This window comes from Anomaloglossus baeobatrachus, chromosome 1 (assembly GCF_048569485.1).
Source record: "Anomaloglossus baeobatrachus isolate aAnoBae1 chromosome 1, aAnoBae1.hap1, whole genome shotgun sequence".
Lineage (NCBI taxonomy): Eukaryota > Metazoa > Chordata > Amphibia > Anura > Aromobatidae > Anomaloglossus > Anomaloglossus baeobatrachus.
In genome coordinates this window covers 492,712,522-493,000,879 of record NC_134353.1, presented here as the reverse complement: position 1 = coordinate 493,000,879, position 288,358 = coordinate 492,712,522, and the positions used below count along the sequence as shown (strand labels likewise).

At 45.0% G+C, this 288,358-nt stretch overlaps 3 protein-coding genes and 1 long non-coding RNA gene across 4 annotated transcripts; 1 reads left to right on the top strand and 3 right to left on the bottom strand.

Annotated features, from left to right (window-relative positions):
* Positions 1 to 7,110: 7,110 nt before the first annotated feature.
* On the bottom strand, positions 7,111 to 64,814 carry LOC142243559 (uncharacterized). The gene is made up of 4 exons (XR_012724381.1): positions 64,531 to 64,814; positions 27,382 to 27,476; positions 22,513 to 22,601; positions 7,111 to 8,549 (listed from the first exon to the last, which is right to left on the bottom strand). It is a non-coding gene; the product is annotated as an uncharacterized LOC142243559 (long non-coding RNA).
* On the top strand, positions 27,450 to 85,328 carry LOC142243552 (ciliary microtubule inner protein 2B-like). The gene is made up of 5 exons (XM_075315600.1): positions 27,450 to 27,799; positions 58,559 to 58,752; positions 76,618 to 76,835; positions 81,332 to 81,521; positions 85,147 to 85,328. Exons 1-5 carry the CDS (start codon positions 27,732 to 27,734, stop codon positions 85,242 to 85,244), a joined length of 768 nt encoding a protein of 255 aa, XP_075171715.1. The 5' UTR covers positions 27,450 to 27,731; the 3' UTR covers positions 85,245 to 85,328.
* A 30,610-nt stretch (positions 85,329 to 115,938) lies between these two features.
* On the bottom strand, positions 115,939 to 238,362 carry LOC142295485 (coiled-coil domain-containing protein 17-like). Its single transcript, XM_075338593.1, has 13 exons — positions 238,013 to 238,362; positions 224,575 to 224,700; positions 221,947 to 222,079; positions 199,299 to 199,452; positions 191,940 to 192,065; positions 179,171 to 179,310; positions 174,033 to 174,173; positions 153,238 to 153,419; positions 153,047 to 153,132; positions 132,829 to 133,038; positions 119,832 to 120,054; positions 117,251 to 117,361; positions 115,939 to 116,116 (listed from the first exon to the last, which is right to left on the bottom strand). The coding sequence occupies exons 1-13, from the start codon at positions 238,145 to 238,147 to the stop codon at positions 115,976 to 115,978; spliced, it is 1,908 nt and encodes a 635-aa protein (XP_075194708.1). The 5' UTR covers positions 238,148 to 238,362; the 3' UTR covers positions 115,939 to 115,975.
* A 16,607-nt stretch (positions 238,363 to 254,969) lies between these two features.
* Positions 254,970 to 267,205, bottom strand: THAP1 (THAP domain containing 1). Its single transcript, XM_075338580.1, has 3 exons — positions 266,898 to 267,205; positions 264,098 to 264,293; positions 254,970 to 256,145 (listed from the first exon to the last, which is right to left on the bottom strand). The coding sequence occupies exons 1-3, from the start codon at positions 266,966 to 266,968 to the stop codon at positions 255,699 to 255,701; spliced, it is 714 nt and encodes a 237-aa protein (XP_075194695.1). The 5' UTR covers positions 266,969 to 267,205; the 3' UTR covers positions 254,970 to 255,698.
* Between the last annotated feature and the right edge of the window lie 21,153 nt (positions 267,206 to 288,358).

Here is a 288,358-nt window from a genome sequence, read left to right as displayed (position 1 = left end):
TTGTCAGGAAGTGGGTGTATTATAGTATAGCCCTTAGGCAGGGCAGCCAAAAATTGGGAGGCTCCACGTTGTCCCTGGGTAGAGACGTGCATGAGGGCCTCAAAACATTAAGTGTCCATTGTCAGGAAGTGGGTGTATTATAGTATAGCAATTTGTAACGGTCATCATGGTGGCGCATGAGGAGAAGGAGGAGCAGTCCAGTGATTATCCAAAGTCCAGAAGTGTGTACCCATGGGTGAGTGGAGGTACATGGCAAACTTTAAATTCCGCTCTCATTTGCTGGTGGTGTGGTGAAGTCTGGCCCAATCCAACCCTTGTTCATCTTGATCAGAGTCAGCCTGTCAGCATTTTCAGTTGACAGGCGGGTGCGTTTATCTGTAATGATTCCACCTGCGGCACTAAAAACACGCTCTGACAAAACGCTAGCGGCAGGGCAGGCCAGGACTTCCAAGGCGTAGAGAGCCAATTCATGCCACGTGTCCAGCTTGGATACCCAATAATTGTAAGGCACAGAGGAATGTCGGAGTACAGTTGTTCGATCTGCTAGCTACTCCTTCAGCATCTGGGCAAACTTAGGATTTCTTGTGGCACTACCCCGCACCTCAGGGGCTGTGTTACGTGAGGGGCTGAGAAAACTGTCCCACATCTTAAAGACTGTTCCCCTACCTCTGGCGGATTGGACTTGTGCCTCTCTCGGCTGTACGCCTCGGTTGTCCACTGATTCCTGACCTATGCCGCTAGCGTTTTGTGAGGGGAATGCTTTGCCTACTTCCGTGACTATGGCCTTCCGGAACTGCTGCATTTTGGTTTACCTCTCCTCCACGGGAATAAGAGACAAAAAGTTCTCCTTGTAGCGTGGGTCTAACAGTGTTACCAACCAGTAATGATTGTCGGCCAAGATGTTCTTAACACGAGGGTCACGAGACAGGCAGTTTACCATAAAGTCAGCCATGTGCGCCAGACTCTTAACAGCCAGGACTTCAGTAGCCTGACCAACAAGATGACTGAACATGCTGTCCTCCTCCTCCTCCTCCTCATCTACCCTGTCCTCTGGCCAGCCACGCTGAACCGAGGATATGACTGGTGTGCATGTCATATCCTCAATTTGGCCGGAGAGTTGCTCCATGTCTTCATCCTCCTCCTCGTCATAGTCCTCCACTGCACGTTGTGATGAGACGAGGCTGGGCTGTGTGTTATCATCACCCACACCCACTACTGTTTCTTGCTGCAACTCATCGCGCTCCGCCTGCAATGCATCATGTTTGTTTTTCAGCAGAGACCGTTTTAGAAGGCAGAGTAGCGGTATGGTGACGCTAATAATGGCGTCATCACCACTCACCATCTTGGTGGAGTCCTCAAAGTTTTGGAGGATGGTACATAGGTCTGACATCCATCTCCACTCCTCAGGTGTTATGTGTGGAGTTTGACTCATTTCCCGACGGCTTAGGTGATGCAGGTACTCAACAACTGCCCTCTTCTGCTCACATATCCTGACCAACATGTGCAGAGTTGAATTCCAACGCGTGGGGACATCACACACCAGTCTGTGAGCCGGAAGATGCAAACTGCGCTGAAAGCCGGCAAGGCCGGCTGAAGCAGTAGGTGACTTTCGAAAATGTGCAGACAGGCGGCGAACTTTTACCAGCAGATCAGACAGCTCTGGGTATGACTTTAGAAACCGCTGAACCACGAGGTTGAGCACATGGGCCACGCATGGAACATGTGTCAGCTGGCCTCGCCTCAAAGCCGCCACCAGGTTCCGGCCATTGTCACACACGACCTTTCCTGGCTTTAGGTTCAGAGGTGTGAGCCAGTGATCTGCCTGCTGTTTCAGAGCTGTCCACAGCTCTTCTGCATTGTGGGGTTTGTCACCTATGCAGATTAGCTTCAGCACAGCCTGTTGCCGCTTCGCCGAGGCAGTGCTGCAGTGCTTCCAGCTTGGGACTGGTGTGGAGGGTACAGTGGATGAGGATGCGCAGGAGGAGGAGGAGGCTGAAGAGCATGACATTCCGGAGCTGTAGAGTGTGGGTGAAACACTGACTGAGGTAGGGCCTGCAAACCTTGGTGTGGGAAGGACGTGTTCCGTCCCTCGCTCAGACTGGGTCCCAGCTTCCACAATATTAACCCAGTGTGCCGTCAACGAGATGTAGCGGCCTTGCCCACAAGCACTTGTCCACGTGTCTGTGGTTAGGTGGACCTTGGGTGAAACAGCGTTGTTCAGGGCACGTGTGATGTTTTGTGACACGTGGTTATGCAACGCGGGGACGGCACACCGGGAGAAATAGTGGCGGCTGGGGACCGAGTAACGTGGGACAGCTGCCGCCATCAGGTCACGGAATGCTTCTGTCTCCACCAGCCTAAAAGGCAACATTTCCAGCGCAAGCAGTCGCGAAATGTTAGCATTTAGAACTGTGGCATGTGGGGTGTTGGCAGTGTATTTGCGCCTGCGTTCAAAGGTTTGCTGAATGGATAACTGAACGCTGCGCTGGGACAAGGACGTGCTTGATGATGGTGTTCTTTCTGCGTAGGCAACTGCAGGTGCAGGAGTGGAGGAGGCTTGTTCGCAGGCAGCATGGACAGGGGATTGGCTCGCATGCACAACCAGCGAAGACGTAGCAGTGACATCAGCAAGCACTGCTCCTCGACTCTGTTGTACTTCCCACAAAGTCGGGTGCTTGGCTGACATGTGCCTGATCATGCTGGTGGTGGTCAGGCTGCTAGTTTTGGTACCCCTGCTGATGCTGGCACGGCAGGTGTTGCAAATGGCCTTTTTTGAATCATCTGGATCCAACTTAAAAAACTGCCAGACTCGGGAAGACCTAACATTTGTACAGGCACCTTGTGTCGTCGTGTTGTTCCGGGGAACGGTTGCCTGACTTCTGCCTGGGGCCACCACCCTGCTTCTTACTGCCTGTTGTGATGCTACGCCTCCCTCCCCCTGTGCACTGCTGTCCTCGCTCTGCATATCCTCCTGCCAGGTTGGGTCAGTTACTGGATCATCCACCACGTCGTCTTCCTCTTCCGCACCCTGCTCCTCCTCCTGACTTCCTGACAATTGTGTCTCATCATCGTCCACCACTTGTTGAGACACGTTGCCAACTTCGTGAGAACGTGGCTGCTCAAATATTTGGCCATCTGTACAGACGATCTCCTCATGACCCACTTCAATATGAGCTGGCGAGAGGCCAGAATGTGTGAATGGAAACGTGAACAGCTCTTCCGAGTGTCCAAGTGTGGGATCATTAATGTCCGAGGAGGACGTGTACTCAGCCTGGTGGTAGGAAGGAGGATCAGGTTCAGAAATGTGCGGTGCAGTATCACGGCTACTGACACTTGACCGTGTGGAAGACAGAGTGTTTGTGGTGGTGCCAATCTGACTGGAAGCATTATCTGCTATCCAACTAACAACCTGTTGACACTGGTCTTGGTTCAAGAGCGGTGTACTGCTGCGGTCCCCAAGAATTTGGGACAGGACGTGCGAGCGACTAGATGTGGCCCTTTGTTGTGGCGAAATTAGAGCTTGCCCACGACCTCGGCTTCTGCCTGCACCATCATCACGTCCACTTCCTTGTTCCTTGCCAATGCCCTTGCGCATTTTGCAATGCTGTGCTGACGTGTATATTCACTACTTGTGCGTTATATCAAAGTTTGTGGAAATTGCACACAAGTGCACCTGTACGCTGCCACCGACAGGCACACACGTGCGGTTTTAAAAACCAAGCACGGACGCAATAAGAACCTAACAGGTTTTTTTGGGGAGCGACAATTACAGACAAGTCAGACACTATCTGGACTGTGTACACCAGCCCCAGATATGATGAAGGCTGGTATACGGTCACCACTAGGAATGGCTATATATACCCTGCCTGCCTGCCTGTATACTGGTACAATAGTCCTGACAAGGACTCTTCTGGTCACTAGCCTGTATTCAGACCTGGCTATACCCTGCCTGTATATAGCAACAATAGTCCTGAGAAGGACTCTGCTACTGTACTCCGACCTGGCTATACCCTGCCTGCCTGTATACAACTAGAATAGTCCTGAGAAGGACTTTTGGTCACACTGTTTGCAGCCCTGCAACTGAAAAAGCTATAAAGGGCCGCAAAGCTTTCCCTGAATCAGCGACACTCTCCCTGCACTCACTGTCTGGATAGCTGTGAGCAGAGCACAGCGCGCCGGCCGGTATAAAGGCTCGGTCACGCTGTGCAGGCCGGCCAATCACTGCAATTCCACAACTAACAGGGCTGTGGCATTGCAGTGGTCTGCCAGCCAATCCCTGCATGAGGGCTGGCTCTCAAAAGAGCGCCAACATGCAGGGATGAAGACCACGAGTACAGCACGAGTATCGCGAGATTACTCGGTCCCCGCCGAGCAGCCCGAGTACAGCGATACTCGTGCGAGTACCGAGTAGTTACAAGCATGCTCGCTCATCACTATTTAATACCCTTTATCAAGAGACAGCAATGGCAACGTTTTCGAATCCTACCCAACTGTCACCTTAATTCATCATTGATCATATCACTGGCAATTGAGACCACAGCTACAGCAATAAGAGGTTTAACTGCCAGAATCTGAGTTTTCTCCTTACTAATGGTTGCATATCTTTAGCATGATAAACGTGTAAAAGAGTGGCACGGCATATGAATGATTTCATCTTGACCATAGTCTTGCAATTATGGTAAAACCAGGGGGATTATGGGAATACAAATTTTATGGCTGTGGCCTTCAACAAGGGTAGTACCGCCCATAGCGGTAAACCACGTGGCCGCTTTGTAGCCTGTGAGTCATATTCCGATTTTAACATTATGTGCATCCTCGGGATGCAGATATCATTGAGTGCAATGATGAAATAGGGAGCTGTTGGCACCCTGTCCAATCATTGACACTGTAGGTCTGAGTTTCAATGCAGCAGGTGTGATTAACTCACTACATTGCACTCGCTGTCTGGTGTCTCGGCCTTCACTTGGCACAGATGGGGGCAGCGGGGGAATACAATTAGGTAAATATTAGTGATGGGCGAGCATACTTGACACTGCATTAGGGTGTTTGAGATGCTTGCTACTTGATAAAGTATCTTGGTACTCGAGCGCCATTGCAAGGTCCTCGCTCCGCATGTTTCGCTGTATTTTTCTGCCACTAAACATTCAGGGATCGTCTGCCAATCATGGTAATGCTGTAGCCATGTTGGCTACTGGCATTACTGTGATTGACCGGCTACATCTCGTCATTAGGTCTATATAAGACTGCTGGCTGTCCAAAAATTATGAGTGAGGACAGGCTGCTGGCCCTCTTAACAATTGATTGAGGGACGCCTGCTGGCTCTCCAAAAATGATGAGTAAGGGCCAGAGGCTGGGCCTCTTAGAATTTGGAGTGACAACCCTGTTGATATGGTGTAGGAGGAGAAGGAGAAAATAAAATATGAACCTTATACCTTTTTGGGGTGGGAAGGAGTGCTTGGGAATACTACAGGAATAAAAGGAACATTTGATTTGGATATAGAATCCGCTGCTGTTTTCCACTGGGGTTAAGACCTTGTTAATTTTGAAAACAATCAGCATTTTCAGTTGATCAGTTCTTATGCACCTGGTGGCCCTAAAAACTTACTTAGACAAAACACTAGCGATAGGGCCGGCCAGCACCTCCAGAGCATAGAGGGACAGTTCATGCCATGTGTTTAGCTTGCATACCAAATAGCAGAGGAACCACAGAAGACGGTGGTACAGTCAGTTACATATTCCAACAACTTCCAAAACTTTTAACTCCTTGTTAGACTACCATGTGCATCAGGGCCTGGGAGCTGGGACGATCTAATGAAACTGTCCCAGAGCTTTGATAGTGTTACCCTGGCTCAGTTGGACCTGGTGTCTTACTCCCTTATCTCTCCTTTGTAGGCTGTGAGCCCTCGCAGGCTGGGACCTCCGTCCTCCTGTACCTGTCTGTGCCTTGTATTGTTTATGATTGTTGTATTTGTCCCTATTTTGTATACCCCTTTCACATGTAAAGCGCCATGGAATAAATGGCATTATAATAATAATAATAATAATCTCTCCTCCTTGGTTGCCCAATGAACTCTGACCTCTGCCCGCAGCATTGTCAGATGGGAAATTTTTGTATGAACTGTTCAACTAGTGCCTCCTGGTTTTGCCCAATTTTGCTAACCTTCTCCACCTCAGGAAGGAGAGATGGAAAGTTCTTTATGCATCGTGGGTTAAGAAAGGTGAGTAACCAGTAATCAGTGTTGGCCAAAATGCATATAACATGAGAGTCACAGGAAAGGATGTGGGACATAAATGGGACGCACATGTAGTGATTCTTTACAGGTGGCGTAAGCAAATATGGGTAGGTTTTAAGAAAATGCTAAACCACTAAGTTGAGCATGTCAGCCAGGCCTGGTACATGTGCGAGCTTGACAATCTTCACAGCTGCCCCCAGGTTATGGCCATTATCATACACGGCCATGCCTGGTTTTAGTTTAAGCGGCGAGAGTCACAGTTCTGTCTGTTATACCTTTCTGTGGCAGTGTGGCAGTGTGCTGTTTGTCACCTAAAGAAATTAGTTTCACCATAGCCTGTTGCTACTTCACCAAGGCAGTATTGCATTGATTACAGCTTGCGACTGATATGGATGATGTGCTCGCTGATAACAGTTTGGAGATGGAGGAGGAAGAGCAGGGGGTGCAAAAACTGGTGTTGGAGATGGAGGAAACCCTGATGGAACTAAAGCCCGCAATCCTTAGCGTCGGTAGCTGCTGGACATCTAAAACTTATGAATACAGGCTGACTGCTGGCCCTCTATAAATTATGAGTGAGGGCCAGCTCTATGGCCCTCTAAAAATTATGAGTGAGGTTGCTGTTGCCCTTCTAAAAGTTATAAATGAGGGCCAGCTGCTGGTCCTCTTAAAATTATGAGTACAGGCCAGCTGCTGGCCCTCCAAAAATTCTGAGTGAGGTCCGGCAGCTGGCCCGCTAATAATTATGAGTGAATGTGCAATACCAAAAGACACGGACGATCCCGTGCCATATTCACAATATGGATAGAGCCATATACAGATTAATAACAGCAAAAAAAAAAAAAAGAAAAATTCTGTACAACGACTAGATTGCAGAAGGATTAAATTTTATTAATGAAAAGGCATAAAAGCAATAGACAATATAGGATTAAAATTGCAGAGACAGATGGTGAGTACCAGCAGATGGCGCCCTCTCCTCACAATAGGTACGTGGTACAATGTATTATTCATTCTGCTACTTGGGGTACGAGTGTTGATACATGTGGTGAAACTAGTAGGGCTTTCTCCTCCAGGTGTATAGAGAACTATATGCGTTCGTAAATACATGTGATCTCCCCCTGCTACCTCATCTCTCGCGGTGCCGGTGCGCGCGTGCGCTTGCCTGGGGGGCTCGGTGCCGCCGCGGGCGCGTTCATTCTGTCCGCCGCCGTGGTGACTATGTCTCCGAGGCTGTGGCCTGGACGCGCCCGTGGTGGCACGGGGCCTCTCGGTCATGCGTGTGCGCGCCACAGTGGTTAACTGCGGTTGTATGATGTGGTTTTGCAGGATATACCTGGGCTCCGTTAGTGTTTGGCCACTCCCCTTACATCCCTCCTGTTGCACTATATCTGAACCTGATAGGTGGACTGATATTATAGTCCGTGACGTGTACTGACATGTGGGCACCTAGTAGTAACGATCCTGTTGCCATGGCACTTACTCAAACATAGCTACGTGTGTCACGTTTTCTGGGCGTGTAGGTGCACGTGGGCATTGAGATTACGCCCCCATGTGTCACAGGATGTGGGCGCCTCTATTGCAGTGACGCAGTGTTTTACGTTATGACACTTCCGGTGTGACGTCACCAGCTGTCGGGAGCACGCTACGGCTCTTTGGTGTTGGTTGCACGTGGGGGTCCTGGCCACACCCCCACGTGCTGTGTGTTGTTCACATCCGTGTGCTGGTGATGACATAGTCTTGTTATTGCCTTTCTGACCCAGCCTCACTGCATGGGGCGTGTTGGACTCTCCCACCTCATGGCAAGCTCCCAGTGTTAGTGGACCTTCTTTCCTCCCATAGAGGGTTAACTTATATTCTGAGGCCTGATTGGTCTGGATCGATATGGACAGTGATTGGATACTTACCCTTTATAAGGTCAGTCCTTTTAAACTAGAGACCACCCCCGGAAGAAGGAGTTACACCGAAACCTATAGGTCGGGGATCTGGGCTCTCATCTATGATATAGGTATGTTAGGTTGCACTTTATGCCTTTTTAGTGCTTTGTTTACATGACCTTTATATTGTATATGTTTGATTAATCCTTAAAAGGCACTATATGATCTTTTGCACACCCAAGCTTTATACCATCTGGTCTTTTCAGCCATTAATGTGTTGTGTGCTTGTTTCTAATATGTGCTACATAAATCTATAATAGATCACATCAATATATGATACAGAGGTTCCACATGCTTGTCGCAAAGACCCAATGGGCAATAAGCTTCTCCAACTCCGTATATAGATGGTACAGAAGGTCAGGACACGATATGGACATGAAAAGAACTGAAAAATAAAAAGTTAAAAGCAAGTAAGTATAACACCAATTTAGAGCAGAGCGTAGGGGACGCAAAATATAGTTACAAATATTGCCTTAAACCCAGAGGTCAAGAGGGCTGCTATCGAAGAGCTTTATTCCAAAAAAGACATGAAGCTTAAATATTCATTCAACCCATCAGGCTGCAGGGTTTTCAGTGTCCATATCCATTCTGTTTCGCGTTGTGCAAGGAGACGACTGATATTGCCGTCCCGAACCCCAGTAATAATCTGATCTATACCTCGTACCTTCAATAGGATGTGATTACAATTGTGATGTCTCTTAAAATGCCTCGGTATTGTTTTGAGGCCCTCAATGTCCACCTCATCTATAGCGGCCTGGATGTCACGAACATGCTCTCTCACACGGACCTTAAGGGCTCGTGTGGTGAGGCCGACATAGATGAGTGGACATGGACAACTAGCATAATACACTACAGCCTTAGAGAGGCAATTGAATTTCCTCTTAATTGGGAAAACTTTCCCATCAGACGAGGCAAAATCGGTCGCTGTTTCAATATTGGGGCATGCAATGCATGAACCACAGGGTGAGCAGCCAAATCTAAACCTCAGAGGAAGAGAGGAGGAGGACAAGAATGGGAGAACAGCATTATCCTTTTTGTCATAATGACTTGATGTCAATATATTCTGTACGCCGTCGGTGCGTAGTTCCAGGAGTACTCCACCGTACTCCACCAGCAACCATTAACCCGGTCACCGTTAACCCGATTCAGGGTGTCACTTCACCTCCACCTTCACTCCTCGCCTGTCAGACACTATCTACTGACTACTCTCCACAGTCTTACCCTCCCACCTGGTCAACCTGGTCAACTAGTAGACTGGAGTGGCTCCACCTCTAGGCGGCCATCCATGGTCCCTAGCTGGGTACCATTGTATAGAGGATTGTTGGGGAAAAACTTGGATTACCTGGGTTTTTGTTGGTACCGGCACTGGGGTTTTGGGTACCTAAGGGGGTAGGCCCTGCATTCTGGTGGGGATGCAGAACCCTGTAGCACCCTGAGGTGTTCAGGGGAGCTACAGTGACAGCTTGGAAAAGAGATAACAAGGTATTTCTGCAGCGATGCACATTAGTAATGTAAGTTCTCTGTTTTTCTTGGGTTATTGATGTATATGAGAATATGCACCCACATCTGATATCCCTAATGAAGCACATTGTGCAAAACACGCATCAGGCAGGGTGGACATAATTCCCCTTCATTGTGGTTTGTATTTTGCTATTGATTATGTATTGTTTACATGTGTATTTTATTATGCTGTGTTGATGTAAGTGACACCAGGGCTAATTACTTCTTATATGCATCTGTAACATTGCTACTGTGTATCAGCATACTGTGCCATTATAGGCTAATGTTTCATAGTATTGGCTTACACTCTTCAATTCTTCAATCCACAATTTTGTATATTCTCTTGTGTCTAGTGCCATTCACAATTGTTTATACTAAGTACAAGTATATTGTAATTTTTATGTTATTATTCATACTTACATGAGCACATAACCATACCTTAGGGTTTTCAGTTTGCCGTTGTTTTGTTTTTCTTGCTCTTTACATTGTGTGGATTTTGTGTACTGTTTTCTTAGTTGCTTTTACTATTATTCCCATGTATGTTTTTCTAGATAGGCTGTTTTATTTTAGAAGGGGGAAACATACTGTTTGAAAAGGGGTTGTCCAAGTAGTGACAAGATGGATACTGTTTCCTATAAAGAAAAACATCCAAACCAAGCTATGTTTTGCTAAAACCTACTTCAAATCTATCAGAAGCATATGGGGAAACATACAATCCTCTTATGAGACCAAGGTTGAACTTTTTGGTTATAATTCCATTACATATGTTTAGTGCAAAGCCAACACTGAGCATAGCAAAAGAACATCATATTCACAGTGAGGCATGGTGGAGTCAGCATTATGCTTTGGGGCTGTTTTTCAGTAACTGGAACTGGGCTTTAGTCAAGGTGGAGTGAATGATGAACAGTTTCATAATATCAGTCAATTTAACATCAAAATCTTCGGGCCTTACCAAGAAAGAATAGAGTGTACAATTAAAGGTATTCTCTTCATAATCTGAGCCCTCAAAAAGCTAAATATCAAGGTATTCTATACTCCTTAATAAGCCAATAGACCATGTGGCCCAGTCGGGATATACAAGAACTCACTATACCAACCATACTTACAGAGACTATAACCATAAGTTTCTTCCTTCAGTGGGATTTATAGAAATGCTTCTCTGTCATCAGACATATATTACCCCTATTAGAAAACATAGAATGGCTATTTTTCCTACATCAAATTGTTTCAAGTGTAATGGCCCCAAGGTTGACCCGTGCCACTGCATGTGGTCTTGCCCACAAATACAAAAATATGGATCTTTGTCCATAATGACTGTATCTAATCCCCTGACAAGTCTTGCCCCCTTTGGTCAAATCTGGGACATTTTTGGATATCTGTATGTTGTAACATATTGATGCAATCCTGGCGTAAGGAACTTTGACACATGGTAACTGCAGCGAGATCCAAAACAATACCTCACACATGACTTAGTAAGTAACCCCCTCCATACAAATTGTATTTGTAAAAACTTGCCTTCTTGATGAAGATGGACTGAGTGAAGGTGTCTCTTCAAAAAGGACATAGAGTTCAAGATTTCTTTGACACTTGGGAGAGTTTTTTAGAACTTTTACCTTATCACATTCGTAAATCCTTGCAACATAGTCTTGGATCAACCGAATAGTTTCAACAAAAGCTGTTGTTGGGAGATCCTCCGATAATGTTACCTTAATTTTCCACTACATTGTTCCACGCACCACGAGAATTAGATCCTCTATTACTATTATCTCTACAATCACAAGAATTTTCTTGGATGAGAGATAGGAGGAAACACTGGCAATTGTTGTTATTTGCGGTTATGTTACGCCACTGTGAACCCTTTAATGACCATGGGCAGTAAAATTACATCCTAAACGGTCATAGTGTTATCCCCGCCGACTACTGCGCACATGACAGCTGATTTGTACAGCTGACATGTGTGCCTCGCAGGCAAGAGTGGATCCGCGTTTCACCCATGCCTGTTAACCCCTTAAATGGCGTTGTCAAAATGTGACAGCGTCTTTTAAATGCTGATCACGGTAAATCTTTACTCACCTGGCTCCATCGGTGGCACAGTGACGTGATCACTGTAAGCTGAAGGTTGTCATGGTAGCATAGGGTCACGTGATGACTCCAGTAGCTAGTATGAGTCACTTCCTGTTTCACTTGGCTGAGTGCAGCCAGAGGCAAGAGGTATTTCTAGTGATCACAGCTGTGTAGCGCTGATCAAAAGAAATGCGATCAAGCGATCAGACAGATGATCCTTATAGTCCCCTAGAGGGAATAGTAAAATAAAAGAAAAGTAAAACAAAAGTTTTAAAAAATAAAAAAAATAAAAATCCTTACAGTTCAAATCACCCCCATTCATCCCATTGAAAATTAAAGGGTTAAAAAAATTATGCATATACACATATTTGGTGTCTCCGCATTTTGAAATGCCAGATCTATCAAAATATAAAATTAATTAATCTGTAGTGATGAGCGAGTACTAAAAAGCTCGGGTGCTCGAAGCTCGGGCCGAGCCTCCCAAGATACTCGTGTACTCGGGCCGAGCAACGAGCCCAATGTTATCCTATGGGAGACCCGAGTATTTTTGTGAAATGACCCCCCGGCAGCATGGAGAAACCCTAAAAATGGCACAAAAGTCTCAGAAGAGTGCTCAAATGACATGGCAACAGCATGGGGAAGACCCCTTGAAGCATTTATCACTGAAAAGTCACAGCTGTGAACAATTTTGTCCGCGTTTTACGCCATTTTTACGGACTCACCAGAAAACCTTCCAAAATGACCCCAAAATGATTTTTCATGGCGGAAATGTTAAGGGCACATACCCAATAGTGAGATAGAGCTGGTGTATGTTACTTTTTGAGATTAATACATGAAAGATTTTACGTGAAAACATTGTGTGGCACTCCGATGTCCCTGAGAAGAGACGTACATGAAGGCCTCTTGAGTCTAATGTGCCCATTTTGAGGAAGTGAGTCTTTGTAGTATTTTCCTTTGCCAGGGCAGTCCAAAATTGTGAGGTTCACCAATGCCCCTGCATACAGACGTGCATGAGGGCCTCAAAACATTAAGTGTCCATTGTCAGGAAGTGGGTCTATTGTAGTATAGCCCTTAGGCAGGGCAGCCAAAAATTGGGAGGCTCCACGTTGTCCCTGGATAGAGACGTGCATGAGGGCCTGTAAACCTGAAGTGCCCATTGTAAGGAAGTGGGTGTATTATAGTATAGCCCTTAGGCAGGGCAGCCAAAAATTGGGAGGCTCCACATTGTCCCTGGATAGAGACGTGCATGATGGCCTGTAAACCTGAAGTGCCCATTGTAAGGAAGTGGGTCTATTGTAGTATAGCCCTTAGGCAGGGCAGCCAAAAATTGGGAGGCTCCACATTGTCCCTGGATAGAGACGTGCATGATGGCCTGTAAACCTGAAGTGCCCATTGTAAGGAAGTGGGTCTATTGTAGTATAGCCCTTAGGCAGGGCAGCCAAAAATTGGGAGGCTCCACGTTGTCCCTGGATAGAGACGTGCATGAGGGCCTGTAAACCTGAAGTGCCCATTGTAAGGAAGTGGGTGTATTATAGTATAGCCCTTAGGCAGGGCAGCCAAAAATTGGGAGGCTCCACATTGTCCCTGGATAGAGACGTGCATGATGGCCTGTAAACCTGAAGTGCCCATTGTAAGGAAGTGGGTCTATTGTAGTATAGCCCTTAGGCAGGGCAGCCAAAAATTGGGAGGCTCCACGTTGTCCCTGGATAGAGACGTGCATGAGGGCCTGTAAACCTGAAGTGCCCATTGTAAGGAAGTGGGTGTATTATAGTATAGCCCTTAGGCAGGGCAGCCAAAAATTGGGAGGCTCCACATTGTCCCTGGATAGAGACGTGCATGATGGCCTGTAAACCTGAAGTGCCCATTGTAAGGAAGTGGGTCTATTGTAGTATAGCCCTTAGGCAGGGCAGCCAAAAATTGGGAGGCTCCACGTTGTCCCTGGATAGAGACCTGTTAGGTTCTTAGTGCCTCCGTGCTTGCATTTAAAAACCGCACGTGTGTGCCTGTTGGTGGCAGCTTTCCGCTGCATTTGTGTGAGTTTTGCAAAAACTTGGATATAACGCACAAGTCTAGTGAATACACATCAGCACAGCATTGCAAAATGCGCAAGGGCGTTGTCAACGAACAAGGAAGTGGACGTGATGGTGGTGCAGGCAGAGACCGAGATTGTGTGCAAGCTCTAATTTCGCCACAACAAAGGGCCACATCTAGTCGCTCGCACGTCCTGTCCCAAATTCTTGGGGACCGCAGCAGTACACCGCTCTTGAACCAAGACCAGTGTCAACAGGTTGTTAGTTGGATAGCGGATAATGCTTCCAGTCAGATTGGCACCACCACAAACACTCTGTCTTCCACACGGTCAAGTGTCAGTAGCCGTGATACTGCACCGCACATTTCAGAACCTGATCCTCCTTCCTACCACCAGGCCGAGTACACGTCCACGGACATTACTGATCCCACACTTGGACACTCGGAAGAGCTGTTCGTTCACGTTTCCATTCACAAATTCTGGCCTCTCGCCAGCTCCTGTTGAAGTGGGCCATGACGAGATTGTATGTACAGATGCCCAAATATTTGAGCAGCCACGTTCTCACGAAGTTGGCAACGTGTCTCAACAAGGGGTGGACGATGATGAGACACAATTGTCAGGAAGTCAGGAGGAGGAGCAGGGTGCGGAAGAGGAAGACGACGTGGTGGATGATCCAGTAACTGACCCAACCTGGCAGGAGGATATGCAGAGCGAGGACAGCAGTGCACAGGGGGAGGGAGGCGTAGCATCCCAACAGGCAGTAAGAAGCAGAGTGGTGGCCCCAGGCAGACGTCAGGCAACTGTTCCCCGGAACACGACATAAGGTGCCTGTACAAATGTTAGGTCTTCCCGAGTCTGGCTGTAATACTATTGTATGTATTGAGGATTTCGATTGCGTTAGGGCAATGACAACCAGAGACGAGTTCTTGGTGCAAGACGTTTATAATATGCAACCAGCAAATATGTACATAAACGGAACAAAAACACAGTAGAACATAAATACAGGAAATACCTTCCAGGGACGGAGCGAAAGGGAATTCCCGGGACCGCGCACCGGACTCCCCCAGGGAGACCACCAAGAGCGAACCCCTATACAGGGACTGTCTGGCAATCACCCCAGAAGCCCTAAATGCGCAGCAGCCGGGACACAAAAGGGCAATAGGTAAGTCCAAAAATGTCCGTACGTGATGTGAGTCCAGAGTGGTATTAAACGGAAGGAACCGGGCAGAAGTGCCGACCAAAGACGGCAAACGGAGTCCGGGCACAGCTAGATGATACCAGATGAAGTCCAGAGTCGGTGTCGGTTGTTTTCCAAGAGGATCCGAATAACAATCAGGAACCAAAAGCAGCAGGGCAGGAGCACACAGGAAGCAGTATACTCAGGCACTGGACTAAGCTTTAGGGGCGGCTTTTAAACAGATGGACAGGAAGTAGGGCAACAGAACAGAAAACTCCATGTTAACAAAGGGCAAGCTCTTTCAAAAGAAAACTGGAAAACCCGGAACTCTGACACTGGCAGTTTTTTAAGTTGGCTCCAGATGATTCTAAAAAGGCCATTTGCAACACCTGCCATGCCAGCATCAGCAGGGGTACCAAAACTAGCAGCCTGACCACCACCAGCATGATCAGGCACATGTCAGCCAAGCACCCGACTTTGTGGGAAGTACAACAGAGTCGAGGAGCAGTGCTTGCTGATGTCACTGCTACGGCTTCGCTGGTTGTGCATGCGAGCCAATCCCCTGTCCATGCTGCCTGCGAACAAGCCTCCTCCACTCCTGCACCTGCAGTTGCCTACGCAGAAAGAACACCATCATCAAGCACGTGCTTGTCCCAGCGCAGCGTTCAGTTATCCATTCAGCAAACCTTTGAACGCAGGCGCAAATACACTGACAACACCCCACATGCCACAGTTCTAAATGCTAACATTTCGCGACTGCTTGCGCTGGAAATGTTGCCTTTTAGGCTGGTTGAGACAGAAGCATTCCGCGACCTGATGGTGGCAGCTGTCCCACGTTACTCGGTCCACAGCCGCCACTATTTCTCCCGGTGTGCCGTCCCCGCATTGCATAACCACGTGTCACAAAACATCACACGTGCCCTGAACAACGCTGTTTCAGCCAAAGTCCACCTAACCACAGACACGTGGACAAGTGCATGTGGGCAAGGCCGCTACATCTCGTTGACGTCACACTGGGTTAATATTGTGCAAGCTGGGACCCAGTCTGAGCGAGGGACGGAACACGTCCTTCACACACCAAGTTTTGCAGGCCCTACCTCAGTCAGGGTTTCACACACACTCTACAGCTCCGGAATGTCATGCTCCTCAGCCTCCTCCTCCTCCTGCGCATCCTGATCCACTTTACCCTCCACACCAGTCCCAAGCTGGAAGTGTCACGGGCGGAGGAGGGGACGGTGCGCTCTCCCACTGCTCGGGTCCGGCTGACGCAGCTCTACGGCTGCTGTTGCTCGTTGGCTCGAGCGATGGCCGGATCCCGGGGACTCGAGCGGCGCTACTCGCCCGTGAGTGAAAAGGGGTGGTTTGGGTTTTGGGGATATTGTCCGTGACGCCACCCACGGTTGTGGTGATTGTGTGGACACCACCGCTGCTCTGGACGGGGATCCCGGGAGCCTGTGATAGGGAGCAGCTTTGTTGTTATTTCTCCCCTCCGTGGGTAGGGGGGTTGGTTGTCCCGGGGCCTGGTGATGGGGTAGAGATGGATGACAGGCGGGTTGCGGGGCCTGATGAAGTGCAGGGTCGCAGGGGCAGCGCTGTGCCGCACGGCACGGAGGTACTCACTCAGCCCAATGATGATGACACAGTTCACGGTAAAACAAGTGGCTGGATGGACGGGTCACTGGGACGGCTGCGGTTGTTCCTCCCTGCAGGTTAGTGATGACTGTCTCTCCCTGCACCTAAGTTAAGTGTTGGTAGTGATGGTTTCCCAACGGTAACCCGCTCCCCGACCTGGATATGGGCCGGAGGAGCCCCTTTTGCCCACAGGCGATGGCACTGGGAGACGGTTGCCCTTGGCGGTGGCTGTGTCTCCCCTTCACGGTTGTACGGTTGCCTTCTATCTGGACTTGGCTGTTTGGAAACCCTGAGGTTCCCTTCACTAACGGATTTGGCAAATTCACGGCGACACCAAGCCTTGCCGGGATCCGAAAGTCCTCTGCCAATGGTGCTGGCTTCTCTTTGTATACCGGTCCGGTACGGCCGGGTCACCACCCGTCCACGGTCCTTACGGCAGACTCCAATCAGCCTCCACTGCAGACGGTCACCACATCCTGCCAACCTTGCTGTCCTGTCCGGGCCACACACCCGGACCAACTTCAGGCTCTTTGCTGTCACTTTTCTCCTCTCTACTACTTTCCTCCTTCCACTTCCTTAGCTTAACTCTCACTGCCTGTTTTCCCTCCTCCTCGGTGGGTGGAGACCAACCGCCTGGCTCCACACCCTGGTGTGGACAACAGCCCCTGGGGAAGGCAACAAGGATTTTGTGTTTTGACTATGATATGCCTGCAGGGAGTGTGGGGTGTTTAAGTGTTGTGCTCTGTGGCCCCTGGCTTGTCCAGGGCGACACAGAAGCACTGCAGCACTGCCTCGGCGAAGCGGCAACAGGCAGTGCTGAAGATAATCTGCATAGGTGACAAACCCCACAATGCAGAAGAGGTGTGGACAGCTCTGAAACAGCAGGCAGATCACTGGCTCACAACTCTGAACCTAAAGCCAGGAAAGGTCGTGTGTGACAATGGCCGGAACCTGGTGGCGGCTTTGAGGCGAGGCCAGCTGACACATGTTCCATGCGTGGCCCATGTGCTCAACCTCGTGGTTCAGCGGTTTCTAAAGTCATACTCAGAGCTGTCTGATCTGCTGGTAAAAGTTCGCCGCCTGTCTGCACATTTTCGAAAGTCACCTACTGCTTCAGCCGGCCTTGCCGGCTTAAGACACCGTTTGCATCTTCCGGCACACAGACTGGTGTGTGATGTCCCCACGCGTTGGAATTCAACTCTGCACAAGTTGGTCAGGATATGTGAGCAGAAGAGGGCAGTTGTTGAGTACCTGCATCACCTAAGCAGTCGGGAAATGGGTCAAACTCCACACATAACACCTGAGGAGTGGAGATGGATGTCCGACCTATGCACCATCCGCCAAAACTTTGAGGACTCCACCAAGATGGTGAGCGGCGATGACGACATTATTAGCGTCACCATACCGCTTCTCTGCCTTCTAAAATGGTCTCTGCTCAAAAAACAACCATGATGCATTGCAGGCGGAGCGCGATGAGTTTGAGCAAGAAACAGTAGTGGGTGTGGGTGATGATAACACACAGCCCAGCCTCGTCTCATCACAACGTGCAGTGGAGGACTATGACGAGGAGGAGGATGAAGACATGGAGCAATTCTCTGGCCAAATTGAGGATATGACATGCAGTCATATCCTCGGTTCAGCGTGGCTGGCCAGAGGACAGGGTAGATGATGAGGAGGAGGAGGAGGAGGACAGCATGTTCAGTCATCGTGTTGGTCAGGATACTGAAGTGATGGCTGTTAAGAGTCTGGCACACATGGCTGACTTTATGGTAAGCTGCCTGTCTCGTGACCCTCGCGTTAAGAACATCTTGGCCGACAATCATTACTGGTTGGTAACACTGTTAGACCCACGCTAAAAGGAGAACTTTATGTCTCTTATTCCCAAGGCGGAGAGGTCAGGCAAAATGCAGCAGTTCCAGAAGGCCATAGTCACGGAAGTAGGCAAAGCATTCCCCTCACAAAACGCTAGCGGCATAGGTCATGAATCAGTGGACAACCGAGGCGTACAGCCGAGAGAGGCACAAGTCCAATCCGCCAGAGGTAGGGGAACAGTCTTTAAGATGTGGGACAGTTTTCTCAGCCCCTCACGTACCACAGCCCCTGAGGTGCGGGGTAGTGCCACAAGAAATCCTAAGTTTGCCCAGATGCTGAAGGAGTACCTTGCAGATCGAACAACTGTACTCCGACATTCCTCTGTGCCTTACAATTATTGGGTATCCAAGCTGGACACGTGGCATGAATTGGCTCTCTACGCCTTGGAAGTCCTAGCCTGCCCTGCTGCTAGCGTTTTGTCAGAGCGTGTTTTTAGTGCCGCAGGTGGAATCATTACAGATAAACGCACCCGCCTGTCAACTGAAAATGCTGACAGGCTGACTCTGATCAAGATGAACAAGGGTTGGATTGGGCCAGACTTCACCACACCACCAGCAAATGAGAGCGGAATTTAAAGTTTGCCATGTACCTCCACTCACCCATGGGTACACACTTCTGGACTTTGGATAATCGCTGGACTGCTCCTCCTTCTCCTCATGCGCCACCATGATGATGACCGTTACAAATTGCAATACTTAGGCCTTTGTTTCAGGTATACCCCCAGTGGTAAATTTTTTCGCCCATTCTTTGCAGAATGGACATTACAACGACAGGAGACCCGCTCCTTTGCAATGGGAACAATGTTTTGAGGCCCTCATGCACGTCTCTACCCAGGGACAACGTGGAGCCTCCCAATTTTTGGCTGCCCTGCCTAAGGGCTATACTACAATAGACCCACTTCCTTCCAATGGGCACTTCAGGTTTACAGGCCCTCATGCACGTCTCTATCCAGGGACAATATGGAGCCTGACGCTGCCACCGACTGCCACACACATGCTGTTTTTAAATGCAAGCACGGACGCAATAAGAACCTAACTGGTTTTTAGGAGCGACAATTAATGAGAAGTCTGACACTATCTGGACTGTTTTACACTGTGTACACCAGCCCCAGATATGATGAAGGCTGGTATACGGTCACCACTACCCTGCCTGCCTGCCTGCCTGTATACTGCTACAATAGTCCTGACAAGGACTCTTCTGGTCAATAGCCTGTATTCCGACCTGGCTATACCCTGCCTGTATATAGCAACAATAGTCCTGAGAAGGACTCTGCTACTGTACTCCGACCTGGCTATACCCTGCCTGCCTGTATACAACTAGAATAGTCCTGAGAAGGACTTCTGGTCACACTGTTTGCAGCCCTGCTCCGGAACTAACTATAAAGGGCCGCAAAGCTTTCCCTGAATCAGCGACACTCTCCCTGCACTGACTGTCTGGATAGTTGTGAGCAGAGCACAGCGCGCCGGCCGATATAAAGGCTCGGTCACGCTGTGCAGGCCGGCCAATCACTGCAATTCCACAACTAACAGGGCTGTGGCATTGCAGTGGTCTGCCAGCCAATCCCTGCATGAGGGCTGGCTCTCAAAAGAGCGCCAACATGCAGAAATGAAGACCACGAGTACAGCACGAGTATCGCGAGATTACTCGGTCCCCGCCGAGCAGCCCGAGTACAGCGATACTCGTGCGAGTACCGAGTAGTGACAAGCATGCTCGCTCATCACTATTAATCTGATTAGTAAACAGCGTAGCGTCAAAAAAAATCCAAATTCCAAAATTAAGTTTTTTGGTTGCCACAAATTTGGGGCAAAATGCAATAACACGCAATCAAAATGTAGTTGCATCTACGCGATAAAGGTACCATTAAAAACGTCAGCTCGAGATGCAAAAAATAAGCAATCACTGAGCCATAGATTCTGAAAAATAAAAACGCTATGGGTGGCAAAAAATAGCGCAAGAAGTGTGCCACTTTTTTTTGGACAAATTTCTGGGTTTTCTTTAACCCCTTAGATAAAAATAAACCCATACATGTTTCATGTCTACAAACTTGTACTGACCTGAGGCATCACACCAATAAATCAGTTTTACCATATAGTGAACACGGTGAATAAAATATCTCAAAAATAGTCATGTAATCACACTTTTTTTTGCAATTTTTGTACACTTGAAATTTTTTGCCATTTTCCAGTACATTATGTGGTAAAACGTATGGTTTCATGTAAAAGTACAGCTCGTCCTGGAGAAAACAGGCCCTCATATGGCAAAATTGACTGAAAAAAAAAAAAAGTTACGGTTCTTGGAATAAGGGGAGCACTAAAAACCCCGTAAAACTGAAAATTGGCTGGGGGTGAAAGGGTTAAAGCTTAATTTTATGGTTCACTAACCTATTTCACAGCAATTTATATTGCTACATTGACTTTTTCTAAAAAATAATTATATTTAAAGATATTTTACATGACAAAAATCTGGCATCTTAACAGGGGTGTGTAGACTTTTCATATCCATTGTAGATGAAGAAATAATTATGAGATACAGAAGTATGAGCTGGGATAGACAATAGATAGATGGAGATAGATAATTATGACAAATACATTAGTTAAATGAGATATATTAACTTTTTCCTGACACGGCCAATTTCCGTTTTTGCGTTTTCGTTTTTTTATCTCCTTCTTTCCAGAGCCCGATTTTTTGTTATTTTTCTGTCCACAAAGACATATGAGAGCTTGTTTGTTGCGGGACTTGTACTTTTGAATGACACCGTTCATCTTACCACAGAGTGTACTGGGACATGGAGAAAAAATGCCAAGTGCGGTGAAATTGTGAAAAAGACAAACAATTCTGCCATTGTTTTTTGGAAATTGTTTTTACGACATACATTGTGTAATAAAACATACCTGGCAATATGATTCTCATCAGTTTTTTTTTTATGTATTTAATGGAGAAAATTAATTAACCATGCCATGTTTTTACACCATTTACTGATCCCCAGAAATATTCTGATCGCTGTTATGGCTACAGGCAATATGTCCATTTTATTTGCTAATTTGTAAGGTTTACTATTTTTTAAAAAAGCACATTAAAAATGACATTATTTTAATTTTCTTTATTATTTTGTAGTAATTTTATAGGAACAAAAAAAATCTCTCCTTCATTCTCCCTTCAGAATACAGCTTTATCAAATGTATCTGTAAGCACCAGTGTAATCTGTATATGTTGTCAGAGGCTACACTACAGATTCAAGTACACAAAATCCTCCCTATGACATCATTGAAGCTTGTGGCTCAAAGCCTTAAGGGGGCTTTACACAGTAGCGATATCGGTAACGCTCCCATCGTTTGTGCGACATGGGCATATCGCTGCCCGTCGCGCACAAAATCGTGCTCCCCCATCACACGGCTTACCTGCCCTGCGACGTCGCCATGGCCGGCGAACCCCCTCCTTTCTAAGAAGGTCGTGCGGTGTCACAGCGACGTTACACGGCAGCCGTCCAATAGAAGCGGAGGGGCGGAGATGAGCGGGACGTAAACATCCCGCCCACCTCCTTCATTTCGCATTGCCGGTGGAGGCAGGTAAGGAGATGTTCCTCGCTCCTGCGGTGTCACACACAGCAATGTGTGCTGCCGCAGGAACGAAGAACAACATCGCTAATGAGAGGTGACCGATTTTTGGTTTTAGGACGACCTCTCCACGCAAACGATTTTTGCCACTTTTGCGATCGTTTAATGTTGCACAAAAGTGTCACACGCTGCGATAACGTTAATGACGCCGGATGTGCGTCACTAACGACGTGACCCCGACGATAAAACATTAACGATATCGTAGCGTGTAAAGCCCCTTAAGTGCCTGCTGAAATCTTTGAAGGTTGTTTATTTGAGTTCTGTTGAGAGTGTTGGAAGAATGAAAAGAAAAATGTGATTTTGTAATTATTTTATAGAAATTTTATAAGAGCAAAAAAATCTGACATTTTCTTCACCCTTAGAAAGGGACATAAAGATACACAGCTATGTATAGATGTATTTCTATGTAGATGAATAATCTGCTTCTGACGTCTCCTCCTGCACTACAGGTCAGCCTTACCAAATCTTGTTATCTTTCTCAGTCTGGGCAGTGACTCAGTGGCTTGGTAGCGTTCCTGCCAACGGCTAAGAAGCTCATGTGTTTGCGTCCTGGGGAGACCAGAGGAGAATTATTAGTTTAATTTATGCACTACAGAGATACGGGACCCTCCCTCAATGAAGAGAAGCTACAGTGCTGGCCTTGAGAGGAAGTTGGGACAAAAACTCTGACTAGCTTGAATGAGCCATCAAATTGGGACAGTTCTGCTGAATTCAGGAATGGTGGCGGGCTGAAATTTCTGCTCAATATTAATGTATAGATTATCATTGTTTATGTTCCTTTTAATTGTATCACTTAATATTGAGCAGAGTGGTATGTTAGGTTGACACCACCCAATATACAGTTTGAACCCACGCACAGCGCACCATATGTATTGTACTACATGAGCCTATATAGGCCCTATATACAGTATGAGCCACTAGCGGACACAGTCAGAAAGGGCCCCTGTACAAGAACAGTATGGCACTAATGATATGTCCACACTTGGTATGAGCCCTCACATAGCCCTCAATATATAGTATGAGCCCCCACATAGTCCCCTTATATACCGTATGAGCCACCACATAGCCCTTTATATAAAGCAAGAGCCACCAAAAAGTCCCCTATATATAGCATGAGCCCACATGTAGCCTTGCTACATACAGTATGGCCCTGTGCGCACTAGACGATCTTGCTGCATTTTTTGCTGTTTTTTACCGCGTTTTTGTGCAGAAAACGCTGTGACAATGCTTCCCCAGCAATGACTATGGGTTTTCAGAAGTGCTGTCCACACACAGTGTTAGTTTGTAGCTGCATTTTTGAGGTGACCACAAAAACGCAGCATGTCAATTATTTTTGCGTTTTTCACTGCGTTTTCCACCCATTGAGTTCAATGAGATGTTCAAAAATGCAATGAAAAACGCAAATTGAAAATATAGCTGTGTTTCTATGACTAAAAACGCAGCTATAAACGCAAGGGGTGGGTAGTAAAGTGACATGTATAGGAAGAGGATTCCTTCTGTCAGTAAACACAGAAGCGTGAATCCTCCCGGTACCGCCACCGCTGCTTCCACCTCGGAGGAAGCAGCTGAAAATCAAAAGTGAACAGTAGAAAAAAAAAAATGTCATACTCCCGGTACATGTCCGCTCCCAGCTCCTCTTCCCGGTACCGCCACCCCTACTCCGGCTGTGTGCAGACTCCCACGCACGTCCGATGGATGCAGGACCTGCCGCTGATCAGCTGATACAGTCACCTGACGCATCAGCTGATTGTAAGTCTCGCGGTGATGCTGGCTTTTTACCGCCTGGCCGGCTTAAACAGCTAGCTCCTAGGACTTGTCAAAGCGCTAGCCACAGCGCGAAACGGCTGTTGTCCATCTGCCGTCCCCGCACTCCCCCTCTACTCCCCGTGTATGTTGTTGTCTGTAGACACAAATTAAAAGTTTGCCAACCACCAGGTTGAGTTGCCTCTTCATTCTCCCAATTAGATTACTAAAAATACATATGCAGTCTGATTGCTGGTCAGAATAGGATCCTTGAAATTGCACAAAACCGCATGGCAAAAGGTTAAATTATATTGAAGGGTTATAATGTTATTGAATTATAAATAATCATTTATGTACATACCCAAAAATGCAATACAGAAACCCAATGCATTGTGCACATAAGGTAAAATGAACCGACCAGAGATCAGAACAATGGGCAACCCCATTAAGGTATACTCAGAGTGTAATGGTAACAAAAACCGACAGGTCACAGGAAAGACCATGGAAAAGACCTAATGTACGTTTCGTGTGTTAAGAGTTAAAAGATGTGTTCAGCTTAATCAGAAGTCATAGCATTCACTCACAATCCTGGGTTTTTATAATGGTATACAGGGATTACATGACCGGAGTTTCGGACACGTAACCATCATGAAAATAGTAAATAAGTCACATGGTGTAAACCATGTGACTGCGAAACTGGTCACATGGCCGCAACCACGGCGCATGCGCAGTCGCCGTGGACCTGCATATTGCCAGCAGCCCCCAACAATCAACACCCACCGCGGACGCGTGAGAGCAGCTGGCCAAAACTTTCGCGCATGCACGGTAAGGCGAATGAGATATCGGGAACCACAGCCAGCGGGTAACACGGCAGCCGCACAAGCACACTGCGGCCATATAAGCGGTACGCAAAGATGAATAATACATAATTTCCAAACAGTACCTTGTTTCAAAATAGTACATAGATAACATGGCAAACTTACATGTGTCATGCAGATAATTTAAATACAAAATGTGACATAATACATTATATGACAATTTGTGGCAATTTGTGGCAAAAAAAAAACACCATTTGATTAGAAAAGTACATTTTCTTGTTCCTCAAAAAATTCGATCCATCAAGCGTGGTTATCTAAGGGCAAGAAATACACCCCGTGAACATCTGTTAGTACATAAAAAGAGGGAGGAAGGTTCTGACACCATATGGCCGCAATGCGCATGTGCGGCTGCTGTGTTACCCGCTGCCTGTGGTTCCCGATATCTTTATCGCCTTACCACGCATGCACGAAAGTTTTGGCCAGCTGCTCTCGCGCGTCCCCTTTGCTTGTTGGTTGTTGGGGGCTGCTGGCAATACTATTTTCATGATGGTTACGTGTCTGGAACTCCGGTCATGTGATCCCTGTATACCATTATAAAAACCCAGGATTGTGAGTGAATGCTATGACCTCAGATGAAGCTACACACATCTTTTAAATCATAACACGCGAAACGTACGTTAGGTCTTTTCCATGGTCTTTCCTGTGACCTGTTGGTTTTTGTTTCCATTGCACTCTGAGTATGTGTGATGCCCTGGCCTATCAGGTCATCACAGGGTATTGTGTAATCTGCCCTTCTGTGCAATATCCACCTCCTCCTTGATTACGGATCCCTAACCAAATGGTGTTGCCAAAGACCAGCTAATCAAAATCCTAGGAACAGTCTGCACCACACCCACCAGACACACCAGTGGACGGTCTGAGTGGAATAGGGTCGCCCACTTGGGGGGTTGGTTAAGGGGAGGTCAGGAGTGTCAGGAGTCAGTCAGTTGAAGTTGGAGGTGAAAAAGAGAGGAGGTCAGGAGCTGGGCTCCTTGGAACTACTTGGTAGCAGACGTTGGTCTGGGCTTGGTAGGAGCTGGACCCCCGGTCGCAGGGGATCGTGGCAAGGGGCACAGCATTGTCATGGAGGACAGCCGGCGGCCTTGTACCATCACTGGGTACGTGGACCCTAGGTCAGGGAGTAGCTTCAGGCAACCTGACAATTCACCCGACAAGAACGGAGCCTTCAAGATCCGGTCTCCACTTGCTCCAAAATCGGAGTACTAGCGCAACGAGGGGGATAGGACTTTCCACAAATACGGTCCAAGAAATCCTAAGCGTGAACCCTGAGAGCAAGCTCCCTCAGTTAACCATACTGGGGAGCGGGACCCGACTAGTTTCAGGCTACAGGGACCAACCAGAGAGAAACAAGGTGCCAAGGGAAAGGTCACAGATCAACAGGCAACACCAACGGAAACGGGACCCAGGCATGCTCCCCCTCAGCGGCAGCGGTGTCCAGAACTTTGGATTACTACAGTTGTCGGTGTCAGCGTTATTGGACTGAGTGAGTACGCAAGTTCCCCAACGGCATCTCCCTGTCACCATCACTGAGTCCTGGGGCATCCCCCCTACCCGTGGAGGGGTTAAACACCTGGCTGCCCACTCCATCGCCACCAGGTACTCCCAGCCGCAGCGGTGGTACTCCACCTTACCACACACCACGGGTGGTGTCACGAACTATTCCATACAATACCCCCTGTAAATACCCCCTTTTTCAATTCGAGTGGCGGCAAGACCCTCCCTGGGTCCGGACGCCCCTCGAGCCACCGCGGATCCGGATCTGACCAGCCTGGCTGCTGGCACGGGGGAGGTACATATGCCTCAATGGGGTTGCCCATTGTGCTGATCTCTGGTCGGTTCATTTTACCTTATGTGCACAATGAATTGGGTTTTTGTATTGCATTTTTGGTTATGTATATAAATGATTATTTATAATTCAATAACATTATGACCCTTTAATATACTTTACCCTTATGCCATGCGGTTTTGTGCAATTTCAAGGATCCTATTCTGACCAGCAATCAGACGGCATATGTATTTTTAGGGACTCACCAAACTTTTTGTCTATTTTGAACAATTTTGGATGGTCTGCTCATTTAGCATTCTGTATATCTAATTATATGTGTAACATTGATATAATCTTTCAATTGCTGAACTTGGTCAATTCTATTTCTATATTCTTGGATCAACAATTAGTGTTGATTTTTTTTGTATTTGCATTTTATCAATAAAAACATTTTTGTAATTTTTCACTTAATTGTTTTTCTACTTAATTTGTGGTTCTACACTCCTGTTCTCCTGTCAATTATCATCATTTGGAGTATTGCCGCTCTATATGCTCACTTGAATGTTTTTGATTACATGACTCTGACAATTTAGTTATGCATGTGTGGAATGTTGTTGTATACATTGGAATTGCTAAGGGATTAAAAAAAGAGAAAAAAAACTGTAAAAAATTAATGAGCTAGATAAAGATGTTTATTAGCCTATTGTATATGACCTTTTAGCTCCAAATTAAGCTTTTCACAAACTTAAAGGTTACAATGGAGCTAAAATGCATACAGTTTACTAATAAAGGCTCATTTTTTTAGCTTTTGAATATTTTGTAGATTTTTTTTGTATATAAAAGATTTTATTGGCAGGTACGTCTATGTTTTTTTAGACAGACTGACAGCCAATTGTACTGTTTTAGATAGTACATGTAAGAAATGACTTCTATATGCACTTACCTCGATGAACACTAGATGGCAGTAGTTGCACTCTTCTTGTGTAGACTTGTCATATTGTTACTGTAGCAACCACACACACAAAAGCAGAAGGGATCCTATACAAACATAGAAACATATACATTTGATATAAAATTACATTCTATAACTAAGAGAAAAATACTGATGTGCCACCGATCTTCCAATTTTTCTATACATGAATTCCTGGGGTTCTTGTCCGGTTGTGAGTGACACACCATTAGAGTATTTGCTTGGCTTCTCTGTGTGTCCAGTTACTGTTGCCAGGCAAACTCCGGCAGGTTCTCCATAATCTGTATCGTTACCTCTGTGCATCATCAACACTTGCTTCAAAAATGCCAATCATTTTACCACAGCTACCCGAGTCTCTGTTTTCCAGCTATGACCCACAATATGTACCAGGGTAAGTGGAAGTCATTTTAATTTATAGAATTTTTTAAAAATGTTTCCTATGTGACATTGTGACACTGGCAATGAAAAATATTAATACTGATGTTTCGATAATAAATCTCTCACCTGCCAATACTAACAAAATCCTGAAAGCATGATCTGTTGGGGGCCGTGAGGTCTGGAGTTTGGGAAACACTGATCTAGACCATGCAATAGAGGTATACTGTTATTTTTGGATCTAATGATATAGTGAGCAAAATACAAAGTCAAGGAGTAAAAAAAAAGGGCTGTCCTTACAGGTCAAATTTATAAAAATTCACAAAAATCTTTTGCCAGTGATTTTGACGTCATTGACTATATGAATGAAATGAGCTGGTCTGCTGCACAAGCAATAGAACTCAATAGAGACAATATTGGGTGAGTGGAAGAGGGGGCAGGGGTGGAACAAGAAGAAAAATCCTAAGTAACGGAAGGAAAAAAATAGGAGTGCAGGGGGTTAAGATGAGTAGTATATTTGGGCCAAACATGTATATAAATATATACTGTGTGTGTGTGTGTGTGTGTGTATACAGTGGGTACAGAAAATATTCAGACCCCTTTAAATTTTTCACTTTTTGTTGCATTGCAGTCATTTTTTAAATTAAAAAAAGTTCATTTTTTCTCATTAATGTACACTCTGCACCCCATCCTGACAACAGAACCCCCCCCCAGAAATGTAGAATTTTTTGCAAATGTATTAAACAAGAAAAACCTGAAATAACACATGGTCATAAGTATTCAGACCCTTTGCTCAGACACTCATATTTAAGTCACACACTGTCCATTTACTTGTGATCCTCCTTGAGATGGTTCTACTCCTTCATTGGAGTCCAGATGTTTTTAATTAAACTGATAGGACTTGAATTGGAAAGGCACACACCTGTCTATATAAGACCTCACAGCTCACAGTGCATGTCAGACCAAATGAGAATCATGAGGTCAAAGGAAATGCCCAAGGAGCTCAGAGACAGAATTGTGGCAAGGCACAGATCTGACCAAGGTTACAAAAGAATTTCTGGAATACTGAAGGTTTCTAAGAGCACAGTGGCCCCATAATCCTTAAATGGAAGAAGTTTGGGACCACCAGAACTTTTCCTAGACCTGACCGTCTAGCCAAACTGAGCAATTGTGGGAGAAGAGTCTTGGTGTGAGAGGTAAAGGAGAACCACAAGATTTCTGTGGCTGAGCTCCAGAGATGCAGTAGGGAGATGGGAGAAAGTTCCACAAAGTCAACTATCACTGCAGCCCTCCACCATTTGGGCCTTTATGGCAGAGTGGCCCGACGGAAGACTTTCCTCAGTGTAAGACATGAAAGCCTGCATAGAGTTTTCAAAAACACACATGAAGGACTCCCAGACTATGAGACTATGAGAAATAAGATTCTCTGGTCTGATGAGACGAAGATAGAAATTTTTGGTGATAATTCTAAGCGGTATGTGTGGAGAAAACCAGGCACTCCTCATCACCTGCCCAATACAAGCTCAACAGTGAAACATGGTGGTGGCAGCATGATGCTATGGGGGTGTTTTTCAGCTGCAGGGACAGGTTGACTGGTTGCAATTGAAATACAGATGAATGCGGCCAAGCACAGAGATATCCTGGAAGAAAACGTCTTCCAGAGTGCTCTTGACCTCAGACTTTGCCAAAGGTTCACCTTCCAACAAGACAATGACCCTAAGCAGGGCTGGCTCCAGGTTTTTGTAGGCCCCAGGCAGAAGAGTCTCACTCGGCCCCATCCACATGCAGACACGCAACTACACAGATACGTACACATATACATACACATATTTAAAGAGAAACTCGCAAAAATACTTATAAACAGACAAATCTATTCAGAGTCATTTACAGTGGCATACATACTGTAGATACACATCATGATGACAGGTTGAAAAGGTTAGATATGTTTAGCTTAGAAAAAAGACGTCTCAGAGGAGATCTCATTTATATGTATAAATACATGTGTGGTCAATATAAAGGACTGGCACATGACTTATTTCTTCCAAAGACAATACTAAGGACTAGGGGGCACTCACTGCGAGTGGAAGAAAAGCGATTCCGGCAGCTAAATAGGAAAGGGTTCTTTACAGTTAGAGCAGTCAGACTGTGGAATGCCCTACCACAAGAGGTAGTAATGGCTGATACTATAACAGCTTTTAAAAAAGGGCTGGATGATTTCCTCAGTACACAACATTGTTAGTTATAAATGACTTAGTGACCAAATGTAGAACTGGTGGAGGAAGGTTGAACTACATGGACCTAGGTCTTTTTTCAACCTAAGTAACTATGTAACTATATCATACATGCATACAGACACATTCCCGCTTGTCTCCATCCAGCTCCTGCTGGGCATGTGGCTATGCTGCATGATGGCCATCACTAATAGACATGGCCACGCACAGTGCACACTGTCACTGCTGTATATACATCACAGGTGGGGCTGGGGGCTACAATATATAAATTATAGGAGGTGTAGGGGTGCATAGACATTACTGGAGGGCATAGATGTTACTGGAGTAGCTAACAGCTCTGGGGGTATACACATTACTGGGGTGGGTTGCATAGTGCTCTGGGGGGCCGCACAGATAGCTATAGGGGGGGGCCACACACACAGCTCTGGTCCATACATACACACTCCCACAGCTCTGCTACACACACCCCTTGATAGCACTGATGCACACATCTCTGCTGCATATATGTATATATATATATATATATATATATATATATATATATATATATACAGCTCTGCTGCACACATGCACATCTCTGCTGTCCAAAGACTATATACTGTATACACACAGCTTTGCTGCACACATCTCTGCTGCACTGCCCAAACAGCACATATTCACAAAGCTCTGCTACACACACAGCTTTGCTGCCCAGGGTAAATACACACTCTGCAGCCCAAAGAGTATATATACACACATCTTTACTGCACACATACACATATCTCTACTGCACACATACACACAGCTCTGCTGCACACAGACACACTCAGCTCTGTTGCACACAGATACTCAGCTCTTCTGCACACAGACACACACAGCTCTGCTGCACCCAGACAAACACTCAGCTCTGCTGCACCCAGACACACACACTGTTGTAGTTATCTCCTTTTAATGCAGGGGGTTATAGCTTATGATGGGGTAGCTGAGAAATGTGCACACGCGGCTCTGGAGGGCCCATACACGGCTTTGGGGGGCCCGACCACACAGCTCTGGGGGCCAGCACATACATCTCCGGTAGGGGAGCCAGGACATACATCTCCGGTAGGGGAGCCAGGACATACATCTCGGAGGGGGGGGAGCCCATACAGCTCACTGGGGCCCATACAGATCACTGGGGCCCATACAGCTCACTGGGGCCCATAAATGGGGGGGCGGCAAGGGCACATAAATTTCCGGTGGGGTGGAGGGGTGTAGAACATACCGCTCAAATCACGGTGGAGAGGGGGCCCACACAGTGCCGGAGGGCAGTGCTGTGCTGGGGGTCGCACTGGCTGGCACTGCTTCTCGTCTTCATCTGTGGGAGCGGAGCAGGATGCAGCACAGTAGCTCCGCCCACAGATGAAGTTCAAACAAGGAGGACGCAGTAAACGCTGTGGACTTGCGCGCCTTAAAGCTTAAAGGGACGGCAGCCGCAGTTTCCTGCCAAGGACTGCAGTCCCCGGAATTTGGCCTGGGGGCAGCAGAACTGACTAAGGCAGGAGTGGGCCCCACCGCCTGTCCAGGGCCCCGACATTTGATCGGGTGTGCCGGGTGCTGACGCTGGCCCTGACCCTAAGCACACAGCTAAAATAGCAAAGGAGTGGCTTCAAAACAACTCCGTAACCATTCTTGACTGGCCCAGCCAAAGCCCTGACCTAAATCCAATTGAGCATCTTTGGAGAGACCTAAAAATGGCTGTCCACCAAAGTTCACCATCCAACCTGATGGAACTGGAGAGGATCTGCAAGGAAGAATGGCAGAGGATCCCCAAATCTAGGTGTGACAAACTTGTTGCATCATTCCCAAGAAGACTCATGGCTGTTCCAGCTCAAAAGGGCTCTTCTACTCAATTCTGAGCAAAGGGTCTGAATACTTATGACCACGTGATATTTCAGTTTTTCTTGTTTAACAAATTAGCAAAAATTTCTACACTGTTTTTTTCTGTCAAGATGGGGTGCAGAGTGTACATTAATAAGAAAAAAAAAATGAACTTTTTTGAATTTACCAAATTTCTGCAATAAAACAAAGAGTGAAAAATTGAAAGGGGTCTGAATACTTTCCGTACCCACTGTATGATATAATTTTATATGAAGCTCATTAGCTTCATACATGTTCACTGCTTCCCCCGCCCACCGCCAGTCCTGGCATCTGTGATTGATTGCAGTCAGAAGCACCCCCAGCCTGTGTGACAGCGTGTCTGACTGCTTGCAATCACAGACTCTGTCTGCAGGTCTTTATTGTGGTGTAAAAATAAATAAATACATTTTAAAAATTGGCGTTGAGTCCTCCCATATTATGATACCCCACAGAGATAAAGTAGATGGATAGAGGCTGCAGTCCCCAGCTGTGCGGTTATCTTGGCCGTGTATCAAAATAAGAGGAACCACATGCGGCTTTTTTAAAAAAAAATAAAAAATTAAAAAGAAAACCATATAACTGAAATACTGCTGGTCTCCTGAATTTGACAGGTTTGTTTAATTTTATTTTTTGTCCCTGCTTTCCATTCCTGCCATTTGGCCCACTCTGCTTTTTTGCACCCTGCATACAAATCTGGTCTTGCCAAAGGGTTGCAATCCTTAACTGCGGACACCTTCATGAGGAAAACACTTCCTTTGTTAACAAGACTAGAGTAATAAAATGCTCATGATAAACTAAAGGGTACTTTACACGCTGCAATATCGCTAACGATATATCGTCGGGTTCACGGTGTTTGTGACGCACATCCAGTGCCGTTAGCGACATCGCAGCGTGTAACACGTACGAGCGATATTAAACGATCGCAAAAGAGACAAAAATCGTTGGTTTTGGAGAAGTCGTTCTAAAACCAAAAATCGTTGTCTCATACGTAGCAATATTGTTAGTCGTTCCTGCTGCAGCACACATCGCTATGTGTGACACCGCAGGAACGACGAACATCTGCTTACCTGTGTCCACCGGCAATGCGGAAGGAAGGAGGTGGGCGGGATGTTACATGCTGCTCATCTCCGCCCCTCCGCTTCTATAGGCCGGCCGCTTAGTGACGCCGCAGTGACGTTGCTATGACGCCGAACGCACCTCCCCCTTGAAGGAGGGATTGTTTGGCGGTCACAGCGCCGTCGCTGACAAGGTATGTGCGTGCGACGCTGCCGTAGCGATAATGTTTGCTACGGCAGCGATCACCACATATCGCACGAACGGATGGGTGCTATAGCGCTCAACATCGCTAGCAATCGCTGGCGATGTCGCAGCGTGTAAAGTACCCTTAAGGCTAAAGAAGAACAACTTGACCTGCGTATGGATTGCCACATGTGTGTGAAGGTGCTCTAGTGGAAATCATCCAGTCTTAGACCATGAGTGGAATATACTGGACTTGGGGTATATGCAGATACTGCAGTTTTAACTGCACCAAAACAGCAATTAAAACGGTACCTTGTCCCAGAGCACTGGAAATGTAAGAAAAAAATGCTTGTAATAATGGTGCGTTTGTGCGTGTTTTTGGTGCGTTTGTTAATTCTGAATTTGATGCTTTTCTTGTGCAAAAATAGTGATTGGTGGACTGGACTGTGAAGTCCGACCCCTGCGGGTTCAAAGGCACCCGCGGGGGTCGGACACTCGGGAAATAAAGAATAAAGTAAAACTAAAGAACAAAATAATAAAGCTAGCGCGATTTATATACAGAATCACCTGTATGGCTGTACAATGCTGCTGCAGCCGCTTATCCTTCTTCTGGACCACTCATTAGGCTCATGCATATTCACTGCTTCCCCGCCCACCGGCGTCTGTGATTGGTTGCAGTCAGACGCACCCCCAGCCTGTGTGACAGTGTATCGGATGGCTTGCAATCACAGACCCTGTCTGCAGGTCTCTATTGTGGTGTAAAAATAAATAAATCTATTACAAAAATTGTTGTAGGGTGCCCCCACACAAATAAAGCAGACTGCTATAGGCTGAAGCCCCCAGCTGTGTGCTTATCTTGGCTGTGTATCAAAATAAGAGGAACCACATGCGGCATTTTTGAAAATAAATAAATAAATAATAATAAAAAAACAAAACGGTGTGCGGTCCCCTCCCATTTTGATACCCATTTTGATACATCCCGACAGCTGGGGACTGGTATTCTCAGGCTAGGGAGTCCCATGGTTATTAGAATCCTTAGCCTAAAAACAGCAACCTGCAGCCACCCAGGATTGTTGCATCCATTAGATGCGACAATCCCAGCACTTCTACCTGGCTCATCCTGATTGCCCTGGTGTGGTGGCCATTGATGTGATAAGGGGTTAAAAGCAGCTCACAGCTGCCACTAAGCTCTAGATTAGTAATGGGGAGGCGTCTATGAGACCCCCCCATTACTAATCAGTAAGTGAAAATATATAAAAGACTTTTTAGGTGTTTGTGTTTATGTGAAATATAATACAAAAAACACCTTCTTTCATGCCTTTATTAACCCCCAAAACACCCATGTCTGGCATACTCCACACAAGGTCACATGATGATTCTAGGTCTGCTACATATGAAATGACAGCGCGTGGCCATAGAATATGACAGTCCACTGTGAGCTTCAAGTAAAGACTGAGCTGAGTGATGAGTGGTGATGTCACTCAGTTTAATTGAGGTGAGAGCTGGAGGTTCCCAAAGCCCTCTCCCTGTGATCGCAGGTAACCTGACCTTAGGTGACCTCTTTGAACTGAGGTGAGGTGAGGTTACCTGCGATCACAGGTGGAGGACCTTGGGAACTTCCAGCTGTGACTGCAAATAACCTGAGTGACGCCACCGCTCATCGCACGGATCATTCTCAGCCTGAAGCTCACAGTAGGTAGTCATGTTCTATAGCTGCGCACTGTCACTATCAGATGTAGCAGAGCTGGAATCAAAGTGGGACCTTGTGTGGATTACGTCAGACCTGGCAGTTTTGGGCGTTAATAAAGGGGTGAAAGAGGGTGGGTTTTTTTGTATTCTGTTATAAATAAAGGATTTTTTTGGTGTTTGTGTCTATTTATTTTCACTTACAGATTAGTAAAGTGGGGGTCTCATAGACCCTGTGTACTACTAATCTAGGGCTTAGTGGCAGCTGTGCGCTGTTATTAACCACTTATTACCTCGATTGACACAACACCAAGGCAGTCGGGATGAGCTGGGTAAAGTACCAGGATTGTCATTTCTAATGGATGTGACAACCCTGGGCAGCTGCAGGCTGCTATTTTTAGGCTGAGGGAACCCAATAAGCATGAGTCTCCCCAGCCTGAGAATACCTGCTCCAAGCTGTCGGCTGTATCATGGCTGGGTATCAAAATTGGGGGGACCGCACAGCCTTTTTTTCAATTGTTTATTTAAATAATTAAAAAATGCATGCTTTTCCCGTTATTTTGATACACAGCCAAGATTAGCATACGCCTGGGGGCTGCAGCCTGTAGCCGTATGCTTTATCATGACTTGAAATAATAATATGGGGAACCCTACACCAATTTTTAAGTGTATTTATTTTCTTTGTCGCTCCATTGGGAGACCCAGACAATTGGGTGTATAGCTTCTGCCTCTGGAGGCCACACAAAGTAATTACACTTTAAAAAGTGTAACCCCTCCCCTCTGCTATACACCCTCCCGTGCATCACGGGCCCCTCAGTTTTTTGCTTTGTGTTGAAGGAGGCACACATTCACGCAAGCTCCACGTTTTAGTCAGCAGCAGCTGCTGACTTTATCGGATGGAAGAAAAGAGGGCCCCTATGGGGCCCCCGGCATGCTCCCTTCTCACCCCACTCAGGTCGGCGGTGTTGTTAAGGTTGAGGTACCCATTGCGGGTACACAGGCTGGAGCCACATGCCGCTTTCCTTCCCCATCCCTTAGGGGCTCTGGGGAAGTGGGATCCTATCCGGTCATCCAGACACTGGGACCGGTCTCCCTCCGCAGCCCCTGGGGGAATCTGCCGGACAGGAGACGGAGTATCGTCAGGGACATGGCCCTGCATCCACAGGTACTCTGTGTCCCCGTTGGGACGGCGCATAAAGCACCTTGGGCCCGGACGCTGCAGCGACTGCGGCGGGGATAGGGGTCCGGGACTACCGCGCCGACCGTGCACTGCCGGCCGGCCGCGGTTTTAACTTTAGTCCCCGGCTTTTGCGGCCTAGTATTGTATTCTCCCGCCCCCAGGCCTGCCAGTCAGGGAAAAGGGCGGGACGGTCGGTATGACGCCGACAGTGAGGGCTGGAGTACACTGAGCTGTCCTCCGCCCCCCTCACTACTCACGCTGGGGCACCAGATTCCCGCACTTTTGTGACTACGCCCACGTCTCCCTCCTCCTCTGAGAACGCAGTCAGCCATTTTTTCAGCACAGTCTGCGGTGGAGAACTTCTGACTGCAGCTGAGGGAGACCCGGGGCAGGGAATCTGGTGGCCACACAGAGCGGTTGGTAAGCCACACCGGTCTGCCGGTGCTGGACTCCCCAGAGTGCCGAACTGTATATATATATATATATATCTCTTTTGTGTATACATTGGCTGGTTCGGCTGTACTGTAACTTGGGGCTATATATATCCCTCAGTGTTCACGGTGATCCCTTACTGATCTCTTGGAGGACAACAACATGTCGTCTGCAAAGAGCAAGGGTACCAAGGCACAGGCTTTTTTTGCAACCTGTACCTCATGTGCGGCTATGCTACCTGCAGGTTCCACCTACCCTCATTGTGTGCAATGCTCGGCCCCTGTGACACTCACTCAGCTGGAGCCTCACGCACTGGTGGGACCCCCGGGTCAGGTAGAGACACCGGTTCCCACTGTCCAGGTGACAGGGACAGAGTTTGCAGTTTTGGCTGACAAACTGTCTGAGTCGCTTTCACAGTCCATGGCTCAGTCTATGGACAAATGGTCTGCTAAGATACTAGAAGCCTTGCAGTCCAGACCAACAACACAGATGCAGGGCACTGTGCGTTATTCGTCCCCAGGTCCCCCTCAGTTGGCGCAGCAATCTGCTCCTGAGGTGACACATAGGTCCCACGGTGAGGACTCCGACTCGGACCGCAGTCCCAGACCGGTGAAGCGGGCTCGCTGGGGACCTTCCTCCACTTCATCACGCTGCTCAGGGTCTCAGCATGAGGACTCTCTAGAGGATGAAGAGGAAAGCGCAGCTCAGGGCTCAGACCCTGACGGTGCTCTCAATCTAGATACACCTGAAGGGGACGCCATAGTAAATGACCTTATAGCGTCCATCAACCAGGTGCTAGAAATTTCTCCTCCAACTGTAGAGGAGGCGGCTTCACAGCAGGAGAAACACCAGTTTCGGTTTCCCAAACGTACACGGAGTGCCTTTGTCGATCACTCTAATTTCAGGGATGCTGTCCAGAAGCACAGAGCATACCCGGACAAGCGTTTTACTAAGCGCCTTAATGACACACGTTATCCCTTCCCCCCGGAAGTAGTGAAGGGTTGGGCTCAGTGTCCAAAAGTGGATCCTCCAGTCTCTAGGCTGGCGACCAGATCTGTGGTTTCAGTGGCAGATGGCTCATCGCTCAAGGATGCCACTGACATGCAAATAGAGCTCATGATGAAATCCATCTATGAAGCCATAGGAGCATCTTTTGCTCCGGCATTTGCGGCAGTGTGGGCGCTCCAAGCTATCTCAGCTTGTCTGTCTGAGATTACTGCGGTCACACGCACCGCTACTCCGCAGGTTGTGTCTCTGACTTCTCAGGCGTCGGCTTTTTCGTCCTACGCCATGAACGCCGTCCTGGACTCGGTGAGCCGTTCAGCGGTAGCATCCGCCAATTCGGTGGCAGTCCGCAGAGCCATGTGGCTACGTGAATGGAAGGCAGACTCTGCCTCCAAGAAATTCTTAACCGGTTTGCCATTTTCTGGCGACCGTTTGTTTGGCAAGCAATTGGACGAAATTATTAAACAATCCAAGGGAAAGGACTCGTCCTTACCCCAGTCTAAACAAAACAAACCTCAACAGCGGAAGTTTCAATCGAGGTTTCAGTCCTTTCGGCCCTCGGCCAAGTCACGTTCCTCCACGTCAAACAGGTCGGAGAAGGGCCAGAGGAACCCTTCTGCATGGCGGTCTAAGGCACGGCCTAAAAAGACCGCCGGAGGCACCGCCACCAAGGCGGCCTCTTCATGACTCTCGGCCTCCCCAAACCGCATCCTCGGTCGGTGGCAGGCTCTCACGCTTTTGCGACGCCTGGTGGCCACATGTCCAAGACCGATGGGTGAGAGACATTCTGTCTCACGGTTACAGGATAGAGTTCAGCTCTCGTCCTCCAACTCGTTTCTTCACAACATCTCTGCCCCCAGAGCGAGCCGCTGCACTCTTTCAGGCGGTGAATGCGCTGAAGGCAGAAGGAGTGGTGATTCCCGTTCCCCCTCAGGAACATGGTCACGGCTTCTACTCCAACTTGTTCGTGGTGCCAAAAAAGGACGGATCTTTCCGTCCCGTTCTAGACCTCAAACTGCTCAACAAGCATGTCAGCACCAGAAGGTTTCGGATGGAATCTCTCCGCTCGGTCATCGCCTCAATGTCACAAGGAGACTTCCTAGCATCGATAGACATCAAGGATGCTTATCTCCATGTGCCGATCGCACCCGAACATCAACGTTTCTTGCGTTTCGCCATTGGGGACGAACACCTTCAGTTCGTGGCACTGCCATTCGGCTTGGCGACAGCCCCACGGGTCTTCACCAAGATCATGGCAACAGTGGTGGCGGTCCTACACTCTCAGGGCCACTCGGTGATCCCTTACTTAGACGATCTCCTAGTCAAGGCACCCTCCTGGGTGGCTTGCCAGCACAGCCTGACCATTGCCCTGGAGACTCTCCAGAGGTTCGGGTGGATCATCAATTTCCCAAAGTCAAAATTGACACCGACCCAATCCCTGACTTACCTCGGGATGGAGTTTCATACCCTGTTAGCGATAGTGAAGCTTCCGCTGGACAAACAGCGTTCACTACAGACAGGGGTCCAATCTCCTCTTCGGGGTCAGTCACACTCTTTGAGACGCCTTATGCACTTCCTAGGGAAGATGGTGGCAGCAATGGAAGCAGTTCCCTTTGCGCAGTTTCATCTGCGTCCACTTCAGTGGGACATTCTCCGCAAATGGGACAAGAGGTCGACGTCCCTCGACAAGAACGTTTCCCTGTCAAGAGCAGCCAAAACCTCCCTTCAGTGGTGGCTTCTTCCCACTTCTTTGTCGAAGGGAAAATCCTTCCTGCCCCCATCCTGGGATGTGGTCATGACAGACGCGAGCCTGTCAGGGTGGGGAGCGGTCTTCCTCCACCACAGGGCTCAAGGAACCTGGACTCCGACAGAGTCCTCCCTGCAGATCAACGTTCTGGAGATAAGGGCAGTGTATCTAGCCCTAAAAGCGTTCCAGCGGTGGCTGGAGGGCAGGCAGATCCGAATACAGTCGGACAACGCCACGGCGGTTGCATACATCAACCACCAGGGCGGCACACGCAGTCGTCAAGCCTTCCAAGAAGTTCGGCGGATTCTGCTGTGGGCGGAAGCCACAGCCTCCACCATCTCCGCAGTTCACATCCCGAGCGTAGAAAACTGGGAAGCAGACTTTCTCAGTCACCAGGGCATGGACGCAGGGGAATGGTCTCTTCACCCGGACGTGTTTCAAGAGATCTGTTGCCGCTGGGGAACGCCGGACGTCGATCTAATGGCGTCTCGGCACAACAACAAAGTCCCGGCATTCATGGCACGGTCTCAGGATCACAGGGCGCTGGCGGCAGATGCGTTAGTTCAGGACTGGTCGCAGTTTCGACTACCCTATGTATTTCCCCCTCTGGCACTACTGCCCAGAGTGTTACGCAAGATCAGGTCCGACTGCAGCCGCGCCATCCTCGTCGCTCCAGACTGGCCGAGGAGGTCGTGGTACCCGGATCTGTGGCACCTCACGGTGGGGCAACCGTGGGCACTCCCAGACTGACCAGACTTGCTGTCTCAAGGGCCATTTTTCCATCTGAATTCTGCGGCCCTCAACCTGACTGTGTGGCCATTGAGTCTTGGCTCCTAGCGTCATCAGGGTTATCTCAAGATGTCATTGCCACCATGAGACAGGCCAGGAAATCAACGTCCGCCAAGATCTACCACAGGACTTGGAAGATCTTCTTAGCCTGGTGCTCGGATCGGGGTTTTGCTCCCTGGCCGTTTGCATTGCCCACTTTTCTTTCCTTTCTTCAATCAGGATTGGACAAGGGTTTGTCTCTCGCCTCTCTCAAGGGACAAGTGTCGGCGCTTTCAGTGTTTTTTCAAAAGCGTCTAGCCAGACTCGCGCAGGTCCGCACGTTCCTGCAGGGAGTTTGCCACATAGTCCCACCTTACAAGCGTCCGCTAGAACCCTGGGATCTTAACAAGGTGCTGACGGCTCTCCAGAAGCCACCTTTCGAGCCGATGCGGGAGATCTCTCTATCTCGCCTTTCACAGAAAGTGGCCTTCCTAGTGGCAGTCACTTCACTTAGGAGAGTGTCTGAGCTAGCAGCGCTGTCATGCAAGGTCCCCTTCCTGGTCTTTCACCAGGATAAGGTGGTCCTGCGTCCGGTCCCGGAATTTCTCCCCAAGGTGGTATCTCCTTTTCATCTCAATCAGGATATCTCCTTGCCTTCTTTTTGCCCTCATCCAGTTCACCAATGTGAAAAGGATTTGCACTTGTTAGACCTCGTGAGAGCACTCAGAATCTACATTTCTTGCACGGCGCCCCTGCGCCGTTCGGATGCGCTCTTTGTCCTTGTCGCTGGCCAGCGTAAGGGGTCTCAGGCTTCCAAGTCAACCTTGGCTAGGTGGATCAAGGAACCGATCCTTGAAGCCTACCGTTCATCGGGGCTTCAGATTCCTTCAGGGCTAAAAGCCCATTCTACCAGGGCCGTAGGCGCGTCCTGGGCTTTGCGGCACCAGGCTACGGCTCAGCAGGTGTGTCAGGCGGCTACCTGGTCGAGTCTGCACACCTTCACAAAACACTATCAGGTGCATGCCTATGCTTCGGCAGAGGCTAGCCTAGGTAGGCGAGTCCTTCAGGCGGCAATTGCCCACCTGTAAGAGGGGGCCGGTTTCCGGCTCTTTTTATCGAGGTATTCTGTTACCCACCCAGGGATTGCTTTTGGACATCCCAATTGTCTGGGTCTCCCAATGGAGCGACAAAGAAGAAGGGAATTTTGTTTACTTACCGTAAATTCCTTTTCTTCTAGCTCCTATTGGGAGACCCAGCACCCGCCCCTGTTCCCTTCGGGCTGTTGTTTTTTTGTGTACACATGTTGTTCATGTTCAATTGTTCTTTTGGTTAATGGTTCAGTTCTCCGAACATCCTTCGGATTGAATTTACCTTAGACCAATTTATAAGTTTCCTCCTTCCTGCTTTGGCACCAAAACTGAGGGGCCCGTGATGCACGGGAGGGTGTATAGCAGAGGGGAGGGGTTACACTTTTTAAAGTGTAATTACTTTGTGTGGCCTCCAGAGGCAGAAGCTATACACCCAATTGTCTGGGTCTCCCAATAGGAGCTAGAAGAAAAGGAATTTACGGTAAGTAAACAAAATTCCCTTCTTTACTGCAATAGAGATGCACACATAATACCTCTGATTGGTTGGAGTCAGCCTGTGTAACAGCGTGTCTGACTGCAACCAATCAGAGACATGGGGACTGCTAGTAGATGCAGGAAGCAGTGAACATGTATGAGCGATAACAGCAGCCTCAGAACCCCCAAGGGATAGGGGGACCCATCTACCACCATTTTAAAGCACTAGATTCTAGTCCCCATAGACTTATATTGGGACCAGCATCCGGCCAGATATCCGGGATCGATTCCGGGTCCGAACCAGATTTTTTTAAATCCGGTTGGACCCTCCGATCCCGGGTATCTGCGAGTCCGCCCATCATTACTTCCTTTAACCATATCAACAAGCTCCTTACACTTCTCAACTGGAATTTTGGACCACTTCTCTTTTGCAAACTGCTCCAGGTCTCTCATATTTGAAGGGCACCTTCTCCTAACAGCAATTTTAAGATCTCTCCACAGGTTTTCAATGGGTTTTAGATCCGTACTCATTGCTGACCACTTTAGAACTTTCCAACACTTTGTTTCCATCTATTCCTGGGTGCTTCTTGAAGTATATTTGGGGTCATTGTTCTGCTGGAAGACCCATGAACTAGGACACACACCCAGCTTTCTGACATTGGGCACTACATTGCGACTCAAAATCCTTTGGTAATCTTCAGATTTCATGATGCCTTGCACACAGTCAAGGCACCATGTGCCAGAGGCAGCAAAACATCTTTGAGCTTTTACCCTATTTGACTGTAAGTACTGTGTCATTTCTTTTGTAGGCCTCATTCTATTTTCAAAATAACAGTAAAATGAGGTGCTTTACCAAAAATCTCTATCTTAATCTCATCTGTCCACAAGATGCTTTCCCAGAAGGAGTTTGGCTTACGTACATATTGGCAAACTGTAGTCTTGCTTTTTTATGTCTATGTGTCAGCAGTGGGATCTTCCTTGGTCTCCTGCCAAAGCGTTTCATTTAATTTAAATGTCGACGGATAGTTTGTGCTGACACTGATGCACCCTGAGCCTGCAGGACAGCTTAAATTTCTTTGGAACTTATTTGAGGCTGCTTATCCATCATCTGTATTATCCTACGTTGCAACCTTTCATCAACTTTTTTATGCCGTTCACTTTCTGGGAGATTAGCTACAGTGCTTTGGGCTGTAATCTTCTTGATTATGTTGCACACTGTGGACAAAGCAACATCAAGATCTCTGAAAATAAACTTATAGCCTTGAGATTTTTGATATTTTTCAACAATTTTTGTTCTGAAGTCGTCAGGCAGTTTTCTTCTCTTTCTGTTGCTCATTCTTAGTGTATCACACACAGACCCATGATGCAAAGATTGAGTCAACTTCTTCCATTTTTATCTGGTTTCAAGGGTGATTTTCATATTGTCCATAACTTTTACTTGCTACAGTAGTGTTTGATCGAGCATCATATGCTTGAAATAAAGTTGTTTTGAAAAAGTGGCAACAAGTTTGTCCGGCTCATTTTTGGGGGTTTTGTATGAAATTCCTTTCAATTTGCTTTTTTTTCTGTATTTTTTTATGTTGTTCTAATTGTTATCTAGTCGGTGCCCCCACACTCCACACATCAGGGGCGCCAAAGCACTTACTGGTTCTCAGTTTACTCCAACTTCTGCTTCATTTTCTGGCTCCCAGGGCCCATGCATGTGCAGCAGGACTCTTGGGAGCGCTCTTAGGGAAGAGGCACAGTGTATTTTAGGCATCCCCCCTATTGGGAGTTGCCTGTACAATGTGTCTCAGTTAACACACAACGACGTATCGAACGATATATCGCCGGGGTCACGGATTCCGTGACTCACATCCGGTGTTGTTGGTGTGTGTAACAGCTCCGAGTGTTAACGATCAAAAATACTCTCCTTATCGTTGATCGTTGACACGTTGTTCATTTTCATAAAATCGTTGCTGTTGCAGGACGCTTGTTGTTTGTCGTTCCTGCGGCAGCACACATCACTACGTGTGACACCGCAGGAACGACGAACAACCTCGTACCTGCGATCGCCCGCAAAGCGGAAAAAAGGAGGTGGGCGGGATGTTACGGCCGCTCATCTCCGCCCCTCCGCTTCTATTGGGCGGCCGCTTAGTGATGCCGCTGTGACGCCGCACGAACTGCCCCCTTAGAAAGGAGGCAGTTCGCCGGACACAGCAACGTCGCTAGGTAGGCAAGTATGTGTGACGGCTCCTAACGATATTGTGCACCACGGGCAGCGATTTGCCTGTGACACACAAATGATGGGGTCGGGTGCTTTCACCAGCGACATCGCTAGCGATATTGCTGCTTGTAAAGCCCCCTTTAGTCTCTTCTTTATCTGGCTAGTTGTCAAGTCCCCCTAGCCTTGAGTCCAATTACTGTGTAATTATCAGTACCTGTGGCTCTGTTTTTCTCCAGTGCCTGCCAGAACCTGTCAGTACCCTCTAGTACCTACCAGCATCTGCCTAACCCGCTGTGACCACCAGAACCTGCCAGTATCTGTCAGCGCCTACCTGCATCTTGCATCAGACTTGCATCTCACACGGACACTTCTAACTGCCTATTGACTTTTCCTTGTGGATGCCCCACCTCCCGGGTTCCTGACTAGTGGGCATGAGGTTCCATACCTTGTGATGGCTACCCAAGCTCCTACCCTAGCTCGGTCCCAGTGACAGAACCCCCGTGCTATGTGTTGGTTTTGGTTGTTACCAGGGATGACTTCCTCCGCATCCAAGATGAATACTGCACCTTAAGCGAGGTGCAGTACCCTGTGGCGACTGAAGCCTCAGGGGTGACACATGTTACGTAAGCAAACCACGGGTACACTTGATGCTCAGTCCAGTGCGAGTCTCTTGCAGTCTTTGATCGGCTCACACTGGGGGTAACAAGAGCATGATTGAATGTAGTGTGCACCCAAATAAAAAAAAAAAAATGGAAAGACCCCATCTTCCTGCCCTTGGAAGTGATCTGTTTATGGCTGGCTGCATGCGGGTGGAGACCCGAACTTCTTAAATAGTGACTTCCATTGGGGTTCAGGTCAATTCCATGTCCCATGAATTTTAAGTAAAATCTGGCTGAACCCGTTGAATCGAACGTCCATGGGTTCGCTCACCTCTAATCTTAACCCTCTCCTCTCCTATTTTTATTAATATTATTTATTATTTAGCACCATTCATTCCATGGCATTTTACATGTAAAAAATGGGGTATATGTAATAAAAACAAGTACAATATTCATGACCAATACAAGGCACAGACTAGAACAGGAGGTACATATTTTTTTTTTTATATATATATATATATATATATATATGTGTGTGTAAAAAGGAAGGTAAAGTAGTAAAGAATGAACAGCTCCTATTTAGAATATTTTGTGTTAACCCCCTCCATAGCATTCTAAGAAGCAATATTGTTCATGAAAACATCTATGTGGGAGAACTTCAGCTCTTCAAATGCTAGTGATTCATTCACAAGCGGAATTAAAGGGCAGCAATGATTAAATCTATATTTAGTGCTGCAACTGATAAAAGGGCTCTAATATTTTACTCATCAGCTGGGAAGTTTTGAGAGGGTCAAATATCCCAAAATAGTAAGCTTTAAAATTAAAGTATGTTCTAGTATGTTCTATCACATATGGATAAACATTTTTTAACCCAAAGCCATTTTTATTTCCTTTCATTTTCATTTGTTCCTTCCTCCCTCTCAAAAGCCATTACTTTTTTATTTCTCTGCCTACATAATCGAAAAATGGGTGTGCTGAAAAAAAATTCAAGTGGGGTGAAACAAAAAAAAAAAGAAATTTCACAGTTTTTGGGTTTTGTTTTTACGATGTTTACATCAGGTCCCCTTCACATGTGCATGTAAAACTCGTACATGGAAAAATGGTACATGTGTCAGCAGTCCCCCATAATAACCTGGTAGGCTGAGAGTAGTTGTGTCAATGAAAAAGTATAATAGAAACACGGCACCACTCCTCTATTTATTACCCACTCCTGGTTTTGTGAGTTTTTACCTCAGTATTTGTAAGGGAAAACCAGGAGTGGCACAATCAGAGGAAAAGTATAATAGAAACATGGGCACCACTCCTGTATTTATTACCCACTCCTGGTTTTGTGAGTTTTTACCTCAGTATCTGTAAGCCAAAACCAGGAGTGGCACAATCAGAGGAAAAGTATAAGGCTATGTCCGCACGTTGCGTCGGAGTACCTTCAGTTTATTCTGCACGTTTTCCTTCCCTTGGTTTTTGACCAAATGGCTTTTGACCATTTTTTAGCGCTAAAAACGCATGCGTTTTTACCGCGTTTTTAGCGCTTTTTACCTGCGTTTTCACCTGCGTTTCTGCAGATGCGTTTTTGACATCAAGACACTGAGAAATAAAGTTGAATTAGTCAAAAAGAATTAAAAAAAAGAGAAAAAAATTTAAAATTAACTTTTAATAAAACTATATGGGAAATTATCAATTTTAATGAAATAATAGTGGTAATGCACATTTTAACAGAAAAATAGGTGAAGTTTATTATTTTTTAACATTTAAATTTTCGGTTATTGTGTGTGTGTAAAGGAACATTAGAACCCATTATTTTTTGTCCAGAAAATAAGAATTATTCTTACCGATAATTCGGTTTCTAGGACCTTCCACGACAGCATAGGAGGTTGTCTCTCCACGCCCTAATTGGGACAGGAAGTTCAAGAGGTTTAAAAGGACCCTCCCACCTCCCACAGCCAGTGTCTTACAAAGAATCCATAGCATATGAGAAGTACTACACATTCAGGAATATATGAATACATAGGGGAGGGAATTACCTGCTGTCGTGGAAGGTCCTAGAAACCGAATTATCGGTAAGAATAATTCTTATTTCTCTAGTCCCTTCCACGACAGCATAGGAGGAATACCAAAGAATTGATACCTAGGGGGGGAACCACAGCCTGCAGGACTTTCCAGCCAAAGGCCAAATCCCTGTTGGAATCCAGATCCAGACGATAATGCTTCGTGAAGGTATGGAGCGAAGACCACGTAGCCGCCTTGCAGATCTGCTCAGGGGAGGCCCCTGCCCGTTCGGCCCAGGAGGCAGAGGTAGCCCTGGTGGAGTGCGCCGTGAATCCAGTAGGTGGAGAGAGATGCTGAGCGAGGTATGCATCTCTAGTTGCCCGCACAATCCAGTTGGCGACGGTACTCTTAGCCACCTTCTTGCCCTTATTGCGGCCAAAGGGCTGGACGAACAGGTTAGAATCAAGGCGCCAAGAAGCAGTAACCTCTAGGTAGTGCAACACTATCCGACGGACATCCAAAGAATGAAACACTTCCTCACCCGGAGTCCGAGGATTCTGACAGAAGGAAGGCAGGACGATGGACTGCGAACGGTGAAAATCCGAAACCACCTTGGGAAGGAAGGAAGGGTCCAGCTGAAACACAATGCTGTCATCTCTGATGGTCAGGTAAGGTTCCCTAACAGACAAAGCCTGAAGTTCGCCGACTCTGCGAGCCGATGTAATAGCCACAAGAAAAGCAGTCTTGTGAGAAAGGGAACGAATGTTACAAGAGCACAGAGGTTCAAACGGAGACTGAGATAGTCCTGTAAGGACCGCATTGAGATCCCAGCGAGGCGTCAGGACCCTCTGACGTGGACAGAGTCTACTAGCGGACACAAAGAACCGACGGATCCAACGATGATCTGCCAGAGCCGTGTCAAAGACTGCACTGAGTGCTGACACCTGAACTTTCAGGGTGCTAGGCCTAAGACCTAAGTCTAACCCACTCTGGAGAAAGTCCAGAATCTGCGCAATATTAGGCCGAAGAGGGTCAGGAGGCCGAGAACCACACCAGGAGGAAAATCTCTTCCAGATTTTGTTGTATATACTATTAGTCACAGGTTTACGGTTCTTCTGTAGTGTAGCCACAACTTTGTCAGAAAGCCCTTGGGCCTTCAGTGCCCGGGCTTCAGAAGCCAGGCAGCCAAGTTGAGTTTCTGGGGAGCCGGATGGAAAATCGGACCCTGTGACAGTAAGCTGGGGTCCGAACCTAAGAGGACTGGGCCGTCGATTCCTAGCGTCATGACCAGGCTGTACCAACTCCTCCGGGGCCACAGAGGGGCTACCAGTATGGTTGGGACCCCCTCGTCTCTGATCTTCCTCAGGGCCCGTGCAAGAAGAGGAAGAGGGGGGAATGCGTAAGCGAGGCGAAAGGACCATCTGTGGCAGAAAGCGTCTACCCCCAACGCCTCGTCCCTTGGGTTCAGGGAGAAATATGTTGCGACCTTGCGATTCCCTGCCGAGGCAAAGAGGTCCACCTCTGGTGCACCCCACCTTGCCACTAGAGAGCAGAACACCGCCTGATCCAGGCTCCATTCCCCTGGATGAACATCCCGACGACTCAGGAAATCCGCCTGAAGATTGAGGGAGCCCTTCAGATGGACCGCAGAAAGGGAGAGCAGAGATTGTTCTGCCCATTGAAAGATTCGGGAGGATACTGACTTCAGGGCGCCTGAGCGTGTACTGCCCTGATGGCGGAGATTTGCCACTGTTGTGACATTGTCTGAATATACCAGGACGTGAGAGTCCCGGACGAGGTCCTGAGCCGCAAGGAGGGCTTCCCTGACTGCCCTGAGCTCCCGGTAGTTGGAGGATTGGGAGCTGACGTAAGGACTCCAGACCCCTTGAAATGGGGAATTTGCCACCATTGCCCCCCATCCTCGTAGGCTGGCATCTGTGGTCAGTGTAACCAGGGGTTTCTGAGTCCAGGCAACCCCCACCTGCAGGTTGGCGGGACTCAGCCACCAGAGAAGGGATGAGGAGACGGACTCAGAGAGGCGAAACTGTCTGTTTAGGGATGACGGGAGTCTGTCCCAATGTGCCAGGATATGATCCTGGAGACACCGAGAATGGGCCTGAGCCCACCTGACTGAAGGAATGCAGGATGTCATGGAACCCAGAGCTGACATAGCTGCTCGAAGCGTCGGGCGAGCCTGCCTGCGAAGCTTTGATATTTTGGCTAACAGAGCTATCCTGTGGCCCTCTGGGAGAAAAGATGCCTGTCTGTCGGAGTCCAGCAGCACTCCGAGAAACTGCCGAGTGGAGGAGGGGGTTAACTGTGATTTTTTGAGATTGGGAATCCATCCCAGACCGAAGGATTCCCAAAGACCTTTCCACATGGCTCCGGAGGGTTGGAGCAGATGGAGCCATGAGAAGAAAGTCGTCCAAATATGGAACCAGACAGATACCCTGCAATCTTATGAAGGCGACCACCTCTGCCATGATCTTGGAAAAGATCCTTGGAGCTGAGGAGATTCCGAAGGGAAGTACATTGAATTGGAAATGAAGTACGTCCTCCCCGTGAAGCACTGCAAACCTGAGGTATTGCCTGTGTCCCGGATGGACGGGTACATGGAAGTAGGCGTCTTTCAGATCTATAGAGGCCATCTGATGGTGTAGACCTATCAGGGGAATAGCTGATTTCACCGACTCCATCTTGAACCGCCGGTACCTGACCTGACGGTTTAGACGTTTTAAATTGATAATTATACGGACGTCGCCGGATGGCTTCTTGACCAGGAAGAGACGGGAGTAGTGTCCTACCCCTTCTTCCTGACTCGGGATAGGGGAAACGACCCCCGAGTGCACTAGCTCTATAATCTTTGTGTACAACAGAGCCTGTGACCCCGGTGACGCCAGCGCGGTGACTCGGAGACCCGGAAGAGGGGGGGAAAGGAATTCTATGAGAAGACCGTCCGAGATGATCTTCAGAACCCATTGGCAAGTGGTTATGGACTGCCACTGGGGAAGAAACGCTGAGAGTCTTCCCCCCACCCGGGCCGAGTCACTGTTTGTCCTGCTGAGGACGTTGCTGATGGGGAGGGATGAGGATGTTTCTCCCTCTACCTTTGGGATAGCTCCACCTGCCAGCCTTCCCTTTCCCTCTGGGCTGGGAGGCCTGAGGCATCGAGGGACGAAAGGGCAGCTTCCTGTTAGGTCTAGGATCGGGCAAGGCCTTACGATCGGTCGCCTTGTCCAGGATATCATCCAGGGCAGGCCCAAACACTAAATCCCCTTTAAACGGAAGCGAACAAAGCCTCATTTTGGAGGTGGAGTCTCCGCTCCAGGCCTTAAGCCAGAGGGCACGTCGGGCAGAGTTAGAAAGCACCGAGGTCCTGGCTGCCAGGCGGACAGATTCCACCGAGGTATCTGCCAGAAAACAGGTAGCCTTCCTAAGCAAGGGAAGGGATTCCAGTAATTCCTCCCTAGGGGTCCCTTGGGAAATATGAGCCTCCAACTGGTCTAACCACCTAATTAGGGACCTGGATACGCAGGTGGAGGCAATGTTGGTTTGAATAGAGGAAGACGATGCCTCCCAGGACCGCTTCATCAGGCCCTCTACCTTCCTATCCATCTGATCCTTCAGTTGGGAAGTATCCTCAAAGGGAAGAGCCGTTTGCTTAGCTACCCTAGCCACCTGAACGTCTACTCTTGGGACCTCCCAATGTAGTCCCGAAGGTTCCAGAGGAAACCGGCGTCTAAGGTCACTCCGTACCCGCCTCTCAGGAAATTCCCATTCCTGAGAGACAATATCCAAAACATTGGCATGAACTGGGAATCCCAACTGTTTGACTGACTTCAGGCCAGCAAACATTTCGTCCTGGATTGAAGGAAGAGACTGCACTTCCTCTAAACCCATAGTGCTCCGAACTGCCCCAATAAGATCCCCCAACTCTTCTGAGTGAAATAGAAAGGACTGGTCAGACCCCCCAGATGGAAATCCTTCATCAGGACCCTCAGAGGTGGAATCAGCGTCCTCCTGATCAGATGGGGTCGACTGGAGTCTCCTCTTTTTTGGAGGAGAGGGTCCAGGAGCAGGGCCAGGAGCAGGGTCAGGAGCAGGGCCAGGAACAGGAAGGGAGGCCAGAGAGGCCCTAATCTCCTGTTTCATCATGGACCGCAACTCATCTATCAGAGATGGTTGTTCGGCCCTAATAATCTGGTCCGTACATTGCTGGCAAAGCTTTTTATCCCATACTGCAGGGAGCTTTTTTTATACAGATAGGACATTTTTTAATTTTTTCCACTCTGTCAGGTCTATCAGGCTTATCGGACTTGTCAGCTTTTTCTGACTTCTCAGGCTTCTCTGATTTTTCATTTCTGTCAGTTTTCTTGGTGGCCCTGTCCTCCTAGAAAACACAGACCATAGAGCCATAAATCACCTGATGAGACCTATGTCCGAGGGACCATTCCCCTCCATACTCACAGTAGCAGGGGGCACACTGGGTTCTGCAGATGCAGCTGCAGCGGAAGACATGACAGGGAGCACGGTTGCTTACCATGATCTGATGTCTTCGTGGCAGCCCTTATGCAAAAGGGCCTGCCCCCCCAGTGACGGTGCACGTTCCCCGCCTCCCGCATCCGGTCCTGGGCAGGCCGTGTCACCGTCGGCGTGCCTCCACGCTGCCTCCGCAAAACCGGAAGCGCTCGACCGGAAGTCCGCAAGACCGGAAGTCCCGCCCCCGGGAGCACTTCCGGATCGCTCCGGCAGCGTGCATGCGGGAAGCGGCCGGCGGCTCAGGGAGGACGCCGGCCGGGGAGCTCAACAGCCTGCATCACCCCTCAGGAGGATCCGGAAGGCTGGAGCAGCGGTCCCCCACAGCGTGAGGGAACAGCAAGGGAGGAGCGGTGAAGGCCCGACCGATGCTGTCCGGCTTAAGGTAACAGGGGAAGAAGGAAACCAAAAAAAAAAAAAAAAAAATATACTGTAGTTCGCCGGCCACCACAGCATAGGAGAAAAACAAAACCTCTCCATGCCCCATGGGGACAGGAAAGACACTGGCTGTGGGAGGTGGGAGGGTCCTTTTAAACCTCTTGAACTTCCTGTCCCAATTAGGGCGTGGAGAGACAACCTCCTATGCTGTCGTGGAAGGGACTAGAGAAAGCATGCGTTTTTGGAGCCAAAAACGCAGTAGAAAAGCAGGTAAAAAGCATGAAAAACGCAGGAATTGTGCTTTGGGTTGCATTTTGCCATTTCTCATTGACTCCAATGTTAATGAAACGCTGCAGAAATGGCAAAAACAACTGACATGCTGCTTCTTTTTCAGCATGGTCTTTGACCACAAATATGCAAATTAAACGCTGCAGAAGAAAAAGCAAAGTGCAGACAGGATTTCTGCTTTTCCCATAGACTTTGCTGGCAATCAAAAACGCATGCGTTTTAGCGCAAAAACGCTGCTGCTAAAAATGCTGCAGAAACGCGGTAAAAAACGCAACGTGCGAACATAGCCTAATAGACACACGGCACCACCTCTGTATTTATTACCCACTCCTGGTTTTGTGAGTTTTTGCCTCAGTATCTGTAAGCCACAACCAGGAGTGGCACAATCAGAGGAAAAGTATAATAGAAACACGGGCACCACTCCTGTATTACCCACTCCTGGTTTTGTGAGTTTTTACCTCAGTATCTGTAAGCCAAAACCAGGAGTGGGACAATCAGAAGAACAGTATAATAGAAACACGGCACCACTCCTGTATATATTACCCACTCCTGGTTTTGTGAGATTTTACCTCAGTATCTGTAAGGGAAAACCAGGAGTGGCACAGTCAGAGGAAAAGTATAATAGAAACACCGGCACCACTTCTGTATTTATTACCCACTCCTGGTTTTGTGAGTTTTTACCTCAGTATCTGTAAGCCAAAACCAGGAGTGGAACAATCAGAGGAAAAGTATAATAGAAACACGGCACCACTCCTGTATTTAATACCCACTCCTGGTTTTGTGAGTTTTTACCTCAGTATCTGTAAGCCAAAACCAGGAGTGGGACAATCAGAGGAAAAGTATAATAGAAACACAAGCACCACTCCTGTATTTATTACCCACTCCTGGTTTTGTGAGTTTTTACCTCAGTATTTGTAAGGGAAAACCAGGAGTGGGACAATCAGAGGAAAAGTATAATAGAAACACGGGCACCACTTCTGTATTTATTACCCACTCCTGGTTTTGGCTTACAGATACAGAGGGGAAAAATCCACAAAACACTCAACGTGTGCATGTGGCCTTATAGTGTTTATAGTACGTGTATTTTCGCGGACTGGGCGGTCTTCATAAAATCACAGAGATATGTCTGATTTTGATCTGAGTCTTGAATTAATTTAATTAATTCAAGACTTTGGCTGTCAGAAAAAATCAAACAGCACTTAATTGACATTCATATGGTGTCCTTTTTTTAGATTGTGTGGACAGATGTGGAACGTTACTGGAACAAAGCACATATTTAAACCTATACCACCCATTTAAGCATATACTGCATATACTCCTTTTAAGAAATTGATAAGTAATTTCTGCAGCACAGTTTTTCTATGAACTATTTTACATTTTTATTTTATGAACGCTTACTTTTCATTTAGACCAAAATTATAGAAAGAGCATGTAAAGGTAATTTGATTACCTTATTTCTCGGCATACTATGTATAGTTACTATTATGCTCAAGGTTTTATGAAGTTTGGCCTCCTGGAGTAAAATGAATTATGAGTCATCAAGAACAAACTACATTCATCAAATGGCTTTATAAATATGAATCATGGATGAAAACAAGTTTATTACACATATAAAAGCTACATAGTCTTCATAGAAAACTGTGTATTGCTCATAGGCACCAGTCCTTGACTTCTATGAGGGCAATAGAAACTTTAACATCACTGTATCTTCACACAACTCAATTTTATTTGATAGTGTGCTAAATAGGCGATCTGCGTAATTTTATATAAAAATTATACTCTTACCCTACAAAAAAAAATCACTCAAAAGTGCCAAACACAAGGTGTATCCCTTCTATGTAACTTAAGGCCCCGTCACACACAGAGATAAATCTTTGGCAGATCTGTGGGTGCAGTGAAGTCATGGACATATTGTTCCATTTGTACACAGCCACAAACCTGGCACTGATTGTCCACAATTTCACTGCAACCACAGATCTGCCAAAGATTTATCTCTGTGTGTGACAGGGCCTTTACTTTTCACCGGCTGTCATCAAATGAAATCTCTCTCCAGCAGCAGAGATGGCAGGAAGTGGGGGCACAACTTTGTCTTTCTGCTCCTGCTCTCCTGTCTGTCAAACACCAAAGAAGTATAACAGGCAGACGAGCTTTCACCTTAGTGCAGGCAAGTCATTTTACAATGGCAGTTACAAAATACTGTACATGTGTGCTTGAAATTTTGTGATACCTTCAGAATTGTCCATATTTCTGCATTTTTAACATAAAACTACATCATATTTTAACTCCTTAATGCTGATAAAGAGAACAAAATCTGATAAGTCAAAATAATAAAATATGTAATTTTTTATTAGGTAAATTATCCAATATCACCCATCTGTGAGAAGCAAAACTATGTTAACCTTAAGGGTACGTGCCCACAAGCAGTACTCACTGCATCCTGAACACAGCGAGTCCAGACCTGTGGGGCCGCGAGTCTCCTCCGCAGGAGAACGCGAGAGACTGCTGCTACTCATGCCTACGATCAGGGTTTGGGGCGCTGTGGTCTCCTCCCTGTGTTCTCCTTACAGAGAACGCTTGCGACTCTGCAGCAAAGAATTCACATGCTTGCGGCTTGGAAAGCAGGTAAGTTTTCGGTGCGGGCAGCACACGCGTAGTGGATATGGGATTTCTAGAAATCCTATCCACTGTGCTTGAACTGTATATCGTAGCATTTTGGACGCAGCAAAAACACGCTGCATCTAAAATGCTGCAAACACTGATCATGGGTATGTACCCTAAGGATGAATGGATAAGAAATTAGAGTCTGGTGATTTCAATCTAAGGTATGATAATCATGTGTGAGTGGGCTACAAGTTTTTTTTTTTTTTAAACAACATGGATCTATCAAAATTTGATATTTATAGCACTTGTTTGTGGAGGTGTATCATGGCACAAACAAATGAGATTTCTTAGGACTTCAGAAGAACAATTGATGATGCTTATCAGGTTGAAAAAGCTAACAAAACCATTTGTAAAACGTTTGGGCTTCAATAATATACATACAGACAGATTGTGCACATGTGTAGATAATTTAAGGCCATTATTAAGTGTTCAAGACCATTAAGTGTTTGAGCAACATAAATCACACCAAAAACAAGTGTATAAGAAATAGTGAAATCACAAGGGAATCCAAGTTAATCTCTAAGTATCTAAGGCTATGTGTCCACGTTGCTTTTTACCTGCTTTTTACTTGCTTTTTTGCTGCTTTTTCAACTGCAGCGTTTAATGCCAAAATGGATGTGTTCTGCTTTTCAAGCAAAGTCTATGGGATTTTGGTTTTCTTGTCCCCACTATGCAGTTCAAACTGCAGCCTTTTTGTGGCAGAAATTTGGGCAAAAACTCTGCTTTGCAGTGCAAAACCCAAATGGCAAAAACAATTCACATGTCAAAAAGGCTGCAGTTTGAACTGCATAGTGGGGACAAGAAAACCAAAATCCCATAGACTTTGCTTGAAAAGCAGAACACTTCTATTTTGGCATTAAATGCTGCAGTTGAAAAAGCAGCAAAAAAGCAGGTAAAAAGCAGGTAAAAAGCAACGTGGACACATAGCCCAAAGGTCCCTCTGATATTAGCTAGTGTTAGATGGGTTGTCTACTACTAGGGCAACCCTTTCTCAATCCCCATGTTCACCTCCATAAAAGTAACAAAGCCTATACTCACCTCCAGTGCCGGCGGACGTAGTTTCAGCGATGTCAGAACTCACGTTTCTGGGGCTCGCATGACATTATTATGACACATTAGACCTGTGACCAATCAGTGCCAGCTTTATTCTTCCCGCCTTCGTACAGTTAAGTAAATAACAGAAAGTGAGTGGCAGCCTCAGCACTAATTTCCTGTTAATTACTAAAATGTCCAAAGGTGAGAAGGAAGCTGGCTCTGATTAGTTCCTTTTGAAAAAACAAATACATTGCATTACAGCAAAAAAATGGATGATATTCGGATTGTTTGGAGGGATGACATAGCAGCCGTACCGAAGGTTGTCTGATATTTAAATAATAATTTAAATATACAGATCACAACAGGAATAGAACAACATGGATGTCACAAAAAGGTTTCTACAAGTGTGGAAAAAACAAATGTAATATTTGCCAACGCACACTAAATTAAAGACTATAGAGATTCCCCCCCCCCCCAAACGGCAAATTATTAAAAATTTGATGAACTGTGTTACAGAACATATTGTATACTGCATCAAATGCACAGAATGCAATTTACTATATGTGGATTGCACCATTAGAAAGTTCAAAAAACGTGTGTCTGAACATATACTGAATATTGTAAATGGCAATTATACTCATTCAGGGGCGACTAAGCAAATTTGTAGAGAGACACAGTAAAATATCAGTAATTTAGTATAATTATAGGTTAGAAAAGGTTACTTACCCAGAAAGCGGAGGGGATTGGTGCAAAAAATACTGTAAGGGCACGCTCACATGAGCGTGAAAACTGGACGAGTGCAATGCAAGAAAATCTCACATTGCACTGTGGCCAATGTTAGTCAATGAGGCAGAGCAGTTGGTCAGCTTTTGTTATCCCAGTGCAGTGCGATACACGAGATTAACCGCTCCCTCTCCTCCTCCAGGTAATGATCTGCGTCCGGTAAGTTGGGTAATTAAAGAAAAAATGGGAAATCAGGCATTTTATACTTACGGATTCTCCCTGGCATGACTGTAAAGGCCCCGTCATACTAAGCAACATCGCTGGCAACATCGCTGCTAACGAACAACTTTTGTGATGTTGCTAGCGATGTTGCTGTGTGTGACATCCAGCAACAACCTGGCCCCTGCTGTGAGGTCGTTGGTTGTTGCTGAATGTCCTGGGCCATTTTTTAGTTGTTGCTGTCCCGCTGTGAAGCACAGATCGCTGTGTGTGACAGCGAGACAGCAACAACTAAATGTGCAGGCAGCAGGAGCCGGCTTCTGCGGAGGCTGGTAACCAATGTAAACATCGGGTAACCAAGAAGCCCTGTCCTTGGTTACCCAATATTTACCTTTGTTACCAGCCTCCGCCGCTGTCACTGTCAGTGCCGGATCCTGCTCTGTGCACATGTAGCTGCAGGACACATCGGGTTAATTAACCCGATGTGTGCTGTAGCTAGGAGAGCAGGAAGCCAGCGCTAAGCAGTGTGCGCTGCTCCCTGCTCTGTGCACATGTAGCTGCTGCACACATCGGGTAATTAACCCGATGTGTGCTGTAACTAGGAAGCAGGGAGCCAGCGCTAAGCGGTGTGCGCTGCTCCCTGCTCTGTGCACATTTAGCTGCAGCACACATCGGGTAATTAACCCGATGTGTGCTGTAACTAGGAGAGCAGGGAGCCAGCGCTAAGCGGTGTGCGCTGCTCCCTGCTCTGTGCACATTTAGCTGCAGCACACATCGGGTAATTAACCCGATGTGTGCTGTAACTAGGAGAGCAGGGAGCCAGCGCTCAGTGTGCGCTGCTCCCTGTTCTCTTAACGTGTAGCTCCGTGCACTGGTAACCAAGGTAAATATCGGGTTGGTTACCCGATATTTACCTTAGTTACCAAGCGCAGCATCTTCCACGCGGCGCTGGGGGCTGGTCACTGGTTGCTGGTGAGCTCACCAGCAACTCGTGTAGCGACGCTCCAGCGATCCCTGCCAGGTCAGGTTGCTGGTGGGATCGCTGGAGCGTCGCAGTGTGACATCTCACCAGCAACCTCCTAGCAACTTACCAGCGATCCCTATTGTTGTTGGGATCGCTGGTAAGTTGCTTAGTGTGACTGGACCTTAACACTTCTTCTGAGTCCTCTCATACTACTTCCAGGATCCCTCACTATCCTTCCTCCATATGGCCTGCTTCACCCGCACAATGGTAGTTCCTGTGTCTCTGGTTATGACAGTGTGCCTAACTGCAACCAATCACAGATGCTGGGAATTAGGCAATGTGTGCACATTGAGTATTTGCTTGCAGACATTTCTGCACCAAATCTGCCGCTCCTGGCAAACTAACACAACGAAACAGCATCCAAATACATGCGGTTTCGGTGCATTATTTTACAAATAGAGGCAAATTTGGTGCAGAAGTGTTTGCACCCAAATACTAAATGTGCACACATTGCCAAATCTGGTAATCCGGCATTGGATTCAATTACTTCACTTTTTGGTCACAGCTGGGGTTCCCATGTACACACTTGCAATGTGATTTTGTGAATAATCTTTTACTATTTAATACCAGAAGTCCTAACGAGTCAAATATCAACAGTGTAAACAAAGCATGTATACAGACCTACCGCAGAAAACATATTTTCAACATGCTGCTCGTGGAGTAGCTAGAACTAAGCCATTTCTAGGAGATGGATCAAAAGAGTTGGATTCAGCTTTGGCCGTTTGGCTCACTAATGCGGGCGTCACACTAGACGATCTCTCGTGCGATGCATCGTCGGGGTCACGGTTTTCGTGACGCACATCCGGCATCATTTGCAACGTCATTTCGTGTGACACCTCCGAGTGACGCTGAATCGGTCACAAATCGTAAGTCATGTACACGTCGCTTATTTTTAAAAAATCGTTTATTTTTCATGGCGCCGGTGGTTCATCGTACCCGGGGCAGCACACATTGCTCCGTGTGACACCCCGGGAACGATGAACACAGCTTACCTGCGTCCCGCAGCACCCGCCGGCTACGCGGAAGGAAGGAGGTGGGTGGGATGTTTACGTCCCGCTTATCTCCGCCCCTCCGCTACTATTGGCCGGCGGCTGTGTGACGTCGCTGTGACGCCGAACGTCCCTCCCCCTTCAGGAAGAGGATGTGCGCCGCCCACAGCGAGGTCGCTCAGCAGGTAAATACGTGTGACAGGGGTTTAACGACTTTGTGCAACACTGGCAGCGATTTGCCCGTGACGCACAAACGACGGGGGCGTGTATGATCGCTCGTGCGATAGATCGTACCGTGTGACGCCCACATAACTCCAGAGCCCTTCTTTTATGTTAAATATGAACTCCTATTTTACTTTACTGTATGCCTCCCTCGCTTATTATGTTCAATTAAATTTTGTTTTAGTTACACAAGTTTTAGTCCAAAACTCCGCAGTAAACTTGGTGAAGTATATGGCAATGCTACTCTAAGATCAGCCAACTATGAACCTGGCCTTAAGAAATTTGGAGACAATCACATTCCTTCCTTTAATATGGACTTGAGTGGAACAGTTTCTAATATTCCAACATGCGATGCTGAAAATTGGAACAATAAGCACGGTAAATTTCATTTTTTATCCTTTTGAAAAACCCCAAATTAGGATATTGGAGGTTTGTTCAGTGACACTCACTAATTTGTCTTTGGGCTAAGGTGATAATTATAGCCTTACATTTAAACATCAGAGTTGGTGAAGGATTTGCGTGAACCAATTAAGATTTGGGAACTTAAAGTAGTTGTATGTGACAACAATGACTTGACCGTGGGATAGAGCATAAATATCAGATTAATAGGAACTACACTCTCCACCAAACACGCTAGTGTGACGCCCTGGCCTATCAGGTCGTCACAGGGTATTGTGCAATCTGCCCTTCTGCACGGTATCCAATCCTCCTTGGTTACGGGTCCCTGGCCTTTGGTGTTGCTAAGAACAGGCTAATCGAAATCCTAGAAACACTCTGCACCACACCCACCAGACACACCAATGGATAGCCTGACGGGAATAGGGCCGCCCATTTGGGGGGTTGGTTAGGGAGGGTCAGGAGCAGTCAGTTGTGTGGTGACTCTCGTGAGGATAGGTCACAAGTCAGTTGGAGGAGGTCAGGAGCTGGGCTCCTTGCTAATACTAGGTGGCAGACGTTGGTCTGGGCCTGGTAGGAGCTGGATCCCCGGTCGCAGGGGATCCTGTCAAGGGGAACGGAACTGCCAAGGAGGGCAGCCGGCGGCCTTGTGCCATCTCTGGGCTGGGGCCAGGGCACGACTAGGTACGTGGACCCTAGGCCGGGAAGTAGCTTCAAGCGTCCTGGTAATTCACCTGACAAGGATGAAGTTTTCAGGAATCGTTCTCCACCCACTCCAAAATCGGGGTACTAGCGCAACGAGGGGGATAGGACTTTCCCAATATACAGTCCAGAAAATCCCAAGCGTGAACCCTGAGAGTAAGCTCACTCTGTTAGCCATATGGGTGAGCGGGACCCGACTAGTTCTATACTACAGGGGCCAACCAGTAAAAAAGGTGCCAAGGGAAAGCAACACCATTGGGCACGGGATCCAGGCGTGCTCCCTCCCTGCTGCAGGAGTGCTCATAATTTCGGTTTACAAGTTGTCGGTGTCAGCGTTATTGGACTGAGTGAGTACGCAGTGACCCTTTCCTCCCCAACGGTATCCCCTCACTACCATCACCGAGCCCCGGGGCATTCCCCTTATCCACGGAGGGGTTAAACACCTGGTTGCCATCCCATCGCCACCGGGCGCTCCCAACAGCAGCAGTGGTACTCCACCTTACCACACACCATGGGTGGCGTCACAAACTCTAAACACACAACCCCATGTAAATGCCCCCTTTTATTTCGAGTGGCCGCACGACCCATCCCGGGTCCGGAGACCCCTCGAGCCACGGCGGATCCGGATCCGAGCAGTCTTGGCTGCTGATGCTGGGGTGGTACACTAAGTGATCTAAAGGACTGTAACAATCTATTGAGGAACATGTTTCCTTCATGTTTTACCAGGTACAGCTCAAGACTTTTACTAGTGGTTGTAGACATTATGGGATTTTGCTTTCACTCACTAGAGAGAAAAGAATGACATGATAACTAGTTGTTATAACAATGTTGTTACCAAGTTTATATGTATTTTTTATGTTTTTGTAACTTGGACCAAAAATACCCATTAACTCCTCTTATATATTTTTTAATTTTTTAGTTGACATAGCCACATGAGGGCATGTTTTTTGGGGATGAGTTGCGGTTTTAAATTATATCGTTTTGAATTCAAATTCTACATTATGTGAAATGGTGAAAAATAAAACGTTGCCATTTTTTGAGACCCCAAACTTTTTTTTATAATTCCATAGATGAAGCTGTATGAGGCCTTTTTTTGCAGGGCAAGCTGTAGTGTTGAACATGTCACAAATTTTCCAAGTACCGTATTTTTCGGATTATGATGCACTCTACCTCCCAAAAATTTAGGAGGAGAATGATGGGTGAGTCTTAACATCCGAATGTAGCTTACTGGGAGATGAAGAATAGGCACTGTACTGGCTGTCATGCGGACTGCGGTGGGGGCTATGCTGGCTGTGGTGGGGGCTGTTTGTGTGGGTGACTGTCTTTGCGGTTGGCTGTCTGTGCGTGCGGCTGTCTGTGCGGGCAGCTGTCTGTGCAGAGGGCTGTCTGTGCAGAGGCCTGTCTGTGCGGCAGCTGTCTGTGCGGCAGCTGTCTGTGCCGGCGGCTGTCTGTGTGGAGGGCTGTTTGTGTGGGTGGCTGTCTGTCTGTCTGTCTGTGCCGGCAGCTGGCTGTGCGAGCAGCTGGCTGTGTGGGTAGCTGGCTGGCTGGCTGTGAGGGTAGCTGATTGGCTGGCTGTGCATGCAGCTTCCTGGCTAGCTGTTCGGGCAGCTGTGTGGAACAGGGTGGTGCGGTGGGTGTCTCAGATGCTATGGCTTTAAATAATGGTGCCCAGAGATGGGGCGTACACAGATGGAGCCCTCAACTCAAGATCTCATCTGCACATGCGTCACCTCCGGGCACCATTTCTTTCAAGCCCACACTGTCAACAGAATATCTGGGACACTCACCGCACCACTCTGCTCCACACAGCCAGCACAGCCCCCACCACTGCCGTCACAGTCCTCACTGCTGCCATCACAGACCCACCGCTGCCTGCACAGACCCCACCGCTGCCTGCACAGACCCCACCGCTGCCTGCACAGACCCCACAGCTGGCATCACAGACCACACCACTACCATCACAGACCACACCACTGCCATCACAGCCTCCACCGCAGAGCCTGCAGCATCGCCCTACTCCAGCACCGCTCGTGTCTCGTGTGACCCGGTGACCCCGTTCCACCACCGCTGCCTCCTCCCTCCTGTAAGACACCACCGAAGTATAAGACGACCCCATTGTTTTTTTTTTTGTTTTTTTTTATCTTTTTCATCTCTAAATTTGGCATGCGTCTTATAATCCAGTGCATCTCCTAAAACAAAAAATACGGTAACTATATTGTCAGCAGTAACTAGCTCTGATCTCGGCCGCTAGAAGCAGGTTCCAGCTGTATAACAGAGCCAACATCCATAGAATATTCACTTTACATTTTTTATACCATTCTCACATGTGATTTGTTATTGTGTTTCTAGATTCCAAGAGCCATATTTTTTTTTCTTTTGATGTATAGTGGATATAAAATATCTACACAACTCTGTTAAAATGCCAGGTTATGTCATATAAAAAAAATAATACCAAGAAAAATAATTTCAGAGCTTTTTTCACCTTTGATGTCACCTATAATTTGAACAAATCCATTCAAAAACAAACTGAAATATTTTCTGCTGGAAAAAGAAAAATAAATAACTAAAATATTCTGGTTAGATACAGTATATAGATGAACTATGACAGCATTCAGTCATTTTGGGTAGGAGTCTTATCAGCACTTCAAATCTGTCAGATTGCTAGGGCATCTCCTGTGCACTCTTCACGTAAACCAGAAGATTTTCAATTGGATTCATGTTTAGGCCTTAGTTGAACCAATGCAGAACTTTGATCTTCTTTTGGTAAAGCCATTTTTTTTTTATTTGGAGATTTACTTAGGGGCACTTTGCACACTACGACATCGCAAGCCGATGCTGCGATACCGAGCGCGATAGTCCCCGCCCCCGTCGCAGCAGCGATATCCTTGTGATAACTGCCGTAGCGAACATTATCGCTACGGCAGCTTCACATGGACTCACCTGTCCTGCGACCGTCGCTCTGGCCGGCGACCTGCCTCCTTATTAAGGGGGCAGGTCGTATGGCGTCAATGCGACGTCACACTGCAGGCGGCCAATAGGAGCAGAGGGGCGGAGATGAGCGGGATGTAAACATCCCGCCCACCTCCTTCCTTCCGCATATCCTACGGAAGCCGTAGTGACGCCGGTAGGAGATGTTCCTCGCTCCTGCGGCTTCACACACAGCGATGTGTGCTGCCGCAGGAACGAGGAACAACATCGGACCGTCGCGTCAGCATAATCATGGATTACGCCGATGCTGCACCGATGATACGATTACGACGCTTTTGCGCTCGTTAATCGTATCATCGAGCCTTTACACACTACGATGTCGCATGCGATGCCGGAAGTACGTCATTTTCAATTTGACCCCACCGACATCGCACCTGCGATGTCGTAGTGTGCAAAGCCCGCCTTAGAGTTGATGTCATGCTGAAATGTGAAATTGTCTCATACTTTGGAACTGTTCATAATTCTGGCCATCCTGACTAAATTCCCCATTCCACCTGCCCAAAAAACAGCCCCAAAGCATAATGCTATCCCCATCATGCTTCACTGTGGGTATGGTGTTCTTTTGGTGATGCACAGTGTTGGCTTTGTGCCAAACAAGATTTTTGAAAAACTTAGCCGGAAATTGGATGTTTTTCTTTGTTAGAAATGATTTCCGTGTTGCCACCCTACACCACAGGCCAGAAATATGAACAATTCAAGGGATTGTTGTCAGAGATAATACACAACCAGTGCCTATATACAAAAAACCACAGATTTAAGACAGGGAAAAATATTATATGTAATCATATCTGTCAGTCTATAGTTCCCTCTCCTTGTAGTGGATGGGGTAGATTAGAATAAACTCCATGAACATGTTCATCAAAAAATGCGTACAATAAAGTACACATGCAAGGAGTGCTATATTCAAATATATATTTTTATTTTATTTTGCAAAAGGTCAAATATACAAGCAAACATGTAAAGACACAATCATGTAACATAAAATGACGATATTTTAGGGGACTCCTATAAGGTGGGAGTAATCAGGTGTCCAGCATTAATGTATAGATGGTAATTATAAACGACCATCATATATAATATAGTGTGGCAGTAAAGCTGGTGTCACACATAACGACGACGACAACGACGTCGCTGCTACATCACCATTTTCTGTGACGTTGCAGCGACGTCCCGTCGCTGTCGCTGTGTGTGACATCCAGCAACGACCTGGCCCCTGCTGTGAGGTCGCCGGTCGTTGCTGAATGTCCAGCTTCATTTTTTGGTCGTCACTCTCCCGCTGTGACACACACATCGCTGTGTGTGACAGCGAGAGAGCGACGAAATGAAGCGATCAGGAGCCGGCACTGGCAGCTGCGGTAAGCTGTAACCAGCGTAAACATCGGGTAACCAAGGGAAGACCTTTTTCTGGTTACCCGATGTTTACGCTGGTTACCAGCCTCCGCTCTTGCTGCCAGTGCCGGCTCCTGCACTGTGACATGTGGCTGCAGTATCCATCGGGTAATTAACCCGATGTATACTGTAGCAAGGAGAGCAAGGAGCCAGCGCTAAGCAGTGCGCGCGGCTCCTTGCTCTCTGCACTGTGACATGTAGCTGCAGCACACATCGGGTTAATTAACCCGATGTGTACTGTACCTAGGAGAGCAAGGAGCCAGCGCTAAGCGCGGCTCCCTGCTCTCTGCACATGTAGCACAGCGACGTTATGATCGCTGCTTCTGCTGTGTTTGACAGCTAAGCAGCGATCATAACAGCGACTTACAAGGTCGCTGTTACGTCACCGAAAATGGTGACGTAACAGCGACGTCGTTGTCGCTGTCGCTTAGTGTGACACCAGCTTAAGTGTCAATAGGTGAAGTAATCCAATTATGACATAAAGTACTTATGGGCGATTCATCAGGTATTAGTAACCAGAACAATAAGGGATTATAGTATCCTACCTATGGAAACACACATAAGCACAATAAGTGATGTCAAAGGTGAAGACTAGTTCAATAAGCTACAGCATATTTGGGGTGAGTCATCAGATACCAATAGATAGTAAAAGGATTAAGTATCCTGCATAAAGTGACTCACCCATAGGGAAAAGATCAGATGGTCAGAATGCTGGGCACAATGACAAATGAGCCGACCCGTCCTGCAGGCGCATATCGCGTAGGCAGCTTCTTCAGCAGAGTAGGGAAGGTGTCAGGCAGATCACAAAAGTCTGTTTAAGTCTATGTTTTAACGGATGTTGGTGTGTGTAATTGGGACCATCACAGGTGTATTATCTTCACTTAATGCGGCGCACGCGTCGCAGCAGGCACCCGGAATAATGTGCACACAAACCAGCGGCACTCAGGCCGATGCACGCATGCCTAGGGGGAAATCCCCCATTGACGTCATTCAGGCATGCGCATCAGCATCATAGAGGCCGCAGGGTGTGTGCACCTGGAAATGCCCGGAGCAGTGCGTGCGCACAAGGGAAGATAAACATCCACATAGTTAACCCATTAATTTCACCGCGAGTAAGGTAAAAAGGTCAGTAATAATTATGCTAAAAGATGTATATAGAGACAATCTCTGCACATAAGAGGTCATCATATATAAGTAAGTAGTTAAATAAGAAGACATTGTGTACTTCAATGTAATCATTTAGTGATATGCAAAGATTGTCTCTACCCACAGGCATCAACACGATAAGTACAAAAGGATCTCATGTCATCCAGAGATTCTCAACAATACAGGGCAGCCATTGGGTAAACTAGGAAAAACAATATCAATAGGGCAAAAAAGGGGGAGTAGATCATCATAATATCAAACAATACATCATGAATTGTTTTCCCTCATGTACAATATACAGTTAGGTCCAGAAATATTTGGACAGTGACACAATTTTCGCGAGTTGGGCTCTGCATGTCACCACATTGGATTTGAAATGAAACCTCTACAACAGAATTCAAGTGCAGATTGTAACGTTTAATTTGAAGGTTTGAACAAAAATATCTGATAGAAATTGTAGGAATTGTACACATTTCTTTACAAACACTCCACATTTTAGGAGGTCAAAAGTAATTGGACAAATAAACCAAACCCAAAAAAAAATGTATTTTCAATATTTTGTTGCGAATCCTTTGGAGGCAATCACTGCCTTAAGTCTGGAACCCATGGACATCACCAAACGCTGGGTTTCCTCCTTCTTAATGCTTTGCCAGGCCTTTACAGCCGCAGCCTTCAGGTCTTGCTTGTTTGTGGGTCTTTCCGTCTTAAGTCTGGATTTGAGCAAGTGAAATGCATGCTCAATTGGGTTAAGATCTGGTGATTGACTTGGCCATTGCAGAATGTTCCACTTTTTTGCACTCATGAACTCCTGGGTAGCTTTGGCTGTATGCTTGGGGTCATTGTCCATCTGTACTATGAAGCGCCGTCCGATCAACTTTGCGGCATTTGGCTGAATCTGGGCTGAAAGTATATCCCGGTACACTTCAGAATTCATCCGGCTACTCTTGTCTGCTGTTATGTCATCAATAAACACAAGTGACCCAGTGCCATTGAAAGCCATGCATGCCCATGCCATCACGTTGCCTCCACCATGTTTTACAGAGGATGTGGTGTGAATTGAATCATGTGCCGTTCCCTTTCTTCTCCAAACTTTTTTCTTCCCATCATTCTGGTACAGGTTGATCTTGGTCTCATCTGTCCATAGAATACTTTTCCAGAACTGAGCTGGCTTCATGAGGAGTTTTTCAGCAAATTTAACTCTGGCCTGTCTATTTTTGGAATTGATGAATGGTTTACATCTAGATGTGAACCCTTTGTATTTACTTTCATGGAGTCTTCTCTTTACTGTTGACTTAGAGACAGATACACCTACTTCACTGAGAGTGTTCTGGACTTCAGTTGATGTTGTGAACGGGTTCTTCTTCACCAAAGAAAGTATGCGGCGATCATCCACCACTGTTGTCATCCGTGGACGCCCAGGCCTTTTTGAGTTCCCAAGCTCACCAGTCAATTCCTTTTTTCTCAGAATGTACCCGACTGTTGATTTTGCTACTCCAAGCATGTCTGCTATCTCTCTGATGGATTTTTCTTTATTTTCAGCCTCAGGATGTTCTGCTTCACCTCAATTGAGAGTTCCTTAGACCGCATGTTGTCTGGTCACAGCAACAGCTTCCAAATGCAAAACCACACACCTGTAATCAACCCCAGACCTTTGAACTACTTAATTGATTACAGGTTAACGAGGGAGACGCCTTCAGAGTTAATTTCAGCCCTTAGAGTCCCTTGTCCAATTACTTTTGGTCCCTTGAAAAAGAGGAGGCTATGCATTACAGAGCTATGATTCCTAAACCCTTTCTCCGATTTGGATGTGAAAACTCTCATATTGCAGCTGGGAGTGTGCACTTTCAGCCCATATTATATATATAATTGTATTTCTGAACATGTTTTTGTAAACAGCTAAAATAACAAAACTTGTGTCACTGTCCAAATATTTCTGGACCTAACTGTATGGCATAATTTCGTAAGTAGAAAAAAGTATGATAAATGGCAAAACACGGGAAAGTATTACAAATACAGAGCAATATACTCGGAAAGTGTATTCAGAACAGGTCCATATGCGGGGGGGGGTTTCTTTCCAAAACACAGCAGGTCACATATGTGAGGTGTTTCAGCAGGTATAGGACGTAATATTCAAGTTCATGATGCACGGTCACTAAAATATTAAAAAAAATAGACAAACAAAGACACAATTAAAAATGAATCAAAGGAGACACACATATCACTATTGTTGGGGACCAGGGGGAGGGTGGATAATACATGTTAGAGGAAGGGGGCAAAGCTGAGCTTCTCGTTCAGTCCAACAGGAGTCATAGTGCCCAGAAGCATGATCCACCGACACTCCAGTTGTGCGAGTTGTTTCTTCAAGTCTCCCCCCCTGATACCGCAGTGAAGGACATCAATGCCCTTCACTTTGAGTCCAGAGGGGTCGCAATTATGAGCAATTCTGAAGTGTTGGGGGATAGTTCTGAGCAATGTGAGATCATCAGTCTGTTTGGAGTTAATGATATCACGGACATGCTCCCTTATTCGAATACGGAGTTGTCTCGAGGTCAATCCAATATAAACTTTAGAACAGGAGCATGTCGCATGATATATGACGTGGGTACTGCTACAGGATATAAATTTCGAAATTTTGTAGTGTTTGTTTTTATCATTTAAGGAATTAAATTCTGTACCCCGAATTATATTCCCCTCCTTACAGGCCAGGCAATCTCTACAAGGATAGCATCCCCCCTTCCTCTCATTTTTCAAATTACCAAAGAAATTTCTCGGTTTGGCCACATAATGGCTATTGATCAAAATGTCTTTCCGATTCTTCCCTCTGCGGGGGGTCATTAGGGGAGAATCTGAAAGAGTTTTACCCAGGACCTCATCGGTTTTTAATACTTCCCAATGATTTTTTAGAGAAGCTCTAATAGTCTGCCACTGACAGTTGAATGTTGAGATGAATCTGATTTCATTCTTTTGATGTATATTATGGGGAGTATGTTTAAAGAGAAGATGTTCTCTCGTCGTGTATTTCGCTTTGAGATATCCATGTTTAATAGTTCGGTTACTGTAACCTCTTTCCCTGAAACGTTCTTTCAGGTTAGTGGCCTGAATTTCAAATTTCTGTTTAGTCGAGCATACACGCCTCGCCCTCAGAAACTGCCCCGTTGGGACGGCCCTAATTGTGGACTGTGTGTGAGCTGATGAGGCGTGCAGAAGTGCATTCACAGAAGTTTCTTTTCTGTGAATGTCAGTCTGCAGAGCCCCATCAGCCCCCACTTCAAAATGAATGTCTAAAAAATCAATACATTTTTGATGAGCATTATATGTTAATTTAATATTTAGGTTATTATTATTAAGGTGTTCCATGAATTCTACCAGCAGAGACTCGGCACCCTGCCATAGGAACAGCACGTCATCTATATATCAGTACCAAAAAATCACATATTTAGAGAATAATATGTTGTTATGAAAGATATTCCGTTCCCATTTATCCAAAAATAAATTAGCATATGCAGATGCACATGCCGCACCCATGGCGGTGCCGCGTCTCTGAAGGTAGAATCGATCTTTGAAAACAAATGTATTATGAGTTAAAATAAATTCCAGAAGTTCGATAATCAGTCCACGTAAAGGGCCGCCCAATTTGCTGCCCTCAAGAAAGAAGCGTGTTGCTGCTATACCATCCTGATGTGCGATGCAGGTGTAGAGGGACTCCACATCCGCGGTCACCAACCACATGTCGTGGTCGATGTGAAGGCCCTCCACCCTGGACAGCACATCAGTGGTATCTCGTACAAAAGATGGTAAATCTTGCGCCAACGGTTTGAGGTAATACTTGACGAACTTACAAATGGGGTCACAGATGCCACCAATCCCCGAGATGGTAGGGCGTCCCGGGGGGTTGGTGGCATCCTTGTGGACCTTTGGTAAAAGGTAAAAGGTTGGTACTTTAGGGTACTGTGAGACTGTGACCGGGGTTATCTATGACGGCCGGTATGTCTCGCCCCGGCTGTGCTCCCTCCATGATAGAAAGTAAATCCACTATAGGGTTAATGCTGTTTCCCTACAGGCTGAAGGAAGGGTTAAATAGAATCAGGAACAAGGGCAGGTGTGCCGGGTGTGGGGAAGTGAACAGAACTTCCTGAGCCCTCTGCTGGAGAGGGACATGTATTTTGTTATGGACTTTTTGTTTGGACATTAAAACCGTGTGCTGTGAACCTTAATGCCTGGATCCCGTGTCTTCTGCTGCGCAGCCGACCGTGCTACCTCACATATGGTGGAGAATCGGCGGGCATGACAGCCGGTGAGGTGTAGCTTCCATCCCTGGTGACCCAGTAGCACATGTCCTGGATTCGAGCGGCTATACTACAGCCCAAACCCGGTGACGCCATGGAGGACATACTAAAGCAGCTGGCTCAGGCTACTGCACAGCAACAACAGATGAATACACACCTGATCCGGACGTTGGATCATCAGCAGCAACAGCACCAGCAATCCTTGCAAATGCAGGAAAAAAAACTCCAAGAACAGATGGATCAGGCCAATGCACGTCAGCAGCAATCCTTGCAATTGCAGGAAAAAAGGCACCAAGAACAGATGGTTCTCCTGGCTAAGTCGATCCGTGCCGGACCGGCAGCAACAACCCCGGGACCGGGTGACGACGGCAGCGTCCGGAAAGTGGTGAGACAAGCGTTGCAAAAGATGACCCCGGGTGATGATGTGGAAGCGTTCCTGGCGGTGTTTGAGCGGGTGGCCGAGCGGGAAAAGCTGCCGACCCCGCAGTGGGCTGAGGTATTGTCGCCCTATCTGACGGGGGAACCCCAAAAAGCGTACCTGGACCTCTGTACCGAGGACGCCATTGACTATGTGACCCTGAAAGCCGAAATACTGGCTCGGTTGGGGGTGAATACCTATGTACGGGCTCAGCGGGTAAATCAGTGGTTCTATGAGGAAGCCAAACCCGTACGCTCCCAGGCCTATGACTTGTTGCATCTTGTAAAAAAGTGGTTGCAGCCTGACACTCTGAGCCCGGCGCAAATGGTGGAAAGGGTAGTAGTGGATCGTTTTGTGCGCACTTTACCCGTCACCGTTCAACGGTGGGTAGGACAGGGTGACCCGAGTACCCTGGACCAGTTAGTGTCCCTGGTAGAGCGGCATGTGGCTACGCAGGACTTGATACGGGACACTGAGACTTTGCGTACCGCCCGTCGGTCCGGCCCCTCCAAGCCTAGGGCCAAGGACCCACCACTGACAACGGTGCAGGAGTCCCCTACCGTCCCGTCTGAGGCCGCGGCCGCCGTTCCTGAGGTCCGGAAGGTTCTGTACCCTAAACGACAACCCGTCAAGGTGGTTTCCGTCCCCATTAGATGTTGGCGGTGCCAGCGGGTGGGACATATGGAAGCCCAGTGTCCACTCACCACGGAGCCCATGGATTGTGGGGTTACCCGGCGGGGTTCAATGTATGCTCAGGTGGTGTGTACCGCTGACCTGGTCTCCCCAGAGATGGAGCCCCACTTGTGCCAAATACAGGTGAATGGATGTCCGGTTACAGGATTGTTGGATTCCGGAAGCTTAGTGACCCTTGTGCGATCCACCTTGAGGGCTAAAGTAAAGGCCACAGGACGCACCGTGGGGGTGGTTTGCATACATGGGGACCGCCGCGACTATCCCACGGGGATTGTCACCATCACAGCACCTTGCGGTCAGGTGCAACATGAGGTGGGACTTCTTAACACTCTTCCTTATGACGTGATCCTAGGAAGGGATCTGCCCTATTTTTGGACTTTATGGAGGGGACCCCCTAAGTCCCCTCAGATATTGGTCGGTCCGGGACCTGAGCCCTACAATCCTGAATCCGGGACACCTGCCGTAGGGGTCACCATGATAGGGACAGAGTGTGAACCCGATAGGTCACCCCTAGAGGTATTGGCAGGAGAGGCTGAGACGGTCGAGCCCATCCCGGAGTTGGAGGCGTCCCCGGATACGTTTGGGACAGCCCAACTCCAGGACCCTACGTTAATACATGCCCGGAGTCGGGTGACAGTAGTTGACGGGGTGGCACAGCTGCCCGGTGCCCAGGTAAGGTACCCCCATTTCGCTCTTAAGCAGGATTTACTCTACCGGGTAGATGAAATACGGGGCGTGGGGGTAGAACAGTTGGTGGTGCCCCAGCCGCATCGCCGGCGGGTCCTCAACTTGGCTCATAAACACCTGATGAGTGGCCACCTAGGGGTCAAGAAAACGCAGGAGCGAATATTGCAAAGGTTCTATTGGCTCGGGGTCTTTGGGGAGGTAAAACGGTTCTGCGAAACCTGCCCGGAGTGTCAGCTTACCGCACCCCTGACCCATTTTCGCAGTCCGTTGGTACCGTTACCCATTATAGAAGTCCCTTTTGAACGGATAGGGATGGATCTGGAGGGGCCCCTCGTAAAGTCCGCTCGAGGGCACCAACACATCCTAGTGATCGTTGACTATGCCACCCGGTATCCCGAGGCGATACCTCTCAGACATACTGCAGCAAAGCTTATAGCTCGGGAGTTGTTTGCTGTGTTCTGCCGGGTGGGGTTGCCCAAGGAGATCCTTACGGATCAGGGGACCCCATTCATGTCTAAAGTGACCAAAGAGCTATGCCGGCTACTCCAGATCAAGCAGTTGCGTACGTCTGTGTATCATCCTCAAACGGATGGTTTAGTGGAGCGATTCAATAAAACCCTGAAAACCATGCTAAGAAGGGTGATTTCAAAAGACGGGAAAGACTGGGATATGATGCTTCCCTATTTGATGTTTGCCATACGAGAGGTGCCACAGGCATCCACGGGGTTTTCGCCTTTTGAGTTGTTATACGGGCGACATCCCCGGGGATTGTTGGACCTGGCAAAGGAAACATGGGAACAAGAGCCCACCCCCCATAAAAGTGTGATTGAACACATTTTAGGAATGCAGAACCGCATAAGCGCGGTCATGCCAATTGTGAAGGAGCATTTACAGGAGGCTCAGGCCGCGCAAAGCGGCCGCTACAATAGACAAGCCACCGTGCGGACCTTTAAACCCGGGGATCGGGTGTTGGTATTAATCCCCACGGCGGAGAGTAAATTCCTGGCTCAGTGGCAAGGCCCCTACGAGATAAAGGAAAGAGTCGGGGTGGTTAACTATAAAGTATTGCAGCCCGGTAGGCGGAAACCTGAACAAATATACCATGTCAACCTATTAAAACCCTGGCAGGAACGGGAAAGCCTGATGGCTGTTTTTTCCCCACCTCCCTCTTCGGGTCGTGCACATCCGGCTCCAGCGACCTCCGGAGAGGACGAACCGGAAGTAAGGATTGGAGAAGCCCTCACCAAGCAACAGAGGCGAGAGGCCAGACGGTTGGTTCAGCAGAACCCCGATGTCTTCTCCGAGTTGCCGGGTAGGACCAGTCTGATACGACATGATATTGTCACCGAGCCCCACCTGAAGGTACGCCTGAAGTCATACCGGGTACCGGAGGCTCGACGACAAGCCATATCGGAGGAAGTAAAGACAATGTTACGCCTGGGGGTCATCGAAAAATCCCGGAGTGAATGGGCTAGTCCGATTGTCCTAATACCAAAACCCGATGGCTCTTTAAGGTTCTGCAATGACTTTAGGAGATTGAACGAAATATCCAAGTTCGATCTCTACCCCATGCCCCGGGTGGATGAGCTGATTGATAGGCTGGGACAGGCGCGATACTTCACCACGCTCGACCTGACCAAGGGGTACTGGCAGGTGCCACTGACGGAGTCCGCCAAGGAGAAAACCGCTTTTGTTACGCCGGAGGGTCTCTTCCACTATGTTGTCTTGCCTTTTGGGTTACATGGCGCTCCGGCCACGTTCCAGAGGTTGATGGACTTAGTGCTGGAACCCCACCAGGCGTATGCATCAGCGTACCTGGATGACATCATTATTTACAGCTCCGATTGGCAGACTCACTTGGAACAGGTACAAGCGGTGGTGGACGCGCTTCGAACAGCCGGATTGACAGCCAATCCCAAGAAATGTGCATTGGGACTCACGGAAGCCCGCTACTTGGGCTACGTGATAGGCCAAGGAGTGATTAAGCCCCAAATTAACAAGGTTGAGGCGATCCAGAAGTGGCCTAGACCCCTGACCACGAAGCAGGTTAGGGCCTTCCTGGGTATCGTGGGGTACTACAGGAGGTTTGTAAAGGATTTTGCGGGACTATCAGCCCCCTTGACGGACCTTTTCAAAGGCAAGAAGTCCGTCATGGTGCGCTGGACTCCGCAGGCCGAGGACTCCTTCCGGGCCCTGAAGGAGGTCCTGTGCGGACAGCCCGTTCTGGTCAACCCTGATTTCCGGAAGGAGTTCATAGTACAGACTGACGCCTCGGAGGTCGGCCTGGGGGCAGTGCTGTCTCAGGTGGTCCAGGGGGAGGAACACCCCGTCACCTTCTTAAGTAGGAAGCTCACCCCTCCCGAGCGGAATTATAGCGTAGTGGAGAAGGAGTGCCTGGCGATTAAGTGGGCCTTGGAGTCCCTACGCTATTACCTGCTGGGACGTCAGTTTCGCTTGGTGACGGATCACTCTCCACTGGTCTGGATGAGGTCCGCCAAGGAGCGGAATGCCCGGGTTACCCGGTGGTTCCTTTCTCTGCAGAACTTCCGGTTTACGGTTGAACACCGGGCCGGTGGGTTGCAGGGCAACGCCGATGCCTTGTCCCGCGGCCCGTGTTTGATGGCGGGAGTTCAACCCCGCACGCTTGAACTGAGGGGGGGGGTGTGTGAGACTGTGACCGGGGTTATCTATGACGGCCGGTATGTCTCGCCCCGGCTGTGCTCCCTCCATGATAGAAAGTAAATCCACTATAGGGTTAATGCTGTTTCCCTACAGGCTGAAGGAAGGGTTAAATAGAATCAGGAACAAGGGCAGGTGTGCCGGGTGTGGGGAAGTGAACAGAACTTCCTGAGCCCTCTGCTGGAGAGGGACATGTATTTTGTTATGGACTTTTTGTTTGGACATTAAAACCGTGTGCTGTGAACCTTAATGCCTGGATCCCGTGTCTTCTGCTGCGCAGCCGACCGTGCTACCTCACAGTACTTAATGATTAACCCTTCCATGACTTTTTTGGGGATTACTCCCTTCAGAAATGCCCTATCAAGTAGCGATATTAATTCCATGTTAAAGGAAGCAGTAGGGTTCTGGGGCAACTTAGAATAAGTCTCTTTATTATTAAGTTGGCGGAAAACCTCTTTTTCGTAGAGTACCGTTGGCCAGACCACAATGTTTCCCCGCTTGTCCGCACTTTTGAATACTACATCTTCTAGTTGTTTAAGTTCATTCAGAGCCATGCATTGTGAATGGGATAGATTATCTTTTCTGTTTAATTTAGAAATTCTTTTGAGGTCATTTAGAACCATTTTTTTGAAAATTTCAACTTGTGGGCAGACGGACAAGGGGGGGAAGGTTGTCGATCTGGGCAAGAGGGCAGCTGGAAATTTATCAGTGGGAGCAGAAATTTGTTAGTTTAAAAGATCTTCAAGTGCTTGCAAGGCTTCTTGTTCCAAATCGGAAAGTATCTGGCCCTGAATATCACGTTTTTGATGTAATTTTTTCAGGATCAGTTTGCGAGCAAACAGATGAAGGTCTTTTACGACAGTAAAATAATCAAATGGATTATTCGGTACAAACTTTAATCCTAATTTCAACACTTGTAGTTGAATGTCTGATAATTTGTGAGAAAAAAGATTAATTACCTCTAATTGACCCTGCTTCCGTTTTGAATCCTGGGCATCTCTGGAAAGGTTTTTTCTTTTGTTGGAGTATCCACCCCTGTTGGATTTGGTGGGGTCAAAAAAGTTTCTTTTGAAATTCTAAAGTAGTGTTGAACTGCCCTTAACACCATCCGTTCCAGATTCTTCACCCGAAGTAACGGATGAGAAGGATTGAGATCTTGATCTAGTTTGGAAGTGTGAGGGCAGTTTTTTACCTTTCCATCTGTATACTTGGTGATTTTGAAAATCTGTCAAATCCCTCTGAAGTTTTTAGTTTTTGTTGCCTTCAGTTCTCCTTCCCACTTAATGAAATCAGATTCAATCTCAGAGTAAAGATTAGTTAGCTCAGTAGCAGACAACCAGTGCCTATGTGGACTGGGATTACATTACTCCATTACACTGGCAGAGGCTAATAACTGGAAATGCAGCATGTTGCAGCAGGTTATAACAGCCAAAGCATAGTCTACTAAGCACTAAAGATGCTTATCATGAAGGGCTTAAAATTCTAAGACTGCAGTAGTCATTTAAAGTGGTATTTTGTATTCAATTAGAATCATTTACAGAGGAACCTCGGTTTATGAGAACAATGCGTTCTGGGAGTGTGCTTGTAAACCAAGTTACTCATCTAGCAAAGTAAGATTTACCTTAGGAAATCATTGAAATGCAGACAATTCGTTCCACAACCTGATCAATGTCCCATCCTGGCCCCTATTGTGCCATTCCAAACACACACAAACACACACAAACACACAAACACACATATTACGCTCACCTTACCTTCCGTTCTCTCACCGGCCTCCTGGTTCTTGCAGTTCGCCAGTACAGGATGTGTATCGGGTAACCATTGCGACCGATGCCGGACCTTCCGCTGCCAGCGTGCTGATGTCAAAGGCATGAGCTGCTTGCCTCTGATTGGCCAGCGCGCTGCCTTTGAGTAGCAGCTGACACCGGAAGTTCCTCCATCGTCGCGATGGTTACCCGATACACATCCTGTACCGGCGAACTACAAGAACCAGGAGGCCGGCGAGGGAACGGAAGATAAGATGAGCATAATATGTGTGTTTGTGCGTGTTTGTGCGTGTTTGTGCGTGTTTGTGTGTGTTTGTGTGTGTTTGTGCATGTTTGTGCGGACTGCAAGAGCGGGTCAGAGCGCGGTGAAAGTACGGAACCGGAAGTGTGTGTAGTGAGTATTTGCTCATACAGCAAAGCTTGCTCGTAAACTGAGTGACAAATTTACAGCAAGCTTTGCTCGTATAGCGAAATACTCACACACCAAGTTACTCGTAAATCGAGGTTCCGCTGTATTTGTGATATTAGTTGTGCTGAGCTATTTAAATTGTTCCTGGTTTAATGGCTTAATGTAAGCAGCAGAAATTTTGAAATAGGGGTTGAAAAAATTAGGTTGCAACTGTATTCCTATGTTTGCAATACAACATATACCTTTTAACGCTTTCCCCTTGTGTTACGTCTTACATTGGGTGTGGGTGTATGAAATGAACACAGGATATTGATGGGAGGAGCTGCACAGTCAGTGATTGTGTGCAGCAATGATGTGTCTATAAACAACCACCAAACAAGTGACTGAGAGCAGATACTAGAACACGGGAAGGTGATACTGAAGAAGAAACTTTGAAGTCAGAAAACCCCTTTAAGTTTGGTGAATACTCCAAAGATCTTCCTAATATGTACCCCAAACATGATCCATAATAAATGTGATGTGAACGTTTGTAACTTTATGAATGGAGGGACCTCTTTATTACATAAACTTGCAATTATCATTATTTTTAGTTAGTTAATACAGGTATAACATCATGAATACATCAAGCTCAAAGCGTCCTAAATAGAAATAATATCATTTGGTTTTTCCCTCTCTCAATTCAAGGATATTTTCATCCATCAAGTGGGAGGTATCTTTTTACTAAAACAAACCACACTTATGATGGAAATCCTCAGATCTCATCTGCAATAAGAGCCATAGAGGAAACAAAGTATGAGCTGAGTTCTCCAGCAAAGTGTGCTTCATCTGAGAGGGACAGATGGGCGCCCCTGAGAGACAGTACTCCAAGAGAGAGGTCAAAGTCTTATGAAAGAACTGAGCAGGTATGTTCTGGCATTACGTAATATTATATGCATACATACTTATGTCACAAATAAAATAATAATAATTTAAGGTACAGCTATATATTACATTACTTATAGATTTTCTGCAGAAAAATAGATATTACACTTAATGCATACTAGAAGAATTGTCCACTGTAGCGAGAAAGCTAGATCTAAATGTCAGAGTGTGGTACATTTGGTCCATCAGAGAACTTGTTTCTGAGGTTGCATGTATCATTACTACAAAAGCAATGCATATCCAATTTTGTAGATATAAATAAGTATATTTATAAAATGTTTCTAGAATGTTTGTGAATCCTTCAGAATTTAATAAATTTGACCTTGAAGTAGATAATCAAATCAAACAAATTAGTCAAAAATATTTTTTTTGTTATTATAATGTTCCAGTATGACATGTTTGTGAGTGCAAAAGTATGTGAACCTTTGCTTTATTTTGTGTGACCAATCTGGGCAGCAACCATGGCATCTAAAGGCCGCTTTACACGCTACGATTTATTTGACGATATGTCGGCGGGGTCACGGTTTTCGTGACGCACTTCCGTTATCGTTAGCGACGTCGTTGCGTGTGACACCTACGTGCGACTCCGAACGATCACAAATAGGGTGAAAATCGTTGATCGTTGACACGTCGTTCAGTTTCAAAATATTGTTCGTCGTTTGGAACGCAGCAGACATTGCTACGTTTGACACCCTGCCAACAACGAACAACATCCACATGACCGCCTTGGTCAAACAATATATCGCTGAACGATGTAGCATCGTTTGTGAGATGTGTACGTATGACCGCTACAAAACGACCTATGAGTGATCTCGGCAAATCGTAACAATGATCTGGGCGTGTCACATCACTAACGAGATCGCTAGCGATATCGTTGTGTGTAAAGCAGCCTTTAGTGTTTCTGGTAACTGTTGATTAGTCTTGCACATTTCATATTGCAGGAGTGGAGGGGGAGGCAGCATTTATACGTTTTCTTCAGCAAAGTGCAGATGAATGATGCTGCAGCATGGTTTTTATATTCTTTATTTCTAATTGCCAGCTAAAGTGTTTTATGAGGGGCTGCTGAGAAGTCTTTGGCTTTACCCAGAAAGAAACGAAATAAGGCCCATTTACACACAAAGATATCGCTAACGAGATATCGTTGGGGTAACGGTGTTGGTGACGCACATCCAGCCTCGTTAGCGATGTCGTTGTGTGTGACACCTTTTTGCGATCAGTAACGATCACAAAAAGGTGTCAAATTGTTCGTATTGTACATGTCATTCATTTTTAAAAAATCTTTCCTCGTTTGGAATGCAGGTTGTTTGTTGTTCCTGCGGCACCACACATCACTATGTGTGACACCGCTGGAACGAGGAACAACATCGTACCTGCAGCCGCCAGCAATGAGGAATGAAGGAGGTGGGCGGGATGTTCCAGCCGCTCATCTCCGCCCCTCCGCTTTTATTGGGCGGCCGCTTAGTGACGCCGCTGTGATGCCGAACAAACCTCCCCCTTAAAGGAGAGATTGTTTGGCGGCCACAGGGACGTCAGTGAACAGGTAATTGCGTTTGACGCTGCCGTAGCGATATTGTTCGCTACGGCAGCGATCAGCTCGTAATGCGCCACCGACGTGGGCGGGTGCTATCGCTCACAACATCGCTAGCAATGTCGCAGCATGTAAAGCCCGCTATAGGATGATGAAACTTTGCATTTATTCCACATACTCTCCACTGATGTCAACACACTTCTTACATCTGTATTCCAAGTTCTGTAAGCCTAGCAAAAAGAAGGATTTCTGTTGTGCCTCAAACTAGGCTTCCGTAGCAGCCATGGCATCGGAAATGGTGTGAAATTTGGAACCCTTGAGGTGTTTTTTCAGGTTTGGAAACAGATGATAGTTGGAGCTACATCTGGTGAATAAGGTGGGTGGTCATCCAGCAGGAAGCACAGCTCTTCCAGTTTTTCCGTGGTCACTTGTGAAGTGTGAGCAGAGGCATTGTCTTGCAGAGACAAGATTCCTTTGCACAGCTTGCTGCACCTTTTGACCTTCAGAGCTGCCTTCAATTGGTCCAAAAGTTCAATGTAATACCTTGCATTGATGGTGGAACCCTTTTGAAGGTAGTCCACTAGCAGTACGCCCTCCTTTTACCAGAACACAGACACCATCACCTTACTGGCTGATTTTTGCACCCTGAACTTCTTTGGATGAGGCGAACCATTGTGCCTCCCCTCTTTTGACTGCTCCTTGTTTTCAGGGTCATACAAATAAATCCAGGTCTCATCCATAGTGACCAGTCAATCCAGGAAGTTCTTATCAGTCCGAAAACACTGACAAATGGACCGGGAAGTTTTCACTCGCACGCTTCTCTGATCTGTTGTCAAACATTTGGGGACCTACTTTACAGATAGCTTCCTCATGTCCAAATGTTTATGGATAATGACACAAACACGTTCACGGAAAATCCCCATGATGTCTGCTATTACTTTAGCTGAAATTCATTGATTTTCCAGTATGAGATTGTGCACAGCATTGAAGATCTCTGGAACAACAACCACTCTCGGTCATCCAGGACGTTCCTCATCATTGGTGCTGAAGTTACCTGTTTTAAATTTGGCAACCCAGTTCTTAACTGGGGAATATGAAGGACATTGATCCCCCAATTTCTGCGACATATCACCGTGAATATCCTTTGCGGACTTTCCTTGTAGAAATAAGAATTTTATCACTCTTCTGATCTCAGTTGCTGTGAGTATCGCATTAGACTCCACCATTTTGTTTTCCCGTGTATGTAGAACACTGTTGCCATAGGCAACAAAAAAAATTTTTTAAAACATATATTAGACACATAAGGCTTTCATGTCATGTAACATTTGTTACCATAGAAGCAAAAAAAAAGAAAAAAAGATCACAAAGTCAAAGACTTATCAGCAGCCCCTCGTACTGTTCTCACAACTGTGCATTAACACCTTACCAAGATATGAGGGACAGTTACGTCATATGCTGGCTCCTTGAATTTGATACAGGCTCAGGGACTGAACCTATATCTTTGGTGAGGGCTGTGATATTCAGAAATTATCAGCCCATAATAGCCATGCGTGTAACAAATTTCCACCCGTAGCTGTTAAATACTGTTATGTAGTCGACTACGTTCAGGAGTCCACCTGCAGAAACTTATATGTGCAAAAATGGTGCAAGACAGAGCACACGCTAACGGAGTCTGCTCCATTATAGTCAATGGCCCTGTCTGTGCATGCGTCCGAAACACATTTTGCGGGGTGAGGGGCGGTTTGGACAGATGCCCTGATGGGACCACTGAACGTAAGTAAAAATGCAATGTGAAAGGGGCCTAACACTTTCTGACTAGATGACTAGAATCAGGAAATAATACCTCCTAAATTCCCCTAAACTGTAGGCCGGGCTTTCTTTCCCACATTAACCTTCCTACCACTATACCTTCTATCTGAACTCCCTCCTAGCATTAGGAGATACCAGTGCCACAGGAACATTTACATATAACACTCTAAAATATATAAAAGGCACAATACGGTCAACAGATAAAATACACTGTCAGAGTACAGCATCCAGCATCTTCGGGGGTGGGGGGGGTAGTATCCGTAGAACACCCTCCTACATAGCAATACTGTGGTATTGCTGCATATAACACAAGTGATCAGATGATTGCATGTTCAAGTTGCCTAATGGGACTAACAAATACAGTGAAAAGGGAAAAAATGTTTTTAAATATAAGAAAAAAAAATGTAAAAGTTCAAATCACCCCCTTTTCCCCCATTATGAATTAACAAATAAAGCTAAAAAATCACACATATGTGGTATCACTATGTCTGATCTATCAAAATATAATTTACCTGATTGGTAAACTGCGTAATAAGAAGAGAAATCTAAACATCAGACTTACGTTTTTTGGCTGTTGCAACACTGAAAAAAATGCCATGAGAGAGTACGAATACATCCAATCTATCCCAAGTGGTTTCAATAAAAACATCAGCTCAGGGCGTAAAAAAAATGCCCTCACACAGCCACATTGACTGAAAATTGAAAACGTTACAGATCTCAGAATATGGCAACAAGCAAATTATAATTTATTTTTTTTTACAAATTTCCTAATTTATTTTCATAGTTTAAATAAAACAATAACCTTATGCACATTTAGTATCTTTATAATTGTACTGACCTGGAGAATAATATTGCCATTTAATTTTTACCATAAAGTAAACACTGTATATAATAAATCTAAAAATCAATTGTGGAATTGCAGGTTTTCTTTTTGTAATTTTGACGTATTTGGATTTTTTTCCGCTTTCACATGATAAAATTAATGATGTCATTCAAAACTACAACTCGTCCTGCTCTTTGAAGATGGAAAGGAAAGAACAAAGACGCAAAAATAGTCATGTCGTGTAAAATAATACATTTTTTGTGCGCTGTTATCTATTATCATAGTGTCAGTCATACATGTTTTCTTTTTTTCTAAAGACAGGTGAAATGTCTGGCCTTCCTTCTTATAGAAATGAGAAGATGAAAAAAATTGTCAAAGACGATTTTGCAGAAAAAAACACACTTACGAAGCTATCTGATACTAATGCCTATCTACAGAAAAGACAAGGAAAATGCATATACAGAACCAACAGTGGTCTCCTCCCTAACTATTCCGGATACACTCCCGGTACAGTATTGTTTGTTTTAGAATTAGATCTCATTGAATGGGTTGTAAGACAAAAAATAAGTATTTGAAGAAGATCTTTCTCAAGATTTGACAATACAAATTGCAGACATTATTAAACCTTGACCCATTGAGGAAGGATTCTCCAGTCGTGATGTTTGTGTTACCCCACCATTACCCCCTTAGTAAATAACACACAGACTGCATGCGACTTGGTTCAAAATTGGCCACAGCAGCCTTTATTACCTATTAATACACTCTAACACAAGGGGGAGCTGTCCAATGGGCGACCCCAAACAAATAACAATAGGTAATACATAAATAACAAACAGTATATATATAACCCTGGGTAGGCCCAGTCCAGGAACCACTTCTTACACCAATATCCCTGGCCGCAACACACCGACCCAGAGATGAGGTATTAACCACCCATGGATTAATACCCCCACACTTTTGCAGAACCCCGTGCCTGCAATTTCCCGGAATCCAGAGCCACCATACCAAGACAGTGTCTCTCGGTCCAGCTACCAAACCCTTCAAACCGCCTCTGGACCAGACCTACCCCCGCTGCTGCGACAGATACACTTCCCATCCTACCGTCTCCCCCTCTGTTTTTTTTTTTTATTGAACACAATATAAAACAAAACTCAAAAAACCCCAAGGGAGGGTGGGCAGGGATCAGTCTCCATCGGAAGTCGCAAAAGGAAGGTAGGACACCTCCCCAGCTCCTTATTTATCCCCCCCTCCTGGGACACCTTTTCTCCCAACCAATCCCATTCGCCATCCCATAAACCACTAAACTCTTATTTCCTTTATTAACCCCATCACTCCTTCCCTTCCCTCTGGTCATGTCGCCCCTCCACTCTATGGGTTCCATGGCTTTCTCTCCTGACATAGGAGGTACATATACATCCAAATTGGGAAGGTGTTGCTACAAATGGATGCACTGGTGCTCCTTAGTTATTGTGATGGTGTAAGAGCTGTACCCAACACAATCAATGTGGAAGCTCGGTTAAATTGATAGTTGAGCTCCCACAACAACAGCTAGGGTTGATGCCAGCATTCATCTTGGCGGTTGATCCCTCGAGCTAGTGACTACAACATCTAGATGGTTTAAAATTCGGAGGTCAAAAGTCATAAAGTGCAGAAAATAAACAATTTTATTATATGCAAAGAGCGAAAAAGATAAAAATGATGTGATACATACAACAGGACAAGATCTCTAGCAGCAACATAAGTCAAAAGTAGTTATTCAAAATATGACCAGTCTACATATATTATAAGGGTAAGGTATTAGGGCAATCTCACCAAAATTGAAAGAAAGTGCAAGTGCATACAATAAATAGCTATAAATAAGCCCACATAACCCCTAACCATATTGTATCCAGATGATCAAGTCAGAAACATGATAACAAAAAAGACAATGTTGTAAAGGCTGCCTTCTCCCTCCCTGAGGAAGCTGGATTTGGGCACCTGATCCCAATGAGGCGAAACGTACGTTGGTGGAGTATGGGGGAGCTTTTTTCATACATGCTCAGGACTCTGCACTGGCCACTTTAGACGCACTGGCCACTTTACAACATTGTCTATCATCAGGCTTCCTTCACCACACTTCACAGTTCCTTCAATTTCTCGATCCATTACACTCTTTTTCCCTTGTTTTTTCAAGAACCATTTGCACTTACCAGAGCCTAGTTTATTGACTTTCATCACATCACTCCAAATCACCCGTTTCCAATATTCTACTGTGCACCTTTTATACTTTTTTTTTTAAACGTATCTTATGATGATATTGAAGTCAATGCTTCTTCACCTTTTTTCAAGCTTTGTAATGTGTGTTGCAAGTTGCTTGCATTGATGTCTCTGATCTTCTGCTGTCCACTTTTCATACTTCTTTGCAAACTTAAGCTGACGCTTCTTATGTTGATATTGAAGTTGAGTCTTCTTCACCTTTTTTCAATACACCATTCCAGACTTGTGTAATGTGAGTCGCATAGTGCTTGCATGGATGTCTGTGATTTCACTTTTACAAAGCATAAGAGCCACCTCCACTGCTGTGTTTGTCATGGAAGAACTGATAGACCATGTGATAAGCTGAGTTCATTTTGTATTCTTCCACATGTTATGGCTCTCACATGATGCAGTTCAGCAATTTTCTTCGCCTAGAGACTGGTATCGATGAGCTGGGTGATACTGTTTCTCTTTTCTTGGGAAATCTTCTTCATGGCTGCTCGTTGATTCAAAACAGTGACATTTCACTTGGGAATCACTCTGTGCTATTTGGGAATGTGAAAGCCATTGACTCCAGTAAAATGGCGCAGGCAGCGGTGCATTGGCAGATTCTTCTCCCGACAGTCTTCAGTAAAATAATTTCAGTGTTGCAATAACTAATAATGACAGACATGTCAACGTGTGGTGTGTAGATCAACATAGGTTATAATGGGTACATGTGTTTATAGACTTCACATGTCCCAGCAGCTAGGAACTCCAGGAACCTTAAAGGCTGATTTAAGGTTTCTGGGCGTCACAGTTGCTGGAAGACCCGGTGGCTGTGAGCTCTGATAACCTTTTAGGTTATCAGAGCTCACAGCCACCGGATCTCATGGTAGCAGTCAACCCGGTAACTTTAATCCCTTAAAGTTACCGGGTTGACTGCCTTTAAGGTTCCTGGGGTTTCCATTTGCTGGGACATCTGGAGTTTGTGAACTCATGTACCCATTATAACCTATGGTGATCTACACACCACATGGCGCCATGTCTGTTATTTTTGATGGCATGTCCATGTACTGTACATGTTTAACATTGCAAAATATAGGAGAAGCTTTGTAATTTCATTCTTTCTTTATCAATACTGGAAAAACATGGGTGGCACAATGTTGGCGCACTGTTAGAAAACACTGATGACACTGATACCGTTTTTTCATATACGTGTTTTTTACGCACGAGTGAAGGGAACCTTACTGTTTAATATTGCTCACAGTATTATGTGGTGTTTTAATCCTTTAGATCTCAGTTCATCATTGCCTTTTTTGTCTAATTTTGTGCGTTTTGTGCCTTTTTTTGTTTGCACCCAAGTCATTATTCAATTTGCGCCTTTTTTAAGTCTATTTTTTATGTGTGCATCTGTTTTTTTCTGCTTTGTGGGAGGATTTTATTGATGCTAGATGTTTTCGCCTGATTCATCAATTGCTAAATTTGATGCAGATCCACTGCAGTCCCTTCATGGTGTATTTTTGAGCATGCCTGTATTGTGGCGCATTATTTGATTCATGTTATAAAACGTACAACTTTAGCTGCCACAAAGTCACAAAAAAACTATTTTTTAAGACAAGAAAAAAGATCAGATGCATGTGCCATTTAAAGAATTTGGCCCCAAATCATCAAGAAATACCTGAAGATACAAAAGAAAAAAAAACCCTCAGATGATGAATTGGTGACATGGAGTAACAGGAACCTAAAGAGCCAGATTCCCAATTCTTGTATCAATGCCACACATATGTGAAAGAGAATACATCTTTCTATGAGTTTGTTAGTTGTGTTTTGCAGTGGGGAATGCAAACTGTAATGTTCTAAACAAATATAATTTTGTATAATACTAATAATAATACCTTTCTTTATATTGCAATAGGACAAATGTTTTCTATTGGGTCCACATGGGGCAGGAGCAGCGTAAATGCCATAGGAAAGCTGCATGAGCAACCATTCCAATGGACATCTCTCTTCTGAAAGGGCACACTCGATTACGCAACATACACCCTTGTCATATGTGATTTAATAAGGAAATAAAGGAAAACATATTGCACATTCTAAGGATTGTTTGGTTATTTATTTATGACTAGAAGGTGGCCCGATTCTAACGCATCGGGTATTCTAGAATTCATTGTGTAGTTAATGTATGATTTTTGTTATATACTGTATATAGATGTTGTTGTGTGTAGTTACCAAGTGTTTGTGTGGGGCGCAGTAAATGCTCTGGATGTTGTCTGGGTGTGGGGGGGGGTGTGAGAGCGGTGTTGTATGTGTGTTGCGTTGTGTGTTGCATTGTTCGTGGAGCGCTGTGTGTCTGCAGTGTTGTATTTGTGTGTGGTGCTGTGTGTGTTGCGCGGTTTGTGTGAGTGTGTGTGTGTGTGTTTTGGGGGAAAGTATGTTTTGTGCAGTGTGTGTGTGTTGGAGGAGTATTCCCGGGGAGAGAGGAGTATAATAGGAGAAGTAGTCCTGGGGGGAGAGGAGTATGATAGGAAGAGTAGTCCTGGATGTGAGGAATATAATAGGAGGCGTAGTCCTGGGGGGAGAGCAGGATAATAGGAGGAGTAGTCCTGGGGGGAGAGGAGGATAATAGTAGGAGTAGTCCTGGGGGGAGAGGAGTATAATAGGAGGAGTAGTCCTGGGGGAGAGGAGTATAGTAGGAGGAGTAGTCCTGGGGGGAGAGGAGTATAATAGGAACAGTAGTCCTGGATGAGAGGAGTATAATAGGAGGAGTAGTCCTGGATGTGAGGAATATAATAGGAGGAGAAGTCCTGGGGAGAGAGGAGGATAATAGTAGGAGTAGTCCTGGGGGGAGAGGAGTATAATAGGAGGAGTAGTCCTGGGGGAGAGGAGGATAATAGGAGGAGTAGTCCTGGATGTGAGGAATATAATAGGAGGAGAAGTCCTGGGGGGAGAGGAGTATAATAGGAGGAGTAGTCCTGGGGGGAGAGGAGTATAATAGGAGGAGTAGTCCTGGGGGGAGAGGAGGATAATAGGAGGAGTACTCCTGGGGAGAGAGGCTGATAATAGGAGGAGTAGTCCTGGGGAGAGAGGAGTATAATAGAAGGAGTAGTCCTTGGGGGAGAGGAGGATAATAGGAGGAGTAGTCCTGGTGGGAGAGGAGTATAATAGGTGGAGTAGTCCTGGGGGGGCATGGCCAAGGGGCATAGTGTGTTTGGGGGGCGTGGCCAAGCGGGCATAGTGTGGGGGGTGTGGCCGAGCGGGCACAGTGTGGGGGGTGTGGCCGAGCGGGCACAGTGCGGGGGGCATGGCCGAGCGGGCACAGTGTGCGGGGGGTGTGGCCGAGCGGACAAAGTGTGCGGGGGCGGGGCCCGGATAACTATGCAAAGCGGTTTCCATAGTTACCCGATGTGTACCATGGTTACCAGCGTACGCCGGCTCCGGGACACGTGTGCCAGGAGTCGGGGTAAGCTAGTAACCATGGTACACATCAGGTAACTATTCAAAGCAACAGTGGTGGTTAATTTTTTTTTTGTTGGTCTCCTGCTGTGCAGCACGCATCGGCGTGTTTGACAGCGGGAGACCAACGAACTGAATGGGCAGGGAGCCGGCATATGCTGGTAACCATGGTACACAATCGGGTAATTAAGCAAAGTGGTTTGCATGGTTACCCAATGTGTACCATGGTTACCAACGTACGCCGGCTCGATCCCAGCAATGCAAGGGTATGTCTCGGCTGGGTTGCCGGTGTCGGCTCCCGGGGGTGCAGCAGTCACCTGGGAGTCGGGGCTACGTGTGGGTTCAGGGAATGCTTGCGGAGGGTGGGGCCAGGCTAAGCATCCAATGCGTGAGGGGGGCCGGGCCTGGTCGAGCTGCCAATGCGTGCGGGAGGCCGGGCCGAGCGGCCAATGCGTGCGGGAGGTGGGGCCAGTCCTAGCCGAGCGACCAATGCGACGGTTGTCACTGTAATGACGTAATTTTGGAGCAAGACAGACAGACAGAATAAGGCAATTATATATATAGATGATACAAAAAATATATTAGACAGACCTTAGTTCTATGTGTGAAAGCAACTAAAGTGCTTGGGTTTTTTTTTCTAGTAAAGTTGGTAATAAAAAAAATATATATATTTAGTTACTAGCATTAGATTCTACATTATATTCTATACAATTGTCTAGGATGAAGTGAAGACTATATAACACTGAGACTATGTGCACATAACGTCTTTTAAATGCCGACAAACCTGTAGTGCCCCTGAGAACCTCAGGGCACTACAAGGAACTGCATCCTCTTGGGGATGCAGGACCTACCCCCTAGGACCTGGAGTACCAGTGCCGATTCCACCAACACACATCAAAATGCTAGTTCGCCTCTCCACACTGGGCATAGAGGATTAACCATGTAAGGGGATGGTTGCCATGGGAATGAGTCCCTGGGTATAGCCAGCCTGGTGGGAGGGGTTAGTCAGTCGGTAGAGAGGAAGGGAGAATGAAGCACATGGAGGAGGTGTGCGGACGTGCCTGAACTGGGTCTGTGTAACGGTGACCCCGGAGGCACAGGAGAGAGGTCGCCAAGACGGGTACCGGGATATCACTGGGACCAGAGCACGAACGGGGCACAGAGCCCTAGGTCAAATTTCAAGTTTCAAACAGTTTGATAAATACCTGCACTGTGAGGACACCTTCATGGACTTCATCAAACCAAATAATCGGGGCATCAGCAGTAAACTAGGATCAGGGTTTGGACACTTACCTCCCCGCAGGGTCTGCACTGCCCACCGTACAGAGAAGGAGACTGTATGCCAAAAGGGACAGTCGGGGTTCCCAAACGCTCCACGCTACAGGGACTCAATCTACAGAGAGTGCCGGGGACAGAGCAACCTGGGTCACTACATTGGCAATGGTCCTCCTGGGACCTGAACCAGCAATCCTTGGATCCACAGTGAGTAGAGACTGTTAAAGTGAACCTGGTGTGGTCTCCATCATTATACACCATACATCTCCCAGGCACAGCCCTACCTGCAGAGGGCCTACCATCTCAGCTGCCATTACCACCGTCCCTGGGAGTACCCACATTGAGCAGCGGCGGTTCCCCATTCTTAACCGCAACCTGCAGGTGGCGTCACGAACATTAACTCTATCATCCCCTGTAAATACTCCCTTTTTATTAAGCGTCCCCAGGGCACGGGACCGGGCAACGGCCACCAGGGTGACATTCCCAACTGCAACTGCCCGGGACCGAGTACCCCCTTCCTGGGTGACATAGACCCACCAGAATTTTAAAGGATAAGATACCTCAGGAAACTCTGGTGTTTTCTTTGTCCTGGAGCGTTTCTTGTGTGATTTTTTTTTTTTTTGGTGGTTTATTGAGCAATTATTTTTTTTTTGTTGGTTTATTGAGCAATTTTGTTTGACAGTTTTGGCAGCCGGTGATATTTTGAAGGGTTTTCCCATGTTTTTTAGGTCTTTTTTTTACTTTTGTTTTCTGGTTGTTTTTTTTTCATTCCATGAATTAATGAAGAAACTGCTAGCATTTTTTTCAAGAGATTTTGAACAAAAACTATAGTAAACTGCTCCAAAAGACATTGGGGTATCTTCCTGGTGTCTTTTTAGCTTTCCCATTGACTTCTATTGTAAAGTACAGAGCGTCTTAAAAACATCAGAAAAATGGATGTCACTTCTTTTAATTGCTTAGCGTTTTTAGAAACCTGAAGCTCATAAAAGATATTCATAAACCTGAACTTATACATACAAGTCGTTTTGACATCAAAATGCTTTTTTACCTTTTTTTTTATCCTTTTCCACTTAAAAAAGATTTTGTGTGCAACTACCCGAAGGCCGATCCCAGACTTCTATGAAATATAGTCCACATATCGACTGGCTGCAGGCCTCTCGAGCTGAATTAAACTTTTTTTTTTTTTTACAGTATATCACAAAAATAAGTAAACTCATCACATTTTTGTAAATATGTTATATCTTTTCATGTGACATCAATAAAGATATGACACTTTGATAAAATGTGAAGTAGTCAGTGTACAGCTTGTGTAACAGTGTAAAGTTGATGTGTCCTCTAAATAACAACACACAGCTACATCAAAACTGCTGACAACAAAAGGGAGTACACCATGACACTCAGACCACCGTGCTTGACTGTAGGCAAGACACACTTGTCTTTGTACTCCTTACCTGGTTGCTGCCACACATGCTTGACACCATCTGAACCAAATAAATTTATTTTGGTCTCATCAGACCATGTAGAAAAATAGACTGACTGCACTCACCAAACTGAGGTGGGAACAGGTGCATAACTGAACATGACATAAAATACAAAAAAAAGACAGTTTGCACTCTGATAATGCTAAAGTATGGAAACCATGAATGTGTAAACATGGACCTGCATTAGTGCTAAGGAAAATCTAAGAAAAATGAGATATTTAGCATATATAAATGGCCATTTGTATATCTGCCCAGTTGCCATTTGACGGCATATCTCGTAGCTGGGTACCTACACTATGCTGAAGCCTCTCTCTGGGTTAAAAACCTCCTGTGTATGGGCAAGTAGGAACCTGCTATATTGGTTAAACATTACCTGTGGAAAGTGGGGGAGGGGTGCACGGTCAGAAGGCAAGACCCTCCTAATATAGACAAAAAGACCGACTGCACTCACCAAACTGAGGTGTGAACAGGTGCATAACTGAACATGGTACATGGTTTCATGTCCTTAGTCTGCTTGTCTTCAGCAAACTGTTTTCCGGCTTTCTTGTGCACCATCCTTAGAAGACTGTTCTGTCTGAGATGACAGCCATGCAGACCAATTTGGGGCAGTGTGCGGCTTATGGTTTGAGCATTGACAGGCTGAACCCCTACCCCTTTAACACCTGCAGCAATTCTGGCAGCACTTATGTGTCTATTTTGAAAAGACACCCTCTGGATATGACGCTGAGCATGTGCACTCAACTTCTTTGGTCGACCATGACGAGGCCTAGTCTAAGTGGAACCTGTCTTGTTAAACAGCTGTATGGTCTTGACCACCATGCTGCAGCTCAATTTCATGGTGGTGGCAATATTCTTATAGCCTAGGCCGTCTTTATGTAGAGCAACAATTCTTTTTTTCAGATCCTCATAGAATTCTTTGCCATGAGGTGCCATGTTGAACTTCCAGTGACAAGTAAGAGAGAGTGTGTGAGCGATAACACTAAATGTAACACACATGCTCCCAATTCACACCTGAGCCCTTGTAACATTAATGAGTCGCATGGTACCGGGGAGAGAAAATAGCTGGGCACAATCTGGCCATTTTCACTTAGAGGTCCACTCACCTTTGTTGCCAGCAGTTTTGACATTAATGGCTATGTGTTGAGTTATTTAGAGGACACACCAAAGTTACACTGTTAAACAAGCTGTACACTGACCACTCTACATTGTATAAAAGTGTCATATCTTCAGGTTTGTCCCAGTAAAAGATATAAAATATTTATAAAAATATGAAGGTGTATTCACTTTTGTAATATACTGTATGCCTGTCAAGTTATGGTTGAAAGATCTACATCCATTCTCTTTCATGGTGGGGTGAACACATATTTAATAAGCATCCATTTAGGATCCAAAACAACCAGCCCTTTTTGGTGAGTGGAGCCAACTGAGCCAAACTGCCCATCACTACTAAATTCAACCAAACCTAAGAACATAATGTGCCGCCCCCACGTCAGCAGCCAAGCTGCTCAGATCCCGATCCGCAGTGGCTCGAGGGGCGTCCAGACCTGGGGGTCGGGCAACCACTCCAATTAAGGGGATATTGACAGGAGATTGTGTATTTACAGTTCGTGACGCCACCCGGGGTGTGTGGTTAGGTGGAGTACCACCGCTGCAGCTGGGGAGTACCCGGTGGCGATGGAGTGGGCAGCCAGGTGTTTTGACCCCTCCACAGGTAGGGGGGAATGCCTCGGGACTCAGTGATGGTGACAGGGATGTGCTGTTGGGGAGGTAAGGGTCACTTGTGTATTCACACAGTCCAATAATGCTGACACTGACAACTTAGTAAACCAAAGTTCTGGACACCGCTGCCACTGAGAGGGATCACGTTTGAGTCTCGTTTCTGCTGGTGTTGCCTGTTGATCTGTGACCTTTCCCTTGGCACCTTGTTCTCTTCTTAGTTGGCCCCTATAGCTTGAAACTAGTCGGGTCCCGCTCCCCAGTGTGGCTAACTAGGTGAGCTTGCTCTCAGGGTTCACGCTTGGGATTTCCAGGACCATTTTAGTGGAAAGTCCTATCCCCCTCGTTGCACTAGTACCCCGATTTTGGAGCTGGTGGAGAGCGGATCTTGAAGGCTCCGTTCTTGTAGGGTGAATTGTCAGGTTGCCTAAAGCTACTCCCTGACCTAGGGTCCACGTACCCCATCGTGCCCTGGTCCCAGACCGGTGATGGTACAAGGCCACCGGCTGTCCTCCACGACAATGCCGTGCCCCTTGTGAAGATCCCCTGCGACTGGGGGTCCAGTTCCTACCAGGCCCAGACCAACATCTGCTACCTAGTAACTCCAAGGAGCCCAGCTCCTGACCATCCTCTCTCCTTCACTTCCACACTACACTGGCCTACTCCTGACACTCCTGACCTCCCCTTAACCAACCCCCCAAGTGGGCGACCCTATTCCACTCAGGCCGTCCACTGGTGTGTCTGATGGGTGTGGTGCAGAGAGTTCCTAGGATTTTGATTAGCTGGTTTTGGCAACACCATTGGTTAGGGACCCATAACCAAGGAAGAGGTGGACAGGGGCATAACGACCGGTCGCAGAGGTTGCCACTGCGACCGGGCCCGCAGCGTTATAGGGGCCCGACAGCTGCTCTGCAGAGAGGAGATGCGCTGTGTAGTGGCCGACTACCAGGGGGCCGGCCTGTGAGTCAGGGTGGCCCAGTGTCAGTAGAGGGGCCCCTGACCTGGAGAGGCCCACCAGGTGTTTCTGCCCTGGAGCAGAGCAGAATTTCTCCTGCCTAGAAGACGGAATCCATCCTGCCAATACTTGCGATGATGTCATTCCCATGTGACTGTGTAGAAGGAGACACAGGTTTGCCGCCGGGCAGTAAGCATACTGATTCCTGAAGGAGATTTGGACATATGACTGGTAATGAGAAAAAAGGGGACATGAGGGGGAGGGGGCTGCAGACTGTGACAGAAGGATGTGAAGGGGTGCAGAGTGTTTGAGCGGCGGGGTAAGTTGGGGTACAGGCAGGGTGAGATATGTGGGGCAGGCTGTGTGACATATGGGGGTGTAGTGTGTGTGCTATGGGGGGTGCAGGCTGTATGGGGAGCAGGGTATGTGACATATGGGGCAGGGGCATAACTACCGTGGTCGCAGGGGTTGAAAGGAGAAGAGAGATACTTGTTTTTCTTATTTTGCTGGCTGCATGACACGTAGAGGCCCTGAGGGGGGGGGGGGGGGCGGCTGGCTGCATGACACATAGAGGCCCTGGGGGGGCTGGCTGCATGACACATGGAGGCCCTGGGGGGGTCCGTGCTCGTCGGTGGGTGGCTCGAGCTCCTCCCGGACCCGGGGGTCACGTCTCTCTGAAAGGGAGTGGCGCTACGTTTAGGGATTTCGGTGGGGAAGGTTCATGGCCGAGGCCGTGGAGTTTAAGGGTGTAAGTTCGTGACGCCACCCACGAGTTGTGGTGAATGTGGACACCACTGCTGCTGTTAACTAGGCTCCCGGGGACGGTGTTATGCAGCCTGGTGTTGACCCCTCCGTGGGCAGGGGGTGATGGTTCCGGGGCCCGGTGGTTGTGAGGTGCGGGCAAGATGGAGTGGTGCGGTGCGCGGCCCAAGGGCACTGTTGTACTCACTATGACAGATAGATCGGAGTCTCTGGTAAACCAAAAAGGATGGTGGTCGGTGCCCGCAGCCAGCTGCGCTTTGCCCCTTTCTCAGGTTGGTGGCTCCCGCCTTTCTCCTGCACCTCTGTGGTAGAACTTGACTGCCTATGCTTCAGCAACGGTAGTCCGCTCCCCGGTTTGATGTGTGTCGGGGAACCCGTTTGCCTGCAGGCGCTGGCCCGTGGAATCTCTCTGCCTGTGCGGTGGCTTTCTATCCTCTTCGGTGGGCTGTTGCCGTCTTTCGGGTCTTGGGACGGGAAAGGACTTAAGGTCCAGACCTCATTCAGTGAATTCGACATGGTCCATTGGCTTCTGGACCTCGTTCTGGGTCTGAGTACCCCTCCTGGTGCTCCAGTTTCCAGTTGGCTCCCCGGTTCGGTACCCGCGGGCCACTACCCTGTCCCTGTCCCTTACAGTTCCACCAGCCGTCTTCCCGGCTCCTGCAGGCGGCAACCACCGTCTTCCTCCTTGCCACGGTACCAAGGCTACGACCTCGGCACCGGTCAGTGTTATTGCTGCAAACCTGACGCCACAGGCCTGCTGCACTTGAACTCCACACCACAGTACTGACTGACTGCACTGACTACTCAACTTGAACTGACTGTTTGTTTCCTGTCTCAGGCCCTGCGGACTCCTCGGTGGGCATGGCCAACCCCTGGCTCCGCCCCCTGGTGTGACCATAGAACACTGAGACAGGTGACAAGGGTTTGTAGGTTGGCTGCTTTCACCTTATTAGGGGCTGGTGTTTGTGCAGGAGGTCTACCTGTGACTACCTGGCTAGTCCAGGGCGTCACAAAGGCCCTGTTGGGGGGAGGCTTGCTGCATGACACATGAAGGCCCTGGGGGGAGGCTGGCTGCATGACACATGGAGGCCCTGGGGGGGGCTGGCTGCACGACACATAGAGGTCCCTGGGGGGGATGGCTGCATGACACATGGAGGCCCTAGGGGGGGGCTGGCTGCATGACACATAGAGGCCCTGGGGGGACTGGCTGCATGACACATGGAGGCCCTGGGGGGGCTGGCTGCATAACACATAGAGGCCCTGGGGGGGCTGGCTACATGACACATAGAGGCCCTTGGGGGGGCTGGCTGCATGACACATGGAGGCCCTGGGGGGGAGGCTGGCTGCATGACACATGGAGGCCCTGGGGGGCTGGCTGCATGACACATAGAGGCCCTTGGGGGGGGCTGGCTGCATGACATATGGAGGCCCTGGGGAGGGGGATGGCTGCATGACACATGGAGGCCCTGGGGGGGCTGGCTGCATGACACATGGAGGCCCTGGGGGGGCTGGCTGCATGACACATAGAGGCCCTGGGGGGACTGGCTGCATGACACATAGAGGCCCTGGGGGGGCTGGCTGCATGACACATAGAGGCCCTGGGGGGCTGGCTGCATGACACATAGAGGCCCTGGGGGGCTGGCTGCATGACACATAGAGGCCCTGGGGGGGCTGGCTGCATGACACATAGAGGCCCTGGGGGGGCTGGCTGCATGACACATGGAGGCCCTGGGGGTGCTGGCTGCATGACACATAGAGGCCCTGGGGGGGCTGGCTGCATGACACATAGAGGCCCTGGGGGGCTGGCTGCATGACACATAGAGGCCCTGGGGGGGCTGGCTGCATGACACATAGAGGCCCTGGGGGGGCTGGCTGCATGACACATAGAGGCCCTGGGGGGCTGGCTGCATGACACATGAAGGCAGTGGGGGGTGGCTGCCTGCATGACACATGGAGGCCCTGGGGGGGCTGGCTGCATGACACATAGAGGCCCTGGGGGGACTGGCTGCATGACACATGGAGGCCCTGGGGGGGACTGGCTTCATAACACATAGAGGCCCTGGGGGGGCTGGCTACATGACACATAGAGGCCCTTGGGGTGGCTGGCTGCATGACACATGAAGGCCCTGGGGAGGAGGCTGGCTGCATGACACATGGAGGCCCTGGGGGGGCTGGCTGCATGACACATAGAGGCCCTTGGGGGGGCTGGCTGCATGACATATGGAGGCCCTGGAGAGGGGGCTGGCTGCATGACACATGGAGGCTCTGGGGGGGCTGGCTGCATGACACATAGAGGCCCTGGGGGGCTGGCTGCATGACACATGGAGGCCCTGGGGGTACTGGCTGCATAATACATGGAGGTCTATGGGACTGCATAATAAACATGAAGGACACCTTATACATGGACTGTAGGGGTGTATTATACATGGAGGTCTATGGGGATGCATTATACAACATGAAGAACACTTTATACATGGACTAGGGGAGCACTATACATGGGGGAGTATGGGGCTTCATAATACAAAATGAAGGACACCTTATACATGGAATATAGGGGTGCATTATACATGGAGGAGTATGGGGCTGCATAATACAATATGAAGATTTATGGGGCTGCATTATAATACATATAGGACTATGGGGGCTACATTATAATATGGAGGACTATGGAGGCTACCTTATACAAGGACTATGTGGGTGCATTATAAAACATGGAGGACTGTGTGGTGCAGTATAATATATGGAAGGCTATGTGGTGTAGTATAAAATATGGAGAACTATGGGGTGAATTATAATACATGGAGGACTATGGGGGTGCATTATAATATATGGAGGACTATGTGGTGCAGTATAATATATGGAGGACTATGGGATGAATTATAATACATGGAGAACTATGGGAAATGCATTATAATACATGGAGGACTGTGGGGGTGCCTTCTAATATATTAAGGGTTATGTGGGACCCTTTATACTATATGGAAAGCTATGTGGGGGCCATTATAGTATTTGGAGACCTATATACTAGGGGGGACAAAGATACAAGCATGGGATGGAAATGATTGGTGCTGAGGTAAAAAGGCTCTTTCTCTCAACACCCAGCTTTCCCATGCTCTGCTATACATCTTCTCTCAGAACCCAGCTTTCCCACCCTCTGATATGGGAAAGCTGGGTTCTGAGGGAAAGATGTATAGCAGAGCATGGGGGTGCCTAGGACAAGATGATTATCAGATCATGTGAAAGCTGGGTGCTGATTGAGGGATTTCAGATCATGGGAAACCTGGGTGCTGTGGGTAAAAGCCAAGTGTAAGCATGATTATCATGTACCCTGAGTGTCAGTATCATTATCCCGTACCCTAAGTGTCGGTGTACATGGAGGGGGGCCCCGGTCCAAATTTTGCACCAGGGCCCATCAAACTCTAGTTACGCCACTGGAGGTGGATATTGCACAGAAGGGCAGATTGCACAATACCCTGTGATGACCTGATAGGCCAGGGCATCACAATAATACTTAAGCACAAAAAAAAGAAGGAATCACTTGGCACTATTCAGTGAGCAAGCCGCCCAATCAACCCGATCCAAACTTGTGACCGCACTATATGGCATTGTATCCATAGAGCAATAGAAGCGGTGCTCTTTCCATCAGAAAACAGTCCATAATAGCCGTGACAAAGAGGCGGAAGGCACTCACCAAGTTGCTCTGTAAAAAGCTGTTTATTTGACCTTCAGGTGTGATTTCCCCCTCCCTCACGCCATTCCCCCTGACCTGAAGGTCAAATAAACAGCTTTTTACCGAGCAACTTGGTGAGTGCCTTCCGCCTCTTCGTCACGGTCACAATAATACTTTATGCTATTGCTGTCTATGATTTGTGCTATAGAGGATCATTGAGGCTTGGCATCCATTTTCATTTCCAGTATAATTTTTTTCAAACTATAATCATTAATTGGAGAAAACAAGAAAAATGTCTAATGTGTAATACATGAAGCCATTGTAAATATGTATTATATTTGCATCTGTGAGTACAAAATATGCCATTGCTTATATTGCATTTTTAATGAATGATTCTTTACCAAATATCCTAACATAAATTGTATTTCTGCATAACTGATTTATTTGGAGTAACTGCAAGCATGAGTCTTATTATAGTGTAATATACTGTTATGCTGGCATTAGACAGTTTGATCGGTTTCACACTTGCAACACTCATGATTCGAGTATAGACAGTGATTTCTGAACCAGCTGAACTCAACAGCGCCATAAGCATACAGTTGCGTTCAAAAGTTTACAAACCCCGGAAGATTTTTTGCTTTCTTGGCCTTTACTTAGAGAATATGAATGATAGTGCAAAATCTTTTTTTCCACTCATGGTTAGTGGTTGGGTGAAGCCATTTATTGTCAAACTACTGTATTTTCTATTTTTAAATCATAATGACAACCAAAAACATCCAAATGACCCTGAACAAAAGTTCACATACCCTGGTGATTTTGGCCTAATAACATGCACAGAAGTTGACACAAATGGGTTTGAATGGCTAATACAGGTAACATCCTCACCTGTGATCTGTTTACTTGTAATCAGTGTGTGTACATAAAAGCTGAGTGAGATTCTGGGATCCAGACAGACTGTTGCATCTTTCATCCAGCCAATGACATTTCTGGAATGTGAATCACGGGGAAAGCAAAAGAATTGTCAACGGATCTATGGGAAAATATGCAGTCATATGAAAAAGTTTGGGCACCCCTATTAATGTTAACCTTTTTTCTTTATAACAATTTGGGTTTTTGCAGCAGCTATTTCAGTTTCATATATCTAATAACTGATGGACTGAGTAATATTTCTGGATTGAAATGAGGTTTATTGTACTAACAGAAAATGTGCAATCCACATTTAAACAAAATTTGACTGGTGTAAAAGTATGGGCCCCCTTATCAATTTCTTGATTTGAACCCTCCTAACTACTTTTTACTGACTTATTAAAGCACTAAATTGGTTTTGTAACCTCATTGAGCTTTGAACTTCATAGGTAGGTGTATCCAAGAGAATTAGAGAAAATTCTGAAAAAGGCCTTCGATGAGAGGATTATACCACAATCAGTGTTGGAGGGACTGATCAATCAGTTCCATACAACGCCGACTCTATACTTCTTACCGAAGGTCCATAAGGATATTGAGAATCCCCCAGGCAGACCGATTGTCTCGGGCATTAATGGTCTCTGTGAACCTGTCTGCAATTTTTTAGACTACTACCTTAAGCCCTTGATGTTTGATCTTGCCTCATACATTAGGGACTCCACTGATTTCTTGGTCCACCTGCAGGATTTACATCTTGATGATGATACCATAATGCTAACTGCAGACGTGGAATCCCTTTATATGTCTATTTCCCATGCAGATGGAATAAGGGCAGTGGAGTTTTTCTTGGCCACCACCTCTTTGGATAAGGAACTGTTCAATCTCCTGCTCACCTTGCTCAGATTTATCCTCACCCATAATTATTTTCTCTTCAGGTGGTGGTACTATCTCCAGGAGAGGGGTACTGCTATGGGGGTGTCTTGTGTGCCCTCGTATGCGTGCCTCTTCCTGGGGTATTGGGAACGCCTGATACAATTCCCTGAAGAGGACTGTGGAACAGTGATAATGTGGGTGAGGTATATTGATGACATCTTTGCTATCTGGCAGGGTGAGCGGGAGAAACTTGACGTGTTTTTGTCATCCTTGAATGATAATGCTTCTAATATCCAACTGACTTCTCATTGCAGTGCGGATGCCATTGATTTTTTGGACATCAAAATTGAGGAGAGTGAGGGGGGTTCCATTAAGACGGACATCTATAGAAAGGGCACCGCTGTTAACTCCTTGCTGAGTGCCAGATCATCCCATCCACCACAGGTCATAAACTCAGTCCCAGCAGGTCAGTTCCTTAGGGCCACCCGCATATACTCAGATACCAATCTTTTTGAGGGACAGGCTTTGGAATTAAAAAGGAGGTTTAAGAAGAGATATTATGCAGACAAGATAATCCAACGTGGATATGCTAGGGCCAGGCCTACGCCCAGAGAGGATCTCTTGAGATCAGTGGTCAAGACACCTGATGACCAAGTGAGGCTTATTACACCTTACTATTCTCACTGGTTTGAAATGAAGGAGGTGATTTGGCGATACTGGCCCATATTATTATCTGACAGTGATTTAAGGTCTGTCCTTACCGATAGACCATCTATAACACCACGGAGGTCAAAGACTCTAAAGGAGATGATGGTTAAGAGTCACTATACACCACCCCCCTCTAATTTCCTGGAGAAATCCAGGGGACCAAGATGGGGTTCTTTCTGCTGCGGGGATTGTGGGGCCTGCTCACAAATGGAAAGAGTATTCACATTCCATATTTCTGCCTATAACAAAGAATCTAAAATTGTACACAATATTAACTGCAGAACTACGCATATAATCTATTGGGCTAAATGCCCATGCGGACTCATTTATGTGGGCCTGACTTCCCGCGAGCTCAGGGTGAGGATTCTTGAGCATATTAGAGATATCAAAAAAGCAGCTACTATTGTGAAACCTGAGGAGTTAGAGATGCTTAAAAACATCCCAAAGCACTTTAAGGACAGGCACAATTGTAATTGCCGCCTGCTCAAATTCCATGGCATAGATAGGATATATCTGAGCCCCAGGGGTGGTGATCCTAGGAGGGTTTTGGCACAGAGGGAGGTCAAGTGGATCACCATATTAGAGACGGAAAAGCCAAAGGGTTTGAACGATTTTATTTCTTTTAAGCCTTTATTGTAAAATAGATAAGGTGGTCCTCTTGGCTTTTTTGGCCTCCCCTCCCTTTGTCTCTTCTTTTGGTTCTCCTCTATACACTGTCCCTTTGAAACCCCCTCCCATCCTCCCTTTATGTGGAGGTTTTTTGTCCCGCTGTGTCCCCGCCGTCTTCTCGGCTAGATCCTTTTGGTTTGGTGTTCATTATTAAAAATTTGAAGTTTATAAGGCTGAGTAAATTAAAATATTAAGATATTAAAATTTTATGGAAATTTTGAGGGTATAAAAATAAAAATATATATATATTTTTTTCTCTGATGCAGTCACCAATGTTTCACCTTTTATGTGTTTTTAAGGTCACTTTCTTACTTTTCAAAAACTTCTTTCTTTTGCATAGAATTTCCTGACTGTACAATATAACAATAAAATCCTGGTGGATAAGATGGAGTCCATATTTTCATATAAATCATGTTATGGACCATAAATGACATGCCCGTTTGAAGAACCTCCCTACTTAAATGAAGACACTTTTGAGGATATTGATGATAATATTTTTGTATTAAATATGGTAAAATAAACCATTTTCTTCATGCAAATACAGTTAGGTCCAGAAATATTTGGACAGTGACACAATTTTCGCGAGTTGGGCTCTGCATGCCACCACATTGGATTTGAAATTAAACCTCTACAACAGAATTCAAGTGCAGATTGTAACGTTTAATTTGAAGGTTTGAACAAAAATATCTGATAGAAATTGTAGGAATTGTACACATTTCTTTACAAACACTCCACATTTTAGGAGGTCAAAAGTAATTGGACAAATAAACCAAACCCAAACAAAATATTTTTATTTTCAATATTTTGTTGCAAATCCTTTGGAGGCAATCACTGCCTTAAGTCTGGAACCCATGGACATCACCAAACACTGGGTTTCCTCCTTCTTAATGCTTTGTCAGGCCTTTACAGCCGCAGCCTTCAGGTCTTGCTTGTTTGTGGGTCTTTCCGTCTTAAGTCTGGATTTGAGCAAGTGAAATGCATGCTCAATTGGGTTAAGATCTGGTGATTGACTTGGCCATTGCAGAATGTTCCACTTTTTTGCACTCATGAACTCCTGGGTAGCTTTGGCTGTATGCTTGGGGTCATTGTCCATCTGTACTATGAAGCGCCGTCCGATCAACTTTGTGGCATTTGGCTGAATCTGGGCTGAAAGTATATCCCGGTACACTTCAGAATTCATCCGGCTACTCTTGTCTGCTGTTATGTCATCAATAAACACAAGTGACCCAGTGCCATTGAAAGCCATGCATGCCCATGCCATCACGTTGCCTCCACCATGTTTTACAGAGGATGTGGTGTGCCTTGGATCATGTGCCGTTCCCTTTCTTCTCCAAACTTTTTTCTTCCCATCATTCTGGTACAGGTTGATCTTTGTCTCATCTGTCCATAGAATACTTTTCCAGAACTGAGCTGGCTTCATGAGGTGTTTTTCAGCAAATTTAACTCTGGCCTGTCTATTTTTGGAATTGATGAATGGTTTGCATCTAGATGTGAACCCTTTGTATTCACTTTCATGGAGTCTTCTCTTTACTGTTGACTTAGAGACAGATACACCTACTTCACTGAGAGTGTTCTGGACTTCAGTTGATGTTGTGAACGGGTTCTTCTTCACCAAAGAAAGTATGCGGCGATCATCCACCACTGTTGTCATCTGTGGACGCCCAGGCCTTTTTGAGTTCCCAAGCTCACCAGTCAATTCCTTTTTTCTCAGAATGTACCCGACTGTTGATTTTGCTACTCCAAGTATGTCTGCTATCTCTCTGATGGATTTTTTCTTTTTTTTCAGCCTCAGGATGTTCTGCTTCACCTCAATTGAGAGTTCCTTAGACCGCATGTTGTCTGGTCACAGCAACAGCTTCCAAATGCAAAACCACACACCTGTAATCAACCCCAGACCTTTTAACTACTTCATTGATTACAGGTTAACGAGGGAGACGCCTTCAGAGTTAATTGCAGCCCTTAGAGTCCCTTGTCCAATTACTTTTGGTCCCTTTAAAAAGAGGAGGCTATGCATTACAGAGCTATGATTCCTAAACCCTTTCTCCGATTTGGATGTGAAAACTCTCATATTGCAGCTGGGAGTGTGCACTTTCAGCCCATATTATATATATAATTGTATTTCTGAACATGTTTTTGTAAACAGCTAAAATAACAAAACTTGTGTCACTGTCCAAATATTTCTGGACCTAACTGTATGTGTTGGAATCTCACATTGATATGTTAGATGTGAGGAACAGGTTTGTCCTCTAGGTGTCAGTATTATTGAAGAGTGGGTTGCCTATATGGCTTGATATACACGTGCTATGTGTTATGTGTGCACTTACATCTTTACTGTGACATATTCAAATTTTACTCCTATGTATACCCATGTTTGCTATATGATTCATTGCTATTATATGTCAGGCTGTCTGGGTCTATACGATTTGTATTGTTATTTCATATTGCCATCACTTTTGCCCTTTTCTAAAATGGCTACTGGTCAGACTGAGGTCAGAGCGCGCTCTGCGTGTCGGGGGCCGTCTCTCCTCCGCAGCCGGCGCCCAATTGGGAGATGCTTACTGTGCATGCGCACGGCGTCTTCTGGGACGCCGGCTGCGGTGGATGACGCGACTTCCGCCGTGCGGCGCGCGCCAAGAAGGACTTCAGGTGGGCTTCTTATCATATAAAAGAGTGACCATGCGACTACCCCAGCACCTCCTGACGAAGCGGAAGCAAAACGCACGTCGAGGTGCTGGGCAGTGTGGCCTGACTGCTGGGTTTGCTTATTGACTCACGTGCTAACTTTTCACTAGCTCACTGGTCGCTGGTCGTGCTCAATAACCCTGTTTTGTGCCAACAGATTGCCTTAAAGGTACAGTTAGGTCCAGAAATATTTGGACAGTGACACAAGTTTTGTTATTTTAGCTGTTTACACAAACATGTTCAGAAATACAATTATATATATATATATATATATATATATATATATATATATATATATATATATATATATATATATATAATATGGGCTGAAAGTGCACACTCCCAGCTGCAATATGAGAGTTTTCACATCCAAATCGGAGAAAGGGTTTAGGAATCATAGCTCTGTAATGCATAGCCTCCTCTTTTTAAAGGGACCAAAAGTAATTGGACAAGGGACTCTAAGGGCTGCAATTAACTCTGAAGGCGTCTCCCCCGTTAACCTGTAATCAATGAAGTAGTTAAAAGGTCTGGGGTTGATTACAGGTGTGTGGTTTTGCATTTGGAAGCTGTTGCTGTGACCAGACAACATGCGGTCTAAGGAACTCTCAATTGAGGTGAAGCAGGACATCCTGAGGCTGAAAAAAAGAAAAAATCCATCAGAGAGATAGCAGACATGCTTGGAGTAGCAAAATCAACAGTCGGGACATTCTGAGAAAAAAGGAATTGACTGGTGAGCTTGGGAACTCAAAAAGGCCTGGGCGTCCACGGATGACAACAGTGGTGGATGATCGCCGCATACTTTCTTTGGTGAAGAAGAACCCGTTCACAACATCAATTGAAGTCCAGAACACTCTCAGTGAAGTAGGTGTATCTGTCTCTAAGTCAACAGTAAAGAGAAGACTCCATGAAAGTAAATACAAAGGGTTCACATCTAGATGCAAACCATTCATCAATTCCAAAAATAGACAGGCCAGAGTTAAATTTGCTGAAAAACACCTCATGAAGCCAGCTCAGTTCTGGAAAAGTATTCTATGGACAGATGAGACAAAGATCAACCTGTACCAGAATGATGGGAAGAAAAAAGTTTGGAGAAGAAAGGGAACGGCACATGATCCAAGGCACACCACATCCTCTGTAAAACATGGTGGAGGCAACGTGATGGCATGGGCATGCATGGCTTTCAATGGCACTGGGTCACTTGTGTTTATTGATGACATAACAGCAGACAAGAGTAGCCGGATGAATTCTGAAGTGTACCGGGATATACTTTCAGCCCAGATTCAGCCAAATGCCGCAAAGTTGATCGGACGGCGCTTCATAGTACAGATGGACAATGACCCCAAGCATACAGCCAAAGCTACCCAGGAGTTCATGAGTGCAAAAAAGTGGAACATTCTGCAATGGCCAAGTCAATCACCAGATCTTAACCCAATTGAGCATGCATTTCACTTGCTCAAATCCAGACTTAAGACGGAAAGACCCACAAACAAGCAAGACCTGAAGGCTGCGGCTGTAAAGGCCTGGCAAAGCATTAAGGAGGAGGAAACCCAGCGTTTGGTGATGTCCATGGGTTCCAGACTTAAGGCAGTGATTGCCTCCAAAGGATTCGCAACAAAATATTGAAAATAAAAATATTTTGTTTGGGTTTGGTTTATTTGTCCAATTACTTTTGACCTCCTAAAATGTGGAGTGTTTGTAAAGAAATGTGTACAATTCCTACAATTTCTATCAGATATTTTTGTTCAAACCTTCAAATTAAACGTTACAATCTGCACTTGAATTCTGTTGTAGAGGTTTCATTTCAAATCCAATGTGGTGGCATGCAGAGCCCAACTCGCGAAAATTGTGTCACTGTCCAAATATTTCTGGACCTAACTGTATATGTCCATCCCTGTGAAATACTTTGAACATACAGCCAGGTTTGATACACTGGCGGTGCAAATGATTTGTACCTGGCTCCATATCTAGGTGTTGGATTCCTGTTTATTTAGGGCCAGCCACCTTATTTGATACTGCATTGACACTTTATAATATTGAAGCAGTGGTATGGTTAGCAGGTTTGTTAACCCTTTATGCACCCAGTGGTCTTTATAATTGTGCAATAATCTGTGTTTTTTATGGTTTTATGGGGTAGGGTGTTTTAAATCTGTGAGTACCAGCACTTTATGAATAAATCTATTTTTGTAATATTTATTGTAGTGTATATACATATATGATGAAATAAAAATATTGAAATTATATAAAACTTTTTTTGACATTGATTGATCTTTATGCAAACTCAATTTTTTGGTTGTTAGTTCTGAAATGGTGAGGTTTGCCATCTTTAATGATTGCTGAATATGGAGTTCTATTTCCTGTTTTGGTTTAAAATTATGAACATGCTGTCAATTTTGAGAATAAAATATATGTATAAAATAGTGTAGAAAATACCTATTCACATGCATTAGATGCAGAATATTGGTAAATTATCTATGTGTTCCATGCCTAAATCCTGAAAAATGCTTTAATCTGTGAACATGGCCTTAAGCCCGCTACACACGCTTCAATATATCTCACAATCCGTCGTTGGGGTCAAGTTGTAAGTCACGCACATCCGGCATAGTTTGTGAGGTATCTGCGTGTGACATCTACGTGTGATCAGGATTGAACGCAAAACCGTTGATCGCAAACACATCGTATCTTTGTCTAGAATTGAGCGTTTTGTTGCACGAACCTAATCAATTGTAATGTGTAACATCCCTCATATGATTTTGGTGTCTGATGCTATGTGCGCAGGTGTGCGCTCTGCACCGCAGCTTAAAAAAGGTCCGCTTCAGTGCGCAGCTGAAAAGCTGCGTTCTGAAGCGCCTCACAATGTCTGTCATTCAGTAATCTCTGTTAGTCAGTGACTATCTCTGTCCCTCACTCTCTGTCCATGTCAGTCTATCCCTCTCCCCCCTCTCTCATACTCACTGATCCCCGATCCCCGGCGCGGCGCTGCACAGCATTCACACTGCTCCGGCGGCTTTTACTATTTTGAAAAAGCCGGCCGCCCATTAAACAATCTCGTATTCCCTGCTTTCCCCGCCCACCGGCGCCTATGATTGGTTACAGTGAGACACGCCCCCACGCTGGGTGACAGGTGTCACACTGCACCCAATCATAGCAGCCGGTGGGCGTGTCTATACTGTGCAGTGAAATAAATAATTAAATAATTAAAAAAAACGGCGTGCGGTCCCCCCCCAATTTTAAAACCAGCCAGATAAAGCCATACGGCTGAAGGCTGGTATTCTCAGGATGGGGAGCTCCACGTTATGCGGAGCCCCCCAGCCTAACAATATCAGCCAACAGCCGCCCAGAATTGCCGCATACATTAGATGCGACAGTTCTGGGACTGTACCCGGCTCTTCCCGATTTGCCCTGATGCGTTGGCAAATCGGGGTAATAAGGAGTTATTGGCAGCCCATAGCTGCCAATAAGTCCTAGATTAATCATGTCAGGCGTCTCCCGGAGAAACCTTCCATGATTAATCTGTAAATTACAGTAAATAAACACACACACACGAAAAAATCATTTATTAGAAATAAACAGTATAGACACGCCCACTGGCTGCTGTGATTGGGTGCAGTGTGACACACCCCCACGCTGAGTGACAGGTGTGTGAGCAGCTTCTTCTTACCTCAGCACTTCTGTTATCTACAGTATTAGATCAGATAGATATGGTGAACAGCAGTGTGAGCACTCACTGAGCAGCCTCTTCTTACCTCAGCACTTCTGTTATCTACAGTATTGGGTCAGATAGACATGGTAGACAGCAGTGTGAGCAGCTTATTCTTACCTTAGCATCCATGGTATCTCCAGTATTAGATCAGATATAGTAGACAGCAGTGTGAGCAGCCTCTTCTTACCTCAGCACTCCTGTTAGCTACAGTATTAGATCAGATAGACATGATAGACAGCAATGTGGGGTTTCCAGTAGCATCCAAATATCCACTTGTAGCACATCTTCCTACACATGAAAAGAAGGGGAGGAGCTTCTACTGCACATGCTCAGAGGCAGCTCTTCTAATATTTTAGGACAGGTTTCTGTCAGTGTACAAAGGAGTTCTCTATGTATATGGTAGATATAGTGATTATCTCTCTAGACAAAACCATTTTGATTTACTAATTAAAATTATTTAGGAATTTATTTGTAATATTTCCTTTAGGTATGTATTTTTTCTATTCCTTTAGAAACCCTTTTATATGCAGAAAGTTCTTGTTTTTAATGTTGACTTCATATGTTTCCTTTTGCTTTACAGACAGCAGCATACATCCATCCAGAGGAGCTCGTCCTTCCATCTCCCTACTATTCACCCTCGTACCTCTTCCCAAATGTGCAGCCTATATACGGAGAAAATGTGGATTCACCCCCTTCAAGAGATACTCTAATGACACAATGACTGATGCTGAAGTCTTAATTTATGATAATCAATAACTTCTGAGAATGATTTCATTCATAATAAAATATATCTTTTTATATCATGTGAAGATTACATTTGTGCTGTATTTTATTTATTGCATTATACAAAGATGTACTGTTTATAAATCCTTCAGCACTATCTGTATGACTATAAACTTCAGCATCAAAACTTTAAAGCCTGCTTTACACGTTGCAATTAGTTGTACAATCGCATTTGCGATGTGACACGCCCAGGTTGCATACGGGATCTTATGAGATCACATGTAGGTCGTTCATTTGCTGTCACACGTGCGTTAGTAGTCTATGTTAAATTGATCAATTTTGTGTGCGATCCTTTAGATCATGTGTTCTGTGACGTATGCATTGGGCACCCTTTTTTTTTTATTATTTATTGACTTGCCAAGCGTGTGTAATGTGTAGGGATGTGTTTTTACTATGTCATCTGCCATTCAGCTCTGCTACATGGCCGCTGACAGAAAGTAAGGGAGAGAAGGTGTTCACTTGCCGCGCCAACGGATCACTTAGACAGATGTTCAGATCAATGTCACTTTATTGTCATATAGGTCGACGCGTTTCCGGAGCTTCTGCCCCCTTCATCAGGACCATCAGGAACCAAATAACATCAAATCTGTCCCATTGGGACGATACATACAATATATAATCACAGTGACGTCATCCGGCCATCCCTCAAAAGAAAAAAAACGGCGGGAACCGATGCCACGTTGTCAAATGTGACGTACTCCATATCATTATTAGGGAAACCATGAGAACACACAAAAATGTAAAACATGGAAGAGTAAATAAATTGTGGTGATACAAAACATTATACAGTAAAGCAAACAATGAAAAATACATAAAACCAAATGTACATATAATATAAACATCCCAGTGTAATAAAAATGTGAACGAAACCTTTTACAACCTTCAGTTTTAATCATATGTGTATGACCGCACAATCATATATTTATGTATACGTGAATCAACTGTGTATAAACCAAGTGTCGGGGATGGGAGGAGAACTCTCCTAATTATGTGAGCTGTGTGCACATCTATAATCGGCATACATCTATGCCGCCACTATATAGGTGTGTATCACTAATCCAAAGAAAATGAGCAGAAAGAACTAGGGAAATCAACCCGCATTCTACGAGAGCAAGATCAGGATACCGCTACTCAATGATGAACTCAGACTACGGTTCACCACAGAGCAGAAGTGTGGGACCCGTAGGACAGCGCTTTCTAGGAAAGAAAAATATAGAAACCGCTTCTGATCGATGAACTCAAGCTGCGGTTCACCAAAGGACAGAAGCGTGGGAACCGCTGATAAGCGCATGCGTCAAGGTCTGGATCCAAAGTGCAAAAGTTCACCAGAGGACAAGAGCGTGGGAAAAAAGCTGAATGCGCCTGCGCTGCAAAAAGGACACCGAACAGACAGTGAAATAAGTCCATAAAGACAAATATATAATAAACTGTACATCGTGATTATTTAAGAACCATAGCCCAGTCCCAGTACAAACAGACAGATGCCTAATATGGTGTAAATAACATGAGAACCAAACAATCCAGACTAGAACCCCATAAAAACAATAATATATATTAACGGAATCACCCATATCAATAGAGGCATCAGTCCAAGACGCCAGCATGTATGGTGATGTGAAGGATAAGTAGCCTCATACAATATCAAGAGTTGATCCAGCAATACTATGCCCAAAACCATAGTAGACACACAGAAAGGAGAAATATATACTACCTATGTGAAACAAAACAGTGTATATATATATATATATATATATATATATATATACACATATATATAAATATACATGGAACCAATATCAAAAAAATGAAATATATGGAGGAACCTGTATTAATGGAAAAACCACATAAAAACACTGAAAAGTCCTACACTAGAAGAGACCGGAAGACCGTCTAAAATCACAATAAAAATGTACATAAAAAAACTTTTTAAAAATATGAAAAAATAAAAATCGACCTATTATATAAATTGAATAAAATGTAATAAAGTATTTATAAAACCACATAAAACACGGTGAGGCAATAAAGACCAGACATAAAAAACCAATTTAATGAAATAAATCAGTGACCTCGTTGAGACCATGAGGTTTTAAAGTATTCAACTTGTATATCCAATAAGTTTCTTTCTTATTTAAAATATCCAACCTATTGGGAATATATGGGGGTATTTGTTCAATTGGAGTCACTTTAAGTCCGATTTTTTTATCATGATAAATAGTCGTGTGTCGGGAAAGTCCATGCATCATGTATCCCACCTTTATGTTATGTCTGTGGGAATTAATTCTATTGTGCAGGGCCTGAATGGTTTTCCCTATATACCGTTTATTGCAATCACATTCAATTAAATAAATAATGTAATCCGATTGACATGTCAGATGTCCTCGTATTACAAATTCATCTTTATCAGGGACAGATCCAAAGGCAACCCTTCCATTCTGGATGGACCTACAACACAGGCAATTCTTAGTCAGGCATCTGTATGACCCCATAGGTTTATTTATCTCCATTCTATTAGGGGGACTCCTTAGTCTACTAGGGGCCAGCTGATTTTTCAGGTTAGCGGCCCTGCGGAAAGTGACGCCAGGTTGGGAAGGAAGGACTCCCTTGAGGTATGTGTCATTCTGCAAAATGGACCAGTGCTTCCTTAATATTCCCTTAATGGTCTCACCATCACAGCTATAAGTGGTCAGGAAATTAGAGGTAAAACCATTATTCAATGTTGATCTATCAGCCACCCTATCTCCTAAAGGAGAATAATCTTTCTGTTTCTGATGTCTAACATCTTGGTACGCTTTCCTAACAACCGTTGGGGGATAGTTTTTATCTAGGAATCTTTCTTTTAGGACCCCAGCCTGGTCCTTGAAATCCTTATCTAACGTGCAGTTTCTCCTGATCCTTTGGTATTGGTTTTTGGGGATGTTAATCAGCCATTTTTTATAATGGTTACTATCAAAATTAATGTAACCGTTGCTATCTACCTTCTTAAAGAAGGTCTTTGTAAGGAGGGAACTACCAGTATGCGAGATGGTAAGATCTAAAAAATCAATGGATGTTTGATCTACGGTAGGAGAGAATTTCAAACCCCAGGTATTATTCTCTATCTCTTCCAGGAAGCCTAAATAGTTATTTTCGACATTATCCCAAATAATAAATAAGTCATCTATATACCTCTTATAGATCACTACATGTTTAAACAATTTAGAAGAATAAATATATTGCGTCTCGAAGAGTCCCATTACTAAGTTAGCAAACGTAGGAGCTGCCCTAGAGCCCATGGCTACGCCACAGCATTGGTGATATATGTGTTCCTGAAAAATAAAAAAGTTATTTTTGGAAATGAATTCCATACTGTCCAAAAGGAATTTTTTCTGTTCTACTGGTAGCCGGTCATCCACTTCTAAATATTGTTTGAAACATTCAAGTCCTAGGACGTGTGAAATATTGGTATATAGGGAGGCAATGTCAAGAGTCAGAAAAAGAAACGAATCTTTCCACGTTACATCCTTTAGAACATTAATAAGGTGAGGAGAGTCTCTCAGAAAACTTCTAAGATTCATAACATGCGTCCTCATGATCGAGTCAACATAGGCAGCAAGATTCTCAGTCAATGACCCAATTCCTGAGATAATAGGTCTCCCAGGGGGGTCGACCAAACATTTGTGGATTTTGGGGAGATGGTAGTAGAATGCCATTTTTGGATTCTTAATGTCCAAAAATTTGTATTCATCTTTGTTCAGGATCCCTGACTCTAAAGCCTTTTTGATAAGTGTCCGATAATTACCAATGGAGTTATGATAGATAGACAGCTCCACTATCTCGTAGTGTGTACTATTAGACAACAATCTTAATGCCTCCTGGATGTAACTGTCCTTATCCTGCAAGACAATGCCTCCCCCTTTATCGGCATTGCGAATAACCAGATTGGAATTATTTTTTAGGGATACCAAAGCCATTTTCTCTTCCTTGGACAGGTTAGCCCTAGGAGGGTTTCTATTTTTCTGGAGTGTCTTAAATTCCTCTAACACCAAATCATTGAAGGTTTTGATGTGATGACCAATACTATGCAATTGGTCATCACATCAAAACCTTCAATGATTTGGTGTTAGAGGAATTTAAGACCCTCCAGAAAAATAGAAACCCTCCTAGGGCTAACCTGTCCAAGGAAGAGAAAATGGCTTTGGTATCCCTAAAAAATAATTCCAATCTGGTTATTCGCAATGCCGATAAAGGGGGAGGCATTGTCTTGCAGGATAAGGACAGTTACATCCAGGAGGCATTAAGATTGTTGTCTAATAGTACACACTACGAGATAGTGGAGCTGTCTATCTATCATAACTCCATTGGTAATTATCGGACACTTATCAAAAAGAAGGGCAGTGAGCCCCATAGGGGTGAATGGACCCCATGACGATCGGGAGGGTGCAAGGTTAGGAAAGGGTTAATAGGTTTGCATGGGATGGGGGATGTGTGGGAGTACAGGATTGGTAGTAGGGAGCTGTAAGGGGATTGGGGGGGAGCAAGGAAGGGGTGGGGTGTTGGGAGAGGTATAAGAGAGGGGGGTGTGCTGTTTACCTCCCCTTTCGTCGATAGATCTTTGTGTCCCACCCGCCCGCCCTGATATATAATTATATGTATATGTTCAAAAAAAAAAAAAAAAAAATGATAAAAAAAAAATGATAAAAAAAAAAAAAAAAAAATAAAAAGGTGAAAAGGTGATGGTTTTCAAAAAAAAAAAAAAAAAGAACTTTAAAAAAAAAAAAAAAAAAAAAAAAGAGGAATAAAGGAGAATACAAGGTTGAGTTGCTAATTTATTGTTGTCACAGCGGGGTGATAGGTCCGTCTGAGAGGTTGGGAGTACCGACAGTCGGCTTGTTGGTACGAAGTCGCTCAAGGGGAGTGGCTTCGGAGTGGATGGGAACTTGTGGGCGGAGGTCCCGCAGGTTCTGGGTAGGGGTAATTAACGATGGAACGTTGTTACCCCTCACCTCGGGCCGGGTGGTCACGGCCGAGGTGGTCCTCTGGGCCGGTTTGGAGGTTACGGCCGGGGGGTTAGGAATGATGGTTTGCCTCTCGGACGGATCTATCGGTGTTTCTGGTTATACGGGTATATATGTATAAGGTTAAGTTTAACAATTGAGTGGCATGTTGGGCCACAAGTTTGGTATACATATATACGGTAAAATAAAACTGTGGCCATTCCTGCAATAAAGTCGTGGTTCTCGTCTTCATTTAGGTAGATATGGTACGGGGGGTGTGTTTTACAGGATAACCTGCTTATCCCTTATAGATGCGTCAAGGCTTTAGAGTCAGGGATCCTGAACAAAGATGAATACAAATTTTTGGACATTAAGAATCCAAAAATGGCATTCTACTACCATCTCCCCAAAATCCACAAATGTTTGGTCGACCCCCCTGGGAGACCTATTATCTCAGGAATTGGGTCATTGACTGAGAATCTTGCTGCCTATGTTGACTCGATCATGAGGACGCATGTTATGAATCTTAGAAGTTTTCTGAGAGACTCTCCTCACCTTATTAATGTTCTAAAGGATGTAACGTGGAAAGATTCGTTTCTTTTTCTGACTCTTGACATTGCCTCCCTATATACCAATATTTCACACGTCCTAGGACTTGAATGTTTCAAACAATATTTAGAAGTGGATGACCGGCTACCAGTAGAACAGAAAAAAGTCCTTTTGGACAGTATGGAATTCATTTCCAAAAATAACTTTTTTATTTTTCAGGAACACATATATCACCAATGCTGTGGCGTAGCCATGGGCTCTAGGGCAGCTCCTACGTTTGCTAACTTAGTAATGGGACTCTTCGAGACGCAATATATTTATTCTTCTAAATTGTTTAAACATGTAGTGATCTATAAGAGGTATATAGATGACTTATTTATTATTTGGGATAATGTCGAAAATAACTATTTAGGCTTCCTGGAAGAGATAGAGAATAATACCTGGGGTTTGAAATTCTCTCCTACCGTAGATCAAACATCCATTGATTTTTTAGATCTTACCATCTCGCATACTGGTAGTTCCCTCCTTACAAAGACCTTCTTTAAGAAGGTAGATAGCAACGGTTACATTAATTTTGATAGTAACCATTATAAAAAATGGCTGATTAACATCCCCAAAAACCAATACCAAAGGATCAGGAGAAACTGCACGTTAGATAAGGATTTCAAGGACCAGGCTGGGGTCCTAAAAGAAAGATTCCTAGATAAAAACTATCCCCCAACGGTTGTTAGGAAAGCGTACCAAGATGTTAGACATCAGAAACAGAAAGATTATTCTCCTTTAGGAGATAGGGTGGCTGATAGATCAACATTGAATAATGGTTTTACCTCTAATTTCCTGACCACTTATAGCTGTGATGGTGAGACCATTAAGGGAATATTAAGGAAGCACTGGTCCATTTTGCAGAATGACACATACCTCAAGGGAGTCCTTCCTTCCCAACCTGGCGTCACTTTCCGCAGGGCCGCTAACCTGAAAAATCAGCTGGCCCCTAGTAGACTAAGGAGTCCCCCTAATAGAATGGAGATAAATAAACCTATGGGGTCATACAGATGCCTGACTAAGAATTGCCTGTGTTGTAGGTCCATCCAGAATGGAAGGGTTGCCTTTGGATCTGTCCCTGATAAAGATGAATTTGTAATACGAGGACATCTGACATGTCAATCGGATTACATTATTTATTTAATTGAATGTGATTGCAATAAACGGTATATAGGGAAAACCATTCAGGCCCTGCACAATAGAATTAATTCCCACAGACATAACATAAAGGTGGGATACATGATGCATGGACTTTCCCGACACACGACTATTTATCATGATAAAAAAATCGGACTTAAAGTGACTCCAATTGAACAAATACCCCCATATATTCCCAATAGGTTGGATATTTTAAATAAGAAAGAAACTTATTGGATATACAAGTTGAATACTTTAAAACCTCATGGTCTCAACGAGGTCACTGATTTATTTCATTAAATTGGTTTTTTATGTCTGGTCTTTATTGCCTCACCGTGTTTTATGTGGTTTTATAAATACTTTATTACATTTTATTCAATTTATATAATAGGTCGATTTTTATTTTTTCATATTTTTATATTTTTAAAAAGTTTTTTTATGTACATTTTTATTGTGATTTTAGACGGTCTTCCGGTCTCTTCTAGTGTAGGACTTTTCAGTGTTTTTATGTGGTTTTTCCATTAATACAGGTTCCTCCATATATTTCATTTTTTTGATATTGGTTCCATGTATATTTATATATATGTGTGTATATATATATATATATATATATATATATACACTGTTTTGTTTCACATAGGTAGTATATATTTCTCCTTTCTGTGTGTCTACTATGGTTTTGGGCATAGTATTGCTGGATCAACTCTTGATATTGTATGAGGCTACTTATCCTTCACATCACCATACATGCTGGCGTCTTGGACTGATGCCTCTATTGATATGGGTGATTCCGTTAATATATATTATTGTTTTTATGGGGTTCTAGTCTGGATTGTTTGGTTCTCATGTTATTTACACCATATTAGGCATCTGTCTGTTTGTACTGGGACTGGGCTATGGTTCTTAAATAATCACGATGTACAGTTTATTATATATTTGTCTTTATGGACTTATTTCACTGTCTGTTCGGTGTCCTTTTTGCAGCGCAGGCGCATTCAGCTTTTTTCCCACGCTCTTGTCCTCTGGTGAACTTTTGCACTTTGGATCCAGACCTTGACGCATGCGCTTATCAGCGGTTCCCACGCTTCTGTCCTTTGGTGAACCGCAGCTTGAGTTCATCGATCAGAAGCGGTTTCTATATTTTTCTTTCCTAGAAAGCGCTGTCCTACGGGTCCCACACTTCTGCTCTGTGGTGAACCGTAGTCTGAGTTCATCATTGAGTAGCGGTATCCTGATCTTGCTCTCGTAGAATGCGGGTTGATTTCCCTAGTTCTTTCTGCTCATTTTCTTTGGATTAGTGATACACACCTATATAGTGGCGGCATAGATGTATGCCGATTATAGATGTGCACACAGCTCACATAATTAGGAGAGTTCTCCTCCCATCCCCGACACTTGGTTTATACACAGTTGATTCACGTATACATAAATATATGATTGTGCGGTCATACACATATGATTAAAACTGAAGGTTGTAAAAGGTTTCGTTCACATTTTTATTACACTGGGATGTTTATATTATATGTACATTTGGTTTTATGTATTTTTCATTGTTTGCTTTACTGTATAATGTTTTGTATCACCACAATTTATTTACTCTTCCATGTTTTACATTTTTGTGTGTTCTCATGGTTTCCCTAATAATGATATGGAGTACGTCACATTTGACAACGTGGCATCGGTTCCCGCCGTTTTTTTTCTTTTGAGGGATGGCCGGATGACGTCACTGTGATTATATATTGTATGTATCGTCCCAATGGGACAGATTTGATGTTATTTGGTTCCTGATGGTCCTGATGAAGGGGGCAGAAGCTCCGGAAACGCGTCGACCTATATGACAATAAAGTGACATTGATCTGAACATCTGTCTAAGTGATCCGTTGGCGCGGCAAGTGAACACCTTCTCTCCCTTACTTTCTGTCAGCGGCCATGTAGCAGAGCTGAATGGCAGATGACATAGTAAAAACACATCCCTACACATTACACACGCTTGGCAAGTCAATAAATAATAAAAAAAAAAGGGTGCCCAATGCATACGTCACAGAACACATGATCTAAAGGATCGCACACAAAATTGATCAATTTAACATAGACTACTAACGCACGTGTGACAGCAAATGAACGACCTACATGTGATCTCATAAGATCCCGTATGCAACCTGGGCGTGTCACATCGCAAATGCGATTGTACAACTAATTGCAACGTGTAAAGCAGGCTTTAAAGTTTTGATGCTGAAGTTTATAGTCATACAGATAGTGCTGAAGGATTTATAAACAGTACATCTTTGTATAATGCAATAAATAAAATACAGCACAAATGTAATCTTCACATGATATAAAAAGATATATTTTATTATGAATGAAATCATTCTCAGAAGTTATTGATTATCATAAATTAAGACTTCAGCATCAGTCATTGTGTCATTAGAGTATCTCTTGAAGGGGGTGAATCCACATTTTCTCCGTATATAGGCTGCACATTTGGGAAGAGGTACGAGGGTGAATAGTAGGGAGATGGAAGGACGAGCTCCTCTGGATGGATGTATGCTGCTGTCTGTAAAGCAAAAGGAAACATATGAAGTCAACATTAAAAACAAGAACTTTCTGCATATAAAAGGGTTTCTAAAGGAATAGAAAAAATACATACCTAAAGGAAATATTACAAATCAATTCCTAAATAATTTTAATTAGTGAATCAAAATGGTTTTGTCTAGAGAGATAATCACTATATCTACCATATACATAGAGAACTCCTTTGTACACTGACAGAAACCTGTCCTAAAATATTAGAAGAGCTGCCTCTGAGCATGTGCAGTAGAAGCTCCTCCCCTTCTTTTCATGTGTAGGAAGATGTGCTACAAGTGGATATTTGGATGCTACTGGAAACCCCACATTGTTGTCTATCATGTCTATCTGATCTAATACTGTAGCTAACAGGAGTGCTGAGGTAAGAAGAGGCTGCTCACACTGCTGTCTACTATATCTGATCTAATACTGGAGATACCATGGATGCTAAGGTAAGAATAAGCTGCTCACACTGCTGTCTACCATGTCTATCTGACCCAATACTGTAGATAACAGAAGTGCTGAGGTAAGAAGAGGCTGCTCAGTGAGTGCTCACACTGCTGTTCACCATATCTATCTGATCTAATACTGTAGATAACAGAAGTGCTGAGGTAAGAAGAAGCTGCTCACACTGCTGTTCACCATATCTATCTGATCTAATACTGTAGATAACAGAAGTGCTGAGGTAAGAATAGGCTGCTCACATTGCTGTCTACCATGTCTATTTGATCTAATACTGTAGATAACAGAAGTGCTGAGTTAAGAAGAGGCTGTTCACACTGTTGTCTACCATATCTATCTGGTCTACTACTGGAGATACCATGGATGCTGAGGTAAGAAGAGGCTGCTCACATTTCTGTCTACCATAGCTATCTGATCTAATACTGGAGATACCATGGATGCTGAAGTAAGAATAGGCTGCTCACACTGCTGTCTACCATGTCTATATGATCTAATACTGTAGATACCTGGAATAGTAACAAGAATCTCATAAAAGTGGTAACAAGGGTCTCAGTTTAAAAGACCTTCAATAAATGAATACTAATTGAAAACTTCTGGAGAGTTTCTCCATCAGGTACAAAATAAAGCATAATAATAAGAGATACAAACATACAGGACTTACCAAAGGAGGATATTTATAGTACATTGAGTTACTGATGTCAATGGGGTAGGTGCTTTGTATATCTGCATCCCTCGCATTCACAATTCGAATGAAAAGTTCTGCATTTTCTAACTAGACAAAAGAAATGCAAGTAATTAATGAGTTTGCCTTAATTTACACCCTTTCATTTCATTAACCATACAATTTTAAGAAAAAACATGAAACCAATGTTAAAACATGCTGCCACTCAAAGATAGTTTGTAATCAAGCGGAAGTGAGTTTTTATATGCAGCTATCAAAGAATGTTTGCACAGTTATGCATTTAACAAAAATAAAAAAACTAAAAAAGACCTATTGTATAATACAAAATAGTTATTTTTATTATAGTCAGAAAAAGGTCTCAAACAGGTTGCCTTACAAAATGGCGCACATAGTTACATAGTAGAAAAGGTCAAAAGGATAAAAGAGGTAGTGGAATGAATGGATCTGCACTCAATGGTGGACAAGTAAATAGTTAGGATAGAGGTATAATGGAGTGGAAATGGAATAAACCACAGTGCATCAAGAGCAAACAAACACCTCTAAGCATAATCATGGATGAAAGTACAATTGCAAGAAAACTGCAGTAGTTAAATAGGTGAAGGATATGCCCAAAGTATACATGCAGCGTGGAAAATCACCACACCTTACCCATAATAATGCTCCAAAACACATACGTCACCAGGGATAGCAGGACCACCCCTACATGTTTCATGCCATTGCTGGCACTCCTCAGGGGGCGTGGTAGCTTCATATAAAAACTCACTTCCGCTTCATTACAAACATTTCTAGATATCATGTACAGTTAGGTCCAGAAATATTTGGACAGTGACACAAGTTTTGTTATTTTAGCTGTTTACAAAAACATGTTCAGAAATACAATTATATATATAATATGGGCTGAAAGTGCACACTCCCAGCTGCAATATGAGAGTTTTCACATCCAAATCGGAGAAAGGGTTTAGGAATCATAGCTCTGTAATGCATAGCCTCCTCTTTTTCAAGGGACCAAAAGTAATTGGACAAGGGACTCTAAGGGCTGCAATTAACTCTGAAGGCGTCTCCCTCGTTAACCTATAATCAATGAAGTAGTTAAAAGGTCTGGGGTTGATTACAGGTGTGTGGTTTTGCATTTGGAAGCTGTTGCTGTGACCAGACAACATGCGGTCTAAGGAACTCTCAATTGAGGTGAAGCAGAACATCCTGAGGCTGAAAAAATCCATCAGAGAGATAGCAGACATGCTTGGAGTAGCAAAATCAACAGTTGGGTACATTCTGAGAAAAAAGGAATTGACTTGTGAGCTTGGGAACTCAAAAAGGCCTGGGCGTCCACGGATGACAACAGTGGTGGATGATCGCCGCATACTTTCTTTGGTGAAGAAGAACCCGTTCACAACATCAACTGAAGTCCAGAACACTCTCAGTGAAGTAGGTGTATCTATCTCTAAGTCAACAGTAAAGAGAAGACTCCATGAAAGGAAATACAAAGGGTTCACATCTAGATGCAAACCATTCAGCAATTCCAAAAAATAGACAGGCCATAGTTAAATTTGCTGAAAAACACCTCATGAAGCCAGCTCAGTTCTGGAAAAGTATTCTATGGACAGATGAGACAAAGATCAACCTGTACCAGAATGATGGGAAGAAAAAAGTTTGGAGAAGAAAGGGAACGGCACATGATCCAAGGCACACCACATCCTCTGTAAAACATGGTGGAGGCAACGTGATGGCATGGGCATGCATGGCTTTCAATGGCACTGGGTCACTTGTGTTTATTGATGACATAACAGCAGACAAGAGTAGTCGGATGAATTCTGAAGTGTACCGGGATATACTTTCAGCCCAGATTCAGCCAAATGCCACAAAGTTGATCGGACGGCGCTTCATAGTACAGATGGACAATGACCCCAAGCATACAGCCAAAGCTACCCAGGAGTTCATGAGTGCAAAAAAGTGGACCATTCTGCAATGGCCAAGTCAATCACTAGATCTTAACCCAATTGAGCATGCATTTCACTTGCTCAAATCCAGACTTAAGACGGAAAGACCCACAAACAAGCAAGACCTGAAGGCTGCGGCTGTAAAGGCCTGGCAAAGCATTAAGAAGGAGGAAACCCAGCGTTTGGTGATGTCCATGGGTTCCAGACTTAAGGCCGTGATTGCCTCCAAAGGATTCGCAACAAAATATTGAAAATAAAAATATTTTGTTTGGGTTTGGGTTTATTTGTCCAATTACTTTTGACCTCCTAAAATGTGGAGTGTTTGTAAAGAAATGTGTACAATTCCTACAATTTCTATCAGATATTTTTGTTCAAACCTTCAAATTAAACGTTACAATCTGCACTTGAATTCTGTTGTAGAGGTTTCATTTCAAATCCAATGTGGTGGCATGCAGAGCCCAACTCGCGAAAATTGTGTCACTGTCCAAATATTTCTGGACCTAACTGTATATTATCAATATAGTATCTGTTCTCTTTTCTCCTAGCTATATATCAGATTATGATTATGCACAATGAATACACATACATTATAGATGTATAACATGTTGGACACATGGTAGTACCTGAGGCACTCCATTTAAAGCTCCAGTGGTCAGTGATGGCTTAACAGGAAGAATTCGAACTGGTATTTTCCACTGTCCACTTATGACTCGGTTCTGATAATCAAAAATGTCCAGCTTCACCCATCCTCGAGGAATCAATCGACTGACTTCCTGCCCATAGGGATCGTATCCACCAGAAGCTTGTAATTCCATTATTAGCGATATGTTAGGAGATGGTCGTACCCTTAAAAAAACAAACGTATTTTGCAGTTAAACATGCAATAAGCATTTAGTGAACACGTGATCAGACGATTGTATGAAAAATTGTTACATTTTCATCCAGAAAAAGTGGACGATGTTCCTCTGTTTTGTTATTCATGGGGCAATATTTTACATTTGCAGGATCGGCATTAGGGTAGGGCAAACGGGGCAATTGCCCAGAGCCCCAGTCCCTTGTGGGCCCTCAGCATCTACAGCATATTTTACATTGAGAATAGTACTATCAGTTTAGCTTCCAATGTGGAGACTGCTTGAGCACCTTTGATGATATTACAATCATGTGATTGGTCATGAGGCATGATGTCACCACAGGTTTTGTACTGTGCAGAGCTGAAGAGGAAAGTGTGTGTGTGTCTGTGTCTGTGTGTGTTTGTATGGGCTCCTGGTAGGTATAAATTAGTGAAGACATCAGGATGTATGAGCTCCTGGTGGTATATATTAGTGATGATGACATCAAAATGTTTGGGCTCCTGGTAGGTTTGTATTAGTGAAGACATCAGAATGTATGGGCTGCTAGTAGTATATATTACTAAGGACATCAGAATGTATGGGCTCCTGAAAGGTATGTGTCGCCCTGGGCAAGCCAGGGGACACAGGTCACAACACCACCACACCCCACACTCCAGGTAGGCACACCTGCTAACCACAAATCCTTGTTGCCTTCCTCCAGGGGTTGATGATGCACACCAGGGGGTGGGCCAGGCGGTTGGCTCCGCCCACCGAGGAGCTCACAACTCTGGAGGCAGGAAGTTTCAGGCAGAACTGTCAGGGAGGAGGAAGTGGAAGGAGTGAGGAGTAGCCCAGGCAGGGGCTAGAGTAAACAACCAAGAAGTGAAAGTGGAGGAAAGAAAAGGAGTAAAGGAGGAAAGCAAGAAGTGGTGACAGCGCAGAGAGTGTGCAAAGCCTGAGAGCCCAGCTGTGTGTAGGGCTAGAACAGCAAGGTCAGCGACGGCGGTGACTGTTTGGAGGGGGACCGTTTGGAAGTTCTGGAAGGACCCCGTTGGCTGTGTGCCCGGTGGTCTGGAGCAGTGTTCCGAAGGACAGTCAGCACCAGGGCAGGGGCCTCTCGGACCCCGGCAAGGCTAGGAGTCGCCAAATTTGCTAAATCCGTCAGTGACGGGGACGCAGATCCCCCAGCAACCAAGTCCCGATTGACGGCAACAGCCCGACCATTAACGGGGAGACACCGCCACCGCCAAGGCACAAGTTTCCCCAGGGCCAGCGCCTGCGGGCAAAGTGTAGAGCTCCTCCGGCCCAGATTGCAGTCGGGGAGCGGGTAACCGGAGGGAATCCACCGCTACCATCAGACAACATAGGTGCAAGGAAGAGAAACGTCACCGTTACCTACCGGGAGTGCAGGTGCAGCCGTCTGTGGGACCGTCCTACCAGCCGTTGGTTTACCGTACAAACTGTGTCCGTGTGTCAGGCTGAGTGAGTACCATAGTGCCGCAAGGCACAGCGCTGCCCCCGCGCCCCTGCGCCCTCCAGGCCCTACACTTCACATCTCATCACCGGGCCCCGGGATCACCAACCCCTACCCACAGAGGGGCAACACAACACCTGGCTGCTCCGCATCACCATCCCCGGGACCCCCACGCTGAGCAGCGGTGGTGCAATCACCACAACCGTGGGTGGCGTCACGAACTATAACAATCCCCACACCCAACAAACACCCCCTTTCACTCACGGGCGAGGAGTGTCGCTCGAGACACCCCAGGATCCGGCTCACGGCTCGAGCCACCAGGAGCAACTGCCGGACCCGAGCAGAAGGGGTGAGCGCGGTGTGCTGACACCCTCCTCCCCACCCGCGACAACTTGGCGTCACGAACAGGATCTTACCGCTCTGCCGTTGGGTAGAGGTGCGCCTTGTTACCGCCGGAGGCATCCGGCAGAAAAATTTCAGAAGCCGCCATCTTTGGCGCGAAAAAGTTCCCGCTCGAGCGTCTTCTCGAGCAGTAGAAGCGCGAAGGCCAAAACCCCGCCCCGAGAGAGGAGGGGCCGGAAAGAGCTAAGGGGGACGCGATGGCGGCTGGACGCGTGTAAGTGTGGCGTCGCAACAAACAAACTGGAACCCCCGATCCATCGACCCTAACGGAAAATGTCCGCCCCGCCGAGCTATGCGGAGGCGGCCGAGCTGGTGCCCGGGACAGCGGCATGGCTGAGGGCCCGAACGGTGGAGATTTGCCGCCATTATCAGAGGCAGATTGGCGGGCTGATGGAGCAATGGGCCACGGAGGTGGAGGCGCTAGTTGCCGTAGCGCGAGTGTATGGAATGGAGGAACCGGAGAGTGACCCACGCCCCTGTGTCCCGGAGGGACCGGCCGTTGCGGCTGAGGGACCCGGTCTGATCCTGGCTCCTAGGTTGCCTCCGTCCTACGTGCTCGCATGCTGCACAGCACCTGGCCCGCCGGGCGTACATCCCCCCGTGATTGCAGCCCAGGGAGTAGCAAGCCTGGAAGGTACGGTGGTTGGAAGCTACCCGACTGGTGCGGAAGCTGTTGATGGTGACTCCGGGCCTGACACCGAGCCCATGTCGGAGGAGGATGGGTCCGCCGCAGCCGAAGAATCTGAGTAGGGCAGCGGATGCCCGTTGCACCGTCCCCGTGGGGACCACCAGAAGTTTGCTGTTTGTTTGTTAAGTTTGAAAGTTTGAAATGATGAAAATGACCGAGTACTTCACCTGATTACCGTGTGATTTGCAACCGGCTGGAGCCGGCACCGTTGTCCCCGTGGGGACCGTTTAAGTTTATTTGCATGGGAACTGTCCATGGACAAGCCCGTGAACTAGCAGGGCACCACAAACGTTAAGTGGCTTGTAAATATGTTGGGTACCGTTACCGTTTCCGCAATGCCGCCTCCGGAGAGGCAGGTTGGAGGGAGGGCCCTGAGCAGAGCAGGCCAGGGCCCAGCCACCAAAGGAACCGGTGGCCACCCTCTGGAGCGGAAGGACAGATCCCGCTCGGGTAACTTGTGCTGGACTGTGGGTCAAGGGGTGCTGCCTGGGTTTTAGGGGCAGCATCAGGGCCAGGTTGCTTGGGTGGGAGAGAGCGGAAACCGTGACCGTATACCGTTGCAACGTTTAAGAAAATGTGCCTCCCGTCTTGGGAAGAGTTTTTGATTAAAAATGTATTTATGTTTTGCTTAACCCTGTTACCCCTTTTTACAGAAAAATAAAACCGGTGTAGGACGGCAGCCCGCGGACGGTCTGCATTTTGCTAAGGGGGAATGTGTCGCCCTGGGCAAGCCAGGGGACACAGGTCACAACACCACCACACCCCACACTCCAGGTAGGCACACCTGCTAACCACAAATCCTTGTTGCCTTCCTCCAGGGGTTGATGATGCACACCAGGGGGTGGGCCAGGCGGTTGGCTCCGCCCACCGAGGAGCTCACAACTCTGGAGGCAGGAAGTTTCAGGCAGAACTGTCAGGGAGGAGGAAGTGGAAGGAGTGAGGAGTAGCCCAGGCAGGGGCTAGAGTAAACAACCAAGAAGTGAAAGTGGAGGAAAGAAAAGGAGTAAAGGAGGAAAGCAAGAAGTGGTGACAGCGCAGAGAGTGTGCAAAGCCTGAGAGCCCAGCTGTGTGTAGGGCTAGAACAGCAAGGTCAGCGACGGCGGTGACTGTTTGGAGGGGGACCGTTTGGAAGTTCTGGAAGGACCCCGTTGGCTGTGTGCCCGGTGGTCTGGAGCAGTGTTCCGAAGGACAGTCAGCACCAGGGCAGGGGCCTCTCGGACCCCGGCAAGGCTAGGAGTCGCCAAATTTGCTAAATCCGTCAGTGACGGGGACGCAGATCCCCCAGCAACCAAGTCCCGATTGACGGCAACAGCCCGACCATTAACGGGGAGACACCGCCACCGCCAAGGCACAAGTTTCCCCAGGGCCAGCGCCTGCGGGCAAAGTGTAGAGCTCCTCCGGCCCAGATTGCAGTCGGGGAGCGGGTAACCGGAGGGAATCCACCGCTACCATCAGACAACATAGGTGCAAGGAAGAGAAACGTCACTGTTACCTACCGGGAGTGCAGGTGCAGCCGTCTGTGGGACCGTCCTACCAGCCGTTGGTTTACCGTACAAACTGTGTCCGTGTGTCAGGCTGAGTGAGTACCATAGTGCCGCAAGGCACAGCGCTGCCCCCGCGCCCCTGCGCCCTCCAGGCCCTACACTTCACATCTCATCACCGGGCCCCGGGATCACCAACCCCTACCCACGGAGGGGCAACACAACACCTGGCTGCTCCGCATCACCATCCCCGGGACCCCCACGCTGAGCAGCGGTGGTGCAATCACCACAACCGTGGGTGGCGTCACGAACTATAACAATCCCCACACCCAACAAACACCCCCTTTCACTCACGGGCGAGGAGTGTCGCTCGAGACACCCCGGGATCCGGCTCACGGCTCGAGCCACCAGGAGCAACTGCCGGACCCGAGCAGAAGGGGTGAGCGCGGTGTGCTGACACCCTCCTCCCCGCCCGCGACATATATATTAGTAAGGACATCAGAATGTATGGGCTCCTGAAAGGTATATATTAGTAAGGACATCAGAATTTATGGGCTCCTGAAAGATCTATATTAGTGAGGACGTAAAAATGTATGGGTTCCCAGTTAGGTATATATTAGTGAGGACATCAAAATGTACGGGCTCCTGGTGGATATATATTAGTGAAGACATCAGAATGTATGGGCTCCTGGTAGCATATATTAGTGAGGACATCAGAATGTATTGGCGCCTGGAGGGTATATATTAATGAGGACATGAAAATGTATGGGCTCCTGATAGGTATATATTAATCAAGACATCAGAATGCATGGGCTCCTGGTGGTATATATTTGCAAGGACATCAGAATGTATGGGCTTCTGGTGATATATATTAGTGAGGATGTGACGCCCTGGGCAAGCCAGGGGTCACAGGTCACAACACCACACGCACCCCACATTCCCTGCAGGTACATCAAGCTAACCCAAAATCCTTGTTGCCTTCCTCCAGGGGCTGATGTCCACACCAGGGGGTGGGCCAGGCGGTTGGCTCCGCCCACCAAGGAGTTCACAGCCCTGGAGGCGGGAGAACCAGGCAGATAGAGTTTGGAGGAGGAAGTGAGAGGAGTTGAAGCCTAGCTGAGGGCTAGAGAGGAGTGAAGCTAGGGAGGTGAAAGTAGAAGGAGGTGAAGTGGTAGAGGAGCTAAAGAGAGAAGCTGAAGTGACAGAAAAGTGAGAGTAGTAAAGCATGAAGCTGGTCCGGGTGTGTGCCCCGGACTGAGACAGCAAGGTCAGCAGACGGCGGTGATAGTCTGCAGGGGGACTGTTTGGAGGTTGCCGAAAGGACCGTGGACGGGTGGTGACCCGGCGGTACCGGAGCGGTATACGAAGATTAGTCAGCACCAGGGCAGGGGGATTTCGGATCCCGGCAAGGCTAGGAGTCGCTGAATTTGCCAAATCCATCAGTGAAGGGGACGACTGTCTCCCAACAACCAAGTCCCGTTGAAGGCAACAGTCCAACCGTTAAGGGGAGACACCGCCACCGCCAAGGCACCAGTTTCCCAGGGCCAGCGCCTGCGGGCAAGAGGGGAGCTCCTCCGGCTCATATCCAAGCCGGGGAGCGGGTAACCGGTGGGAACCCATCGCTACCAAAAGACTTTACATAGGTGCAGGGAAGAGACTGTCACCGTCAACTGCAGGGGATATCAGCAGCGCAACCGTCTGAGGGACCCGTCCAACCAGCCGTTTGTTTACCGAGAACTGTGTCGTGTTTACTGGCTGAGTGAGTACCTCCATGCCGTGCGACACAGCGCTGCCCCTACGCCCCTGCACCTCCACAGGCCCCATACCCGCCTGTCCACCATACCAACCCCATCACTGGGCCCCGGGAGCACCAAAACCCCTACCCACGGAGGGGCAAATCAACAACTGGCTGCTCCATACCATCACTCCCGGGCTCCCCAGAAAGAGCAGCGGTGGTGTCCACTTAATCACCACAACCGTGGGTGGCGTCACGGACAATAAACTATCCCAAAACACCAATTCCCCTTTTCACTCACGGGCAAGGAGCGCCGCTCGAGTCCCCGGGATCTGGCCCATCGCTCGAGCCACCGAGCAGCGGCAGCAGCAGGCCGCAGCAGCCGGACCCGAGCAGTGGAAGAGCGCGGCGTCCCCTCCTCCGCCCGCGACAAGGACATGAAAAGGTATGCGCTCCTGGTGTTATAAGTATTTGTTACACTGCCGATTTTGCAAGTTTTCCCACCTACAAAGAATGGAGAGGTCTGTAATTTTTATTGTAAGTACACTCCAACTGTGACAGACAGAATAAAAAAATCCAGAAAATCACATTGTATGATTTTTCAATAATTAATTTGCATATTATTACTTATTGAAATAAGTATTTAGCCATCTATCCACCTGCAAGAATTGTGGCTCTCCCAGACCTGTCATTTTTTCTCTAAGAAGCCCTTCTAGTCTAAATTCCTTACCTGTATTAATTTCACCTGTTTGAACTCGTTACCTGTATAAAGGACACCTGTCCATAGACTCAATCAATCACACTCTAACCTCTCCACCATGGCCAAGACCAAAGAGCTGTCTAAGGACACCAGGGGCAAAATTGTAGACCTACACAAGGCTGGGATGGCCTACAGGACAATAGGCAAGCAACTTGGTGAGAGGGCAACAATTATTGGCACAATTACTAGAAAATGGAAAAAAAACACATGATGACTGTCAATCTTACTCAGTCTGGGGTTCCATGCAAGATTTTGCCTTGTGGGGTAAGGATGATTCTGAGAATGGTCAGGAATCAGCACAGAACTACACGGGAGATCTGGTCAATGACCCGAAGAGAGCTAGGACCACAGTCTCACAGATTTCTTTTAGTAACACTATGCTATCATGGATTAAAATCTCAAAATCCTGCAGGACATGCAAGGTTCCCTGCTCTTGACAGCATATGTCCAGTCCCATTTGAAGTTCGCCAATGACCAGCTGGATGATCCAGAGGAGGCATGGGAGAAGGTCATGTAGTCAGATGAGACCAAACTAGAATTTTTTGGTATCAACTCCACTCGCCACGCTTAGAGGGAGAACAAGGACAGGATAAGTTCAACTCCAAGAAAACCATCCCAGCCGTGAAGCATGAGGGTGGAAACATCATACTTTGGGGGTGCTTTTCTGCAAAGGGGACAGGACGACTGTATCGTAAAGAAGGGAGGATGAATGGGGTCATTTATCGAGAGATTTTGTCCAACAACCTCTTTCCCTCAGTAAGAGCATTAAACATGAGTTGAAGCTGGGTCTTCCAGCATGACAATGACCCGAAATACACAGCCAGGGCAACTAAGGAGTGGCTCCATAAGAAGCATTTCAAGATGCTGGAGCCAAACAGTCAAATCTTTGGAGCGAGAAGAAAGTCAATGTTGCCTAATGACAGCCCTGAAACCTGAAAGAGCTGGAGAAAATCTGTATGCTCCAAAATCCCTGCTGCAGTGTGTGTAAACTTGGTCAAGAACTACAGGAAACGTCTGACCTCTGTAATTGCAAACAAAGGTTTCTGTACCAAATATTAAGTTCTATTTTTCTATTGTGTCAAATACTTTTTTTATGCAATGCAAATGAATTATACAAAAATGATACAATGTGATTTTCTGATTTTTTTTATTCTGTTTGTCACAGTTGAAGTGTTCCTAAGATAAAAATCTCAGACCTCTCCATTGTTTGTAGGTGGAAAACTTGTAAAATTGGCAGTGTATCAAATATTTAGTTTCCCACTGTATAAGTGAGGACATCAGAATGTATGGAATGCATATATGTGCTCTTTGTATATCTCTGTGAAGGTGCTCCGTGTATACAGATACAATATATCACAAAAGTGAGTACACCCCTCACATTTTTTTTTTAAATTTTATTATATCTTTTCATGGGACAACACTGAAGATATGACACTTTGATACAATGTAAAGTAGTCAGTGTACAGGTTGTATAGCAGTGTAAATTTGGTGTGCCCTCTAAATAACGCAACACACAGCCATTAATGTCTAAACCGTTGGCAACAAAAGTGAGTACACCCTTAAGTGAAAATGGCCAAATTCTGCTCAATTAGCCATTTTCGATCTCCCGTGTTATATGACTTATAAGGCTATGTGCCCACTTTACGTATTTGTGTGCAGTTACACTGCGCATTGCACTGCAGCATAACTGCATGCGTCCTGTGTCCCCAGCACAATCTATGAAGATTGTGCATAATCCATGCGCACGTTGCGTTTTAGAACGCAGCGATTTGCATGCTGCCAAAACGCTGCATTCTAAAAATCAACATGTCACTTCTTTTGTGCGTTTTGGTTGCAATGTCGGTCTCTCTCTCTGTCTGTCTGTCGGTCTCTCTGTCTCCCTGTCGGTCGGTCTCTCTCTCTCTCTGTCGGTCTATCCCTCTCCCCCCTCTCTCATACTCACCGATCATTGACCGAACACCGGCACGGCGCTGGACGGCTATCACACTGCAGCGGCTTCTCCAGCTTTTGAAAATGACAGCCGCTCATTATTCAATCTCGTATTCCCTGCTTCCCCCGCCCACCGGCGCCTATGATTTGTTGCAGTCAGACCCGCCCCCATTCTCAGTGACAGCTGTCTCACTGCAACCAATGACAGCCGCCGGTGGGCGTGTCTATGTAGTGCAATAAAATAAATAATAAATAAATAATTAAAAAAAACGGCGTGCGGTCCCCCCTATTTTTGATACCAGCCAAGATAAAGCCACACGGCTGAAGGCTGGTATTCTCAGGATGGGGAGCCCCACGTTATGGGGAGCCCCCCAGCCTAAAAATATCAGCCAGCAGCTGTCCGGAATTGCCACATCGATTAGATGCGACAGTCCCGGGACTCTACCCGGTTCATCCAGAACTGCCCTGGTGCGGTGGCAATCTGGGTAATAAGGAGTTAATGGCAGCCCATAGTTGCCACTAAGTCCTACGTTAATCATTGGAGGTGTCTATGAGACACCCCCAATGATTAACCTGTAAGTGAAAGTAAATAAACACATACACCCAAAAAATCCTTTATTTGAAATAAAAGACAAAAAAACACCCTCTTTTACCACTTTATTAAAATCCCTCCAGGTCCAGCGTAATCCTCACGGTCCCACGACGCATCCAGCTCTGCTACATGAAGCTGACAGGAGTGGCCGTAGAACACAGCCACTCCTCTCAGCTTCACGCAGCAACTGAAGTGAGTCGCACTGTCAGCGGAGACGTCACTCAGGTTACTTGCGGCCACAGGTCTCGGGTGGAGGACTGAAGCGGGCCGCGGGTAACCTGAGTGACGGCACTGGAGATCGCGCGGCTCACTTCAGTCACTCAGGAGATTTTCGGTCACCGGTGAGTCCTTCACCTATGATCGCAAATCAAGCCGCTGCACACGCACAGAGGCACGCGATCACAATGAAGTCGGGTGAAGTTCATCTGAGTTCATTCTGATAGGCCAGCTCTCTCTCGCAGCCAGCAATGCTCTTTTTGAAAGTCCGGTCCCACTCGGCTCTGCTGCAAGTCTATGGGGATGCAGCAGAGCCGAGTGGGACCACACTGTCAAAAATGTGCGTTCTGGATGCATTTCCCATGCCAGAGCAAACATCCAGAACGCATGAATTCTGCATGAATTCTGCAGTTACAATGCATCTCAGAACGCAGCTTTTCGGCTGCGTTCTCAGATGCACATGCAGTGACTTACATACTGCGTAAAAGAACGCAATGTGTGCACATAGCCTTAGTGTTACAAGGTCTTAGGTATGAGTGGGAAGCAGTTGTGTTACATTTGGTGTTATCCCTCATACACTCTCTCATACTGATCACTGCTACGTGGCACCTTATGGCAAAGAATTCTCTGAGGATCTGAAAAAAATAATAGTTGCTCTGCATAAAGATGACCTCGGCTATAATAAGATTGCCAACACCCTGCATTTGAGCTGCAGCACAGCGGTTTAACAAGAAAGATTCCACTCAGAAGAGGCCTTGCCATGGTTGACCAAAGAGGTTAAGTGCAGCTGCTCAGCGTCATATCCAGAGGTTGTCTTTTCAAAATAGACAGGGGTCAGCCTTTCAATGCTCAGTCAATATGCCGAATGCTGCATCAAACTGGTCTGCATGGCTGTCATCTAAAAAGGAAGCCTCTTCTAAAGATGATGCATAAGAAAGCCTGCACACAGTTTGCCGAAGACAAGCAGGCAGCAGACTAAAGGACATGGATTCAAGGAACCATGTCCTGTGGTGTGATGAGATAAGGATAAACTTATTTGGTTTAAATAGTGACAAACGTGTGTGGTCGCAATCTGGTGAGAAGTACAATGACAAGTCTGCTTTGCCTAAAGTCAAGCATGATGGTGGGAGTGACATTATTGGGGCTGCATAAGTGCTGCCGACTGTGCGTAGCTACAGTTCATAGAAGGAACCATGAATGCACTATGTACTGTGGAGTACTGAAGCAGAACATGGTACCCTCTCTTTGGACACTGGGCCACAGGGTAGTGTTCCAAAATTATAATGACCCCAGAAACATCTATAAGACGAACTATGCATTGTTAAAGAAACTGTGTGTAAAGGTGCTGAACTGGCCAAGTATGTCTCCAGACCTAAGCCCTATGGAGCATCTGTGGGGCATCCTCAACCAGAAGGAGTAGGAGTGCAAGGTCTCTAACATCCACCAGATCTGTGATGTCGTCATGGAGAAGTGGAAGAGGATCCCTGAGAAGTTCTAGTGAACTCCATGCACAAGAGACTTAAGGCAGTGCTTTTTTTTTTTTTTTTTTTTTTTTTTTTTTTATAAAATGTTGATTTTTCATTTTCAGAAGAGTAAAAGGAAAAAATGGACCCTACAATTTGTTGTGCAATTTTTCTGGTGAAAACTGATAGCCCATAGGTGGTAGGAAACTACTGTTTGAGGACACGGCAAGGCTTTTAGAGTGCTTTTAGAGTTTTCAGAGCCTCCAACATGTCCAAAATGCAGAAATCCAACCACTAGTGAACCCATTTTGGAAACTACTCACTCACTCACTCAAGGAGTTCATCAATGGGTGTAGTGAGCTTCTTAAACCCACTGAATGACTGTATAACTTCACTGAATTTTACAATATTGGGATCAAAAAATGAAATATGTAATTTTTAGTCCATGAAAATGCTGATGTACCCCCATATGTCTCAGTTTTGCAAAAGTAACAGGAGACAATAGATAACACATTTATTGTTCAATTTCTCTTGAGTACATGAATACTACATATACAGTATGGTTGGAAACTACTGTTTGGGATCTTTGCAGGTCACGGATGGGAAGAAGTGGCATTGACTTTTGGAATGCAATTGTGCTAGAATAGATTATGGATGCCATATCACATTAGGAAAACTCCCAGGATACCAAAAAAGTAGAAACCACACAAGTGACAATATTTTGGAATCTACCACTCTTGAGGAAGTCATGTAGCAGCGTTGTGAGCATTTTAAACTCATGATTCACAGAGTTGAATAGCATTGGGCTGTGAAAATCAAAAAATACTTTTTTTCAACAAAAATATTGGTGTAACCCGAAGTTACTTATTTTCAGAAGGCCTAAAAGGAGAAAATGGACTGCATAATCTGTTTTGCATATTCTTCTGAGTTGACTGATTTGCCATATGTGGTCAGAAACTAAGTTTCAGGTACAGTGCAAAGTTCAGAAGAGAAGGAGCACCATATTGGAAAGCAGATTTGCTGGAATGGTTTGCAGTTTGCCTACAAAAATGGACACCACTAGTATGTGTCACATGGATTTGTGAAGCATCAATGCATAAAAAATGTCGAGACAATCGGCCTGCTTCAGTAAAAAAACAGATGAGAACAAACAACAAAAGCAATTAGGCTGCAACATAAGAAAAAAAAGTCTGTCCATTCCTCTTGAATGGTAAGGGCTTGTTCCGACTATTGTATAATATGAAAGTGTGCTAATCACGTTACAGAAGGACTCCTATCAGAGCTTTTATCCTCTGAATATATTGCAATCATCACGTGTACTTATAATTTTACATATTGATTTTCTACACAGTTATTTCTTCTCTTTTCTCTACTCTATGTAGGAACAGAAAGTCATTTTTCATTGCATGAGTCATCCCCTCATCAACTCCTGCTCCTCCCCCTGCCGGATACTTTTGCAGTGATGATTCATGCAGGGAAAAGAGACTTCCTGTTTCTGCATAGAGCTTAGAAGGATTCAGCTAGTCTGTTTTTACTCAGGTGATGTCATAGACCCAGTGATAAAGCAATTGTAAGTGCACAGTGCTATATAATATGATGACTGCAATATATTAAAGGTAAGCTGTCAGGTGCAATATGCACCCAGAACCACGAGCAGTTCTAGGTGCATATTAGTAATCCCTGCCTAACAGTCCCAGCCTATAGTAGCATAGATAAAGGGATCTTTAGAAAAAGTATTTCTAAACATCCCATATGATATGCTAATGAGGCCAGCGACTAATCGCAAGGGTGTTAGTTCCCTTGGCTAGTCAGTCCCCGGTTTGGCTAGTCTAACCCCAGTCTAGCATAGCATTGCACCCACAAGGAAGTACAGGGAGCTGTTCAGCAGTTTTAATAGCATCCATTGAGACTCTTTACTGTATAAAATTTGTTTTAATGCTCTGCTTTAAGATCTATCAGATGATGTATCTTTACATAGCCCTAAATTCATGAAAGTGCTATATAATTGCATAATGGTGAATAAATTAGGAAATTAGAACAGCTAAAGTACCTGGGCACAGCCTGCTTTGTAGACAGAATTGCTATATTCTGTTTCTTGCTTTCGTACAACTTAGACAGTGAAGCATCACAATACACAGGTGGAAGGGTAGAGGGATTTCCCATTTCTTGTCCTCCACTGCACAAACTAACCGCTAGTCTGCAAACTCGGTAAGATGGGTCAAGTCCAAGAAGATAATCATAAAATACTACAAAGCCAGAACTGGAAGTCAAAAGCAAAAATGTTAGTAAAAAGCAGAAAGAATGCAGCAAGTCACAAACAAAAAACTCTTTAAGTACATCAATATACTATTTACACATTTGTTTTTCTAACAAATTGTGGATTTTTGTAGCATGCATAGAATAATCAAAGCAATATATACAGTAAATATAGACATGTATTAATAAGTAACAAAGCTGTGGACTCAATTATCCACAACTCAGAGTCCCGTGTGCAACAAAATGTATATTGAAAACTTAGAGGAGATTTGTTTTGTTATTTACCATATTTGGAAGAACAAATATATATATATATATATATATATATATATATATATATATATATATACCCTCTAAAATTGATCATTTTGGTGCTGAAACCATGGGGAAATATTTGTGATGGGTTGTATTTTTCATCAAAATATCATACAGTGATTGAGAAAGTTGTCAGATCTTTAAATAGTGAGAGAGTTGCAAAAATATTGCAGTATTTTTAAAAAGTTGTATATGTCTAAGCTGTGACCAAGCAGCAAGCCATGCCCATTTTCCACAACAGTTATACAAACTGATTTATATGGAGCAAATTGTTAAAAAATATTTTAGTTATGGAGTAATCCATGCAATCACGCAAAAAAGACGGTTTTTTTTTGGTGACCAGCAAATCGAATCTCAAAGTGTTCATATTCATGTGAAATTATGAATATTAGGAGAGTTAGCGATCCGCTCATCTCTAGATTTAGCTATATCAAGCTTATTAACAATAAGATTGCAGTACTTGGCCTGACTAGCCAATTTCTTGAACTGAGATAACTGGTTCATAAATGTAAAAGAGGCAGTTAATTTGAGTCAAGAGATCCAGTGTCATGGCCAGGTATTGCAAGTATATGGCTGAAGTATTCAAGGAAATAATCATATTACAGAGTTACATCTTACAAGACAATAAAGGATTTATTTAAAAGTGGTATGAGACATCGCAATCAATACAACACATTCAAAGATCAAACAATTTCGGTCAAAGAGAAACGTAATAGAATATATCATGCTCCTGATGGTGGAGATGCCTGAATCCCATTCCTGGCTATGGTCCTGAAGAGTACTACTGTGATACCCCCTCCCTTCATGGAAGGACAGTGTCAAGATACTGGTGGTAATAGCTGGAGCCCAATGGCGGGAACCAGGGAGAACGCTGGAAGCGGCAAGTACACTAACAAAAGGGAACTCAGGTACAGTCTGGGACTTGTAGTTCCACAGCAGGTGCAGACGATAAACAGGTTGCTGACAGGCGTGCGGGATACAGATTAGGAGGAAGGAATGATCCGGAAAGAAACGGTTCCAGCAAGAGAACTGCAAGCAGAAGCTTTACACAGTACTCAAGCAATGAGTGTTGAACCAGGCTGGATACTTCAGACAAACAGGTGGTGAGGGAGGAGCTTATTGGAAGCATGCTCCACCATCTTGGCTGAGGGCAAGGTTAAGGGCAGAGTAACCAGGGCATTCCTGACAGGACTCCCACCTCAAGAGCGGCCACCAGACGCCACCTGTTGTGGCTTGTCAGGATACTTCAGATGGAACTGCCTAACCAGTAGGGGAGTATGAATGTTACAGGCCGGTTCCCAGGAATTGTCTTCAGGGCCATAACCTTGCCATTTAATGAGATACTGTAAGCGGCGTCTGAAATCCTTGAGTGCAATATTTTGGCCATTACATATTGTTTTTCACCATCTATTTTGACACTATCAGGAGGAGGAGGGATGTGGTCTGGAAACGGATTGGGTGTGACAGGCTTTAAAAGGGATACATGGAAAAGAGGGTGAATCTTCATACTGCATGGGAGGTGAAGCCAAACCGCCACTGGACTAATCAGGCTAGTAATGGCATAAGGCCCAATGTATTTCTGTCCCAACTTTGAAGAAGGGACCTTAAGTCTCAGATGTCTGGTGGAAAGCCATACCTTGTCCCCTACTTGAAAAGTCTTTGCCAGTTTACGAGACTTATCTGCTGCCTTCTTACATGTGTTTTGAGCCATCTGCAATGTTTTCTTCAGTAACTCCAGATTTTGTTGCAAAGCAGAGATTCGTACCTCCACAGACAGAGTTGACGGAGCGACAGGTAATCTAGGGAGGATATGTGGATGATACCCGATGTTCACGAAGAAAGGAGTTTGTTCGGTCGACGCTCTCTGGGAGTTATTATAGGAAAATTCAGCCACTGGAAGTAGGTCAATCCAATCATCTTGTAAATGGCAGATATAGCACCGGAGGTACTGTTCTAAGGATTGGTTAGTGCGTTCAGTCTGTCCGTTGGACTGTGGGTGGAAAGCAGTCGACAAGTTAACTGTGATATCAAGAGCTTTGCAGAAGCTCCGCCAGAATTTTGACGTAAATTGAACTCCACGATCTGAGATCACTTCATCAGGAACCCCATGGAGATGGAATACATTGTTAATTACTAAATCTGCTGTGGCCTTAGCGGATGGCAAACCGGTACTTGGAATAAAATGCGCAGCCTTAGTGAGTTGATCGACCACTACCAGTATTGTATTTTTCCCTTTTGAGGGAGGTAGATCGACAATAAAGTCCATGGAAATAGACCTCCAGGGGCGAGAAGGGTCTGGTAAAGGGTGTAACAACCCTGTGGGTGAGACGCGAGGTGTCTTGCATCTGACACAAATGTAACAGGATGTAAGATATCCGCTCACATCTTTTAGATAATCGGGCCACCAAAAGAAACGAGACAAGAATTCTTGGGTCTTATGTACACCTCTATGACCTGCCATTTTTGAGTCATGCACCAATTGTAGGATCTTCAATCTCGTTGTTTTTGGTATATACAGTTAGGTCCAGAAATATTTGGACAGTGACACAAGTTTTGTTATTTTAGCTGTTTACAAAAACATGTTCAGAAATACAATTATATATATAATATGGGCTGAAAGTGCACACTCCCAGCTGCAATATGAAAGTTTTCACATCCAAATCGGAGAAAGGGTTTAGGAATCATAGCTCTGTAATGCATAGCCTCCTCTTTTTCAAGGGACCAAAAGTAATTGGACAAGGGATTCTAAGGGCTGCAATTAACTCTGAAGGCGTCTCCCTCGTTAACCTGTAATCAATGAAATAGTTAAAAGGTCTGGGGTTGATTACAGGTGTGTGGTTTTGCATTTGGAAGCTGTTGCTGTGACCAGACAACATGCGGTCTAAGGAACTCTCAATTGAGGTGAAGCAGAACATCCTGAGGCTGAAAAAAAAGAAAAAATCCATCAGAGAGATAGCAGACATGCTTGGAGAAGCAAAATCAACAGTCGGGTACATTCTGAAAAAAAAGGAATTGACTGGTGAGCTTGGGAACTCAAAAAGGCCTGGGCGTCCACGGATGACAACAGTGGTGGATGATCGCCGCATGCTTTCTTTGGTGAAGAAGAACCCGTTCACAACATCAACTGAAGTCCAGAACACTCTCAGTGAAGTAGGTGTATCTGTCTCTAAGTCAACAGTAAAGAGAAGACTCCATGAAAGTAAATACAAAGGGTTCACATCTAGATGCAAACCATTCATCAATTCCAAAAATAGACAGGCCAGAGTTAAATTTGCTGAAAAACACCTCATGAAGCCAGCTCAGTTCTGGAAAAGTATTCTATGGACAGATGAGACAAAGATCAACCTGTACCAGAATGATGGGAAGAAAAAAGTTTGGAGAAGAAAGAGAATGGCACATGATCCAAGGCACACCACATCCTCTGTAAAACATGGTGGAGGCAACGTGATGGCATGGGCATGCATGGCTTTCAATGGCACTGGGTCACTTGTGTTTATTGATGACATAACAGCAGACAAGAGTAGCCGGATGAATTCTGAAGTGTACCGGGATATACTTTCAGCCCAGATTCAGCCAAATGCCGCAAAGTTGATCGGACGGCGCTTCATAGTACAGATGGACAATGACCCCAAGCATACAGCCAAAGCTACCCAGGAGTTCATGAGTGCAAAAAAGTGGAACCTTCTGCAATGGCCAAGTCAATCACCAGATCTTAACCCAATTGAGCATGCATTTCACTTGCTCAAATCCAGACTTAAGACGGAGAGACCCACAAACAAGCAAGACCTGAAGGCTGCGGCTGTAAAGGCCTGGCAAAGCATTAAGAAGGAGGAAACCCAGCGTTTGGTGATGTCCATGGGTTCCAGACTTAAGGCAGTGATTGCCTCCAAAGGATTCGCAACAAAATATTGAAAATAAAAATATTTTGTTTGCGTTTGGTTTATTTGTCCAATTACTTTTGACCTCCTGAGTGTTTGTAAAGAAATGTGTACAATTCCTACAATTTCTATCAGATATTTTTGTTCAAACCTTCAAATTAAGGCTATGTGTCCATGGTAGAATGTACCTGCGGACTTTTCTGCCTGAAAATCCGCGGGTGCGGATTTGCCGCAGATTTTTTTTTTTTTTTCCCATTCTATACCCAAATCCGCACCAAAATCCGCAACAAACAATTGACATGCTGCAGATTTTTCCGCATCAAAATCCGCGGCAAATCCGCAGCGGAAAAATCCGCAGCATGGCCACAGCATTTCCAAAATGCCATTGAAATGGTTTGGAAGTGCCGCTGCTGCAGATTTTCGGGAAATTCGCGGTAAATCCGCGGCAAATCCGCGGCAAAATCCGCGGTAAATCCGCAGCGTGGGCACATAGCCTAAACGTTACAATCTGCACTTGAATTCTGTTGTCGAGATTTCATTTCAAATCCAATGTGGTGGCATGCAGAGCCCAACTCGCGAAAATTGTGTCACTGTCCAAATATTTCTGGACCTAACTGTATAATTGATGCCCATGGGTCCAGACCTTGTTTTTGAACAATAAATGGACATCGTAAGATGGTTTGATAAGAAAGAATCAGAATCATAGGCCTCTCGTATTTCTTCTAATAAATCCCTATTATGGACTAAACCCACAAACTTGGATTGGAACCCGGCCTATTTGATACATTGAAGTTGAACTGATTAAGAAACAGGCTCTAATGAGCTTGACGGGGGACAGACATTTAGCTGATCTAATAAATTCCAAGTTGTGGTGATGATCAGTTAATACTGTAATTTGTTGTGTGGCACCCTGTCTCCATTCTTTAAAAGCTGCAATGATGGCGAGCAATTCCTTATTCCCTACATCATAACTCTTTTCCGCCGGAGATAGCTGTTGGGAGAAGAAGGCACTAGGATGAAGTAAACATTTGTCTCCTTTCCTCTGGGACAGAAAAGCTCGTATAGCACAATCAGAGGCATCGACTTCCATAATGAAAGGAAGTTCTGAGTCAGGATGGATTAACACAGGGGCTGTCGTAAACTTGGATTTTAAACAGGAAAAGGATTTCTCTGCTTCAGGGGACCATGCAAAGACGTATTCCCTTCTTAGTTGTGTGATGGGAGAAGGGAGATCTCCGAAAAGTTTTTAATGAAACGTCTATAAAAATTAGCAAAGCCGATAAAGCGTTGAACTTGTTTTACGCTTTTAGGAGTCGGCCAGCCCATAATCGCCTTAATCTTACTAGAGTCCATGCATAGATCTTGAGGGGAGATATAATGTAACCAAGGAATTGTATCTCATCTTGGTGAAATTCAATTTTTTGATCTTAATGTAGAATCGATTCTGTCTTAATCGTTCCAAAACAAGTGCCACATGCCGCTGGTGTTCTTCCACTGAGTTGGAAAAGATCAAGATGTCATCGAGATAGACTATTACAAACTGGTCCAGGAGGTCTCTAAAAATGTAGTTGACGAGGTGTTGGAAGGTGTCTGGAGCATTACAGAGACCAAAAGGCATCACTAAATACTCAAAATGTCCGTAACGGGATCTGAAGGCAGTCTTCCATTCATCCCCAGGTCTTATGCAGACTATGTGCCGTATGTGCCTCTTAGGTCTAATTTGGTACAGATCCTTGCATGTCGTACTCTTTCTAGGAGCTCTGGAATCAAGAGTAGTTGGTAGCGATTCTTGATGGTAATTTTATTAAGCTCACGGTAATCTATGCAGGGTCTTAAGGAGCCATCTTTATTTTTTACAAAGAATATGGGTGCACCCACCGGTGAGGAGGATGGACGTATAAATCCCTTGGCTAAATTTACATCGATATAGTCCTTGAGGGCCTGTAATTCTGGGCTCTGTAAAGTAACTGCATGCAGGAGGTAACCCTGTTGCCTTGCTATCGTCCATGGAAACATTTGAACCTGGTTCAGATGAAGCTACCAGAGGAGTTTTGTCAGATGAAAAGATTACTTCTTTAGTTTCCCAGTTAATGGTTGGATTCTGCACTTGCAACCAGGGTAGACCCAGGATGACAGGAAAATGTGGAGAAGAAATTAATAGGAATGGAAGTATTCACGGTGACAAGGAGTTATGAGGATTTCAAGTGGCACTGTTTCCTGATCCACTAGCCCTGAGCTTAATGGGGAGCCATCAACTGTCTGCATAACCACAGGTGAGGATTTTGTGTGACATTTAACCCCATGTTTCCGAGCAAAAGATAGATCCATGAAAGTGCCACTAGCCCCCGAGTCTACCATAGTAGAGGTGGAAATCCACTGTGAGTTGATTAGGAGCTTGACTGGAAGAAAACAATGAGAGTCCTTATTTCCTCCATTAAGTTGAGGGGCCACTGCTGAGATGGAATGGACAGCTGTCTTCTCTGGTGTCTCTGGCTCTGAGATAGTGGAGTCTGCATCAGAGAAGTCGAGATCTGTCAGAGCTGCAACTAACTTCCGAGAGCGGCTAGGGCAGTTGATCAGGAAGTGATCCGACTTTCCACAGTAAAGGCACAAATTGTCCCGGAACCTACACTCCCTTCCCTCTGCACTTTCCTGTTTCAAGATGGAGTCTATCTGCATAGATTCAGTGCCAGGTTCTCGGGGACTTCTCTTTTGGGCCTCCCTGGGCATGACAACAGAGGGAGAGGTAGTTTGATTAATGTCATAACTCCAGGCAGCCCATTTCTCCTGTCGCCTTTTGGATAGTCGGGTGTCAGTCCAAAAGCAATGATTAATAAACGCATCCAATTGTACTGGGGTCTCACCACGGGCAAGCTCATCTTTTAATGAATTGGATAGTCCTTTTCTGAAAAATGATAATTTTGCTACGTTATTCCAATCAGTATCAACGGCACATCTTTTAAAGTCCATCGCATATTCGGTTACAGGGCGTCGGCTTTGGCGTACTACTAGTAAGGCAGACTCGGCTGTGGCGTCACGATTGGGATCATCAAACATTTGACTCATAGCTTCAAGAAACTCTTCTAAGTGATTCAGCCGGGAATCATCAGTCTCAATTAATGGATTAGCCCAAGCAATGGCTTTATGAGTAAGTAACATAATGATGCACAATACCTTGGATCGGTCCGTAGGAAACTGAGTGGCATTTGCGTCGAAATATAGTCAACACTGGTTGAGGAAACCCCGGAATTTGTCGCGGTCTCCACTAAATCTAAATGATGGCAACTTAGGCATGATTGCAGGTAGGGAGACTGCTGAAGCAGAAGACTGATTTTACAGGATAGCAAGCCGATCCGTTAGTGCCTGCAAGGTACTACGTAGATCTTGAATTGCTTGTCCATAGACCTGGGCTTGGTGATTAAAAAGTCATTCAAAAGCCTCATGTTTGGTTTTGTAAGTTTGAAGTTCAGTTCAGAAGGATGTGCTCAAAGTGCTGCCCATTGTGTTGAATTGTCAACGCGATTATCTTCTCCCACTATTGACACACTGAAAGCAACACTGCAGAAGAAATGCTACCACAGGCTTCCTGTATCCGTTGTTTCAGGTGCCCCACATCCTGGATCCTGGATCTCCAGTATTGCTCTCGGGGTGACAAGAGTGGGAGAAGAGAATCGCATTGACAATTCAAAACAATGGGCAGCACTTTGAGCACATCCTTTAGTGGGTTGCTGTCATTGTTCCATATCAAACATGTCAACAACTCGATAATGAATAAAACTATGTTAAAAATGAGCACACCATTATTTTTCTTGTGCAATTCTCCATTTGTTTGATGCATCACATAATCCCCTTCCCATTGAAAAAATTAAAATTGAATTCAAAATTGCGGCATTGCAGCTGGCCACCATGGGCGTCACCCAGCCTCAAATGTTTGGCCCCTCCCATGTACTAATATGCCACAAACGGTAAGCTGATATCAGCAACCACTTCCATTTTATCAGGGTGTAGCCATACTTATGGCCCACCCTGTACTTTCATTTTATAAGTATATTCTTTATATGAGCAATGAAGTTTAGATTTCATATAATTAATATTTGCATAAATTTAAGTGTATACAGAGTCCTGCCATTCATTGGTTTGAGACAATAAACCTATTGTAAGGGGAAAATAAATGGTTGTGGTTTCTAGAGATGAGTGAATTAATTCAATGCAAATCAAATTTGTATTGAATATCATATCAGAGGTCCCGGTGAATTTGAACAATTTGCAATTCGATTCTCATGAATCACCCCAAAAAAAAAAAAAAGTTTGTTAGTATCTTATACATTGCAGAAGACTGTATCAGCCACAGACAGCTCACATGATTTCAAGCATGACCGTAGAATTTCTAACATATCGCATGGTATAGCGCAACCAATCAGGAGAGACTATAACAGCCTGCATAAAAGCAGATTCCAGGAATGAGGTAGTTATTTAAAAGTCAATTAGGATAGTGAGAGTATGTCAGAGCTCACAGCGCAGCAATAAAGACAGGAAGAGAAAGCCCTAAAACATTACACAAATACTTTAGACAGTATTATGAGTTACAACTACAGCAGAAAAGTAGGTGAGTCCAGTAGTTTGCTATTAATACACAGATTGAATTGATAAGCGGAGAGAGAGGTGCCAGCGGCAGTGAGATATTCATTGTGATTGAAAAGTGATACAGTGTAGATGAATTTGTCCTGCTGCATTTGAATTACAATTTCACTTTTTCCCCATTTTTAATGCACTAGAAAGCAACAGCAAGCCACAGGGAAAAAAAGGAAATCCGTTACAGTCTGACACAGTGTGCTTGCTTGTCACAAACAACTACAATGAGTTTTCTAATTTTTTAGTCTGTTCAATCCTTTTTGTTAATGTGGGAATAATTGTATTTTAAAAATACAAAACAAAATTCCACAAAATTGAAAGATTTAACTGTGATTATCTACAGTGAGGGAAATAATTATTCGATCCCTTGCTGATTTTGTACATTTACCCACTGACAAAGACATGAACAGTCTATAATTTTAAGGATAGGTTAATTTTCACACTGAGAGATGGAATATCCAAAATAAAATCCAGAAAATCACATTGTATAAATTATATAAATTTATTTGTATTTTGGAGGGAGTAATAAGTATTTGATCCTCTACCAACCATTAAGAGTTCTGGCTCCTACAGACCACTTGGAAGTTCTAATCAACTTGCTACCTGCACTTAAGACAACTGTATTAAATTGTCACCTGTATAAAAGACTAGAGATGAGTGAACCTGCCGTGGTTCGGTTCGAGTTCGGTTCGTCGAACGGAGGTCCCATTCGAGTTCGGTTCGACGAACCGAACTCGAACCGCATAGGAAACAATGGCAGGCAATCACAAACACAGAAAAACACCTAGAAAACACCCTCAAAAGGTGTCCAAAAGGTGACAAACAACTCACAACACAACACAAACACATGGGAAAGTGACAAGGACATATACTCATGCGAAAACAAAAGAGCTGGACAAGGAAAAAGAGGAGGACACACAGATATATGAGTATATGCAAGGAAACATCGATGCCATTATTGTGCAACTTGAGCCCTGCTCATTTTAGGCTTCCAATCTGGATAAATTGCCTGAGCTTGCCACGTACGCCTTGAGGATCTTGTCGTGTCCTGCAGCCAGCGTTCTCTCGGAACCTGTCTTCAGTGCTGCTGGGGGTCTGCTGGCAGATAAGCACACGTGTCTGTCCACTGACAATGTGGACATGGCTCTCAGAGAACTTTTCTTCCCATGGGTCAGCCAGGGGAGGCGAAAGGCACGCATATTTTTGAGAGTGCTTCATGCAAAGCATCTCTTTCATTTTGAAAAGGGGGATCAACTGATGCCAGTCAAGTGGGGTGTGTGTGGCCCAATTATTGGAAACGAGGGAGACTGTGGTTGGAGTCCCCTCGCTTTTGAAAAAAGAACCAAGATGAACAAGTCATGGCTCTCAGAGGACTTTTCTTCCCCTAGCTCAGCCAGGGGAGGTGAAAGGCATGCGTATTTTTGAGAGTGCTTCATGCAAAGCATCTTTTTCATTTTGAAAAGGGGGGTCAACTGATGCCAGTCAAGTGGGGTGTGTGTGGCCCAATTAGTGGAAACGAGGGAGACTGTGGTTGGAGTCCCCTCGCTGTGTTTCTAAAAGAACCAAGATGAACAAGTCATGGCTCTCAGAGGACTTTTCTTCCCCTGGCTCAGCCAGGGGAGGTGAAAGGCATGTGTATTTTTGAGAGTGCTTCATGCAAAGCATCTTTTTCATTTTGAAAACGGGGGTCAACTGATGCCAGTCAAGTGGGGTGTGTGTGGCCCAATTAGTTGAAACGAGGGAGACTGTGGTTGGAGTCCCCTCGCTGTGTTTGTAAAAGAACCAAGATGAACAAGTCATGGCTCTCAGAGGACTTTTCTTCCCCTGGGTCAGCCAGGGGAGGTGAAAGGCACGCGTATTTTTGAGAGTGCTTCATGCAAAGCATCTTTTTCATTTTGAAAAGGGGGGACAACTGATGCCAGTCAAGTGGGGTGTGTGTGGCCCAATTAGTGGAAACGAGGGAGACTGTGGTTGGAGTCCCCTCGCTTTTGAAAAAAGAACCAAGATGTACAAGTCATTGCTCTCAGAGGACTTTTCTTCCCCTGGCTCAGCCAGGGGAGGCGAAAGGCACATGTATTTTTGAGAGTGCTTCATGCAAAGCATCTTTTTCATTTTGAAAAGGAGGGTCAACTGATGCCAGTCAAGTGGGGTGTGTGTGGCCCAATTAGTGGCAATGATGGAGACTGTGGTTGGAGTCCCCTCGCTGTGTTTTACATGATTTTCGAAGGGCATGACATGCCTAAGAGGTTGAGTTTCATCATCTGCAACAGAAAGGCTGCCTTTACACCCTTTTGAGACCGAGGATTTTCGAGACCTTATGCCCATTGCAGTGCCCCAAGAGCCGATGGCCAGTCGTCACTCCTTCTCCAAGAAAGGCGTGCCCGCGCTACCACAGCAGGTCGCACACAACCTCAACGATTCCTTGAGAAACTCTGTGTGTGACAGGGTGCATTTCACCACAGATACTTGGACCAGTAAGCATGGACAGGGGAGTTACATGTTGCTGACTGGGCACTGGGTAACTATGGTGAGAGATGGAGAAGGGTTTGCTGTACAAGTCTTGCCGTCCCCACGACTTGTGTGTCAATCCTTCCTCTGTATGTACAAGTTCCTCCACTGCTTCTGCCTCCTCAACCTCGTGTGGGTCCTCCACCTCGGCCCAAACCTTGTGTGGTCAGGCCACCCTTCCTTGTAACTGCGCCCAAGGAATCCCACACACCTCCTTACTATGCTGGCAGCAGAGCTCAAGGCCATCAGGCGGTCAAATGTTTACTTTGAAATGTAGGGGAAATGTGAGACACCGCTGAGGAATTGTGGACGGTTAGCTCTGGAGAGTGAGACCGAGTTTCATCAATCGTTGTCTCCACTCAACCAGCAGTCAGGGAAGGTCGGGTGCGACAATGATGCAATCCAGTCTGCGACCCTTCTTCAGGGCAATGTGACACACGTGCCTTGTATGGCTCACGTGTTGAACCTGGTTGTCCAGCAATTTTTAAAACACTATCCCGGCCTACATGGCCTTCTGCAGAGGGCACGGTGTAACGCCTGCCTGGATCGACACACTCAGATGGGCTGTAAAGGATAGGCTAGAGGGAAGCCACTCACCAAGCTGGACACCCAGAACCCTGAAACCCTTTAACCCCTATACAGTGATTTGGAATTACACAGGGCCCAAGTTGATCAATACCTGTGGAAGGCTGCAGTTCCAGAGAATAGTAGTCATGCAGGGTCAAAAAACATTAATTGAGGAAGAGGAACAGAATGGGATGGCCAGGACTTAATCAGAAAACAAGCAGAGGTGAAATGCGGATCGGCCAACGAGGTACATAAACAGCAAGCAGGAAAAGTAGTCAGGTAACAAGCCCACAAACTCATAAAACTGAACTGGGGGTAACAGTAACAAGAGGTTCATAGCTTTGTCTGGCAGTGGTCTGCAGACAGGAGGGGCCTAAAAAAGGGTGTGGTGTCTTCCCATTGGTTGTAGCTGAATGATGGTACTTCATCTGTGAGATACCCACCACCTACATTCAGCCTGTGGTTCTGTATCTGTCAAGGTAACGCAACCCAGTGGGTGACCATAACCTGCGTCCACCTGCGCCGCAGGCATCGACTCCTTTCCCATCATCAGCACTATGCACGAAAGGAACACGTTGTCACCTGGCGACCGGAGTACAAATTGATTGAGTGGACTACGTTGGTGACTTAACAGCCGTGTGCGGCAATGATGCAAACCTGTCTGCGGCCCTTCGTCAGGGCAATGTGACACATGTGCCTTGTATGGCTCACGTGTTGAATCTGATTCTCCAGCAATTTTTAAAATACCATCCCGGCCTACATGGCCTTGTGCAGCGGGCACGCTGCTATGTGTTCACTTTCATCCTTCGCACCCAGCAGCTCAACAACTTTCATCGCTCCTGAAGTATTAGGGTCTGGCGGTTAAACGCCGGAAATGCGATGTTCCGACACGCAGGAATTGGAATCTGCACATGTTGCAGCGTGTGTGGCAGCACCGCAGAGCCCTGCTGAAATACGGTATGACATATACCCTGGGCTAACTTGATCCAGAGGTGGAGCAGATCACGCTGCTGGAGTGTTGTCAGATCAAGGACCTATGCACCCTTCTACACAGTTTACAAATGTCGACGAAGATGTTTAGCACTGGCGATGCCATTCTCAGCATGACAATTCTGGTAATCTACAAGATGGAGCACACTGTAAGCATTATTCGGAGTCAGGTGTTGGTCCAAGAGGAAGGTGAGGAAGTACAGGAGGAGTCATATGCAGAAGGGATAATAAGATCTACAAGGTCCATACGGTGAGCGGCACCTAGGCGGCAGTCATGGTGGGGGATAGGGATTAACAAGGGTGCATAGTATAAGCAAAAATTGTTGAGGAAGGTGCAGGAGCCCATGAAGAAATGGAGGACGAACTGGCGATGGGCATGGAAGACTCAGCAGATGAGTGAGAGCTTGCTCACATTTCGGTTGTGCGAGGTTGGGGGGAGAGGGCAGAGGAAGGAGGCACGATTCTCACCTCTCTGCCACCAACACACAAAGGACTTGGTCCTCCTGGATGCACAAGACACATGAGCACCTTCTTGCTGCACTACCTACAACATGACCCTCGGATTGTACGAATTCGAAGTAATGCTAACTACTGGGTTGCCACACTGTTAGATCCCCGGTACAAGACAAAATTTGGCGAAATAATTCCTGCCATAGAAAGGGACGCACGTATACAGGAGTATCTGCAGAAGGTGGTACGGATTCTTAGATCTGCTTTTCCAGTAAACACCAGTGCTGCACAGAGTGAATCTCAACGCCTTGTCATGGATAGGAGGAAATGGTCTTTTACTTGTCCACATCTGAGGGACCGAGGGCTGGCTGCTGGGCTGAGATGGCATTGAGTACGGTGTCCCTGCAGAGTTGCACTTTTGGTCATATACCAAATGAGTTGAAAAAGGACAAATGCTGGTGGAAAGGGGAACAGGTGTGTTGGAAAGGGGAAAAAAGTTTTTGTCCGTGGGTTTGTTGGTTAAGCAAAAGTAACATTTGATGAAGAAACACCATCTGTTACAGTGGGACTGGCAGATTTGGATAAGGTGGTATATACTATATTACCGCTATGTAACGAAAATTAATAAGAAAAGAAAGAGAAAGGTATATATCCCCATCAGCAGTCAATGACCACCGTGCTCCCAGATGGAAAAGGAGAGATTGGCAACTGGAAGGTTAGGTGGAGGATACAGATCTGTGTGGCTATGAAACTAATAGTTGATTGAACCGAGTTAGACGCCACTTGGATCTTGAGACTGGGAGCCCTGTTAGCGTCACAGGGTCCACACGCCCACCCAGTCCAGGAACTCCCTGTTAACATCACAGGGGCCATTGAGTACGCTGACCATGTGCATTGGGGCCACACCTGTGGACAGCAGGCGCATCAGCAGCAGCAGGCCTGTTAATGCCACTGGGCTGCACAAGCAGGACTGGTAGGACAGGAGCTGGTCTTAACCGTTCTGCGTTACCAACTGTGGTGGCGGCCTGCATCGACGCCGTATCCTTGCCTACCTCTGGCCTATAGCCGCAATGGGTTCAACACATGGAGGTGTGCTCTTTCGGAGCATAATAGAAGACTGCGCACCTCCTTGTTGGCTCCAGCCCGTTTTATAACCTTCCTCCCCAAAGCAGGGTGGACCACAATGCACCTCCTGGAGACAAAAGCAGAGTGACACGTCATGAGTGGCATAACTAGCGTCCTATTTGGAACCGCAACTTCAATAATGACCTCATGGCTGCCACGACACAAACACCTCACCAGTCATCGTCTGACCATCAATAATGAGGTGACAAGTCATAGGGGCGGGCCACTGCAAGCCATTTGGGAGTGGCCTGGCCACATCGTCAGGACACCTGATGCCCTGTGGTCTATATGGGCCCCCCACATCAGGGGCAGGGCCAAAGAGTTCATTACCGGACCTAGTCTCTGATGCAGTAAGTGCCTGAGCATGGTCAGTTGCATGAAATACAGTCTCTGAAAAAAGACTATCAGCATTAGCATGGTGTCTAGGCACAAAATAGGACTTAGACCCGGCACGGAATGCAAGTACCTGTGCAAAGAGGCTTTTCGCACTAAGTGTGGGAGCATGCGCTGTATCCCGAAATGAAGACTTAGCCTCAGGAATGGCACAGTCAGGCTGAGCATACTCACTAGGCGAAACACTGTAGTTAGGCTGCAGCTGGGGTAAATCGGCACACGCATGCGCACTAGCTGCCTCTCCACACTTACACGTGGAGGAGAAATTGCTCTTCGGGTGTGGACTTGGAGATGCTGTCTATGAACAGAAGGAAAAGCTAAAGGAAGCCTCACTTTCTATCCCTCCGAATTATCAAATGCAGCAATGAATTTCCTGAGTTTGCTATAACATTAGCGTAGCAAAATGTGCATGAGGGTGTCCTGCACAGGTGCTAGAAATAGCTTGGCACCAGTGGGACAATAATGAAATACAACAGCCAGTTCTATGATGCCACTAAATGGCAGTATTTTTTGCTATCATTATAGCTTATTAAAAACAGAGCAGGAGGGTGTCCAGCACAGGTGCTGCAAATATCTTTGCACTAGTGGGACAATACAGAAGTCCAACAGCCACGTTTAGGATGCCACTAAGTTCACTCAGTGTTTGCTAGTATAACGGCTTAGTAACTATCAGTTTGAGTGTGCAATGCAGGCAGACGTGCTGCAAATATCTTTGCACTAGTGGGACAATACAGAAGTCCAACAGCCACTTTTAGGATGCCACTAAGTTCACTCAGTGTTTGCTAGTATAATGGCTTAGTAACTATCAGTTTGAGTGTGCAATGCAGGCAGACGTGCTGCAAATATCTTTGCACTAGTGGGACAATACAGAAGTCCAACAGCCACTTTTAGGATGCCACTAAGTTCACTCAGTGTTTGCTAGTATAATGGCTTAGTAACTATCAGTTTGAGTGTGCAATGCAGGCAGACGTGCTGCAAATATCTTTGCACTAGTGGGACAATACAGAAGTCCAACAGCCACTTTTAGGATGCCACTAAGTTTACTCAGTGTTTGCTAGTATAATGGCTTAGTAACTATCAGTTTGAGTGTGCAATGCAGGCAGACGTGCTGCAAATATCTTTGCACTAGTGGGACAATACAGAAGTCCAACAGCCACGTTTAGGATGCCACTAAGTTCACTCAGTGTTTGCTAGTATAATGGCTTAGTAACAATGAGTTTGAGTGTGCAAATGGCAGGAGGGTACAGTGGCAGGGTTGTGGGTCTCTGGGTAGAGGAAAGGAAGCCTGCCTTTCTATCCCTCCTAATGGGGAAATGCAGCGAGGAAATCCCTGACCTTAGCTACACAGACGCTGTCATCTTGTGTAGCTGTTAAACTCTGTTTTCACGGACCTGTCACCTATGGCTCTGACCCTGCTGGGATTAGCCCTTAAAAGGACTGATAGAAACTTCTATCCCTATTGTGTAGCCTCGCTGTGTATGGAGCGTACACAGCAGTATCGGAGATAGGAGCTGCGCCAGTGATGACTGACACCAAGGACGCAGAAGGCAGATAATGGCGTGCTGGAGGAAAATGTCCGTTTTTATAATGCAGGGACATGTGACATGGACATCCTATCACACATGCCGTTGCTTCTCTGGCTAAAAGTCCACTTAGCTGTGTGTGTGTCTGGGATTGGCTGACATGCTGGCCCGCCCCACTACACGCGCGCGCTTAGGGAAGGAAGACAAGGAAAAAAAAAAAAATCCATACAGCAGTGATCTGAATGCGCTGTTCCCGCACACTATACATTGAAATTTCATAATAGTGTGAGTCACAGAGTGACTTACACTATTACAGCGGAAAGCCAGCTAGCAATTAGCTGGTCTTTTTGCTGCTAGAACCGTTCTCGAACGTATCTAGAACTATCGAGCTTTAGCAAAAAGCTCGAGTTCTAGTTCGATCTAGAACAGCCCCCAAAATCACTCGAGCCGCGAACTGCAGAACCTCGAACCTCGAACCGCGCTCAACTCTATAAAAGACCTCTACAACACGGGCAAGACCAAAGAGCTTTCTACGGATGTCAGAGACAAGATCATAGACCTGCACAAGGCAGTAATGGGCTACAAAACCATAAGTAAGACGCTGAGTGAGAAGGAGACAACTTTTGGTGCAATAGTAAGAAAATGGATCTGGGGCTCCATGCAAAATCTCACCTCGTGGGATATCCAGGATCATGAGGAATGTGAAAGATCAGCCTAAAACTACACAGGGGTACTTGTTAATGATCTCAAGGCAGCTGGGACCATTGTCAGCAAGAAAACCATTGGTAACACATTATAGCGTAATGGCTTAAAATAACTAAATATATAATATATACCCTAATTGTTTAAAAAATAAACTTTATTTTAATACAATTATAACCATTATACCCAAAAAGACAATACAAAATTACACAGTAGGTTCTATACTGTATGTATTATATATATACTGTATATATATATAATATACTACCTACCCTACATTTTTGGTTCCCTTGTTCAACAGAGGCTGCCCCTATTCAAATCCTAACTACCCCTGAAAATAGGCCACTAGGCAGATAACTTACAAAGATAGAAGGGTAGAGGGGAGGTAGGATTTGAATAAGGACAGCCTCCGTTGAACGGGGGCACCAAAAAACGTAGGGTGTTCCTCCGTGGGTAGGTAGGAAATTATTTAGGGAGTGTGCAGGGTTAGTTAGTATATTAAATATAGAACAAACTGTTAAATTAATATTGTATACTCTAGTCTTACATTTTGTATTGTCTTTTTGGATGTAATGCTTTTAATTGTATTAGAATAAAGTTTATTTTTTTAAACAATTAGAGTATGTATTATATATTTAGTTAGTAAAAGACCCTAATACAATAATCTATAAATTGGACTAATAAATTGGAATGGCTTAAAATCCTGCAGTGCCCGCATTGTCCCACTGTTCAAGAAGGCACATGTGCAGCTGGCCCGTCTGAAGTTTGCCAATGAACACCTGGATAATTCTGAGAGTGATTGTAAGAAGGTGTTGTGGTCAGATGAGACAAAAATTGAGCTCATTGGCCTTAACTCAACTTGCCGTGTTTGTCAAGTATAGAGGTGTAAACGTTATGTTTTGGGGATCTTTCTCTGCTAAGGACTACTTCACCGCATCAATGGGACAATGGATGGAGCCATGTACCATAAAATCCTGAGTGACAACCTTCTTCCCTCTGGCAGGACATTAAATATGGGTCATGGCTGGGTCTTCCAGCACGACAATGACCCAAAACATACAGGCAAGGCAACAAAGGAGTAGCTCAAAAAGAATCACATTAAGTTCATGGAGTGGAGTCTCCAGACATTAATCCCATAGAAAACTTATGGAGCGAGCTGAAGCTGGATTTTATTTTTGATATTCTATCTTTCACTGTTAAAATTAACCTACCCTTAAAATTATAGACTGTTCATGTCTTTGCCAGTGGGCAGACTTTCAAAATCAGAAAGGGATCAAATAATTATTTCCTTCACTGTACCTAACAAAGTGCATATTACAACATTTTTTTTTGGCTCATTTGTTTTAGTAGCCAAATCTTATATCCATCCATGAAACACCTTTAGAGTTCCCTTGTTGCAAGTGCTGGCATTTTGGTACGTGCATATAGAATTTCTTATTTTGTCATTTTTGAGAAGGAGGTCGAAGTTTGTTAAACCAAAAAGTAGACAACTATATATGTCTACTAATGTACACGTTTAACTACGGTAAACCAATTTGACAACCGTACAAATGACACCTATATTTTGGCCTGCCACCACATTTTATTTTCTGTACATGTAGCTACCTATCTTTGGCAGCATTGGAAAGTGCTCTGTAAGATGTTCAGAGGTTGAGTTATTAATAACCTAAAACTGCTTTGACACGTCCCCACTGGAGTCCACTCCTGCAACTTCTGTTTTGGTCACCAGGTGCCGCCGTATTCCCGCTGTGGACAGTGCTGGTGATAGGGGAGGAGTCAGTGCCAGTGGCTCGGGTGGGTGCAGGCTCCACCCATCCACTTACCTGGGTTTCCTTGAGATCTGCAGTGCCACTGGCTGACTGTGGTGGCATGTGTCTTCCAGCTGAATTTACCACCGTTCAGCTACAGCCAATGGGAAGACACCACACCCTTCTAACCCCCCCTCCTGTCTGCTGGTCCCTGTCAGATATAGTTTTGTAGTTCTGCTTATCTCTAGTTCACACCCTGCTCCTGAACTTTTGATCCCCGTGTCTGACCTTTTGCCCGTTCACTGACTACTCTTCTGCCTGCCGTGTTCTGTACTTTGCTGCCATCTCCAGTTTGACCTTAGCCTGAATTCCTGACCACCCTCTTGCCTGCCGATTTTGTCCCTTTCTGTACCTCCTGGTTTGGATCCTGCCTGATGACTACTCCTTCCAGGATTGCAGCCTTCCATAGGCAGTGATTTCCTGGACCTTGTGTAATTCCAAATCCTTGTAAAGGGGTTAAAGGGTTTTGGGGTTCTTGGGATCCTGCTGAGTGGGCGGCTAGCCTTTAGTCTGTCCATGACAGCCATCTTGAGTCTGTGGTCCCGGGCAGATGTTACAACTCTCTTTATACCTTTATCCCTGACCTGTCTGGTGTGGACCTTGGTTTTCGTAAAGCAGTTTGATCTCTAATGTTACTAAACATCAAAGAACAACTATCTTTATTAGGCAATTGGTAACTCAGGATTTTATTTAGGGGTATCAGACTACAGAGGGTTATATACAAATGCATGTCACAATTTTCAGATGAATATTTTTAAAATATTTAGAAAATCATGTATCATTTCTTTTAAACTTCTGAAATACTTTCTATGTTTTGTTGGTATATTACATAAAATCCCAATAAAATACTCTTAAGTTTGTGGGTATAGCTTGAAAAAATGTTGAATAGTTCACGGCCTGGGGTATGAAGAGATTTTAAGGCACTGTACCATTTATTACAATGATAACTTATGCTCAAATGTAAACTGCCACTCTACTAGTTTCGTCATATTAGACTATATATCGAAAGTAGTCACTGGTATTAAGTATAAAGGCTGAGTTATGTTTGTCATCATAAGAAGCATAATGTAATCATAGTGATCATTGAACGCTAAGTGCACATAATTCCTTGTAATACTCACATTGGATCATATGGAGCGGGCTCTAGTCCATGACTGAGATTTAAAAAATGCCTGCCAAGATTTGGCGTGTCGGGTTTATTCATTTCCTGTGGATCAGTTATAATAAATTATTGATTTTTGGCTAGTGTCTGTTTACACTTTTCTAATTAAACAATTTATTACCACATTTTGAACAAAACATTGAATATTACCATTGGATGAAGTATCTCCAGCTGGGGTTTGGCTCGCTGAGTAACAGATGTTTTAATGTGACGTTTTAGCTTCTGAATTTCCAATTCCTGTTTTAACACTTCTAATTCTGCATTTAAAGTCTTTACATTTTGTTGGGTTTGTGTCTTTACAAACCTGGGGAATTGAAGCTTCCTCTCAACTTCTGTTAATGGAAACATATGATAAAATATAAATAGTCAAAAAATCACTAAAATAATAATATTCTTTCCATATAGATACTGAAGATAAATTAATTGATAAATTCATGCATCAACTGCCACAATTTACTGTAACCCCTTCAGGCACTTTCCGTTTTTTGCGTTTTTGATTTTTGCTCCCTTTCTTCCGAGAGCCGTAACTTTTTTATTTTTCCATCAATCTTTGCCATGTAAGTGCTTGTTTTTTGCGGGACAAGTTGTACTTTTAAATGAAACCATAAGTTTTACCATATAGTGTACTGGAAAACGGCGAAAAAATTCCAAGTGCGGAAAAATTGCAAAAAAAGTGTGATCGCACAATAGTTTTTGGGATATTTTATTCACTGTGTTCACTATATGGTAAAACTGATGTATCTATGTGATGCCTCAGTCAGTGCAAGTTTGTAGACACCAAACATGTATAGGTTTAAGGGGTTAAAAAAAAATTCACAAGCTTGTCCAAAAAAAGTGGCGCACGTTTTGCGCCATTTTCCAAAACCCGTAGCGTTCTTATTTTTCAGGATCTGAGGCTCAGTGACTGCTTATTTTTTGCGTCTCGACCTGACGTTTTTAACGGTACCATTTTTGCGCAGATGCTACGTTTTGATCGCCTGTTATTGCATTTTGCGCAAAATTTGCGGCGACCAAAAAACATAATTTTGGCGTTTGAAATTTTTTTGCCGCTACGCCATTTACTGATCAGATTAATTGATTTTATATTTTGATAGATCGGGCCTTTCTGAACGCGGCAATACCAAATATGTGTATATTTTTTATTTTGTTAACCCTTTAATTTTCAATGGGGGGAAAGGGGGGAGATTTGAAATTTTTTTTTTTTAATTTTTTTATTATTTTACTAGTCCCCCTAGGGGGGCTATAGCGATCAGCAATCCGATCGCTCTGCACTATCTGCAGATCTCAGCTACAGAGCTGAGAACTGCAGATTTGGTGCTTTACTTTTAATGCCGGCTGTATTCCGGCATTGAGAGGAAGTGAGTCATGTTAGCTACAGACGTCATCACATGACCCTGTGCTACCATGGCAACCACCGAAAGTCACGTGATCATGTCACGTGACTTCCGGTGGGGGTGGGGTAAGTGACTGTCATGGCGGCGCACATATACATATCGCTGCCAGATTTTGGCAACGATATGTAAGGGGTTAATGGCCGCGGGTGGAATCGCTTCCACCCGCGGCTAGCAGGCACACATGTCAGCTGTTGAAAACAGCTGATATGTGCGCGGATCACCGCCGCCTGCCCGCGGCAGGGGGCGGGGCTTAACGGCACATGATCCATGACGTACCCAGTACGTCATGGGTCATTAAGGGGTTAATCTTTGTTTTATAACTTTGTTTGATTTTCATTCACACCATAGACTTTCATATTAGATGCACCATTTTTGGCACCTTGCCTCGGCTCTTCCCGATTACCTTCGTGGTAATCGAGGTAATGGTAGTTGGGGTTAGTGTCAGCTGTGTAGTCTCAGCCTTGTTTGACATAGTTCAGGGAAACCGACATAGTCCAGGGAATCTGACGTAGTTCACAAATGGAGACCTATGCAACATAAAAAGACAAAAATAAGAGACTGACCCTCATTCATCAATTTATTAGAAAGCAAAATGTCCAAACTTAGTCCAATGCTTCAAATGACATTCTTTGACTCCATAGATCAAATGCTATGGACACTCAGAACAATGCTACATAGGCTTTGATCAGCAGCCACTCCGCGACACCTTGCTACTGTGATGAACATCACTGCTCATCACTGATGAGATGTCAGAGTGATGAGTGTTGCTGACGTTCTTGACGTCACCGTTCATCACAGTCATGGACCGCAGTATGAACCAGGAGTGGTTGCTGCTCAAAGTCTATGGAACCTCGTTCTGAAGCTCCATAGCCGTTGATCTACAGAATTGAGGAACATCGTGGGAAACCTTGGACTACGTGGTGAAAGAGGGACAGTCTCTTGTTCTTATTTTTCTCTCTTTAGGTTTCTCAGGTTTCCACTTGTGGACTACGTTGGATTCCCTGAACTACGTTGAATTCTCTTGACTACGTTGGACCTATGCAACATAAAAAGACAAATATAAAAACAAGAGACCATACCTCATTCACAAATTTATTAGAAATTAAAGGTCTAAAGTAGTTAAGCGCTTCCCACGACATTCCTCGACTCCATAGATCAAAGGCTAAGGAGACTCAGAACAATGCTACATAGGCTTTGAGCAGCAGACACTACCTGATCATGCTGCACTCCTCGACAACTGGCTACTGTGATGAACGTCACCGCTCATCACTGATGAGATGTCACAGTGATGAGTGCTGACGTTCTTGACATCACCATTCATCACAATCATGGACCGCAGTATGATCCAAGAGTGGCTGCTGCTCAAAGTCTATGGAACCTTGTTCTGAAGCTCCATAGCCATTAATCTACAAAATCGAGGAACCTCATGGGAAACGCTGGACATTTTATGTTTCTCAGGTTTCCACTTCTGAACTACGTCAGATTCCCTGGACTGTGTTGAATTCCCTTGACTACGTCGAACCTGCAAGGGTTTTTTTAAAAAATAAATTGGTGATTCAAGGAAAAAGACCGGGAGTGTTTTTTAAAAATAAACTATTTTTGTGTTTGTGACTTTTTTCTTTCTACTTACTGGATTAGTAATGGGGGGGGTCTGATAGAGACCTCTCCATTACTAACAACAGAGTTTGATGCCAGCTGACACTACATAGCTGACATCAACCTCGACTGCCAATGTACCAGGACAATTGGAAGAGCCGAGGCAAAGCTCCAGAATTTGCACATCTAATGTGATGTGCCACTTCTGGGGTGATTGCGGGCTGGCATTTTTAGGCTTGGAGGGCCCAATAACCAAGGACCTTCCCGGCCTGATACCAGCTGTTAGCTGTGAGCTTTACCTTTACTGGTTATCAAATATAGGAGTGACAAAATGTGTTTTTTTTAATTTTTTATTTCTTAAGTTAATTAAGCCTACACACCACATTAATCACTAATGAGTACAAGTTTCTAAATGTAGGGGGTTGGTAATTTATAACTCTTGCAGGATATCTATCTATCTATCTATCTATTCTAATATATTTCTGTCATCTAGATATATCTTCATATTAGTTTTTTCTCTCCTTTGAGATGTGTGAATAAACATTTGATAGCTGACGGATGGTCAGTATGCTTTTCGATTTTTTTCTCACACCCATTGACTTGCATTAGTGAGTCTCCTCCGACATATGCAGTCATACTCACCATGCTGTGATTTTTTCCTCAGCCTAATTACAACTGAGGAAAAACTTGCAGAAGAACACTGCCTCACTGAATAACATTGTTGCGACACAAATGCAATTTTTTTAATCACATTGCACTCGCCGTATTTATATGCAAGTGATTGTGAGGCCTGATACTGTAGCTCAGGCTTATTTAAGAAAGTTCTGCCATAAACCTTTTTCCCCTAAACCTGTGTATGTACTGTGGTGTCAGTGTGTTGACATACTCACCTATTGCCGTCTTCTTTGGTGTCAGGACTTGTCCTGCTCCTCTTAGTGATGTCACTTCTCTGCATGCTCTCCAGGTTACATTGTGCCCAGTGTGACCCACAAGGGTCTCTTACAAGTAAGCCTAAGGAGTGTCAGAATGAGGATCCACAGGCTTACATTGTAGAGGAGACTTCAAACTCAAAACAGAGAGCACAGAGTGAGCCGGATAGTCTGAATGGCCATCTTGTGACTCAGAAGAGGAGCGTAACCGGAAAAGATGGTGAAAGATTAGTATATTAACACACTGACACAACAGTACATATACATGTACAGAGGTTTAGGGGAAAAACATTCATAGGAGGGCTTCTTTATAGTAAAATTGGACCGATGAGACGCCATCAGTGTTAAACACTGGAAAGATCGTTTAAACCTTAAGTAATAGGAAAAGTATGAAAATGAGTGGAGGCTTTATAAGTCCGGAGCTTTTAAACACTTCTTTAGACAGTAAATGTGGAAAATAAAAGTAGACAAGCTATTTTACTTGGCTTACAAAATCTATCTGTTGCACCTTTGGTTTTTGTTCTTCTCTAGGCGCTAAGGACAACTTAGAGCTTTCATTAAATACATAGCTCATTATCTATTGTAACTAGGAGATGCCTTGCCCATGTTTATGTACACTATAACAGTCATTTCACTAATTCCACCACTCTTAACTCATTAAAGTGCATTATCCTGCATTAGTCACTGAGGGCAAATATACTGTGGTAGAAACACTAGACCTTTTCATAATCTCTTATTCATTTATACTACAAACATATTGACAGTCACAGCCAATAGACAGCAGGATAAATAGGTGGCCACAAGGAAATGAATTTGAGAATTATAACTTTAATCCTGTGAACTGTAAATTTATTAAAAGAAATAGGTATTGTATAATAATAATTATGCACAGAGACCCAAAAACCATAATATTAAAAGTATTGACTGCAGAAGTTAAACACATTGACTATTTTGTAATAATGACAACAGTCAAGGGGTGGGCTATAAATAAAACTGACTTTACGCTTTCAAATAGTAATGTCTATGCGCAAAACAAGAAAACACTTTACAGGGCAAGCGGATACAAAAATATACTATATTTTATCAATATTCTAGCTGTAGTACCCGGCGTTGCCCGGGATAGTAACTGTTTCTCTCCCAGTCTTTATCTGTCTGTCTCTGTCTGTCTCTGTCTTTCTGTCTCTGTGTGTCTGTCTCTCTGTCGGTCTCTCTCCGTCTCTTTCTGTCTGTCTCTGTCTATCTCTGTTTGTCTCTGTGTGTCTGTCTGTGTGTCTGTCTCTTTCCCTGTTTGTCTCTGTCTGTGTGTCTGTCTCTATCCATGTCTGTCTGTCTGTGTCTTTCTCTCTGTCTGTCTCTGTGTCAGTCTCTATGTCTGTCTCTATCTCTATGTCTGTCTCTCTCTATCTCTGTGTCTGTCTGTGTCTTTCCGTCTCTCTCTATGTTTGTGTCTGTCTGTCTCTATCTCTGTGTCTGCCTGTCTGTCTGTCTCTCTCTATATCTGTGTCTGTCTGTCTCTCTATCTCTCTGTCTGTCTCTATATCTCTGTGTCTGTCTGTCTCTATCTCTGTGTCTGTCTGTGCTTGTCTGTCTCTCTTTATCTCTGTGTCTGTCTGTCTCTATCTCTGTATCTGTCTGTCAGTCTCTCTCCTCATCTGTCTCTTTCCCCATCCGTCTCATTCCCCGCCTGTCTCATTCCCCATCTGTCTTGTTCCTCATCTGTCTCTTTCCCTGTCTGTCTTTTTCCCTGTCTTTGTCTCTTTCCCTGTCTCTTGCTCTGTCTCTTTCCCTGTCTATCTCCCTGTCTCTTTCCTTGTCTCTTTCCCTGACTCTTTCCTTGTCTCTGCCTCTTTCCCAGTCTCTTTCCTTGTCTATGTCTGTTTCCCTGTCTCTGTCTCTTTCCCTGTCTCTGTCTCTTTTCCTGTCTCTTTCTGTCTCTTTCCCTGTCTCTCTTCCTGTTTCTTTCCTTGTCTCTTTCCCTCTCTCTTTCCTTGTCTATGTCTGTTTCCCTGTCTCTGTCTCTTTCCCTGTCTCTGTCTCTTTTCTTATCTCATTCCCTGTCTGTCTCTTTTCCTGTCTCTGTCTCTTTCCCTGTCATTTTCCTTGTCCCTATCTCTTTCCCTGTCTCTTTCCCTGTCTCTTTCCCTGTCTCTTTCTCTGTCTCTTCCCCTGTCTGTCTGTCTCTTTCCCTATCTGCCTGTCTCTTTCCCTGTTTGTCTGTGCCTGTCTCTTTCCATGTCTGTCTGTGTCTGTCAGTCTAAAAAAGAAAAGTCCACAGCACCTTGGTTACAAAACTTATGTGCCTGTGCAACAGCACAATCAGCACCTCAGGAGCTTATGTCCAAGATCAAGGGATCACTTGAAATAACATACCAATATTAAGAATGACAGCGTTCCTCCGGGTGAAAAAACATGCAATTTTTTATCCACACAACTGATGGAATAAAGAATTTCATGTTTTTTTTACCCGGAGGAACGCTGTCATCCTTAACATTGGTGTGTCTGTCACTGTCTGCCTCTTTCTGTCTCTTTGACGATCTATTTCTCTCTCTCTCTCTCTGTATCTTTCCCTGTCTGTCTGTCTCTGTCTACCTGTCTCTTTCCCAGTCTGCCTTTTACTCTGTCTGTGCCTATGTTTGTCTGTCTCTCTCTATCTGTCTCCCCACCAACATCTTATTACCTCACACATAAGCTTCTTATACTAACATTTAATTTTGTTCCTATAGCAACCAATCACAGCTCGTATTAATAACATGTAGCTCGCAGCTCCATTGACTTTAATGGAGGCAGGTTTTTTTGAAGTGTAACTGTAAAGCGCGGGATTAAATTTTCCCATCAAAACATAGTCTGTGACGTTCCCTGAGTCACATGGGGTGTCTGTGCAAAATTTCGTGACTGTAAATGCCGTCGCGGATTCCTTTAGCGGACATACACATACATACACACACACACACACACACACACACACACACACACACACACATACATACATACACTCAACTTTATATATTAGATCACAGGAAATATACATTTAAAAATTCTTTAAAGGGTCCAGAAAGCTTCCATAGTGCATAAGGATATGACTCCAATAGATTAGTAATCCTATATCCAGAGAAAATATAGCTTGAAGTGTAGTGTTCCATGAAATGGCCATCTTAAGCGAATGCCACACCAGTCTTGCTCTCAAGATTATAGTGTGGTATTTCCTAATGTATGGTAGCCAGACCTCCCTTGTCTTCTTTCCAGTTACAATAACACTTTGGTACTGCCATTTCTCCACTCAATCCAACACCAAATCAATTTAACGCCAAAGTGTTTCAATAGTCATTTTTTAACACGATAATACCAGGCTACATGTTCTTCTTGCTACTTTGAGCAGTATGTGTGGCTAAACGTGCTACCACAGTCTCCAGACATCTTCCATAGAGCACATTTGGGATGTCAGTGGCCGAAAATTTCAAAGGGACCTGCCATCAGCAGATCTTGGTGATTTGCGTACCCAAGTGCATTCAGCAAGAAAGAACATTCATCCATTAACCTTTTCATGACTCATGACGTACTGGGTACGTCATGGATCGTGTCAGGTTAATGCCTTCCTGCTGCCGCCTGCAACCGGCAGCGAACGCTGGACATATCAGCTGATTTAAACAGCTGACATGTGCAGCTATCAAGCACGAGTAAATTCATTATCCACTCATGCCTGTAAACCCCTGTTAGCCAGCGCAATGTAATAGCGGGCTGCAGTAAGCATTCACTTACCCGGCTCCATCGTACGTCATGTGATGTGTTCACGTGGATCTGATGGTTGCCATGGTAGGACAGGGTCATGTGATGACTCCTGTAGCTATCATGAGTCACTTCCTCTTACACCCGGCAGACTGCCGTTTGTAATAGGAAATCTGCTTTTCTACAGATCTCAGCTGTGTGGCTGTGATCTGGAGAAATGGAAGAGCGATCAGACTTCTGATCGTTATAGTCCAATAGAGGTACTGGTAAAATAAAAAAAAGTTAAAAAAAAAGTTTTAAATAATGAAAAAAAACAAAAAAAACCCTAAAAGTTCAAATCCCACCCATTTGTCCCATTGAAATTTAAATGGTTAACAAAATAAAAAATATACACATATTTGGTATCGCCGCCTTCAGAAACGCCCAATCTATCAAAAAATAACATAATTTAATCCGATTGGTAAACGGCTTAGAGGCAAAAAAAATTCAAATGCCAAAATTACGTTTTTTGGTTGTTGCGTATTTTTTGCAAAATGCGATAAGAAGTGATTAAAACAGCGCTTCTGCGCAAAAATAGTACCGTTAACAACGGCAGGTGAAGATACAAAAAATAAGCTGTCATTAAGCCATAGATCCTATAAAATGAGAACGCTATGGGTCACGGAAAATGGTGCAAAAAATGCGCCATTTTTTTAGGACACACTTGTGAATTATTTTTAACCCCTTAGATAAAAGTAAACCTATACATGTTTGGTATCTACGAACTCATACTGACCTGAGGCATCATACTGACATGACCATATAGTGAACACTGAATAAAATATCCCTAAAACAATCATGCAATCGCACTTTTTTTGCATTTCAATTTTTTTTTGCCATTGTCCAGTACACTATATGGTAAAACTTATAGTTTCATTTAAAAGCAGAACTTGTCCTTCAAAAAATAAGCCCTTATATGGCAAGATTGACAGAAAAATAAGAAAGTTACGGCTCTCGTAAAAAGGGGAGGTAAAAAAACCCCTGGTAAAATGGAAAATTGCCCTAGTGTGAAGGGGTTAATAACCTTATTTATAGCAGGTAAAGCTTGTAAGTATGTGTATTTCTATCTATGGTGAATAAATAAACATATTTTGATAATTTTTGTTTCCATTTTATCATAACTTCCATATTATGAACAAGTCTTGATAGCTATATATGGCCTGGTCAAAAATCATGGTACCCTTTACTTAATAATCTTTTGCAAATGCTGCAAATTATTTCTCTAACTCTCAATACTTCTGCATCTATCCACAAGTATTTTAGCCTACTATTTGTGACGAGTGCCTTCTCTAGACTGCATGTTTCAGCTCCTTCCATCAGCACTCATAGAAGGCCACTTCAGAATAGTACAATGCTTTCCTCTTAAGCCTGCTTTACACACTTCAATAGATCTTTCAATCCGTCGTCGGGGTCAAGTTGTAAGTGACGCACATCCGGCATCGTTCGTGATGTATTTGCGTGTGAAACCTACATGCGATCGATATTGAACGAAAATACGGTGATCGCATACACGTCGTTTATTCCTCATACATTGGACGTTTGGTAGTACGAAACTAGTCAATTGTAACGTGTGACATCCATCATACGATTGTGATGTCTGATGCTATGTGCGCAGGTGTGCGCTCTGCACCGCAGCTTAAAAAAGGTCTGCTTCAGAGCGCAGCTGAAAAGCTGCGTTCTGAAGCGCCTCACAATGTCTGTCATGCACTAATCTCTGTCAGTCCGTCACTATCTCTGTCCCTCTCTCTCTGTCCATGTCAGTCTATCCCCCTCTCTCATATACTCACCGATCCCCGATCCCTGGCGCTGCACGGCATTCACACTGCTCCGGCGGCTTTTACTGTTTTGAAAAAGCCGGCCGCCCATTAAACAATTTCGTATTCCCTGCTTTCCCCGCCCACCAGCGCCTATGATTGGTTACAGTGAGACACGCCCCCACTCTGAGTGACAGGTGTCACACTGCACCCAATCACAGCAGCCGGTGGGCGTGTCTATACTGTGTAGTGAAATAAATAATTAAATAATTAAAAAAAACGGCGTGCGGTTCCCCCCATTTTTAAAACCAGCCAGATAAAGCCATACGGCTGAAGGCTGGTATTCTCAGGATGGGGAGCTCCACGTTATGGGGAGCCCCCCACCCTAACAATATCAGTCAGCAGCCGCCCAGAATTGCCGCATACATTATATGCGACAGTTCTGGGACTGTACCCGGCTCTTCCCGATTTACCCTGGTGCGTTGGCAAATCGGGGTAATAAGGAGTTATTGGCAGCCCATAGCTGCCAATAAGTCCTAGATTAATCATGTCAGGCGTCTATGAGACACCTTCCATGATTAATCTGTAAGTTACAGTAAATAAACACACGCCCGAAAAAATCCTTTATTGGAAATAAAAAACACACACATATACCCTGGTTCACCACTTTAATCAGCCCCAAAAAGCCCTCCATGTCCGGCGTACTCCAGGATGCTCCAGCGTCGCATCTAGCGCTGCTGCATGGAGGTGACCGGAGCTGCAGCAGACACAGCCGCTCCGGTCACCTCCACGCAGCTAATGAAGACAGCCGCGCGATCAGCTGAGCTGTCACTGAGGTTATCCGCTGTCACTGGATCCAGCGGTGGCCGCGGGTAACCTCAGTGACAGATCAGCTGATCGCGCTACTCACCGCCGCTCCGGTCAGCTCCAGTCAGCAACTGAGGTGAGTAGCGCGATCAGCTGATCTGTCACTGAGGTTTCCCGCGGCCACCGCTGCATCCACCGCTGGATCCAGTGACAGCGGGTAACCTCAGTGACAGATCAGCTGATCGCGCGGCTGTCTTCATTTGCTGTGTGGAGGTGACCGGAGCGGCTGTGTCTGCTGCAGCTCCGGTCACCTCCATGCAGCAGCGCTAGATGCGACGCTGGAGCATCCTGGATTCCGCCGGACATGGAGGGCTTTTTGGGGCTGATTAAAGTGGTGAACCAGGGTATATGTGTGTGTTTTTTATTTCCAATAAAGGATTTTTTCGGGCGTGTGTTTATTTACTGTAACTTACAGATTAATCATGGAAGGTGTCTCATAGACGCCTGACATGATTAATCTAGGACTTATTGGCAGCTATGGGCTGCCAATAACTCCTTATTACCCCGATTTGCCAACGCACCAGGGTAAATCGGGAAGAGCCGGGTACAGTCCCAGAACTGTCGCATATAATGTATGCGGCAATTCTGGGCGGCTGCTGACTGATATTGTTAGGGTGGGGGGCTCCCCATAACGTGGAGCTCCCCATCCTGAGAATACCAGCCTTCAGCCGTATGGCTTTATCTGGCTGGTTTTAAAATTGGGGGGAACCGCACGCCGTTTTTTTAAATTATTTAATTATTTATTTCACTACACAGTATAGACACGCCCACCGGCTGCTGTGATTGGGTGCAGTGTGACACCTGTCACTCAGCGTGGGGGGCGTGTCTCACTGTAACCAATCATAGGCGCCTGTGGGCGGGGATAGCAGGGAATACGAGATTGTTTAATGGGCGGCCGGCTTTTTCAAAACAGTAAAAGCCGCCGGATCAGTGTGAATGCCGTGCAGCGCCGGGGATCGGGGATCGGTGAGTATGAGAGAGGGCTGCTCAATTCACTTACTCAGGAGTTTAGCGGTCACCGGTGAATCCTTCACTGGTGACCGCTAATCAGGGCGCGACACAGACAGAGCCGCAGCATGACAATGAAGTCGGGTGAGGTTCACCCGAGTTCATTTTGACAGTGCGGCTCTGTCTGTGTCTGCTGTGAACTACCATTCACCGCTGCTACATGGCTGTCTGTGTCTGCTGTCAGCGGCCATGTAGCAGAGCTGAATGGCAGATGACATAGTAAAAACGCATCCCTACACATTACACACGCTTGTCAAGTCAATAAATAAAAAAAAAAAGGGTGCCCAATGCATACGTCACAGAACACATGATCTAAAGGATCGCACACAAAATTGATCAATTTAACATAGACTACTAACGCTCGTGTGACAGCAAATGAACGACCTACGTGCAATCTCATTAGATCGCATATGCAACCTGGGCGTGTCACATCGCATACGAGATCGCATACCTAATTGTAAGGTGTAAAGCTGGCTTTAGCCATTCTTGGATATTAAGCTTTGGGTCTTTATCCTGTTGGAGGAGCCATGACCTGTAACTCAGACGAAGCTTTCTGACACTGGCCAGCACATTTGGCACCAGAATGCTCTGATAGTCTTAAGATTTCATTATACCCTGCACGTATTCAAAACACCCTGTGCCAGATGCAGCAATCAGTACAAAATATAACTGAACCTCCTCAATGTTTCAAATTAGCTACAAAGTTTGAGAACATAGAACAGATGTGACTTGCCAAAAGCTTGTTTCGTCTATTTGCATTTTGGCAAATTCCAGCCTTGGTTTTCTATTGTCATCCATGAAGTCCAATTTGGCTAAGACAATGCGATCTTACATTAATGCACCTTGACCTTGGAATTCACCTCTAGTCTCTTTAAAAGTTGTTCTGTGCTCTTAGGTATCCATTGGTATTCCATCTCTTCAGTTTGTCATTCATTTTCCTCTTGTGACTACATCCAGGGAGGTTGGCTACAGACTCATAGACCTTAAACTTCTGAATAATATGTGCAACTGTAGTAACAGGAATATGAAGTTGTTTGACAATAGTTTTATAGCATTCACCTTTAACATGTTTATCATTTTTTTTTCTAATCTCCTGAGACAACTCTTTCCTTAGCTTTCTTTGGTCCATGTTCAGAGTGGTTTTCACAATGATAGCAAACAGCACAATGACTAATTTTCACCCTTCAAATAGGCAGACTGACTGGTTAAAAGTCTGGAGACACCTGTGATACTAATTACAGGGCAACCTTCTCTAGGAGTACCATACTTTTTGTTCAGGTCATGTTAAACCACAATTTTAAAGCAATGTTTGATTTTCAATAGTTTATGTTCAGTAAATTTAAATTGAAAATTGCTTTTTTTCAGATTCAATTTATTTCAGTTCCTACTTTAACAGTAAGGTAACAAAAATTTTGTCCACGTCTGTACCAAAATGTATAATTTATTTTTCTTCATGCGACATTTAAATGAAAATCTTGTTGAAGTTGTGTGTGTGTATATATATATATATATATATATATATATATATATATATATTAAAAATATATATGAAAATTGTAGATTCACATTGAAGGCATCAAAACTATGAATTAACACATGTGGAATGAAATACTTAACAAAAAAGTGTGAAACAACTGAAAATATGTCTTTTATTCTAGGTTCTTCAAAGTAGCCACCTTTTGTTTTGATTACTGCTTTGCACACTCTTGGCATGCTCTTGATGAGCGTCAAGAGGTAGTTACCAGAAATGGTCTTCCAACAGTCTTGAAGGAGTTCCCAGAGATGCTTAGCACTTGTTGGCCCTTTTGCCTTCATACTGCGGTCCAGCTCACCCCAAACCATCTCGATTGGGTTCAGGTCTCGTGACTGTGGAGGCCAGGTCATCTGGTGTACACCCCATCACTCTTCTTCTTAGTCAAATAGCCCTTACACAGCCTGGAGGTGTGTTTGGGGTCATTGTCCTGTTGAAAAATAAATGATGGTCCAACTAAACGCAAACTGGATGGAATAGCATGCCGCTGCAAGATGCGATGGTAGCCATGCTGGTTCAGTATGCCTTCAATTTTGACTAAATCCCCAACAGTGTCACTAGCAAAGCACCCCCACACCATCACACCTCCTCCTCCATGCTTAACGGTGGGAACCAGGCATGTAGAGTCCATCCGTTCACCTTTTCAGCGTCGCACAAAGACACGGTGGTTGGATCCAAAGATCTCAAATTTGGACTCATCAGACCAAAGCACAGATTTCCACTAGTCTAATCTCCATTTCTTGTGTTCTTTAGCCCAAACAAGTCTCTTCTGCTTGTTGGCTGTCCTTAGCAGTGGTTTCCTAGCAGCTATTTTACCATGAAGGCCTGCTGCACAAAGTCTCCTCTTAACAGTTGCTCTAGAGATGTGTCTGCTGCTAGACCTCTATGTGACATTGACCTGGTCTCTAATCTGAGCTGCTGTTAACCTGCGATTTCTGAGGCTGGTGACTCAGATAAACTTATCCTCCGCAGCAGAGGTGACTCTTGGTCTTCCTTTCCTGGGGCAGTGGGACACAGTTTCTCTGTAGCGTTTGATGGTTTTTGCCACTGCACTTGTGGACACTTTAAAAGTTTTCCCAATTTTTCGGACTGACTGACCTTCATTTCTTAATGTAATGATGGCCACTTGTTTTTCTTTACTTAGCTGCTTTTTTCTTGCCATAATACAAATTCTAACAGTCTATTTAGTAGGACTATCAGCTGTGTATCCACCAGACTTCTGCACAACACAACTGATGGTCCCAACTAGAGTTGAGCGCGGTTCGCGGTTCTCCAGTTCTAGGCTCGAGTGATTTTGGGGGCTGTTCGAGATCGAACTAGAACTCGAGCTTTTTGCAAAAGCTTGATAGTTCTAGATACGTTCGAGAACGGTTCTAGCAGCAAAAAGCAGGGCTTTTTACAGCTACAGTGTGCAGGAGCCATCGCTGGCAGCCTACCAGAAGCTGGTAACCAAGATAAACATCGGGTATCCAACCAAAGCGCTTTGGTTAGTAACCCGATGTTTATCCTAGTTACGTGCAGGAAGCCCACACTTCCCCGCTCAGCTCGCTCCGCCCCCTCCTGCCCGCGGCATGTACACATACATACATACATACACACACACACACACACACACACACACATGGACCCGCTCGGCTTACCTGCGGTGATGAAGTCCCGCCATCCCGACCTCAGCGCTGTCACTGTCCTCCATGGTCGCCGCTTGTCACATCACCTCTCGCTTCCGACCCGAGACTGACTAGCGGTGACGTCACGGGCCTCTCGCGATACTTGGTGTGAAGGTGCCGGTCATTGAACTCAGTGACAGGTGCTGTCGGCAGTGCTGGAGATCAGCGCAGGTAATGTACCTCGCTGACAGTAGCACTTATGCCCTGCAGTGACCTGGGCTGACCCATTGATGTTAGCTCAGGTCACTGCACTGCTCTCCCAGCCAATGGGGAACATCCTGCTCTTCATTGACTGGGACAGTGTGGATCGTCATGGCAACCCCTTGGATTACACCAGACCTGGATTTGTTTTTCTTTTTAATAAATTGGTTAAAGAGGGAATGTTTTGGGGAGTGTTTTTTTAAATAAAAATGTGTTTGTCGTCTATTTTTTTTTTATTACTGACTGGGTTGGTGATGTCGGGTATCTGATAGACGCCTGACCTCACCAACCCCAGGGCTTGATGCCAGGTGACATTACACATCTGGTATTAACCCCATATATTACCCCGTTTGCCACCGCACCAGGGCGCGGGATGAGCTGGGGCGAAGCACCAGGATTGGCGCATCTAATGGATGCGCCACTTCTGGGGTGGCTGCGGCCTGCTATTTTTAGGCTGGGGAGAGTCCAATAACCATGGACCTCCTTAGTCTGAGAATATCAGACCCCAGCTGTCTGCTTTACCTTGGCTGGTGATCCAATTTTGGGGGGACCCCTACGTGTTTTTTTTAAAAAATTATTTATTTAATTTAAAATAACAGCGTGGGGTGCCCTCAGTTGTGGATTACCAGCCAAGGTGAGGTTGCCAGCTGTGGTCTGCAGGCTGCAGCCGTCTGCTTTACCCTAGCTGGCTACAAAAATAGGGGGAACCCTACGTCATTTTTTTTTTTCATTATTTTTTGGCTAAATACAAAGCTAAGCACCCCTTAGTGCCACATGAAAGGCACCAAAGGGTGCTCCACTTTTTCTCCACTTTTTCTCCATTTTTTCTCCACTTTTTCTCCACTTTTTCTACATTTTTTCTCCACTTTTTCTCCACTTTTTCTCCATTTTTTTCTCCGTTTTTTCTCCACTTTTTCTCCACTTTTATCCACTTTTTCTCCATTTTTTCTCATCTTTTTCTCCACTTTTTCTCCATTTTTTCTCCATTTTTTCTCCACTTTTTCTACATTTTTTCTCCACTTTTTCTCCACTTTTTCTCCATTTTTTCTCCATTTTTTCTCCACTTTTTCTCCACTTTTTCTCTACTTTTTCTCCATTTTTTCTCCATTTTTTCTCCACTTTTTCTCCACTTTTTCTCCACTTTTTCTCCGTTTTTTCTCCACTTTTTCTCCACTTTTATCCACTTTTTATCCATTTTTTCTCCACTTTTTCTCCACTTTTTCTCCATTTTTTCTCCACTTTTTCTCCACTTTTTTCTCCACTTTTTCTCCACTTTTTCTCCACTTTTTCTCCATTTTTTTCTCCACTTTTTCTCCACTTTTTCTTTTTCTCCACTTTTTCTCCACTTTTTCTCCACTTTTTCTCCACTTTTTCTCCATTTTTAATCCACTTTTTCTCCACTTTTTCTCCGTTCTTTTTCTATGGTCGGTCTACCCATTAGCTCTGCCATGCATAGTGTAGCTCTACACCTACTGCACATGTTACTTTATGATTGACATCTCTTTCATACCAGAGCTGTCTAAGCCTACTCTGACCCCATATTTGTCATTACTATATTGTCCTTGTACTGTATTATGACATTTGTATCATGTGTTTCATTTCTTGCTGTGTTGCAATTTTTTTGCTGCATCCCAATTGTACCTCTAAATTGTTCGAGTTTATGTTATTGTTCTCTCACTCTTATGTGATACTGATTATTGTCATTTTTCAGGATTACATGCAGATAAGTCCAATCTGACGAAGACTCAGGCCGAAACGTCATTTGTAACTTGTTTTGGACAAAAACATATATGCTTATGACAAAATTTTTCTCTTAATACGGACCAATAAAGAGTGATTTTGCATTACTATCCGTTGTGACTTACTGACTTAGTCTGGGAGATTTAGAGTGCCGAGGTTACTCACTAATTTTATCTATTATTACCTCTCAGCACCTATATACCAGTGAGCAGAGCTTCCTCTACAGTAGTTCTCCTGATTAGGCATGCCCTTACCTCATGAGCAGGGCATGCATTGCAGCTTTGGTAGCAACCATTACGACATGGATTCTGCTGCTGTGGACCCGAGAAGAGTGAGTGCAGATTCATTGCACCCAGACTCCTCACATGAAGGGTCCGCACTCCTAGAAAATGGGGGATACGTTCCCTGAGTGTCTCCCCCCATATTCTAGACGGTCCAGAGTCGTCGTGGGACCCCTTTATTTTTTTTTCTTACAATAAATTGGTGAAAGAGGAAATGTTTTGGGGACTGTTTTTTCAAATAAATTTCTTTTGTCGATTATTTTTTTTTGTTAGTACTGACAGTTTATGATGTTGGGTATCTAATAGACGCCATGACATCACAAACTGCTGGGCTTGATCTCAGGTGACTTTACAGCTAGTATCAACCCGATTTATTACCCCGTTTGCCACTGCACCAGGGCACGGGATGAGCTAGGGTGAAGCGCCAGTATTGGCGCATCTAGTGGATGCGCCACGTCTGGGGTGCCTGCGGCCTGCTATTTTTGGCTGTGAATAACTATGGACCTTCCCACCCTGAGAATACCAGACCACAGCTGTCCGCTTTACCTTGGCTGGTGATCCAATTTGGGGGGGACCCTACTTTTATTGTGTAATTATTAATATTTATAAAATAATTATAAAAAAGAGCCTGAGGGGACCTCCACATTGGATCCCCAACCACGGTAAAGCTGCCAGCTGTGGTTTTCAGGCTACAGCCGTCTGCTTTACCCTAGCTGGCTATCAAAAATGGGGGGACCCAACGTCATTTTTTTTGTAACTATTTTTGAAATAGAAAAAATTAATGGGCTTCCCTGTATTTTGATTGCCAACCAAGATAACAGCAGGCAGATGGGGGTGGCAACCCATAGCTGTCTGCTTTATCTGCGCTGAGAATCAAAAATACCGCGGAGCGCTACGTCATTTTTTTAAAGATTTATTTTTACAGCACTGTGATGTCCAGCAATCAAAATACAGGGAAGCCCATTTTATTTTTAGTTATTTAAATAAATAATAAAAAAAATATATATGGGTTCCCGCTGCATTTTTTGTATTGCTAGATAAGGGTAATCCAAGCAGCTACTGGCTGCTAACCCCCACTGCTTGGTGTTACCTTCACTGGCAATGGAAAATCCAAGGAAGCATTTTTTATTTTTTTTGCCAAAAAACTACAAAAAAAGGACGTGAGCTTCGCCATATTTTTGTATGCTAGCCAGGTATAGCAGGCAGGTGCTGGAAGAGTTGGATACAGCGCCAGAAGATGGCGCTTCTATGAAAATGCCATTTTCTGAGGCGGCTGCAGACTGCAATTCTCAGCAGTGGGGCCCAGAAAGCTCAGGCCAACCTGTGCTGCGGATTCCAATCCCCAGCTGCCTAGTTGTACCTGGCTGGACACAAAAATGGGGCGAAGCCTACGTTATTTGTTTTCTAATTATTTCATGAAATTCATGAAATAATAAAAAAAGGGCTTCCCTTTATTTTTGGTTCCCAGCCGGGTACAAATAGGCAACTGGGGGTTGGGGGCAGCCGTACCTGCCTGCTGTACCCGGCTAGCATACAAAAATATGGCGAAGCCCACATAATCTTTTCAGGGGGCAAAAAACTTCTGCATACAGTCCTGGATGGAGTATGCTGAGCCTTGTAGTTCTGCAGCTGCTGTCTGTCTGTATGGAGAAGAGCAGACAGCAGCTGCAGAACTACAAGGCTCAGCATACTCCATCCAGGACTGTATGCAGAAGTTTTTTGCCCACCAAAAAAATGACGTGGGCTTCGCCATATTTTTGTATGCTAGCCAGGTACAGCAGGCAGCCACGGGCTGCCTCCAACCCCCAGTTGCCTATTTGTACCCGGCTGGGAACCAAAAATATAGGGAAGCCTGTTTTTTTTAATTATTTCACTTATTTCATGAAATAATTAAAAAAAAACCGACGTAAGCTTCGCCCCATTTTTGTGTCCAGCCGGGTACAACTAGGCAGCTGGGGATTGGAATCCGCAGCACAGGTTAGCCCGAGGTTTCTGGGTGCCTCTGCTGCGAATTTCAGTCCGCAGCCGTCCCAGAAAATGGCGCTCTCATAGAAGTGCCATCATCTGGCGCTGTATCCAACTCTTCCAACAGCCCTGGAGCCGGGTGGCTTGTTGGGTAATCATGAGTTAATACTGGCTTTGTTTTACTAGCCAGTATTAAGCCAGAGATTCTTAATGTCAGGCACGTTTGACCCGGCCATTAAGAATCTCAAATAAAGGGTTAAAAAAAAGACACCACACAGAGAAAAAATACTTTAATAGAAATAAATACACAGACACATTAGAGACTCCATCTTTATTACCCCCTGTCAGCCCAATAAATCCCCAATAAACCAGCGCTGATAAGAGGTTTTTAATAGAGGCTTAAATTATAAGCAGCAATTTCAGCGTTCCAAGTGCCTTTAAATGAATTTGAAGAAACTGCACTTCAGGATTGTAGTGAGGATTGTAGTGAGGATGAGGTGCCCCAGCCCATTACTTGATGGGCTGGGGCACCTCATCCTCACTACAATCCTCACTAGTGTAATAGTAGTGACGATTGTAGTGAGGATGAGGTGCACCAGCCCATCATGGGCTGGGGCATCTCATCCTCACTACAATCCTCACTACAATCGGGAAGCAGCGTGCAGCCTTCACTCCGTGAGTGATCAGTGCTGCTAGCGGTAACAGCGGTAACGCTGACAGACGCGTTACCATAGCAACGGTGCTCCCGGAGCCGCGGTTAGCAGTGGCGTCACCGCTAACTGCGTTGCTATGGCAACGGTGATCTCCGTTAATGACCGGCTGTGTCAGCCGGTCCCTAACGGAACGGGGAGTCGACCGTGTACTAGAGCATATCGCCGGTACACGGCGATACACAAATGTGCACCGTGTACCGGAGAGATGCACTCGCAGGTCCTACATGACGTGTCATAGTCATGTGACCAGTCTGTAGCCAATGAGATAATAGCCACGTGACTGGTCACATGGCTATTTTGACGTCACGATAGCTCCTGCTTCTCTGCTGGCAGTGCCGGTCACCGGTTGGATTCAGCGATCATCGGATGGAATAGCGGCAGGAGACAGAGTGCAGGAGGGATCGCGGGGACCGGTAAGTGTTATGGCAATGTTTATTAACTGTTTGTGTACATTTATCATGCATTTTTATGTGTTTGTGATTGCCTCCCATTATAGCCTATTGGTTCGAGTTCGGTTCGTCGAACGTTCAACGAACCGAACTCGAACGGGACCCCCGTTCGGCGAACCGACCTCGAGCCGAACCGCGACCGGTTCGCTCATCTCTAGTCCCAACCTCATTTATAAGGCAAAAAAATCCCACTTATTAAATGTGACAGGGCACACCTGTGAAGTGAAAACTATTTCCGGTGACTACCTCTTGAAGCACATCAAGAGAATGCCAAGAGTGTGCAAAGCAGTAATCAATGCAAAAGGTGGCTACTTTGAGGAACCTAGAATATAAGACATACTTTCAGTTGTTTCACACTTTTTTGTTAAGTATTTCATTCTACATGTGTTGATCCATAGTTTTGATGCCTTAAATGTGAATTTTCAGAGTCATGAAAATAAAGAAAACTCTTTGAATATGAAGGTGTGTCTAAACTTTTGGTCGGTACTATATATATATATATATATATATATATATATATATATGTGTGTGTGTGTGTGTGTGTGTGTGTGTGGCTCAATGTATTCCTAGTCACAGCAACTGTTGCATGACAGTTGCTACCACGACACCACAAAAGGTCAGTGCTTAGCAGCCAACTAAATGTTATAATCATATCTACCAATTTATAATCATTGGGGGTTTAGAAAATAAGACATTAATTTATTAACATTTTCTAAAGAATAAAAAGACATATAAATACTTGTAACTGTAATTTGCAAGCTTGAAGTTAATTTTTAATATTTAGCACCATTAAATCTTGAAACTTGATTTTAGCTAATTAACGTTTTGTTGGTCGACTGTGCTCAATGATCTGTATATATGCAGCTCTTCTTGGTATTTAAACTCAGACACATCCTCAGCAATAGTCTACAATGTTTGCTCCAGTACATCTCATTCTAATTTGTTCCCAGGGTAAACACTAAACATACATAATGCAATGCTTCTGTATTTCCGTCTGCACTGTTCAGAAATGGTGTACATTACCCATTATATAATTCCACATGTAAGAATTTCTCTTGCTGTAGCTATGGAGAGAATCCAAACCATACCTCCGTTTGTTGTTCTGGGAATCCTGGTGTTTCTTTGTCTTTGAAGCTGAAGTTTGAAGAGTTCATCTTCTAACTGCTGATTTTCAATTTCAAGAGTAATTAATTTCTCATTCAAGTCCCATTTTGTACTAGTATATCCTTCTACACGCAGCGAAAACAGACAGAAAAGGCAAAGACAAATTGTATGTTAAGTGTATTGTTACAGAAATGCAAGTACTTATTCACACGAGTGTTATGTCTATTGATTACAGCAAACTTATGCATTAAAACACTTTGGTTGTAATTTGTACCATATTGCAGCTCACATTGCCCAATAAGAAAACTATTATGGATGTGCACTAAGTCAGATATCGGATTTAAAGAAAATGTTTCACAAGAAAATGACCTATTGTTTAAAGGGATCCTGTCACCAGTTTTTTGAGGGTTAAACCAAAAGTATCACCTTCTGCAGTTCCTGGGCTGCATTCTATGAAGGTGCACCTTGTTCCCTGACTCCCCTTGCAGACCCCAGAAATGCCTTTATAAAATCTACATATGAAAATGAACGGTTCTGGTCGGATTTTCTTGGTCCTTTTCTTGGTCGGATTGGCGTCCTCTTTTTTGGTCCCTGTCCCTCCTTTTGCCGCTGTTTGCCGTCCTCCTTTGATGATTGACATGTATGACACCTCCGTCATCATCCACGTATTAAGCAAAATCGTGTGCCTGTTTAGGCATTCCCGGCTCGCAGACGTACTTCGCTTTGCCCCATTGTGGGCAGAGCCGAAAACATAAGTGCGCTTGTGCTCGGTGAGCTCTCTCTCAATCTTGCGCCTGCGCAGAGAGCTCACCAGCTCGCACAAGCACACCTATGTTTTCAGATCTGCCCGCAATGGGATAGAGCGAAGTGCGCCTGTGTGAGCCGGGAATCGGGAATGACTGGACAGGTACATGATTTAGCCCAGCTATGTGGATGATGATGGAACCGTCATCCATGCCAAACATCAAAAGAGGATGGTGAACAGCGACAAAAGGAGGGACAGGAGCCGAAAAAGTGGACACCCATCCAACCAAGAAAAGGACGCCCATCCAACCAGAACAGTTCATTTACATATGTGGTGGCAGATTTTATGAAGGTATTTCTGGGGTCTGCATGGGGAGTCAGGAAACAAAATGCACCTTCATAAAATGCAGCCCAGGAGCTGCAGAAGGTGATACTTTTGGTTCAATACTGAGAAATCTGGTGACAAGTTCCCTTTAAATCATATGTTTGTTATTTTTTTTTAAGTTTTATAAAGTTTTATCAAATTTCCATAACAAAATTCTCACACTGGCCACTAGGCCGTATACTAAACCAACACTTCCTGTTATTTAGAGAAGGCTTTTTAGCAGTCGAAATCATCACAGGCAAGATAAAAAAAGTAACAGCTCTTTATCTGAAATCTGGAGACAGATTGATTTTCAGTATTGGTATTTATTACATACCATAGCTTGTTCTTCACTCATAGAAGAAACCAAAGAAGAAAACACCTAAAATTTCAAACTAACCAAATTAATAGTGAAAAGAAACACTGGTCGGCTTGGCAATATATTTAGCGGATACTGTTTGATGATCAGGATTTTGATATTGAACTATTTTCAATTAATATTGAATTTTTAACTAATTAAATTAACTAAATTCAATTAAAAAAACAAATAACTAATTCGATTGATATTGAATTTTTATATATTTTGAGCATCATAGTTGAATAAATTTTTTTTTTTTTTTAGGTGGAAAGAGGTACATACACATTACTGGTTAATTTATACATGTTTTTACATCTCACAATAATGTTATAATTGCATTTATGTATTGCGTCATTTGTTGTGGGGATGTCAAATATGTCAAAATTATTAAATATATATTATCTTTTATTTATGATAAATATTATTGGTATTTATTTAATTTTCTTTTATTGATTTCAACTTTTATCAGCTCTATTATGATTTTTATGGTTTTTTTTTAACTAAAGTATAATGCAGAGGACTTTGGCGTTAGAGGTCTCTGGCATTTCAAGTGTATATGGCACTCTAAATCATGATTCAGAATGCCATGTGCACTTGAAACGCGTTTATAGATACACTATTTGAGCAATAATGTTCTGTTTGTAATGCAACTCATTTGAAATAATAAAGAAAAAAATCACATGTTTAATAGCTGGATTCCTCCCCCTTTCTTTACATGGATTTTTTTGCCCGTGATGAAGGCTGAATCCTGTACTCCATGATGATTCGGGAAATATGAGACAGTGAGCTGGTTTACACATGATATGAACAGGAGACATTTTGTAGTTTAGATGGCAGACACCAAGGTCCATTATCAATTTGGAGAAGAAAGTGGCAATGAGGTCATCTGCTGAAGTTTAACCCTGAATTGGTGGATTGGATCATGAGAATATTTCATTTGCATAAAATGAGAAAATCCCCTCTAACTTCTAAACTCTAAACTTCTAAACTATAATACAGTTGAATCCAGACGTTTACATACACTATCTAAAAAGACACATCTGCAGGTTTTCCTCACTATGTGATATGAAATCAGAATAAAACTTTGCCATTTTAGGTCAATTAGGAACCAAAAATATTTATATTTACAAAATACCAGAATAATGAGAGAGAATGTTTTAAGGCATTTTTATTAATTTCTGCAAAATCAAAAGTTAACATACATTTCATTAGTATTTGGTACCATTGCCCTTAAACTGTATGATAAATATCTCTCATTCCTATTATTCATACCAGTTATGCAGATACCATTTTCATGTTTTTCACTTTTTTCAGATAGTCCATTATATTTTTCAGTCTAGTATTCCCGTAGCAGTTCTGCTTTTCATTATTCCCCTATACATTGTCACTGGTGTGCAACTCTTTATCCTATTGTTTAGTCGTATATTTTTGAGTCTTGCACCCTGTTCACACCATTGGTGTTCCAGACGTCCATTCTTTAATTAGTATGCATTTTCTGTCTGAGAACCCGGCGCCACCCATAGCCATGTGTCTTATTTCACATATATAGCTTGGTCCTTTGCTTCCCATACAGAGCAAGTTTTTTAACTGCAGGTAAGGTCACACATAGGTTAGGGACCCCAAAAATAGAGATTACCTTGGCATTTGGTATAGGGCTCCTTTGCATTGATCAATACAAAGGCTAAATATCTCTCATTCCTATTATTCATAGCAGTTATGCAGATACCATTTTCATGTTTTTCACTTTTTTCAGATAGTCCATTGTATTTTTCAGTCTAGTATTCCCATAGCAGTTCTGTTTTTCATTATTCCCCTATACATTGTTATTGGTGTGCAACTCTTTATCCTATTGTCCATTTTTAAGACCCACTTCCGCCGAAGCTTTAATTTACTGGCTGATTTCTTGAGATGTTGCTTCAGTATTGCCACATAATCTTCTTTCCCCATGATGCCAACTATTTTGTGAAGTGCACCAGTCTCTACTTCAGCAAAACAAGCCCGTGTGTCTCCGAAAATTAAGGTCTTTGTTCTTGTGTGCATTTGCAAACATAAATCTGGCTTTTTTATGTTTCTTTTGGAGTAATTGCTTCTTTCTGGCAGAGAGGCCTTTCAGCCCATGTTTATACAGTACTTGTTACACTGTGGATAATGACAAAATCTTACCAGCTTCTGCCACAATCTTCACAAGGTCTTTTGCTTTTGTTCTTGAGTTGATATGCACATGTCTGACCAAAGCATATTCATCTCTGGTACACAGAACCCATCGTTCCTTAGCAGTATGATGGCTGGACATTCCCATCTTGTTTGTACTTGCGTATAATTGTTTGTACAGATGAACAAGGCACCTTCAGGTATCTGAAAACTGTGCCCAAGGATGACCCAGACTTGTGCACGTTCACAATTCTCTTCCTGAGATCTTGGCTGAATTATTTTGACTTTCCCATGATGCTACACAAAGAAGCAGTGTGTTTCAGGTGTGCATTAAACTATATCCACAGGTGTGTCTCTAGTTAACTCAGATGTTGCCAATAAATCTATCAGAAGTTTCCAAAGACATGGCATCATCATATGGGCTGTCCCATATTGTTTAAAGGCATAGTACTCTTAGGGGCCCTTTGCATACTACGACATCGCAGGTGCGATGTCGGTGGGGTCAAATCGAAAGTGACGCACATCCGGCATCGCTCTTGACATTGGAGTGTGGAAATCGTTTTTGATACGATTAACGAGCGCAAAAGCGTCGCAATCGTATCATCGGTGTAGTGTCGGGCATTTTCATTATTTCGCTGCCGCGACAGGTACAATGTTGTTCCTCGTTACTGCGGCAGCACACATCGCTGTGTATGAAGCCGCATGAGCGAGGAACATCTCCTTACCTGCGTCCCAGCTGCAATGAGGAAGGAAGGAGGTGGGTGGGATGTTTACGTCCCGCTCATCTCCGCCCCTCCGCTTCTATTGGTCTCCTGCCGTGTGACGTTGCCGTGACGTCGCATGACACGCCCCCTTGGGAAGGAGGCGGGTCGCCGGCCAGAGCGACGTCGCAGGGCAGGTAAGTGCATGTGAAGCTGCCGTAGCGATAATTTTCGCCATGGCAGCTATCACTAGATATCGCAGCTGCGACAGGGGGCGGGGACTATTGCGCTCAGCATCGCTACATCGGCATGTGATGTCGTAGTGTGCAAAGGGCCCCTTAGTGTATGTAAATATTTGACTTTGCAGAAAGTAATAAAAGTGCCTTAAAACATTCTCTCTCTCATTATTCTGGCATTTGGCAAATATAAATATTTTTGGTAATCCTAATGGACCTAAAACGGGAAAAGTTTATTCTAATTTCATGTCAGATAGTGAGAAAAACATGTATTTGTGTCTTTTTAGATTGTGTATGTAAACCTCTGGTTTCAAATATATACAGTATCTAAACTGGCTAGATGTGAATTGTACATTAAATTCAAAGCAGAACAAAAGAAGGATTTACCACAAAGCTGTCTATCAGGTTCTAGAAACTACAGTAATGGGTGCTGACCTGACTCGAGGCATAAATAGTTAATCATCAAAACCTTGCTACCCACAGAATGAGCCTTAAGTTCATACATAATACCTTATTTCAAAGATATTGTAAAAGCTGTCATGAATAAAAGATAAAGTATGTAACCTACTTTTGTTTTTTTTCTTCCGAATGGAGCGTGCACGTTTCTCTCTTTGTTCTATGAGCTGTGCTTCAGTAAGAAGATCCTGTAAATTCGCCAAGATAATGTGATCATTTCCGCCATTCTGCAGATAGGTCATGCGTAATGCACTGTGTGAATGAGTAAACATTAAATTGGATAAGAATTTTAATATACATTTTTAAAACAATTACCCCTTTAAGCCCTTCCCCCAGCAACCAAGTTTTATTTTTGCCCTTTGCCCCCTCCCTGCCCACATTGTCCTCCATGAACAATAACTTTTTTATTTTGTTTTTTGTTGATAGCTTTGTTTGCTGTAGTTTTAAATGAGTAGCAGGAAAAGAATCATAATGAGGTTGATTTATTAGCTCACCAAATTCTGCCATTATTTATTGTATACTATTGTGTGACCAGGCATCATGTTTCTTCAGATCAGTACAATTACGGCAGAAGCAAATTTGTAAAAAAAAAGTTTGTGTTACTATTTTTCTGCAACAATTTGGGGTACATATGTGCACATAGTATTGATCATTATTTTGGGGAGGTGCAAACAGAAAAACTGAAAAATGACAAATATGGCATTTCAATTTTATTTTTATTTTCTATATGGCATTTACTATATGGGTGAAATCATTTTATATTTTTTACCAAACTTTTATAAATGCGGCAATATTGAATGTTCATTTTAAAAAATTTCAATGTCTATTTTTTTAATCGGGGAGAAAGAGGAGGGATTCAAATTTTTAAATTTCAAAACATTTTCAAATATTTTTAAAACTATTTTTTTTTGTTTTGTAGTCCTTTTAGGGTTATTGAACCTACAATTGCCTGACTAAGAGTTTGCATACAACTGTATTACAGTACATATCTAAATGATGGTCTCCTATGAAACCCAGGAGTACCAACTAACCAGCTGGTCCCATGACGAATCATTCGCACCTCATAAATGCGTTACAGGAGGAAGCCTATGGGCAGTTTGAATGGCATTCCCCCTAGAACCTTATGTTCTAAATGCTGGGACTTAGGGGCACTTTGCACACTACGAAATCGCAGGTGAGATGTCGTTGGGGTCAAATCGAAAGTGACGCACATCCGGCGTCGCTGTCGATATCGTAGTGTGTAAAGCCTTTTGATACGATTAATGAGCGCAAAAGCGTCGTAATCGTATCATCGTTGTAGCGTCGGTCATTTCCATGATTTGGAAATAACCGATGTTATGATGTTGTTTCTCGTTTCAGCGGCAGCACACATCGCTGTGTGTGAAGCTGCAGGAGCGAGGAACATCTCCTACATGCGTCCCGGCCGGCAATGTGGAAGGAAGGAGGTGGGCGGGATGTTTACGTCCCACTCATCTCCGCCCCTCCGCTTCTATTGGCCGCCTGCCGTGTGACGTCGCTATGACACCGCATGACCCGCCCCCTTAATAAGGAGGCGGGTCGCCAGCCAGAGTGACGTCGCAGGGCAGGTGACTGCATGTGAAGCTGGCGTAGCGATAATGTTCGCTACGCCAGCTATCACCCTGATATCGCAGCTGCGACGGGGACGGGGTCTATCGCGCTCGGCATCGCAGCATTGGCTTGCGATGCCGTAGTGTGCAAAGGGCCCCTTAGATGTTAACAGCAGCAATCAGAGCCAAGCTTTGATTGCTGCAGTTACATGCGGATGCCTGGTATAGTGCAGGTTCAGCTCTTGAGCCTGCTCCATACATCAACACTGGACATACAACGTACATACACAGAGGATATCGCCAAGAGGTAAAGATCTGATGCACATGTAGGCTCTCACTTTCTGTTGCAATTCACAGTTTATTTTTTATGGTATATAAATTAGATATGCCATAAAACTTTGACTGTTGGGACTTCAGTTGTTGAAACCTCCATTGTACTTGAGGAACAGCCTTGGTTCTGAGAGGGAAACTCAATGTAACAGATATAGAAAAAGCCAATTGAGAACACTAAACTGTTTCATAATATAATTAACACAACTAATTTATATTAAGAATGACAATTTTTAATGGTCAGTCTGCTATGGATCACAGTTTCAAGTACCGTATACAGTATCACAAAAGTGAGTACACCCTTCACATTTTTGTAAATATTTTATTAGATCTTTTCATGGGACAACAGTCACTGAACATATGACCCTTTGATACAATGTAAAGTAGTCAGTGTACAGCTTGTATAATAGTGCAAATTTAGTGTGTCCTCTAAATAACTCAACACACAGCCATTAATGTCAAAACTGCTGGCAACAAAAGTGAGTACACCAATAAGTGAAAGTGGACAAATTGTGCCTTAAATGTCAATATTTTGTGTAGCCAGCATTATTTTCAAGCCCTGCCTTAAAGGGAACCTGTCACCTGTAAAATTGCTATTACCCTGTGAATATGAGGTTAATCTGCAGGTTAATAGCATTTGCTTCCTGCCCAGTGCCTGCACATTGAACCCCACTGCCAGGAAGAAAATAACTTTAATCTTCCCGGCTGCATTATAATTTCAGTCATAGGGGCGATGTTGATTCAGGTTCAGTCACTGTTCTTTGTATAGAGAACAGCGACTCTAACCGTGCCCTGGCACTGACTGACAACTGCTCAGCATTAGAAGAGGCTGTCAATCAGTGTGGATAACGGTTACAGCCGCTACTCTCCATACACAAAGTGGTGGGAGTCCAAAATGGCCGCGGTCAGCAGCAGACGTGCATGAGGGAGCTCCTGACCATCCGATAACATCCAGCCCTCCAGCCGTCAATAATCAGTCCAAGACCCTCCATCTGGGCCGCGGAGATCGGGCGGACAGAGGGGGATCCCAAATTAATCAGCAACAACAGCGCTGGGACCCCGTGGAGGCCCCTCGAGACTGAGGCCGGGACCACGCAGCAGGCCGCAGGGCCTAAGCAAGAAAACTCCCGGGGACGAGGAGTGCTCGTGCAGAGGCGACGCAGAAGGCGACAGAGGGCTCAGACAGAGCTAATTGGGATTGCACTGAGCCGCCACCTCACCCCCCAGAATCGGCCCCATCAGCCAGCAGATCCGGCAACCAGAGAGGGGAGAGGAGGGACAGCCGCCATCTTGGAGTCCTGCACTCACCTTCCTGATCCCGCGGCCCAGAGGTAGACGCGACAAACGCACAGCCGCAGACCACGGACCAGGAGGCCCACGGGAAGCGGAGAAGAGACGGCCATCTGCCCGGCCGTCAGACAGAGGGAGCCGGAGCGGGGAAGGTGGTGAGACACGCCGGGCCTTCCGGAGGCCGCCGGGAGATCGGAGGCCCCGACCGGAACCCTCGCGACAGCTGGGGGTGACGCTCTGAGGAACCCGGTCGGGCCCGGAGAGGGGTTTGGGCGGTAAGTGATTGTCCCCGCACCCCCGGACGACCTCTCGCGCCCGCGCGCTCACCTAGGAAGAACCGGGAGAGTTGGGAACAGACCCCGCCGGGACCCTCACTCACCGGGAAGGCGTCCTTCTTCTCCCCCCCCCCCCCCGCTCCCATAGCAGAACGTCGCAAGCCTGCCTGGGAGCCAGAGGGTTGTCAGACCTGGGCCCGTGGTGAAGCCGCACTCAGGAACCGGACAGGGGAATCTGGGGGAGTCCTGAACTGTGAGCCCCCCATCCTTGCCCCCCCCCCTCCCCTCTTGGCATAAGGGCTGCATTTACAACATAGCAAGAGACATACCATTCTTCTCTCTGCTGTCTGGGGGTCCGCCGGGAGTGAGACTGTTGCATTTGGGGTCACAGGAAAGGCTCTTAAGCGGTATTCCCAGACCTGGAGCTGTGTATCTTCCTGGACTCAGGGATTGCTGACGGGAGAACACAAAAGAGGGATCATAGAGGACACCCCAGTGGTCCTACATCATATAAAAAAGCACAGTCCACCTGACACCCCCCCCCCCCACAGGGGTATGTAAAGCGGCGCAACCCACACTGCTCAGAGGGAGCGGAGAGACCGGACCCCCATTACACTGGATATAACATTATAACATAAGAGCTGACTTCGACATGGTCAAATTCGGTAATAAAATGGCCAGTGCTCTGCCTAAATCAGCGGTGACCACGACCCAAGCAGATGTAGACAAATTCCTCAAAAAGCATCTCATGCCAGCAGAGGCGGGGGCTGAATGTCTTCAAAACTCATCTGCTAATATCACACAAGAAATGGAGGAGGATGCCAGTGACGCAGAGGACATGGATTCTAGCAAGAGCCTTCCAATCTCCAGGTCCTTTATTAAAAGGATTCTCAACAAAGCTTTGGAACCGGTAGTGAAGGAGCTCTCTCACATCAAACAGGATATTGGCCAGATAGGCCACAGAGTGGAAACACTGGAAGCCTCCCAGGCCACGATCACCACAACATCCAACGCCATCATCTCTTGTCTTCACCAACAAGAAGATAGTGTCAACCAGATCCATACCATCCTGGAGGACCATGAAAATAGAGAGAGACGGAACAATCTCAGAATAAAAGATCTCCCAGAAACGGTAGCAAACGAGGCCCTGATCCCAGCTCTTTTAAGCATCTTCTCTGACCTGATAGACACTGACCCTGTATCACCGATAGAGCTGGTCAGAGCCCATAGATCTTTGAGACCCAGTCCCAGACAAGGGGAACCATCAAGAGATGTCATTTGCCGTTTCATGGACTACCGTATTAAGGAGCTCATTCTCAAAAAAGCAAGGGAAGCTGGAACTATAAAATATGAAGACTCCGAAATCAGGATTTTCCAAGACCTAGCTGCCACAACTCTGACCAAGAGGCGAATTTTGAAACCCTTCACAGAGGAACTACGCCAACGCCAATTCCCATACCGCTGGCTATATCCATTTGGCATTGCAATAACAGCAAAAGGGAAGCACTATCAAGGCAAAACATCAGGCGAAATTAGGCAAATCTGCGAAGATCTGGGGATTACTTTGGAGAAATATCCTGAATTAGAAATCCATAGCTCAGCAACTGCGCTACAGCAACTTCCAGAGCCGTCACCCTGGCATAGCGTCATCCCGAAGGCCCAAAGGCCTAGACGCAATGCGGCACAGAAGCTCCAGACGAACTCAGGAAACAAGCCCCCTGAGAAGGCCTAGGCTCAAGCCTTTTATTGCCAACCAATGTTTATGCATGTTAAAAGCATGAAGTCACTTTAGGGGCCCTACACTTTCTGCTCCCTCGTGATGCATATCTATTCTTATCTAGATGATGAAAATGTTGTTATTGTTGACTTTAACATTTTGTTCTTTTTCTGATCTTTTCTTCATCCCCCATCTCTCCTGCTCCCTTCTTTCCCAGTATGGTCGTGGGTCTGGTCCATTCACCCCACCGGAAAAAGAGTCGTCCACCCGCAATCGTCACTATGCAGACACAACATAAGGTATTTAATGTGACAAGTTTTAACGCTCATGGGTTGAATTCCCCCATACCAAGGGCACAAACCTTATCTAATTTCCACAAGAAACATATTGACATAATCTTTTTACAAGAAACACACTTCTGCAAGGGCAAAATTCCAAGTTTTGAAAAAGCATACTATAATACGTGGTTTCATGCTCCCTCCCCAAATAAACGGACTAAAGGGGTGTCGATAGCATTCGCCAAAGACATACCCTTCTTACCCCAACATGAAGTAACTGATCCGGAGGGCCGGTTCATTTTTGTTAAAGGCCTATTAGCGGGTTCAATGGTAACTATGGGAAATATTTATGCTCCAAATGTCAAACAGGTGAGGTGGCTGATTTCCACACTCAAAAAATTCAGGACCTTTTCGGAGGGCATCCCAATACTCTGTGGAGACTTTAATGTAGCTTTGGAACCAAAATTAGACTCAACCTCAAAAAAGAGCCACATATCACTCAGGGATCTTTCTCGAGTCAAAACTGCTCTCCTCTCTCTATCCTTGACTGATGTCTGGCGATTACAACATCCAACCACCAAAGATTTTACCTTCTTTTCTCACCCACATAAATCATATCACAGGCTAGATTACATTTTTTTACCCAGGTTTCTACTATCTAACGTCACAGACACAACAATCCAATCTACGCCGCACTCTGATCATAGTTATGTCACGGCAAGTTTCACACTACAGAGGCCATATCTGATTCACCGCACATGGAGGCTAAATGAGTCAGTTCTCTCCTCAGAAGACAACAGGAAACGTATTTCTGATCGTCTCCGCAATTATTTTGCGGAGAATAAGACGCAAGACGTCAAAGCACCACTTCTGTGGGAAGCACATAAAGCGGTCATAAGGGGAGAGCTGATTTCCATTTCCTCACACCTTAATAAACAGAGGAAACGGATCCTACAGAATCTATATGAAGAAATAACTGTATTGGAAACCCAACACAAAAAATCTCTGTCCCAACAGACTTTAGAATTACTGACTGCCAAACGGGTGGCACTTAGAGACTTACTCAACAAACAATCGGCCAAGTTACATTTGAGCTGGAAAAACCGCATATTTGTACATGGGGACAAAGCCTCCAAACTTATGATGTCACTAATAAAAACAAGACAGGCCCGCACGTTTATACATACACTCAAAACACCACAGGGACATCGCACTCAGGACTATTCACAAATCTCAAATGAATTTTTACAATTTTATAAGAGCCTATATCAATCCCGACCAGATGAATCAACAACAGAAACAGACAAGAGAAAACGTGGCATACATAACTACCTAGCCAGAATAAACCTCCCGACACTCTCCAAAACACAACAAGAATCCCTGACAAAACCATTTTCTCGTGCTGAGGTTCAGTCCACCTTGTCCAGATGCCCCATGGGAAGAGCACCAGGCCCAGATGGCCTACCAACCATATATTATAAAAAGTTCTTTGACATCTTGGGGGACCATCTCCTGGCAACATGCAATGCTCTGCTCCTGGGTGATCCTATTCCCAAACAAACTCTGGAAGCCCACATTTCATTAATACATAAGGAAGGGAAGGACCCGGAAAGCTGTGGAAGTTATAGGCCCATCTCGCTTTTGAATGTGGACCTAAAAATCTACGCTAGCTTAATAGCAAACCGGGTTGCGGAAATCCTTCCTGGCCTTATATCTCCGGAGCAATCCAGATTCATACGGGGAAGAGAAGGGAAGGATAATGCGCTACGCTTACTTCATCTAATGCAATATGCTAGGACCCGGAGTTTGCCCCTTGTGCTTTTGGGAACGGATGCCGAGAAGGCGTTTGATAGGGTGGACTGGACCTTCTTGCGGGGTACGTTGGAGGCTTTTCAGTTTCCTCAGTCGGTTATACATGCAATACTACAGATGTACACATTCTCCACAGCCAGAATCAAAATAAATAACACACTGACTGACCCCTTCGACATCAAGAATGGAACCAGGCAGGGATGCCCCTTGTCCCCCCTACTTTTTGTCATGGTAATGGAGCCATTGATATGCTCCATCCAACAAAACCAGAGAATTGAGGGGATTAACCTACAGGGGACTCACCACAAGTCCGCCGCCTTTGCCGATGACTTGCTGGTAGTAATGTCTAGACCTGAAAGAGGCTTCCCTGCCTTCATGAACACACTAGAGGAATACAGCCAATGGTCCAACTTTAAAATTAATCTCTCCAAATCTGAAGCACTGAGTCTAAACGTTCCGAGCAATGTCATCAAACGTCTTCAGAAGTCGTTTCCATTCAGGTGGCCAAAAAGCCATATTACCTATCTCGACATCAAAATAGGGAAAGCCCCCAAATCACTTTTTGACCTAAACTATAAGCCTCTCCTTCCCAAACTCACCACGCAAATAGCCTCATGGAAAGCGCCTTTCATCTCTTGGATAGGCCGAAAAAATCTTATCAAAAGCATAGTACTCCCAAAATTCATATACCTCTTTCAAATGTTACCCATACCAGTCCCCAAATCTTTCCTTTCTCAATGTAATTCTTTAATTTCCAATTACATCTGGAACAAGCACAAACCAAGAATCAATTTTCACACTCTAAGTCTCCCAAAGGACAAAGGGGGAATGGGTCTCCCCAACATATCCGTATATTATAAAGCTGCTGTCCTCTCTAGAGCAGTAGACTGGGTCAGATGCCCTCCGAATAAGTTGTGGACGACAATAGAGGAACACCTGGCCCCCTCCCCCTTACGAGCTCTTTTACTCGCCCCCCCTGGTCAGGGAAATAAAAGGTCTTGCACCAATGAACTGACTAGAACACTCTTGGACAATTGGAATCGTAACATAGAGCTTCTGGCCCCTCCTCTTTCACCACTTACCCTAATTTCCGATATACTGGACTCCAGCCTGAATCTCGCCAACACCGCGAAACCTACATATCTAAGTAATGCAAAGATCCCAGTCGTAGATCTTCTAAAAGACGGTTCTTTGGTCTCAAGGCAGGAGATGGGTGAGATCCCCCTCCTTTCTAAACTCACATTTCTTCATTATATGACAATAAAACGCACAATTCAACCATTACTGTCACAGTCCAACCTCACTAGACCCTTAACCGCATTTGAATCATATTGCTCGCAAACAAGGTTTCCTAAAAAAATCCTATCTCGCTTATATAACACTCTACTTACAAAAGATTTGGTAGTAAAAAGAGCGTACATATTGAAGTGGGAAAAGGATCTGAACACCACATTTACTGACGCTCAAACGAATCAAATTTATAGTGCCTCGCATGGACCGTCATGTTGCGTGAGGGTTCAAGAGAGTTCCTTCAAAGTAGTTGCGAGATGGTACATAGTCCCGGACACGGCCGCTGCTTGGCAGTCTGCCTCTTCGGGTCTCTGCTGGAGGTGTGAGGGGGATAGATGAACGTATATGCATATTTGGTGGATATGCCCTCGCCTCCAGATATTCTGGAGAATGGCAGTCCAGCTGATTTTTGACCTCACAAACAAGCAGGGGTGCCCAGAACCCATGCATCTGCTACTAAATTTCCCATTGTGGCCTAATGATAAGGCTAACTCGAAACTGGTGTCTTTTGTGAGCTCAGCTTGCAAACTGCTGATTGCTCAATTGTGGCGCACGACTAATATACCCACCATCTCGCAGCTGTTACAGAAAATCGACCAACTATACCACGCGGAGGAGCTCTCTGCCCTCTCACGACAACAATTGTTCTTCTTTGGGCAAGTATGGAAGACCTGGAAGGACTACAAATCTAAACCTTCTTTCTTGGCGGCGATTGCGCAGGAGATGACATAAAGAAACCTAGGTTGTCTCCTCCCCCCCATTAGGGGACTGAGTGAGCTGACGGCCTAGTCCTGAGTACTATAAACATATGATGAATGGACCCTAGACCAACACCCCTTCCCTACTCCATCCCCCCCCTATCCTTTCCCCCCACCTTCTCAAATCTCTTAAACCCTCTATTCCCCTTCCTAAAGCTGGGGGGTAGGTGCTGAGGGCTTTGCTCAGAATCCTCAGTGACTCCCCCCCCCTCCTCCCCCCTTCTATTTCCTTGATTCCACTATATGTTTTCTTCTCTATCTTCTCTCCTTTAAATAAGAAAAAAGGTTAAAACAGTCCCTCTTTTTTATACTGTTATGAGAGTAGGGCATGATCTGGCTCACCTTCTACTATTCGCCTGATATAATGACTTTTGAGTGATTTGAGACTATGTTCCACGGACGACATTGTACTTGGAAGGCGGTTTAATGCAGTTTAATGCAATTTAGTTTTATAAGTGATGCTAGTGATGTCCATATTTTTTTTGTTATGTGCATACATTCTGTTTATATTGGTTTAATAAACAAAACATTAAAACATACACAAAGTGGTGACTGAAATAATGCCAGTGCCTCCCCTGTGACCGTGACCCAAATGCTGCCGGGAGTATTAAACTTAATCTCCTCCCGGCAGTGGGATTTAAAGTGCAGGCATCAGGCAGAATTCAAAAAGCATTAACCTGCAGATTAACACCATATCTGCAGGTAAAGAGCATTTTTACAGGTAACAGGTTCCCTTTAACTCTCTTGGACATGGCGTTCACTAGAGCTTTACAGGAGCCATTGGACTCCTCGTCTACTCCTCCATGATGACATCATGGAGCTGGTGGATGGTAGAGAGTTTGTACTCCTTCACTTTCCATTTGAGGATGCTCCACAGATGCTTAATAGCGTTTAGTTCTAGTGGTTGTCTTGAAGGTGTGTTTAGGGTTATTATCATGTTGAAATACTGCCCAGCTGCCCAATTTCCGAAAGGATGAGATCATAACCTGCTTCACTATGTTACAGTACATGTTGGAATTCATGGTTCCCTCAATGAATTGTAACACCCCACAACTGACAGCACTCATGCAGCACCAAACCATGATACTCCCACCACCATGCTGAACTGTAGGCAATACACACTTGTCTTTGAACTCCTCAACAGGTTGCAAACACACAACTTGACATTATCTAAACTCAGTAAGTTTATCTTGGTTTCATTAGACCACAGGACATGGTTTCAGTAATCCATTTCTCTCCAGCAAACGGTTTACAGGCTTTTTTGTGCATCTTCTTTAGAAGAGGCTTCCTTCTGGGACAATAGCCATACAGACCAATTTGATGCAGTGTGTGGCGTATGGTCTGATCACTGACTGGCTGACCCCCATAACACTTTAAACTATGCAGTAATACTTGCAGCACTCATATCTATTTTGAAAAGACAACCTCTGTATATGATGCTGGCCCTGTGCACTCAACCTCTTTTGTCATGCATGGCTAGGCCTGTTCTGAGTGGAACCTGTCTTGTTAAACTGCTGTATGGTCTTGGCCCACCGTGCTGCAGCTCTGTTTCAGTGTGTTGGCAATCTTTTTATAACCTAGGCCATCTTTTGCAGAACAACAATTATTTTTTTCAGATCCTCAGAGAATTCCTTGTCATGAGGTACCATGTGATGAATATGAGAGTGTGTGAGTGCTAATACCAAATTTAACACACCTGCTCCCCATTCATACCTGAGACCTTGTAACAATAATGAGTCACATGACACCGGGGAGGGAAAATGGCTAATTGGTCATTCATAGGGCACACAATGAAACAATGAATGGGCGCATTCATAGGGCACACAAGCTGTACGCAAAGTATCATATCTTGAGTGTTGTCCCATGAAAAGATATAATAAAATATTTACAAAAATGTGAAGGGTGTACTCACTTTTGTGATAAACTTTATATGGACCCCAAACTGTAGCTAGGCTTTCCTTCAAACTACTGCACAGATCCTGTATTTAAAATTCCTTGCCCATACAAAGATGCTACAAAGAGCGCCCCTCTGACACCAAGCTGCATGCTCCGGTTAACCCCCTAGCTGAACTCCAGCCTGAACACAGATAATGTACACAATTAAAGTCTATGACAGTGACTGATAGTTGCTCCCTGATAGCCATGCTTCTTGAGAACAGGGCTATAATTTGTGACTGTATTGGAATTTGATATCTCACTCCTTTCTAATTTGTAATTACACTATGTAACAAAACAAAAAAATTCTGTTCCTGGGTTAAAAGTGTTATTTTCTGTTTAAGTATTATTTTCTGTTTAATTGTGCATTACTTATTTTGGAAAAAGTTGATGAAACTTCACTTTTGTGGCTGCCACAATGATTTTAGGATATCTATGCAGTCCAATAGTAAACTCACTATATTCGAATGTCATTGTTCATATGAGCTACACGTGACTGTTGTTTCATTAGTCTGATAAGATTTGTTTTCTCCTTTCATGATAACCAAAGTATGAAAGATGTTTAGGACTTCAGTACTCCAGACTTTACATCATTCAAAGCTATAGATACACATAAGTGTTACTCCATAATGGTAACTAGTATCCTTCTCTTCCCCTTGCCCATTTGGCAAAGCTTAAAGAAGACTATGAAAATGTGAAGAGATTGTTAAATGCGATGAAATATGAGGAATATGGTTGGGAAGTATTTTGAGATTTCAAAATGGTTGCATTCTTGATGGGTCTTCAAGGAGGCTATACTAAGCTTCCATGCTTTGTTTGCCTTTGGAATAGCAGGGACGCTACTATAGACAATATTAGCCTGAATGTACTGAGTTTCCGTAGGGAACAATAACAAATGGGAGCCACTTGTAGACCCTCAAAAGGTACTAATGCCACCTTTCCACATCAACCTAGGCCTCATGAATTAATTTGTCACAGCTTTGGACAAGGAATCAGTGCCATTCAATTATCTACAAGATCTCTTCCAAAGGTTTTCAGAAGCAAAAGTTAGAGCTGATGTTTTACATTGGCCCTCAAATAAAGAAAGTTAAGGAGTGTCAAGAGTTTCCCAAACTCCTCAAAAGAAAAGAGAAAGAAGCATGGATCAGTTTTGTTAATGTAGTTACAGGCTTCCTTTGGAAATCATAAAGCTGAAAACTATGTTGCGTTGGTTGAGACTGGTGAAGCAAAATGGGCTGCATGAGGTCTCAAAGTCCATATCCTTGATGCCCATCTTGATAGACTCAAACAGAAGATGGATTCCGAGGAGCAAGGAGAGCGCTTTCATTAAGAACTTAAAGCGAAACATTTGTAATTTTCCTTAATGACGGTATTCCAATTTCAACTTTTCAGTGTCCTGACCGCAAAATCAAAGTTTTTGCAGGCTAATACATTTTTTCCATGTTTTTATGATATAGGCAATTAAGAAATGGCATTTATTCCCTGGGAACAAAAATCATGTTACATAGTTCTACACTCTAAATATCAATTAATGTTCATGCATTACAATAAACTAAACCATCAGTTAATTTATTTGAGCAATTTATATTTTTGTAAATTTACATTGCTTCAAAGATAAAAGCTTTTACCTGATTTCAGAAGTCAGGCTTCCACCTCCATAAATTGGAAAAAATGATTGTTGAAAAGGAATTGGAACTCTTTGTATTTTTCGAGAGGCTGGGGATACACTGGGATTCGTTGAAATACCTCTTTTACTAGAATATAAAGCCAAAAAATAAAAGTATCCAAATACATTTTTTAGTAATTCGTAACAAAAGTGCTTTCTCATTTCTCGCTTTTTTTTAACGCATTTAAATATAGGGGAGGATTGTAAAGGTAAGACAAATATATAGGAAATATATAAGAAACGCTCTCCTTTAATTTTAATCCGCTACTGTTTTAATTTCACAGCATTAAAAAGCCAGGTAATAAAGCCCCCAGTACAGTATGTCCATATTTTACATCTGTATGACATCCACTTTATACATCAGCAATTAATTTAATTTAGTAAAACCAAAAAGAGTTTCCTTTATGTCTTCCATGCATCATATGCTCCCCATAGACTTTGATGGCCAAGTATGATTCCAAAAATGGATGTGAGACTAAAAACCAGCACAGTACAGTAGAACTGAGTTTCGTCTTCTTACAAACACTGCAGCTCTCACAGCTCTGCTGTATTGCAGCACAGACTGCCTGTGAGATGGAAGCTGAAGCTCTATAAGAGAACAACTGTAGAATGCGTAATGCTGTCATGTGTTGTCAGTTATAATCACACACAGCTCTGCAGTGAGACAAGGAGATCAGATGGTCAGCTATTACATGCCACACTAGTAACGCCCATTTTCCCTATAATAAGCTCTGGAGACAGAATCTCTGGGGAGATCTGTTTCTAGCAATGAGATCTTAACTACACATTTTCAAATAAAAAAAGGGGATTTTTCTGGAATAAGTGTCACAATATGACTTGTTGGGTAACGAGAGGGGCCCTATGCTATCCCTATGAACATCAAGGATACTTCTAATGGTGGAGATGCCTGAGTCCCATTCCTGGCTCTGCTCCTGACCAGACCTAGTCTGATTTCTCCCTTCCCACCAGGGAAGCATGGAGCGGGACTGTGATGTTAAACACAGATGAAGACAGACAAGGGAAAACCAGAACTCTGACACACTGCACACACACACAGGATACTACAATAAGAGATTCAGGAGGAAAACAAGAGCAGGACGGAAACTACAAAAGACAAGTGGAGAAAACTCCACAATCACACAAAGTAACTAGAACTACTAGCACCAGAAAGTCTGGGACACCACACCAGACCAAATAAGACAAGCTGTAGCTGGCATAGAAGGAAAAACTGAGCCAGTATAAATCTGCAAGGAGCAGATGTAATAGGCTCCCTCATAACAAGTGATAAAAGAGTGCAAACGAGCAGACTAGCAGAGATTGACTCTTACTAGCCTGCCTATGAATCAGCACACAGCAGGGCGATGCCCGAGTCTGCCTTCATTGCTCCCAGACACCAGAGAATCTCTCCGGCTGAGTGCCATAATCTGTACAGGACATGATGTCGCCATAACAGTCGTCTAAGTTAGAAAAAATCTCTGTGTGACAATAAGACAATAGATTGAAGATATCAAGGTATCTTTTTAAGCTTACACATACAAATACCTTAGGAGGGTTTTTCCTACTGACAGATGCCATTTAAAACAGATGTACATATGGATCATTAAAACTCAGCTGGTCTGTGTGTTGTCCAAGAAGAAATGGACAGGACATGGATGTCTCACACTGATGTGTGAATGTAACCTAAGAGTTGTGAGATGATGCTGACAGCTCCTTCCATTGTTGCATAAAAGTAAATGGCAACGCAACGAAATGGAATCTGTCACCAGGCTTTTGCTACCTCATCTGAGAGCAGCATAATGTTGGAAAAGAGACCCTAAATGCAATGACGTATGACTAAGTTTACTGAGTGCAGCAGTGTTTACACAGAGTTTGTAGACGTAGCAGAACTCAAAAAGCTAACCCTGCATACACCACAGCTTTTAGTGTACATTGTCTATTCACAGTGAGCTACTTATTATAGGAGGAGCATGGTTAGACCTCGTCTCACATGAGCTGTAGCGCTGACAATGGTAATCTCCTGGTCATAAAACTATCATTGTATTGAAATAACAGTACACAGATTAATAAATGACACATCATTAAAATCTGTGTCTAAAGGCAGCGTTACACGCTACGATTTATCTGACAATATGTCGTTGGGGTCACGGATTCCGTGACGCACATCCGACATCGTTAGCGATGTCGTTGCGTGTGACACCTACGTGTGACTCCGAACGATCGCAAATAGTTTAAAAATCGTTGATCATTGACACGTCCTTCACTTTCAAAATATTGTTCATCATTTGGGATGCAACAGACATATTGGTACGTTTGACACCCTGCAAACGATGAACAACATCCACACGACTGGCTTGGTCAAACAATATATCGCTGAATGATTTTGCATCACTTGTGAGATTGTTACGTGTGACCGCTAATAAACGACCTATGAGCGATCTTGGCAAATCGTAACTACGATCTGGGCGTGTCACATCGCTAATGAAATCGTCAGATAAATCGTAGCGTGTAAAGCAGCCTTTACCCCTCCCTCACGCTGTTCTCAGATTACATACCAAAAACCTACTGGCAGTTTCCTTTTCAAAACATCAAGAAATATTTGTTGTTTTCTGCAGCAGTGGAAAAAAAAAATCACAAGCACTACTGTGAAATCCACAAATGTTCCCTTTATAATTTAAACTTTCTTTTATTGCTAACACTAAAGCAAAATGGTTCCTATGATTTTTTACATGCTTTCTTCAAGCCAGCATAAGAAGAAACTGTTTTCATCACTGCATAGACATCACAGAGTCCCTTAGCAAAAGGCCTAATTGGGCTCCCCACTCTCTATACACAAAAAAATAACAATATTTGTCAAGGTAGTGGGGTCACATCAAATAGATGCATTCTCAGGAGTGTATACCTCCCAACTTTTAAAGACAGGGAAAGTGAACTGTAATGTTGCCCCTATTGAAGCCATTACTCGCACAATATAATGACCTCACAGTGCCTCTATAACAAAGCATGATGACTTCACAGTACTCCTAGTCCTAGCAGAGTATGATATTGCCAGTTTCCCAAAAACAGTATGATGCCCCCATACAGTACGATCTCCACCTCATTATCCTAGCCCCTACAGCCTCCCATACAGTAGACTGGTCCCCAAACACTGTGTTGTCCCTACACAATATAATGGCCCCTACACAGTATGATTCCTGTACAGTTACCTCACACAGTATGATGCCCTCACACAATATGATCTCCTCCTCATTATTATAGCCCCTAGAGCCTCCCACAGAGTAGGAAGGTCCCCAATCACTATGTTGTCCCCACACGATATAATGGCCCTTACACAGTATGATTCCCATACAGTCGACTCACACAGTATGATGCCTCCACACAGTATGATCTCCTCCTCATTATCATAGCTCATACAGCCTCCCATACAGTAGGAAGGTTCCCAATCACTGTGTTGTCCCCAAACAATATAATGGCCCTTACACAGTATGACTGAAGTATAGTTGCCTCACACAGTATGGTGCCTCCACACAGTATGATCTCCTCCTCATTATCATAGCCCCTCCAGCCTTCCACACAGTAGGAAGGTCCCCAAACACTGTGTTGTCCCCACGCAATATAATGCTCTTACACAGTATGATTCATATGCTGTTGCCTCACATAGTATGATGCCTCCACAGATTTGCACCCAGTTTGATGGCCCACAAAGTATGACGCACCCACAGCTCACCACACAGTATGATGCCTCAATAATATGTTTTTGGAAGGTGAGAGTAAACCCGAGTACCCACAGAAAACATACACAAACACGGGGGGAACATACAACTTCCAAACACAGGTAGAACATACAAACTCCTTTGAAACCAGGACCCCATAGTTGCAAAGTAACAGTATTAACCCCTGAGCTGTTTTTTAACCCCTAAAAGACCATGCCTGACAGAGCCTAAATGACCGGCCATTTATTTTTATTTTGGTCTGTCTGCTTTTTAGCAGCCATAACGCTTTTATTTTTTCCATGATGTGGCTACATGAGGATTTGCTTATGGCCAAGAAATTCTATCAACTATAGCACTTCTTTGTGGTACTTATAAATTACTATGTAATTTATATAGTTTTATTTAGTTTTCCTTTTGAGATACAGAAATGAATAAAAACAAACATTTTTTTTACTTAGTTTGCTTTTCTGTTTAAAATTTTTTACAAGTCATGTTTCACACCAAATAACCTGCTGATTTAATTCTTCAGTCATGTAAATATTTAATATATATAGATTTTTGGGCGTTTTCTTACATATCTATAATCAAATGTATGTTATAGGGAAAAAAAAATAAAATATCTACCTTTTCAATTACTTTGGGGGTTTTTCGACATTTTTATGTATATATTGTTTTTACATAATTTGTTCCCCAGTAGATCAAATTTATTTACTTTTTCACTTTTTTGTTCATTTTTTTTATACTGCAACTGGGGCATCCATAGCAGCCTCAGTTGCTAGACAAAACAGCCCACCATAGCAACATAAGTCACTGGCAGAGTTGATCTGGGTATGCTAAGACCCAGCAGTCTTGCTATGGTGGCAAAAGATAGGTCCTACAGAAGCGATGCTTTTGTACACTACATAGCACTTATTGATTGCTCTGTAGCCTGTAAAATGGAAGACAGAAGCAGTACTTAACTGCTTCTGTCTTCTCCCCAGGCTAGACTGCAGAAGCAAGAACTAAAACCCCACCCAATAAATTTACAATAGCACTGGGTTAAATACCATAGCAAATGAATGGCACTTGGTCCTTACTATCAAGACTATCAAATATAGGACCTAATGTTTTACTCCAATATTTACCTAGGAGATTTACGGTATCAAAATCTTCCTTAATTGCAATTCAGATATTTTAAATCAATCTTCTCCAGTGCTTCTGTAATCTTCAATATATTGGGCATAATTCTCAGAAATTATGTGAGGGAATGAACAAATTTTGCTCAAATGTGGCAAAAGTTTGTGGCAAAAGTCAGTTGGGCTATTAAGTTTTTCGCTGTGATCAAATTTACATGAGAAATAATTGCAGCATGCTCTAGACCGGAGGCAGACTGAGGGGTAGGGGAATCACAGACAGGGAGGAGAAAACCCAGTGTACAGTACAGCCCCTTTGCAATGAAATCTAATTAGCAGAAAACTTCAGATGTTGATTAAAGGGAACCTGCCATGTGAAACAATGCTATTAATCTGCAGATAGGTTAATCTGCAGGTTAAAAGGGGTCCACACCAGCCCAATGGCTGCACTTCGAACCCCTCTGCCAGGAGAAAATGAACTTTATTACACAGCATTTGGGTTTCAGTCATAAGAGTGGTGTTGGCATGGATTAATTCATTACTTTGTGCATTGAGAGCAGCATCTATAACTGCACCCCCTCATACTGACTGAAGGCTTCCTCTAATGCTGAGCAAGCTGTCAGTCAGTGCAGGGAGAGTGGTTACAGTCATTGTTACCAATACACCGAGTGGTGACTGAACCCATGCCGGCACCACCAGAATGCCTAAAACCACAATGCAGCCAGGGAAATAAAGTTAATTTCATCCTGGTAGCAGTGTTCAAAGTGCTAAAGCAGAGCAGGATCAGAACGCTATTAATCTGCAGATTAACCACATATCTGCAGGCTATCATCATTTTTTCACGAGACAGGATACCTTTAAATAAGAACCACAAAGCAGATTTATTCCACACAGGTATGTGTCACGAATCAACTTGGACACAGTGAGTGAAACGCTTGCTGCCCTATGGAATCAGGGCCGTGCTGAGCCGTTGGCGAGTAACAGCTCAATTATCCAATCTAGTGCAGGGGCGTGCTGAGCAGTTGATATGTTGATTGACAGCTCAGCTGTCCAATCTGAGACTGAGCTGTACTGAGTTTCTTCAGGCTTTCCCTGTTCTGAGTGATTGCCCAGCTACTTAGCTGAGCAGTCAGTCGCAGATCACTGCCAGACATAGCATTTTGTGGTTTGGCAAATGTTGACCTTGTTTATCTGTGCTCTGTGTTTTGATCTATTGTTGCCATAACTTTGACCTCCTCTGACCATTCATTTGCCTTGTTCCTTTGCTTTGGTCTGCTATCCTCCTAGTATTCTGACCTTGGACCGTGATCTGACTACAACTTTATCTTTCTTCTTACTTTACAATGTGCTCTTTTGGTATCTTACCTCGGAATGTTTGACTTTCCTGCCTCACGGCTTGTCCGTGAGTAGTGACTAGTGTCACATTATCAATTTATTCTCTATTTTAGCACCATTGTAGGCATGTATTTACTGTATGTTACAAAATTGTGCTGACAGGTTCTTTTTAAGTTCTATTTACACTGGGCAACCTGCAGCTATAAAAGACCATCTATCGGCTACATGAAAGCCAATCAACAATTGTGTAATAGCCAGTCTAGACAGCCCCTCTGCACTTCCATATGCATAGAATGATGATTAATACGATTGTTCTGCGAGCATAGAATATCATTGTTCTCGACAGCACATGTCCTTTCCACACAGGCCATTGCAATTCTTTAGCATAGGAAACGGTATTTCGTCTTGTAAATTTAATTACTGCTGATGTATAAAAACAGATGCCAAACAGATGAAAAATTGGATTATTTTAATTTATACTCTCGTGTGAACTTAGCCTTAGGCCGGAGTCACACTTGCAAGTGACTCGCGTGAGGATTGGATTGCGCTGCCCAGACCGGTTGGTGGCTCTCCTGACAGGAGCGGCTCAGCTGCATAAAAATACATGCAGCTGTACGCTCCTGTCTGGAGAGCGGCCAGCTGTGTCGAGTGATGCGATGCGATGTGATCCTTGCGTGTGACTCTAGCTTCAGGGTGAGATCAACGATGTGAGAAATGTGAACCCCTCCACTTGTGTTAGCCGATGCGTACACGATTTCCCAACAAATTTGAGTGCCTATTCAACTCTGCATATGGCCATGGTTTGGCTGCCTGCATTCAGTGACCTGGTCTCAGCTTTACACGGATCTTGTTCAGATTTTTTTTCAAGCAGCTTTTAAAGGTGTGAATCATAACTGGAGATGATGTATAACGTATGGATACTACATTTACAATACTTATAATGAAGATATTAACCAATGGAATACAACTTGTGCTTTTGTTATCTACTCCTGCTTTTGGCCTCAAAAACTGTGTAAAAAATTGAAACACAACCTAAACTCTATAATAGCACCCTTAAATGGTAGAAAAAGTGAAGTCATATAGAAATAATGTAGTATTGAGTTACTTTTGTCAAATATAATTAATATAAAAACTAAGTACCAACTTAGAACACATTTGTCTTACTTCGCTTCACTTTGTAGGAGGTCAATCTGTTGCTTCATAGTAGTTAAAAGTTGTTCATTTTTTTGCTCTTGAGCATTCAAATGCCTTATCATCTTCTCTAAGTAATCTGTATTCCTGCTTCGAGCTGCTATTTCATTCAGCCTTTGCACGATATCTGTATTTGTGTTAGATGAGATTGCATGCATAATTCAGCGGTACAGTATCTATACTATGTTATTCTAGCACTCAAAAATTACAGAAAGAACACACAAAATGTTGATTTACTATATTAAAACAAATAAAACATTTTATTTGAGAACACGTTTTAATGTTTTTAAGAGCATCCGTTAGCTGCAAGTTTCTTGTTATTATGATATAGTTAAGATTATCTAATGAAAGTGAGCACATAGGTATACTTACACCTACTTAGGTTAAGTTCTCATGATGACTTTTTAGAGTTTTGGATGATGCATATTTTCGCTGCGCAAAAAATGCTCCGTCTTACATTTCCAACAGGGTGAACAGGATTTATAGAAATCTTCTGCCTGCTGTGTTTTTTTCAAAAAGAGTAAACTGACCTGCGGTGCGTTTGAAACCCACAACAGCGTCAAATTCTCTTGCATGTACTCTGAGATTTACAGTTGAAACCAGAAGTTTACATCCGCTATCTAAAAAGACACATCTGCATGTTTTTCTCACTATCTGACATGAAATCAGAATAAACCTTTCCCGTTTAAGGTCAATTAGGAACCAAAATTATTTATATTTGCCAAATGCCAGAATAATGAGAGAGAGAATGTTTTAAGGCATTTTTATTACTTTCTGCAAAGTCAACAGTTTACATACACTAAAGGCCACTTTACACGCTGCGATATCGGTACCGATATCGCTAGCGTGGATACCCGCCCACATTGGTTGTGCGCCACGGGCAAATCGCTGCCCGTGGCGCACAACATCGCCCGGACCCGTCACACTACTTACCTGCTCTGCGACATCGCTGTGACCGGCGAACCGCCTCCTAAGGGGGAAGTCCGTGCGGCGTCACAGCGACATCACTAAGCGGCCACCCAATCAAAGCGGAGGGGTGGAGATGAGCGGGACGTAACATCCCGCCCACCTCCTTCCTTCGATGTTCGTCGTTTCTGCGGCGTCACACGGAGCGATGTGTACTGCCGCAGCAACGAGGAACTACATCGTACACACTGCAGCAGCGATATTTGAGAAGGGACCCCCATATAACCGATGAGCGATTTTGTACGTTTTTGCGATGATTCAAAATCGCTCATAGGTGTCACACGCAACGACATTGCTAATGCGGCCGGATGTGCGTCACAAATTCCGTGACGCACATTTCCGTGTAAAGCGGCCTTAAGAGTAATATGCCTTTAAACAATATGGGACAGCCCATATGATGAGGTTATTGAAATATTCTGATAGGTTTATTGGCAAAATCTGAGTTAATTAGAGACACACCTGTGGATGTATTTTAATGCACACCTGAAACACACTGCTTCTTTGTGTAGCATCATGGGAAAGTCAAAAGTAATAGCCAAGATCTCAGGAAGAGAATTGTGGACTTGCACAAGTCTGGTCCACCTTTGGGTGCAATTTCCAGATACCTGAGGGTAGCTCGTTCATCTGTACAAACAATTACATGGAAGTACAAACAAGATGGGAATATCCAGCCATCATACCACTCAGGAAGGAGATGGGTTCTGTGTACCAGAGATGAACATGCTTTGGTCAGACATGTGCATATCAACCCAAGAACAAAAGCAAGAGACCTTGTGAAGAAGCTGGTGGAAGCTGGTAAGATTATGTCATTATCCACAGTGAAATGAGTACTGTATCAACAGGGGCTGAAAGACCACTCTGCCAGGAAAATGCCATTACTCCAAAAGAAAGCTAAAAAAGCCAGATTAATGTTTTCAAATGCACACAGGAATAAAGACCTTAATTTTTGGATACATGTCCTGTGGTTTGATTAAACTAAAATTGAACTGTTTGGTCATAATGACCATTGTTACGTTTGGAGGAAAAATGGATAAGCATTGAAGCTTAAGAACACCATCCCAACTGTGAAACAAGTGGGTGGCAGCATCATGTTTTGGGGTTGTTTTGCTGCAGGAGGGACTGGTGCACTTTACAAAATAGATGGTATCATGAGGAGAGAAGATTATGTGTCAATACTGAAGCAACATCTCAAGACATCAGCCAGGAACCTAAAGCTTGTGCGGAAATGGGTCTTCCAAATGGACAATGACCTGAAGCATAATGACAAACTGGTTACAAAGTGGTTTAAAGATAACAAAGTCAATGTTTTGGAGTGACCATCACAAAGCCCTGATTTCAATCCTATTGAAAATGTATGGGCAAAGCTGAAAAGGCAGGTGCGAGTAAGGCGACCTACAAACATGGCTCAGTTACACCAGTTCTGTTAGGAGGAATGGGCACAAATTGCTACCAACTATTGTGAGAAGCTTGTGGAAGGATATCCAAAACGTTTGACCCAAGACATATACTTTAAGGGCAATGGTACCAAATACTAATGAATTGGATGTAAACTTTTGACTTTGCGGAAAGTAATAAAAATGCCTTAAAACATTCTCTTTCTCATTATTCTAGCATTTGGCAAATATAAATAATTTTGGTAAGCATAATTGACCTAAAACGGGAAAGTTTATTCTGATTTCATGTCAGATAGTGAGAAAAACCTGCAGATGTGTCTATTTAAATAGCGTATGTAAACTTCTGGTTTCAACTGTATGTGTGGATTCTCCACATAAAATTGCATCATATAGTGGCTTGTTTTTTGGTGGAGAAGATGACATTATCAGCGATACCACTTCTAGTTACATATCACTTTTTGATCGTGGACTATTTGACTTTTTTCTCAGCTGTATGATGAAAAGACATAAGGGTACTTTACACGCTGCGATCTCGCTAGCAAGACCGCAAGCGATCGTACCCGCCCCCGTCGGTTGTGCGACACTGGCAAATCACTGCCCATGGTGCACAACCTCGTTAGTCCCCGTCACACGGACTTACCTGCCCTGTGACGTCGCTCTGGCCGGCGAACCGCCTCCTTTCTAAGGGGGCAGTTCGTGCGGAGTCACAGCGACGTCACACGCCAGGCGTCCAATAGAAGCGGTGGGGCGGAAATGAGCGGGACGTAACATCCCACCCACCTCCTTGTTTCCGCATTGCCGGTGGACACAGGTAAGATGTTCGTCGCTCCTGCGGTGTCACACACAGCGATGTGTGCTGCCGCAGAAACGAGGAACAACATCACTAATAAGCAGACAACGAGTTTTGGTTTCTGGACGATCTCTCCACGGCAAATGATTTTGACCTATTTTGCGATCGTTTAAGGTTGCTCGTAGGTATCACACACTGCGATCTCGTTAATGACGCCGGATGTGCGTCACAAACACCGTGACCCCGACGATAAATCACTAATGATATCGCAGCGTGCAAAGCCCCCTATAATGTTTTGCTACTTTTTTCATTTATTTTTTTACAGTGTTCACTGAAGGGGTTAACTAGTGTGACAGATATAGATCGGGTTGTTACCGATGTGGCAATACCAAATATGTTTACGCGTGGCCAAAGCTTCTGTTCCCGCACGATCGTCAGTACTTATTGGGTATGTCCAAGGTTGGGAATTCACCAACACGCAGGATATACCCAGACTGTCCAAGGTCGTGAAAATATTTAGGCCCTGTGCGCACTTACCGGATTTTACCGCGGATTTTCTGCGGATTTGCTGCATGTTTCGCTGCAGAAAATGTTCATAACATCTCTGCAGTGAATCACCAGCAAAACCTATGAGAATAAAAAATCCTGTGCGCACTAGGCAGAATTTGACAGCTGCATGTTTTGCTGCGGCATTCCCGCAGCAAAAACAATTGCATGTCAATTATTTTCCGCACATCGCTGTAGGATTTCACTCCATTGACTGCAATGTAATCGTGAAATCCCGCAGGGAATAACGCAGGCAGCAAATTCTGTGCAGTTCACTGCGTTTTCCTGCGTTATTCCCTGCGGTATTTCGCGGTTTACCTGCGGTAATGTACATCGCTTGCCTGCGGTTTTGCAGGGAAGTGACGTCATTATGATAGGAAGAGGAAGCAGAGCAGAGAGAAAACACACACAGATCACACTCACACACAGACATCACAGACATAGAACACAGACACAGACACATAGAACACACATAGAAATCAAACGGAAATATAGAAAACAAAACACGTGGGCTCCGCTGCATATTTACCGTCCAGCCGAGGTAAGCACACAGCGGCGGCCCGGTATTCTCAGGCTGGGGAGGGAGAGGGGCAGGGTTAATGTCCCCCGCCTCACTCCCACCTCCCGCAGCCGAGAATATCAGCCGCAGCTGCCCCGGCACTGTCGCATGCATTATGCGGCAGTACCGGAGTGTCCCCGGCTCTTCTTGTCGCCGTGATGCAGTAGCAATCAAGGTAATGTAAGGAGTTAATGGTGGCGGATCACCGCCATTAACTCCAGGCTTGATCATGACAGCTGACATGATCAACCCATAAGTAAAGTGAAAAAACACACAGAAAAATCCTTTATTTTAAATAAAACACAAAAGAGCCTCGTTCACCCTTTTATTAACCCCTCCCGAAACAAAGCTCCAGCGTAATCCACAGCTCCGGCGTCCTGCGATGCTTACATCCAGCCGCGACTGACACAGACACTACTGAATGCAGCCTCGCAGCGAGACAGCAGAGGTAACTCCAGGGCATTTCCCATGGTCGGTAATGTGAACTCACTGCCAACCGTAAGAAATGCAGAGTGTGCTCACAGGGAATCTATCTATCTATCTATCTATCTATCTATCTATCTATCTATCTATCTATCTATCTATCTATCCCTGTCTGTCTATCTATTCTTCTATCTATTCTTCTGTCTATTTCTCTATCTCAGAATGAAATGACTTTTTTTTTCTTTTTTTTTTCAATGTGCTTTATTGCATTGAATGCAATAAAGCACATACCAACCCGCACGCGGCAAAACCGCGACAATACCGCGAACAATACCGCGGTAAAACCGCAGCAAACCGCGGCAAAACCGCAGCAAACCGCGGCAAACTGCATGCGGTTTTCGGGTGCGGTTTGCCGCGGATTTTTACCGCGGGTGCGATAATCTTTGAATACCTGCGGAATTTTCTTGAGAAAATTCCATTTTCCAGTGCGCACAGGGCCTATCATTTTTTTACAAAGAAATTAATCCAAGCTCAACTTTATTTTTCCAAAACTTACATCAAGTCTACCGTGTTATGGTCAGAACAGACCAAGGTTGACTTTTTTTGTCCAAAATTCCAAAACGTATGTTTGGCACAAAGCCAACACTGCACATTACCAAAAGAACACCATACCTACAGTGAAGCATAATTAGCCAAAAATCCAAACCCACCATTATCTTTGTTGCCAATGGCAACACAATTAAGTGCGCCAATGGTATTGCAAGAACTCCATGTAAGTGCAAGCAACCAGAGAACAAGGAGTATATACATTTACTTGTTTTCTAAGCAATTTAGTCACATGCACTTTATTTGAGATAGAGCAATGAGTGGTGCACCTTTCTGACTTACGTCTGCTTTGTCCCAGCACATGACTGTCAACTATGATAGTTAGTCTGTGTTACACCTTCCCTAATTGTATGAGGGGCTGCTGATAAGTCTTTGGCTTTATGTAGAAAGAAACAAGATAGGAAGATGAAACGTTCCATTTATTCCACATACTCTCTACTGATGTCAACACACTTTTTACATTGGTATTCCAAGTTCTGTAAGCCTAGCAAAAAGAAGGATTTCGGTTGTGCCTCAAACCAGGCATCCGTAGCAGCCATGGTATCAGAAGTGGTGTAAAATTTGGCACCCTTGAGGTGTTTCATCAGGTTTGGAAACAGATGATAGTTGGAGGGAGCTAGATCTGGTGAATAATATGGGTGGTCAACCATCTGGAAACTCAGCTCTGCCAGTTTTGCTGTGGTTGCTTGTGCAGTGTGAGTGCAGGCATTGTCTTGCAGGAACAAAATTCCTTTGGAAAGCTTGCCTCACCTTTTGGCCTTCAGAACTGCCTTCAAATGGTCCAAACGTTCAATGTAATACTGCATTGATGGTGGAACTCTTTTGAAGGTAGTCCACTAGCAGCATGCCTTCTTATCCCAGAACACAGACACCAATCACCTTAGCGGCTGATTTTTGCATCCTGAACTTCTTAGGACGAGGAGAAGCACTGTACCTCCACTCTTTTGACTGCTCCTTGTTTTCAGGGTCATACAAATAAATTCAGGTCTCATCCATAGTGGCCAGTTGATCAAGGAAGTTCTTAACAGTCTGGAAACGCTGACAAATGGACCTGGAAGTTTTCACTCACATGCTTCTGTTGTCAAACATTTGGGGACCCACTTTGCAGATAGCTTCCTCATATCCAAATGTTCATAGATAATGACACAAACACGTTCACGGGAAATCCCCATGATGTCTGCTATTGCTTTAGCTGAAATTTGTTGATTCTCCAGTAGGAGGTTGTGCGATCTCTGGAACAACAACCACTCTCGGTCGTCCAAAAGGTTCCTCATCATTGGTGCTGAAGTGGCTCATTTTAAATTTGGCAATCCAGTTCTTAACTGTGGAATATGAAAGGCATTGATCCCCTGATGTCTGCAACATATCACCATGAATATCCTTCCATGCAGAAACAAGGATTTTATCACTCCTCTGCTCTGTTACTCTGATTATCGCATTAGACTCCGCCATTTTGTTTTCCCGCTTGCTTAGAACACTGTTGCCATAAGCAACAAACACAAAATTTTGAAAACATATATTAGACGCATAAGACTTTCATGTGATGTAGCATTCATTAACATAGAAACAAAAAAAGATCACAAAGCCAAAGACTTATCAGCAGCCCCTCGTATATGTTATGCAGCATTTTGTCCATTTTCTATTGTGGTGACTTGTAATTGTTGGTGTTTCTGATATTAAGAATAAATTAATTTTGCATTATATACTCCTTGTTCTCCGGATGCCTACAGTGAAGCATGTTGGAAGCAACATTATGCTTTCGGGCTGTTTTTCTGTAGCTGGGATTGGTGTAGTTGTGGTGGAGGACGTTATTTACAGTTCCAAATATCAGTCAATTTCAAGACAAAAACTTCAGGTGTTTGCAAAAAATCTGGAGATGAATTTCACAATTACCCCAAGCATACCACCAAATGAACAGAAAAATGGCTTTGCCAAAAGAAGATCAAAAGTTTTTGAATGGCTCAATTGAAAATGTTGACCTGAAGAAGGCTGTATGCAGGAGCTGCCGGCATAATCTGACAGATTTGGAGAACTACTGCATAAAAAAGTGGGCAAAGACTGCCAATTGTAGGTGTGTGATGCTGACTTCCACCCAAAAAGACCAAATGCTGTCATAAATTCAAAGCATAGTAAAATAAAAGGGTCAGCAACCCTGTAGCAATGTATCAGACAAAATTCACTGCACACTGCACATAGATTATAATGGAAAAAAAAATCTTTTGTATCAATAAACCCACCTTTTTGTATTACAACCCATGAGTGCAGTGAATTTTGTCTCATACATAAATTTAAAGCATACTTTAACAAAGTATTACTTCAAGGATAAACATATTTATGCAACATTATTTTAGTTCATTTTTTTTTATCCACCTGAAAAGATTTGTTTATTTTTCAACTGAATTATACAGATAATAGGTGACATTAAAGGTGGACAAACTTCTGATATTACTCTTCTTGGCATGATCTTTTTTACATGACAAAAAACTGGCATTTTAACTGGGGTGCATAGACTTTTTATACCCAATATTATAATAATAATCTTTATTTCTATAGCGCCAACATATTCCGCAGCGCTTTACAATTCAGGAGGCTCATATACATATACATATCATATACATAAACATATACAAACAAGTAACAATTATAGAAGATACAATATTTAAAGGGAAAAAAAAGGCAACCCTGCTCGTGAGAGCTTACAATCTACAATGAGATGGGGGGAGGGGCAAGGTACAAGTGCTTATTTACAATGACAATCCAGCCATCTCAAGGAAATGGGGGATAGATAATGGCTTCCTGGACCAGTTGGCCAGAGCCTTGAGATGCATTTGGGTGCCATGGAGTTTGACGTGGGGTTATGTTCTGAGAAGTTGTAGAGGGATTAGGTGAAATTAGTTTGGCTAGGGAGTGTGATAGGCCGCCCTAAAAAGATGCGTTTTTAGGGAGCGTCTGAAGCTGAGCAAGTTGTGATTTGTCCTAACTTCTTGGGGTAGAGCGTTCCAGAGGTTTGGTGCAGCTCGGAAGAAGTCTTGGATTCGGGAGTGGGAGGTTCGAATTAGTGTGGATGTTAGTCGAAAGTCATTTGCAGAGCGTAGAGAATAGGTGGGGTGATAGACAGAGAGGAGGATGGAGATGTAGGGGGGTGCCGCACTGTGGAGAGCTTTGTGGGTGAGAACAAGCAGTTTGAATTGGATCCTGTGATATATGGGCAGCCAGTGCAATGACTGGCACAGAGCAGAGGTATCCGAGAAGCAGTTAGCCAGATAGGTGACCCTGGCTGCTACATTGAGGATGGACTGTAGAGGACAGAGTCTAGTTAGGGGGAGACCAATTAATAGAGAGTTACAGTAGTCAAGGCGAGAGTGGATCAGGGCCACGGTGAGGGTTTTTGTCATTTCCATTGTCAGAAAGGGGCGGATTCTAGAGATGTTCTTGAGGTGCAAGCGGCAGGTGCGGGCAAGAGATTGTATGTGGGAGGTGAAGGAGAGATCAGTGTCAAGTATAACACCCAGACAGCGGGCCTGCTGCCTAGGACTTATCGTTGTGCCAATATACATATATAGTAAGTGTTTTTTGGGTGAATTGCAGAGTCTGTCCTTGTAGGGTGCACTTAGATAGTGCTGGGTAGCCAACCTGATCTAATAATATTGGTGTCATCAATAGGCTGTAAGGAAGACACTGCATTACACATACAGCAGGTGAAATAAGTAATCAAAAAGTCACTAATTTACAAAGTAAATATATTTCTAAAGGTGCTATTGAAATGACATTCTCACCAGATGTCAGTAACAACCTATCCAATCCATACAGGCAAAGAAATCACACCACAGATGATACATAAATTTAGTGATATGTAATAATGAAAAATGACACAAATAAAATGTATTGAAGACATAAAGAAAGAGATGGGCAAAAAGCCATGTAAAGTCATGTCAGTGAGGAATTGTGCCACTTAGTGAAAAATATCATCTGGTTCAACTGATGGCCTATAAAAAGGTGTCTCATTAGCAGGGTACCATAAAATGAAACACCTCATGGTGAATAAAACCAGTGAGCTATCTCAAGAACGTTGCAACCTTATTGTTTCAAAACATACTGATGGCATTGGTTTCAGAAGAATTTCTAAACTACTGAAGATGCCAGTGAGCACTGTTGGGGCCATAATCAGAAAATGGAAAGAACATAATTTCACCAATAAGTGGTTACAATCAGGTGCTCCTTGCAAGATTTCATATTGAGGAGTTAAAAGAATTCTAAAAAGAGTTGTCCAAGAGCCAAGGGTCATCTGAGGAGAACTACAGAAAGGCCTGGAATCAGCATGGACAATTGTTTCAAAGGAAACAATAAGTAATGCACTCAATCCCATGGTCTGTATGCACGCTCAGCATGCTAGACTCCATTGCTGACCAGAAACCATGTTTAATTTAGACAAGCCTGTGAAATACTGGGAGAATATAGTCTGCTGAGATGAGACCAAAATTGAACTCTTTGGATGCCATAATACACATCATGTTTGGAAGCCAAAAAGCATTGAATGTCATCCCCATAAAAGCATATAACAATGAAGTTTGGAGGGGGGGGGGACATCATGGTGTGGAGATTTTTTTCAAGATACAGCACTGGCAAACTTCATATTATTGAAGGAAGGATAAATGGACAAATGTACCAAGAGATTCTTAATTAATATCTGCTTCCATCTACCAGGATGATGAAGATGAAACGAGGTTGGACATTTCAGCAAGATAATGATCCCAAACACATAGCCAAGGAAACTCTCATTTGGTTTCAGAGACAGATGATAGTGAGGCGCCCTGGACAAGCCAGGATGTCACAAGCACAACACCAACACACCCCACACTCCCGGTCAGGCACACCGAAGTCAGACAAAAACCCTTGTTGCCTTCCTCCAGGGGCTGATGTCCACACCAGGAGGTGGGCCAGGTGGTTGGTCCCACCCACCGAGGAGTACACAGTCCTGGAGGCGAGAAAAGAGTCAGTTATAGTGAGAGTTAGAGAGAGAGTTTTGGAAGTAAAAGTGGAAGGAGGGAAGTGGCAGTAGAGAAGCCTGAAGTTGGTCCGGGTGTGTGGCCCGGACGGATCAGCAAGGTTGGCAGACGGTGGTGACCGTCTGCAGGAGAGGCCTATTGGAGCCAGCCGTAAGGACCGTGGACGGGCGGTGGCCCGGCGGTACCAGACCGGTACGCAAAGAGAAGCCAGCACCATCCGGCAGGGGCTTACGGACCCCGGCAAGGCTAGGAGTTGCCGTGAATTTGCCAAATTCGTTAGCGAAGGGAACCTCCTGGGTTTCCCAGCAGCCAAGTCCCGTCAGAAGGCAACAGTCCAACCGAGAGAGGGAAACACAGTCACCGCCAAGGCTAAAGTTCCCAGGGCCAGAGCCTGCGGGCAAAAGGGGCTCCTTCAGCACCCGTCCAAGCTGGGGAGCGGGTTACCGGTGGGAACCCATCGGAACCGTACACGTTACACAGGTGCAGGGAAAGGCAGTCACCATCAACCTGCCGGGAGGAGAAACACCGCAGCCGTCTGTGGGACCCGTCCATCCAGCCGTGTGTTTTACCGAGAACTGTGTCCTCATCATTGACTGAGTGAGTACCACCGTGCCGTGCGGCACAGCGCTGCCCCCGCGACCCTGCACCTCACCAGGCCCCGTAACCTGCCTGCCATCCATCCCTACCCCCTCACCGGGCCCCGGGACAACCAACCCCCTACCCACGGAGGGGAGAACTAACATCCAGGCTGCTCCCTGTCATAGCTCCCGGGATCCCCGTCCAGAGCAGCGGTGGTGTCACCAATATCACCACAACCGTGGGTGGCGTCACGGACAGTAATAATAATCCCCACAATCAATCCCCACCCTTTTCACTCACGGGCGAGGAACGCCGCTCGAGTCCCCGGGATCCGGCCCACCACTCGAGCCACCACCGAGCAGCGGCAGCAGCAGCCGGACCCGAGCAGTGGGAGAGCGCAGCGTCCCCTCCTCCGCCTGCGACAACTTGGCGTCACGAACAGGATCTTACCGCTCTGCCGTCTGGTAGAGGTGCGCCTTGTTACCGCCGGAGGTGTCCGGCCGAAAAATTGTAGAAGCCGCCATCTTGGTCGCGAAAAATTCCCGCTCGAGCGTCTCCTCGAGTAGTGAAGGCGCGAAGGCCGAAGCCCCGCCCCTGTAGAGGAGGAGCCGGAAAGAGACTAAGGGGGATGGAAACAAGATGTCTGCGCCCGACGAAGCCGCTGGAGGAGCGGCGGACACAGTCGTGGGAGCACCCGTAGATGGGAATGAGCCTGCACAGGTCCCGGCCGCGCTGGCGGGAGGCGCCGCGGCCACAGCTCTCGCTCAGGTGATGCCATTCTCTCTGCCCTATGTGCCCGGAGCTGCCTGGCTACCGCAGTACGATGGGAAACCTGATGCCTTGCAGGTTTTCCGGAAAAAGCTTAGTCCGCTACTAGAGCTGTACCCCCTGACTGATAAGCAACGTGCAGCGCTAGTGCTGGGGCAGCTAACCGGCGCGGCTGAGCAAAGGCGGAGACCTGGGCCGAGGGGGACCGGTCCTCTGTAGCCACCATCTTTGAGAAGTTGCAGACCGCCTTTGAGACCCGTACCGAGGCAGAGTTGCGGATGCAGTTCTATCAATGCCGGCAACGGCCCACAGATAGCATTCGGGACTATGCCTTGCGCCTGCAAACCGCACTCCGCACACTGAAGTGGGTGGACACCATCAACAGTGCGGACAGTAACAAAATGTTAAGTGAGCAGTTTGTGCAGGGGATGAGGTCCTCAGAGGACCGCAAACAACTTCGGCTGTGGGCCCTAGAACACTCTGATGTGGACTTTGCCGTATTAAAGGAACGGGCCATCAAAGCTCTGCAACCCCCCGCATCTGAAGCCCCTGAGCCAGCCCCGTGGCCGGTTAAGACTGCTCCCTTAGTGGTGGCACCTCCAGTGCCTGCAGCCCCAAGCGGAACGATGGAAGAACTCGCTGCTCAGGTTCGCCGCATGGATGGGGACCTCGCTAAGATCCTCGCCCCACTCCAGCCTCCGACCAGATCCCAGGCCCCGGTGAAGATGCAGCTCGCCGACAGCCCTGAGGACGTCCCCTGGATGCAGCAGCGAAGGGCCAATGACTCACGGTATGGACCCCCAATCTGTTACAGGTGCAGCAAACCCGGCCACTACTCCCGACGGTGTCCGTTAAACGAGCAACCCCTGGGGCCACGGGCCAATCCTTAGGAGTAGAACCCCATGGCCCCCCAGACTGGCGGGACCGGTACATCGGGGCCCGGCCCATCATCCCCGTGGCTGTGGACGGCATACCGGTGATGGCTCTCCTGGACACTGGATCACAGGTAACCACCATACCATACACACTGTGTATGGTATTGGGGAAAAGATGAACTGGCTCCCCCAGATGCCAGTATGACACTGATTGCTGCTGATGGACTCCCATTGACCCAAGTGGGGTACAAGCAAGTGGCCATGACTGTGGGACGAGCTGAACTGCAACACCAGGGTATGATTGTGATAATGAATGAACCCAGTGATCATAACCCGAAGGTAGTGCTAGGGACTAACGTAATGGAGCACTGTATGAGTGATGTGCTGACCCTACTGCAGCAGCTGGCCGCCACGGCGGCGGGGAGCCGACAGAGAGCTGTGCAGCGTGAGATCCGAGCCCTGATGTACCACCAACATGTGAACTCGACAGGAGGAGAGATTGGTGGGGTGAGAGTGATGGATGTTGCCCCTTTGATTGTACCTCCCAGGAGCGAGATGATGATTTGGTGTAGGGCAGCGGTAGGGCCCCAGGGGCGTGACTACCCTGCCATGATAGAGCCCATGCCCTCTGAACACTGGCCCACAGTAATGACCACCCGAGGGGTGGTAGATGTAAAGAAGGGGAGAGTGCCCGTAATGGTGCTGAACTGCGGGGAGGAAGAAGTCAGGCTTCCCCGGTACGCTACCCTTGCCAAGTTGTTCACTCTGGATCCCCACACCATCCACGAGGCCGTTCCCCCAATTTCACCACCTACTGCCAGCACTCACCCATCCCAAGGGGAGTTAGACGAGTGGTTCCGACAGCTACATGTAGGCACTGACGATACCCCTGCACATCACAAAGAAGGGGTATACCGGGTGGTACGGGAGTATGAGCGAGTTTTTAGCAAACATCCCCTAGACTTTGGGCAGATTAAAGGGGTCCAACACCATATCCCCACCGGTGAGCACCCCCCTATCAAAGAGAGGTACAGGCCTATTCCCCCTGCACACTACCAATGTGCCAAGGACATGTTGAGGAACATGAAGGAGGCAGGGGTTATTAGGGACAGCTGTAGTCCCTGGGCCGCCCCGTTGGTACTGGTTAAGAAGAAGGATGTCACCATGCGGATGTGTGTGGATTACTGGAAAATTAACCAGATAACGCATAAGGATGCTTACCCTCTGCCCCGCATTGAGGAATCTCTGGCTGCGCTGAGAACCGCTAACTCTTTTTCCACCCTTGACCTCACCAGTGGGTACTGGCAGGTGGCTGTGGCGCCAGAAGACCGAGAGAAGACTGCATTTGCCACCCCTATGGGACTCTGCGAGTTTAATAGCATGCCGTTCGGGCTGTGCAATGCCCCTGGAACCTTCCAACGGCTGATGGAATGCTGTCTGGGGCATCTCAATTTTGAGACCGTCCTGCTGTACCTGGATGATGTGATTGTGTACTCCCAGACATATGAAGCCCACCTGGAGCACCTAGCCGAGGTGTTCGCGTCCCTTGCCAAATATGGGATGAAGTTGAAGCCCTCAAAGTGTCATCTGCTGAAACCCAGAGTGCAGTACCTAGGGCATGTGGTCAGTGCAGAGGGTGTCGCCCCTGACCCTGAGAAAATCTCCGCCATCCAGGACTGGCCGAGGCCGACCACGGTGAGAGAGGTGAGGCAGTTCCTAGGCCTAGTGGGGTATTACCGTCGCTTCATCAAGGGGTACACGAAGATGGCCGCCCCCATGCAAGACCTCCTCGTGGGACAGACCAAAGGTGGTAGACCCCCCGGAGCCCCATTGGTGTGGGAAGAAAGGCATGAGGAATCCTTCCGTCAGCTGAGAGCGGCCCTGACCGGAGAAGAAATCCTAGCATACCCTGATTACAACCACCCCTTCATCCTCTACACCGATGCCAGTAATGTAGGCTTGGGGGCAGTCCTATCCCAGGTCCAAGACGGAAAAGAAAAAGTGATTGCTTATGCTAGCCGAAGGCTTCGACCGACTGAGAGGAACCCTGAGAACTACAGCTTTTTCAAGCTTGAACTCCTGGCACTGGTGTGGGCTATCACCGAGCGGTTCCGCCATTACCTGGCAGCGGCTAAGTTTACCGCTTTCACGGATAATAACCCGCTGACCCACCTGGACACAACCAAGCTGGGCGCGTTGGAACAGCGGTGCGTGGCTAGGCTAGCCAACTACGATTTCACCATCAAGTACAGGGCCGGCCGTGCCAACGTTAATGCCGATGCACTCTCTCGGATGCCCCACCTGTTGGAAGAAGGGCCCAATGATGACGACCTCGAAGAGATTGAGTTGCCCGCATTTCATCAGCCACCGACTGAGAAGGTGCATGTCCATCAACAACGGGTAAACCTAGACCCGCTGCCCAGCCAGGAGTGGCAAGAAGCCCAGGACCAGGCACCCGCTATTCGCCTAGTCAAGATCTTGGTGGAACAAGGCGCTGCTGGGATAGACCCTGCCACCCCAGCCGAAGCCCAACGCCTGTGGCGAGAACGGACCCGGCTGTATCTACACCAGGGGAAGTTGTACCGTGAGCTGATTAACCCGAAGACTCATGAGAAAATCCGCCAGATGGTGATTCCCCAAGCTAACGTGCCCACCGTCCTGCAAGCATACCATTATGGTGCTGGACACTTCGGATGGAAGAAACTAGAGATGCTGTTGAGAGAGCGGTTCTATTGGAGTGGAATGCGGGAATCTGTAGAGGCCTGGTGCCGAGAGTGTGGCCCTTGCACGCTGAGAAGGAAGGATGAGGCCAGCCAGAAGGCGCCCCTACACCCGATCGTTACACATCAACCGCTGGAGCTGGTTGCCCTGGACCATGTAAAGCTCACCCCCAGCCGAAGTGGGTACACCTACGCTCTAACCATTGTAGACCACTATTCAAGGTTCATGGTGGTTGTCCCAGTCAAAGACCTAACTGGCCGTACCGCCGCTAGAGCGTTCCAGGCTTATTTCTGCCGACCACATGGATACCCTGAGAAGGTGCTTACTGACCAAGGCCCGGCCTTTGAAGCGGAGGTATTCCATGAATTTTGTCAGTTGTACGGCTGCAAGAAAATCCGGACCACGCCTTACCATGCCCAAACCAACGGCATGTGTGAAAAGATGAACCACCTTGTCCTGGGCCTCCTCAAGACGTTGCCGCTAGAAGAGCGGAACCTGTAGCTGGAGAAGCTACCTGACTTGGTCGATATGTACAACAATATCCCTTCCAGCTCAACGAAATGCACCCCAGCATACCTGATGAGGGCTCGCCCCGGCCGGCTACCGGTGGATCTGGACATGGGATTGGAAGCCCCAGAAGCACTCCCTTCGACAGCTGAATGGGACACTCGGCGGAGGGTGCAGTATCGACAAATTCAGGAGTATGTTGAGAAGAACTTGAGTCGGAGTCGGGAACAACAGGAGCAGCACTTCAACCAGAAGGCGTCTGCTGGCCCTCTCCAGCCTGGAGATGTAGTGCTGAAGCGAAAGAGGAGGACCCACAAGCTGGATGATCAATGGGAGCAAACCCCATATGTCATACAGCCCACAGGATGGGAAGATGGGAAGGCCTACCAGATCAGTTGTGACCAAGGGGGCACTTTGGCCACGGTTTCCCGGGACCATCTAAAGAGGTGCCCACCAGCATTGAGGGCAGCGGCTAAAGCTCCGGTTGCTAGACCGGCGGAGAAGGCAAAAGAGGTAATCCACACCATAATGGGTGACTTTCCAGCAGACTGGCCTACACAGAATGGCGCGGTGATTCTTCCAGTGATACTGTTCCCATAACCCGTGGATGAGGAAGTGATGGAAGTGGTCAACCATGAGCCAGTGCCCAGGGATGAACCTGTACCCAGCTCCCCTATGCCTCCGCCTGCCCCACACGATAGCAGAGAAGAGGAACTGATTGTTCCCTCTGCCCCACTGCCTGTCACCACTGACACCGGACCCCGGAGGTCCACTCGTCCTAACCTAGGTAGACCCCCACTTAGGTACAGGGAAACTACTCTTTAAAGGGGGGGAATTGTGTCTGTATGTGTTGAAAGTACCGTTTAAAAGTTGAAAATGAATGATAAGAATGATTAACCGAAGATTCACCTGATTGAAGCCTTGATTTGCACCGGTCGTTGCCGGCAACTGGTCCCCGTTGGGACCCCTTTACCAAAAGCGTAGGAACTATTACGGACAAGCCCGAGAACTGGCAGGGCAACCACGAACTTGTGGTCTGTAAATAAAAATTATGTTTTTATGGCTAAACCGTTACCGCCTCCGGAGAGGCTGATTTGGAGGATGGGCCTGGAGGGAAGTGATGGCCCAGGCTCGCCACTACTGCAACCGGTGGCAATCCTCCGGGGGTTTCAGGGGCTCCCCATGGACGTGGGTCCCCTGAAAAGGACAGAACCCGCTCGGGTAACTTGTGCTGGACTGGGGTCAAGGGGTGCTGCCTGTTTGCTTAGGGGCAGCATCAGGGCCAGGTTACTTGGGTGGGAGAAAGCGGAAGCCGTAACTGTTTTAGCAACGTTTAAGTACCATGCCTCCCGATATGGGAAGATGTTATTATACTTGTAATATGTTTACCGTTTATCTTTTCCAGTTTGTGAAAATAAAACCGGTGATGGACAGGCAGCCCGTGGACGGTCTGCATTTTACTAAGGGGGAATGTGGCGCCCTAGACAAGCCAGGACGTCACAAGCACAACACCAACACACCCCACACTCCCGGTCAGGCACACCGAAGTCAGACAAAAACCCTTGTTGCCTCCCTCCAGGGGCTGATGTCCACACCAGGGGGTGGGCCAGGCGGTTGGTCCCGCCCACCGAGGAGTACACAGTCCTGGAGGCGGGAAAAGAGTCAGTTAGGGTGAGAGTTAGAGAGAGAGTTTTGGAAGTGAAAGTGGAAGGAGGGAAGTGGCAGTAGAGAAGCCTGAAGTTGGTCCAGGTGTGTGGCCCGGACGGATCAGCAAGGTTGGCAGACGGTGGTGACCGTCTGCAGGAGAGGCCTATTGGAGCCAGCCGTAAGGACCATGGACGGGCGGTGGCCCGGCGGTACCGGAGCGGTACGCAAAGAGAAGCCAGCACCATCCGGCAGGGGCTTACGGACCCCGGCAAGGCTAGGAGTCGCCGTGAATTTGCCTCATTCGTTAGCGAAGGGAACCTCCTGGGTTTCCCAGCAGCCAAGTCCCGTCAGAAGACAACAGTCCAACCGAGAGAGGGAAACACAGTCACCGCCAAGGCTAAAGTTCCCAGGGCCAGAGCCTGCGGGCAAAAGGGGCTCCTTCAGCACCCATCCAAGCTGGGGAGCGGGTTACCGGTGGGAACCCATTGGAACCGTACACGTCACAGAGGTGCAGGGAAAGGCAGTCACCATCAACCTGCCGGGAGGAGAAACACCGCAGCCGTCTGTGGGACCCGTCCATCAAGCCGTGTGTTTTACCGAGAACTGTGTCCTCATCATTGGCTGAGTGAGTACCACTGTGCCATGCGGCACAGCGCTGCCCCCGCGACCCTGCACCTCACCAGGCCCTGTAACCCGCCTGCCATCAATCCCTACCCCCTCACCGGGCCCCGGGACAACCAACCCCCTACCCACGGAGGGGAGAACTAACATCCAGGCTGCTCCCTGTCATCGCTCCCGGGATCCCCGTCCAGAGCAGCGGTGGTGTCACCAATATCACCACAACCGTGGGTGGCGTCACGGACAATATCCAATCCCCACAATCAATCCCCACCCTTTTCACTCACGGGCGAGGAACGCCGCTCGAGTCCCCGGGATTAGGCCCACCGCTCGAGCCACCACCGAGCAGCGACAGCAGCAGCCGGACCCAAGCAGTGGGAGAGCGCAGCGTCCCCTCCTCCGCCCGCGACAACAGAACTGCTAGAATGGCCCAGCCAATCACTTGAACTGAATCTAATAGAAAATTTATGGAAGGAACTAAAGCTTAAAGTTCATAGAAGGAGCTCACAGAATATTCAGGATTTGAAGAATGTTTGCGTGGAAGAATGGAACAAAATCACACCTGAGCAATGCATGCGACTGGTTTCTCCATACAGGAGGCATCTTGAAGCTGTCATCAATAACAAAGGTTTTTTGTATGACGTACTAAATAAATTTCAGTAAGTATGTTCAATGATTTTTCCTGTGTAATTTATCATTATTACACATAACTTAATTTATGGACATCTATGCTTATGGTATTTCTTTGCCTGTGTGGATTGGATGGGCTGTTACCGACATCTGATGAAAAAATTCAAGTCAAAAGAATCTTTAGAAATATGTTTAAATCAAAAATTGGTGACTTGTTCAATAATATTTCATCCACTGTACCTGTGTGACTGGTGTCCTATGCAAGCTTCACATGTGTGCATTTTGAATGGTAGGCAACCATTCCTATGATTGTGAGCGGTTGCTTCTTCAGTATTTGCACCTGCGCTGCCCCAGCTTTTATCATTGAGGTTTCCTACGTTCTCCTAGTGCAAAAACCTAGCATTTTAAGAGGTGTATATAGACTTTTCACACCCACTATATATATATATATATATATATATATATATATATATATATATATATATACAGTTAGGTCCAGAAATATTTGAACAGTGACACAAGTTTTGTTATTTTAGCTGTTTACAAAAACATGTTCAGAAATACAATTATATATATAATATGGGCTGAAAGTGCACACTCCCAGCTGCAATATGAGAGTTTTCACATCCAAATCGGAGAAAGGGTTTAGGAATCATAGCTCTGTAATGCATAGCCTCCTCTTTTTCAAGGGACCAAAAGTAATTGGACAAGGGACTCTAAGGGCTGCAATTAACTCTGAAGGCGTCTCCCTCGTTAACCTGTAATCAATGAAGTAGTTAAAAGGTCTGGGGTTGATTACAGGTGTGTGGTTTTGCATTTGGAAGCTGTTGCTGTGACCAGACAACATGCGGTCTAAGGAACTCTCAATTGAGGTGAAGCCGAACATCCTGAGGCTGAAAAAAAAGAAAAAATCCATCAGAGAGATAGCAGACATGCTTGGAGTAGCAAAATCAACAGTCGGGTACATTCTGAGAAAAAAGGAATTGACTGGTGAGCTTGGGAACTCAAAAAGGCCTGGGCGTCCACGGATGACAACAGTGGTGGATGATCGCCGCATACTTTCTTTGGTGAAGAAGAACCCGTTCACAACATCAAATGAAGTCCAGAACACTCTCAGTGAAGTAGGTGTATCTGTCTCTAAGTCAACAGTAAAGAGAAGACTCCATGAAAGTAAATACAAAGGGTTCACATCTAGATGCAAACCATTCATCAATTCCAAAAATAGACAGGCCAGAGTTAAATTTGCTGAAAAACACCTCATGAAGCCAGCTCAGTTCTAGAAAAGTATTCTATGGACAGATGAGACAAAGATCAACCTGTACCAGAATGATGGGAAGAAAAAAGTTTGGAGAAGAAAGGGAACGGCACATGATCCAAGGCACACCACATCCTCTGTAAAACATGGTGGAGGCAACGTGATGGCATGGGCATGCATGGCTTTCAATGGCACTGGGTCACTTGTGTTTATTGATGACATAACAGCAGACAAGAGTAGCCGGATGAATTCTGAAGTGTACGGGATATACTTTTAGCCCAGATTCAGCCAAATGCCGCAAAGTTGATCGGACGGCACTTCATAGTACAGATGGACAATGACCCCAAGCAGCCAAAGCTACCCAGGAGTTCATGAGTGCAAAAAAGTGGAACATTCTGCAATGGCCAAGTCAATCACCAGATCTTAACCCAATTGAGCATGCATTTCACTTGCTCAATCCAGACTTAAGACGGAAAGACCCACAAACAAGCAAGACCTGAAGGCTGCGGCTGTAAAGGCCTGGCAAAGCATTAAGAAGGAGGAAACCCAGCGTTTGGTGATGTCTGTGGGTTTCAGACTTAAGGCAGTGATTGCCTCCAAAGGATTCGCAACAAAATATTGAAAATAAAAATATTTTGTTTGGGTTTGGTTTATTTGTCCAATTACTTTTGACCTCCTAAAATGTGGAGTGTTTGTAAAGAAATGTGTACAATTCCTACAATTTCTATCAGATATTTTTGTTCAAACCTTCAAATTAAACTTTACAATCTGCACTTGAATTCTGTTGTAGAGGTTTCATTTCAAATCCAATGTGGTGGCATGCAGAGCCCAACTCGCGAAAATTGTGTCACTGTCCAAATATTTCTGGACCTAACTGTATACATAAATATATACATACATATATATTAAGTACATGTATTCTGTACTCCAAATTACACATGATATATAAATGTGCCCTAAGTAGAGCTGGGCGGACTCACAGAAAACCTGCTCTCTTTTTAAAAAAATCCAGATCCGATGCAGAATCTGGCCCCCTTATAAGTCCGTGGGGATCAGAATCCGGAGATTAAAAATGATAGTAGAAAGGATAGTGGAATGGGAACGCAAGCAGTGGGCTTACCAAGGCTCCGGCATGGCTGTACGCTGCTCCCAGGCCTCACATTCACTTCTGGTGTTGCGCATTACTTCATCACATATGCACTGCTTTCCTTGCCCACCGGTGCCAGTGATGATTGGTTGCAGCCAGATTCTCATCCACCCTGAGTGGCAGCGTGTCAGTTGACTACATCCAATTACAGGCGCCAGGACAGCCGGTGGGTGGGGAAAGCAGTGTAACTGAAGGAGCCCATACATTCTAGCATCCACCGTGAGCCTAGAATGCATGGGCTCATTTTAGGTTAGTGGGAGTGACTGGCTTGGTTAGTGAGAATGGTGATGTTTTCTCTCGTCCACCATAATCATGCAAGGGGTTTGGCCCCCCTGCACCCCACCTGAGGTCAGGTTACCTGATGTTACAAGTGGAGGACCATGGGAATCTCCAGCTGTGACCACAAATAAACTGAGAGACGCCATCGTTAATCACGGCTCATTCATGCTCTGGAGCTCACAGCGAGCAGTCATGTTTTATGGCACTCACTGTGAGATTCAGATGTAGCAGAGCTGAATCACCGTGAGATCTCGTGTGGATTACTTCAGACCTGCAGGTGTGTTTGGGGTTAATAAAGTGGTGAAAGAGTGTTTTTTTTGTCTTTTATTCCAAATAAAGGATTTTTTAGGTGTTTGTTTGTTTACTTTCACTTACTTACACTTGTCATAGAAACCTGCCATAACTAATCTAGGGTTTAGTAGCAGCTGTGGGTTATTATTAACCCCTTCTATTACCTTGAATGCCACTGCATCAGGGCAATGAGAAGAGCTGGTAAAGTGCCGGGCTTGTCGTGTCTAATAGATGAGACAATTCCGGGCGGCTGGAGGCTGATATTTTTAGGCTGGATCTCCCCAGCCTGAGAATGCCAGCCCCCAGCTGGCTTTATCATGGCTGGATATGAAATTGGGGGGGGCGCACATTTTTTTTTAAATTATTTATTTAAATAATTGGAAAACAAAGCTGCGGTTCCTTTTCTTTTGATACACAGCCAAGATAAGCGCAGGACTAGGTCAGCAGCCTGTAGTCATGGGCTTTATCTGTGCTGGGTATCAGAATACCGGGGGACCCTGCACCAATTGTTTTGTTTATTTATTTTTATACCTCGATACTGACCTGCATACAGTACCTGTCAGTGATTGCAGGCAGACGCTGTTACACAGGCTGGGGGCACATATGACTGCAACCAATCACAGACGGCATGACGGCCAGTGGACGGGGAAAGCAGGGAAAGCCGTGTATTTGCGATTAGAGAATGCGTGGCACAGGAAGTGAATGTGTACCCTGGAAGCAGTGTGCCGCCATGACACAGAACCTTGGTAAGTATGAAGCGCTCGCTTCATTTTTGTTTTCTTTACTTTTCCTTTATTTATTTATTTTTTTAAATTTCTCGAGATCTGACTCTGGATCAAACACCCGGAATCCCTGGCTTGGGCCTAGCACCCAGGGATCTTTGAAACTGCGCAGATCTGGACTTTTACAGTCCGAATCTGCTCAGCCCTAGTCCTAAGATACTTAGCTAAAAAGAATGTAATAACATTTTTAAACGGAATCTATATTGAATTTTTCAGTAGTTGCGTGACTTACCATCTCTCTGTTTTTCCAACAGCCTGTTCTGAGACATAATTTCACTGATTTGCTTGCTGTGAGCCTCAGCCAGATAGTGTAGATGAGTATCGTTATCTATTGTCCTTGGTTCTGGTCTACCAATTCCATTCATCTAAAAATGAGAACATTTTCAGTTAAACACCATTAGTTATCAATTTGATTACTTAACCAAGATGCAATGCCTCAAATCGGACATCATTTTTTTTCTATTTTCAAAAAACGGTTGTCTATTTTATTTTTGAGTAAGCTGACGTTCCTTTTCACACATTTGTTAACAATTTGGCCAACACGTAATTATCCTTTGTACTATAATTTTTTTTTAAATTTAAATTTGCCACTTTTTGCTATTTTTTCCAGTGAATCACAGGCAATTCCAATTGTGTAGAACCCTTGTACTGTATGCAAATTCTTTCAAACTCTGTAGCGTAAACATAGCTTTAATAATTTCAAAGTCAACTCAACATACGTATTCACATATGCATTGGTCAGTTTTATTATATGAACAAAGAGAAAAAATTGAAGTCAGTTCCAGATCTGTCACGTGAAAGACATCATTGGCGCCCAAATTAGTTTATTAGGGTCCATCAGGTTTACGTCATGATGTTATATTACTAGAAAAAAGATTGACTCTGGAACGAAGGCTCCAAAATTTTTCTAGATATTCTCTATTTCTTTATAAAATTCAACACAATAAAAATTCACTGTGTTAAACCCTACAAGGAGTCCTAAATGAGTAGAGTAGGTGTCAGAAATCTGTCTTTTTGTCTTAAGCGCAATTATTTTTTAGATCTTATGTATCAGGATTTGGCTTTCCCAAATAGTATGTCATGGAACTGGCAGAGTGCAACAAGTGCTGGATATGTACATTCTGATTTTCTGTATACCAATATACACTACAGTTCAAAAGTTTAAGGTCACTTAGATATTTCCTTATTTTTGAAAGAAAAGCACATTTTTTTCAATGAAGCTAACATTAAATTAAACAGAAATAAACTCTATACATTGTTAATGTGGTAAATGACTATTCTAGCTGCAAATGCCTGGTTTTGAATGCAATATCTACATAGGTGTATTTCCAACAACCATCACTCCAGTGTTCTAATGGTAAATTGTGTTTGCTAACTCTGTTAGAAGGATAATGGATGTTTAGAAATCCCTTGAAAACCCTTGTGCAAGTATGTCAGCACAGCTGAAAACAGTTTTGCTGATTAAAGAAGCTATAAAACTGACTTTCCTTTGAGCTAGGCGAGAATCTGGAGCATAACATTTGTTGGTTCCAGTAAGCTCTCAAAATGGCCAGAAAAAGAGAACTTTCATGTAAAACTCGCCAGTCTATTCTTGTTCTTAGAAATGAAGGATATTCCAAGTGAGAAATTGCCAAGAAACTGAAGATTTCCTACAACGGTGTGTACTACTCCCTTCAGAGGAGAGCACAAACAGGCTCTAACCAGAGTAGAAAGAGACGTGGGAGGCCCTGCTGCACAACTGAGCAACAAGACAAGTACAATAGAGTCTCTAGTTTGAGAAATCGATACCTCACAGGTTCTCAACTGGCAGCTTCTTTAAATAGTACCCGCAAAACGCCAGTGTCAAAGTCTATAGTGAAGAGGCGACTCTGGGATGCTGGCCTTCAGGGCAGAGTGGCAAAGAAAAAGCCCTATCTGAGACTGGCTAATAAAAGGAAAAGAATAATATGGGCAAAAGAACACAGACATTGGACAGAGGAAGATTGGAAAAAAATTTTATGGACAGACAAATCGAAGTTTGAGGTGTTGGATCACACAGAACAACACTTGTGAGAAACAGAACTACTGAAAAGATGCTGGAAGAGTGCCTGACGCCATCTGTAGATGTAATGTGATGGTCTGGGTTGCTTTGGTGCTGGTAAAGTGGGACATTTGTACAATATAAAAGGGATTTTGAATAAGGAAGGCTATCACTCCATTTTGCAATGCCATGCCATACCCTGTGGACAGCGCTTGATTGGAGCCAATTTCATCCTACAACAGGACAATGACCCAAAGCACACCTCCAAATTATGCATGAACTATTTAGGGAAGAAGCAGGCAGCTGGTATTCTATCTGTGATGGAGTGGCCAGCCCAGTCACTAGATCTCAAACCTATTGGGCTGTTGTGGGAGCAGCTTGTCCGTATGGTACGCAAAACATGCCCATCAAGCCAATCCAACTTGTGGGAGGGTCTTCCGGAAGCATGGGGTGAAATATCTCCTGATTACCTCATCAAATTAACAGCTAGAATGCCAAAGGTCTGCAAAGCTGGAATTAATGCAAAGGAACATTCTGTGACGTAAGCAAAGTTTGAAGGAGAAAATTATTATTTCAAGTAAAAATCATTATTTCTAACCACGTCACTGTCTGGACTATATTTTCTATTCATTATGCAACTCATTTGATAAATAAAAGTATGATTTTTCATGGAAAAGACAAAATTGTCTGGGTGAAACCAAACTTTTGAATTGTAGTATACATCATCTAATTTATCAAACACATGGATGTAGTACAGAAAAGAGGGCAAATTTGTATGAAAACAGTGCATTTAGATAATCGATCCTTTTTAGACTTGGTAAAGACTGAGACAGTACTTACTTTCAGTGCATCAGACGTCCCCTCGTTAGCGTCCAATATAAGAGTATGATCATTTATCATCTTGATTTGATGATCATGCTGCAATGGATCATTTTTTTTTCGTCTGGAGTTTTTGAGATGGTTAACCTAATTCACAGGGTAATAAAGTCAGATAGTTGGAGCAAGAATAAATAAATGCTATCTCCAGTTATCACTGAGTAGAAAATAAGGGTAAATTCACATGTAGTAGATTGTTGTAGGCATTTCTGCTAATAAGAATAGTTTTCATTCATCTGGTTGGGATTGTTTTGATAGTAACTACATGCCACAAGTGATTTTGATTTGCCTCTAGATTCCAAATATACCATCATAAATGGTGTATCATGTAAGATTTTTTAGATATTGTGGCTATTGTAGATTTTGGAAATGTATTTTGTGTACTTGCTTTGTCACCGCAATCCCTCTTTTGTTTTTTTGTTTGAAATTATTGAATCACCGACTAAGCATGTGATAGCATTCATTTTGGTGTACTTTCCAGTGTAAAAGGCTATAAACAGTTACCAGACGGCAGGCGTCCTATATCTTTGATATTGTGTAATGTGATTTAGCGGGCTTCCGTGGTATTGATCAATGAAATGGTATTGCGCAATGATATGTAAAGCTTGGGAATGAGTGAAATGTCTGAACGGTATATAAATGTGCAATCATAGAGCTCTGGTGTATTTCTTAGCGTTGGTGAGACCCTTTTAAAATTCTTGTCTTCTTTAATTACAGCGAAATAGCAAAATGGCAAGTGCTCAACGTCGTTGTTGTTGCGTAAACCATCCTGATAACTTCTGCTTTGTGTGTGGAAAGTTTACAACAAAAGCAAACAAAAACAAAATTGTGAAATATAAAGATCATGAATGGCAGATTTGCTGTGATTTAAAAGTTGTTGCTCTGCTTTTAGGTTTACAGGGTGGTTTTACTAAATTCTGCTGCTTTTTGTTTCTGTGGGACAGCTGGGAAACCAAAAACCACTACACAGGGAAGGAATGGCCTGTGAGGAAATTATACATTACTGGAAAAGAAAAATCCCACTGGTTGATCCAAGGAAAATAATTCTGCCATCTTTACATATAAAGCTGGGGTTGATCAAGAACTTTGTAAAAGCTCTTGATAAAGAGGGTCAGGCTTTCAATCATTTGGTTGCCATGTTTCCAAAATTGAGTGCAGCTAAGTTAAAGGAAGGTATATTCATTGGACCCCAAATCATAAAATTGCTAAAAGATGAAACATTCGAGTCAAAACTCAAGAAACATGAGTCATCTGCTTGGTCTTCCTTCAAAGCAATTGTTGATGGCTTCTTAGGTAACAATAAAGATGATGACTATGTTTCCATAGTCAATGAGTTATTGAAAAACTACAAAGAAATGGGCCCCCTCTGGGGGCTGTAGAATGTCATTGAAAATTCATTTTTTACATTCGCACCTTGACTTTTTTCCAGAAAGCTTGGGTTCTGTTAGTGACGAACAAGGTGAGCGTTTTCACCAGGACATTCTTACCATGGAGAAATGCTACCAAGGATGCTGGAATCCTGCAATGATGGGCGACTACTGCTGGATGTTGTGTAGGGAGACAGATGAGACTACATACAAAAGGAAAGCCTCATGAGTCCATTTTGCCTAAACAACATGACATTAGAATTTGGATTTTGATAGCAATTAAGCTGAAAGTGTATAATTTAAGTGCTATTGCTATTATTATGACTTTAAGTCATCATTACAACTTTATGACATTGATAGTGTAGCTTTTAAGTAGGCCTAATAGTTTCTTATCGTCTTTCTTAAAATGCTGTGTATCTAGTAAATGTGACGTGATAGAAAGAATCCGACTTTTCCACTGAAATCAACACCCCAAAATTAATTAAAACCACCCATTTTCAAACCAGATACAGATTTTTTTTTTGTTGACCAGTGTTATGGGAGAAATAGCCATATAGTATCAAATGAAGAGGGGCTATATCCAACCTTGAAAATCAACATTACCAAGAAAGAGACAATTTGTATTCTAGATAATTATTAGGTTATCTATATTGATTTATAGGGTATCTGTCAGTTGGATCAACCCTCCAAAACCGTCTAGGCATGTAGGTCAGAGCAAGCCGAATAAAATGATACCTTGATATGTGTGTTTATAAGACGTACCGGATTAAAGGACGCACCCCAAATTTACAAAAAAAAGTAAAAAAAAAGGGATCCGTCTTATAATCCAGTGGTATCTTATCAGAGAGGGAGGCAGCAGCGGTGGTGGAGTGGGGTCACAAGAGGCAGGGGCGGTGGTGGAGCAGGGTGGTGTGCGGGCGGTGCAGCGAATGTTCCAGATGCTCGCTGCAGGTGGTTTGAGGCAGTCAAGATCCAGAAACTGCTGTGGGCTGCAGGCCGTTGTCCAGCAGGCCGCTGTGCTGGAGGCTGCTGTGCTGCGGGCAGTGAGGTGAGGCAGGGGCCATCCTTAGGTCGGCGGTGCAGGCTTTAAAGAAATGGCGCTCGGAGTCGGCGCATGCGCAGATTGAACTATCTGCTCAATAACAAGCCGAGATCTCATCTGCGCATGCGCCAGCTCAGGGCTCCATTTTTTTAAGTCTGCTGCTGGGCTGGAGGCAGCATGTGTACAGATGAGATCTTGAGCCGAGAGCTTCATGTACACACGCGCTGACTCCGGGCCATTATTTGAAGCCTGCACCGCCGACCTAAGAATGACCCCTGCCTCTCCTCTCACAGTACAGCGCAGCAGCGTCCCTCAGCAATGGCCCCCAGCACAGCAGCTCCCCAGCATAGCAGCTGCATTTGAGACTCCCAGCAAAGCGGCAGCAGTAGCCGCCCCCAGCACATCAGCAGCAGCAGTGGCCACCAAGACAGCGACAGCAGCAGCAGTGACCCACAACACAGCAGCAGCAACAGCAGCCCCCAGCACAGTGCCAGTAAACCGTAGCATTGCCCCTGCCTCCTGCTACCCCTCTCCACCACCTCCTGGTAAGCTACATTTTGGTTATAAGATGCACCCCTCATTTCCCTCCCAAATTTTTGGGAGGAAAAGTGTGTAGTTTCTCTAGTCAAACATACATGGCTGAAATCATGCAATCAGTATCTGATATTAGGACTGATATCCACTATTGAATTCCATTTTGCATTAAGATTTTTTTTTTGTAGAGCTTATATCAGTAGAATATATCACCATAAATATCACATGACCATAACTAAAATCTGTATATAGATGTTATCTAACACTAAATTTATTAAGAAAAATAGAGAAAGATCTGTATATCTTGTGGAGGCTTAAAAGGCCACTCCTCAAAATTACTTACAGTCATGACCAAAAGTGTTGAAATTGTACAAGAATAGGAAGTATTTCTTCCCAAAAATTATTGCAATTACACACTTGTTATACATGTTTATTTCCTTTGTGTGTATTGGAACAACACAAAAACTGAGGAAAAAAGGTGAATTGGACATAATTTCACACAAGACCACTTAAATGGGCTGGACAAAATAGTTGCTCATTCAAAATCACCTCTGGCAAGGTGTGGGTAATATGAAAATCGCACCTGAAACAAAATAAAAAGGGGAGATGTTGACTAAATTTTGGCATTGTGTGCCACACTAAGTAAGGACAACAGAAAAAGAAGAGAACTGTCTGAGGACTTTAGACCCCAAACTGTTGAAAAATATCAACAATTTCAACGTTACAAGTCCATCTACAGAGATTTTGATGTTCCTTTGTCCATGGTGTGCAACATAATGAAGATGTTTACAACCCATGGCACTGTAGTTTATCTCTTTGGAAGTGGATGGCAGAAAAAAATTGATGAAAGGATGCCACGCAGGATAATGCGGATGTTGGATAAGCAGCCCCAATCAAGTTCCAAAGAAATTCAAGTTGTACTGCAGGCTCAGGGTGCATCAGTGTCTGCTCGAACTATTCGTCGACATTTGAATAAAATGAAACACTATAGAAGGAGACACAGGAGGACCCCACTGCTGACACAGACACATAAAGAAAGCTAGACTGCAGTTTGCCAAAATGTAGGTGAGTAAACAAAAAAATTCTTCTGGCAAAGCATCTTGTGGACAGAAGAAACCAAGACAGAGCTTTTTGTGAAACATATTATTCTACTGTTTACCGAAAATGGTATGAGGCCTACAAAAAAAAGAACAAAATAACGACTAAGTGTAGTGGAGGTTCAAAGACATTTTTGGAGTTGATTTGCTGTGTCAATAAGCTGAGTTTGTGTCCTACGTGATGGGTCTTCCAGCAGGACAATAACCCCAAACATACTTCAAGAAGCAAACAGATATGAATGGAAACAAAATGCTGGAGAGTTCTGAAGTGGTAGCAATGAATCCAGATCTAAATCCCATTGAAGAACTGTGGAGAGATCTTAAAATTGCTGTTGTGAGAAGGCGCCTTCAGATATGAGAGACCTGGAGAAATTTGTAAAAGAAGAGTGGCCCAAAATTCCAGTTGAGAGGTGTAAGAAGCTTGTTGATGGTTATAGGAAGTGATTGATTGCAGTTATTTATTCCAAATGCTGTGCAACCAAATATTATGTTGAGGGTGCCAACAATTTTACTTGGACCATTTTTGGAGTTTTGTGTGAAATTATGTCCAGTTTGCCTCTTTTTCTGTTTTGTTTTTTGTTTTTTTTGTGTTGTTCCAATACACACAAAGGAAATAAACATGTGTCTAACAAAATATATGTAATTGCAATTATATACTGGGGGAAATACGTTTCTGGAACAACTTTAACTGTTCGAACACTTTCGGCTATGTATATATATATATATATATATATATATATATATACATATATATATATATGTATATATATACACATATATATATATATATATATATGTATATAACATATAAAGCTGAGTGTATGTGTGCATGTGTGCATGTATGTCCGCTAAAGGAATCCGCACCGTTGCTTTTATAATCACGAAATTTTGCACAGACACTCCATGTGACTCAGGGAATGTCATAGACTATGTTTGGGCAGGAAAATGTAACCACACGCTTTACAGTTACTCTCCAAAAATCCTGCTTTCATTAAACTGAATGGAGGTGGGAGCTATAGGTTATTAATAGCAACTGTCAGTGGTTGCTATAGGAACAAAATAAACTGTTAGTATAAGAAGCTTATGTGTGAGGTAATAAGATGTCAGTGGGGAGATGGATTGAGAGAGACAGAAAAAGACAGACAGAGACAGACGTGGAAAGAGACAGACAGAGACAGACGGAAAAGAGACAGCCCTGGAAAGAGACAGCCCTGGAAAGAGACAGCCCTGGAAATAGACAGACGGGCAAAGAGACAGACGAGCAAAGAAACAGACCTGGAAAGAAACAGACCTGGAAAGAGACAGATAGGCAAAGCGACAGACCTGGAGAGAGACAGACCTGGAAAGATACAGACCTGGAAAGAGACAGTTGGGGAAAGAGACAGGCAGGCAAAGAGACAGACGGGCAAAGAGATGGACCTAGAAAGAGATAGCACTAGAAAGAGACAGAAGGGCAAAGAGACAGACGGGCAAAGAGACAGACGGGCAAAGAGACAGACCTGGAAAGAGACAGACCGGGAAAGAGACAGACCTGGAAAAAGACAGACAAGGAAAGAGACAGGCTGGCAAAAAGACAGACGGGCAAAGACACAGCCCTAGAAAGAGACAGACGGGCAAAGAGACAGATGGGCAAAGAGATAGATGGGCATAGAGATAGACGGGTAAAGAGACAGACCGGGAAAGAGACAAACTGGGCAACAGACAGACCCGGGAAAGAGACAGACCGGGAAAGAGACAGACGGGCAAAGAGACAGATGGGGAAAGAGACAGCCCTGGAAAGAGACAGACGGGGAAACAGACCAACGAGCAAAGAGACAGACGGGCATAGAGACAGACAGGCATAGAGACAGACGGGCATAGAGACAGACCTGGAAAGACATAGTCCGGGAAAGAGACAGACCGGGAAAGAGACAGACCTGGAAAGAGGCAGCCCTGCAAAGAGACAGACGGGCAAAGAGACAGACAGGGATAGAGAGAGACGGGGAAAGAGAGAGACAGGGAAAGAGAGAGACAGACACACACATAGAGAAAGACACAGAGATAGAGACAGATAGACTGATACAGTTACAGACAGAGAGATAGAAACAGACAGACAAGGAAAGACACAGAGAAATAGACAGACAGCGACACACATACAGAGACTGGGAGCAAGACAGAGAGAGAGTTACCATCCTGGGCAACGCCCGGGTACTACAGCTAGTATATATATATATATATATATATATATATATATATATATATATATATACAGTTAGGTCCAGAAATATTTGGACAGTGACACAAGTTTTGTTATTTTAGCTGTTTACAAAAACATGTTCAGAAATACAATTATATATATAATATGGGCTGAAAGTGCACACTCCCAGCTGCAATATGAGAGTTTTCACATCCAAATCGGAGAAAGGGTTTAGGAATCATAGCTCTGTAATGCATAGCCTCCTCTTTTTCAAGGGACCAAAAGTAATTGGACAAGGGACTCTAAGGGCTGCAATTAACTCTGAAGGCGTCTCCCTCGTTAACCTGTAATCAATGAAGTAGTTAAAAGGTCTGGGGTTGATTACAGGTGTGTGGTTTTGCATTTGGAAGCTGTTGCTGTGACCAGACAACATGCGGTCTAAGGAACTCTCAATTGAGGTGAAGCAGAACATCCTGAGGCTGAAAAAAAAGAAAAAATCCATCAGAGAGATAGCAGACATGCTTGGAGTAGCAAAATCAACAGTCGGGTACATTCTGAGAAAAAAGGAATTGACTGGTGAGCTTGGCAACTCAAAAAGGCCTGGACGTCCACGGATGACAACAGTGGTGGATGATCGCCGCATACTTTCTTTGGTGAAGAAGAACCCGTTCACAACATCAACTGAAGTCCAGAACACTCTCAGTAAAGTAGGTGTATCTGTCTCGAAGTCAACAGTAAAGAGAAGACTCCATGAAAGTAAATACAAAGGGTTCACATCTAGATGCAAACCATTCATCAATTCCAAAAATAGACAGGCCAGAGTTAAATTTGCTGAAAAACACCTCATGAAGCCAGCTCAGTTCTGGAAAAGTATTCTATGGACAGATGGGACAAAGATCAACCTGTACCAGAATGATGGGAAGAAAAAAGTTTGGAGAAGAAAGGGAACGGCACATGATCCAAGGCACACCACATCCTCTGTAAAACATGGTGGAGGCAACGTGATGGCATGGGCATGCATGGCTTTCAATGGCACTGGGTCACTTGTGTTTATTGATGACATAACAGCAGACAAGAGTAGCCGGATGAATTCTGAAGTGTACCGGGATATACTTTCAGCCCAGATTTAGCCAAATGCCGCAAAATTGATCGGACGATGCTTCATAGTACAGATGGACAATGACCCCAAGCATACAGCCAAAGCTACCCAGGAGTTCATGAGTGCAAAAAAGTGGAGCCTTCTGCAATGGCCAAGTCAATCACCAGATCTTAACCCAATTGAGCATGCATTTCACTTGCTCAAATCCAGACTTAAGACGGAAAGACCCACAAACAAGCAAGACCTAAAGGCTGCGGCTGTAAAGGCCTGGCAAAGCATTAAGAAGGAGGAAACCCAGCGTTTGGTGATGTCCATGGGTTCCAGACTTAAGGCAGTGATTGCCTCCAAAGGATTCGCAACAAAATATTGAAAATAAAAATATTTTGTTTGGGTTTGGTTTATTTGTCCAATTACTTTTGACCTCCTAAAATGTGGAGTGTTTGTAAAGAAATGTGTACAATTCCTACAATTTCTATCAGATATTTTTGTTCAAACCTTCAAATTAAATGTTACAATCTGCACTTGAATTCTGTTGTAGAGGTTTCATTTCAAATCCAATGTGGTGGCATGCAGAGCCCAACTCGCGAAAATTGTGTCACTGTCCAAATATTTCTGGACCTAACTGTATATATATATATATATATATATATATATATATACAGTTGTATATATATATATATATATATATATATCCAATACACTGAATAAAAATATAAACACAACACTTATGTTTTTGTTCTCATTTTTCATGAGTTGAACTCAAAGATCTAACACTTTTTTTTTGCACACAAAAGGCCTCTTATCAGACAAAACAATGTCATGCATATTGCAAGTTTTGAGGGTTTGTGCAGTTGGTATGCAGACTGCAGGAATGTCCACCAGAGCTGTTGCCTAGGAATTGAATGTAGATTTCTCTACCATAAGCCATTCCCAAAGACATCTCAGAGAATTTTGCAGTACATCAAATCGGCCTCACAGACCACGTGTAACCATACCAGCCTAGGACCTCTACATCCAGCATCTTCCCTCCAAGATCTTCTCAGACAAGCCACCCGGACAGCTGCTGCAACAATTGCATAACCAAAGAATTTTTCACAAACTATTAGAAACCATCTGCACGCTTGTCATCCTCATTGGTGTCTCCAACTGACTGAAATTTGTCATCTTAACCAAATTAAGTGGACAAATACTCACATTCGATGGCGTCTGGCATATTGGAGAGGTGTTCTCTTCATGCATGAATACCGGTTTTCACTGTAGAAGGCAAATGGCAGACTGCGTGTATGGTGTCATTTGGGTGAGCGGTTTGCTGATGTCAATGTTGAGAATTGAGTGGCCCATGGTGGCAGTCGGGTTATGGTATGAGCATTCATATGTTATGGACAACAAGCACAGGTGCATTAATTGATGCCATTTCTCCAGCAATCTAAAACAAGAGTGGGAAACCTCTAGCCTGCTGATGACTTTTTCTGCGGTCCCAGGTCAGATGCCCAGGCACCCCAGTGCTTGGGCGACAGTCTCGTCTTGCTCGCTGACGACCCTTTAAAACCCGCACACAGCGTTCAATGCTGAACGCTGCAATGCATACACTGTGCCCCCCCCAAGGCTGTCTGTGCCCCCCCCAGCGTTTCCATGGCTGTCTGTGCCTCCCCAGAGTTCCCAATGCTGTCTGTGCTCCCCCAGCATCCCCAGGGCTGACTGTTCCCCCCAGCATCTCCAGGGCTGTCTGTACTCCCTCAGCCTCCCCAGTCCTATCTGTCTGCATTTTATTTAAAGTGTGATGCTTGGACTCTGGTGATGAAGGAGTTAATCACTGGTGTTGTTTTCTCACTTACAAAACATCCAGTTACGAGTCACCACTTACACAGGAAGCCAGGCAATCTGGGGGTTTCCAGGTTACCAGGACAACAGCCACTTAGGCGGGCTTTGCATACTACGACATCGCAGGTGCGATGTCGGTGGGGTCAAATTGAAAATGAAGAACTTCCGGCATCGCATGCGACATCGTAGTGTGTAAAGGCTCGATGATACAATTAATGAGCGCAAAAGCGTCGTAATCGTATCATCGGTGCAGCGTCGGCGTAATCCATGATTACGCTGACACGACGGTCCGATGTTGTTCCTCGTTCCTGCGGCAGCACACATCGCTGTGTGTGAAGCCGCAGGAGCGAGGAACATCTCCTACCGGCGTCACTGCGGTTTCCGTAGGATATGCGTAAGGAAGGAGGTGGGCGGGATGTTTACATCCCGCTCATCTACGCCCCTCCGCTCCTATTGGCCGCCTGCCGTGTGACGTCGCAGTGACGCCATACGACCCGCCCCCTTAATAAGGAGGCGGGTCGCCGGCCACAGCGACGGTCGCAGGACAGATGAGTCCATGTGAAGCTGCCGTAGCGATAATGTTCGCTACGGCAGTTATCACAAGGATATCGCAGCTGCGACGGGGGCGGGGACTATCGCGCTCGGCATCGCAGCATCGGCCTGCGATGTCGCAGCGTGCAAAGTGCCCCTAAGAGTCATCCCAAGGGTGGGGGCACTGAGTGAGTAAGAGAGAGAGAGACAACCTTTTTCACTGGAGTTCAGTCTGGGAGCCGGAGAGAGCAGACAGCCTTAAGAGAGGAAGGAGAGCAAGGCTGGTCCTGGGCACGGGAGACTCGTGGACGTTGTCCCAGGACCAGGGGCCACAACACCGCACGGAGTCTGCAGAAATGAAACTGGAATAGGGTGAGAGGCGACCGGTGGAGATGGTGAGACAGAGGAGACATGGTAGCTGAGGTCGAGCCTAACTGTTCCCACAGTGCCAGCGCAGTCATGGTGCAGAGCCCTCGGTTGGGGAAACCTTCATGCACTCTAACAAATCTGCAGGGGTTGGGGATTTTATGTCCCATCACCCACCACCCCCTTTCCCAGAGCACAGTGACATATAGGATCCAGGGTCAGGTTTACAGCCAGGCCCCAAGGCGAGGACCCACGTCACCTGCATACGGGACGGGATACTTAACACGGACAGCATGGTCTCCAAGTTGTTCAAGCCACAGGGCTTTCCACAACCAAGCGCAAGGAGGAAAGTCTCACACATTTCCACAGACACCGGTGATTGCCTCTGATTCACCCGGGACCGGCTGGAGTCCATCCATGGCGGCGGAAAGCAGCAACTCTGGGGAGCATTAAGAACTGTGAGTAAAAGGAACTTGGTACTGCAGCCCTGATGTCGTCCTTGTCATTGCCGGTGCCGCCGCACCGCGTCTCGGCGCCATCAGCTGTCTCCATCTCCCTCATCCTCCCTGGGGCTCACTCCACCTGTGGGGAGCTGGACTATCTGGGCTGCGTGAACATCAGCCCCGGAGGAGAGCAACATCTCGCAGCGGCGGCTAATCTCTGGCCGCACATCATGGGTGGCATTCCAAAGCATCCCCCATTCTCATCCAACACCACTCCTGGAAGAGGAAAAGTCACAGGAAGGGTCTGTGGCGGAGGAGGCCAAGACCCCAGTCACTGCTGCAACCAGTGACACACTTCCCAGGTACCCTTCACCCTCCTTCTATCCCCCCTTTACATCTTGCACTTGCTTGTTTGTCTTTTACATGTAGCTGACAGGGCCATGGAGTTCGGACAGGCCAGTCAACAGCTACCCCACAAAAGCACTGACCTTACATATATACCCCTGGAGATGTATGTGCCCCCCAGCAATGTACATACCCCCAGTAATGTCTGTGCCCCAGGTGATGTCTGTGAGCCACAGTGATGTATATACCCACGAGTGATTTCTGAGCCCCCATTGATGTCTGTGTCCCCAGTGATGTATTTACCCCCTACTGATGTCTATGCCCACCAGATTCTCTAGTGATGCATTTTCCTCCCAGCCCTCTACAGTGATGTATGTGCCCTTAACATCTCCTGCAATGTCTATGCCCCACAGCTTTTCCAGTCATATCTATGCCCACCAGCATCCCCAGTGATGTATATTCCTTCCAGCCCTCCTCTGTAATGTATATGCCCCAGCCTCTCCTGTGATGTACTCTACAGTTCAAAAGTTTGGGGTCACTTAGATATTTCCATATTTTTTAAAGAAAAGCATATTTTTTTCAATGAAGCTAACATTAAATTAAACAAAAATTCACTCTATACATTATTAATGTGGTAAATGACTATTCTAGCTTCAAATGTCTGGCTTTTAATGCAATATCTACATGGGTGTATAGAGGCCCATTTCCAACAGCCACCACTCCAGTGTTCTAATGGTACATTGTGTTTGCTAACTATGTTAGAAGGCTAATGGATGTTTAGAAATCCCTTGAAAACCCTTGTGCAAGTATGTTAGCACAGCTGAAAATAGTTTTGCTGATTAGGGAAGCTATAAAACTGACCTTCCTTTGAGCTAATTGAGGACCTGGAGCATAACATTTGTTGGTTCCATTAAAATCTCCAAATGGCCAGAAAAAGAGAACTTTCATGCAAAACTCGACAGTCTATTCTTGTTCGTAGAAATGAAGGATATTCCATGCCAGAAATTGCCAAGAAACTGAAGAATTCCTACAACGGTGTGTACTACTCCCTTCAGAGGAGAGCATGAACAGGCTCTAACGAGAGTAGAAAGAGAAGTGGGGGGCCCCGCTGCACAACTGAGCAACAAGACAAGTACCTTAGTGTCTCTAGTTTGAGGAATCAACGCCTCACAGGTCCTCAACTGGCAGCTTCTTTAAATACTGTACTACCCGCAAAACGCCAGTGTCAACGTCTAAAGTGAAGAGGCGACTCTGGGATGCTGGCCTTCAGGGCAGAGTGGCAAAGAAAAAGCCATATCTGAGACTGGCTAATAAAAGGAAAAGAATAATATGGGCAAAAGAACACAGACATTGGACAGAGGAAGATTGGAAAAAAGTGTTATGGACAGACAAATCGAAGTTTGAGGTGTTTGGATCACACAGAAGAATATTTGTGAGACGCAGAACAGCTGGAAGATGCTGGAAGAGTGCCTGACACCATCTGTCAAGCATGGTGGAGGTAATGTAATGGTCTGGGGTTGCTTTGGTGCTGGTAAAGTGGGAGATTTGTACAAGTTAAAAGGGATTTTGAATAAGGAAGGCTATCACTCCATTTTGCAATGCCATGCCATACGCTGTGGACAGTGCTTGATTGAAGCCAATTTCATCCTACAACAGCACAATGACCCAAATAACACTTCCAAATTATGCATAAACTATTTAGGGAAGAAGCAGGCAGCTGGTATTCTATCTGTAATGGAGTGGCCAGCCCAGTCACCAAATCTCAACCCTATTGAGCTGTTGTGGGAGCAGCTTGTTCGTATGGTACGCAAAAAGTGCCCATCAAACAAATCCAACTTGTGGGAGGGGCTTCTGGAAGCATGGGGTAAAATATCTCCAGATTACCTCCGCAAATTAACAGCTAGAATGCCAAAGATCTGCAAAGCTGGAATTGCTGCAAAGGAGCATTCTCTGACGAAAGCCAAGTTTGAAGGAGAAAATTATTATTTAAAGTAAATATCATTATTTCTAACCTAGTCAATGTCTGGACTATATTTTCTATTCATTATGCAACCCACTTGAATTAAAGTATGATGTTTCATGGAAAAGACAAAATTGTCTGGGTGACCCCAAACTTTTGAACTGTAGTGTATATGCCCCAGCTTCTCCTGTGATATATATGCCCCCAGCGTCTACCTGTGATGTATATGTCCCCATTCCCTCCTGTGATGTTTATGCCCCCATCCCCTCCTTTAATGTATATGCCCCTTGCATCTCCTATGTGATGTATAAACAGACGTCCCAGCGTCTCCTATGCAATGCATATACAGCAGTCCCAGCTGACACAAACCAGGAAGACATAATGAAAGCCCAATGAGTTAATGAAGAGTCCCAATGGGGAGAATGAGTAAAGTCAGTATCTGATATCTGCTGTGAAATATGTTGGTGCTATATAAGGAGCAAAAGAAAATAAAAATACCCAATTGCTACAAAATGTACACATTTTAAAGAGAAACTATGTATTTTAAAGATATTTAAAGCAAATCTGAGATATATTACTAATAGGAAGACTAATAGAAGAAACTACCAGATGAAGACTTACCATGTCCTGTGGCGTCTGTGTTTCTCTTACTCTGCCAATGTCTCCACCAATACAGAATTTCTCTCTGTGTTTTTGCAGTAATAATGAAGACTTGAAAGTCATATTGCAACTTGGGCATCGTAATATGTCTGTCATCCTGGCAATTCAGTTAGAGATTTTAGTTAAAAGTTGAATTTTTCATTCATCAGTCTTCTCTTTTCTCTGTATGGTCTCAGATGTTGAAGTATTGCATGTTTCTGTTAAATAATAGAAACTCAAAGCACTTGAAATATATCCCTAAAGAATTTTCTTCAATTCTTAATTAGATCATATCCTTTGCTTGCTGTAGTTTCGCAGCTCCTGAGCTTAGCTGACCCTCCCCAGTGTTGTAACAATGGGAGCTGGATGGCAACCTGTGTTTGTGTATAACGTCTCGCAACTTATCACAAAACCACAGCTACAGATTTGGAAGGCTTCAGAGCAGCATCTACAGGCAAGATCGCAAACTGCAGAGCGTACATCTTGTGAGAAGAAAAGACAGTGGACCACGTCAATATTTACTTAATCTATTATTTTTTTTACTAATTCTTTTGTAGCATTTTTTTAGTTTACTATGAAACAAATGTATGTAATGCTTAGTGCCATTTGTTACACTTTATCTTAAAGGTTTGATGCTTTTGAGTTTATTTTGTTTCGCGATTTATGTTTAAGCCAGTCTGTTGGTCAAGCTTTTCTCCTTCTTGAGGCAAAAACAGATATTGCACTCCAAACCCTTCAGATTCAAAAAAAATATCCAACAATGAATAAAACTATGCACACAGATATATAACAGCATGAATAAACCACATATCTATATATATAATTGCCTTATTCTGTCTGTCTGTCTATCTGTCTGTCTGTCTGTCTTGCTCCAAAATTGTGTCCTTACGGTGACACAAAGCTGATTGGCCGCTGGGCTCGCCATGGCCCCGCCCCCCGCACGGATTGGCCGCTCGCCCAGGCTGCGCCCCCACACGGATTGGCCGGCCGCTCGCCCAGGCTCCGCCCCCCCCACAGATTGGCCTCTCGCCCCGGCACCCTGCAGGCATTGGCAACTCGGCCACGCCCCGCCCCCCTCAAGCAATGCACGCTAGCTCTGGCCTCGCCCCCCCACGCATTCCCCGAACCGACACGGTCACGGAACCATGACTCCCAGGTGAGTACTGTACCCCCGGGAGCCCACATCAGCGTACGCCGCCAAACCAGCCGACACATTGCTGGGGCTGGCCGGCATATGCTGGTGTGGGCTCCCGTGCGAGCGGGGGACGAGATACGCTGGTAACCATGGTAGCATAGTTACCAGCGCATCAAGGTCCTGCAGCGGCGGAACATACACACACGCACACACATAACAGCACACACACATCAGATCACACTCACTCTCACACACACCTCACACACACATCACATCGCATCCACACACTCACAACATCCTGGGATATCGCTTGCTTCTCGGCGGCGATACTGTGCTGTGAGCTTCCAGGACCTGCCGGAGGATCACATGGCCAGAAGCATGTGGTATCTCCGGATGTTGTGAGTGTGAGCGCGTATGTGCAATATCGTCAATGTGTGTGTGCGTGAGTGTATGTGATCGGGTGTGTGTGAGTGTATGCGATTGGGTGTGTGTGAGTGTATGCGATCGGGTGTGTGTGAGTGTAGGCGATCGGATCTGTGAGTGTCGGCAGAGGAGCACGGCATGATGGAGGAGGCTGGGAGGAGAGAGGCTGATCCTGGGGAAGGCTGGGATGGGGAGGCTGAGAGAAGAGAGGCTGATGCTGGGGGAGGCTGAGGCTGGGGTAGGCTGGGAGGAGAGAGGCTGATGCTGGGAGGAGAGAGGCTGATGCTGGGAAGAGAGAGGCTGATGCTGGGAGGAGAGAGGCTGATGCTGGGGGAGGCTGATGCTGGGGGAGGCTAAGGCTGGGGTAGGCTGGGATGAGAGAGGCTGATGCTGGGGACAGAAAAGACTGATGCTGGGAGGAGAGAGGCTGATGCTGGGAGGAGAGAGGCTGATGCTGGGGGAGGCTGAGGCTGGGGTAGGCTGGGAGGAAAGAGGCTGATGCTGGGAGGAGAGAGGCTGATGCTGGGGGAGGCTGAGGCTGGGGTAGGCTGGGAGGAGAGAGGCTGATGCTGGGAAGAGAGAGGCTGATGCTGGGAGGAGAGAGGCTGAGGCTGGGGGAGGCTGAGGCTGGGGTAGGCTGGGAGGAGAGAGGCTGATGCTGGGGACAGAAAAGGCTGATGCTGGGAGAAGAGAGGCTGATGCTGGGAGGAGAGAGGCTGATGCTGGGAGGAGAGAGGATGATGCTGGGGGAGGCTGAGGCTGGGGTAGGCTGGGAGGAGAGAGGCTGATGCTGGGAGGAGAGAGGCTGATGCTGGGAGGAGAGAGGCTGATGCTAGGGACAGAAAAGGCTGATGCTGGGAGGAGAGAGGCTGATGCTAGGGACAGAAAAGGCTGATGCTGGGAGGAGAGAGGCTGATGCTGGGGACAGAAAAGGCTGATGCTGGGAGGAGAGAGGCTGATGCTGGGATGAGAGAGGCTGATGCTGGGGACAGAGAGGCTGATGCTGGGGACAGAGAGGCTGATGCTGGGGACAGAGAGGCTGATGCTGCGGGTAGAGAGGCTGATGCTGGTGCAGCATGGGGGATGGAGCACGATGGGGGGTGCACAGCATGGGGGATGGAGCACGTTTGGGAGTGCGCAGCATGGCGGATGGAGCACGTTTGGGAGTGCGCAACATGGCGGATGGAGCACGTTTGGGAGTACGCAGCATGGCGGATGGAGCACGTTTGGGAGTGCGCAGCATGGCGGATGGACCACATTTGGGAGTGCGCAGCATGGCGGATGGAGCACGTTTGGGAGTGCGCATCATGGCCGATGGAGCACGTTTGGGAGTGCGCAGCATGGCGGATGGAGCACGTTTGGGAGTGCGCAGCATGGCGGATGGACCACGTTTGGGAGTGCGCAGCATGGCGGATGGAGCACGTTTGGGAGTGCGCAGCATGGCGGATGGAGCACGTTTGGGAGTGCGCAGCATGGCGGATGGAGCACGTTTGGGAGTGCGCAGCATGGGGGATGCAGCACGATGGGGAGTGCGGAGTATGGCGGATGGAGCACATTTGGGAGTGCGCAGCATGGCGGATGGACCACGTTTGGGAGTGCGCAGCATGGCGGATGGAGCACGTTTGGGAGTGCGCAGCATGGCGGATGGAGCACGTTTGGGAGTGCGCAGCATGGGAGATGGAGCACGATGGGGGGTGCGCAGCATAGGGTATAGAGCACGATGGAGAGTGCGCTGCATGGGGGATGGAGCACGATGGGGAGTGCAGAGTATGGCGGATGGAGCACGTTTGGGAGTGTGCAGCATGGCGGATGGAGCACGTTTGGGAGTGCGCAGCATGGTGGATGGAGCACGTTTGGGAGTGCGCAGCATGGCGGATGGAGCACATTTCGGAGTGCGCAGCATGGGAGATGGAGCACGATGGGGGGTGCGCAGCATAGGGGATGGAGCACGATGGGGAGTGCGCTGCATGGGGGATGGAGCACGATGGAGAGTGCGCCTCATGGGGGATGGAGCACGATGGGAAGTGCACACCTCCCCCAACACACACACACACACGCGCGCGCACTGCACAACACACCACACACACACACTGGGAACCACAAACAACTGCCCTACACAGACACCCACACACACAGACAACGCTGTACACACACAACACCCAACACACAAACACCGCGGCACACACAAATATACGCACATACCGCACAACACACACATTGCACAAAACATACCTCCCCCCAAAACACACCACACACACACACAAACCGCGCAACACACACACACACACAACGCTACAGACACACAGCGCTCCACAAACAACGCAACACACGCATCACACATACAACACCGCTCTCACCCCCCGTCACACCCAGACAACACCCAGAACATGTACAGCGCCCTACACAAACACTTGGTAACTACACACAACAACATCTATATATATATAACAAAAATCATACATGAGCTAAACAATACGTAAATTCTAGAATACCCGATGCGTAGAATCGGGCCACCTTCTAGTATATATATATATATATATATATACATATATATATATATATATATATAAAATTATATATCAGCATCCAGCAAGAATAAATCGTGCAAAAAAAAAAATATCACCATGAAGAAACTGTTACGGCACTGTGGTATTGGCTCAGACGTGACGACCCTCTGGTGATGGCTCAGACGTTACGGCACTCTGGCAATAGTGGAGAGCAGGTTAGACACATGAGACTGAAACTGGGAAAAGACATAGTAACATACAGGGACCTAAGAACTAGCAATGCACTATAGGCAATGTTGCTAAGGCACCTCATATCAGGGAAGGCAATCTTAAATACCTTTAGGGTAACAAGTGAACTGAGGGATGGCTTCTGGGTAATGGGATGCTGGCCCTTTAAGAAAGGGGCGTGGCCACGCGCGCACCCTACGGGCACTTACTGAAGACCTGGAAGCAAGAAGAGGTTGCAGCAGACTCCAAGACAGTAGAAGAGGAGGTGGAGCTGCTTGGCAGGAGAGGAAGAAAAGGACGTACCCACCGGACCCTGGGAGTGGGAGCACACGTGGATGCCATGCTAGAACCGGGAGCTACAGAGCTGCTGGGCTGGTGAGAGAGGGGATGATCCTGCCGGAGCCTGGGAGCAGGGGCACATGAGGACACCACACTGGGACCGGGCGCTACAGAAACCATATACAGTGGAACCTTGGTTAACGAGAACAATCCGTTCTGGGAGTGTGCTTGTTAACCAAGTTACTCGTAGAGCAAAGCAAGATTTCCCATAGGAAATCATTGCAATGCAGGCAATTCGTTCCACAACTTGTTAAATGTCCCATCCTGGTCCCCTATTGTGCCATTCTACACACGTACAAACACGCACAAACACGCATACACACATATTATGCTCACTTTACCTTCCGCTCCATTGCCGGTCTCCTGGGACTTGCTGTTCTCCGGTACGGGTTGTGTATCGGGTAACCATCACGGCGAGGGAGGAACTTCCGCTGCCAGAGCGCTGACGTCAAAGGCAGGAGCCGCTTGCCTCTGATTTGCAATAGAAAATACAATACAGGCGCAATATGAGAGGCACCAGTGGAGATAATTCTGGGTATATTAGAATATTATCTGCTCACCTTTCCAGGTTGTGCGTCCCCGCACAACCCCAGTGGTGTGTGAAATTGCAGGGATTCCTCCTCTGCTCCAATTGCTGTGATCGCGCTTGCTGTGTCCAGGTCTGGTATCGCTTAGGGCTCCTGGTATCCCTCGGCACCTTGGATCTCAGGTTTCCTTTGCGATCCTACGTCCTCCAGCTGGTTTCTCAGATTAGAATGGCAGGTCCTTAGCTGCTATTACCGAATTCCCAGATAGGGAGTGAACATATAGGAAAAGGTATTTTCGGTCTGATATAGCGCTTATGAACCATATGCCAGTAATTTAAATATTGTACTTTTATTGTTTCGACTCCTATTATCACAACGCGTTTCAGCAATCAAAGTTGCTTTCATCAGGTACCTCTGATTGGCCAGCGCGCTGCCTTTGAGTAACGGCTGACAGGGGAAGTTCCTGCCTCGTCGCGATGCTTGCCAAATGCCGATACACATCCTATACCGGCAAACTACAGGACCCAGGAGGCCAGCAATGGAACGGAAGGTACATATATTATGCTCACCTTACCTTCCGCTGCATCGCCGGCCTCATGGTTCTTGTAGTTTGCCGCGAGGATTCCTCCCTTGTCGCGATGTACCGGCGAACTACAAGAACCATGAGGCCGGCGATGGAACGGAAGGTAAGGTGAGCATAATACTGTATGTGTGTGTGTGTGCGTGTGTGTTTGTTTATGTGCGTTTTGTGCGTGCTTGTGTGCATTTTTGTGGACTGCAAGTGCGGGTTAGAGCGCGGTGGATGAACGGAACCGGAAGTGTGTGCGGTGAGTATTTTGCTCGTACAGCAAAGCTTTCTCATAAACCGAGTTACAAATTTACAGCAAGCATTGCTCGTTAGGCAAAATACTCGCTAACTGGGTAACTCGTTAAGCGAGGTTCCACTGTACATACTGTAATTGTATACAAGCATTCAAAAATGAAAAATGGTACATAGCAGCAAAAAAACACATATACACAAGTATGTACCTGCATCCAGCAATGAATAAACTGAACACACAAATATATATATCAACAGTGAAGAAACAGCATACAAAATTATACACTAGCATCATAAACTGTACACGAAAATATACTGAACATTGAAATTGCAACACCAAGAACGAAAAATTGTGAATTTATGAAAATCACTTGATCGATATACATGTTAATAATATAGGCATGATGAAAAAATGGAAACAAAATTTACAAAACATCTTGCTTTAATATACACACACTTTTGGCAGTTATAATTGAGATTATTAATAGTTGTTTGAGGAATGTTTCGCCACTCTCCCTGCACTTGGTCAAACAAATCATCACGATCCGACGATGGCAGCTCCCTTTACGATTGCCGACCAATTATTGACAAGAAGAAACAGTATATATAAATATATACCAGCATAAAAAAATTGGCATGAATAAACTGAACATAAAAAGAGTTATTTCAGATCATGGGAAACCTGGGTGCTTAGGGAAAGAGCCAAGTGGCAGTGTCATTATCCCATACTTCGAGTGTCGGTGTACATGGAAAGGAAGGAATGAGGGTTGGGCCCAGATCCAAATTTTGCACCGGGGCCCATCAAACTCTAGTTTCGCCATTGTGTATGGCACTAAGATGGGGTAAAAAAGAGAAAGAGCACAAAAATGAAAATTACTGCAGAGAGAAGGCGTTAAATGACCGTCAATTAGTAAACAGTAGCCATTCGGCAGTCGTTTAATGCTGTAAGTCGATTAGCGTAGACCTGCCTTTAACTTACCCTAGCTAAGAGACTGTGATACATGATTATTTACTGTATTGCATGGTTTTCAGTTTGGGGGGGCTATGTAAGACAGTAATCATGATATGCAGTAAATATTCCATCATCACATGGTCTAAACTTCCCCCCAAGACACTAACCATGGCACAATCTGCACTGCACTTAATCTCATAAAATAGGAAACTTTTTTTCTGAGATTATTAAATGCAGTGCAATCTATGCTATGGTTAATGTTTGGGGAAATAGGGCCAGGGGGTTAATATATTAATGGGCAAAGAACTTATAATAAGCCATCTTTCACCCACCACACCCAGACACTATTTATAGTATTAGAAAAAATTTGCGGGCACTTCCTAATCTCATAGTTTGAACTGGTGCATACTGAACATGACATACAATATATAAAATAACAGTTGCACTCAAAGGGAAGGAGAAAACCAAAAATGTAGATGGTGAATATTGTAATGTGAATACGCATTAATGCTAAGAAAATGACGTTGGTATCTCGGCACAAGTTCCTTTGGCCACCTTTATTTGCTAAGTACCAAATATTTTTCAAAGAATTTTTTTTCATGTTTTCTTAGCAGTAATGCAGATTCACATTCCAATGTTCAACATCTACATTCTTGTTTTTTCTCCTTCCCTTTATTTGAGTGCAACGGTTATTTTATATATTGTATGTCATGTTCAGTATGCACCAGTTCAGACTATGAGATTAGGAAGTACCGGCAATTTTTCCAGTTTGTATTATGGAGTCATGTCCTTTGTCCACGCTCTCCTCCCAGTTATTTCAGGTGTTTTTAATTTTCCTTTTGCAGGTTCTATTCTAGCCCATATAATAGTTCAGTTTTGCAAGATAGGCATAGCAATTAGAGTAGGACCCAGATGAGAGTTACACCTTGACGTGGTGTCTGGGCACAAGTACATTTGGCCACCTTTATTTGCTAAATAACTCATATTTTTCAAAGAAAATATTTTCATGTTTTCTTGGCAGTAATGCGTGTCATTCCAATGTTCACCATCTACATTCTTGTTTTTTCTCATTCCCTTTACTTGAGTGCAACTGCCATTTTTGAGTAATTATCGCATGTCCTTGCATTGAATAATCTGTAAGTAACCCCCAACCATGTAGGTGGCTCCTTTCATGTGGACACTAACGATTAGTGGTACGTCAAGAATATTAAAAGGGTGCATCTCTGAGAACTGGCAATGGTACTGTGCAATAAATAACACACTATAAAGAAAAAAAGACATGGATCGTACATCCCAAAAATACAAAGATGTAAAGCCGTTAGTCAAAAAATTAAATAACAGAACATGAGGTTCTTTGTTACCATTCTGATCAGACTGTATTAAGCCCACTGCCACGTCACGGCAAACCTCTGAGTGGGTCCCTATTCTAAACCTTATAGTGCGGCACTGTGCACTAACTGCTGCTGCAGCGACAAAGCACCAGCAGGGCAGGTGACCTGGTGCCTCACTGCACCCATGCTGCAAGGCGAAGCCCCCATGGCTCCAGACGCAGGTACCTGGCTTAAATCCAGAGCAGTATATGTGGCGCCCTGCTTGCCTCTCCATGTGCTGTTTTGTCATAATATTATAAATTATATTACAGAGAAGAGCTGCAGCATGTCACATACACCGCTCTGGATCTAAGCCATCTATGGTGGAATTATTCCCTAGTGCCTGTCAAAGACATAGAACGGATCATTGCATGTAATGACACAAATCGCAGCTCCACACCTTTCCCTGTATTTGTACTGTCAATAAACACCATCGGTGACGTCACAGAGTGACATGGTTAGACATACATGTTTACCAGATCACAGCAAGAAGGATGGGTTCTAGCTTCCCTGGGGTAGTTTGCTTTCTTTTACAAGAATGACACTGCTTACTTATGATTGGAAAAGATCATAAAGTTTAAAAATTAAACACCTATATTGAAGAATGTCTGTCAAGGCCCCCTTGGTCGAAGAGTAAATTAGCACATTAGATGCAATAAACGTCACAAGTCTACATCTTCACAGTAGAGAGAAGAAATAGCAAAATAAAAACTGTTTTATTTAGCTTTTCATCCCCTTTATCGTGATGAAGCAAGTTTAGCAAGTAAAAAGAAGAGAGAAGTCCCCTTTTAAAAGTCCTCCCAATGGCCCCAGGTACTTTTTGACAATTTCAAAAGTGGACAAAAGCCAAGTAACTCTTTAGTTTATTTTAAAGGGAACCTGTCACCAGGTTTATTATTATTAGGTTTTTCCCCTTTTCAGCTGTGGCCACCACCAGTGAGCCCTTATATACAGCATTCCAGAATACGGTATAAAAGAGCCCAGACCACACTACATAACGTATAAAAAAACACCTTTATAATACTCCCCTAGGGGGTGGTGTGGTCTGATGGGTGTCACTTGGCTTGGTCTGGCACCTCCTTCATCTTGTGTGATCACCGTCTTCATGCGTCATTCACAAAGAGGCCTCCATTGCGCTCCTGCAGGAGCGAGAAAAGGTCAAAGACCGCCCGGGCATGCGCACTATAGTACTTTGATCTGCCCTCAGCAGGGCAGATCAAATTGCGCAGACGCAGGAGCACAATGGAGGCCTCTGTGTGAATGACGCAGGACGCGTCATGCACACGGTACTGGGCAGGAGGACAATGATCACAAAAGATGAATCAGTCGCTGGACCAAGAGCAGCACCACTCATCAAACCGGACCACCCCCTAGGTGAGTACTACAAAGCTGTTTTTTACGTTATACAGAACCGCCTGGGCTCTTACAGTATATACAATATTCTGGAATGCAGTATATAAGGGCTCATTGCTGGTGGTAGCAGCTCATAAGGGAAAAACCTGGCGACAGGTTGCCTTTAACCAAGTGTGAACTGATGTGAGATTATGGGGTGTTGAGGAGAGCCATAAGATGAAGTACTTGATTAACCTCTGGACATAGAGCACTGTGAAAAGTGTGTTCAATTAAATCAATTCTCTATACATAAGCCAGTCACTCTTCAGAGGAAGCCAAGATGGCCCCCGATGATATCACAGACCAAACCATCAGCATGGATCCACCAGATGACGTCCCTCCCATCACCATCACCATGGTTTCATCCACTGAAGTCAGACCCAACCATTAACAGTAACACAGATCTCTCCATTGGCTAGCCCATGAACTGTCCCAATAAATGGGCATATCTGAACTTGTATACGCCCCTAGCCTATATCAGAGACCGCACAGGTTCTCCTGCTCTGTTTGGTGCCATTTTTACTGTGACCAAGAAGAGATTTCATATCCTACTGTGTCTGGTGTGAATTCTTTACGCATGCACTTGGTCTATACCAATTAGGCCAGGCAGTAGGCAACTAGTGATCTCTGGTTAAGAGTTCACCACAACAGGGGGACAGGTAAGGAGTATGAAGTGCATCAGGGGAATGTGCTACTGATGATTATATTTTAGGCTTCAAAAGAGAAAAAAAAAACAAAAAACATAGCTGACAATCATTCTGCTCCTTCAATTGTTAATTGTGGTGATGTTTACAGGGGCCAATTATGCTCCAGTGTTTAAGGGCCTTCATGGTACCCACTAGCGTAATGATTTGTAAGCAATTAGAGGGAATGGACTACAAATTCTTTCACAGACAACACAAGTCCTTTATAAATTAGTAGTGTGTAGTATTAAATTTTACCACACATTTTAATTGATTATATCTCGTATACTAGGTGGTACCAATTATGTGTAGATTCTGTTGCATCGGATGTATAAAAGTCAGAAAGAAAGACACTATGACCATGTTTAAGTGCTATAAGCTCTATAATTTATGCCACCAAATCAGAAGCAAATCCAGGGAAAAACCTATAAAAGCCTGCAAATGAAATCTGCAGCACATTTTGCATTGAAATGGGTAACTACAGCATATTAAAGCAAAATGTAATTTTAAATCCTGCAGATCAATCCTGCTTTATTTCTCAAAAGGAATAGGTCAGGCGATTCCTGCTGCCCAAACATGGACACCATGAATCAGACAGTGGCAGCATTAGTGGAGCCATGCTAGTCTGAAATGCTGCGTCCAACACATATCCCTGCTGGCTTCTGCTCACCTGGCTCAAGAAAATGAAAGGTTTCTACCTATACATGCAAAGTGAGAAACTTGTTTATCTAGGGAAGCAGGGCAGTGTAAACCCGCTGGGGATCATCATCGGACTGATCATCCAAAACACAAAACATACAGCTTTACAAAAGAAGTGTTCTATGAAACACCGCTGTGCAGTCAAACTCGGGCAGCCTGAATCTGCTGACTGGTTCCCTTCCCACTTTGGGCACAATTTGGCCATTTTCACTTAGGGGTAAACTCACTTTTGTTGACAGCGGTTTTAACATTAATGTCTGTGTGCTGAGCTAGAGGGCACCAAATTTACCGTTATACAAGCTGGACACTGACTACTTTATATTGTATCAAAGTGTCATATCTTCAGTGTTGTCCCATGAAAAGATGTAATTAAATATTTACAACAATGTGGGAGGTGTACTCACTTTTGCAATATACTACATATTACATGGCTACTTGCCAATTTTTTTTTCTTCTTCAATTTAGCTAAGCTAAACCATTTAAAAGGAATATCTAGATCTGTGTCAACATATAGTGTGTCCACCGCCATTAACTTGAGAACGGCGGCAGCTATAGGCATAGAAATGGTGTCTAGGTATAGTAAAGTAGCCATGCGCTATGCAATGAAACCACCTATAGCGCCACCTGGTGGAAAACAACGGAGTTAGCATTTTTATCTCAAAAAGCGGAACGAGATAGAGAAAAAAAGTGAATTACAAAGTTGTAGGGCATCATCAATTCCATACGAATCGACACCTTGCATACAGAAATGCTATGATATGAAACCCATGGCCCCCGCAAAACACTGAATGCTGGTCACGCATATGGCGCTCATTTAACTTTGATGCTCAAAGTGGCCACCGTAAGCTGCAATGCACATCTGGCCTCTGGACAGCATACTGTATCTTGCTGCATGTTGTGCAATATGGTAGGTGACACGTTTGCACAAGCATCTGTGATACGTCGTCGTAGGTCCTGCAATGTTGGTGGAGGGGTCGCACACACCTGCTGTTTGATGTGACCCCACAGAAAGAAGTGCAATGGGGACAGGTCAGGTGAGCATGGAGGCCACTCTACACAGCCACCATACCCAATGACTTGTAGGAAGGTCTCCATGAGGTATCGCTTCACATCCGCAGCCTTGTGAGTTTTACACGTTCTAATCATAGCATTTCTGTATGCAAAGAGTCGATTCGTATTGAATTGATGATGCCCTACAACTTTGTAATTCACTTTTTTTCTCTATCTCGTTCCATTTTTGAGATAAAAATGCTAACTCCGTTGTTTTCCACCAGGTGGCGCTATAGGTGGTTTTATTGCATAGTGCATGGCTACTTTACTATACCTAGATACCACTTCTATTACTATAGTTGCCGCCATTCTCAAGTTAATGGCGGTGGACAGGATATGGGTGCACACACTATACTTCTGTTTCCAAGCATCTGATTTATCTCAGTTGACTAAAAGGCCTTCTTACACATTATACTAATGTCGAACTCACTGATATAATCAGGTTCGGCCAACAGTCTAATGTATATGTGCCTCCACCACCTCGACAGCATGTCATATTTTGGACTGGCAATCCTGTTCTCTAATAGAGAGCCTCTGCCAGACATGACTGGTATTGTCTTTCTCACATGAGCACATGACATGGCGAGCATTACTGTATATGGGTGAGCTAGGTGAAATAGCTGCCGACTGACCAACGTTTCAGTAGACCGCTATTGAAAATTAATGGAGAGGAGAGGGGTACCTTTATGCCTCAACTGGAGAGGTGGGGTTTGCAACACCCCAGGGAAATTTTGTTCAGCTTGCATTCATTGGAAAATGCTGGTATGAATCATCAATGTATTACATTTTCCGATACTTGTGGGTGTCAAAAATTTTGTATAGTCATGTGTAATCAATCGCCAATAAGAAAATGATTAAAACAAATGCGATCTTTGCATTTTCTGTAAAAAATAGAGATTTCTTAACACTGGGGTATAGGAAGCCCCACATCACCAGTTGCGTGACAAAAATCTTACCTCACCAGTTGAGGGTTAAACCTCTAAGCTGGACGACCATTCAAATTAGTATATCAATCCTTCTGATTTCCGCTTTGTTCAATCTTCTGTGTATAGGGGAGTAAGGCTATGTGCGCACGCTGCATCTTTGTGGTGACTGCAAAAATGCATAAGTAAAACAAAAAAAAAAAAAAAAACACATGCGTTTCGATGTGTTTTTTACCGCGATTTTGCCCAATGCGTTTTATTTAAGTCAAATCTATTGACTGGAAGAGCTCAAAAACACTGGGAAAACGCAGAAAGAATTGGCATGCTGCATTCTCTGTGGTCACCACAAAGATGCAGCCAAAAAGCGCTGCAACGTACGGACAGAAAAACTGAAATCACATATATTTAGCTGGGGAAGGAAATGCTGCAGTTTTGAGACCAAATCTGCACTCCAAAAATGAGCAAACGTGGAAAAAAATGCAGTGTGCGGACAGGGCCTATATGTCACTATCGAGTCTGCCAATGGTTGCGTCTACACCTGACAACCAGTGGCATTAAGCCACCACTGATTAGCTGCTTATTAACTGATCAGCTGTTAATAGCCTGTATATACAAGAATTCCTTCCTTCAGTTGCACAACAAAAAACCCAACTCCTATACATCTATTAGAGACTGATCAAAAACATGTGGTTGACTGAGAATTGCCAATGATCTGTAATGTGTTTTTAGGCACACGTTTAGTTTTTTTTTTTTTTTTTTTTTTAAATTACAGGTAAAGCATGCTTAACCCCTTCACCCCAGGGTGATTTTTTTGCCTTTCATTTTTTCCTTCCTCCAGCCATGTGAGGACTTGTTTTTTTTGGGACTTTTTTTGTACTTTTGAATACCACCATTCATTGTAATAAATAATGTACTGGAAGATGGGGGAAAAAAAAGTGCAATTTTTACTATGTTACCATGTTTACTGTAAAAGCTGATCTGCCATTATGATGCCCCAGATCAGTATGAGTTTGTGGGTACCAAACATTTTTTGAGACCCGTATCATTTGATTTTTTTTTCAGGATCTGGAGTGGGGTGAGGGTTTTTTTTTTTTTAACGCTCTGAGCTGCTGTTTTTACTGATAGCATTTTGGGGGTACATGTGATGTTTTGATCGCATTTTATTGTAATGCTATGATAACCAAAAAAAAACCTATTTCTCAAATTTTGATTTTTTTTTTCTTGTTACCCTGTTTACCGATCAGATTAATTTATTTTATATAGATTACTTATAGATAAATGTGTTTTTTTTCTCTTTTATTTTTAATGTTGCAAAAAAAGGGGGGGGTGATTTCAATTTTTTTTTCATGCTTTTTACAACTTTTTTATTTTTCCCCTGGATTTAATAATCCCTTTAGGGGACTTGAACTTGAAGCTGCAATCATCCGATCACTTCTGCTGTACTGAGCTGGGCATCAGCACTGTTCTGTATAGCAGAAATCACAATCTCCTATGAATGCCAACATGCAGCCAGCATTCACTGGAGTAATGTGACGACAGGCAGACCTACAGCTGTCATGACAACCCATCGGTGCCCAATGGGTGGTGATCAACAACACACTTCCAGTCTGCATGTTAAATGCCGCTGTCAGTGACTGACAGCGGCATTTAACTGGTTAACAGCAGTGGGTAGATCTAGGATCGACCCATGGCTGTTCGAGGTACTTGATGGCTCATTAAATCAGCTATCAAGTGCGAGAAAAATGCAGACTCAACATGTGAGCCCACATCAAAGGCAGGGACAGGGCCGATGGGATAAATTTAAGTCACGGATCATGATTGGGTTAACAAATAGGGTTTTACCAATTAAAACTATGTGACTAAAAGCTGCATCACAAAACTAACAATTCACGGTAAAATCGCGTAGACTTATGTGTTTTTTACCACAAAGTTAAGAAAAAAAAAAAAAAAGAAGCAATGTAATGGTGCAAACTCCTTTATGTACCAACAAGTCTCAATGTAAACTACCTAGAAGGCAGGAGTCATACTTTTGTGTGCCTCACACGAGGATCGCATTGCCCTGACCGGCCCTGGCTCTCCTGACGGAAGCAGGTCAGCAGCTTAGCAATACATGAAGCTAACAGGCTCCTGTTAGGAGAGCCGTCTGCCGTGTCGGGCGATGCAATCCTCATGTGAGTCACACACAGGTATGACTCCAGCCTAAAAAAGCACAATGAATCTTAGTGTAACCTTTTTCATATCTTTGTTTTAAAACACAATTAATAATTTCATGGTTTGTATATTTATTAATTGAGCTACATTGGATAGGTATTAAAATATTCCACCAGTAAAAAAGGAAAGGAAAAAAAAAAAAAAAAAAAAAAAAAACTGTGAAAGAACCATCCCAGCTATATTTCTGTGGACATTAAAGGGAATCTGTCTGTAGGATCAACTCTCCTAGTCCATCTATATGGCGTGTAAGTCATAGGAAGCTGAATAAAATGATACTTTACTTAGGAAGGTCTCCATGAGGTATCGCTTCACGTCCACAGCCTTGTCAGTTTTGCACGTTCTAATCATAGCATTTCTGTATGCAAGGTGTCGATTCATATTGAATTGATGATGCCCTACAACTTTGTAATTCACTTTTTTTCTCTAGCTCGGTCCGTTTTTGAGATAAAAATGCTAACTCCGTTGTTTTCCACCAGGTGGCGCTATAGGTGGTTTCATTGCGTAGCGCATGGCTACTTTACTATACCTAGACACCACTTCTATGCCTATAGCTTCCGCCGTTCTCAAGTTCATGATGGTGGACAACATATGGGTGGACACTGTATAAGAAAAACATGGATTTCTCTGGAATAAGACATTAGATTGCAGATATGAAGGAATCATTTTATTCAGCTTCCTATCACCTACATGTCCATATAGACGGCTTGAGATTGTTGATCAGACTGACAGATTCCCTTATCTTACCAGTATCTAATATATAAAGCTGAGTGTATGTGTGTATGTATGTACATGTATGTATGTTCGCTAAAAGAATCTGCACCGTCGCATTTACAATCACAAAATTTTGCACAGACGCCTCATGTGACTCAGGGAAGGTCATAGACTATGTTTTGACAGTAAAATTTAACCCCGTGCTTTACAGTTACTCTCCAAAAAACCTGCCTCTTTTAAAGTGAATGGGGCTACAGGTTATTAATAGCAGCTGTGATTGGTTGCTATAGGAACAAAGGAAATTGTTAGTATAAGAAGCTTATATGTGAGGTGATATGAGGTCAGTGTGAAGATGGATAGAGAGAAAGACAGACTGAGACAGACAGACAGACAGGAAAAGAGACAGAGACAAACAGACAGAGAAAGATAGGGGAAAAAAAAGCCAGACACACTGGGAAAGAGACAGAAAGACACACTGGGAAAGAGACAGAAAGACACACGGGGAAAGAGACAGAAAGACACACGGGGAAAAAAAGCAGACGGACACACGGGGAAAAAAGGCAGACGGACACACGGGAAAAAAGGGAGACGGACACGGGGAAAAAAGGCAGACGGACACACGGGGAAAGAGACAGGCGGGGAAAGAGACGGGCGGGGAAAGAGACGGGCGGGGAAAGAGACGGGCGGGGAAAGAGACGGGCGGGGAAAGAGACGGGCGGGGAAAGAGACTGACAGACACACCGAGAGACAGACAGACACAGAGAGAGACAGACAAAGACAGACAGACAGAGACAAACTCACAGAGACAGACACAGACAGACACACAGAGAGACATACAGACAAAGACAAACAGACAGAGACTGGGCTAGAGACAGAGAGACAGTTACCATCCCGGGCAATGCCGGGTGCTACAGCTAGTTCTAAATAAATACAAGACAATGGTTTGCATTTAATTACTTTTGTCACTTTAATGTGAGTGGTACAAAAGCAGGAAATTAATCTGTATCAAAAAGTTCACTCCTTCACCCTTGATACATATATCAGAAAAACAACTTTAAAAAGATACAAAAAAAAACAAAAATTAAAAAAAAAAAAATAATGAAGATAAAATGAATTTGTGAGGCTTCACCACAGAATATTATACTTTTATATGGTTTTAAATAGATATACTGAGAACTTATCTTATAGATTTTTTTGGGAAGCTGCAAGTAAAATTGATACTTTCAAAAATTAGCTGTAAACCTCATTGCAGTTTATGGCATATACCTAATCCCTCCATACAATATATACAGATGCCTCAGAACAAATTGTAAGCATTTCATTTTAAGTATATTAACAATTATGACAATTTCTCAATCGTGAATGACAGATGGAAATATATCCCTTTAACATGAAATTAAAACAAAAATCAATTTGGATACGAAGCTGTGGAAACAGACCCCAGAGTGCAAGATAAATGTTATGCAACCATTAAAAGGATTACTGTGGTTAATATAGTCACCAATCTCTATATACTATTTTATAGAGTAGCAATAGGTTTTATTGAACAGGGTGGTAGTGAGGTATTTAACAAGTTTTCACCGCTGGGTTTTATGTGATCCCTCCAGATCTTCAAAATCTGTTGTTGTATGGTAAAAGTTGAGGAGATGCCAGAAGCCCTGTTATCAAAATCGGATGGAACTATTTTTCAAAGAACTTCTATTGAGCAATGGTTATGTGATTATGGGTCTGCACATGACAGAGATCACCTGCACTACCGTCAGGATTGGATATTAATAGTTGTGAGGCCTCAGTTCTTTCATTCTCGTTGTACACTTCAAAATAGTTGCTTGGTAAAATAACATAGCCAGCGCCATTTTTATAATCAAACACTTCTTTCTCCAGTCTTTCCAGATTACGCTCTTGTCTTCTGCACCTCTGGTTTGCAATTCTAAGCTTTTTCCTCAGTTTATCAACCTGTTCTTCCAACTGTTGTATTCTCCTCCTCTGGTGGACTGTATCTTCCACTGTATAATTGTGGTCACATATCACGGCTATGTGACTAGGGGTATATGGAGGAGGCAACAGCAAACCAATAGCCGGATCGATTTCTGGGATAGCAGGGACAGGTGCACTCAGTTCCTCTTTTTTAATATTCTTTGTGGTCTTTAGGAAATGACAGAAATGTATGTTAGATACTAACAGGATATATATACGTATATCGGTGAACAGATATCTACAAAGACAAACTTTCTTTTCTAATTTTTTAGATTAATCTAAAATCAAGGGAATTAATTACATTTCAATCTGAGAAAGTGATATGAAATACTATATCCTTCGGGGGGAATGTTTTTGCTAAAATCAAGATGATAAAACAAAAGCAATCTAGATATGCATATATACACACACATTTCTCTATTATACATACACACATATAAAATTAATTATATATACATATATATATATATATATATATATATATACACATATATATATATATATATATATATATATATACATATATACACACACATACATATAATATATATATATAATATATATACACACACACACACACATATATATACACACACACACACATATATATACACACACACACACACACACACACTGCTTGCAAGATGAAAAGATATTGTCTGCTGGAGAAACGCAGGTCCCTGCAGAAGAGGTAATGCTCACGGGAGAAAGCAGAGTATGGCTATGTGCGCACGTCGCGTAAAAACATGCAGTTACGCTGCGCTTTGTAGCGCAGCGTAACTGCATGCGTCCTGCGTCCCCTGCACAGTCTATGGAGACTGTGCAGGGGCCGTGCGCACGTGGCGTCTCAGAGCGCAGCGCTTCGGCTACTGCCGAAGCGCTGCGCAAAAAGAAGTGACATGTCACTTCTTTCCTGCGCTTTGCCGGCAGCTCCTGCTCTGTCTATGGCAGGAGCTGCAGGCAGAGCGCATGGAATCGGCGCTCACTACGGACATTTCTGCAGCGATCTAAAGCGCACATGTGCTCTTCAGATCGCTGCAGAAATTTCTGCAGGGCTTGTACGCAACGTGCGCACATAGCCTATGAGTCTATCCCGTATATGGAAAAAGCACAGGTGTCAGTCAGGAGTGCAATGTTGTACCTGAGGCGCCATGGCCGTCAGCATACTCAGTGATGGAGGCAAACTACAAGGCTGATCAGGGAGCAGGTGACGTCACAGTGTCGTGCAGAGGCCAAACAGGGCCCCTCCTTTCTACGCGTTTCGTAACCGTTAGTGTTCCTTCCTCAGGGAACAGGTGCAATGTGTGCACTTTTGAAGGTAATAAAAAAATATTTTCCCCTGCCACATGAAGCGGAATGCAAAATTGACAGCTTCATTAATTGTGATTCACACAGTGTGATTTATTGCATATACTGTAAAACGTGCACTATACATTAGCAGGGTTGTATGACAAGAAGAGTAGAAAAAAAACGCACAACGGAACACTTATCCAACATAAACAGCAAAAAAGCTGTTTGTTCAGGCGCAGTTAGGCAGTTTGTTACTGTTCAAAGTGGATGTGCCTGGCTTTCAATTTTATGCCACTGAGAAGGTGTTGTGCCCTATTAGATTTGGCAACTAGCATGAACAGATGCTATGAATTTAAAGCCCAACAAATCACCAGGAGTTTCCTATGGAACCTAAAGCCAGTGCTATACTGGCACTATCAGGCTGATTCTATACAGACCTTTAGTTGTCAGCTAGGATGTATAGGTTTTGAAACACAAGTAAGTAAAGTTTATAAAATTATCTGCTTGTTGAGTGACAGCAGCTGAGGATCAGATAATAGCTGGGGGGGCATTCATAGTTATACCCTCCCCCTGTTACTTATGCTAATTCTATTATAGAATCAATTTACTATAAGGACCTGTGCTGATGTCATACCCATGTGACCAGAAGGGAACATGCATTTTGGAGAAGGAAAACCTTAATCCAGGAAAAGCTGGAGTAATGGACCAAAATACCTGTGGACAGATGCAGAAGTCTCATTGAGTTAGAGAAATTGTTTGCAGCTATTGCCTAAAAAGGTTATGCAACAAAATATTAAATTATGGGAAACATTTTTGTCCAGGACATTTTCGTTTTGTTTTTTTTTTTTAAGAAAATGTTTCTATTGAACCACAATTCAAAAGCAATGTGATTTTCATTAGTTGATATTAAGTAAATTTAATTGACAATATGAAGGAGGAAGACAAAAGATGAAGTTGGAGATCTCCTCACTTTAACCCCTTCACCCCCGGGCATTTTGTGTTTTACCGTTTTGTTTTTTTCCTCAGTCTTCCGAGAGCCGTAACTTTTTTATTTTTCTGTCAATCTTGCCATATGAGGGCTTGTTTTTTGCGGGACGAGTTGTACTTTTAAATGAAAGCACAAGTTTTACTATATAGTGTACTGGAAAACGGCAAAAAAATTCCAAGTGCGGAAAAATTGCAAAAAAAGTGTGATGGCACAATAGTCTTTGGGATGTTTTATTCACCGTGTTCACTATATGGTAAAACTGATGTGTTGTTGTGATGCCTGAGGTCAGTGTGAGTTTGTAGACACTAAACATGAATAGGTTTACTTGTATTTAAGGGGTTAAAAAAAATTCACAAGCTTGTCCAAAAAAAAGGGAATTTTGTTTACTTACCGTAAATTCCTTTTCTTCTAGCTCCTATTGGGAGACCCAGACAATTGGGTGTATAGCTTCTGCCTCTGGAGGCCACACAAAGTATTACACTTTTAAAAAAGTGTAACCCCTCCCCTCTGCCTATACACCCTCCCGTGGATCACGGGCTCCTCAGTTTGGTGCAAAAGCAGGAAGGAGAAAACTTATAAATTGGTCTAGGGTAAATTCAATCCGAAGGATGTTCGGAGAACTGAAGACCATGAACCATAAGAACAAATCAACATCAACAACATGTGTACACAAAAGAACAACCAGACCGAAGGGCACAGGGGCGGGTGCTGGGTCTCCCAATAGGAGCTAGAAGAAAAGGAATTTACGGTAAGTAAACAAAATTCCCTTTTTCTTTGTCGCTCCATTGGGAGACCCAGACAATTGGGACGTCCAAGAGCAGTCCCTGGGTGGGTAAAGCAATACCTCAATAAAAAGAGCCGAAAACGGCCCCCTCTTACAGGTGGGCAACCGCCGCCTGGAGGACTCGCCTACCTAGACTGGCGTCTGCCGAAGCATAGGTATGCACTTGATAGTGCTTCGTGAAAGTGTGCAGACTAGACCACGTAGCTGCCTGAAACACCTGCTGAGCCGTCGCCCGGTGCCGCAATGCCCAGGACGCACCTACGGCTCTGGTAGAATGGGCTTTCAACCCTGAAGGGAGCGGAAGCCCAGAAGTACGGTAGGCCTCGAGAATCGGTTCCTTGATCCACCGAGCCAAGGTTGACTTGGAGGCCTGAGATCCCTTACGCTGGCCAGCGACAAGGACAAAGAGCGCGTCTGAACGGCGCAGGGGCGCCGTGCGAGACACGTAGACCCGGAGTGCTCTCACTAGATCCAAAGAGTGCAAATCCTTTTCACACTGGTGAATTGGATTAGGGCAAAAGGAAGGCAAGGAGATATCCTGATTTAGATGAAAAGGGGATACCACCTTAGGGAGAAATTCCGGGACAGGACGCAGAACCACCTTATCCTGGTGGAAAACCAGGAAGGGAGCTTTGCATGACAGCGCTGCAAGCTCAGACACTCTGCGAAGTGATGTGACTGCCACCAGGAAGGCCACCTTCTGAGAAAGACGGGAGAGAGAGAGACATCCCGCAGCGGCTCAAAAGGCGGCTTTTGAAGAGCCGTCAGGACCCTGTTAAGATCCCAAGGTTCCAACGGACGTTTGTAAGGTGGAACCATGTGGCAAACCCCCTGCAGGAACGTGCGGACCTGCGGAAGCCTGGCTAGACGCGTTTGAAAAAACACAGAGAGCGCCGACACTTGGCCCTTGAGAGAGCCAAGGGACAAACCCTTGTCCATTCCAGATTGTAGGAATGAAAGAAATGTGGGTAATGCAAACGGCCATGGAGGAAAACAGTTATCAGAGCACCAGGATAAGAAGATTTGCCAAGTCCTGTGATAGATCTTGGCGGACGTTGGTTTCCTGGCTTGTCTCATGGTGGCAATGACATCCTGAGATAACCCTGAAGACGCTAGGAGCCAGGATTCAATGGCCACGCAGTCAGGTTGAGGGCCACAGAATTCAGATGGAAAAACGGGCCTTGTGACAGCAGGTCTGGGCGGTCTGGAAGTGCCCACGGTTGACCCACCGTGAGATGCCACAGATCCGGATACCACGACCGCCTCGGCCAGTCTGGAGCGACGAGAATGGCGCGACGGCATTCGGACCGGATCTTGCGTAGTACCCTGGGCAGCATCGCCAGAGGGGGAAACACGTATGGCAGTCGAAACTGCGACCAATCCTGGACCAAAGCGTCCGCTGCCAGAGCTCTGTGATCCTGAGACCGTGCCATGAAGGCCGGGACCTTGTTGTTGTGTCGTGATGCCATGAGATCGACGTCCGGCGTTCCCCAGCGGCGACAGATCTCTCGAAACACGTCTGGGTGAAGAGACCATTCCCCCGCGTCCATGCCCTGACGACTGAGAAAATCTGCTTCCCAGTTTTCTACGCCCGGGATGTGAACTGCGGAGATGGTGGAGTCTGTGTCTTCCACCCACTGCAGAATCCGCCGGACTTCCTGGAAGGCTTGACGACTGCGAGTGCCGCCTTGGTGGTTGATGTAGGCGACGGCAGTGACATTGTCCGACTGGATTCGGATCTGCCTGCCCTCCAGCCACCGATGGAAAGCCAATAGGGCTAGATATACTGCCCTTATCTCCAGGATATTGATCTGAAGGGACGATTCTATTGGAGTCCAGGTTCCTTGAGCCCTGTGGTGGAGAAAAACCGCTCCCCAACCTGACAGGCTCGCGTCCGTGGTGACCACGGCCCAGGTTGGGGGTAGGAAGGATTTTCCCCGGGCCAGAAATGTGGGTAGGAGCCACCACTGAAGTGATGTTTTGGTTGCAAGTGAAAGAGAGATGTTCTTGTCGAGGGAAGCCGAACTCTTGTCCCATTTGCGTAGAATGTCCCATTGGAGTGGCCGTAGATGGAATTGCACGAACGGCACTGCCTCCATAGCTGCAATCATCTTCCCCAGGAAGTGCATGAGGCGCCTTAAGGGGTGTGACTGACTCCGAAGAAGTGACTGCACCCCCGCCTGCAGAGAAAGCTGTTTGTCCCGCGGTAGCATGACTAACGCTGGCTGGGTATGAAATTCCATCCCGAGGTAAGTCAGTGATTGGGTCGGCGTCAACTTGGATTTCGGGAAATTGATGATCCACCCGAACTGCTGGAGAGTCGCCAGAGTGACGGTAAGACTTTGTTGACACGCCACCAGAGAAGGGGCCCTGACTAGGAGATCGTCCAAGTAAGGGATCACCGAGTGGCCCTGAGAGTGCAGGACCGCCACGACGGATGCCATGACCTTGGTGAAAACCCGTGGGGCTGTCGCCAGGCCGAAAGGCAATGCCACGAACTGGAGGTGTTCGTCCCCGATGGCGAAACGCAGGAAACGTTGATGTTCGGGTGCGATCAGCACATGGAGATAAGCATCTTTGATGTCGATCGATGCTAGGAAGTCTCCTTGTGACATCGAGGCGATGACCGAGCGGAGAGATTCCATCCGAAACCGTCTGGTTCTCACATGTCTGTTGAGCAGCTTGAGGTCCAGAAGGGGACGGAATGACCCGTCCTTTTTTGGCACCACGAACAAGTTGGAGTAAAATCCGCGACCACGTTCCTGAAGGGGAACGGGAATCACAACTCCCTCTATCTTTAGAGCGTCCACTGCCTGAAAAAGTGCGTCGGCCTGTGCGGGTGGTGGGGAGGTTCGGAAGAAACGAGCCGCAGGACGAGAGTTGAACTCTATCCTGTAACCATGAGACAGAATGTCTCTCACCCATCGGTCTTGAACGTGTGGCCACCAGGCGTCGCCAAAGCGGGAGAGCCTGCCACCGACCGAGGATGTGGTTAGATGAGGCCGAGAGTCATGTGGAGGCCGTCTTGGAGGCAGTGCCTCCCGCGGCCTTTTGGGGGCGTGACTTGGACCGCCACGCATAGGAGTTCCTCTGGCCTTTCTCCGGCCGGTTGGACGACGAGGATTGGGTCTTGGCGGAGGGACGAAAGGACCGAAACCTCGATTGGATTTTTCTCTGCTGAGGTCTCTGAGGTTTGGACTGGGGTAAGGAGGAGTCCTTTCCCGAGGATTCCTTCATAATCTCATCCAACCGTTCGCCAAACAAACGGTCGCCAGAAAAAGGCAAACCAGTTAAGAACCTTTTGGAAGCAGAGTCTGCTTTCCATTCGCGCAGCCACATGGCCCTGCGGACTGCCACGGAGTTAGCGGATGCCACAGCCGTACAGCTAGCGGAGTCCAGGACGGCGTTCATGGCGTAGGACGAAAATGCTGATTCCTGAGTGGTCAAGGAAGAAGCCTGCGGAGCAGAATTCCGCGTGACGGCATTAATCTCAGTCAGACATGCCGAGATTGCTTGGAGAGCCCATACGGCCGCAAAGGCCGGGGCGAAAGACGCGCCCGTGGACTCATAAATAGACTTCACCAAGAGCTCTGTCTGTCAGTGGCATCCTTCAGGGATGCGCCATCGGCAACAGACACAACGGACCTAGCAGCCAATCTAGAGACTGGAGGATCCACCTTGGGAGAGTGTGCCCAGCCCTTAACGACTTCAGGTGAAAAGGGGTAACGCGTGTCAGTGTGCCGTTTAGCAAAGCGCTTGTCCGGGACCGCTCTGGGCTTCTGGACAGCGTCCCTGAAGTTAGAGTGATCAAAAAACGTATTGCGCGTACGTTTGGGGAATCGAAATTGGTGTTTCTCCTGCTGAGAAGCCGGCTCCTCTGCAGGAGGAGGTGGGGGTGAGAGATCCAGCACCTGGTTGATGGACGAGATAAGATCATTTACCAAGGCGTCCCCCTCAGGGGCATCAAGGTTAAGGGTGAAGTCAGGGTCAGAGCCCTGAGTTCCCACGTCCGCCTCGTCTTCCTGAGAGTCATCAAGCTGGGATCCAGAGCAGCGTGAGGAGGCCGGGGAAGAGTCCCAGCGAGGCCGCTTAGCCGGCCTGGGGCTGCGATCCGGGCAGGAGTCCTCCGCCTGGGACCTAGAGGCTATCCTGGGAGCGCGCTGCGGCGCGGACCGAGAGGGGCCTGGAGGAGACAAACTAACAGGGGCCGGGGCCTGTGAAGGGCCCGGTCTGGACTGCAAAGCTTCAAGGAGCTTAGATGACCATTTGTCCATAGACTGTGCAATGGATTGAGAAAGTGACTGGGAGAGTGTCGCAGCGAAAGAGGCCAACAACGGTGACCCCCTGCAGACTGCTCAGGGGGAGCCGGGGGATCTACATGAGCCGAGGGGCCCACAAGTGCCCGAGGCTCCGGCTGAGCAAGCGTGGCAGGAGTCGAGCATTGATCACAGTGGGGGTAGGTGGATCCCGCAGGCAACATAGCCCCACAAGAGGTACAGGCCGCGAAAAAAGTCTGTGCCTTAGTAGCTTTGCTGCTTGTGGACGACATGCTGTTGTCTCTTAGGAGAGTGACCACTGAGGGTATATGGGAAAAGGGTATACAGCCTTTCCGAACAGATATATATATCTATATATATATCCCGGCACCCTAGGGGGACCAACACCGGGTGACCGGTGTGACTTACCAACCGCTAACGAGCAAGGGGCGGGGATTAACCTCACACGATCCATGATGTACCCAGTACTTCATGGGTCGTTAAGGGGTTTAGAGCTATTTCTTCATATATCACAGCCGCTATTTCTTCACATATCACAGCCGTGCTTCTGGCCGCTGACTGAGGTAGGTGTGATACAGATCTTGTCAGGTGAGACACACATTTAAGGAGCTGTATGTCTTCAGTCTGCAGCACATCCAGACATCTGCCTATGACAGGCTGCAGTTTTGAGTTATATCAAGTACTCCATTTTTTCCACTCTTGGAGGACCTCTTTAAGTACTATGTCTAAAATGATAACAGTGATCCTGTAAGATATAGTAAAAACAGAAATTGTAACTTACCATGGGCTTATTTTCAGTGTAGGAAAACACAGTTGGAACAGCATTGTCCTTGAGTAGTTTATTGTTACAAGCCCTCTTGAAGCAGTCTGGTGTAAAGTGGTCAGAACAGATGCTACTGTACTTGGTTGGTTTAAAGTCGGCCCTTCTGACTGCAGCCTCCCATTTCTTACAGAGAATTGGTCGTGTTAAGGGAAATCTAAAGAAAAAGAAAAATGAAATAAATGTAAGAAAGAGCAACTCTGAAGATTTCTCGAAAATTCTTTTTCAATGCTGCCAACATAACATTTATACATCTAAAGCCTCACTGAGATGACCAAAAAGAGGCATATTTAAAGAGGACTTTACACTTGAGCAAGTTAATCGCCACATTGCAAAATAGTGAATGCAGAGCTGAAAAAAAAAAATAAAGACCTGGCTTTGTTATGTTTAAAAAAACATGTGGATCGCAATAATAATGCAATGCAAGCGCGCTGCTTCACATTTTGGCAGCGGTTTTCTACAACTCTTTGATTTCAATGGGTGCAGAACGCAGCCAAAATGGCAAAAACAATTGACATGCTGCTTCTTTGAACGCATGGTTTTTGCCACAAAATATGCAAATTAAACGCAGGATTTGGAAACGCAAAGTGCGGACTAGAAATTCACATTTTCCATAGACTTTGCTGGAAAATCAAAACACATGCATTTTGGCATGAAAACGCTGCAGTTCAAAACGGACCTAAAAAGCAGCTGAAACGCAGGTGGAAACGGAAAGTGCGCACATAGCCTGAGGGGGTGAAATTTTTAGAATGGTGTCACTTTTGGGTATTTTCGGTCACATATTGCGCTGGCAGTCTTTTAACCTTTCCTTGCGGCTGCGCATTACAGTACTGTGATCTGCCCTCAGGAGGGCAGGTCACAGTGCGCCTGCGCAGGACCGCAATGTCTGCCTGCATTGATATTTACCAGGATGGGGACATATTTACCAGGAAGCAGCACAGGATGGGGACATTAGTACAGGATGGAGGACATCACTACATAATGAAGGGGGGGGGGGGGAACTTGTATGTATTTATAGGATTTAGAATGCTACAATGGCCCATACATCTGACAACATATGGGGGGAGCGCCCAGACTCAAACTCTGCACCGGGGCCCATCAGATTCTAGTTAGAAGCTTTTTACCTTTTTGCAAAAATGTATACACTAAGTACCCTGTTATTAAGCACTTGCAATTTATTTATTTATAGTCCGGGTATTTTTCATACAATTTTTCTCTTTGGTTTTTTCTACTAGTAATGACTGGTAGCAGCACATTTAGGACAGGCTCATCACTAGTAATGATTGGTAGCAGCACCTTTAGGACAGGCTCTTCACTAGTAATGACTGGTAGCAGCACATTTAGGACAGGCTCATCACTAGTAATGACTGGTAGCAGCACATTTAGGACAGGCTCATCACTAGTAATGATGACTGGTAGCAGCACATTTAGGACAGGCTCATCACTAGTAATGATGACTGGTAGCAGCACATTTAGGACAGGCTCATCACTAGTAATGATTGGTAGCAGCACATTTAGGACAGGCTCATCACTAGTAATCACTGGTAGCAGCACATTTAGGACAGGCTCATCACTAGTAATGACTGGTAGCAGCACATTTAGGACAGGCTCATCACTAGTAATGACTGGTAGCAGCACCTTTAGGACAGGCTCATCACTAGTAATGACTGGTAGCAGCACATTTAGGACAGGCTCATCACTAGTAATGACTGGTAGCAGCACATTTAGGACAGGCTCATCACTAGTAATGATTGGTAGCAACACCTTTAGGACAGGCTCATCACTAGTAATGATGGGTAGCAGCACCTTTAGGACAGGCTCATCACTAGTAATGATGGGTAGCAGCACCTTTAGGACAGGCTCATCACTAGTAATGATGGGTAGCAGCACCTCTAGGACAGGCTCATCACTAGTAATGATTGGTAGCAGCACCTTTAGGACAGGCTCATCACTAGTAATGATGGGTAGCAGCACCTTTAGGACAGGCTCATCACTAGTAATGATGGGTAGCAGACCCTTTAGGACAGGCTCTTCACTAGTAATGATTGGTAGCACCTTTAGGACAGGCTCATCACTAGTAATGATGGGTAGCAGCACCTTTAGGACAGGCTCATCACTAGTAATGATGGGTAGCAGACCCTTTAGGACAGGCTCATCACTAGTAATGATTGGTAGCAGCACCTTTAGGACAGGCTCATCACTAGTAATGATGGGTAGCAGACCCTTTAGGACAGGCTCATCACTAGTAATGATGGGTAGCAGACCCTTTAGGACAGGCTCATCACTAATAATGATGGGTAGCAGCACCTTTAGGACAGGCTCATCACTAGTAATGATTGGTAGCAGACCCTTTAGGACAGGCTCATCACTAGTAATGATGGGTAGCAGCACCTCTAGGACAGGCTCATCACTAGTAATGATTGGTAGCAGACCCTTTAGGACAGGCTCATCACTAATAATGATTACTAACAGCAAATTTAAGCCAAGCTCGCTCCTAAAAATGATTGGTAACAGTACACTTAGACCATGCTCACTAGTCTAGGAGCAATACTGATAGCAGCACATTTAGGCCAGGGTCAGTGAGACTAGACTCGGTTGGTCCGCGCCACACAAGCTCACTTCCACGTGAGCGCGCACCACACTTCACCGCGCGCTTTAGGGGAAGCGCATGCGCACAGTGTTTGGAGGGAGCGCGGTGACTATGGCTTCACGGAAACCTAAAAGCCATCGCCCCCTCACCGCCTTCCCGTATATCACTCACTTGTGGAACGAGATGGGTTTATCCTTGTCATATCGGTTTTTGCAGCCGTACGCAGAGCAGGACTGCACCATCGCGCCGGCTCACTCCGCCTCTTGTTTTTCAGTGATGTGCTGACCCGTTTTTCTTTCCTCTCAGACAGCAACAAACTAATAACGTCAAGTCTTCTCCGTTCACCGTCCCGAAGGATAAGCGTCTCGCCCTCCACCGATTACCGTTTATTAATTGAGAGAGAAATTAGCGGGTAGTGCTCCTCCCGGGTCCAAGATGGCTGACAACGCTTCAACTCGTCACGTTTGCTAACTCAGTGCGCGCCTTCCATTTGCCAGCCTGAGTCACGTGATGATATTTGCATGTGCTACGCCCATTTTCATGTAGTTCTCTGAGAACGTCATTGTGGGATAGGTTTCGGGGAGGAGAGGAGGAGCATGACGTCAGTGCACGGCAGAAGCGTGCGAGCTCAGAGACGAGCGCCACCTAGAGGCTTCTATTGTACAGCCAAGGAGTGCATGAGGAGCAATCCTAACGCCATTGGAACATGTTCACACATTTTTTGCAGTTTATACTTGTGTTTTTCACCTATTAATTTGAATGGGTGAAAGGCGAAGCAAAAATGCTTAAAGAGGTTATCCACTACGGTTACATTAATGGCTATCCTTAGGATAGGCCATCAATGTCTGACCCCTCCACACCCCCACAGATTTCACACATCCGTTTTTTGCTGAGCGGCACAATATGCAGCATATTTAGCCCATGCGGCGGCCGGATGGAACAATGCCTGGCACGTTTTTTTGTGCGTCGAAAAAACCACATTGCGCCGTATCCGGCGCATTGCGGCGCAATTTACAATGCAAGACTATGGACGCCGGATGCAGCGTTTTTTTGCACTACGCATGCTCAATATCAAGCCGTATCCATCAAAAACCGGACGGGCCGCATGGAAAAACTTATGCAACGGATCCGTTTTTTTCGCCGCATCCGTTGCATAGGTTTTTGAGCCGGATTGAGCCTCACTGCAAAAACCAGAGGTGTGAAAGCAGCCTAGGGCAGTTCTGGAGCTGCCGTCTTCTGATAGTGGCCGTGGCTAGGTACTGCACATCCGCCTCCTATTGATGTGAATATATGTGCAGTACCCAGCTCCAGCCACTATCAGAAGCCGGCAGCTCCAGAACTGAGCATTTCCAGCCGCATGCTGCCGCCATCGGCACCAAGAACAGTTGATCAGTGGAAGTGCGGGGTGTCAGACCCCAGCCGATCAGAAATTGATGACCTATCCGAAGAATAGGCCATCAATGGTAAAGTAGTGGACAACCCCTTTAACACCTTGCAACTTTGGGCGTACTGGGTACGTCCTGGCTGTCTGGGCCTTAATGACCTGGCAATCGCGGGAGTTCAGGCGCTGTACCCCTACCATGAGAGCCAGGGGCGTACAGGAAAATCATGGGGCCACATAGCAAAAGTCAAAAAATACAATAAAATATTAACATAATAAACAGCATATATGTTACTGGGGGGCCATACAAGTTACTGGGGACGCATATACACATTATGAATTAATCTTTATCCTAGCCAGGCTCTACATCTACCAGTCCAGTAAGTAACAAGAAAACAAATCTCCATAAAACCATTATGAAAATATTGGCGGAAGAGTACCACATCAAGGCCCCTTATACGCCAGCACAAACTCCAGGTTTTTCATCTTAAATGTATGCTTGGCGTCATCATGTATGTACTATTGTGAAGGTATTTATATCTATTTGCCGTTGTTCCTGCCCATCTTACTTGTTTTTAATTATCTTCGCCAAAACCCCCTCCTTGTGTTTAATAAACTATTTATGCATTCAAAAACTCCTCTCTTCTCCGGTTATTCAGTCCAGTAAGTAGACTATTACCAGGCCCAGCTTTGTCTGCAGAGCACCAGTCTAGGCAGTGCTGTGTGCCTGTGCTCCTGTCTTGTGACTGTGTGCGATGCACTGAGCAGCGCTGGGCCTGACGGTCTCACTGGGCAGCGTAGGGCCTGACGATCACTGGTCAGCGCAGTGCCTGACGATCACTGGGCAGCGCTGGGCCTGACGATCACTGGGCAGCGCAGTGCCTGACGATCACTGGGCAGCGTAGTGCCTAACGGTCGCTGGGCACCGCAGGGCCTGACGGTCGCTTGGCATCGTAGGGCCTGACGGTTGCTGGGCACTGCAGGGCCTGACGCTCGCTGGGCACCGCAGGGCCTGACACTCGCTGAGTAATGCTGCGACAAAATAGTCATACAATTACCAAATAACACATTATATAGTGTTACTGAACAGAACCCACCATACCAAGACCAATAATACTACTATACATTGCAAAATAATGCCGCCACACCATGACCAAATATCACCACATGGAGTCTGAATATAACCACCATATAGAGAGAAGGTATGCACACCAGTGACTATGTAAGGGGGGATACATGTAATACCGTAGCAGAAACTGCTGTGTGAATACTGGCCTAAAAAATACAATAGCTATATGTGAGAATGAAAATGTGACAATGGAATCTGCATAACTGCTATGAACATATGAATGAAGAGAATACCGTGACGAGGTGTTGGGGCTCTGTTGCATTGATCAATTCAATAGCTAAATTTCTCTTTATTCATATGTTCATGGCAGTAATGCAGATTCCATTGTCATATTTTCATTTTTGCATGTAGCTATTGTATTTTTCAGGCCAGTATTCACACAGCAGTTTCTGCTATTACATGTATTCCTCTTGCATAGTCACTGGTGTGCATACCTTCTCTCCATATAGTGAAGGTTTTTTTAGTTTTTGTACCCAGTTCAGACTTATAATGGTGTTGCAGACGTTATTTCTCAATTTGAATATAACCACCGTCCTGTTACTGAGCAAAGTCCACTGCACAAGGACCAGTGGGTTCACACGTCAAATCCCAAAAAAATCTGCAGTATGTGAACTTGGCCTAAAGTAGCGATGTCCTCCTTCGTGCCCCTCACCACACACACAATATAAATTTTCAGATGTCTCTCCCATATAATAGTAACGATTATGACCTTCTTTATAGCCTTAGGTGCCAAAATAAATCACTGCACAGCACAGGGATAATACACACAGTGATGTCACAGTACAGGGATAATACACACAGTGATGTCACAGTACAGGGGTAATACACACAGTGATGTCACAGTACAGGGATAATACACACAGTGATGTCACAGTACAGGGATAATACACACAGTGATGTCACAGTACAGGGATAATACACACAGTGATGTCACAGTACAGGGATAATACACACAGTGATGTCACAGTACAGGGATAATACACACAGTGATGTCATAGTACAGGGATAATGCACACAGTGATGTCATGGTACAGGGATAATACACACAGTGATGTCACAGTACAGGGATAATACACACTGTGATGTCACAGTACAGGGATAATGGACACAGTGATGTCACAGTACAAGGATAATACACACAGTGATATCACAGTACAGGGATAATACACACAGTGATGTCACAGTACAGGGATAATACACACAGTGATGTCACAGTACAGGGATAATACACACAGTGATGTCATAGTACAGGGATAATGCACACAGTGATGTCACGGTACAGGGATAATACACACAGTGATGTCACAGTACAGGGATAATTGACACAGTGATGTCACAGTACAAGGATAATACACACAGTGATATCACAGTGCAGGGATAATACACACAGTGATGTCACAGTACAGGGATAATACACACAGTGATGTCACAGTACAGGGATAATACACACAGTGATGTCACAGTACAGGGATAGTACACACAGTGATGTCACAGTACACGGATAATACACACAGTCATGTCACAGAACAGGGATAATACACACAGTCATGTCACAGTACAGGGTTAACACACACAGTCATGTCACAGTACAGGGTTAACACACACAGTCATGTCACAGTACAATGTTGACACGCACAGTCATGTCACAGTAGAGGGTTAACACACAGTGATATCACAGTACAGGGTTAACACACAAGGATGTGACAGTACAGGGTTAACACAGTGATGTCAGAGTACAGGGATAACACACAGGGATGTGACAGTGCAGGGTTAACACACAGTGATGTGACAGTACTGGGATAACATACAGGGATGTGACAGTACAGTTTCTTTCTGTAGTGTTACAGGCAGACATTTGCACATTCTTATACTCACCTGCTCCTGTGAGAGATGATTAGTGGCTGCCTCTGGCATCATGCTCACTTCCTGTCAGTCCTCCTGGCTGTGCTCAGATCCTGTCCTTTGCTTTTTCTTTCTATTCTTTCTGTTCTCGCTTCTCCTCATTTTCTCTGCTCTTTCTGCCTCTTTTCTCTACGTGCAATGCTCAGGTCTGTGCTCCTTCTGCCCTTCTATATTTTCAATCTCCCGCGCTGTACTGAACAAGCTTCGCCCCCTCTCCTGATTGGCTGTTCTTCTTCTGGCATCTCTTACACCTCTCTGATTGGAAGAAGATGCTGCCTGTCCACTCCCTCCTCTTCAGCAGAGGCCACGTGGTGTGCAGTGTGGGCGTGTCTGCTCCTCTGTGTTGCGGTACTGCAGCTTTACAAACAGTGCGGGCCCCCTGCCGCCTTAATCAGCTGCTTGGTGACTGGGCAGCCGATGCTGGGAATGAGTAAAAAGTGAAATCGCAGACACAGCGGGCAGCCGTCACGGGGCCCCTTTCAGGTCACAGGTCCCATAGCAGTGGCGTGGCCTGCCTCTATTGACGGTACGCCACTGATCAGAGCTTATCTTGTGGCTTAGACCCGGCTGTCACTGACAGCAGAGGAGCCTGGACCACTTCGGGCAGTTTGACTCCCTAAATGCTGCAATCAATAGTGATCGCAGCATTCAGGAGGCAGGGATAGGATTGCTCTCCTCTCCCAAGTTACTAGATGATGATGACCCCGAGTTACCCAGCTACGGAAAGCCTCGCACACCATGCCAGATGCATGGTGTGTGATGCGAAGTGTCAAAGTTGCGAGTGTAACACTAAGGCCAGTGTCCCACTTGCAGCTGTATCTCACGCGAGTTTCGCGGTGCATCACCCGTTATGGACTCACACTCTGCTCACAGGAGTAGGTCAGCAGCATAGAGATGCATGCAACCGACCTTCTCCTGTGAGCAGAGTGTGAGTCCATGCCAGGTGATGCACCGCGAAACTCGCGCGAGATACACGCGAGGCAATAGCAAGTGGGACACTGGTCTTACAGATATAAGTCACTGCAGTTATCGAGCATTGCAGTGGATTATATCAGAGATCAGACCACTGAAATTTAGTGTCTCATAAAGGGACTAAGTAAAAAAGTGAAAAAAATGGTAAACGTATTAAAAACAATCTGAAAAAAATGATTTTAAAAAATGTATATTTATGTAAAAAAACAAACAAAAATGTACACATATTTGGTATTGCCTCATACGTAACAACCCAATCTATGAAACTGTCACACTAGTTGACCCCGTCACTGAACACTGTAAAAAAAAAAATAAAAACACAGCAAAAGTATGTATTTTCATCATACAGCTGACAAAGTGGAATAAAATGCGATAAAAAATTCATATATAAATAAATATGCTACTTCTGAAAACTTCATTTTGTCCGGCAAAAAAACAAGCTGCCACATAGCTCCATCAGTGGAAAAAAATATATAACTTTCAGAATACATCAATGTAAAAACTTTTTTCCTATAAAATAGTTTTTATAGTGTAAAAGCGGCAAAACAAAAAAATACAAAAATTTGGTATCCCTGTAATTGTACTGACTTGAAGAATAAAACTGTCATTACTTTTACGGCACGGTCAACGGCGTTAAATAAAAAAAACAAAAACAAAACCTGAATTATTGTCACTTCATAATTCTGCATCACAAAAAGCGGAATAGAAAGCAATCAAAACAATTATGTGGCCCAAAATGGTACCAATAAAAGCTCCAACTCATCCTGCAAAAACCAAGCCCTCACATTACTCTGTCGGCAGAAAAGTAAAAAATTATAGCTTTCAAATTCGGCAATGCAAAAAAATCTTTATTTTGTAAAAAGCGTTTTTTTAGCGTGCTAGTCGCCAAATCTAAAAAATCAATATAAATCTGGTATTGTAATCATACCGAATGGTGAACAGTATAAAAAATAAATAAATAAAGCCAATTCTTCAACTGCTGTTGTTTATTCTACCTCCCACAGATCACAGTACGGCGCAGCTCAATTTTATCCTGCGCTCTATACTGAGCGTTTACATCGAGGATTACGTGTAAATATCTGAAAATGTGGATTCAGATAAAATTCCAAATGGAAAATTCACTGTAATGAGGTAGAGGGAGTCACTTTGACCTTCCGTTTGGTGTGTGGTCCGGCGGTGTCCATCGTTTTCTGTATCTTTTTAGGCATGCACAAAAGTGCGGTCATCAACCGTTTTGTTCACCTTTGAAAAGACGGACACTGCTGAACAGAGGCCAAACAGAGTCTGGAGTAAAGCGGGCTTTATACGCTGTGATCTCGCTAGCGAGATCGCAAGCGATCATACCTGCCCCCGTCGGTTGTGCGACACGGGCAAATCACTGGCCGTCGCGCACAACCTCGCTTACCCCGTCACACTGACTTACCTGTCCTGCGACGTCGCTCTGGCCGGCGATCCACCTCCTTTCTAAGGTGGAGGGTCGTGCGGTGTCACAGCAACGTCACATGGCAGCCGTCCAATAGAAGCGTAGGGGCGGAGATGAGCGGGACGTAAACATCCCGCCCACCTCCTTCCTTACGCATTGGCGGTAGAGGCAGGTAAGGAGATGTTCCTTGCTCCTGCGGTGTCACACATAGCGATGTGTGATGACACAGGAACGACGAACAACATCGCTAATTAGAAGAGAATGATTTTTTGTTTTAGGACGACCTCTCCGCGGCAAACGATTTTGGCCGCTTTTGCGATCGTTTTAGGTCGCACATAAGTGTCACACACTGGGATATCGTTAATGATGCCGGATGTGCGTCACAAACAACGTGACCCCGACGATAAATCATTAACGATATCGTAGCGTGTAAAGCCCGCTTAACTCTGCTGCCTCATAGTGAATGGATCCATCGGGGGTTTCATCTAAATCACGCATTTTGGAGATGTAGATGGAAACCCTGATGTAAGTGCTCATCATATAGCACAGGATAAATGTGAACTGATCCAAAATGTTCTGTACCAAAATCGCCACCAAATCCAACCCACAAAAACAGAAATATCCACTCATGTCCATCATCCATTAACGGAAATATAGTCCGCAAACAATTCTAGGAAAATCTGTGCTCCAAAAATCAAATGTCGCTTCTTTCCTGGTGCTTCCGAACTTGTCATGTCCACAGGTCCTGGGTCAGACTTGGTTCCATGCCTACGAACCTGCTCTGGACTGGAGCTCTGTAGAGGTTCTTCATTGTGGGCAGATTTGCCGCAAGAAATGTTTGATTTTTGAAGCCTCAGTGATGCCTACCCTGGAACTCGATGCCGCCTGCCTTTCGGGGCCCGGTAAAAGGCCTCTCAAGGAACAGCCATCCACCCTACCCCTTCTACCAGCCATTCATACAGCTATTAAGAACATCTTGCTGGAGAAAAAACTTCCTTCAGGTCTGGTGCAGAGGGGGCATAAGGGGGGGTACTGTAGCACCGGCGTCCCTGTACTTCCATACCTCTCCTCTGCAGGTATGCCAACTGACTCACTGTCATCATCGTCCACATGTGCTCATGCTTCCTGCTCCTTCCACGGCCTGTGCACACAGCACAGGTCCCCTGTGAGTAAGCTTAGGACGTGTGCGCACACCTGCACTCCTTTTAAATCGCCGGCATGCCATTTCCTAGAAGTGCCTCTCAGCCTATGGCTGAAATTCACTAGGTACTTAAGGCATCCTCCCACTAGGGGTGGTGCTTGTGCAACATTCTTAGTCAGTCATATGGCTGCTAGCTAATTCTCAGGTCTCGTGCTCCTGTCCTGTTACTTATCTGTTCCTGGCATGCCCTCCATACCTGTCTGCTCCTGCCTTTCTCTCTGTCTCAGCCATCCTGCCTGTACCCACCTGCACCTGTGTCCATACTTGAGTCTGTTTCCTGTCCTGGGGGTCAGCTGCCACAGTCTACGTCACTATCCTGGGAATGGTACCTGGCGTCCTCCTCATGGAAGGTGCTTAGTCAAGCCCCTTCTACTAAAGGGTAAACCCAGGTCCTTCCTGTGGTCTAGTGGGTCCACTTCCACTCTTGCTCGCTACCTCAACACCAGCAGTGAGTGTTACAGCTACCATGTACAAGGAAATACTGGAGAATGTAATGCTGCCACATGGTAAAACCAAAGTAGGCAGGGGCTGGACATTCCAGCAAGACAATGATCCTAAAGGGTACTTTACACGCTGCGACATCGCTAACGATATATCGTCGGTGTCACGTCGTTAGTGACGCACATCTGGTGCCGTTAGCGACATCGCAGCGTGTGACACCAAGGAGCGACAATCAACGATCACAAAAGCGTCAAAAATCATTGATCGTTGACACGTCGCTCCTTTTCATAATATCGTTGCTGCTGCAGGTACGATGTTGTTCGTTGTTCCTGCGGCATCACACATCGCTATGTGTGACACTGCAGGAATGACGAACATCTCCTTACTTGCGTCCACCAGCAATGAGTAAAGAAGGAGGTGGGCGGCATGTTCCGGCCACTCATCTCCACCCCTTCTCTGCTATTGGGCGGCCGCTTAGTGACGCCGCATTGACGTCGCTATGACGCCGAGCGCACCCTCCCCTTGAAGGAGGGATGTTTCGGCGGTCACAGCGACGTCGCTGAAAAGGTATGTGCTTGTGACGCTGCCGTAGCGATAATGTTCGCTATGGCAGCGATCACCAAATGTCGCACGAATGACGGGGGCGGGTAATATCGCACACGACATCGCTATCTATCGCATGTAAAGCACCCTTTAGCATACAATCAATTTAGGCAAAAATTGATTGGCAAAGAAAAATGTTTGCCTCCTGCAATGGCCAAGCCAGTCACCTGATTTAAACCTTGTAGAGCACCTTTGGGATGAGTTGTGGCCCGTACCCATCGCAATAAAGATGAACTGTTTGCAGATTTGTAAATGGAATGGAGCAAGATCCCTCAAGATGTATTGAATACCCTAGTGGCTTCAATGCCCCGTCGGTGTGGTGCAGTAATTAAAGCAAGAGGTTATGCTTCAAAATAATAAGTTATGGCATTGTAAACAATGAATTACTTTCTATGTTGTGATCCATAAATAGTACATACAAAACTTTTGGCAGTCAGTTTTCTTTAATTAAATGACCATACCTATATTGAAACGCATTCTGGTTAAAATTAAGGTCTTGCATGATCACAACGTCATGTACTTTTACTTCATCACCAGGAAAATGGCATCAGAAGAACCAGACAGAAGTAATCACACTTTAAAAAAAAAAGCAAAACTTTTGGTTGTTACTGTATATGACCTTGTTATTTTCAGGGAGGTAGTGATCAGTGTGAAAAGACGAGTCGTGGCTAGAAGATGTCAACATGAAGGTCTGACCAAATGGAGAAGAAACAATAGAAAACAAATCAGTTGAGACGTCAGCGGTAAGTCACTGAATGGAAGTATTTTTTGTGTGTGACTTGGAGTAATGCTGTTATTTGTTAAATCCCTTAGACTACATTCTCACATTTATGTAATATGTCCATGTGCTGCCAGATTTTTTTTATTGGACGTCACATGGACTCATAGCGTTTCATAGATCCAGTCACATATCTGTGAAAATCAAGGATCCAATAATGATATCTCCGAGACTCACAGCATGTGCTGTTCTGATCTGAGTTTGAGGAATAGGTCATGAGGTCACTCCAGGTGACAGCAGCAGGTCACACAGTAGTGTGTGAGCCACCGCGGGCATGGATCAGCAGTGATGTGATGAGTTCAACTGACTTCACTGCCCACGGTTCTCATGCTAAGTATCATGAGAGCCCTCAGCAATGAACTGTGGTGAACTTATGAGAGCAACTCAATTCACAGCCCACTGTTCTCACATAAAGTATTGCAAGACCCCTCTCGCGATATTTTGTGTGAGAACAGCGGCCAGTGAACTCAGTTGAACTCATGACATAACTTCTAGTCCCTGCCCGCGGTGACTCACACACTACTGTGTGACCCGCTGCTGTGTCCTGGGGTGACCTCATAAGGTCATCTCAGTTCACTGCAGTGGTTCTCACACACTTCAGTGTGTGAGGCTGCAGTGGCTGCTCTCCCAGCCGGAACATTTTGTTCTTCATAGGCTGAGACAGTGAGTACGGAATCGTCATGGGACCTCCTTATTATGGCAGACCTGGATTAGGGTTTTGAAGGGAAATAAATTAGTGAATGAGGGTGTCTCTTGTCTTTATTTCTTCACTAATTTTCTTTTTTTTATATCTTTCAGGTACACTCTTGGGGAACGTTGTGGGACCTCGCTATGGATTACAGCGGACAATTTTTTGGGGTAAAATTTTAAATAAATTGTTGAACAAGGGCTGTAGTCGGGAGGTGTTAGTTTAAATAAAAAAATATATTTCAAACTACTGGATTATTAATGGGGGTGTTTGATAGACACCCACGCATTACTAATACCAGGGCTTGATGCCAGCTAGCAATTTACAGTTTGCATCAATACCATATATTATGTCATTTGCCATTGCATCAGGGCAATGGGAAGAGCCGAGTACAGCGCCAGATTTGGTGCATCTAATAGATGTGCCACTTCTGGGGCGACTGTGGGCTGCTATTTTTAAGCTGAGAGGGGCCAAATAGCTATGGCCCTTCCCCACCCTAATAATATCAGTCCCCCATAGTCTGCAATTCATTGGCTGGTTTGTAAAAAATGGGTGGACCCTATGCCATTTTTTTTTAATTATTTGTTGAAATAATTTAAAAAATCATAATGGGATCCACACTATTTTTCAAAACCAATGTACAGCTGAGGGTTGCAGCCTGCAGCTGCAGGTGTACCTGTGCGGGTTCTGAAAATAAAGGGGAAGGCTATGTGATTTTATTTTTTAAAATTATTTATTAACTCTGCTAAATAGCTGTACCAGTTAACTATATATATATATAGATATATATATATATATATATGTATATATACATATATATATATATGTATATATATATATATATATATAGATATATATATATATATATATCTATATATATATATATATATATATACTGTATTTATTATCTACTAGCTGTAGTACCTGGCATTGCCTGGGATAGTAACTAAGTGTCTCTCTGGCTCTCTCCCGCTTTCCCTCTTCCCCACTTTCTTACTCTCCCTCTCTGACTGTTTGTCTCCCTCTCTGACTGTCTGTCTCCCTCTCTGACTGTCTGTCTGTCTTTCTCTGTTGGCCTCTCTCTTTGTGTCTCTGTCTGTGTGTGTCTCCTAGTTTGTCTCTCTCTGTGTCTCTTTGTGTGCCTCTGTCTTTATGTGTTTCTGTGTGTTTTTCTGTGTGTGTGTGTGTGTGTGTATCTGTGTGTGCATCTCTGTGTATATCTCTGTGTCTCTGTCTGTCTCTGTCTCTATCAGTCTCTGCCTCTGTATCAGTCTCTGTGTGTCTCTGCGTGTGTGTGTGTGTGTGTGTGTGTGTGTCTCTGTATCTCTGCCTCTGTGTGTCTCTGTATGTCTCTGTATCTCTGGCTCTGTGTGACTCTGTGTGTGTCTTTGTGGGTGTGTCTCTGTGTCTCTGTCTCTGTAAGTCTCTGTATCAGTCTCTGTGTGCTCAGAAAAAATAATAAACAATTTAATACAAATTTCTGGCACACGTGGGATTGTGAGAAAATAATATTTTTTGTTTTTGTAATTTCTGTAAAAAATGACACTGTCAGTTTTTCCAACAATTCAGCTCTTACATTCAGAGCCTTCATCTTGGCAAAATTGATACTGAGGTGGAATATGAGAAACTTGCAGAACTAGCTGCCTAAGGCAGTAACGAATGCCTTGTTATTGGGACAAGGAAGTAGCAATATTATTGCCGGGGCTGCAGTGAGTCTGTGGAGAGGCAAGATAATGTGGTGCTGGCGCCTTAGGAGACCAGCTGGGTGCCTGGGAGGAATATCCGGTATGGAGGCTGCACGGCATCAGCTGCTTTCCTAAAGTGCCAGCACCACATACTTGCATCACCACAGACTCACTGCAGCCCCTGCAATAATAAATAATATTGCTACTTCTTTGTCACAGTAACAAGGCATTCGTTACTGCCTCAGGCAGCTAGTTCTGCAAGTTTCTCATAGTCCAACTCAGGATCAATTTTGCCCAGACGAAGGCTCTGAATGTAAGCCGAAACGTTAGCAAAACCGACGGTGTGAGTTTTTGCAGAAATCGCAAAAACAAAAAATATTATTTCCTCACAATCCCACGTGTGCCAGAAATTTGTATTACTCTGTCTCTGTTTGTGTCTGTCTGTGTGTCTCTGTGTGTGTCTGTGTCTTTGTGTCTGTCTCTGTGTGTGCCTGTATGTCTGTCTCCGTGTGTGTCTGTGCCTCTGTGAGTGTCTCTTTGTGTGTGTCTGTCTCTATGTGTCTCTTTGTGTGCCTGTCTCTGTGCGTCACTTTCTGTCTCTGTGTGCGTCTTCTCTACTGATATCATGTTACCTCACACATAAGCTTCTTATATTAAGAATATCCTTTGTTGCATATAGCAACCAATCAGAGCTCCTATTAATGACCTGTAGCTCCAAGCTCCATTGACTTCAATGTAAGCAGGTTTTTTGGCGAATAACTGTAAAACACAGGGTTAAATTTTCTCCTAATAACATAGACTATGACATTTCCTGAGTCACATGAGGTGGCTGCGCAAAATTTCGTGATTGTAAATTCGACGGTGCGGATTTTTCTAGTTTTGCACATCTTTTACACATAAAATAACATTCAGTATCATGCGTTTTTAACATGGATGTGTGACGTGAGCCCAGTATCGGACTGGCTACTGGAGAAACTGCCAGTAATACCAGGCCTGGCTGCGGTTACCTGCATTGAACTCCAGAGCTGTCACCTGAGCTCCGGAGTTCAGCCCGGCCAGTCCGCAGTTGTCATGAACTGAACCGCAATCACCGGGGAATCAGTCGGTGCTCACAGTTCAGTCCTGCAAACCCTGAGTTCTGTCCAAGCTGCACTCCGGAGCACAGGTGAGAGCTCCGGAGTTCAATGCAGGTAACCGCAGCCGGGCCTGTTATTACTGGCGGTTACTCCGGTAGCCAGTCCGACACTGCGTGGGCCTTATTACGTATATACAAAAAACAGAAGTGCTCTCTGTGTGGATCTATTAACAGTAAACTGGAGACAAATAGTAATGGTTCACTCACCCACTTATGTTGTGCATGGTAAGAAAGTCAAGTGGGGTTTTTGGATTTAATGATTATGAAAAATGCTGAAGGCAATTTTGTTATGTCTACTTTTTATTAAAAAAAAGTTGATGTAAATAATTATCTTGAATTTACGATTGTATATCTTCCACAATGGTTAAAAAATATTCCCTATGGGCAATATTGGAGAAATTGTAAAAACGTTACGAATTCTGAAGATTTCAAAGTGGAGTCACAAATTTAAAAAAATGGGTTTAAAGATAATGGTTACCCAATTTTGAATGATGATGATGTTTTTGTGAGAAATATAACATTAGTTATATAACTACATTCAATAAATCTCAAAATACCATCAGATTACTACTAAAGACGGAATAGAAACTTGAAGAATTATATAGCACGTAGTAGAATTAGAAAAGATAATAAAAAACTGAATAGGGTCATGAATACAAATAATGAGGATGCTGGACATTGTGCCCCAGTATCTTTGAAATCTAAAGGGGTTTTTCATTTTCGAGGACACAAGTGCTTATGCTGTTTGATGGTCCCACCTGAATGCAAGGAATTCTGATCTATTACTACTAAAGAGATATTCCCCATTGATCAGCCTCTAAATTGTATGTCGTCATATGTCGTATGTTCTTGAACGTGATTGCAAGCTACATTATGTAGGTCGCACAATACGATCATTACACAATCTAATTACGGTAATAACCATTGACAAAATAATGTAATGGTGTGATGACTCATAGCTTATCCAAGCATTTTGCTATACAACATTCTAAAAATCCTATCAATTTACCTGTGATAATCATAGAGCAAATTCCTGAAAATAGTTCCAATCATTTACAGAGGCTGATCAATAGGGAATCATTCTGGAGCTTCCAATAAAATACCCTTGCTCCTGAGGCCCTTATTCTCGCTATAGAACATGTCTAACGTTCTTAGATGTTTTTTAGATCTTACACTGTAGGCTGATTATTATATGTACTTTATGCACCTTTTTAATTAACCCATATGCAATTGATGTTCTCTCCTTGATCATATTGATTATGTTTAAAAGGGTGGTTCACCCATATTTTTTATAGTCTAAATCGATATTATATTGAGAAACAATGTTTCTCTCAAATACCTTATGTTGGCAATAGTGCCTGTGAGACGCGCTATTGCAGACCGCTGTTCCCCGCTCCGTGATGCCCGGGCTCCGTGACCTTGGGGATTCGGTGACGTCACGTAACGTTCCAGACACGTCACATCCCTGCGGCCGGCTCCAGTCTTCCTGACTCACTGGGTTGTGGGCAGGTGTTTCACCGTTTGTCACAGCCCAGTGTGTCTCCTGCTTGCAGCGCTTTGCTGTAAGGGAGGAGGGAGCTGATGGGCTGTTACGAGCGGTGAAACACCGCCCATAGCCCATCACTCATGAACACTGTGGCCGGCCGCGGTGTCAGGAACTTGATGTGACGTCACCGAATCCCCGAGGTCACAGAGCCCGGAGGTCACGGAGCGGGGAACACCGGTCTGCATTAGTGCCTCTCACATGCACTATTTCCAACATAACGTATTTGAGAGAAACTTTGTTTCTCAATATAATATCGATCTAGACAATAAAAAATATGGGTGAACCACCCCTTTAATAATTTTGTAATATGGTCATGTTTCTCAATGCTATGTATGGAAGGAAAAATGAGTTTGTGGTCATGTGATTGTTGTCTACTTAATAATATACATCACATGTCCTTAATCATATGTGTTAGCTATATAAACTGGCCATGGTATGTATGTATTCACTTTGCATCTGAGGAAGAGGACGGTATGCCCCCGAAAATTTATAGTGTTAATCAAATACAGTTTTTTTTAATAATACTTTTAAATTCCTATTTTGTCTTTTGTGGTGCAGCGCAGTCCATTAGTATTTACTGTACTCACTATGTAAGGTGCCATCCTTAATTAGATAGTTTCCTCTTTTATTATGTATTACATTGTCCCTTATTAGTATCCTCTCTAGTTATGTATGGTGCTATTCCTTACTATAACGTGTCCTCTCTTGTTACGTGTTGCACTGTCTCTTTTATATATCGTCCTTTCGTGTGTATAGCATATTCCCTTACAGCATCTGACCAGAAGACCACTCCATCAGCTCCTCCATCAGAAAAGAAGCTTTACCATATTCCATCAGCCGTCTGTCATTTTATATCTAACAAAGGGAGGAGGCTATGAAATAAAGACAGAGAGCTATGAATAATAAAAACAAGATTTCATATGTAAAAAATACAGTTTTACCACAAAAATATTACTTTAACCTTAAGTCTTTCATTTTCACAAGGGTAACAGGAAAAAATGCACTGTACAATTTGTTGTGCAATTTCTCCTGAGTACGCCAATAACCCACATGTGGTGGAAATCTACTGTTTGAGCGCACGACAGGGCTTGGAAGGGAAAGGTCAACATTTGACTTTTTGAATGCAAAATTAGCTGGAATTGTTAGCGTACACAATGTTATGTTTGGAGAGCCCCTGAGGTGCCTAAACAGTGGAGCTCCCCTACTAGTGACCCCATTTAGGAAACTAGACACTTCAAGGAATTTATCTAGTTGTTTGGTGAGCACCTTGAATCCCCAGGTACGTCACAGAATTTTATAACACTCAGCTGTGAAAATCAAAAATACATTTTTAACCACAGAAATGTTGCTTTAACCCCCAAATTTTCCTCTTAACTAGAGTAACAAGACAAAATGGACCATGCAATTTGTTGTTCAATTTCTCCTGAGTATTCCAATACTCCATATGTGATCGAAAACTACTTTTGAGACACAGTGGAAACTAAAGAATGGAAGGAGCACCATATTTGAGTTCAGATTTAGTTAGAATGGATTGTGGACGCCATGTCACATTGGTAAAGCCCCTGAGGTGCCTAAACAGTGGAGCTCCTCCACAAGTGACACCATCTGGGAAACTAGGCACCTCAAGGAATTTATCTAGATGTTTTATGAGCACCTTGAACCCCTAGATGCTTCACAGAATTTTATAAAGTTGAGCCATTAAAATGAAAAATATATTTTTAACAACAAAAATGTTGCTTTAACCCCCAATTTTTCCTTTTCATAAGAGTAACAAGACAAAATGGACCACACAATTTGTTAAGCAACATCTCCTGAATATGCCAGTAGCACATTTGTGGTCGAAAACTGCTTTTGAGGTACAGTGCAAAGTGAAAAAGGGAATAGACGCTAAATTTGAGTTTAAATTTAGTTGGAATAGTTTGCTGGTGCCATGCCACATTGCAGAGCTCCTGAGGTGTCAGAAGAGCAAAACCCCCTCCACAAGTGACCCCATTTTACAAATTGCACCCCTCAATTAATTCATCTAGGGATGCAGTGAGCATTTTGATAACAGAAGTGTATCACAAAATGTTATACTAAGGGCATGAAGAAAAAATAATTACATTTTTACAACTAAAATGTTGTTTTAACCAAGGATTTCCAATTTTCTTGAGGAGAATAGGTAAAAAAGGCCCCATAATGTGTCACACAATTTCTTGTGAATGTAGCAATACCCCATACGTGGCTCAGGGAGGAAGGAGTGCCATTTGATTTATGGAGCACAAATTTTCCAAGAATATTTTGCAGACTCCATTTTCAGAGCTCCTAAGTGCCAGAACAATAGAAACCCCCTTAAGTGACCAACTTTAGGACATTATACCTGTCTGGGAATTAATCTGTGGGTGTAGAGATGATTTAGTCTTTGGAAAAAACCTTAGTGTCAAATGCAGTGAATGTTGCAGAATTAAAAATTGCAAATAAGTCATGACCAATACATTGTCGTGCCCATTGAGCATAGTGTGTGCTTCTGGAGACCTGCACCCCTAAATTAAGCTGGCTCTTCTTACTTCAATAATGCCAAACATGTGAATGTGGTTTAGGAATATTGTGGGGCTCAGAAGTGAGGGTGGCATTTGGATTTGGGACCACAGATCTTGCTAGATTTCTTTTTTAGGGGGGTAACCATAGCGTTTTTTTCAGAGCCTTTGTGTTACCAGTAACGTGGAAGCCCTCTATATTTTCATTAACAGATGACAGACCTCTGTGGGCACTTGTGTTTTTGATGGTTGAGTTAAATGCTATTTGGTGGCAATTGGGGGTATAGAACATTTTGGATCAGTTTCCATTTATCTTATGATCTATGCTGAGCACTTACATCAGGGTATCTTTTTTTAACAATTCTTCAGTTTCAATAAGAATATTCATATAAACACAGAAAACTTTGTTCCAGTTACAGTTCCATGGTAATTGCAGGTCAACAAAGGAACATCCAAATAGCAAAACATAAAACTTCGTAGGCGAGAACTTAGATTGCAAGATACTTGAGAGATCGAAGACAATAGCGTACAAATAGTACCTGGACTCATCGAGACACACATCTTGGCGGGGACTCCAGGGGGTGAACGCTGAATAGAAGCGAGTTAGAAGAGATTAAGAATATCAAAAGTATCAATAGTAGGGTAGAGAGAAAAAATATGTTATCTTATAGTGAATGAAGTTGGACAATTAGAAACACCCAACAGATACCTTCACTACAGTATAATGAGGCAGCAGAGTTACTCCGGACTTTTTTTGGCCTCTGTTCATCGGTGTCTGTCTTTTTAAAGGTGAGCAAAAGTGTTGATGAGCACACTTTTGTGCGCGTCAATAAAGATTCATAAAAAGATGGACACCGCTGGACCACAGGCCAGACGAGAGTTCAAAGTGACTCCCTCTGCCTCATTACCCGGAGTATTCTGTTGGGAGTTTTATCTGAATCACATTTTTCAGATATTTACATATAATCCCCGATGTAAGCTCTCAGAGCGCAGAATTTAATTTGAGCCATGCCATATTGTGATCTTTGGGATGCAGAATAAACAAATCAAGAGCAGTTGAAGAATTGGCTTTCTTTATTTATTTTTTACGCCATTCACTTTGCGGTATAAGTAAATAGGTGGCTTTATTCCCCAGGTTAGTATGATTACAGCGATACCAAGATTATATATTTTTTTTTTAGGTTTGGCTATTATCACGCTAAAAATCATTTTTTTTTTGCAAAATAAAGGCTTTTTGCATCAACGAATTCTGAAGGCTTTAGATTTTTATTTCTCTGCCGACTTGGGCTTGTTTTTTGCAGGATGAGTTGAGGGGGCTTTACACACAACGACATCGCTAACGAGATGTCGTTGGGGGTCACAGAATTCGTGATGCACATCCGGCCTCGTTAGCGACGTTGTTGCGTGTGAAACGTACGAACGACCGCTAACGATCAAAATTACTCACCTAATCGTTGATCGTTGACACGTCGTTCTAATCCCAAATATCGTTGCTGTTGCAGGACGCAGGTTTTTTGTCGTTCCTGAGGCAGCAGACATCGCTACGTTTGACACCCGAGGAACAACATCTTACCTGCGTCCTCCGGCAACGATGTGGGCGTCACTTTCTTTTGTCTGCTTTCCGCCCCTCCGCTTCTATTGGTCGGCTGCCGTGTGACGTCGCTGTGATGCCGCATGAACCACCCCCTTAGAAAGGAGGTGGTTCGCCGGCCTCAGCGACATCGCTAGGCAGGTAAGTACGTGTGACGGGTCCTAGCGATATTGTGCGCCACGGGCAGCGATTTGCCCGTGATGCACAACCGACAGGGTTCGGTGCTTTCACCAGCGACATCGCTAGCAATGTCGCTGCGTGTAAAGCAGCCTTTGGAATTTTTATTGGTACCATTTTGGGCCACATAATATTTTTGGATCACTTTCTATTACGCTTTTTGTGAGGCAGAATCATGAAGAAACAGCAATTGAGGAATTGTTTTTTGTTTGTTTTTATGCTCTGCTCACTTTGTAATAAAAGAGATCAGACAGATTTAGTCTTTGGGTCAGTATGGTTACACAGTACGATTACAGTGATACTACATTTATATAGGTTTTTTTTATGTTTTGTCGCTTTTGGAATATTTTTTTAAACAATTTTTTGTTCTTTATTTTAACATTTTTTCAAAATATTTTGACTCTTTTTTTTAACTTTTTTTTAAATTTTTTTTCTTACTTCCCTTATGGGACATTACTTTTTACTATTTTGATTGCTCATATAATACACTGCAATGTGCCATCATTGCAGTGTATTATATGTCAGTGCTGCACTTGCAGCACTGACAGTTCGCCTGACACACCATGCATCCGGCATGGTGTATGAGTCTTTCCATAGCTGGGTAACCCAAGGGTTGTCATAGTGACTACCCCAGGTTTCCATGGCAGTGATTGGGTCACCGTGATCGCATTACTTGGACCCGATTGCTTTGGAGAAGAGCCCGATCCTCTCCCTACCAACTAAATGCTGTGATCGCTATTGATTGCAGCATTTAGTAGGTTAAACTGCCCAGAGCAGTGCAGTCACAGCTGGGCTTCAGTTTTAACATAAGAGACCTAGTGGCTATTGCAGGGGCACAGTGTCTGAGACCCGCTATCGCTATGATTTACTGGGTACGTCATATGTTGTTAAGGCACCAACTATCATGATGTATCCAGTACGTTCAATATCGGTAAGGGGATAAAAGCTGTTATAGTGTCTGCCATTACTACCTCTTGCTGTAGGGCATTGTACAGTTTGAATGCTCTAACTATAAGGAAAACTTTCCTATTCAACTGCCAGAATTGTCTTTCCTTTACAGGTAATGAATGGTCCCTGGTCCTTAGTAGTCTCTTTGGAAGGAATAAATTATGTGCCAGTCCTTTGTATTGACCACACATGTATTTATACATATAAATGAGATCTCCTCTGAGGCGTCTTTTTTCGAAGCTAGACAAGTCTAACCTTTCCAACCTGTCATCATATGTGAGGCCTTCCATTCCTTGTAATAATCTAGTTACCCGCCTTTGAACTTCTGAACATCCTTTTTAAAATATGGAGCTCAAAACTGGATCCCATATTCCAGATTTGGGGCAATATTTATAGAGAGGTAATAATAATGCATTGGGATTACACAATTTTATCTTTCTTCTTATACATCCTACATACAGTACAATCTTGTTTGCACTGCTTGACACTGAGTGCTGCTGCTCAGTTTACTTGTAACCAGAATACCCAAGTCTTTTTCTTGTTCTGTAGTCCCTAGTATATTTCCATGTTGTGTATATCCACCAATACAATTTCTTTGACCTAGGTGCATTACTTTACATTTATCAGGGTTAAAACTCATTTGCCAAGTGTTCGCCAATTCAGACATCTTATCGTTTTGTAATATTGTACTGTCAAGCTCAGCTTTATTATCCTACATGGTTTGGTGTCATCAGCAAGGACTGACATTTTATTCTTATACCATCCACGAGTCATTAAGAAAGAGATTAAAAAGAATCAGTCCTAGCATAGATCCCTGCGGTACCCCACTGCTTACTATAGCCCATTTAGAGACTATACCATTTATGACTACTCTTTGTTTTCTATCTCTTAGCGAATTCGTTACCCATCTGCTTATACTTTTCCCTAGTCCATGCTTCTGGAGCTTTATTATAAGGCTATTATGTAGTACAGTATCAAATGCCTTTGCAATGTCCAGATAAATCACATCAGTCGCATTACCAACATCCAAATTTGCACTTCGCTCCTCATAAAAGCCCAACAGGTTGGTTAGACATGACTTATCTTTTATGAATCCATCCTGGTTGTCATTATTATATTATTCTCTCTAATATATTGTTGCATGTCTTCTCTTATGTTGTCCTCAAAACGTTTGCACACCACTTATCTCAAGCTTACCCGATGATTGTTGCCTGAATCCACAATTTTACCTTTCCTACATATCTGTACCACATCAACCATCCTCCAATCCTCTGGCACTGACATTGTTAGAAAAGAGTCTAAAGAGATGAAATACAGCGGTAAGTGGTCTATCAGTTACTGAGCTCAACTTCCTCAATACCCATGGACGAATGCCATCTGGCCCAGGAGATTTGTCCATCTTTAATTTGCTCAGATGCAGCTGTACTTCTCCTTTCCCATTGACGTCCGTTATACTCATTACTCGAGTAAAGCCCGTCTGAGCGTCCGACCTGCTTGTGTCGAGTACCGAGCACTC

Excerpts from the sequence above, each read along its gene's own strand:
- LOC142243552 (XM_075315600.1), top strand. The coding sequence starts at position 27,732 with ATGCCAATCATTTTACCACAGCTACCCGAGTCTCTGTTTTCCAGCTAT. Across the intron at positions 58,753-76,617 it reads AAATTGGAACAATAAGCACG|GATATTTTCATCCATCAAGT; the intron begins GTAAATTTCATT and ends TCTCAATTCAAG. Across the intron at positions 76,836-81,331 it reads CTTATGAAAGAACTGAGCAG|ACAGGTGAAATGTCTGGCCT; the intron begins GTATGTTCTGGC and ends TTTTTTCTAAAG.
- LOC142295485 (XM_075338593.1), bottom strand. The coding sequence starts at position 238,147 with ATGACAGACATATTACGATGCCCAAGTTGCAATATGACTTTCAAGTCT. Across the intron at positions 120,055-132,828 it reads ACAAAGCAGGCTGTGCCCAG|GGTACGACCATCTCCTAACA; the intron begins GTACTTTAGCTG and ends TGTTTTTTTAAG. Across the intron at positions 116,117-117,250 it reads ACTATAAATATCCTCCTTTG|ACAGCAGCATACATCCATCC; the intron begins GTAAGTCCTGTA and ends TTTGCTTTACAG.
- THAP1 (XM_075338580.1), bottom strand. The coding sequence starts at position 266,968 with ATGGTGCAGTCCTGCTCTGCGTACGGCTGCAAAAACCGATATGACAAG. Across the intron at positions 264,294-266,897 it reads AAACCCATCTCGTTCCACAA|ATTTCCCTTAACACGACCAA; the intron begins GTGAGTGATATA and ends CTTTTTCTTTAG. Across the intron at positions 256,146-264,097 it reads ACACTGAAAATAAGCCCATG|ACCACAAAGAATATTAAAAA; the intron begins GTAAGTTACAAT and ends CATTTCCTAAAG.